General features: G+C 43.7%; 1 protein-coding gene across 4 annotated transcripts; it reads right to left on the bottom strand.

The window, feature by feature from the left end:
• Nucleotides 1–70,066: 70,066 nt before the first annotated feature.
• On the bottom strand, nucleotides 70,067–219,234 carry GLI2 (GLI family zinc finger 2). 4 transcript variants are annotated; one of them, XM_069861399.1, is made up of 13 exons: nucleotides 219,077–219,234; nucleotides 140,303–140,408; nucleotides 113,169–113,371; nucleotides 111,353–111,547; nucleotides 99,133–99,334; nucleotides 96,624–96,837; nucleotides 94,935–95,048; nucleotides 91,437–91,568; nucleotides 87,625–87,774; nucleotides 83,763–83,927; nucleotides 79,673–79,954; nucleotides 76,267–76,603; nucleotides 70,067–75,232 (listed from the first exon to the last, which is right to left on the bottom strand). In XM_069861399.1, the coding sequence occupies exons 1-13, from the start codon at nucleotides 219,207–219,209 to the stop codon at nucleotides 72,879–72,881; spliced, it is 4,587 nt and encodes a 1,528-aa protein (XP_069717500.1). In that variant the 5' UTR covers nucleotides 219,210–219,234; the 3' UTR covers nucleotides 70,067–72,878. The 4 variants fall into 4 exon arrangements, with proteins under 4 accessions (XP_069717500.1, XP_069717501.1, XP_069717502.1 ...); XM_069861400.1 differs by having other exon boundaries at nucleotides 111,353–111,544; XM_069861401.1 differs by lacking the exon at nucleotides 94,935–95,048.
• Nucleotides 219,235–288,358: the final 69,124 nt, after the last annotated feature.

The following is a 288,358-nucleotide window of genomic DNA, read 5'->3' as shown; positions in this document are numbered from 1 at the left end:
GCAAAGCCTTGCCGAAGGGAAAATAAGGGGGAATATCTTGATGTGCACAAAGGGGACAAGATGCCTTCAAACATTAGTGGCTGATCCGAGGAATGAGGTTCTAGACTTATGGCTTTATAAAGTAATGCATGTCAATTGTTTGGCTTGAGAACGCAGACATGGATTTTGGTAGATGGTAGTACCTACTGGGATATGACAGTGTAATTCTGTTACTAAGCATGCTGATTTAACTGGGTATTCTTCTCAAGATCCAGGCTTGTTAAATGTCCACAATTCCTATTTTTATGAGATAATTTACTATGCTCTGCCTTTTCTAGAAAATTTTATAAGGCAGAGAATGTCAGTGGTCAGAACAAATTTTTCCTTAAGGGAGAAATTAAATTATTTTGCACATAGTCGGATGACAACTTTAGTGAAATTGAATGGAGCTCAGAAGTCACTCTGTGCAGAAGTGATTGAAAGAAACCCTCTGCATTCAGTAATGCAGCTCTGCAATTCTCTGCTTCCAGAAAAATGCCATCTCCATCACCTGAGAAACTTAAATGCTTAAAATAGACAGTTGATCTGGAATACCATGGGACCAAGAGTAGCTTGACTGCGACTGCCAGACACAGTTCCTGATCATGTTGTGCCCCAGTGTCTGGCAGAGGGAAGAGCTTGACACGCACGGGCTGGGTTTCAATGGGAAGACAATTTAGATGCTTCGGCCAAAGGGGAGCTGCATATTATCCAGTAAAGAATAATGAGACCTGGCAAATCACACAGCACCAAAGCCTGGTCTCAGGCTCTGACTCTCTGCTGCCCGTGCTGCATAATCTTGAGCACAATCCCTGACATGGCCTTAGGTCACCCCTGTTGCTAACCTTCCAGCCAAGGTCCGGGGCAGTTTGCATTCTCTCATCCACTGAGGAGCTCTCCCAGCAGCCAGCCTGTCCCCACTCCCAGTGTGGAAGGAGACAGAGCTTAGCTGCAGGGGCACAAGGCCAGCAGAGCCATGTGGCCTGTTATTTTTTACAAACCTTGGGGCCAGAACCCCAAACAGGTCTCATGGCACTTGTCTGTATGGAAGTTTTTTTCTCATAAGATCAAGGAAATTTGGCATGACTGATCTCAGAACAATTTGCTAACAATGCTCAGCTCAGCCTTTACCCATGCTGCAAACTTGACTTATGTCCTTCATGTCACTGATCATTTAGGGCCAATAAAAATGGCTTGGGACTTTCTGTTTAGTTTCTAATATTCAAATAACCTTTGTGGATTTTTTCACCAATATTTTTCTGTAATGTGTGACTGAGCAGCTTTTTGATGCTTTTAAACAAAATCCTGTCTGTTACTGCAGCTTCCGCCTTGAACTATTCTGACTTGACTGTGGTTTAATTACTCCATGATTTTCAGCAGTAACTCTGTTAATTGTGGTCACCATTTGTTCTGAGATCAGATAAGATTTTTTTCTTGATACGACTGTCATACACAGTCTCTGTGGTCTCTGCTCCTCGCTGCTTTTATCAAACCCTTTCTTCAGTCCCTCACTCAAGTCCACATTTGTCTTCAATTTGCAGAGCACATAATCTCTATAGTTCTGAACTGGAGGCAATATTTGGCAACATACATCAATAGGGGATTGTATGGTACATGAGGATGCAATAGTTTTTACCCTTAAGCCAAAGCTGCTTTTCCTGTTTCAGCATGTTGGCATTGCTGTTAGTAGTATGAATACACAAGCCACTTGTCTCTGCTTTTGCTGCTGCTCCAAGGGACAGTTTAGATTGGATATTAGGAAAAAGATCTTTACCGAAAGAGTGATCAAGCATTGGAATAATCTGCCCAGGGAAGTGGCTGAGTCACCATCCCTGGAGGTGTTCAAAAACCATGCACTTTGGGACATTGTTTAGTGGGCATGTTGGTGCTGGACTGATTGTTGGACTTGATCTTGGAGATCTTTTCCAACCTTAATGGTTCCATGATTCAATATTCCTCTTTACCTGTTGTAGTGGGCTTATTAGGCAGATGAGATCATGAAGATAATCCTCGTTGTGATCAACCCGTGTCCTGTCCCACACTAATTTCCCTCTCCCTGGTGTTTACCTTGGACTTCCAGTGCTGTTTTAATTTCATTCTGCAAGGTTTGATCAGAGCCATAGGTATTCTTTGCAAAACATCCCATATCCTCCAAACTCTGATGGCTTTTCTTTATATCAAGCTAAAATCAAAAGAAACTCCCTATAAACATTTAGTGGCTTCTAGTGAAGCACAAGCCAAAGGACTGCAGGTGGGGGCAGACCTCAGCAATCTGTGTCCACACTCATCCTTGTCTGGGGAGCAGAGGCTAAGAAACATCTGAGCCGGCTACATAGACGTTAGGGTAGATCTTAGACCAGTGCCTCCAATGATCAGAAGCTGTCTTTGTATGTGTGCCTCCCCCATGCTCTAGAATGTTGGAGGAGAAAACACTTAAAGGTTCCTGATACAGGGAGGTGTCAGTGGCTCTTTTGTTTCTTGAGGCTCCCCCCACCTCCTCTAGCCTATGTGCACAGATTGTTTGAGGACAGAACAGAAGATATTTTTAGTAGCCGGCTGTAGCCACGATGACTCGAGGTGTTCTCTGTTTGCTCAGGAATAGCATTTTCTGTCTCTGCTGCAATTATCTAATTTAGTTGTACAAGAAGAGGGTTGTTGCCTCATAAACAGAAACATTCCCCAGTAGAACGTCTGGTTAGATATGATGGTTTCTGCTAAGGATTAACATGCAGGAACAGAGCGTGCCCCATGCTTTGGTGCCTCTTGCACAGCACAGACAACCCTGGGTGACAGCTGCATCACCAGTGAGAACCAAGGGTGCCTCCTTAGTATGTGCTGCAGCCCAGACTGTGGGCAGCTTCAGTTCCCAGGGTCTCCAGGCACCAAGTGTGGGCTGCCTGCGAGGACAGGGGCTGGCAGGGCTGTGGGCAGCACCTCATCCACTACAAACTACCCTCCGGTTCTGTAGCCCCACACAGACTGGTGTCTGTGTAGTCCCTGCTGGCAGATGAAGTTACATCTCGGCACAAGACCTGTTGGTTGTCCTCTCTGTCTTGAACAGAAATAGGGCAACCTCTCTCATCAACTGCGTGGCTGGATGCGCCCAGAAAGACTAGTCTCAAGACAAACAGTCCAGGCTGCCTGCTAACATGTGGCTGCTGTGCTGTTGCACAATCCCAAAACATATTAATTATGTATTATACCAAAATGTATTATCTGTGAAGAGTACCCTACAGAATCCAAACTCTAATACCAGTTTAATTCAAGACACAGCTGGCTGTGAGCTACATCTCTGGCTTGTTGTAACCAGTCCTCTGTATTTTGTCACAGTGCTGTCAGACACTTCGCTGCTGAAAACGGCCAGTGATCAGCTATGTAGGGATGTGGGCACCAGCCTCTGGAAAAATGCTGTCTCTGGATAAATGTAGCAAATATTTGCAGAAGGCAGTAGTTCTTCGTGATAATGGGAGAGGACCCAGAGAACACACCATCTCCGAGGAAAGTGTATTCCTGTGCTTTTTAGTGTGGAGTTAGGTTTCCCTTTCTTTTTCTGGGACATAAATGCTGAATATCCACACTTCCTGGCTGTTGCTATGCTCAGCTAGCATGGAGCAATTACTCTGTAGTGCTGATTTACATCTCTGATGACTTCCAGTCAAGGAAAATGAACTAAAACCAAAAGAGAGACAGGGAAGCATGCCCAGGACAACCAGGAAAAAAAAAAAAAAGGGTTATATTGCGCAAGAAAGGTGAAGGAACGTGGCTTGTTTGTATGTTGTTGCTGTATTAAACAAAGTAAATCAGCAAAGAATGGGCTTGGACATGGCTGTCCTCTTAGTTTAATTTCTAAAAGCGACTTTCCTACAGTTGCAAAAAATAGTGAGGGGCTGGACTGAATGACTTAGCGGGTCTCTGGGTCTCTAATTTCTAATTTCAGTTAGTTATGTGAACGTGCATGCATATTAAGATTCTCCTTTGGAAAAAGTTCTGGTAGCAGTTGTACGGTTTCTGCTAGGCTTCGGACTCATCTGTGGAGATCTATGGGAGATAGTTCATACCAAGGTGAACTGAGGTCACGTTTACAACCACTCATTCGTTTATATATGGGTTATCTGAGATGCAGTTTATATGTGTGAAAGTATAGTAAACCCAGACTGATGGCAATCAATGTTATTCACAAATAGTATCTACTTATTGTCACTGTTGGGACTAGTGCGTAATTAAAAGGATTTCCATAGCCACTAAGAGTGGTGTTTCAAGGATCATTTCCCTTTAGCTTTCCTTGCAAGAGACTGATTGCAGATAGAAAGGACATAAATTTCAGCCTGTTTGAACTGGTTGTAGCCAGTTTTCCATGAAACTCATTACTGTTTTGAAACCAAAGAATGCTTTTTAGAAAGGATGATGAGAAGGGAACAGCATACATTCAAATCAATGTGGCTGAAGAAATTCTGGGTATGCTTTTTCATAATGAATATAATGCATGCATACGTGTGTGTGCAAATGTATAGGTAGTCCTTTCATTTACATAAATCTGTAAATAATCTTGACTCATTTTTCAAGAATCAAACAAATACCTACAGAAATGTCATTTTTATGCTGTTTTAATCATTGTTTAGTATTGTATAAATTTTTGCTCTTTCATTGGCAAGATGAAAGTTATTTACACGGAGATATGGTAACTGGAAATTTATTGCTGTAATTCTTCTGTTTTATTTTTAGTCAGGATATGCAGTGTGCAGATGCTGACACTGTCTGGAAAATATTGTCTTCTTTCCTTTATTGCAATGCCTGTTGTACAATGGGCTGCTACTCATTTTTGAAAAATTTCAGAGCATCTATATTTGAAAATCAATGTGTTCAGTCATATACAATTCCTATCAGAGAACTGACTTCCTCTATGAAACAGATTTCCTGTGTCCTAATTTTAAGTTTTTAAGCACCCATGAACTAAATTTCATATATATGGCACATTTAAAGAGACTCCGAGTTGTTCTTCTGAGAATGAATGAATAACAATTGACTATAGAGCCGACCAGTCGTATTTTCAGGCACTTCCATGGTTTGTACACACGTGCCTACACTCACACAAGATCCTTCTTAGAGAGGCTGTATAAGACAACATCGGTTTCCCTAGCAAAGAGAGTCTGCAATTTGAATTCTCAACTTAGACCCATCACTTACATTTGCTGACAGCAATTTCTACACTTAGTGTCAATTTCAAACTGTGTTTTTGCAGAGTTTATGAAACAATGATGAACTCCTTTGTTCCTGCAGGAGCTTTCAGAAAATTCTTCCCTGTAATATAATCAGATCGTCTTGTTTGGATTAGCCTAGAGAAAAGAAGGCTGAGGGGAGACCTTATCACTGTCCACAAGTATCTGAATGGAGGTTATAGCAAGGCGGGTGGTGGTCTCTTCTCCCAAGTGACAGGCAATAGGATGAGGGGATATGTCCTCAAGTTGCACCATGGGAGGTTCAGATTAGACATCAGGAAAAATTTCTTCACCAAAAGGGTTATCAGGTACTGGACCAGGCTGCCTAGGGAAGTAGTTCAATCACCATCCCTGGAGGTACGTAAGAGATTGGTAGTTGAAGTGCTCAGGGATGTGGTTTAGTGGTGGACAGGTATGTTTGGACTTGATGATCTCAAAGGCCTTTTCCAGCTTAGAGATTCTATGTTGTCAGTCCAGTTCTTGCTAGTCTTTAATTTCTAATCTGTGGTTCTTATGGCAGACTCATGGAAAAACTGCAATGCATTTAGGATCACATACTGTGTGACTGAGAGTGAAAAACCATACGCATTTTGGAATCGTGTTTTTTATGAACTCCTTGGTGATGATATGGAATGCAAACTTGAAATCTCCACCAGTGCAGTCTGAGAAACAGAGCTTTTATGAGATATTTAAGGAATTTGCAATGATTTTTTTGGGTGTAGAACCAACAGTCATTTCAAGTATATTTACCTGTGACCTAAAAAAAGATTGTTCTCATTTTTTGTGATCTGATACTATAGACACCTGCAATGATTTTCATGATCGATTCATTACCGGTAGTCCAATTCTACTCACCAAAGACATCTTTAACCATCACATGGTCTTAAGGAGGGCACTTGGATTACGTTACACAAATGAGATACAACCATGCATGAAACAGCTGAGGGACTTGTGGTATTACTTCAGTTATGATGTAATCAAAACATAGCCTATCGTATATGGCTGAATCTGGCTCAGCAGCACCGATATAGTGGTACTACCATAAAGTTAAGTGGTTGTTAAAGGATTTAAGATACAGCCCTCAAAGACTGAAAAAGGCATTTCTAAATGTAGGGGTATTGATCACTGCAATTCTATTAATTATATTGTATTATGTCGCATTATATTATGTCGTGCTATATTACGTCATGTTATATTGCATCATATATTCTGTTCTATTCTGCGATATGGTATGATATGGTATGGTACAATATGATATTGTGGTGTTTGTAGAGATCTTTTTGTCAAGTATGGTTTTAAAGGACCAGTAGTGCTTTTGGAAGTTGACTGCATTTCAGTGGTGGTGAAGTGTCGGGTATGTGGCTAAAATTTCAGCAGATTTGTAGCTTTTAATGCTCTCATTCGTCTGTTCAACTCTATTCTGCTGCTTTCATTCGGCATTGGTGAGATTGATACTGGGACAGTACCTTTACTTCTAGAGCTTTTTAGAGCCAGCTGAAGGGAGAAGCTGGAACTTTAAAATAAAATATAAGGGAAGATGATTAACAAAATTACTTTAGGGTGAGGTTGCTAATCTGCCTATTGATAACAACTGAATGGGATCCTTACTGAAAGGCATGTTTTAGTCATAGCAAGGTAGTGTTTTAACAGCAAAAAAAGCCGTTTCAATAGAACTGACAAGCGAGATGCTTCCTTTTGACTTCAGCTTCTCTGAATTATCAGAGTATTAGGGTTTTTTTTTCAGCCATGCCATTTATAAAGTTCAATATACCTTCCTTGGTATTCAGTCCTGGGAAAAGACCCAAGCACGTAGTGGGCCAGATGCTTGAAGTTTGATGCTTGTTGTTTATTCCTTTCTGCTATATTGAGCAGATTTTATGCCATTATATTCATAATACCTGAGCATTTCTCTCCATGATTGTCCCTTTAATCCTGTCTGTGGAGAGATGCATATGAGTGTTTTGCAAATATCCCAATGCAAATATTGGGATGAGTACTTGTCAAAAGCTGAGTCTTAAGTTAATAGTGTTACAGATGTACGAAATTTTGTACTCCACCTCTTGGCAAACACACTCATTGGTTCTCCATTTGTTAAAATATCCACATATGTGCTGGTAGGAAAAAACTACAAGGGAAAACCTTTTGCTTAATACTCAGAACATGAGAAAGAAACCAGAACATATGAAAAGTACTTTGGAAATGTTTACATAAGTGATGTATGAGTGTACATTAATTTGTGATAACATATGAATACACATTATAACCAACTACTGCAAACCCTGAACTCAAAAGAAAGGAAACAAAACTCCTAGTTTTGATCATTCTCAGGTATTCCTGAGATAAAGAGGTGGCTTTCAGTTATATATGAATGGCACATACCTCACCATCCAAGATGTGTGCCAAGCAAGATTGTCTGACACAGAACTTGAGGTGAGGAAGTGAAAGAGTTCCGTCCTGCAGTGGAATTTAGGAAACACACTACTGGTGCTCTGAGTGGACATCAGCACCTACCAGCCCTGGCAATGTTAACACAGACTTCATCCCTGTGAATACACATGGAAATGGATGAAGTATGTAATACTATGGGCTGGCTCTGCCTTCTGGAAATGGCCAATAGCTGGGGCTCCCAGCGTCGATAGCTGTGCTGCCATTAAAAGTGATGCTCTTGGGTAGCAGTGTCACTTTAAGCCTTCACATCCATTCCCTCTTAAAAGGATGTCAATGGATCAGGCTCAGAAAATCAGAAAACTAAATGCTTTATGAACAGAGTCTTGAGAAGTGTTTTCAGCAGAGGTGTAAATAATTAAGTTATACTGATAGATAAAACCCAGAGAAAGAGGGCAGACATGCCCAGAGCATTGAGAATGTTCTAACAGCTGCTAGTGCTGTGCACAGAGGCCATAAACATAGATGAATACAGCTATGCTGCAAACCCCTAATATCATCTGCCCCCTTCCTCCCAGGAGCTGCTCCATGCATACACAACTACTCTCCCTGTGACAAGATGTAGGGAGCCCCAGTTCTTCTGTGGTGTCCAATAAATGCATCTCTCAAACCCCCTCAAAATTGTCATACTCAATCCTGGGCATCCCAATCCATAGACTTTTAGAGCAGGGCTTCCTTTCAGGAATTACATAGGATGCCCACATGGCTACCAAGATCTTGTGTTCCCAGCTGACTGCAGCACAAGTTGATGAGGAGGGCTCATGTCAGCAAAATGCGGCAATGTTCTCTAGCACTGTGTCTGCCCTCTCCTCCTGATGTCCTGCTCTCTGTGCCCAAGTTCCCATGACCATTTCTGGTTCTTATCATGGGGTGGAAAACCTTCCCTCCATAAAAAGGTCCTCCCTTGACAATCTTAATCTCATTTTTGTGTTCCCAGATGAGTTACTGATCTGGTGCTGGTAGCCTTGAGCATTGTTTCTGAACAGCAGAGGCAGAAGCCACTTGGAAAAGCAATGATGAAACTAAAATGATAATTGCTGTTAGTTATGAAGCGTTTCTGAAGCCTCAGCCAGGCAGGAGTCAGTGGGTGGCCAGTGCAAGGCTGAGGGGCAGAACTGGTTTCAAGACTGAGAAGTTTGCTCTTCTAAAGTGACTCAGATACGTGCGTCGGCTATTTGCAACAAATGTCAACCCATAGACCTCTGTGTTGTTCAACATGAGAGAAACGGGGTGGTTCCCAATCTTTCAGGTCACATCCTGCCTAAAAATGGTCCTTCTTGACCATTCCCAGTGGGATCATTTCCCTCCCTCACTCTGCCTTGTCTGTAACCCTGTTTTTCAGTGGCCTCTACAAAGATGTCTATCCTGACATTTTTTAAAGGAACAAAGTTTTAATACTGGAAATGACCTGGTTCACCTCCAGATACCTTCATGCAGGCTATGATCAGGAAATTTCTTTTATTTTTTCAAAAATAATGAGATAAGTTGGCAAGGGAGGGTTTTCTTTGCAGGATATTTCATTAAATAGCCCATGCACTCTGCTGGCCGTTAGGCGTGTGCTCCCGTGCCCTCTTGTTGGACCCAGTAAAACCTGTGTCATGAAGAACTTTATTCCCACAGATGAATCAATTTATTAACCCATTTTTGAGCAACAATATTAGGTTTCCCTGTTTCTTGTTATCCCAAAGCACCCGGGGAACGCTGTCTGTGGCTGCATGCCATCGCATATCTGAAATGATCCAATGACCAGCCAAACAGACTTTTGTCTCCAACAACTGTGTGCAAGAAGCTGCCTTGCCAGTGTGCACATGGGTGTTGCTACAGGTGTTGCATTAGAGTCTCTTCCTAGTGAGCTGTGTGATCTGGGAGTTATGTATTAGGCTAATCTTTTCAGGAATTTGACTTGAAAGCTTACTGCATTTCCAAGTATAGGACATGCCCATGCAAACTAACAGCTGGGTGTCTGAACTTCTATTTGACTGTATTTATTCTAGATATTTAACGGCCCTTGTTCCTGCAGGGCTTTTCGAAGTCTGATGTAATGTCAGACGTGTCGAATGCATTAAAAAACCTCATCAGTCTTGATGGATTTTTGTCTGGCACTTATAAGTTAGCCTTGGAGACTCAGCTCTTTTATGAGCATGCTATGTGCTTTTAAACACATATATAAGGACACTGAGGCATGAGGTTTGCATTTGCTTTGCACTGACCCATGCTTGTGAGTGAACCAGTTGTATAAAACACACAGTGAGGCTGCATTCTCCTGCTTACCATGACTGTAGGACTCCGCACCCTACCAAGGCTGGCTGCCACCGGCCCTGTGCCCCAGATCTCTGAAGCTTGGGGCTGAAACACATTAATAGCGGGGCCAGCCTCCTACTACAGGACAGCCCATCTCCTACCGAGTCTTTCTGCAGCTGATGTGACACCCAGACCCCATCCTCTCCTCACCATCAGACTGTTTTTGCAGTTCCTCCCAGCCAGTGTACCACAGCCATCAACATAGACATTCCAGGGGAAGTTGTGCAACCGTCCCTGTTTAATCATTAACTGGGACGTTTTAGCTGTTACATTTTTTTATTTATTTCTGGATTTTGTGAGGGGAGAAACTCGTTGGACAGGGTGGGCTGATACTCACACAGAGATCTGGCACTCAGCCTGCACTGCAGGCTAATCCTTGCCTTCTGCCACCATGTGTACGTAAAGCCGAGTGGTGTAAGGCAAGACAGAATCAAAAGCAGGGTTTCCAGTGACCAAGTGAGCTAAACTGGCTGTTATTCATAAGGAGCTCTGGCTCTGTTGTCTGAAGGTCCTGGCTGGGAGCTTCTCCATGCTTCACATTAGGAAAAAATTCTTCACAGAAAGGGTCATTGGGCACTGGAACAGGCTGCCCAGGGAGGTGGTTGATTCACCTTCCCTGGAGGTGTTTAAGGCATGGGTGGACGAGGTGCTAAGGGGCATGGCTTAGTGTTTGATAGGAATGGTTGGACTCGATGATCTGGTGGGTTTCTTCCGACCTGGTTATTCTGTGATTCTATGTTGCATATGGCAGTTGCTGGGTCGGCATGAAGAGCCTGTCATTGCAATGGGCAAAGCAAAGGAAATGGGGGTGACCTATGGTCAGAGCCAGGACTGGGGCATCTATATGCGGGGAGCCGGGTTGTCACAGAAAGAACCAAACCCTCATCACAGTGTAAGGATCCCTGGAGAAACACCAAGGCTGAGGCAGTGCGGGAGGTGTACAGTCCCAGGGTTAGGGATGCAGATGGGGTTTTCCCCCTCCAGCATGAGGATTTGGGGCTCTTGCACTGTGGCTTAGAGCTCTCTTTTAGGCAAGTGCTAAGCTTGTCCCAGCTCACTCCTGGCTGGAGTTGGTGAGTTGAGGAGATGACCACTGCTTCTGTCTTCATCCTACATCTTGATATTCACCTGGGACATGTTTTATTTTGGTTGGTATTTCAGCTACATAGATTAATTTCAGAGACTTGCAGATTTGCAGCACTGAAATGATGCAGCTTCATCAGCAGAGCAGCAGTCTCTGTTCCCTTTGCATGGTGTCTACCACATCCCCCCTAAACGCCCCTCCGAGATTTGCTATCACCCTTTGCAGCGTGTATTTTGCAAGGTGTGAATGATGCAGCTTCGAAGACAGCTCTTCATCCTGCACTTCCATCTCTAGCTTGCAGGGTTGCAAAGCAGTGTGTGGATTGCTCCTTTTCCCTAATGAGAACATAGAAGCAGAGATGAGAGCTGTTCCTGAGGCAGAGCCAGGAGGGGGAATTTGTGTTCCCATCTCTTCTGCCCTGGGACCAGGAGCGGTGCAGCAAGGTTAAAGAAACTTACGTTGCATCCAGCATATACTGAGCAAAGAAAAGTTCAGTCTAGCAAACAATTTCATGCTCCACACAGAAATATTTGGGCTGTTTCTGCTGTTAGTTACAGCCATGCCACACCACAGCTTCCCAGTGAAGTCACTGAGCCTAGCTGGGTGTAACTGAGGGTGGTGCTCATATTGTCTGGGCTAAATGTCAGCAAGGAGAAGGAGCAGTGGAACAAGAAGGATTTCTAAGCATTTCCCTTCTCCTGGTCACATAGTCCTCATTCTTGGACAGTTGAGGCAAAAGAACAAAAGCAAAGTTATTTTAGATGGAAAGAACCTAAATGTTTTGTTCTTTGTGCATAGAAATGAGCAGAAACGAGGTCTGGGTCTTGTAAACATCAACACCCAGTTTTCTGTGTATATAATGCAGCTGCCAGGAAAGCTTGATGAGATTCTGCTTTGAGTTTAGGGGATAAACAGGATCCATTGCTCAGCCTGCAGGGTTCCTGTCCATGCTCCTGAAGATGTCCGGGCAGGTTTGGGGTATTACTTGTGCCTGGCTGACCCACAGCTTGACTGGGGGTGGACTCCATTGTCCCACCAAACCCTAGACTTCATGGGCACTCCTTAGCTACCTCAGTGCAAAATTGGCTTTCTTGGTTGGGAATAGATATCTGCCTCCCCCAGTCACCACCAGCCTACCACCATCTGTTGAGTTCCTGTTTTCTTTCTCGTTGGCAGTGGATGTGATTCTGCCTTCCTTCATACTGGACAAAATCACCTCAGTTAACTTGGAGCTGTCACTGAAGCTGTTTAATTCGAGGGAGAGGTCACAGTGATTTTTTGCAGAGGGACAGTAATGTCAACCAGTCCTCTCTGAAGGGTTGGTTCCTCTCTTTCTGTTTGATCTGGTGGAATAGTGTGCTCTGTGCTGGCTGGTCCTGCTGTGGAACAGCCTAGGGAGTGCCCATGTGCTCCAGGTAAACTCTGGCAGCACTAACACTGAGCTAGGGAGTGAAGACAGGCAGGTGGACAGTAAATGTCCACAGCTGTTCATGCTAGACCCAACAGGGATGATTGTTCTTGGACTTGAGAGGACACCTGCATACAGGTTAGCCACTTCTGCTGCTTAACTTCTTAATCAGCTTGCAGTTAACCATCAGCTGTCATTCAAACCCGGGTCTTGAATGTAATCATTCATGATAACTTCTAAATATGAACTCTTACCCATGGTGCGCTCCTCATTTCTATTGTGTCAGGCTTCCTGCAGGTGCAGGCAGACTGTGCAACCAAGCTGCTTATGTTGAGTGTTGACGATTTCTCAGCTACTACATCCACCAGTGACTAGCATAGGTGGTATGACAGTTCTGAGAAAAGTTCATAATCCTAAGTCTTCCCAAAGACTGTGACCCTGAATTTGGGCCAGATGTGAAATACCAGAACCTTTTTCCTCTGATATGAGTTTGCCAAGGTCAGGTGTAAGGCACTGACTCTTCAGTGGTAGCGTAGACGTCCCCGACCCATGCTTTGAGGGGAGGTGCTGTCAGGGGAAGGTAGCTAAGAGCAGGTCTCCAAGCAGTTAAAGACTGTCATATTTACATTGAATATATTTTTTACTAATGTTGGGCTTCCAAGAAACCAGCTGTAAAACTTGCTGCAGGGCTGCTTCTGCAACTGTGTGCCAGGCAGCAGCTGAAGCCTTGTGTCCACGGCAGGGGTTTGTGAACTGTTGTCTAGGAAACTCTCCTGCACCAGTCTGGTTTTCTGTACTTTCTGTTCTGTTATATTGTGAAACCTGTTCTGAAATATAACTAGACATGATTTAAACTGCATTCCTTCTTGCCGTTTTTTTCATGGTGCTGAGTTAAGACTTGATTTCTCAATTCTTTACTGCAAATTTGATACTGGGGATGATATATCCAAGTCAGTAGGAAACGGGGAGAATTCTATTTTAGTCTTAACCTGTCCTACCAGTAAGCATCGATACAGCTAAGTTTTTAGAAAAGTAAGTGAAACTGGACTTGGTTTATGTTCCTTTTACACAGGATTGAATATATGTATTTATAAAATGGAAGTATATCAGCAGTGGGAAAGGAAAGAGACAACTTCTACTGCCTTCATGAACTTGCATGGTTATAGGCATACAATTTGCATGTGTAGAGAAAACTGCAAAGCTACATTTTCCCAGGCTACAAGGTAATGTTGGTGAGATTTCTTAATCTTGCAGCTGCCATATCTGTTGGAAGCTTGTCTTTGACACCTACAGCAAAGCCAGGTTCTGTGCAGGACAACATTGTCTGTTGCACACGTATTACTTGGAGCTCTCCTGTAGGTCTCTCCTGCTCCCTTCTGGTGAAGTCTTGAAATCTAAACCAGAGATTTTCTCCACATCTCAGTCTGATATCAGGATTGCTCTCAGAAGCATTATGGTCAACATAATCCTTGATGCATGGTGGTATAGGAGACAAAAGGTCAGGATGAATGTGTGTCATCAGCAAGTAACTGAAACCATCCATGGGTTCCATTTATCTTTCCTTTTCACGGGGTGGGGGGGGGGAGCCCACAAAGCTTCATGGCAGCCAATATCTTCTAGAGAATTCTGATATGTGCTAGAGGATGATGGTTATTGCAGTGCTACAAAAACTTAATAATTTCCTCTCCCTTGCTTGGAGCTTGCTCTTCGTGCTACTTCCTTTGCTTGGTTATTCTATTCCTAATGTTTAAACTCGGGGCCTTCCTCACTAATCCAACATCCCAGGCCTCACAGTAAGGTCACAGAACTGTTCTGTTTTTTTCAACAGTGTACCTTAACCTGTTTTGCATACTATTCATCTGCTCTGAATTGTTGAAAGAGACCAGTGAGGACCTCCATTCAATTACTGTACCCTTTGATGGACAGGGAACTTGGACACAGAGGCACAATGTTAAATTCATATAAGGAGCCAAGGACACACAGGGGGATCCAGGTCTTCTCTAGAGTCATGACCAGGCACATGAATCTTCTAATTTTGGGGGAAAGAGGGCTGTACCACATTCAGATTCAGAGTTTCTCCCTTGTGTGGTCAATGCTACTGTTCCCACTGGTGGCTGGACCTGGAGTCAAGTGGCTGCTTGAGCAATGCTGCCATGGGTGCACATTGCAGCACTTCTCTGCTCTGGGGATACAATGAGGTGACCCCACAGCTGCAGTTCCCAGGGTAAAAAAAAAAAATCTGCTTTATTTGTAATCAAAGTTCGAACCTGCACAACTGACAACCCTAAACAAAGGGCAGTTAAAAAGAAGTCCAGTGTTTATTACCTAACATTTTTTTAAACCCCATCATGTTTGACATAAACATACAGATTTTAGGGGGTGTGACTTGTCTTTAATCATGGAGATTTAATGACAGAAAGTGAATTAGCAGATTGCAATATAGGAAACCTTTCCTAGAATGTAACTTTGCTGATCCTGTTGCAGGGCTGGGACCTTAGATAGGTGTATTTTGCAAAAATCTACCTATGCTATGGACTAACAATAATTAGACATATTCACATTCAGGGGAGCTGTGCTGGCAAATGTTTCTGAGTAAAAAGCAAGATGATAAAATATCATCTTTTTTGGATGAGGTATAACCCTCAGGATAAACTGTTCCAGCAAGAGGTCTTTTTTGTAAGCTGTCTGCACTTGTTTCTTCATGCTGATACAGTTATATCAGAAAATTTTTTAGAATAGATGTGTCCTATCTTCCTACAGACACACGTCTCCAGGTATCCATGGCATGGAATAAAAGTGGCTTGGTCATCATCATTGACCACCTACAGTTAAACTTTGCTCAGAATTAAAATACCAACTTATTGGTTTTCTACCATCTTCCTGGCTACTAAGTGGCTGCTGCTTAGCTTCTGTGACTTTTAGCTTTTCTGCTACATATATATAACCTATATAATCTTTTTTATTAGTATGTTCAAAGTTCTTTCCTTCTCCCTTTTCACATCTTTCTCTTCTTTCTTATCTTCTTGCTAGCTTAACTTTTCTCATCTAACCTCACACAGACTACTGTTGCCAAAAGTATGGAGGTTTAGTCATCACTGGGAAGATCTGCTCCTTTATGATGTTGGTGTTACGGTCATTTGTACTTTTTCATTATTGCTTCTTTCTGTCTATTTATAACAAGCACAAGGGTCTCAAGCTTGCCTTTCAGACCTTGTTTACTTTTCTTCCCTTCATTACCGAGACCTCTCCCCCTACTCACCTGTGTCCTATCAAACACTTAGAAGCATTCTCAGTGTCCTCCAGCTGTGCTCATGCACTTATAAGTAGCCAGTGTTCAGGTCTTCAGAGGATACAAACTCAATTATTTTATCTCCAAAGGCTACCTCTGTAATAAATACTTGTGTAAAGAACCACTAGACTGGCAACAACCAATGGGAGGTACTGAAGGATGTCATCCATAGGTAGTAGTTAGTATATCTGTAGATTTTCACGCTACAAACAGGCATTGAATTATATAACTCTGCTTGTATCCTTGCCTCATCCCTCTTTCATTTGTGACACCAAGAATCTAGAAAGCTTTGGAGCCTCTGTTGAGCATAAGTTAAGAAATAAGCTATTTTTTTAATTTCTGGGCTTCTTGCTGTGTAGCTGGATTCTTGTGAGACCCGCCTCTTTTATCTCACATGGGATGCCTTCAAGCCTTATAGATTCTGCCTAAAGTGGCATGGTAGCATGGATTGTCTTGCAGTATAGATCCATAAGCTTCTACAGTCAGGTCTGGAAGTTCTAATTTTTAAATTTTGTCTTTGCCTTGTACTGGAACTGCTAAGATTTGAGCAACTGGTTTTGAGTAATGTTCACCACTGACCATTTCCTTCCTGGACTTCGTATTTTCTCACTTTAAGTAAGAGGTAACAAGTAGAGATATGGGAGGCTTGTTCTGACTCACAGAGGTTGAGCAGCTGGGCTGCCAGGAGCACACAGCTGTTAAGTGATCCCTTGTGGTTAAGGAGTCCACATCCTTGTGGGCTCCCAAGTGTTGCTGAAGGTCTGAGCAGAGATGTGTTACTGCAGGGGCTCATCACATCCAGGTAGGGCTTGCAACAGTTTGTGTTCTCTATGCACTGGAATATGTTGTGCTTTAGTCTTGAGAAAGAACAAGAAGGGGGTTAACATATGAGGCTTTTTCCGTTGTGTTTGGATTCTGATGTGTCCGCTCCAAAATTTAAATAGAAAGCTTTCTTCTCTATTCCTGTGGGGCAGATACTCAGCTGGTGTAAACGCAAATGCCATTGCTGCTGTAGTCTTTGACGCAAGGTTAGGGCTTAGCTCATGGTAGTGTGTCTGGGAATATTTTTATCCGTTAGTGTTATTTACCCCCTCTCCCCCTTTGTCTCCTCAAGTATTCTTTCTGCTCGGCAAACATACTCCTCTGACTGGAACATATGGGAAAAGTATTTTCTTCCATTCCTTCACCACTCAAAAATGGTCAGATCAATTTGGCTAAAATTAAAACCTTTTGGGTTGAATCTTAGCCTAGAAAACTTCATCTCCCAAAGGAATCCTTAAAGAAAGTTGTGAGCAATTTCCAAAAGAGATGGAGCTGGCTTAGAAAACAATTCTAGGGCAGAAACTGATTGGAAAAGCGCTTTGACTTTGGTAGCAGTCACACCCATGTCTTCTAGTGTGCAAATCTCACTTGGACTGTCACAAGAGAAGTAACAGTGGCTGTTAACTTCTGTGGTTCTATGCAGTCAGTGTGGTAATGAATTTCAGTGACCATTGCATGCCCCTCTCCACCTAATTTTTTATCTCTGTATCTTTGTGCTTCTGCTTTTGGCTGGAAATGGAACTGACCAAGAATTTGGTACCAGACTTTGCAGACTTAAAGTCAAAAAGTTTGGGCAAGCTTTCCAAGTTTTGGATTGTTTAACCCAGCCCTTTGAGAGTCACATGGAGTTACATAAAAATGTGGCATTTTTGTGGATGAAACAGTGAAGGGCACACTGGTGAAGGAGCAAGAGGACTCATTCCTTGCAGTGAAACTTAGGTGTTTGGGTTTTTTTCCTAATTAAGTGAATACTTTCCTGATCACTGTCCTTCCAACTTAGAAATAATTATCTTCTTTAATTTTCTTGGATATTGATCTGATTCAGCACAACCTCTACACTTGGACTTGTACCAGACTCAGTAGTGGGTGAATCACTGGTAATTAGATGAATTCATTGTGGGTAAGCTAGCATGTGGTTACAGCCAGGTGAATAATATTATCTGATTTGGGGTGGATGATTAGGACTTTTTGTGCAGTGATTCATTCAGAGAGAGAACTCATCCAAGGAATGAGAGTTGTTCACACCAGAAAAATTTTCAAGCCCTGTAGCACATTTGACATCTTTGTTATACACACATTTTTAGCACTTTATATTGAGGAAAACGGGACAGGCAACTTGCATAAAGTGTCTTTTTTTGCAATAGCTTGAGTTTCTTAGTACCACTGGTGTCTTTGTTCCATGCGCTAGCACAGGTAGGGCTGAAGTCTGGTAAAGTGGGATTTCTTATGTGCCTTCAAACCCCCCACAGCAAAACAGTAGTCATTATGATTAGAGCATTTCCTTGTAGCATATCCAGCAGGGACTTATATAAAAAGCACTACTTGGAGCTGAAACAAGTATGTTATTTCACTTTGCCACCTGTAGAATTCCCATTGGAGTATGTAAATGATAACTTCTGCTGTTTAAACATCAAACTTTACCTTTTGAAGATGTCCTTGTCCTTCTTAGCACTTGTATGGTGTTATCTTAGACTATGACCCAGTTCTTGCTAACATGTAGCTACCACTGTAGCACAAACAGTGTGATATTAGAAAACAAGAAAAAAGAAAACAAATCTTTCTGGTGAATCTCAGTTGTTCCTCTAAACCCCATTTTTCCACAATACAAGTCTTGAGGGCTGGGTTTACAGAGACTGAGAGACCTCTGCAGGCCATATTTGCCTTCTTAGCCCCCATCCACTCTGTATGTTATTCAGTATATTGATGAAAATGTCACCATCACATGCACTGAATACTCTGATAGACCTCTTTGCTGACAAAGAACCATCATATTCAGGTTGAATATAAATATCTTGAAAACACAACCTCACTAGGTTACCTGGGGGCTATTTTAATTGCCTGTGGACTGGAAAATAGAGAATACAGACAGAACAGGACCATAAGCCTGAAGTCTGTCTCTCAGCTCTGAGAACTGTTGGATGTCTTTGAGCTATCTGCCTGGCAATGTGTGCCTTGAGGCCATCCACATTTGCTGTACAACCAGCCAGTGACCTGTGCCTGAGGCATAATCCAGGGCATGCATGTTCTCCCAGGCATACCCAGCAGTTTATTGTGCCTCCAGGCAAAGACAGATGGGCTTTCTACAGACAGCATGGGCAAGCAAGTGGGAGCCTGTGCTGCTCAAACCTGCTCAGTCAAACTAGGAGAGGTATGACCTCTCTTTCTTAGCTTTTGCCATCTATCAACCAGGAACTGTGATACTGACCTCCTTTATTATGTACTTTGACATATACTGAAGGGCTTTTTTCTTTCTGTCAGGAATCCTAGCTGTGCAGAAAGATCTCTTTGGTTCTTTTGCTGGGTTGGCAGCAAAGCAAATACTGTTAGGAAGCAAAAGGATGATCTCTGTCTATCCAAGAACTTGCAGTTGTAGTAGGGGAGTTACATTATGAATAGGTAGATGTTTTGGGGTGAACATGTAGACAAGGTGATACACTTTAGAAATGTGCGTCCATGCTCTTCCTGCCCTAGTTTCACCCAAAAACGTTGTTGAGTGAAGATTTACATGTTTATGCAGATTTAAAAACTAACTTTACATTAAAATTACAAAAGAGATTCTTCAGGTCATTGTTATAGCCTTAGTGCTTCTTGAATATTTTTTTCACTCACATTTGTTTTCACAGTGTCCACAAATACTGAATTTCTGTTACAAACATTACAAAGGAAGCAATGCGGGAAGATTATTATCGGGCACAGCAGACTGATAAGGACAAAAGCTTCTAAATCCAGGGCAAACACTACAGAGCACACAAAGGTGTCTCTAAGGACAAAGACCTGAAGAGAAGCTGGATGCTAAAAGGGTCAATGAAGGGTTGCTGTTTGTGTAGTAGCTGCCTCTTGTTCATGCTGATGTTAAATAATCCTTGGTTGTGTTCATTAATATGAAGTTCATCTAGTTGTCTTGAGTTTAAAACAATTTCCAAAATTCTGTCAAAACAATCTGGCACCTTTTTGTAACTAACTAGTTCCTGAATTTTGTACTTGCTTCCTTAGTTCAAGTTTTCATTAGCTGACCCTTCTAATTCTGGAGAAGAAAGTGCAGAACCTGGGTTAGCTTTTTATTTACAAGAAAACCAAGAAAACGTGCTTGGTTTATTGTAATTTAGGAGTAAGTCAGGACATTTCCAGGATGCTGGAGCTAAGGGTAAGGAAACTGCACTGCCAAGGAGAGCTGTAGGTGACATATCAGCATGAGTTAAACTGGAAGAGATGACCATGGTCCAGAATGAAACTCGTTCGAGCCAGGATGTGAACTGCTGCTGGACCTTCTAGTATTCAGGAAGAGGGGGAGCAGAATTAGGCTGTCAGTTCCCTGGAGTGAGTCAGAATTGTCTCTTAAATGACCATTGAGGAATTGTTCCTGCTAAGGGTCATGGAAAGCACATGTTGTCCTGAAATGTCTACTGAGCTGAATCTCTGTTGTTCTCGGATCAAACTCTGCTTGAACTCAGTCCGTGAAGTTGAGCACCTTGTGCAGATGGGAGGAGGTGGCTGTGTGTGCAGAGCGCTTGCTGGGTTTACAGTACATGTGCAAAGGTGGGGCAAACCCAAACTACTGCTATTGTCATCTCCACCTTTGCTTAATGCGAAATGCCAGATCGTGCTGTTAACCTGTGATGCAACGCTGTCTTGAAAACAGGGTTTCTTCACCCCATTAGGTAATTTGATAGGACTAGGCATATTATGAATTTAAATACATTGAGGGAAGGAGATAACACAGTGGAAGATTTCTCATGGCTCAAGCAAAAGCATCCTAGCAGTCTCTCTCTCTGCCTTCCACGTTCTCTTTACTTGCTGTACCCAGATAGCCACGTAGTAAGTGCACTGTAAAACACTGAGCCATGGCCTCCCCTTGCTGATCTCAGCAAGGTCTGGCTTGCTTGCTCTGTTTGCTCTGGATTTCCTCAGGCACAGCCAGCATGCACAGCTCTGCCTCTGACCACTGCTGTGATCTGAAGGCATGTGGGATGTTTCTCTTGCTGAGCCACCTTCAAATCCCAAACTTCAAACAACGCTCTGGCTGGAGATCTCATGGTTCAAATATGGATTGTGCTAGTTGGGATCATATATAGAACAAGGAGGCTATTGCCAAGCATGACACAGTCCCATGGAATATACTGAATTTGGTTAGGTAAATGGGTGATGTTTCTGGACCTCACCAGTTAACACCAGTTGAGGATTTGGGTCTCTGTGCTTTGAGGATAATGCAGTCAGCTTGGAATGTGAGCCTTTCCTTGGCAATTCAGTGTTTTCCTGGCTTTTCACAGGTTTCCCACCAACACTGGATATGTTTTTGTAATACCCTGGGGTAAACAGCTCTACATTGCAATGTGACTTTCCTGTCACCAGGTTTCACTGGAAGGAGTGATTCTCCTCAATCCCCCCACAGCACAGCAAAGTAACCCTTGTTGTTTGCAGAGGTGCAGAACCATAAGCCATACAGGAACTCAGGGATTCTTAGCACCCATCCCTGGCCCATGAGCTGGAGCACATATGGTTAAGTGAAGGCCAGCAGTGAATGATTTGCCAGCTGGGGACAGAGCAGTGCCTGGCAATGGATGTGCTCTACTCCTGGTTTGTTTACTTAGGTTGTGAGGGCTGTTTAGATTGTCAGAGGTTGTCTCCCGTTCTGTATTTGTGCTGTGCCAGCTAGAGGGCTTAATAAAGGGTGGTTATTTTGGAGGCAGCACTCAGCAGATAGAAATCAGGGATCGGGACTTGCTCAGTGGGAGTCCACATATGCAGGCAACAAATGACAGGTAAGATTGGCTTCAGTAAACAGATAAGTAGAATGCCAACAAATCCTCACAGACAATATTATAGGATGCTCCTTGTGGGGATCATAGGAGGGAAAACAGACACTTTTCTACCCTACAATGACAGAAAATTTATGTTGAGTCTGAAGCCATCGTTCTCTTGTCCCTCTGCTCAACTTTTACATAAACTGACTATTGTATTAATCTGAATTTAGCAATCAAAATGGTTTTTGTACTGCATGTGGCTGGTTGAGTCAAGGAAACATCTCTCCTCTTCGAAGGACCAGGAGATCATCTGTCCTAGGTAGGGTTTTTTTTAAGGTACCCAAGCTAGCCTGGAGCAAACGGGTACACCCATGTCTCTTAGCACAGCATCTTGCAGAGATACTGGCTCAGGTGCCTGGAGTGGAAGGAAAGCACAGTTAATTATATGGGGTTTAATTAAGCATGTCCTATCTGTGTGACATGTCAGTTAGGGATGTGTGGTGTTCCCAGACTGGGGAAGGCTCATTGCTCTTATGACAACAGTTCCTGCATAAAAATAGGCTTGGCATAAACAGAGTGTACGCATTTATGACTGCCAAGAGAGATGTCCTATGTGTTTGGGCTGCAGAGCTGGAATTTGTGAAGGCCTGGAGTTGTTTAGCTGAAATGAAGTGGGGATTTGCACCTTTTGGCACTAATTACTGCAATGTTCTTTGCAAACTTCGTTATGAATTTCAGCGAAAACCCTTATACTCTGAATGAGCAAATCATCCATACTCGGATGGCCTGCTGCTTCACTGGGCTTTTGGATCAGAAATTTGAGTCAAGGAAAGCTCCTGCTGTCTTTATGGGCTTTGTTTAAACCTCAGATCCTCTGAAAGCAGCAGGCTTATGCTGAACCTTTGACTGCTGAACGTGGCATTTACATCTGCTCCCATCCACAGAAAGGTGCACATGCCTGCACTTAGTCAGAGAAAGACCTGAAAATCCCCATTCCATTCAAAGGACAGAGAGAGATTTGCCTTCCATTCCTCTGTCAGGAATTCTTAGTCAAATCCTATGGAAAATAGTCCTATCTGAGTAGTAAATCTCAGATGTTTCTGTATGTTTATTCTCTATTTCCATCTTATTGGCTTGAGTTCATTTTTAACCTTTGAGCAACTATGTAGTGGAGGCAAGCTGGCTGGGGTAGGTTGGTTTTGTGTTATTGTTTTTATTTTTTCTTCTTTCTAGCAATGGTTTGGGGTTTTGTTTTTTATTTTTCTCTTTCTATCTTTTTTTTTTTAAGCCATCTAGCAAAAGAGCAGGGCAGATGGTGATAGAAATATTAGCTTTGCTTAGCAGTACAAATAAGTGGTCCCTCCTTCCTCCCCTCCCCTGAAAGCTTAGACTGGAACCAACTGACCTGGTTCTGCCTGAGCCAGCTCCAGAGAGATGATAACAGCCAAGGGTGAAAACAAATGAAATGCCTGCGTGGTTGTAGTTTGCAACAAAACCCTACAACTGTTTGTATCAAATCAAAACCTGCCCATCCCTCAGCTGACCAAAGGAATTTACTGCATTTTATGCAGTGCTTGCTCTTTGATCTCTGATATTTAGGGTATTAGTTGGATTTCTGGCCCTTATTCACCTTTAGGTGGGCTTCTGAGGTGGGACCTGAATTGAATCTAGTGCAGTAACTAGGCATGGGTAGCTGTCATGGAGTGATGTAAAATTCCTGGAGTGTTTGTTTTGGCTTGTGTACTGGAGGCTCAGATCTGCCTTTAAAATACCTCCTTGCTTCCTCCAGATATGAAAAACTATAAGTTATTTGTGGTGATCTCAGCCAAATATAGGATCAGCTGCTGTACAGAGGGGCAATGCCACTTGTCCTCACCACAGCCAGGCTCCCCTGCTTGCTGTCCGTCCTAGAATTGATGTGTATGGACTCACAAATAGCAATAAACTCTCTGTAATACCTACATCAACAAGATACTTCCTCATCCTGTGGTAGCTGTATGGAGAAATAACTTTGCCCTGTAGGTCAATCAATTTAACGTTGTGTGGTTTCCAAGGAAATCCTGCACATTGGATGACTGCTCCTCTGTACAAATGCTGTTCTCAGTTCTGTTTCGGAGATGGCATTTGAGGGGCAGTATCTGGTCCGTAATCCCAAATTTGCATGTTATTGTTTCGGTCATATTTATGTCTCCAATAATCTAAAAGCCATTAATAAATTACTTGAACTCCAAACCATGTTTAGCCAAAACACAAATGCCCTGCACTCATGCTAATGACTTGATCCTTCCTGAGGAGTAATTTATCACTTCCTCATGTAGGTCCTGACTCCTTCCTATCTTGCACCAAGCAAGAAGTAGCTGGGAACAGTCTGCTGCTACCAGAGAAGTTTACGTTCCTGGGAGAGTTCTTTGGAACAAGAGAGAGCAGGTAGCAGGGTATAGACATGGAGAACCACCATGGATGCTATTCATATCAAACCTGGCTATAATCTCAGGTTTTGGCTCTGCACTACCTCCTACAAAGAGTGGCAGAATCATAAAATGGTTTGGGTCTTGATGTCTTCAACACTTTCCTCACGCCAGTGGGGATGTGACATATGTAACCAAATCAGTAACCAAATATCCTGCCTTCAATGTGTTGATTGTCCTTGCCTGAAGCAGCCACCTACCTCCCAGAGATGTCCCTCAGACACTGCTAGGTGGAAGGGCTGTGGCAAGTGTCATATTTAGTGAAAAGCCACAAAACCACAGTAGCAGACCCAGCATGTCTTTTAGTGGCCATCTCACAGATTTGGGGAACGATGTGGCATTACACTTCACACTGCTTAAAAGCCAATACAGCAACAGTGTACTCCAATTTGCTGGATGGCTCTGAGACATGGACTTGCTATCAACAAATATTCTGTGCATTCAAGAGATATTTCACCAATGCCATCTGTGCAGCAAACTGCAAATCAGATGCTAGGGCAGAATTTGTAAGATGTTTTGGAGTGTGCCAGCATCCCAGGCCTGGCAGCTGTGATTAGCACCACTTGGATGGCCTCCAAAGGCAGACAATAGGGGGAGACCAGCAGCACTTTTTCGGTGATGTAAAAGATGTAAAATTGATGCCAACCAGTGAGAAATGCTGATAACATGTTCAATTTGGAGCATCTCAGTTTGCAGTGTGATGCTGAGCTGGGAAAAGAGGCAGCATGAAAATATGGAATTCCATCAGTTAGTAGCCACTGTGGAAGAAATGCCATCTGCAAACAGTGACAATTTGCAAGGCAGTGGTGCTGTCACCAGCTACTTCTGTACAGCCATGACTACTAGGGTAGTCAAGTCTCAATGCAGAGTGGACCATTCTTTATCTCAGCTGATAAGCTAAAATTACAGCTTAAGAGTAATTACTCACAAATTGTTTATAAAAGTATTTCTGTGTATCTCCCTTAACCGTCTGCAGGAGAGTGTATGTATTGACTAGCATGAACTATCAGCTGTCCATAAATTTAAGGCACGACCTTTGCCATGATGAAGGTGAGTGTACCTATGTCATCCTTTCCTTGCACCTGCATTTTTGCCTGTTGGGCTCTATGTATTTCCCCTCATGACAGTGTTGTGTCTGGAAGAGGGTCGGCCAGATGTGTTCGTTCTTTACGTAACTTACTGGTCTCCAGCTGTCGTTTGCTTGGATGTATCAATATGACTTCCAGATGTTGCAACAGACCAAGTAAACCACGTTTCTTTGCCAGCTCATTCTGTAGGCTGACAAGACAAGATGGAGAGGGTTTTTGCAATAGGACTTTTCTAGTGTTGACGGGAATCTTGTGGGCTTTAAAAATGGGTAGAAATCTCATTCCTAGTAACTTTTTTTGAACCAGTTGGAGGGTGGTTGGTAAAGGAAATAAGCACAGGTTCTTCTTTTGGTTCACTTTTAGTACAGGTATTGTGTCCTTGGCAGATGATACAAGCTTTGCATATGGCACTTTTGAAAAAGAGCCTCTTTTGCTAGCCAGGCATGTACAGGAAATACACAGCTTTCTGGGGTTTATTAAAACCACTGTTTTTAATAACTTTACTGCTGTGACTTGTGGGAAGGAAAAACTCTCTAGTCACACAGCAGAGGATTCCAAACTGTCTGTGTTCGGGGAAATAAGAGATTTATGTAGTAGTTAACATGGAGCTGTTTCAGCAACTATTGTGAAAAACAGTGATGAACTGCAGTCAAGACTCAGAAGCCATCAAGGAAGTCTGCCTGGTACCCAAGGCATGGCTATCAAATAAGGTAAAAGTCAGTGAAAGTCAGGAGAAAAATCTTCTAATGCAGAAGTTCCAAGCTGTGGAAAAAAGATTTCCCAGACTTTTGCGTGACTATAGGGTTGTGGCAGAAAACCAATAGAGCTTGGGTCTTACCCTTAGAGGCACTGGGATATCACGGTGACACAGACAGAGCTTTTAAATTCAGTTTCACGTGGCCTAAGACTAAAGATAAATTTGTGGGGTAATCTCAGTGAGATAATACATTTCCATATACAGATAAGGGGCCAGTTCATCCTCTGGTGTGAATGAGCACATTATGTCGATGATAATGGATATATTCCAATGCAGTGCCCTGGCACGTAGCATTTAGAAATGTAGAGAGTCTGCTTTTCAACTCACAAATGGCACCCAGATAACTCAACTAGCCTTATTTGACTCTGTTGGTATTAACCCCATTAGGTACTTTGCATTTCATCTGCAAACAGCTTTTGGTCCTTTATCAGTTCCTTTCTCATACATAGATTTATATTTTTTTTGCATGTACTGTTCACATTGTTAAAACAATGATGCATTAAACAATGAGAAGAAACACAGAAACCAAGCACTGAATAAAACCTAAATGCTACAGCCATTTTACTCACACCCATCCTTGGGGGGACACTAATCTGCGCCAAACAAAGTAGAATTGCCCACAGAAAATCATATGAATATTTGAGCTCACATGAAAAGAGAATGTGTGTTTTTAATATTGGAAGAGCTATAATACACATGTGCCAGATCTCAGCTGGAGTAAAGGAGCACAGTTGCACTGATTTACATCTGCTGGAGATTTACCCAGATGCTCAGAGAAGGATGGATGGAGTTTAGATTGACAGTTACTTCCTAAGCTCAATAGTTCTTCAGATATGCAGAAGTATCTTGTAAGGCATCCAGATATAAATATCAACTCCCCATTATTTTCCACGGATCCAAGGAAGTGAAAAGAATTATAGACTGATTCTGCAATGACAGGGGTGAAGGCCACACAAATGCTGTAAGCCTTCTGAGGTATCTACATCCAACTCTGAAAGTAGGGTCTAAGAAGGATCAGTGGGTGTGTGTGGGTCAGGTACAGAGTTTGTCTGGAGATAGGCATTTTTGTTGTTTTTGTTGTGCCATGGTAAATGCTGGAAAGCAATATGAAGGGGGAAGGGAGGCAGAGAAAGGTCAGACTGGAGGCTGTCTGACTTGTCTAACTGGGCTGAAAGAAAGGAAGGGCAGGGCAGAACCATCACCGCAGGGGAATATGAGAGAGAAAAACATCCTACGCTTGGTCATGTCCTCCAAGAGCCTCCCCTTGGCTCTGTGGCAAAGCCTGCTTAACCCTGCTGAATGGGAAATCGCCTGCAACCCTGGGAAATAGAAAGAGCAAATGGAAGAGTTAGCACATACCATTGCTGCTCTGTGGAAATGTTTACTTAGAAAAGCTTGAGATTGTGCTAAGATACCAAGGTGACAGGAGTGTGAGATCAGATAAAAGAGGAAGCCTGGACCCTCACAACTTCAGGAATTTTGATGTCACCTTATTAGCTATAGCTGAACAAGGATGGCATGTGTTCTGTGCTGGAAGGCATCCTATAGAAGTACCATCACATCTGCTTTCCCCACTTTTACCCAGATCACTTGCGTTGTAGCAGGTGCTATGCTTTTCTCTGGACAGTCTCCTGCTTTAGGACACATCCCTCGTGGTGTCTTTCCCCTTAAATGAGACAAGATTTGCAGCAGGTGCCTCACTGCTTAAGCTCTCAGTTGTCTCATGTCTTCTGTGTGTTTCAGGTTGAATAACACGTTCTGGGATCTGTCTGATGCAACAGGGCTTTACCTGCCTGCAGAGAACAGGGAGAGGGATGTCACAGTCTATAATGTTGTGTCTCTGATGCTTGAGAAGCTTTTTAGAGTCCCAGAAGCCCTGGCAGGGTAAAACACATGGTGACTTTGAGCTGAGGGCATACAGACTCTTCCAAGCTTTGACTTGCTCGTTCAGCTTCTTTTGGGAAAAAATTTAGGCTGCCCAGTATCACATCTAGTGCGACAATGAATACAATGAATTAATTCAACAAAAATCTTTGCTTGTTGAGAAAATTTAACTGGTATTTCCAGGGACGATAGTCACCCTCAACAGTTTCTAGAGGCTTTCTGCATGTGATGAATCATAAGGTTATGCTTAGAGATGGCGTGCCTGGTTTTGTGTTGCACCCAACAACCACATGCCTGCTGGAGGACTTCTCCTTGGCTTGTAGGCTTCACCTTTTGACCTCATTTTCAAGCATGAGTTAAACTATAACTAAATTGGTTTGCAGGTCGGTACAAATGGAGCCTAAGGTGCTCTCTGCATTTTCCTCAATTAGAATAGAGAGTAGAAGCACTTTCGACAGTGGAACAAATCCCAGAGAGACTTGGCGTGGCCAGAAAAGCAGCTCTGCTGGCTGGACCTATATGCTCTGTCTATGGATCTCATGGATTAGAGATGAGGAATACAGGTTATTTCAGTTTGTGCTCTGTACAAACTGGAGTGGCCCTCCAGAACTTTTCATGTTGGATAGCTTTTACCTCAAAAATGGTGAGGAACTAGTTTGTGCTTCCACAATTCCACGGCACCTATCCCAAAGAGGATACTGTCTGTGATGGAGGAATCCTAGGTTCTGGCATAATGTTTAGATGAAAAACATGAATATTTGCATTAAGATGCTGCGTGTAGGGCCTGACAGAGTAGTTGAAGAGGAGAAGGAAAGAAAAGTAGAGAGTGGCTTCCAGGTGCACTGTGTAGGTCTGGTTTCACTATGTCACTCTTTCACAAACCCAGCCAATCTCCAGTTTATGTTGTCTGTTTGCAAGGCAGATTTAATTACAAAAAAGGAACAAACAAAAGGCAGCTTTATTCCACACTGACTTGGTATAATGTTTTCTTCTTAGGCAGAAAGAAGGCATGATAATGTGACAAAATAAGTTTACACCACTCCAAGTCTATTTCTTCCTCCTTAATGTTTTTTTTCATGTGTACAACCGCAAACCTTTCTAAACCACTATATTAATATGTGGCACTGTGAGATATACTTTGATTTTCACTCTTTAATTATACCTCTTCATGGAACCAGCAAAGCCCATAAATAACAGCCCCTCCCTCCTCTATGCACTTCTTGAAACGAACTTGTTCAAATATGTGACAAAACATTGCACTGAATTCACATCCTCTAAATGTTGAAGATCTGGTCAGGAGGAGTCACTTTGGTTCTGCTGATATTGTGTGGCTAGAGGGAAGTTTTTTCAGTCTTGGTTCATTTCATCAAACATGTTGATCTTGGCAAGCTTTTGTCTTTGTGATGGAGAGGCAGACTGTGTGAAAACAACGTTAGCATTTGCACAATAGCTTTGCTGCTTTAGAGCACCTGCAGCTATAGTGTGTATGCAACAGGTTCCCCTTCCTGGGCTTCCCAGTTGGATCTTGACTCCTGCACCTCCGCTGCTCTGGGTGTCAGAGGGTCCACCATAGGCTACAGACCCCCTGCTACACACAGAGACCAAGTGACTGCAGTCAGACAAGGAGGCCTGGGTGTGAGAGGCTTCAAAACCTGCAATTGTGTTGTGTCCCCCTTCCACCCCCTTTTTTTCCCCCAGAAACCACTAAGTCTGAGAATAATGACAGCAGCAAAAAAATCACACAGACAAATAACTTCATTTATTACACAGGAGAGACAGTAGAACATTCAAGCAACATATGAAGAATTGGTAGGGAGGAATTCTGCTCTGCTCAGAAATAGCATCTGCATTCATGCTCCTTATTGAAATAACATTTCTTTCTGGAATGCTGGCAGACCAGCTCAGGCCCCAGCTCTTCTTTTTCTTCTGTGTTTACTGTCTGCTGTGATGATACCATGCAAAAGCATGCCCAGCTGTTGGTAACAGTGAGAATTTCCTGCAGGATTTTGGAAAACATCTGTGCTTTTCTTCACTCAAACATTTAAAATGGTTGTGCAGCACTGGCATTGAGTGTTACACAGATGTTATGCAGCCAGCCTGGATCAGTGGTTAATGTATAGACAGAGACCATTTAGGGAGAGGTATGTATTTAATGTGCTGTATGCACATATTCGCCCTGCTGGTGTGCAGTCACCTCTAAGAATGTGGGATTGCAGTTGTTCAATGCTGCACTGCAGAACATGTAGAAGTCGAGGAGAAGAAAACAGAGTTCTGCTGAAGTCTATTTGAGCATCTAGTAATAAATTGCTGCACCTAGATCCTGCTCCACAGCTCTTGCTGTATCTCACTTTGAATTTATTGGTTGGTCCTTCCTCTTGGAAGCAGTCTCTAATGCCTCTTTCAACTGAAAAAGTGTTTTTCATCTCTGTTCAACTGTTAGTTCTCTTTTAGCCTCTTAGGAAAAAAGGTATTTTATTATTCAGCTCCTCAGGCCATCCTTTTTCTTCCTCTGGTTCTTTTCAGGGCTTGGGTTTTCTTGTATTCACAGGTGCCTCCTACTGACCCACGTTTACAATAAATCAGTTTTGGCCTGTGTTCCCTCTGTTTCTGACATTTGCATCTGGGAAAGAACCAGTTTGATCCGATGTGCCAGATGCAGCTGATTGCAGAGCTGAAATGTCAGCAGTGCCTACAAAAGCAGGGAAGAGGGGGCAGGAACTCAGCCTTGCTGGCTTATGGCTCTCTGTGTCCTTTTAGCTTTGCAGTCACTCCAAGCTACAAGCTAAACGTGCATGTGGGAGCAGAGACAGATCTGGGCCATACTTGTCCCACAGCCTAAAATACCCTGACTAGGGCAGGTAGAAGAACAACACTACCAGAAACTTGGTCTTAAACAGGATGCACAGTGTGTCTTGTTGCACCTGTTTTGAAGCAGATATTGTGTTCAGCTTTGGAAGCACTCAAGGGAGTTTGCAATAGTTAGTGTGATTTTAGTGAACTGGAAATCTGCTGATCATCCTGTTTAACTCGGGGTAGAGGAGTTGAAGAGGGAATCAGAGATACTGACTGTTGTGGGCTTCTTTCACTTGATACTGGTTATATACAAATGTACACCAGTTTTTCCCAAAGAAACACTGAAATTGTTGAATATATCTGAAATTAAGTGAAGGTTCTTGGTTTCTCTGTCTCAGTTTTTCAATCATAAAATGGCTGCAAAAGTACTTGGAGAATATTTCGATAATGTACTTTGAAAATGCACTGATAAAATTAAGCATGTGTGATGTCTGTGTGTTGTGCTTTGCAGTGCATATCAACCCACCAAGAGCTATCAGCCTACCACCTGGTGGACAGGGGCAGGCTGGACAGGTCGTTTCAGTGTCTGCTGGGAGGTGGAGGTAGATGCTGCTGGCGCTCTTGTGGGCAAAGAAGCCCTGCAGAGGGATCTAGACAAATTGGAAAGCTGGGCCGTTGCCAACCACATGAAGTTTTACAAGGGTAAGTGTCAGGTTTTGCACGTGGGACACAGCAATCCTGGATATACACACAGACAGGGGAGTGAGAGGCTGGGGAGAAGCTCTGCAGAAAGGGATCTAGGGGTTCTGGTTGACAGCAAGTAGAAGATGAGCCAGCAGTGTGTCCTAGTAGCCAAGGGGGCCAATCATGTCCTGAGGTGAATCAAGCATGGCATTGCTAGCTGGTTGAGAGAGGTGATTGTCCCTCTATACTCCACGTTGATGCAACCCAACCTCAAGTATTGTGTGCAGATTTGGGTGCCGCAGTACAAAAAGGATGAAGCTACTGGAGAGTTTCCAGAAGCGGGCCACAAAGTTGGTGAAGGGTCTAGAGAAGTCACTTAGTCTGTTCAGCCTGGAGGAGACTGAGGGGAGACCTTGTCACAGTTTACTGCTTTCTCGCAAGGGAAGGAGGAGGAGCAACAGGCACTGATCTCTTCTCTCTGGTGACCAATGATAGGACCTGAGGAAATGGTCAGAAGGTGTGCCAGGGGATGTTTAGGTTGGATATTAGGAAAAGGTTCTTCACTTAGAGGGTGGTGGAGCACTGAAACAGGCTTCCCAGGGAAGTAGTCATGGTGCCAAGCCTAACAATTTTCAAGAAGCATTTGGACAATGCACTCAGACACATGGTGTAAATTTTGGGGTTGTCCTATGCAAGGAGAGGAGTTGGACTAGATGATTTTTGTGGGTCTCTTCCAACTCGGGTCATTCTGTGGTTTGTTATTTTAGAGGTTTTATAGCGATTTTCAGAATACTTTCTGCCCTTCTCCCTGCCCTAGAAATGATTAGCATTAGTCTGCAGCTGCAGCTCATTCCACCTTTTCTTGTTTGAAGGTTTTATTCAGATCAAAAGGGCTGCTCTCTTGGCTGTGTGTAATGAACTCTTGTTAACATCTCTCTCAAGAAGCAAAGATACATCTCTTTTTTTTTTTTTCTGGTTTTGCTGGCATGGTGCTCTTTGTGAAAATTGTCACTAACTAATGATCAAGACTGATTTAAGGTTAACAATACTTAAGGTTCTTGCCTTACTTTTCAATTATATCTCATAAATCTTGACAAGTCCAACAATGTATTTATTAGGATTTTATGGTTATCTTTGCTAGGGAAGTAGTTGAGATCCTAAGGTACAAACATAAGTGACCCAAATTTTGGCTGACACAGAAAGGTAAATAAAGTAGTGAAATCCTGCATTCAATAGTGTTGACTGCCTTCTCATAGAGAAATTATACATTACTGTGAGATCAATATAAAGTTTTATGTTATAACTAGGGAAAACCCAAGCTAAATTCTGCTGAATGTTCCTGAAGTTCAGAGCAACCCTGGGGGAAGCTGGGAGCTCTCACACAATGGAGTTTTGAAGAATCTGGTTTGCTGTCTTTAGGTCTGTCTTGTTACAAAGGTAATCTTTTCCCCTCAAGTATCCTTGGCATCTCTGGGAGCTGAAACTCTTCTGTATCTCTGAAAATGAGGGAAATTGCCACCTCGCCTTCAGCACTCAGCATGTCACTGGGGTGTAGGCGTATGCCCAGTCTCAAAATTAACTCTATCAAAACTGTACGGATGTGACTTTTTACTCTCATGAATGTGTAGCCTAATGGTTTTTTGTCTGAAATTGTTAACGGTAAATCTCAAGATATGATAACACAGGAGTTGAGAAGAACTAACTGAGGGTTTGAGCTTCCAATTTTCCACAATGTAGAAGGCAAGAAAATCCTGAAAGATCTCCTCGACAGTTTTGGGGTTTCTTTGAGGAGCTATGCACAGCTAATGGGCTGGTAGGAATAGAGGTACGGCTTTCTGTCTGGGTGAATCTTTTTCAAGTGTGTGTGTTAGAGTAAACACAGGTGGCTATGGGAGTGCGCCATACTCACATTGAGTGCTGTAGCAGTCATGGCTCATCGGGCACTCTCGGCCTCATTTTAACATTTAAGCTAAATGTTTCATACCTGAATGGTGTTCGTTGTAGATCGTCTCCAGCCTTCACCTATTCCTGCAGGTGGGAGTCAGGAGGTGCATTGTGAGCTCAGCCTACAGCCCTAAACACCTCCTGGCAGGTGACAAAAGGAATTTTTATCTTCCCCTATAGCAAGCTTTTTTATGTTTACATTTCCACATGTATTTTGTATCTTATATATAGAATTTGCTATACTGGGCTTGCTTTCATTCTTGGGTTAAGGTCTCTTCCTTTATATTGTATTATTCAACCATCCACATCAGACCCTGCTTTTGCCTAAAGCATTCTGGGATGTAAGCCAACTAGCCAGCACTAAGCTAGCCATTATTTAAGTTATACATTAATTCAAAAGCTATAGTAGGACTCTATTACTTGCTTGTAACAGATTACTTATAAATAGTAAAATATTTAGTGGGTTTGATTTTGTTGCTCCAAACTCCCTCCAATGTCTGAAAGCCAGAGTGTACTAACAATCCACAACTAGGAACAAAAAGGAGTTAAAAAATAATTACAAGAAACTGTTTTCTACTCATCCCTGAAGATCTGGACCCATCTTAGATATTATTTTATCTTCAGTGAATAGTTCAAGTAACAAATTCTGCTTTCTTCACAGTTGTTAGTGCTGATTTCAGGTACGCTAAGCAAACACCCAGGCCAAACACAAAATAGGAAGCCTTGTCAACTTATCTGAGGTCAGCCTCATGGTTTTGTAAAAAAGAATAAGCCTTTTTCCAGTTTTCCACAAAAAATCCTCATAGTGCCATCACTGGGAGTTTGCTGCACCTCAAGCCCCTTGATGAAACTGCTGTTTACCTTAGTGAGTCACAGGGCTCCCAAGTAGTAAAACTGTCAAATTGTTCCTGTTTCCCAGTTCCTTATTTATAATGTAAACATATATCCTTTTGGGAACCTGACCTTTTTCAGTGTTTGCTTTTGATTATATTTGAACTATTTGCATAGGAGACCAAATTTCATTCTCTGCTCTTGTGGAGAGCACACTGCATTTTCTATTAAAGGACTTGGCTTTCTGATTACTAAGGAAACTAAAAGGGTTTACAGACAATAATGTCATAAAAACTGCAAAGTTATTAAATGTACAGCCTGTTCTTTGATTTTATGGGAATACCAGGATGTTAGAGGAGTCTTTCTCCAGTCTCCCAATCCCTGCCTGCTTATTTACCAACGCGGTCAAAGTTCCCAGGCTCAAAGTTCTGCTTTGCATCTTGAGGCTGCTCTGTGAAGGGTTTTGATGTCTGTTCCCTCAGATTCCAGCTTTGCAAACTTAACAGGGTTCAGGAGCTAAGCCTTGCACCTTTCTGCATCATCTCAGTGACCTGCAGCAAAACACTGGTGGGAGATGTGGGTTTGTTCTGCAGGTGGGGCATAAACTGGAGAAGAAATTCTGGGAAGGCTGGACTTGAGTCAGCTGCGATGCGTGGGCTTTTCTAGGTCCTCTACAACTCAGGCAATGATCTGTACCAGCTGGGTTCGCAGAAGGGATAAACTAAATACCAGGAGAAATCTGGCTTCAGAGCCTCTGTGTCAGGGCTTGGAGCACTATGGGAGGTGCTTGGGAAGATGTTGTGGTGGCCCAGGATAATGCCTCATGGCGCACGTGGAATAAATCAGGTTGGAAGGATCTCAAGAGGTCTCAGGTCCAACTCCTTAATCTAGTAAGGACTCACTTTGATCTTAGGTCGGGTTGCTCAAGCCTTGCGGGTTTGTAAAGCTTGTAGGTGAGCGCAGAGCAGCTGGGTGGTCAGAGGAGTTATCTGGGAGCAGCTCAAGGCACGCAGCTTCTCTGCTGAACCTCTGTGATGTGCTCCCTGCATTGCAAGGCTGAGAGGCTCCTTGGTCACCATGTGCTCCTGCCCTCTGCTGGAAGTAAGGGTGCTGGATGCCTACAAGTTGTGCAGGCGGCAGAGGTGGACAGGGAACCAGGGGATGTCCATTCTAACAGCCCATGATCTCCTAGGTTATTTTCCTTCAAGGCAGTTTTTCAGTCTGTCTTCCTTGGCAAGTAGGAGCTGTGCTGTGAAAGGCCTGCATGTCCCTGGTGGGGCAGTACTTGCATGCACCTAGGGAGAAGTCTCAAAGGATGAGCTTAATAGGACACTGTGCTGGCCTTACCCAGGACACAGCTGTCTCATTCACCGTGGGGGGGGCTCAGGTGCCATGACCCACCTCATTCTGCTGCTCAGCTCCATAATGCGGCAGCCAGCACTGAGCTGCTCGTGCATCTGCCCTTGTTAAAGCATGTTTTGCAGGCTACGGTGTCACATGTCACCGAGTGATCTGGGGACAGTGTCACCCAGGCCAGGTCTCAGAGGATGTGGTACTTTGATCTTTTCTTCCCCTGAAATGCAAGAAACCACAAAGACTTCAGCTCCCTCAGAAATTGCTGCGAGATGAAAATTCTGCTGAAGAACAATAGCTGCAACATTGTTAAAACATGGTTTTATTTTTGTTCCGATGTCTTTCGTGCAATGTTAGGCTGTGGTTGTGGAGCAAATAGCTCATTCCCTACTGTTACCATGTGGCAGAAGCATTCCAGAGATGTGAACGCGAGGAGGAGCCATTGCAGTTGTGTGTTGGCTCCCATGTGCCCTGGGCCATAAACTACTCCTGTTTTGGCTGCCCTGAGTCCGTAAATGAGATGATAAGTGGGATAGTCTAGACCCAGCCCGCAGAACAGCGTTATTCAAACTCCTAACGTACATGTAACTGCATTGCAGTTATTGCAGAAGCAGTATGTTAAATCTAACAGAATGAATGTGGTATGTCTTTAAATGTGTTTCTTTTAAATGTCTTCTGAGGTGCCCATATCAGATGCTAGACTATCAGCCAGCCCTGCCACAGAAAGTGAGTTTGCCACCTCCGAGAAACCCCAGAGGAGGACAAGGATCTGATCTGTTGAGAGTCTGTTGTGGACTTCGCTCTGTTGGTTGCTTGTCACCCCCACAGTTAAAAATTAAGCAAAGGAGGGCAGAATCTGAGCTTATTACTTTGAAGTTATTGCTTTATTTCTTCTATAAATTCTCTCACAACCTGGAGCACTGGTACATCGAGCATTTGGCAGGGAGATGGATGAGTCCCCCATCTGTCACAGGGTCAGCCTGGCCTTGCTGACCTGGAGACCCTTGCATCAGTCTTTCTCTCCTTATTCCTTCCCATGACCAAACACCATCAAAGAACCCTCTGCATCCCTAAAACTTACATTCGTTGTAATCTCTGACTTCCTAAGGGGGTTTCATAACTTACCAAAGCAACGGGTGTAAAGCAGCAGTTTTGCTGCTGCTGGGACCAGCACCAGAGCCCTGTGCTGCTGTGACTGTAGGGCTGGCAAACACCAGCTTTGCCCTGGAATGTGACTCTGGGAATAGTAAAAATCCCGTGGTAAGCTGTGGCTCTGTGCTTTGGCTATGGGCAGGAGAATATTAGCTATCGCTGGATGATTTTGCTGGAGGCTTTATGATGGAGGGTATCTTGGGGAGACAAATGAAGAGGCGGGGATAGAGGCTGATGGATGCTTCTGTGTCCATTTGCTTGACAATTGCCTAAGTTCCCTGGAAAATGGTGAAAAGCCATTTCTGGAGTCTCTCTGAGTGATCTGGGCAAGGCTGCGCAGGAAGCCTGTGATAGCAGCAGGACTGGGAGCTGAACACCGTGTCCCATCATCTGAGCATCCATCTTCCTCTCAAAAATCAGCAGGATCTATCCTCTCCCATACCTTCCTTCTGGATTTGAAAAAAAAACAAAAAAAAATATTTTTTTTTCAATTTGTGGCAGCGAGGGGAGCTTCAAAGGTCTATATTGAGCTGAGACTTTTCAGGTCTCCTTCGAAACCAAATCTAAGTTTCCTCCCTGGGCAGCAAGGAGCTGCAAGATCCATCTCCAGCCCTTACTCCTGATCTCGGAGCTCCACCTGCCGTTTGGTGCGCTCATTCCAAAGTGGGACTGCAGGACACCGAACAGGAATATTTTTCTCCCTGGAAAAAGGATTAGGCTCAGATTTACTTGGTCACCGCAAAGGGATCAAGGATTTGTCGATAATAATTCGTATTTTTGTTCTGCACCAGAAAGAAACGTTTTGGCTCTGATTCAGCTGGAAAGAAAACCCCAACTTTGCTCCTGCCAATCAAGTTCAAGTTCCCTCGCAGCCCTGTGGCAGCTTTGGATGCTGGCAGTGGTTTTGTGGCTCTGAGGAAGGTTGAGGTCCTGGACACCCTCAAAACCCTCAGATGGCTGGATGCTGCCCTAGGAATTTGCCTGGGACCAAGAGATGCAGCAGCTGCTTCATCCTGGGAAGGAATCCTTCCTTAACCCCTTTGCTCCATGCACGGCCTCAAAAGGGGGCAGCTGCTGCCAGGGGCTGCTGTAAAGGCTGGAATAAGACCTCCTTCTCCTCCAAAGTGTGGTCTTGTAGATTCTATTCAGATAGACAAATCCCATCATTTTCAGGGTGATGGGAATAATAATTTGGCAACGATGTGGGTGTATTACTTTCCTCTAAAAGGCTTTGTAGCGATGAAATGGAAAATGGTAATGGACTTTTTTTTCCCACTGATGCCGAGTGACTTCCTCTGTGCTTGTGCTAAAACACCTTTAAAGTTAGCCTTCAGGTTAAAAAAATACATATGGAGCTGCTCAGGTACCACAATAAGGACACCCAGAGTATTTCTTTTGCAAGAAGCAAAAAATTAGTGAATTGTGAAAATTTATTTTTTTAAAAAATATCTTGAACGTATATCACAAATTATTTTGGACAACTAATGGAAAATGTTACTTCTTTTAGTCAGGAGCAACCTGAGCAGGAGATATTCGTATCAGTCTGTAGCCTGCCACTCCCCTATCTAATATTTGCTGGTTTTCCCTGCACCCAAAAATCTTGTCTGCCTCCCTCGCTGTGTTTTATCTCAGCTGCTCCAGATGTGGATAACATCTGCATGCTGCTCTTCTCTCTGCAGGCTGCCGCTAGAGAGCACCCCTAGCACCTCTTCTCTGGCTGGAAGGTGGCAGTGACATAAAGGTCCTGGCCTCTCCGAGAGGCCAAGAATGAAGAGTCCTAAAACCTTTGTAGCTCCTAACACGTTTGTCGGTTCTGCTAGAGGTTAAACCCGGCCCTGACCCTGCAGGAGCTTTGAAGGTTTAAAGAAAATAAATAAAAATAGTCAAGCTGCTCTGAGACTCCAGGAAAGTTGGAGTTGTCTTTTAAGCAATTGCACATTAAGGAACAGCACTGCACAGGAGAATGATGAGTATTTAGACTTGACTAAATCTACTCAAATGCTGAACAAATGTCAAAACTGTTTGACCAGAGAGATGGGGGAGGAAAAGATCTTACAACCCTTCCTTGTACACAGATTTAATGACCAGGCTTTCTTCCATCCCATCTCTCAGAAGCCTTGGGGTAATTACCTTGTTGGTTACTTGTGTGGCCAGCTGGTAGGGCTTGTCTCCTGAGCAATTCCAGGCTAACACCTGCTGTTGTGGAAGAAACCCATATAGTATAGCTCTCTATATCTCATTCATCTTTTTAGGACCAGGAGATGAGATATGCTTTTTTTTCTTGAGATAAATTTAGTTGTCTTGTGGATATAACACCAGCTAATACTGGTACCACTAAGAGAGCTATTTCTAGAGCTCTTTCTGCCCATGAGGAGTCCATCATCTCTCTCTATGGGAAGGTGAGCAAAAAGTCTTCTCAGCAGACTGCATGCTGAGGCTGAGGAGTAGCAAAGCTGTTAGCCCCTGGAAGCCTCTTCTCTGCTCGTTTATCTGCCTCTTAGTCTGTGTCTCTATTCAGCCTGGTGCTCTGCGCTTTGTAGAGGCAGGAAAACTAGAAAATACAAAATAAGAGGTCTGATCTAGTCAGAAAATGAAACTCTGCTTTGGCTCCAGAGAGGTTTGTGGTTGATGCAATTTGTAGGAGAGCTCCTGGTTGTGTCCCAATCTTTGTATACCACAGGGAACAAGCTCTTTGAGGTGGATTTAGGTGGTTTCAGACCAGCTGAAAAGTAAGAGGAGCTGGAGGTGCCTGGGGTGGGTGTGTTGCCATGTGCCTGACATTCCATTAAGTCCTGCCCCAGACCTCTGGTTTTATGGAGTGACCCTGTCTGCAGAGATAAGGACAAATCCACCAGTCTGGGCTGGATTCATCACTGAGACTCCACTGGCATTACAGCAATAGTAGAGAAAACGGGACTCGGAGGAGTGGTTGTTGTTGTTGCTCTAAACTTACTTATTAATTTTTTTAAGCTCTGCAGATCAAGCTGAAAGCTTAACAGTTTTCTTGAAGCTGTGTGTTTCTGGGAGAGCCCTTTGGAGCTGCTCAGCACAGCCCTACTCTCCAGCCTTGCACCTCCAGCAAGCCCTTAGTGCTTTGTATTGAGAAATTATTTGATTAATGAAATCAAATCTAGGCAGAAATATGTTCGAAGGTAGCCTTGTCACCAGCGAATGACTCCAAAAGAGCTGATTTTAGTAGCTGGGAAAACAGGAACATATGCCCTGACATCTGTGGCAGGGATGGAATAGGGACTGGTTGCTCCTCACAGACACTGCACGTTGATGTAGCGTGAGGCCCTGTGGCCTTGCTGCTGATTCACCCACCATGGCAGATGAGGAAGGAGCCAAGCTCCATGTTTCACAAGACAGGGAAGTGTTAACAGCTGTGGAAGGGTCCTGGCTTCATCCCAAGTGGAGGGATGGGGGTCAGGCACTGGATGGGCATCCTGGGAGAGACGAGGCTGCTGCACCCAAGGAGGTTTCCAGCTCTGCCCATCACTGGTGGGGAGGACACTGAAGCACAAACACTGGCCAGGAAGAGTTATTAAACTTTGTTATGGGAGTGCCAGCGTGGAAAGACAAGGTGTCATCTTCAGTGCTGGAGGCTGATCATGGGGGATCAGACCATCAGGGTGAAGCAAGCTGGGGACTTGTGGAGACTTGTCTCTGCAGTTCAGTGGTGCAGATCTAAGGCAGCATTTTGTTTGGGTTTTGGGTTGTTTTTTTTTTCACACCCAGACAACTTGCTTCCTCAGCTCATCAGCTGAACGATTTTCTGGGTCATCACAGACTCTCCGCATGGTCTGCACCACAAGGCTCTGGGTCACAGCAGCGCAGGTGTGCTGGTCCCAGGGACAGGAGGACACAGTGAGGGATGAAGGGTGACATCTCCAGGACCTGCTCTCTGAAACTAGGTCACCTCCTGTGACAGCAGAAGTGACCCCCAGCACAGATGGCCGGTGGGACCTGGGAATGACCTTGCCTTTTGATAGTTTTCTCATGCCCAGGCTCAGCTGGGGGGCTGCACTGCAGGCAGTTCCTTGGAGACACATGCAGCCGGGACCAAGCTCACTGTGGCCAGGTCCTTACAGCTATGGGGACACCTGGCACAGCCAGTCGTGCAAGTTTGGGTAATGGAGATGGAAATAGCAGGGATTGTCTCTGACCCCCTCTGCTCTCTGGAACTTTTGGGAGGTGTTGAGGTGTTAACACCTCCCATGGAAGAGGCGCCAGCCTTGTGTCACTGTGTCCTCCCTCTGGAGAAAAGAGGTATCCTGCCACAGCTCACCCTACTAAGAAAGTAGGTCCCTTTCCCCTCTCCTGCTCTTCTCTCTTTCTCTCTCTCTTACGTGCCCTGTTCTTTGGAGGGGCATCCCTTAGGAAAGGAAGGGTTGACACAGTCCTCTTCACCTCTCAGTGATCAAATTTGTATCAACACATTGAAGGAAACAACAAAAAAATGTTACTGGTTGCACAGAGACAGTTAGAAATTCTGCAGTGGCCGTTAAAAGCTCACTGGTTTTACTCATGTCTGGTTATTATGGGGAAAAGCTCAGATAATGCAAATAATGTAGGTACTTGTATCATCTCTGGCCTTAGTGGGCAGTTTTAAATGCCTTAACTGATTTTAAAAGTGGTGCTGTCTTCTGTAGTTCAAAAGTGCACTTAGGAGAAGTTATACAAGTTTGAGGACTTTGCTGATTGACTACAAGTGAGAAAAAAGCTCAGGCTCATATTACATTGCTATGCCATATAAGCACCTTGCATAATTACCTTAGCCCCAACATAACTTTAATTATGTTAGAATTAGTGCAAAGAATTTTATCTGAGACTCATGTAAATATTTTTTTTTCTCTCAATACTTTGATGTGCCTAGAAAGAGATTAAAGTTTGCTTTGATAATTAGTCTGTTGCATGTGGCCAAAAATTCATTACAAACACAGTTAATTAAGTTGTCAACAAAGCTTTGGTCTCCAGCAGGTGAGAATAACTCAATAATTTTGTTTGGCTTGACAGGAGATTTTCATTTTATTGCTACCAACCCCGGCTGTCCTTAGAGGCCCACGGCAGAGCAACCTTTTCCAGGAGGTCACGCAGAGCTGTACAGGATGTGATTTGTGAGGTGCCACCCAGGGACACAGCACAAGCGAGGGAAACAGGGTGCTGCTCTAGATAATGGCATCGTAGCTCTTTGCCACAGAAGGTAGAGGTGAACAGGGGCTCTGGGCTTGGGTCTGGAGAGGCAGGAGACATGGATGCTCATGCCCATAAAATTATCTGGTTCTCCTGGGGGATGTGGAGCCCCAGGGCTAGTCCTGTCACTCAGAGCTGGCAAAAATGGTGTGAAGAGCCCTCTTTGTGCCTGGGGAGGTGGGCTGGAGCACTTCTACTGCCAGTTCATATGTGTACAGACAGGGACAAAACGCCTTCGTGAGCTCCAGGAATACAGCTGATGTGATAGGAAATCAAGGTCTTTTCCCCAGATACCCTTCCCCCACTGCAGGATCTCTTCAGGTAGACTCCTGCCAGGCATAAGCCCTCTTTCTGCCTTGCAGCACACAGTCAAGGTGCCATTACTGTGGTATAATGGAAGCACAGACCTTTCCAGTGATGAAGACCTATTAGCATCGTGACTGCACTTTGAGCTGCTGCACTGCACCCCATCCTCTGTGTTTGAGAGCCACAGCCACCACTGGACTTCATCTCAGGCAGGTGACAGGAAGCTCCAGGAGGAATGTGGGTTTGGGGCATCACTCAAGGACCAAACACTGAGTACCTCCAAGTGACTTATTTCCATTTCAAAGAGTTGGTTTATTTTATCTGGCAATTAGCTTGCACCCTCTGTGGAAAATGACTCCATAAACATGACTGAGCTCCTGGCCAATCTCCCCTTCTAAATATTTTTTAAGTGCATGATTAATACACTTTCCCAGCCCCTGCCTGGGACTGCACAGGGAGGTCAGGGAGCAGGTAAATGAAAGAAAATGGCTTCACTCGGCATTGACTGGGCTATTAATCACTGCCCATTTTCTATAAATCATGGCAGATGGCAGAAACAGGCAGGTACTCATGGGAAATGACACACTGTGCATGACGGGAATCACAGATCACAGCAGACACCGGGAAAAGAAAAGGTTGCTCCTTGCTCCACCATCCTTGGCAGAGGAAGGCCACTTGCATTGCACCTGTGGTCCACCTCTGCATGGCAGCTCTCCTACGTAGAACCAGCCATGAGAGTTTGTAAGAGCCCTGGAAAATTCACCAGATCACAACTTGGCTGGATGAACCCAGCAGGGGATATCTCTGTTTCTCGTTGGGTGCAGAGGCAGCAGTGGGGAGGGTTTGCAGTGTGTGGACAGTGAGTGTTGGGGAGCGTTAGCATCTTTTGGCCACAATGGTGATGGATACTTTTAATTGGAGCAACAGTTTTGCATGTCATAGACAATAAAACCCAACATTGAATTCTCATTGCTTTGCCTGAGAGCAGATGCAGATGGGAAACATGCAGGAAGAACTTACACTGATAAAGGAGGACAGATAAATCAAAAAATGAGTGTGTATTTAGCAGCAGCTTCCGTCCAGGCTCTTTTTTATGATGACTCTTGGTGAATAACCTTTGCATGCCTGCAAAATGCAAGTGACTCTCTTCTAACTCTGCCCCGCAAAGCTGTCAGAGTCATGCTCCCAAATCCTGTGTCTCTAATGAATCTATATTAGCAGCTTTGGGTGTTGGAAAGCAGCTACGATTTTTTAGGAGAGTACAAAATATTATATGTATAAATGAATGAAAAGAGTATTTTTAAGTGCAGGTTGTATGAAAGATAAGGCAAATACAGTTTAGGGGCTCTCCTCTCATGCACGTTGCCAGTTCCAGTGAGACAATTTGCAACAATCCACTGTTCATTTGGCATTTCTTTTCCAAGGAATGAGATTTTTCCTCTTGCCTCTCTTTCCTACTGTAGATGCACAGGGGTGCAGTTTTCCTTCCCTAGGTGCAAGGAGAGCTTATGTTGAGCTAATCAGTTTTACTTTCCCATATTCTTGTGTTCCCCTGCTGACCCCAGCCAGACCTGCAGCTGGATGCCCTTGGTGCTCTTGGGCAAGGAAAACAGCATTGCTGCCCACAGTGATTCCTGCAGCTCTCACTTCCAGACCTGCTATGCAATAGCACGACTTCCTTTTTGCTGGCAAAAGAGTTGAAAGAGCAAAAGGGGCTTGTGTCAGACAGCTCGAGCTGGCAGAAAATGCTCCACAGTGCAGAAAAACAGAGCCATCTGCCGCAGGTCGAAGTCTGTCCTGTCAGAAGTGAAAAGGGTGGACAAAGTTGGGGGGTGGATATTGTAAGTGGATTTAAGACTGATGCAGCACAGCTTGCGTCCATCCCCGTGAAGGTTAATATAGAGAACGGCTCCCTGAGAGATACAGTGGAGAGTTGAATGTGTTGTAGTGTGTGCTGTTGGGCTGACAGAATGGATGTGAGGGTGAGGTAATGTGGATGTCATAGGGGCTTGCAGGGAGACAGACCCGGGAAGTGAGCTAAGAACAAGATAGTTCTGCAAGCGTGTGCCCTGAAAAGGGAAAAAACAGCCTAAAAAAAAAAAATATCAAAAAGGACTCAGAAAGCAACTGAGTGGGAGATGTGAAGCAGAAGACGTGAGATCCATAGAAGAGCGATGAATATCCCATAGCCAAGAAAGCGTCACATTATAAAGAGCAGGCGGGGTGATGGAGAGGATGGCATGGGGACTTCAAACACCAGCTGGGTGGCCCTGGCACTCGCTGAAGTCGTCTTCCGCAGCCCAGGAGCTGCTCAGGGATGTCGCGTGGCTCCCGCTGCTCTCACTGGCGCAGCTGGATGGGGCGAGGAGGAGGGCTGGTCGCCTCCACAGGCAGCTGCATGCAGATGTTTTCCAGTGAGAAAAGAGCAGCGAGGGCGTAGTTTGAAAGGAAAGGGAAAAATTGTAGTGGGACTTGGAGAAAAACTGCTGCTGAAGGAGACCCAGCTCCCAGAGGCTGTCTGCATCAATGCAGGGTGAAAGCCCTTTTTTTGGCATCAAGGTCCTTCCTTCCACTCAATATGTTATTGAAACTCGAAGTTTTTCACCCTTAACTGGCCCTGCTTGGCTGTGCTGGGCTCTCCAGTCACTCCACATCCCCACTGCCGTGGCCACAGCTGGGTGGAAAATCTGCAAGGAGTTTTGGGGGGAAGGGCTGGGTTCACCATCCCTTCCTGATCCCCCCTGTGCTCCCCCGCAGGCCTCATGGGGACCTAATATTTGTGCGTGTGTGTTTTAACACGGCATATGGTCTTCATTACACGCAGACTTCTCACTTCCATAATTATACCATGATGGGAGTTCCTGTCAAAGCCATAAAGAAAATTCTCTTCCCCCACCCAGTGCCTCCACCCCCACCAGCCCTCCCCATAAAACTCAAAGGGGTCTCCAGTTTGCAAGAACATCTCCCCCCATTGGCAGTCACTCTGTTAACCCTTCGCATCCTTTGTTTTGGCAGTAATTGGAGGAAAGGCTGGTTTTCCCCATCAGCACTTGCTGACTGGGCAAAGCAAAGGTGGTGTCCAGATTTTGGTTGTGTGAGAAAGAGTGTAGTGAGCCGGCAATGACCAAGCAGTGCTGGGGAAGCAGGGAGGAGAGCAGTAGCAGTAATTCAGTGCCCTTCTTGTCTGTTTTCTCACCATATATGAAGCACGCTGAACCCACCCACCACTGAAATACAAGCCCCTCTGGGTAGCACATGGCAGCTGTTTAACAACGCACTGCAACACTACCCTACAGTTTAGGACAGGAAATTAAGGCAGCTATATCTGCAGGGAGAATTTAAGTATGCAGGCTGCAATAACCTGTTCTGGAGTCTGGTGAAAACTCTGCTCCTCCAAGAGCTGATGTGGGGCTGGGCACTGATGGCCAGTGCTCAGGTGCTGCGGGGCCATCGCATGTGTGAGTGGGAAATTCAGATTTTTTGAGGGGGACAGGGGTACTTGCTGCATTGACAGGCTTTGAGATGGTGCAAAATTAGATTCCTTTTTGCTTGGTAATGGATCAGAAAAGGGGCTTGGACAGTCCCTATTTGCATTAGAAATCATGGATGCTGGAAGGAGCAACTTAGCCCAACCATGACTTGCTGGCCCCTAAATCAGGATATCACTAAGAGGCAGGAAGGGAGCTGTTGCCCTGGTGCTGCCTTGGCCTTTGGGGGCTGTTGGGATGTCCTCGGTGGTTGTCAGCAGACAGGCTGCAAAGGCTTGTCCAGGTATCAAGCAAGCAATCCCGTGCAGCACCGTGCACACCACAGCAGGAAAATCTGATTTCCCACTAGGTGGTAGGGAAGAGCTTGGCTGAAAAATCCTCCTGCATCTCAGAGCTGAGCACAAGGAAAGAGGGGGTTGTATAAAATTAAAGCACCGTGTCTTAGCCAAGATTACAGCAGAGCCAAATAAACCGGGGTGCTGCTGCAGAGAGCTGAGGGAAAGGCAGGGCATGCGGAGGCAGAGAGTGGACAGGGTGCTGAGTGAGGCATGGGGAGCAGCAGCCCAGCAAACACCAGGTCCTGCTCACCATCGGCCACCATCCCTGCTGCACCAGGCACGGGCGGCACATTTGGTGTTTTATGACCATTTATTGACTGGTCTTAGGAAATACAATTTGAAATTGTCTATATCTATCTATCAAAAAAAAAAAAGAGAGAGAGAGGTGGGAAGTGAAAGCCTTCATGCTGATTGCAAGGGGGCCAAGCGTTGCCACAGCCCGGCAAGGAGCTAGTGAGCTTTGCCTGACACCCGCATGGAACCTTTAGAGTTTTCCACTGATGTTGACTCCCTGTATCTGTGCTTTTTTCTCCTCCCACAAATCAAACACACCTGCACTTGTAGCAGTTTTAACCAATTTTAAGCATGTGAGTTATTCCAAGGTAGGATTCACACTCAGCCGGAATGGGGAGATAAGCAGGTTGGCTGAAAGACCCCTGGCACCTCAAGAAGGTAACACTTCCCATTGAGAGGGAATGGCAAAGGTCTGAAGAGGTCACACCTGAAGACAGGATAAAACACAAATGGCTCCTGCCTGATGTGTTTTTGTTCATGTGACAGCTTCTTAAAGATTGCTAGTGGGGAAAATTCTGCAGCTTTCCCCCAGTCCGTATTCTTATCGTTAGATTTTCTTACTGCCTAATCTGAACCTTTTTTGCTGTGCTTGGTAATCCTGTACTCTTATGCAATACACATTGGGCAGGAAAGCAAAGTCTTTCCTTTTCATTATAGTTTATTGCATCTCTGAAGCCCACTACCACACCTAAACTCAGAAACTGGTATTTCCTGATCTGTCCTGTATCCCTCATGCTCATCCTGCTATTGCCCTTCCCATCACTCAGATCTTCCTTGAAATTCAGGCTCAGTGGGGCTGGGCAAAGGGGCAGATGCAGTCATGGGTTGATGCCTAGGACTCTCGACTCCTACTAGACCAAAGACCAGCTTGAATTTTCAGCCCCTGCTCATTTTAGTCTGTGCTTGCCAGGCTCTTTTCATGGGTTCAGAGCTGAACCCCCAGTGAGGGGTTCAGATAGGGAGCAAGGTACCATGCCCAGCAGCCTGCATTCTCCCCTCATTCTGCTGCATCATGTTTTGCCTTAGGAATTTTTGCGCTATCTAAAATAATATTTCAAAAGAGGAACGGTGACAGGTGCTGCGGACTGGAGGTATGTCAGAAGCCCATGACTCAGAAGTCATGCCTGGATTTATTTTTGCACACCTCCGTAATTCAGAGGAGGGTGGAAGCACTAGCTCCATTCCTTCGAATTATCTGAACTCTAAATGGTTGGGGCTACATGTGTTGGCATGAAAGCAGGGACTCTCTCAGGCTTCTCTGGGCAAGCTGAATGAATAGGAGGTGTGCAGCTGAGCAGAGTTGATCTTGTCCTAGAGTACTTGTGATCCCAGCACTGTGCTGGGAAGCATAATACAGGCTCAGATGCCTATATTTCCCATGTAGTGAATTTCCTAAGCACAATAGCCTTGATAGGGATGGGGTGTGATGATGATCTAACTGAGCTGAGAGGATGTACCAGTGATGTGTTTGAATCTGATGGTGACTGCAGTTACTTTGGAAGGTCCCTAGAGCCCTGAGGTGGTTATTTCCATGACATGAGAATTCAGAAACAATGTGTACTGAAATTAAACACCCAGATGAGTGCTCAAATAGAAATAGCTCAGTTTTCTTCAGATAGATGTGCTCATGGTAATGGTAGATATTTCCTAATAGAGCCTAGGTTGACCTGAATTTTAGGCATCTTTGTCTGTTGAAGGAGGCCTGAATACACAGTATTAACTTATCCAGAGAGAAAAGTTCCCTCCCAGGAATATGAGTTTCTTGGGTGCAGAAGGAAAATAAACTTTGTGGTGCACAATGCTGCAGACTGAACTGGAGGGCATTCAGCTCCCAGCTGGCTCCATGCTTCTTAAATGGCATCTCTCATGTGAAAAGGAAAGGTCCTGGAAGCCCCATTGTCCTGTGCTAAAATACGATGACCACAGTCCCCATGTAGTGTGATCCCAGCCAACACATACTGTTCCAAAACACACTGTTAGAGTGAGATTTCCTCCAGGAGAGGCAGAGCTACAAGCCTTCAGGTTTGAGAGGTGATGAAGTGGTAGGAAGGATAGTTGTGTGTTTCAGGAGCAACATTGCAAAGAGGGCTCTATCCCTACAGGAGACTTGTGCTAGTTTTTTTTTCAGAGGTGCCTGGTGGGTTTTGGGGTCTCAACATGAGCTACTCTGAAGCCACAACAGAGCCAGGCTGAGGAGGGTGAGCTTCAGAACTTGGTGGCTGAGCCTCTTTAGATTATGCAGCTCCACACTTCACATTTGGGTCAAAGAACAGGGAAATCTTTATCTAACAGCTCTTCCCATGAGGTCACTGAGGGTTTGCCAGTAAAGGCTCCTTGGGGGACTCAGTAGATTTCACTTCTTTTTGACCATAGGTTTCACAATAGTCTTCAAACCTCCTATTCCTAAAAGCATTTCTATGTGCCCACACACTGAGCAGTCTGCTCTGGAGCACAGAGATGCACTTATTCTGCTTTAATTTTAACCTTCAAATCTCCCTTGGACACAAACAATATGGAATAAACAAAACTTTGTCCAAACACACTCCTTCCCAGTGCTATATTGACCTCCTAACTTGCTTTTCCTTTGGAAAATCTTCATGCACTTTGTTCTTTAATGCATTAATCTTCACAACACCCAAGGGATGCCAGGAAAAGTCATTACTTCTCTATCCTTCTTGTTTTTATGGATAAGGAACTGAGGCACAGATCAGTTAAGTCAATTATTCAGGGTCAGGTAGCAAATCTGTGCTTAGGCAGGACTGAGATCCTGGCGTCCCACAAGCAGATAAATGCCTTCTGAAGCGTAGCACCTTTTCTGAAGACCCAGAAACTGAGCATAGAGGGGCATGAGACTGGATGGACAAGTTCCTGAAGCAGTGCAGTGTGTGGTGTTATTCTCAGATGGTTTCTTTGTGTGTGCTATGGAGATGGATTAGATCCAGAGTTGACTAGGGTGGGATGCTTGTTTTTTTGACCTGCAAGAGAAGGTCTGAGGCTCCTGCTGGACATCGTTCACCTTCCAGTGTGAAGGAGAGCTTGGTGTCCCCTGGCAATGGAAACCAGCAGCTGGGTGATTTCTAAGTGTCCCTCTCCTCTTGGTGTGTTGTCAATTACATCAGAACTTTCGGGGATATGGCTGCTTTATGACCCTGAAGCAGTCAGGCAGACCTCCAAGCCCTGCTGCTCTGCTCTGACACAGTGAGACTTCTCTCATGCCTTTTTAATTGTTTGAAGTAAGGAACTTTCCAGACAGTTGTAACATCAAGCGTCCATGCTGGTGGAAAGAGGGTGAGATGAGACCTTATATTATTGTGACTGCTACTGGACCCCTAAAAGGCTGAGAGTTTAGAAAGCATCTACACAGCCGGTCACTTCCCTGAACTGTCTGTGCTTCATGAGCCTTCAGGAAAGACTTTCTCATGAGATTTGTGGTGTGTCCAGTCCCAGCTAGAAACACCACAAGAAAAGCCTTTCTTGGGCAGATCTCAGCTCTAACCAGAAAACGCAAAGTGATGTGAGAGCAAGAAAAAAATCCAGATGTGGCCACTATCTGCTTTATTTTTCTCTGGGAAACTGAGTTTTTCTTCACAGAGTATAGTTTTGTCAAGCAGCATTCTCAAGCATACCTAACCTTTGTGTTTGCCAGCTGTAATTAAGTCAGACCCACACGCTCTGTGTATGTGTGTGTATGTGTGCATGCCTGTGTGTATGGAGACAGCTTCCAACAGACCACTTTCAGTTATTTTTCCACTAACAGGCTGAACGGAGCTGCTCACTCCCACATTGAGAGGGAGCTCTGGCCCAGACAGCTACCATGGGAGAAGTATTGGCTTTTATCCTGCTGGGCCAGCGGGGCATTTTTTTAATTACTTTAACAAGAAGTGCTTAAACATTTGAGGTTTTTCAGAGTGAAACCATTTCTCCACCACCAAGCTGTATGTTACTTCTATCCTCGTGCACAGTTCAGGCATTTTCTTTGCATTGTTACTTTGTTCGAAGTCTCAGGCCAACCTGGGAAACACACAGCTTAGTTTAACACTAAGGAAAGTACGTCTTTCCTTTCTAAAGAGGGTGGTTGGTGCAAGTGGCAGGTACTCAGGGGGTTAAGAGAGGTTTGCTGGATTTCGGAGGAATCTGATGGTGGACTCAAGGCCCTGGAGGGGTATTTGCAGGGCAGGAAAACATCCTGAACTTTCCAGGTAAGTGCAAATCTGAAGATGAGTTTGGAAGGTGTGTTATGACCATAAGTGATGTTGGTGCTTGCAGTGCTCCTGTGCCAGCTCTGCTCTTCTTGGCCATTGATCTGTGAAATAACTGTGATGTCCAGGCTCTTATTGGTGCCAGGGAGCAAGAGGGCATCACACACATATCCACAGGCAGCCAAATATTTATTAAACCTCAAAAACTAATCTCACCCAAATATTTCTTACTTGTTATGATACCCTCAGGTCACACATATAATTAAAATTAATAATAATAGGAACAAAAAGGCAGAACTGCTAGCCATAAGTTCCCCCTGCTCCTCACACACTTTTTTGAGTACATACGGTTGGCCACAAACCAAAAGTGCTATTCCCCATCAGAAACTTTCCAACATTTATTCATCACATACGGAGTGAACAAGTGCCTTCAATTCTCTAGTTACCAATGCACTAATGAACATCTGCTAGTGTTTCTTGCAAGTTCAAGGACTTGGGCAGGGAGTAGACTAGGGACTGAATTTCTCTGTGTGACCGAATAAGGTAAAAAAATTAATTTTACACAACAGCACAGCCTTAATTTGGGGTTCCTCATGCTTCTCAAATAATGGCTTCTAAAGTCCAAACATCTTAGATTACAGCTTCTTCTGGTATGTAAGGCTTTGAGTGAAGAAGTCAATAAAGTCAATATATGTTGAACTATCAGAAGTACAAGAGATTGGGATCATTTTTGATTTGTGAATAAGTTAAACTATTCCAAGTAAGTAAACTTTGCTGTTGCTTGTCCTGGAGAGTTTGAAAGCCTCTGGCTACCATACAAGATCTTGCTTTGCTACCTCTTGCTAGCAGTAATGTAAAAATTGCCCAATGAGAATCTCTGAAAACCAGCTAATTACTTCTCCAAAATCTGGGAATATTTGCTCTGGAGAGGCACGAAACAGGGTGATGTCCCCTGTACAGCAGTAACTGCTGCAGAGCTTCTGCAATGTCACTTTAGTCGTAGCACTGCTGTATTGCTGGTTGTTAGATACATGGTGAAAATTCAGCTTTGATTTAGCCCCTTGGATTGACAGCAGGTACAAATTAGGGTGGCGTTTATCTCAGTCTTCAAAAAAGTAATTTGTGTATGTTTAGTAATTTCTGTTTGTTTTTCTTTATACCAGCATTCCAACTCCCTCAATCTGTGCATTGTCGCATATTACCACCTAGCCTATTGTTTCCCAGTGAGAATCTGGGAAGTGGAAGTGGCTGGAAATAAGGAATCCAGCTTAAAGGACCATGTACTACTTGGTGGATGTTGCTCAGCTATGCAAGGAAATCTAAGAGCTCTGAAAAATCAGAAAGATACATATGAAAGTTATGCCCTTAACCACTGGGGCCTCTCTTTTAGGAGGCCACCGTCAGCATTTTTCTTCCAGGCTGGAGCCATCTGTAGGTGGTTGGTTACAGGTGCCCATACACTGCAGGGCAGTGGTGTCAGTATGAACTGCTGTGCAGCACACAAATCATTTCTGATGAAAATTAAATACCCGAAAAAGAAATTCCACTACCAATAGTGTGAGCAAATCATGCACAAATGACTAATAAATAGCACCGCAATCTCTCCTTAAGCTGTGATTTATCTGTCTAGAGACTTATTAAAGGAATGTTCCTGCTGTTTGCACAATTTTTATCATGGTGCTGCCTTTTGATGCTCTCAAAGACCAGAAACCTCTTTCCCCATCCTGGCAATCCCAGCAAAATACCTGTGTGCAACCTGCACAATGCTTACAAGATGCTTGATACCCTGGCCTTGCTCTCCTCCAGCCTCACACTACTGCTCGTTGCTGCAGTGAGATGCCCTGGTCTCTATGCTCCGCGTCCTCCTCCTTTTCCATTTTCAGTTTTCCAGCGTAATAGCATTGCTGCTGGGGGAGCAGGTTATGCAAGTGTCCTCTCCTTCTCCCCAGGCAAAACCCTCTCAAGTCTGTTCAGACCAGTAACATACTGAACGTGAGTAGGTCAGGCTGTTTTGGGCAGAGCTGCAAGAGCAGTGGTTCCTGCTGGAGGCATCAGAGTGAGAGCTGGGGACCACAATATGTTTCACCAACACCTGGTATTGAAATGGGAGCCCGTCTGTGTTCAGGGATTTAGTCTTGTGATTTCAGAGGACCAGGCCAACAGTTTCTGCTATCCTGTTACCTCTTCCTAGTGGTCATTCCTGGTTGATTGGTATAAACAAAACAGAAAAAAGCTGACTAGTATGGCAAGAAACAATTTATTTTTAAAATTAAAAGTATTTGGGCTTCCCTGTTCTCCTCCTGGGAAGTGCCAAGGAGGCTTGTAACCTTGGCCCTATCCCTCCCTTTCCTGGAGCAGCACTGGGATGCAGACTGGCTGCTTTGGTGCCCAGAGAAAACAACTCAAGCATTTTCTCTGAAAATGCCACACGTTTTCTTGCCGCTTTGCCCGTGTTTTTCATCTCAGCAGCCTGTGAGCAGGGCATGGAAATGCAGCCCTGCTGGTGACAGCCGTCACAGAGCAAGGGGAGGAGATAATCTTTCTTTTTTTCCTTCAGTCTTTCTTTCATTTAGGTAAACACCTGCACTTTGCACAGCTGGGTTAACTGGCACTTTTGGGGTTGCCATGCTTTGAGGACATCCGTGTCTTACTGACATTATTGGATGATGGCATCCTCCTTTCCTCTTTGACGTGTGAGATGTGACAAAAGCAGCAGTTCTGACTCAGCCCTCAAGCACTTCTACTGTCAAACTGTAGACACAGGCAATGCTGGATGATCAGGAGTTTGTGCTGGATCTTTTCTCACTGCTGTCTGGAAAAAAAATCTGCCAATGATAAGGTTGATTTTCACTCTGACAATAGTTCATCATGGAGAATATGTAGCATTATGTGATGTGTAAAATTGGGATATGATGTAATTTAGAGGTTTCTGACTTCTTTATGAGACACATATGCTATACACATATAACCCTTAGCAGCAGAGTATTTAGAAAAATCTCAATGACCGGATTAGCAAGTGGGAGGGAGGGAAAGAAGCTTAGGGGTAGTAGCTTTCATTGCCCTGTGCAGTAGTAGGATGAGGGATATTCACACTCATGTATTGCTCTTCCCTGACACGGCCAGCAGGTCCAGGGAGGTTATTCTCCCTCTGTACTCGGCACTGGTGAGACCGCTTCTCGAATCCTGTGTTCAGTTCTGGGCCCCTCTCCACAAGAAGAATGTTGAGGCTCTGGAGCGAGTCCAGAGAAGAGCAACAAAGCTGGTGAAGGGGCTGGAGAACAGACCTTATGAGGAACGGCTGAGAGAGCTGGGGGGGTTTCGCCTGGAGAAGAGGAGACTGAGGGGAGACCTCATTGCTCTCTACAACTACCTGAAAGGAGGTTGTGGAGAGGAGGGTGCTGGCCTCTTCTCCCAAGTGACAGGGGACAGAACGAGAGGGAATGGCCTCAAACTCCACCAGGAGAGGTTCAGGCTGCACATTAGGAAAAAAATTTTCATGGAAAGGGTCATTGGGCGCTGGCAGAGGCTGCCCAGGGAGGTGGCTGCGTTACCTTCCTTGGAGGTGTTTAAGGGACGGGTGGATGAGGTGCTGAGGGGCATGGGTTAGTGATTGATAGGAATGGTTGGACTCAGTGATCTGGTGGGTCTTTTCCAACCTGGTGATTCTATGATTCTATCTGTCAGAAGCGCCTCCAACTCTGAGCCTCTTTGCACAGCCTGAGCTGTATGAGCAGGTCTGACTCCCTCTTCCTCCTCTCTTCCTATGCCCTCCAGAGCCTGGAGAACCATCCCAGCAAACTGCCACATCTTCTGGCTTCATGTCAGATGGTACCAGGTCTGCAAACAGCAGCCACAATGCAGGCTGGTCTGTTGCATTTCTGACTGCGGTCAGGACTGCAAAGGATGAGAGTTTGTAACAGCAATGTTGGGAACAATGCAGCAGAAACAAGGTTTATTTCTTAAAGGAATTGATGCTGGGACTGCTTTTCAGTAAAGTGAGTCAGCTTTCTAGATCAACCATGTTTACTTGTTTTATACTGTTGGCAAAATCATGATACTCTCAGTAAGGACCTTCAGGAGTACCATGGGATAGAGTCAGGAACTGTCATCTGGGTTGTGATCGGAGCTCCTGCTGTCCAGCCCATGCTGTGGTCATCAGTTCCCAGTCCATGTGGGGTCCAGTCCTGTGGCACCACACACTCATATGCAAACAAATACATGTCTGAGAAAAGTTGAAAATTTCCTGCTTAATGTCTGCTGTCAGAAAACGCTGCTTTGCCAGAACTGAACTATCCCATGGGAGTGTGTCAATTTGGACAAACTTAAGTTTAGGGGAAAAAAAATTCAGAATAACTCATTTCAATAAACTCACAGCAGTCAGCTGTCAGAATGGGACATTTCAAGTTTTCAGTCTGAAATGAATTCTTTTTGGCACTACTGTGCACAGCACAAATTCTTACATGAAATAATGCAAAATGAGTTATGAAACAGAATAAAACTCAAAAAAAAGTGGACTGGAATAGAAACATGGAATACTCAAAATATGGAACAGGCATCAAATATAAACAAAATTAAATGAAAACCCTATAGAAGAAATAATCCAAAACCATAAACAAATGTTTCAGTTGACCTGAATGAAAGCATTTCCAGCATATTGTTTTGTGAGAGACTGCTGCTGAACCCCATTTTTATCTTCCTATTTTGTTTTTAGTCTTATGTCAGAGCGCCTAGTTGGAGAGAAACACAGAAAAATAGATACATGAATATGTTTATAAATGTACACAGTGATAGATGCACAATCTTTATTCTGTTTGTCTTTCTTTTTCCCACAACATCTGTCCCATTCTGAAAACTGAAAATGTTTTTACTTTCTATGTCAGAGTTACTTACAAAGCAATCAATTGCTGCAGTCATTTGTGGGCAGTTTCGGTCATACCATGGGTGCTCCTGTGGGCTGTAGACCAGGACACATCATCTCCTCTTCTAGCCCATTATTCAGTGGGCTCTGGCTGGGTCCTGAATCTGGACTAAAGCTGTCTGTAGCCTGGGGACGCTGCAGAAGCCTCAGTCTTAGCCAGGTTTGCTTGAAACATGTCTCCGTGCTACCTGTGAGGGCTACAAGTGCCCACTTTTTTCCCCATTCATGTCACAGCCAAGGCAACCACAGGAAAACCTAGGGGTAGAGCTCCCACTTGACAAAACCAACAGATAAAGCTGAGACATAGAGATTCTCTGCAGCCCCCATTTTATCAAAATATCATTCTCCGCAAAACTAAAGACTAGGACAAAGAGAACTTTGTCCTCCAAGGATGTCTCTCGGACATTTGTCTTTGCTGGAGATGCGGAGGGTGTCTCCTGTTCATGTGTGGGCTGGAGGCTAGTCTGAATGCACAAGCGACATGGGAATTTGATCCAGTGGTCTGGCACACCTCTTCTCTTTTTCTCCACAGCCCTGGGCTGTGTCATACCCTGTCCAGTGCAGGACACTGCTGTTTACCTGGGTAGGTGGGGAAGGTTAACCTCTTTCCATTTTTTGCTTCAAGAGAGCTTTGGTCACACACAGTCCTTGTTCTGGTCCTTGTGGATGCTGGTGAACCTGACCTGTACTGCAGGCACAGGCAGCAAATTCAGTACTGATGTCCCTGTGTATGGGAATTTGGGCATCGTATGTGCGTGTTGAAGAGGCACGTGCAGCTTCTGAGCTTTTGCAGTTTTGCTGCAAGGCTCAGGAGACACAGGATGCTTCTTTGTCAGCTTGAGAAGAGGAAATGCCACTTTATTGTAAACAAATGAAAGTAAGAGCAGCCAAAACCTGCATCCTGCAGTGATTCCCCTGCATTTCCGCAGGTCAAGGGCAGGGTGTCTATTTGAAGGTGGATGTTTCCTAATGTGCAGTTGTTGGTAACCTAAAGCAGGTTTATGACAGAGCCAAGATCAGGCATTAATGCAATAGACTGGTAATTCAATCACTTTATAGAAGTTGATCTGTCCTTTTTATTACAATTATTGTCAGCCCGGGTGTTTCGTTCCATCACTGAAAATAAACATCATTTATCATACTTGTAAAGATTAGCCCCTGACAGCTCCAGCTCTGCTTTGCATAAATGTGTATTAATGTTGGCTCTGTCTGAAGTGGAGAGAGAAGTCTATATTTCACAAGAATGATTAGACAGTGTCACCACTGCTTTAAGTAATGTCTTATCACGATGGATAATCAAACTGTGAAAAAAACAACAAAAAAAAGGCAATTTATTGTATATGCATTTTTTGCTTTATTGGGCTGTGAAATAGCAGTAGTTTTGATGCTGCAGTATTAAGGTTTGTAATGCCTGGGCTCCAGGCTGGTGATGCTTCTCTGTGTTTCAGGAGGGATGCAGTGTTGCACCTCATTGGCAGAGCTGGGACTTCCACTGCTCTGCTAGGCTGCCTGAAGACCCAGCAGTCCACAACTTTGCCAGACTTTTAACTGTCCATGGCTAGGGCTAATTGGATTTGGAAAGTTTCCACTGAAACAATGCTATCATTTCTGAGAGTGAGATTAAGGGAAAATATGATGTCCAGGCTAAAATATTCCTACAGACATTATCCCGAGAAGTTTTAAGGGTCCTAGATTTTGGAGAAAGACCTCAGCAAGATGGCACGTGCCTATTCTCAGATCAGAGCTGCACTTTTGCTCCTATCTAAATGCACCCACATTAATTGCAGGGAAAAAGAAAATGTGTTGGTCAGTATGCATTTTAGAGATGTTAGAGCTTGGCAGTCAAATGCTGCATCTTCATGACCTTAGTGAGTGCTCCAGCCACCACCCAAATGTGTATGTACCAACTCCCTAGCAGGACCAAATCTGCATTTGTGGGCTGGGAGGGATAGAGTGTGTAAACAGGATTTTTCTTGAATTCTGCTGGCAGCAGTGTGTTTGGGGTCTCAGCAGACAGCAGAGACTGTTCTGGGGGCTGTTTGTCTTTGCAGTCAGCATGGACGACATCTGTTTGGCATCCAGAAGGATGAAGAATAACTAAAGACATGAGCTGAAGTCTTGCTCTTTGCCAGTTGAGCCAGGGCAATGCCAAGAACGTTTCCTTGTTTGCTGGAATGTACGTTCACTGGGAGAGAAATTCACATGGGCATGGATGTTCATCACACAGTGACTGTAAGTCAGATACGTGCTGTGGCACAGAAAAACACCTCTGCGACTTTCATGCAAGAATATCAGAGCTGAAGAAAAGTCCTTCTCATCAGTATCAGGGTTGGCATTGGGTTTCCTCAGTTTTAGAAACTGAGGAAAAGAAACCAGACTGCCTGTGTGATTTCAGACACTGTTTTTGATGAGCTGGAGAAGTTTGAGTACTGCGCTGAGAACGTTTGTGATTTCTGGACTCTGCATCTAGTTTTGTGAAAGCCCCAGGTTGTGGAGTAGGGATGACTGTGTGAGAGGATCTGCTTTCAATGTTGCTGGTTTTTAGAAGTTATCTCCAATGATTATTCCTTCACAGTTAAAAAACACAAAAAAAACCCCAAAAACCAAAAAACAAGCCCAAGAACTTGGAAGCGTGTGTCCTTAAAAACTAAAGTCAAATAAACCATTTGATGTATAATCTTATCATTTCTAAGCCAGCCACCTTATTTCTGAATGCTTGTGATTGAGATCAGTGTTAATTGAAGATGATGCCTTCAAATTAGCCCACTGTGGAGGTATCTCATTGCATCAGATCCTAAAGGAGTGATAATACATCAAATATCTTACATGAAAATAAATAAACCTCTTCCATGCATATCTAACAGCTACTTCTGCTATTAAAACTAAAGCATTAAAAGCACTAGAACTATACTGAGTGCTTATATTGCTATTTTCTCTGTTTTTTTTTTTTTTTTTAATGTTAGTCTCAGTTTATTCCCTCTCAGGTTATAGTTACCATCAGTTTCACCTCTTCTGCTCTGATTTGGTACCACTGGTGATGCACAAAACACAGTGCAGTGGCCTCTTTGCCAAAGAAAAGAGAGAGAAACTTTGCTCTGGAATAAAAATTAAAAACCAAACAAATCAAAAAGTGAAATATCTGTCTCAGCGTAAGCTGGGTGAAGGAGCCAGTGGTGGAGGGAAGGAGTGGGTGAGGATGACATTCACCATCAGAGCAATGCTGATTTTAACCAGCGCAACTGGCACTTTTTGAAGTGCTAAAAGCTTTGGACACAGATTACCATGCATGTATTTCAATTTCCCTTAAATCCAGGGAGATTTCCTCTTAGAGTACCCTGCCTTTCTATGTCTCTTTTCTTTTTTTTTTTAAATTCAGCTAGATTGTGCTTGATGGCGACTGTTAACTGAATGCAGCATATTATATATTGCTTCAATAAATCACCGACAGCCTAAGCATTCAATATCATGCAGAGCAGTAATCAGGGGAAGTCTTAATCACACTTTAAATGGTTTGGATTTATGCTCTGCTTTCCATGGACTCCTGTCACTGCTGGGAAGCTGCAGAGGCACCGCCAAGAGCTGGTCCAGTCTGGTGCTAGGGGCTGAGGTGCCAAGGTGCAGAGTTTGTGCTAGGGTTGTGATGCCTGGGACAATGAAGATGAAGGGCAATGGGGTTATTCCTGGAGTTATTTGTACCTATGCAATGACCTCTTTATATTGCCAAAATATCTTGGGGTAGAAAAGTGTCATTGACAGTGTAAACAGCCGCTCTTATTGTGTTAGAGGCTGGACAGATGTGTGGCAAGTCTTGGCTTTATTCTAACTGAAAAGATGTATTTTAACATGGAATTTTGTTTTTGAAGAAATCATCAGAAAAGAGCAAACCCAGCTGCTGTAATCCTTGCTTCTTACTGCTCTGGCCTTTTGCATTTGGTCCAGGAGATTAAAAACGCCTCCTGGATTTTTGTTGAGGAGTGGGAAAAATCAAAGAGGGAGGGCTGGCTTAAAAAAAAAACACAAACAAACCACAAAACCTCTAAGTAATTTTTAAACAAATTGATTTATGATTGATGATCTAACCCACCAAGGCTTTCCATGGAAGCAAAACTTTCCAGCTGGGGGCCGTAGTAGGCGCAAGGTGCATATGGGTCTCACGGAGGCGAGTGCCAAGTATCAGCCCACCGGCAGCCACCTGCAAAAGATGAGAACTTTCCTTCCCAGCACTGTCATGCTCAGCCTTCCCCTCGAAATGATATGCAGATGTGCATGATGCCATCTCTCCTGACCACAGGGAGGAGAAAAAAGAGAAATCATAGTAGAAAACAACAGCCTTTTGGGGGGAAAGTTAACTGGTTTGGTTAACTCCGTGCCCCAGAACACAGCAGCGCCTGTAAGCACAGTCACTGGCCACAGCTGCTTGCTGGAGACGTCTTGTGGGCCGGCAGGGAGGTTAATGCACTTGTTAACCACATCTGGCTGGGAGAGCCTTGGGCGGGCTGTGGCTGGCTTTCCAGCTCAGAAATACTTTGCGAGCCCCTTCAGCTGGAGAGCACGATGCTTAACCGCCCTTCCCCCTCCCCACCCCTCCGCGTTAATAGCGGTCACACTGCCTGCCCCATAAATTATTGCTCTCGCAGTGGAAATTTGAACAAGACCCAAGCAGAGCTGAGACACAGCAGCTGAGATAGTTAAACAATAATCCTACACAGAGGAAACTCTCCTATAACGGTGGATTTAGGTTCCAAGGAGCTTTGGTATCTCACTGTTGGGTTTGTCCCCTCAACCTCCTGTTTTGTTTTTCATTCAGTTCCATGTTGTTCCTGTCTGTTAATAGGGCATCTTTCATTATCATTATCCCTAATAGTGGTTTATTGTATTAGTTACAGTTAATTTAAATGTTACTGAAGCATTGAAAACAGATTGCAGATGTTTTGAAACAGATGTTATTTTAATGTTAAAACAAAATCATGAATATTTATGGGTCATTATTGCCTGGGTTGAATTAAACTCTAAATAGTAATGTATGGTTTTAATGTCTTTTGAAGGAAACTTTCCAAAAAAGGTGAATGGAAAAACACTGTCATATAAAGATGTGTAAATAATTTCTTCTGGCAATACTGAATTTTCCTTTATGAAGAGTCAGAATTAATTACTGTTATATTACAAAACCATGTACTGTTCTTGTTCTATAACTGAAGTTAACCTGAGACAATTCTTTTTTAGCTCAGAAACACCTTTTCAGCTCTCTGTTTCCCAGAGAAGGGGCCCATCAGCTCCCTGCAAGCAGACTGAAAGCCATAGGAATATTTTGAGGTGGAGTCATAGTCATCAGTATTAAAGCAAAACAAGGCGAAGATGATGCAAGCACCCAAATCACTTGGTGTCAGTCTTTCCTATAGAAACACAAAGAGGGTTTGTTAATGCCACATGCAAGCTGTCTGTTATAGTCATATTTCTTTCTTGATGGAGATGAAGTTAGTCTTTAAGGCATCAGCTCAAAATGGCCTTTCATTCATTACAAAGTTATTTAGTTACGGGTAGGTAACTCTAAATGACATTTCTACATCTTGTACTTTATTAGTTGATCCTGGCTGCTAAACGACATGGAGAGAACAGCAGACTATGGCAGGGGAGTGATTTGGCCAATTTTGAATGGGGTACAACCTTCTGGAGTTGAAAATTTGCCTTGGAGATGATGAGCTTTTGCACCTCCCTCTGGGAGAGCTTGGATGGGGGTCAGGTCAGTTAAGGAGAAAAAAAGAAAGTAAGTAAAGATGGTGAAAAAGCTAAAAAGAAGAAGACTGTAAACACAGTCTTGCTTCCCAAAGAGGCGAGCAAGCACTTTTGCTGCCTTGGGCAAGTTTCGTCCTATTTGACTCCGGGAATGAAGCTGGGATGGAAAAGCTGGTGACAAGGGGTTGGGCTACCATGCAGCCACACACACTTTCCAGGTGTCCACTGAGACGATGTGCTCTAACCTGTAGCAGTGAGCCTTTTATTCCCCCCCACCTCAAATATACTAATTTGGAGGAAAGCCTGAAGCCTCCTGAAGCTGGCAGAACTCCTGGTCTAGAGGCACAAAACCCCAGAGCAGATGGGCACAGATTTCGGCTAACCGCAGTGGCAGTTGTTGAGAATTAGGGTCTGTAATCTCATCCAGGAACATCCAAACGGCCGCCTTTGCTTCTCCCTTGGCCAAGGGGAGGAAGCATCACCCACACTGCTTGGGCTGATGTCACTCACTGTGCCATAAGGACGTGGGACCTGCAGTGTCAGGAGAAGGACAGCAGTAATGTACAAGCCTTTTCAGTTTCCACGGTGTGATCTAGGTACAGGGGGTCACAGGAAAAGTGCTAAAAAGCTGCACATCCTGTTTTGCTACTGACTTGACTTGTGGCATACGGCAGTCATCACTGCTGGGTTAGTTTGCAGGGTGAAGGGTGGCCAGGCCACCAGGCTTGGTTGCTTTATGGTCCATGGAGATCTACCAGTTAACTACATTGAGGCACCTTGGCAGAGTCCTTGCACCAAGACTCATTGAAATGTTAGAATTGTTTTGATTACCAGAAATTGGCCAATGAAGTTTTCTATTGTGACCTCATCTCTTGATTTTAAAAGACTTACTGAGAAACTACATACAACCAAGTGCTGCGATGTTCTTTCAGTAGCTTGGACTTGAACTTCCACCGCTTTCATGTCCTGATGATCACAGAAACCCCAGTACAGTACATTACATTCAGTAGGCTGATAGAAAGAGAGTTCATTTAGTTTGATGACAGATTAATACCGATTTACAAATTAATTTTGTCTCTTTGTATATCAAGGGTGTCCGCTACTTATCTAATTTGTAATAAATATAATTAGAGAAATGAATGAGCTATCAAGATTTTTAAAGTATGATCCATCAGTGTTGGCATGACTTGTAATCCTGGTCATTATAAATAAAATGGGTCTTTTGCAATACAGAATGCAATTTTCCCTGTAGTTTGTCTCATTATTTTCTGACATGTGGGTTCATATTAAATTACAATGCCTTAATTTTCAAATCAGGGCTCAATTTGTAAATAAGAGGTTAATAAATAACCTTTCCAGCTGGAGGCCTTATTGTAACTTCATTAAAATAAACTTTTAAATGAGATATTTGCCTCTTGGTTGAAGCAATGATGGTACCAGCATTGTCTCATCCTGGACATTACAAAACAAAAAAAGAAGGTTGCATAGCTTCCAGAAAATCCTGTCTGAAGAGCCATTATGCCTCTGATATTCATACAGTCTTTGAGATGCCCCCCATAACTGGGTTATACCCTGACTTGCTCCATCATCTGCTTCCTGGCACAAGAAGCACATACGAAGCTGTTCTTTGTTGCACCTCAAGCACACTGTGGAGGCTGCAGGTGGTTGGAGCTTGCTGTCACAGATTATGCTGTACATCTTAGTGGTCTTTCAGTTGTCAGTCCTGCCAGGGTGATATAGCTTGTCATTTCTGATTCACTAAGCTCAGACCTACTCTTGCTTCTTTGCCTACTTTCTGCTTTGCTTCATGTGATGCTCATGATCATTTCTCCCAGCGTGGCTTTCAGTGAAAAAAAAAAGACAGACTTTTCTCAGTAAGTGCTACATTGTTCTTCACAGACATTTCATGTTCTGGGCTGTAAGAGCTGGATTTCCTCAGTTTGCACGGATGGAAGGGAAGCTATGACCTCCAATGAACACACCTCTTACTGGTGGTGTTTGGTCTGTGGGCTTAAAACCTAAGTTGGTTTGGGACTTTCCTCTTGCTGGTTGTCCAGCTGGGAGTTTTCAAGCATTGGAACAGGCTGCCCAGGGAAGTGGTTGAGTCACCATCCCTGGAGGTATTTAAAAGACGTGCAGATGTGGTGCTTAGGTACATGGCTTAGTGGTGGACTTGGCAGTGTTAGGTTTATGGCTGGACTCAATGATCTTAAAGGTCTTTTCCAACTTAAATGATTCTATGACTTGATGATGCTACGACAAAAGCTATTTCTCTTGTAGCTGAATGGAAAACAACAGTTTATGCAATTTTATTAAAAAAAAAGGCGCAATCTGAAAACAGCAACCCCAAGATACAGAAGGAAAGCTCAAAACTCCCTCAAAGAGCTCAAAGTTCTTCAATGAAGCAGCAGGTTGCTCTATGAGACAAAAGTTAAGCTAAGACAGTTTGTAAAAGCAAATGGGTGATTTGAAGCAGCAAGTTTTCAGGTCTGAGCATCCGAGAAACTATTTTCAAAAGATACCAGCATGCTGGTGTTGTCCCATTAGGCAACAGACCAGCCCCACATCTTTCAGTATTGTCCCCTAAGCAAGCAGCCTCGACCCTGCCTTGCAGCTGAGTTGCATATCTTGGCAGCAATTGTCCCAACAGGACAGTGAAAGCAGCCTGTGTCCCTGGTGGTTCCACTGATCTAGGGGAAGTTTCCTTTAAAAAATGGCATCCCCTGCCCAGAGGAATCACCCTGAGGCCTCAGGAATGTGGAGCAATCGTAACCAGAGGGGCTGCATGTTTTTGCCTCCTCTCACAGTGCTGGATCAGCATTTCACACCTTACCCATCCCTGCTGCTTGTCTAGAGGAGCATTTTGGTTCCTATCCTGCTGGTCACACTGAGGTAAGGCACAGCACAGCCTCATCTCGCGGCTCTGTTAAACTGCTACAGTCATCTGCCTCCACTAAAAAACCCTTTGAGGACAGGATTAGCTAAATCCTTGAGGTCAGTAAGATAAGTCTTGGCCAGGGTTTCAGCCGTCAAGCTAGGTTTGCCCATGAGTGTTGTTTCTCTGTACTTTCTTTAGCTGTTGGCTCAAAATTCAGTGTCTTAAGAAAACCAGAACACAACCACCAAAGAAACATACAGCCCAGGCACAGCCTCAAGACCTTTTCTGGCTTAATTGTATGGACTGGATGTAAGAAATGCTCTTAGCTGACAGTGTGGTAAGAAAACCCCTGGAGGGGGTCTGGTTTTGCTGACAGGAGAGAAATGTTGTCAGGTTGCAGAGATGAGGCAGTGCGAGGAGCAAAGCATGAAAGACACAGGGCAAGCGAGCGGCAGCCCTTGGCAGAATAAATATAACTACAAAGTGCGGGAGAAGGTCCACCTGCCACAAGCCACTGGCCATCCTCGAGAAGATGGGAATGCATGACCACTTGCCAAGGGAGTGGGAAACTCACGGTAATGGTCCCATTGACAGAGAGTCGCAGGGGTTGGGCTTCTACTCACATTCCTCCTTCATAATGCTGTTAAAATACGGTCTTTCCATGTTTCACCTGTTTTTCCATTCTTCACACAGCCAAAGCACTCTCCTTGCGTCCTCCTACATAACAGGACAGCCCTATGGTTATGTAGCTAATGAGACTAATTTTGCCACTTCACTTGCGCTATTCATGCTAGGGGAGAATCTTCCTCACTTTTTGGTGTGATACCCAGTTTGGTTCATTTGGGGATTTTTTTTTTTTTGAGTAATTTCATTCAATCTAGTCTGCATGTACGAGAACAAGTTTACAACTGGAACCTCCTGATAGTTCTGCAATTACTTTTATTCGAGAAACAATGTCTTTTTTTAGTAGTAGTAAAGGTGTTTGAAATACTTCAAAATATTATTTCATAGAGGTTTATCCTGAAGGGAGAGAAGACAACCTTTGTTCACCAGTTGTGCTCCCAAAATAACCATTTCTGAGCCCTGGTGAACCTGCTGAAACATCTGTGCACCAGCACTTTTTCCTTGAAGTACCTTGTGTCAGCACTGAAACGAGGGTTGGGAAAGATGGTCTATCTTAGCTAACCTAATTGCCACACAGAACAATACTTTGTCTCTTAGTTGGGATAATTTTAAACACTAGCAACAGGGTCTTCCTGTTATAAAATGAGATTATGCTAATCTAAAGTGCCCTCAGCCCCTGACTTTATTTAATATCTTCATCTTTTATAAGATCTGCTTGATCATGTCTTCTCACAAGTGGAAGAACTTCATTGGAAGAGTAGGGGTGGAAAACAGCTCCTTGTGTGCCTCTTGTAGACATGACGTTTTCTGGTACTGAGTCAACCATGATGAAGCCAATCCAGCTCTCTGCATACTGATTTATTTTTTGTTTTTACATAAATGACAGTTAAAACATTAATGAAAAAAACATATAATATTTTAGCTGAAAGTACCTTTGATGTCACTTTTACAAGACTACTTGGGGAAGTCATGTCTCAACCCCATGCTCTTCTAAATTCAGGGTTTAGATTTGGAAGGATTTTAGGCTAAACTTGTTAATACACTACTAAATTTTGGAAAGACTTTTTGAATGGGATCAGATTTTAAATTTCCTTTCTATTTTGGGCAATTAAAGACCATCTTTTGGAAGCCTTTATGGTCAAAAAAAAAGCTGGTTCATCTCTAGAGAGAAGTGTTCTCGGCTATGTTGGTGCCATTGGTGTTTTCAATGCCCAATCCCCTGCTGATCTGCTCAAAATGCTTCCACAGTGATGGAAATGCTGCAATCAATTTCCACCCCCCCCAATTAAGTAGAAACCCTAACCTGGCGCAGCCCCAGCTTCTATTCCCTGAAAACATTTTTCATATTCATTGACAAATCTTCTGACATTGCTAAGACAAGCAATCATTTCCTGAGCACTCCTCAAGCAAGGTGAGACTTGTTCAGTTCTTGGATGGTGTCTAAGGAGGGAAATTCACTGGCCTGCAGGAAGGGATTAAGGTCACCATTTGGAGCACCTTCCTGAGCTGGATTTGGTGTTACAGGAGTGAGGCTTCTCGGACTGCAGAGCAGAACTCATTTTCTCACTCATTCTTAAGATCTCCCAGATATGGTAACACCGCCTACCTTCAGTGTGCCTGGAGTGATGTTTAATCCTCTGTGTATTTCATGTAGTGCTATTGGATTTCACTTATCGTCATTATTGATGAGTGACACAGAGGTTAAATGATTCGCATCAAGACATTTTACTCAAAAAAAATAAAAAAGAAATTAATGCATCAGTTTTCAATCAGTTGAGACACTTTTCTCAGATGCCAGTCAGAAGGGTAACTGCAGCAGGCAGGTACCTTTTCAGAGGGCTGCTTTGCCAGCTAGGAAACGGGGCCAATAAAGCCACCTGGAGATTATCAGGTTCTTGCTATACAATAACATTGGGCAGAAAAGGAGAAGCACGTTTGTTTCTTGCAGCTTGGCTGAGCCGTAGAGGCTGGGAGCGCCTCTGCTCTGAGGTCGGCAGCCAAGGGCAGGATGCTGGTGTTGCCAAAGGGTGGGGCAGCCCACCTACAGACTCCTGGCCTGGGGCTGCTTTGCCTTTCCAAGCTCGCTGCAAATCATTCCCAGCTGTGCTCCTTGGTCATTGCTGCTGCAATCATTTCCATCACAGCAAGTGGCTAAAGCCCTTCAAGTGCTGTAGAGCCGCTGTGCCACCAGTTACACCTCCTTTTCAGGTGATGGCTGCTCACGTGATTGGTCAACCAAGTAGTGGGCAAAAGAAGTAACCATTAAAAATTGTGCTTTTCTTCCCAAAAGCCCTTTCTGTGAAATGCTACAGATCAAAACCAGATCTCTCTCACACATACAGCATCACTTCTTTGTTTTACTTTCATCGTGGCCAGCAAGTCCTCATGGCTCCTGAAATTTTGCTGGTAGGAGACTTACTGGGTGACGCAAAGCCATGAAGAAAATTAGCTCTGCTCTGTTCAGGTTTGCTTCCTTTCCTGCTCCACCCCTCATTTCATCTGATCTATTTTAGCCACTACCACAACACTGTAGCACAAACCTTAGTGCTTTGGCCAACATCCAGCTGTGAAATGCATGCTTTTCCTTTGCATGATTCCCTCTGCAGGTTTCAGGAAAACTGTTCCTCGTGATGCTGAGTCGAAAAAATGCAACTGTCCGTTAAACCCTGGCAGAGAAGATGTTTGCGCGGGCACAGATCTTTGGGTTCTTTCCTGAATAGGAACAGAATAGTCAGGGGTGGGGGGGGGGTGTATTTATGAATGTTATCTTAATCTGTAGACTTTCTGTATAGAAAACAGAGAAAGAGAGAAAAGGAAAAGGAGACTCCTTTAGAAGGCATTCAGAGCATCAGACCATGTTTCCACATTGAATCTTTCCTTAAATGTCCTCTCTCTGTAGAGACTAGCCTGGGCTAGTATAAGATTAAAGACTAGCCAGAGCAACCTAGACCAAAGATTTATCTAAGCCCTGTTTCCTTGTGCAGACGCTGCCTTTTGAGTTGTGCTGCCATGCCTGCTGCTTCTTACTCCTATCACCCTACAAATGATGGCAAAGGTGTGATGGCAAAATAATCTCTGAGGGACAGACACAACAGCCACAAGAGTTTGCTTTTCAGTAAGCCGTTCATACTTAAGAGAGTCATTCCCAGCAATTGCACTGCAGTTGAGGGCAGCAGCTCCTTCCAAGTTGACAGCAGGCAGACCATCATGCCCCTGACATCTCTGCCTGATAGGCCAGTGTGGGGAAAACAGAAACAGGGAGAGGAAAGGACTTATGCAATGAATCAGAGATGCTAGTGCATGTGGAGGAAGCTACAAGGGTCACAAACCTTCAGCATGTGTGAAAACATCACTTCGGGGTTTTTTTGTTTTTATTTTTACAACAAACATATTTAATATAGCTGTTGCAAGTTTTACATGAAGGATAAATCAAGGAGAAATAAGTATATTGGCCACAACATAGGTTGTTTTGTAGCTTCTAAATTTCTTAAGTGTTAGGTCATTTTACTTACAAGTTAAATAGCTGTCTGCAAGAGGCCTTGGTTGGTCATAAATTGTCCTTCCAATAATATAAAACACACCATTTATTTGCAACACATATACTCTTCCAAGTAGATCCAACAGCTCGTAAAGAACAAGAGCTCCTGTGTCATCCCCACTGAGACCAACTGCAATAAAGAGCCATCGGAATGACTCCATACTCAGTAAGTGCAATCAGATCCAGCAACAGTAGCTTTTATGGGCCTTTTCTCCCCTCCAGGAAAACCAGAGATATTAGTGCAATATTAAAGAGCCGTGATGGTTTTAGCCAGAGTGGGATCTTACTCCTCCTATGCCCCTACTAGTTTTGGGAGTGGAGTGAGGTATCGCTCACCAAAGAGGATCAGAATAAGGTGTGTCAGGATGGTTGATTTTCATAAGGGATATGATGATTAAAAAAGGTTAATTGAATATTAGGAAGTTGCCACTGTAGCATAAACTCCAAGCTCAGGCTTATAAACAATATTTGTTGCAGAAAGTTATTATCTGCTTACAATTGAAGCAATGAGTCTTTCGATCCCCGTTTACTCCAGGATGGCTGAGCAGTAAAAATGCACATGCTGGCACATGATCTTAAGTGGGGTCCTAGGAAAAGGTCCCGGTTTAAGTAATAACTATGTTATCACACAGGCAGAGTTGTGCCCTGATCGAACTCTAAAGTGAAATACCAGCTAAAAGCTGCATTTGATCTAGATTAGAAACCCACTGTAAGTGTTTGAAGTAAAAAAGCAGTAGGAGCTGTTCTGAGTCTCCAAAGCCTTTTGTCAATAGAAAAGTTCTGAACAATTTCCTTTCAATAACATTACTGCATTTTGTTTAAACATGATTTCTGTAGCTCTTGGACAGTACAGAGGGGTATGATATTTATCCAAAAGATTTGCAGACTAACAGGATCATTAGCACATTAATCAACAACTTGTTCACTGCCTTAACCTCAAACTGTGCTGAGTGACTAGATTGGTGCAAAAGATTCACTGGAGCATGGGATTCAGCTCATCCTGCTGTAGAAGGCATCTAATCTAAGCTGGCTACAGGGGCTCTCTGATCAATTAAGAGAGTGACAGATGTTTTCCAGAAGAAATCCACTCCATCCTGTGTGTCTAATAAGATGCAAGACTAATTCTTTATTGGGATATACCAATCTCTTGCCACTGACTGTGAAGGAACCTTGATGACAGGGTGAGTATTTGTTCCAAACTTACCTGATTCTACCAATCAGCTCAGCAGGGGAGGAAAATAAGGATATCACCTTCAGTTGCTTCTGCATGAAAGTACTTGGTTCATTTGCACCAAGTGCCAACTGCTTTGCTCAAACCCTGACTTTATTCTAAACTCATTGCTGTGCCTGTAAGGGTCACTGACGAAGACCTTCCTCACCCTTCCTTAAAGATCAAGTCCAGTTCACAGCAATCCACCTCTATGATATCAAGTTGAAAATCAGTCTCTTGAGTGGCTGAGCAAACTCTTTTTGTAGTCTAATGAACTCTTCCTCATCAAGGGGCTGGACCAGCCTCTAACTGAATCATGACTGACTTATCTATTGTTCACCCTATCATTTCTTCCCATCATACACACAGTGGATAAATTAACTTCTCCTTTCTCCAACCCCAAATTTCAACAAGTTGCCATCATGGCCCCTCATGACTCTGCTGATTTGTCCTACTTCTGTTGCCTTTTGGACACTAACCAAGACGGTTGATGAGCCATTTTGCCATGAGTCTTCTGATGCCAAAATTGCCAAATTTCTCCAGTGCTTGCTTTGAGCCGTTCTCCTATGCTGTCCCTACTGCAATGTCGTCCTTCTTGAAATCACCTCTGCCAAGAGGCCAGTGAAAGACACTTGCGCAGGAAGCTCTTTAAGGCAAGACCATTGCACATGTGTAGAGTGAGTCACACCAGACCCATCTAGCTTCTCAGCAGCTGTTCCTAAGCACAATCGACTGTGTTGGTGTGGCAACAACAGATCAAGACCAACTATTATTAGCAATAAAAAGCAATAACAACAGGCACAAGGTATTATGAAAAAAAAATTACTTTTTAATGTACAAAATGTTTATGTACAGGTTCAGCATGTTACCTCCGTATGATGTAGAAAACAGCTAAAAATGTTCTTAAGATATAAATTTGACAGAACAAATCACCTACAGTACTTTTAGTTATGATATCTTCTATACATAATATATACAGTGCTGGAATGGTTATTATAATACTTTTTCAGTAAATGAAGGAAGACCACCACTGGAAAGTCTGACAAATCTCAAGTCATTGGAGATTTGGGTTTGCTTTTTTATTTGTTTTTTTTTTTGCTATTGAGATACCTGTGAAGAGTTACTCTAGCCACTATTGCCCTCCGCAGCTATTGAAAAAATCAGATTAGCAGTTGAAGGACACATGAAGGCCTGATCCATCTCAGCACAAGGGATGCCCAGTTGTACTCCAAGCATCCAGGACACCATACAATGTCCCAAAATATGTACTGCCCTCTTTTCATAAATGCAAAGGCAAGGTCAAGGTCAGTAACTGCAGGAGAATATATACAGCGGACTATAAAACAATCCCTTTGAACACGTTTCATGGGAGACACAAATAAACACCCAGACACCTTGCTTAGCTTTCCTGTCCTCAAGCACCCTGGACATCAGCAGGAGTCACTGGGTCTTCAGAGGGTGAAGGGTGGGGTTGCAAGCATCCTGTGTGCACCCTCTGCATTCAGGATGAAGACGGGGCAGATCTCAGGACACTGAAAAGCACCTCCCTGCACCAGCCACACCAAGGGCTACCTGGCAGCAGGGCTGTCCCAACCCACCACTGCCAACCATGGCTGCTGGCATATCTGATATTGCAAAGCTTGCCTGGACGTGGCATTCATGTCGGCCTCTGGGAACAGCACGCCACCATTTTGTGCAAAAAGAAAGCAGAAACACCAGAAAGCACCTTTCTAGAGCCATCCCTGTCCCATGCAGGGGATGGACCTGGATGCAAGTGAGAATAGGAGGGGAAGAGAGGAGATGGGAGGGAGGAAGTGAAGCTCTGCAGATGCTTGTCAGGTCAAAAACTGTTAGAATCTGGCCCGGAGGGGATGTTGCACTTGTCCCCTGCAGTTCAACACACTGGGTACAAAGTATCTGATGCTATGAGAGCCAGATGAGGAGAGCTGTCCTTATCCAACACAGTCAGAAGTTAAGCAATGCCTCTTGCCCAAGTACATGCACTGCACCACTTCTACCCTTTTTGTGTAATGACAGTAAAAATAAGTAATGCAACTAAGATTGACTTCAATGCCAGGTGGAACTGGCCTGAAAACAGCTGATCGTTATCAAAACCAGTTATATTTGGTGGAGGATTTGGCTTTGGGAAGCCCTGCTCTTCCATAATCTCTTCCAAAATGACATTTCCAAGAGGTTCTCACAGACCAAGCTACTACTTTGACTTAAATACCTGTTTTTAGAATACCCAGCCTACACTGCAGACTGCAGGTGCAGTGCTAAACTGAACCAGGCTAAGCACAAAGAGTAGCTGTATACTGTACCACAAAGCACTAGACAAAATAACGCCTGGGTTGTCCACCGTATATTTTTTGGATACAGCAGCTCTTTTCATGCTGTTCAGAGCCATGGGACATGTTAATGCAGAACTGGGTGCATGCCAACAAGCCTCCTTGCAGGGCAGGTGTATTAGCTCATGTTTGGCCTTGCATCAGCACAACTCCACACCTGTTGTGTGCACAGAGCCCTGCATGGAGTATTCTACACAGACAAACCCTGGCCAGATAAATCAGCTCCCACAACACCGCCACAGTGCAGACGGGGCTGAAACAATCACAAAACTCTCTCCATCACCATCACTTTTATATGCGAGCACCTTAGCATGGAAAACCCAAAAGAAAGCGAAGCTGGTGCAAAGCCGCGCAGGGAAATGATAATTCGCGCTTCAGAAACCTGACATTAAAGATGCATGTGGGGCCCTCGCAGAAAGTCACTGCGCTCAGAGGGCGCATAGTTATGCGTGTGTCAGTCTGCACGCTGGAGCCTTCCTGCCACGGGGGATTATTTCCCAGTGATTGTTGTTCCCAGGCCTCTGCTGCACTCTTCACATGATATAAACCACGTTGTAAACACATCAGATCAAAGTGTGCATTCACCTTTTATGTGTCTCATCAATGTGTCTTTCCAATGTTTTCTTAGAAACACCACTATGTTTTTTTAAATGTACATTTTATATACGCTTCTGGCAATACACTATATTTGATTTTTAAAGGAAGAAAGGCCTTGGCTACTTAACACGAAAGCATGGTAAGGCACTTTGCTGAGAAGCCATTTGAAATCAATGCTCTTTGCAAGATACAAAGGTATTTATGGTATAAAACAATACTGCTGGCAGAGGGCTTGTTTGGAGATGTAACTAAACCCTACTCTCCTCAGAGCAGAGTACATACTATGGCTTTAATTCTGATCAAAACCACATCCTTCCATTTTTTTCTGGGGCGGGTTAAAAATGGAATTTTTCGTGAATGTAACTGACAAAAACTGATGGGGATTATTATCTACAGGGCTGCCAAGGAGGGAGGGTTTCATCTCTAACCACACTCATGCAGTCTCCTGGCTTGGTGATGATATTGCTCAGTGCTCTGGGAAACCCAAGCCAAAAAATAACACTAGAGGTGCAGCCCTGTGGTGCTGAACTGCCTGGATATAGTTTACATAATTCTGTACAGAGACTTTTTCAAATTTTCATTTTGAACCCCTTTAATGTATTTAATACTTATAAAAAAAATCTACTCTATTGAAACAGATTATTTTTGTAAAGCACATTCATAAAACTGCTTCATGCACAGCCTCCTGGATAGAGCTAAGGCCTTGTGCTTTACTGTTATGACATCATGTTTAGAAATTTACTCTCTTCCGCCAGCGTGGTTAGCATGGAGCTCATATCACCTATTGCCATATTGCTTATTCCTGTGGGTATGGTGGGCAGTGTCAGAGAGTTTCGTGGAGTCGTCAGGCGAGAGGAGTTCTGGGAGAGGTTCTGCAGAATGCTGGGGCTCAGGGTTCCTGACATCAGGCTGGAATGGTCCCCATCATCCATGATGGCATCAAAATCTATCTGGGGTGGCTCAAGACCTTGTGAGTCCACTGTGCTGGACACCTGGTTTGTGCCCGGGGAAGGCAGGGTGGCCGGCTTGCTGTTCAGCGCACACTGCTGCTGTCTGACCCGGCAGTCTGTGTGATTATCGAAGCTGCTGTTCTGTTCATACATGTGGATTTGACCATAATAGCACATCAAATTGTTTTCCCTTGTGCCGTCCACACACTGCTGGCCCGGTGCCGCCAACATGTCGCTGGTTCTTTTATGGGCAGCCTCCGCTGCCTCCTGGCCCGGGCTGATGGTGTTTATAGGGTGGGGAGTTCTCATGTAGCCCAGCTGCTGAACAGTGCGGAGGCCTCGGGATCTGCTGGCTGGGCTCGGCTCAGGTGGAGGACGAGGCTGGACCATGCCGGGCTGATACGCCTGCGTGGCTGAACCCATCATGCTCTGCTGAGGCTCAAAGCTGGGCTGGTTGGAGGTCATGACGGGCTGATGAAAGGCCTCCTGAGCCATGGGGAAGTTCAGGTGGGTCTGCTGAGATGAGTAGTTCTGCTGACTCGGTTCTGGCATGACCTGGCCCAGCATCGTGCGCTCGCTGTTGCTGCCAGTCATTAAAAACTGGCCAGTCGCCATGTCCATTTGGTGGGAGTGAAGGTGTTGTCCAGATTTGGCTGCCATGCTGCTACAAGAAGGAGACATCTGATTTGGGTTGCTGCTGATTGCACTAGGGCTCAGCATCTGATGAGGTTGGTTATATCCTGCGTGCAAGCCCAGATCAGGGTTCACACCAGGGCCTAGATTCACAGACTGCTGCCGCAGCTGCATACAGTTTAGCCTCTGCCCATCCATGCCCACATTTCTTTGCATAAAGCTCTGCTGTGGTACATTCATGCTGTTTTCTGGCAGCTGCATCTGCTGCTGGTTGTAGGTCTGGTACTGACCAAAGTTCTGCTTCTGCTGGACCACTGCTAAATTCCCTTGAGAAAACTGCTGCTTTGACTGATTGGACATGATATCAACCGTTCCCGAGCTGACTTCATTCCACTGGACAGGCATGTTATTTTTATTCATGTCTGAGGAAGCATCAAAGCTCATGGGACACTCTGCCATCATGGGCCCCAATTGGCTCATGCTTGTCTCAGCCACTGCCATCCTACGCTGGCCGGGCACGGCTGGAGGCTGCAGCTTTCCATTTCCCTGGAAGCTCTGCATCTCGTTGCTGTACCCCATGGAAGTACTTTCAGCTACCGTCCTGTTGCTCTGGGATTTGATGTACTGCACCACATCGTCCGGCAACACGATGTCATCGTCTCCGATGGGCGCCTCTGCCTCCCCAGACATGGCTTCCATGGCAATATTTTCACTGATGCTCAGTGGCTGGGGTGAGTAGGTGGGCCGCAGAAGGCTCCCATCAGAGCGACCATAGTTCTGAGGGCCAAAATTCCTCCTGTCCATGGGGTGCGGAGAATGGAAGGGGTTCATGCTGTTGGTGCTGTTGAAGCGGTGAACTCGTGGGAGGGCCTGGGGGTCTCCAGCAGGTCTCCTCACCGGGTCGCTTGCTCGCCTCGTGCAGTTGCCTGGCACCTCATGGGGAAACGCTGCAGTTGATGGGTAGCCATAGGTGTTACCATCACTGCAACGCCTGGGACCTGGCGGGAGTCGGATGGAGGGCAAGGTGGGGTCTGGCCCATCCATAAGTGAGATCCTGTTCTTCAGGGTCATCCTCTCCATATTTGGCAGGGGAGTTGGAGGAGGCCCCCCAGTGGCAGCAGCGTACTTGGCTTTCAGCCTGTAGTGCTGAGCTGGTGTGAGGTTCAGCAGACCTGGCATTCCACTGCACTGGCTCGCCTCGCTCGAGCGACGGGAGGCATCTGTTGAAATTGGGTCATAGGAGTCGGCAGAGCTTGTGTTATTGGGACGGTGCCCAAGCTGTGAAGCCTCGCTGGAACGGCGGCTGGAGAAGTATGGGGAGATCCCTGACGATCTGCGGCTGACAGTGTAGGCAGAGCTGATGGTGCTTGTTGTACTGTCACGGCGCTCATTGAGTTGGTTCAGCATGGTAACCTCATTGACAGACAGCTCCATTATTCTGGGATTAGGCAGAGTAGCAGAACCACCACTATTTTCTAGAACAGAGCCTAGGAGAAAGGTTGCAGGGAAGGAAAAGGTTTGGTTAGCCGAGAAATTCCACTTGGTAGTGTTCTTGATGCCATAACACAGACACAGAAAGCCATCCCCAAATATTTCACAGGAATGATAGTGAATTTTACTTTTTGTCAGTGAATTCAAAGCTTCATCGCCAGCTCTATGTCCATACACAAAAAGCAAGAAGGCTAAGGAGAAAAGACAAGAACTCCCTGCTGCAAAGTCTTTGCAATGTGTTCCCTGATGATGCTCAGCTGCTAAGGAAGTGCCACCACATAGGCTTCTCTGAAGAGTAAAATTGTAGTACTGGTATGAACAGTGTCATGGGGACAGCACAATAGCTACAACTACAGCTGCTCACTGAGACAGGTGCACAGCAGGCAGGGGGAGAAAGCTGACAGCCCAAAAGTTGACACTCAAAGGCTCTTCCCAGAGTAAACCAATAGCTCCAATATGCTAAGCCCTGAGGTTTAGTACTAGCCAGGGCCTATGCCTTGTGACTTCTTGGTGAAGCTAGAGGAGCACTGTAGGGATCATAAAGATGCCTTTATCAGGAATTCCCAGCCAGTAGGAAACTAGCATATGAAGCTGTAGGCAATAGCCAGGAGCTCTTTAAGTGACAAAAGGCCTGTCAGAGCAAGATGTGGGATGAAGGGCTTGTTTGGATTACTGCTGTTCTCCAACAGTCTCCCAGGAGGCACATTAGCCCTTGGGGAACTGTTACTGCTGGAACAAAGCCAAGCAGTCCTCCGGCTGCCGCTGGGACAGTAAGGACATCTGTGGCTGAGTCCTGGGCAAGCCCAGAAAGAAGAACACCAACACCTCTGTCTTCTTTCATAGCACTGAGAAGCTGGGTTTCTGTGGCACATAACCAGATGGCTGTGTTTACACCCAACCTCTCCCGTCCAGCAAGGGCTGAATCAGAGGCAATGAGAAATAATCCTCCTCAAGGGCAGACTCTTAGTTATGAAACCAGAGCCAAAATCTGGAGGGTTCCTATAGGACATGGTCCAGGACCAGAGCTTACCACTTCCTGAGATGGGAGGCAGCTTGGTGTTTCTGGCTTGTGGAGCTGGGTTCACCCATGAGCAGGAATCTTTAACTGTCTTCAGTTTCTCTTTCTTGAGCTGTTCAAGTCGTTGCATTGTCGTCATGTGTTTCCTTAGCTGCAGGCTGACTGTTGAATTACCAGATGAGACTGTTGAGTCCACAACAGGAGCGTTGTCATCCAATGCTGTCAGATCTCCCAGACTTCCCCCACTATGCATGTTCATTTCTACTCCACTGTCGTTGTTGTTGGTGCTGCCAAGGGGTGACGGCTCACTGCTGCACGATGACTGGCCACCAGGACTGGACTGACACATCTTGAGGAAGGAAAAGCGAAGGAGTTAGGCAGGTGGAGATATGGATGGGAAGAAACTAGGAGCCAACAGCCCCAGCAGATTCCAGATGTTTGGCACTTTCTTGTTACCCTTCCCTGCTGCAGGATCTCAGCTCTACCAGAGGGCAGGGGCACCTTCCTTGGGGAAGGAGGGCAGGGCAGCACCCCACAGCAGTAAAATCTATGGTGGGTTCAGGTGGACGATGTAAAGAAACCAAATGCTGCTTTGCCAAAAGTTTAAGGGTAGATGCTTCTCGAAGAAAAGCAGTATGTTACCTGATTGTGCAACGTATATTGCAGCAAGCACTGGCATATCTAATACAGGATCAAGGCCTGAGTATTTCAGACACAACGTATTTCTGTCTTTAAAATACCTTAACATATAATTAGGTTAGCTGACAAACCTTCCCAGCCAGATAAAAACCTGGTTCACTATTTGCCAACTCCCACTTGCAGATAAGGCAGATACGCACCATAAATATTTATCTTATTTACATTAGGAATTACATATTGAATAGTTTATTTGCAGCAGACACTAAACGGTCTGAACTTGCTCTGAGGTAGCTTTTGCTGTACCAGACAGGATGCTTGGCCTCTCTGCTTGCGGCCAATGCTCCAGCAAAAAAATGGGAGTGCTGGAAAGGCAACATACTTTGCTCTAGGCAAAGGAGGGAGTGCAGGGTGATTCAGTGTTTCACTTTGCTCCTAGCAGCCCTCATGGGCAGGGCCAACTGGCTCTGGTGGCCTCATAGCCCTTCCATTAGGATGGTAGTGATTTCAATCCCAGAATTTAATGGCAAGATGTGATGCTGGGAGTAAGGTGGCAAAGGGGATCCCTGGGCAGTCATTTTGTCCTCCCCTTTTCTGCACTCAAGCAAATACCCTCTTCCCACTGCTCCACACCCCTCCACCTCTTCCCAGCTGAAGACATGAGGTCTGAAGGAGACCTTGTGTTATAGAGCTATGTTAATAGAATGGGCTTCTTTGCTCACCTTAGTACCGACTGTCCTTAGGAAGGTAGAGTAAGGAAAAGTAAGTGGGAATAAAGAACAGGTTGTTAGGACAAAGACAGCATTAACAGAAAGGACCATGTTAGTAAAAGGAGCAGCAGAGGAGTGCAGAATACAATACAAATTGCCAGCACCACCCACTCTCCTGTACCCCATCTTCCCTGTCATCCCTTTTCAAGGGCCCAGATAAACACACCCACGAGAGACTTCCCGCAGGTCTCTGTGGGTTTGGGATTAGACCCAAAGCTGGGTCAAAATAAGACTCCTGAGTGATGGGAACCAGTGAAGCATCTCAACCCTCCCACCGCCCTGACCTCAATCAGGAAACAGGATTTGGACATGGGCCTGCCAGGTCAGATGCTGCCCATTGGAAGTGAAGTACGCAGTGCTGGACAGGGAGAGCAGAGAGAACATTTGATTGTGCAGCTTGGCTGCAGCCCTGGGAGCACACAGCCCTAGGAAAACAAACCCACACCTTCGGGATAAACGGGGTGGGGAGCTGTGATTGTGTCCATGTTTTCACAGGAAAAAAAGAAAAACACATGGAGGAAGACTATGGGAGAGAGGTCATTCTTTCCAGGGGTTCTCACACTCAGTATTTGTAACCCAATACAGAGCCTCATCACAGTAAAACTGTTTCTTTCGTCAGTTAGAGACACTATGGATGTGATAATATTCTATACCTTCCTAACTGAACACTGCTAATTAGTAATTTCTCCAACAACAGATCCCTTAACATTTTTTTTGGAAAATCTTTGTAGCTCCAGGGTGTGTTGTTTCATAGGAATAGCAAACTTAGCTGGGATTTAAATCAAGAAAATATGTATTTTGGACCCCAAAGTAATTTTAGGTCTAGTAGAGATCTGGAGACTGTGAACATTCTCCTTTGCTGGTGAAGGTCTTTTCTGCTGTAACTAGCCCAAACTCTGCTCCCCTCTGAACTGGTTCAGCAGACCAGAACTTTGGGTACAAAGGTGAAGAGAAGCATCAAAAGGCAAAAGCGACCCATGTGTTGCAATGCTCCATCTCCCCATCAGCAGCAGTGTGCTCAAGAGCAGGTGGGCTCCCTGCATGGGATGGAAGAGGCTTGAATATGATTGGGCGCATCACTGTACACAGCTCATTAGCACCATTGACCATGCTACAGCCCACTGTGGAGCTGTGGAGCTGCTGTAACAGCCAGAAGGCTGGTAAATAGTCTTTGCTTCAGCTGGTGGCCACTCATGTGCCTGTAAAGCATGATCATGGTTGACTGCAAGCCCATACTGTGTGGGAAACAGCCTTGTTCCCATGCTTATTTCTGGTTTCACTCCTCTGTCCCATCATCCCACTACAATTTTCTGTGGCAGCCGGGAGTTGTGTATTGAACTCACATACTCCTGAGCAATTTGCTCTTGACAACCTTGCTTGAGCCAGGAGGTTGGACTAGATGATCTCAAGAGGTCCCTGCCAGCCCCAGCAATTCTGTGTTTCTGTGTATGGTGGACGAGACGGAGGAATTGAAATTGCTTTAAGGTGCCAAACAAAAATAAAACAGCTACTTTTATCCCCACTGGATTCATCAGACAGGCCACAACAGAGTTGTGCCAACGCAACTGCTGTGCAGTAGCAGCCTGGAAAGAAAAGTAGTGAAAGGTGCAGGGAGGAGGAAAAAAGGGACTGCTTAAGCCAGGACTTCAAGAAGTGTTAATCAGTCTGTGCCCTATGGTTGTTGCTCAATTCAAATTGATGATGTATGTAAAGCTCATTTATCCACAACACTCTTGACTTTTACCTGCTTGCACAGCAGTAGGAGGTCAAGCTCAACAGTGGGCATCACATGGCCCCCATGACTATGAGCATTTGAGATGCTGGGTCTAAAGCTGTAAAATATAAGGAACTCTGCCCTGACCTGCAGTTTCACCTCCAGACTTGAACTCTAGGGTGTTGACAGGTGAAGGGCAACTGCCTGGAGAGGTAAATGGCATGCAAAGGCTTCATGCCCCCATTGTATTGCAGAAATTAGGGGCTACATCACTTCTGCTCAGAGCAACTGCTCTTACCACAGAATTCTCCGTTTTTATCGTTTTGACTTGTAAGCAATCCTCTGTGTTCCTTGTAGTGCTGTTGGCTTCAGGGCTTTCCTCTGAAACTTTGCTGCTCTGCTTGGCGCTTGCCTCATTGTCCCCATTTTCCTTGAGTGGAGGTGGTCTTGGGTGAACATCGTTGCGCTGCTTCTTTGTGACATGGGCATCAGGCCCGTGCACTGTCTTGACGTGTTTCCTGAGGGAACTAGGATCTGTGTATCTCTTCGTGCAGCCAGGGATTTTACAGACATAGGGTTTCTGTCAATACAAGCAAATCTTGTGTTATATTTAGAACAAGCCCAGATATTCCAGGTACATTGTATGGGCCAAGAAAATACAATAAGCATAGCAGTTAGCAGCAGCAAACTGTGGAGCATCTGCTCCACAGGATCTCCAGGATGTGATATATGAGCTGCTGCTGATCCACACAGACCTGGCCAGTCATTTGATGTTGGCTAAACCCCTTGTTTTCAGTTGCTGGATTAAAAGACAGCTAAGAATTCATGAAATACTTTCCTAATATTACTTACCCACGTATGTATTTGCTTGGGTGGCCACAGGAATGTTTCCTGATTACGAATGGGAGGGAGGTAATGTAAGGGACTGGCCATAACACATTCTCTCTGCTAAGGTGGGGTCTACACCAAGAAAATGTCTGAGACCTTCTGGTGGATGGAATTCCAGCAAAACCAAGACAGACTAGATTCACCCTACCCAATCTATCATACTACTCCAGCACCTGTCACCTTGAAAACTGTTATTGTGCAAAACAAACCACAGGCATGCAATGTTTTTGTCAGACGATAGCACTCTAGTCCTGAATTCATGAATCATTGATTGCCACAGGAAAACAAGACTGAAGCCATGCTTCTGAAAACAGAAGTCAGCAGATACTTTTCTTCTTTTAACTTTTTTTTTTTTATTGAGTTTCCAATTCCGAAGTGTATTAGCACCACAGTTGTTTGAGCTGCTGCTGCTGTGCTGGAAGCTCTGAACTCATCAGAAATTCCACTTTCAGCCTCACAGCTACTCTAAATATTTTTCTGTCAACGCATTGGGATAGATCTATGAAAAAAAACCAGATAAATGTTGTTTGAAGACTACCCAAAATGACCAGTCCTATTAATTTTTTTATCTGTTTTACAATTTTGTCCAGAACCTCGAATGAAAAAATAGAAAGGAGCATATATTTTTTGCAGGAAGCCAGCATCATCACATGAAAAACACAGAAAGTCTGGGTTTTATTCAAAAACATGCTTCCTGACTGATCTTGGCATATCACTTGAACAAACTAAATCCCCCCAACACCCCACTGAGGTAAATATTTAATATATTTTAAAGCTGGGTAAACCAAAGCATAAAAAGTAAAATAGTTTGTTTATAAATGCCAAGCAACCTTTTGGATGAAACATTATAGAAATATTATTGCTGCTATTAAAACCTTTTCTAAAGAACAGAAACCTCACTACACATGCTAGAAACCCCTGCGTTAAAGAGTTCAAGGACTTTTTATAGAGTACCTTTAGGTCTGATAGTTCTGATTTTTCACACACCAGTAATAGAGTAACATGATTGCTGTTGCTTGAACAGCAGGCACTCCAGCTAAAGGGGTACAACCATCCTCTTCATCAGGCAAACCTCCTGCAACTGATCTGAGCACAATTCCTAAAGCAGTGTATTGTCCTAGTGAAGTCAACAACTCAGATATCTCGGATGCCTCCCATACACATACAGCATGATTCTCCTTAGAGTCAGAGAACTGGAGACCTCCAGAACTCAGAAGCATTGAATTTATGCGTTTTACCCTTGTTCAGCTTAAAGTGGAGAAAATGTCACACTGAGCTTTTGGCTGGCTGTGGACACGTGCCACTCCTTGTGTATGCACAGGATGAAAGCCCTTTTCCCAGGAGTAACTTTGAAGGTATCCCCTAAAAGGATTCAAATAGGCAGCGAAAGTTTAATTTTAAATAGTGCATGTGACATTTCAACAATTAAACATGAGCCAGTGCAGTAATATATCCCCAGCCTTGAACTTCAGCATGTTTGGACCATACCCCTATATCCTGTCACACAATGATGGTGACAAATACAAGGAATCTGGAACTTTCCCAACAGAAGAGACATGGATGACTAGCTCTGAAACTGTGGTGTATCCGAAGTAAACACTGCAAGCAGAGGAAAATATTCAGTAGGTGGCTAGGAACCACAAAAGAGTTACCAGCGGGTAATAGGAAATATTCACAGCCATGAACGTCTGGTTCGCATCCATGTGGATGCACATTCTTGCACAATGGGAACCCAAAGGAGCAGACCTTCAAGTCTGTCCAAGCTCTGCTCAGATGAAGGGAGGAGTCATTCCAGAGCCAGAGCAGCTCCTGATCTGGATCACTTGGGAAACTGAACCCACCAAAGAAATGACATTTAATACTAAAGCCAAAATTCCACAGGTAGGAGCAGAGAACACTGTCCAGGCCAACAAAAGACGAGACTCTGGCCTGCCTAGGAGGGATCCTGGAAAACCTCCAGGGATCTGAGCTCCATTGATTTACGGACAAAAAGTTGCTCACATACTGTCTCAGTGTGCACAAACTGGGCAGAGTCTGCATCCAGGACTGAAAGCTGTATCAGCAGTCCTCATCCATGCACATCAGAATCCTTAGTGATGAAAGAGAGACACAAAACTGATTTAAGGATAGGAAGAAATGTTGCAGTAATGGGAATCTTCAGTGGCTTGATTGACTTACTTCGCTTATGAGAGAGCAGATGGAAAGTGACTTCATATCGCAGTGTCAGGGGTAGGAAATAGCAACAACAAAAGAGACATTGGATCTAGCACTGGAGGAAGACAGCGAAGGCACCCAAAGCTGAAACCAAGCAATTTCTAATAAGTGAAACATGAGACTGAATCATAACTGCATACCTTTCAGGGGAAGAAGCTTTGATAGTATGTAAATGATGGCTTAGTCAAAGACCAGCTACTGGGAAGGCAGGTTGTTCAGCAGACAAGAGGTTGCATGTCTTGTTGACGTCAAGGTCTGTGTAGCCTTAAACCAACACCATACTGCCCACTGCAGTACAGATATGGGTTAATTTTAACCTGTGTCCTGCTGGGAAAGTGGCTCACTGGTCAAGTACAATCCTGACATTTGGTCATATCCAAACCAATTCAAGTAACACTGGGATCCAGGTCATTCATTTGGTCTATCTCACAGCACAGAAAGGTATCTGAGACTTTGAGCCCTTATTCTAACTCAGAAAGAAACTCTGAAACCTGCAGAGCTCTGGTTATCACTAACTGATATTATGCCAGAGATAGAAATACTCCCAACAAGCCCTTTGTAGACACAGCATCGCTTTAAAAAGATGTCATCCGTGACAATTGTGTTTCATTCTCCAACAGTCGATATTTAACCATTGAAAATTAGGCTACAGACTGAATTCTTCACAGCTACAAATGGGATGAGAACTTCGGAGTGTTGTTATTGCTTCCCCTGTCAGCTAATTAGCAGTAATAAAAATTTCAGTCGTCGGCAGTGGATGATTGCATCAGACCATCACATGCATTACAATAAAGGCAATTTCCTCTGCTCCCCAAGTACTAATAGTGGATCTTAATTAGCCAAGGTTAACAAAGCATTGCATTGTGCTCTATCATTGTACATCAAACGATGGAGGGAATATTATTTACAGAGAATCAGGATCCAGGGTAACTGTTACACTAGTGCGAGTTGCTCCACAGTAATATTAAGCACCACATGCACAACCATACAATTCTATTTTCTCTATCAAAAATTATAAATTTGGAAAATGCTTTTTTTAATTTCCAGAGCTAATTAAAAAGTTTGCATATTTTAACATCTGTTTATGATTTGAAACATGGCTTTCATAAATATAAAGTTAATGTGGTCTGGCTCTCCAGCAAAATAAATCCCATTAAAAAATAAGAAAAACCTCTCATTACAGTTGGTTTCTTTTTACATGAGTCCAGCGTGTAAAATGTATGTTTATTGTCAGCAAAATTAAAAAAAAAATGCCCTCCGTTGAGCTGCGGTGAACCCAGGCTTACCTCATTGGAATGCGTCCTGTTCTGGTGCTTGGCTCTGTCCGAGGCATTGGAAAAGGCTTTATTGCAGCCCTCGTGTTCACAGACATAGGGTTTTTCTCCAGTGTGGGACCTCAGGTGTGTCTTTAAGTTCTCCAGGCGGGAATAGGCTTTGGAGCAACCCTCAAACTAAAATAAAAAAAACACAGGAGGAGTGATTAATTAACCAGAAAAGTTTGACTTTACTCCTGCCTAAACCCTTCTCATCTGTTTCTCATTCTTTCTTTTTTTTTTTACTTCTCTTTAAAGGGCTTGTGTTTTAGGGAACAACATCCACTTTGTTGGGAGAATTCACAGACTGAGAGTTTCAGCAGTGAGTCATACTTAAGGTGCTGCTCCTTGTTGGGTACCCACCTGACACTTCAACAAGAGGTTCTTTTTTTCCAGCAGGGCTGAACACCCCTCCATTCCTGCCAGGGCTCTCTTAGCCCCCCCTGCCACCCCTCTGCAGCTAATACACTCAGAAACAGAGGCTTTTGCCTTCCAGCCCTGTGAACTGATGGCTTCTTGACAGTTTGACCAGCCTGGAAACTTCACTAGGACCAGTGCTGGAAAGGCAAGACCATTCTCAAGCACACAAGCAAAAATCTAGCAAGCTTTGAAGTTTCCCAAATTACAGCTTGAGTCTACTCTTGGAGGATGCTGTGGTCAGGCTGTCTGACATTACCAGTTTAAAAAAACAAGACTCTCAATCTTGAAGACAGATGGATTTTTGGATGACAAAACAGTCCAAGAACCTTCCTCCTGGAAGGAAACCAGCTGCCCACACAACGAGAAGGAGCAGCTTGAGAGACATGAGACTTCGGGTGATGTAAGTCCTGCCACTCTCCATTCTGGCTGGGCTGGAGACTTGTCCCTGCACCTGCCCTGCCTGCAGCATGGGAGGATTTCACCTCAAACCAAGGAGGCTGCCTTAAATGCTCTTTGACAAAACAAGCGGAAACTTACAAACACTGGAAAAGGTTTTAAGAAATGCAAGGCTTCCTTCTAAATTCTAGCTAAGTGTTGCACTCAGAATTCAGCTGGGAGCATTGAAAAGCCCATGATGCACTTCCTACGAAGCACCTTAAAACGCACGTTAAATTTCAACAAGCAGCCCCTCCTCTTGTAATGTACACAAGCTGTAAGGTGTTGTATTTTAGTCAGACCCCTTAAACGTGTCTACAAGTTCAATTCAGATGTGACAGGACTTCACTGCTACGTTTGAATCTTGAAGAAACTGGTGTCATAGCAGGACAGGTCATGATGCAGCTCAGTCTCTGATTTCCCTGTGGGTAGCTGAGTGATCCCATATGTCCAGAGGGCAGAGGCCAAAGGCAGCTGCATACAATAGCAACAGTACCTGTCACCTTGTGCTCCATGGGCATAGAACACACCTGCACTGCTAAGGAATGAGGTAAACATGCAGCCCGTGAAACCCATAAAGCACGTAGCCACAGGCTGATCCCATACAAATTTATTGTGCTGGAAAAGAAGTAGGGTTAGTTAAGCTTCCCTTTAAGGTCTAGCATAGTAATGGTAGGCATAAGGCAAACTCGCTGCGCTATTTTGAGATATCCAGATCTTGTCAAGAACAGTAGAAGCACCCTGAAAGGGCTGATTCTTTCCACAGCTTTGTTTTGGTGGGATGGATCCTGTTCCCCTTCCTCAGACAGCTTTCATTAGCCCATTTGGCCCATAGAGCATGCCACAACTTTGAGGCAGCACAGTATGTCCCTTTCTTCTTTTCCCTGTGCAAGCAGTCATTTACAACTCAAGTCGCTTACAATTATTCAAATACATCATTCCACTTGATGGAAAACAAAGGGAACTTAGCACAAGGCGATTCATGTATCCATTCTGGTTTTGTTGGATACTGACACAAAAATGCAGCTATTCAGAGCAAAAGTACTGAGGCCACATTTTCAAATAAGAATTTCTCAGCAAAGCAGCCTGTGCATGTTCAAAGCAGTTGTTCCTACTTTCATGTGTGGATTTGATTACATTAGTGGGAGTTCTGGCTGTCAACTTTTAAAACAATCCTTTACTAAATCTCAGGCTGCAACTGGTCTCATCTGTAGCTTTACATTTACCACAAACTTCTTGCCTGAAACAAATGGTGCTTTGAAAAAATCACTGCCAGACGTGGACAAGGAATGCTCTTCCAAAGAAGGGCACTGTCTGCAGAGCTGCCATGTATCCCAGGCAACTGGAAATCAGTGGTACTCCAGTTCAGTGGGAGTTGCTGAGACATATCACACATGGAGGGACTGCAGTTCTCCAGGAGGCAGAGGATGGCTTGACACTGAAACACACCACACATAGCCTTGCCATTGTCCAGTATGATACAAGTGAGACTTGAAAGAGGCAGGATTGTGCAACTGTCTTTTTTTCTGCTCCATTACAGCACTGAAGAGGATGCAGTCCCTGCTGGCTTTTGTCTTCTGAGTTCCTCTACCTGCGAGGGCAGGGCTACACTTTCCTTCACCGCTCACTTTGTAGCATACCATCAATATTCCTTGATAATTTTAAGGAAGATTGGTAAAGCACTAGAACTGGGCAAAATGCTTTGGAAGATTAAAACAAAGGACATGGCCCTGTGCCCTGGGGAGCTTATGCTTTAAATTAAATGAACACAGGGCTGCAAGATTGATAAAGGAGTCATGCAGCAAGGAAATCATATGTATCCTAATATTTGTAAGCAGGATCTGGGGCAGAGCCAGGGAGGGAGCGAGGCTGGAAGTGACTAATGGAGCAGAAGAGGAAGGTATGGAAGGAGGGCTTAGACATTTCCCGGGCAGAAAGAGAGACTTATCTCTGAGTCTCTGGAGAGATGAATGGCATAATGCTGATAGTGGAGCAGGCTGAAAACCTGGCAGGAGGAGAAGGCAGGGAGCAGAGGATATCGAAAGGCAGGGATGGACCTTCAAGAAGAAAAAGGGCTGAAGCATATGTGGAAAGACGTGGCAAACACCTCTCCACTCCTACCAGTTGGCCACAGCCACTAAACTCCACAGGTTGCTTCTCTCCTCAGAGCTCCTCATCAGGGCTCCTCTTCTGCCTCACATCAGCCAGTAGCGTTGTGAGAGACTCCATGCATGAGGGCAGATATGTGATTTAATATCTCAAGGATGATGAGGAAGTGAGCCAGCTCTCCCAGGTGCTAGATGAGCCTGTACCCACAGGGCTGAGTTACAAAATAGCACCTCATGCTTTTTCTCAGGCAGTGTTTGCACTAGGCACACAGTTGCTTGCATGCAGGAGGTATGGGAACTGTGCTCCTCTTGCGGTTTAAGCACCGAGAGGTTGATCTCACCTCTGGATAAAGAAAGCAGAGGCAGGAAGCACTAGTTCAACTCCCCAGGCTGGAAGGAGGCTTATGTGCATGCTTAGGGACATGGGTGAAGAAAACTTGCAGCCCTGGGAGCAGTACTGGGTGATGCTGAGATGGACATGACCAGGGTTAGGTGGTTCCCCATAGTGTGGCGTTACTGGATTCCCTTCCTGGATACATGCAGCTAAATCAGCTAGTTTTCCATGTTAAATGACTCGTCCTGAGTCACTCTGGAACTCTGTGGTAGAGCTGAACCTATCTTCCCCAAGGATATGCAGTTTTGACCACTAACAGCTCAACCACCCTCCTTGGTCACTTGCCCTGTCCCCAGGGTGTAACTTGCCATCAGCTATGAGCTGGACACAGAGAGCTGGACTGGTCCTGAGCCAGGTGCCAGCAGGTACCCTGGGAGAGACCTACTTGAAGCCATGTCTGTGTCTGCATACGCATTTGTGTGACCACCAAAGTCCCATTTGCTAAGTCAAGATCCAACATGCATCCCTGCTAGCTCACCGTGCACTTGTGTGGCTTCTCTCCGGTGTGCCTGCGCATGTGCACCACCAACATGTATTGAGCCTTGAAGGGCTTCTGCTCCCGCGTGCAGTCCTGCCAGCGGCAGACAAACTCCTTCTTCTCCCCGTGGATGTGATCGTTGTTGATGTGCTGGTAAGATACAAGGAAGAAGCAGGTCATTTCTGGAAGAGCTGATGCCAGCAGAGCACACATGGTTCTTCAAAAGCCAGCTGTTCCCTCCCCGGTGCTTGTGGTCAGAAATCGCACCTGGATCCCAGGTGCACAGACAACACTGGGGATGCGGGAGCCAGCTGTGCGGTCTGGTGGATCCTGCAGGGGAAGGCACACTGATTTGAGGGATGAATTTGAGGGATTTGTTGAACCCAGAAGACAAAGGAGACCAAACTGTATACTTCCAGGCGAAGTGCTGCGTCCAAAGCAGCTGTAAATGGGAGGCTTGCAGAAGCAATGAGAACCTGTGGAACTAGGAAAAGAGGACCCCTCAGTGTCTCCTGGCCTACCCGATGCCAACGTTGGGGAGGATAACAGAGTCATTTTTGTCTCTGTTGAACCCTCCTGTGCCACATTTATGCAGCTAGGACCCTTTCCTGGGGTGCTGCTAGAGAATGGAGGAAAGGAGAAGACAAGCCTAAGTTGGACTCAGTGATCTTAAAGGTCTTTTCCAAACTAAATGAATCTGTGACTCTGCGATGCTAACCCTGCTTGCACACCAGCCCTAGGCATCCACCTGCTGTCCAGCATGGGCAGCTGGCAGGAAATGACAGCATCTGTGAGCTATGCACCAAGGAAAGCTCAGTGGTCTCAATTACTGCTAATTACTTGAGTGCCCAAAATCCTGTGCTGGTGTGTTGAAAAGCCAGGCCCAGAACAGTACCTTCATCCCCCCGAGAGGAAGACCAGGGTTGCTTCTTCCCAGCCCAGGGCAGATGAAGCCTTACCAAAAATAAACAGAGCTGGAGACCAGCCCATCAGCAGCACTATTCCTGCAGCGGCCTTGTCTCTCTGAATGGGGTCTCACTGCCAAAAATAATGCCTGCCCTCACTCCTGCATTTTCAGAAGACATTCACTGACAGGAAATCCTAAAATAAACCACTTTGGGTTTGGGTTTTTTTTTTTTTGACTTAGATTTTTTTCCAGCCTTCGTCTCCCAGCCAAGGCCAGGCACACATGTTGTGGTTTGGGATGAGACTCTGTCAGGGTGGCGAGGCAGCACAAGGACACAAAAACATGTTAAAATAGAGTCATTGGCCTTCACAGTCCGGGCTGAATCTAGCCCCGGCATTTTGTGTGCCGCCACCCAATCCTGCTGACTGCTTGGGGCACCAGGTCTACCTGGCGGCAAGAGGAAGTGTATGTTGCTCAGCTGGTCCCTCAGGCACCATGGATAAACACCAAGAGACAAAGTTGTGTGCCAGGAGGGTCAGGGGTTTGGTTTGGGAGAGGTTTTGGATAGGTTTGAAGATCAGCTGCCTCTGGTTTCATTTTTATAGCATGGCGTCAATGTGAGAGATTAGCCTTAGATGGTGGAAATCTGGTCAAGCTCCCAGGAGACACATGGACATGCTAAACCATGTCCAGATCAAAATGAGAAGATATAACTCCTGGCTCTGTTTGTGTGGGAGTGTGACTTGTAAGCAAGACTAGGCATGGCAGCACTAGGAGCAGAGGAGCACACCGGCTTGCCTGTTTGGTCCTGCTTGGGCTAGAGGAAGACACACTTATGGGAAGGGGACTGTAGTCCTTCTTCAAGCTTATTAACTCACTGTTGCCCAACTCACTGTACTTCAGCTACAGTTCCCTAACCCTCATCAAATCTCCACCTGGCTAGAGGCTTTGCTTGGGCTTCTTTCAAATTGTGTGACCTTTGAGGCTGGAAGCAGCAGTAATGCTGGTAAAAATATGTCTTTACTCTTGCTGTTCTGCATTGATATGTGCTTCTCTCACAAGCACGTTGCCCATTGTGTGTGGAGAATGGAGCCTGAATGCCCAGGTACTTTGCTGTGCACACAAGTTGGAGTTTTTCCATGCATGGTGGGATACCACCTTCTTAGAAGTTGGCCCATGACATCTGTATTTCATTTGCATGTCTATTTTGGTCATCCTAAATCCACAACCCCATGTTGCTAGTAATCATAGTATAGTCGCTTCCATTTTTTTAACCTTCCAAATTTAGGAAGATCGTGGACATTCCATCAAATATTTTTCTTTGGGTTTTCTCTTGAAATAAATTGTGCTGAGCTGCCTGGATCTGCCCTGCACTTTGCTCTGGGCACAGCTAAAGAGTTTTTCTTACGTTTGAGAGGGAAATGCAAAAATACTGCTGGGCAAATGTGAGCCCAGCCCATCTGAAAAGGCTGCTGTGGTTTAACCCTGGAAAAGCAACGCCCTGTGGCATGCAACACACAGCCCATTAAGCACATTATCATTCATTTGGTCCCAAACACCATTTCCAAATCTGTCTGTACTCAAGGACTCATTGCATTGAACCAGTGACTTCTGGCAGAGGTAGGCAGATGCTAGTGTTAGATGGAAGAGCACATGCCTCAAACTATCATTTAGAGCGTGGTCTCCCTGTGCTAAGCTAATGTTTGTGTGCAGACCTTGGGGAAACAGAGAACGACATCTACTTGGTGGCATCTAAACAAGACTAAAATGAAGATACATTAAAAAAGATGAGAGCAGACATGACCCCTCCGAAAGAGTGAATTACACACGGATGAGCCCTGGCAGGCTTGGAGCCAGGGTGCGGCAAGCAGCAAAATGCCAAAGGGAAAGGAGAAGACACCAGCTCTTGTCACAAAATTTGCTCAATCCAATATTTTACTGCAAGCAGCAGGATTGCTGAGGATGGTGATTTCCCAGCAGTTCTGGGCTGGCTTTGAACACATGGGGTCACATTACAGACCCAAAATGAGAATGGGAGGGTGCTAGGCTAGGGGCAGGATGAGCTCAGACACAGATTGTGTCTGATTTCACAGGGACAGGCTCTAAGTTTGAGGGATTTATTGACCTCAGAAGGCAAAGGAAACCAAACTATGGATTCCCAGGTGAAGCAAAGCACACAAAAGGTTCTTGGAATTAATTAGAATTGAAAATCAGATTAATTACTTGTTTTGAGGAGCCTTCAGAGAGCAGTTTTGATGCTGGTTTAGTGACATCACTGTGATTATGGGAGCCCTATTTCACAATTTTTAAAATATCAGCCCAGTTTCTCTATTTCAGACCCTGAAGGAGACACTGGATCATGTCTCCAGACTTTGGACCTGTTCTGTTTTTGTGGGAAGGATGAGCTAAGCAGGTCAACTTAGTGTCTCCTAAGTGATAAGCAGCCTCACAGCTCATGTTACAGCAGCATAAAAGGCTTGCACAGCCTAGACAAGGTCCGAGGACAGTCTGGACAATCCCTGACCCACTGTTGGTGTGGATGAGTGAGGAAACTCAGTGAACGCAGCTAGGGAAGAGGAAAGGGCTCATCCCCCTTCCCCATTTTCAGACCAGGTGCTCTGCACAGAGCCTTCTGTCATGGGATTGTGCATGAGGGAGGCTAAAACTGCAGCTTCAGCAGCTGAGAAGAGAGCAACATCAAATAATCTATGAGAGGCTTCCTGCAGCTAAACTCCTCAGGGAGCAGCGACCTGCTTTGGCAGTGTTTACACACCGTATCTCTGATTTGCACCTTTAGTAGCTCCCAGAGTGAGTTCTGGCTGTACAGCAGCTAGTGATAAAAAATGAGGACAAGTGCATAGAAACCCAAATTTATCGCTGGGGTTTCCTCCCAACCATTACTCACATGGACGAGCTGCTCTTGAGTGTCATATTCCTTTGTGCACCCTTCCCAGTGACAGTTCGTCTCATAAATAACCTCTGGCTCCTGTTTACATTCATCCTTATCTAGATCTTCTTTCAAGTCTGTCAGATGCTCCTGCAACACACAAGAGTGCATTGTATAAGGTGCTCATTGTGGCAAGAGAACATCCCTGGTTACAGCGAAACAATGAGTTACAGAGTTTTGGTAGAAATGGGTCAGAGTTAATAACAAGACATGAAACACCCTGAAGCCACGGCTGCAGCAGTGGCTGGCTCCAGCCAGGTGGTGGGCAGTCCCAGGAAAGGCTAGAGAAAGAAAAAGGCTGGCTTTTGACCTTTGGTTTCATCCTTTGCTGGTGCAAACCTTCTGATCTGGGGGTGCAGGCAAATACGAGGATGAAGAAACCACAGAGCAGTCAGAGGCTAGTGGTTACCATACTCACCTGACAGGAGTTGAGAAGGGGGAGCTCCTGTTTTCTGCATCTTTCAATAGAATTGAAAATTGTGCCTAACCCTAACCCAGAGACTTATGTCTACAGGATGCTCCACAGGGACAAAGTTGTGAGCCCCCAAAACACTCCTTTGAGACTGGTAAGTTTGGGAAGCTTGAACAATACTCCACGATGAGTGGGTTTCAGAGCAGAGCTCCAAGGGGTTTAGACTCGTAAGTGAGTTAGTTTTGTGCTGGGCACGCCTTAAGCTCTCTCCTTAACTTCTCTATCCAGCCAGCCCCTCAATGCTAAATGAAGCACAGAAGATTTTTTTTTTATGTCTGCTATGAGGATTAAAGCATTGACACATGCATAATAGTGTAACGTACAAAATAATTAGTACAATCCAGAGGTAAGGACAGCTGTCAGTTCTGTGTGTCAGGCACTTGCACTATAGACAATGCAATCAGCAGCCAATACTGGCTTGGCAATTTAGCAATACAAAACCCAGCAGGTTTTAACCCCCTTTATTCCCTTTCCTCCTGATTACTTCTGCTGCCCAGCACAGAGCATCCTACCCTCCAGGGCAGCTTTAGGCAGGAACATCTGAGGTGACTAACCACATCAGACACTGTTCCTCATGATCTGAAGTTCCTGTGTGTAGACACAGCCAGACCTGTCTCAAACTGCCTCTGACCTGCCTAAACGGAACTACCTGACTGCCATCTCCTTCTTCACCAACAACCTTTCCAATGCCTACTGAGAGGCTGCAAAGATTAATGACTTTATGGTGTAATATGGCTTGGAAAGTGAGATGTACTGTACCGAAGTTCAACAATTTTCACTGACTAGCTGATGACATACACGCCAGCTGTGACTTTCCAATTCAAAAGCTAGATGTAGAGAGGAAGAGAATTAACTGTTAATTTTTTCAAAATAAGTATTGTAAGGTGGCTCTTGGGACAGGAGACTGCAGTAATTTACAGAAAGACTTCTGGAGATTCAAACTATATCAGAGCCCAGAGCAATAGTGTGAGAAAGTTGAAATAGCAGCTTCTTTTTCCTGCAATTCCTATTTGGATGAGCTGTGAACATTATTTTTGCTGAAACATTTCTCTCCATGAAAACTGTGGCCTCTGGAAAAGAGAAATTTTTTACTAAAAATATTATTTTGCCAAAATTTTTATACTGTCTGTTGGAAAAATGTAATAGAAACGATTTTAATTTGTTGACGAGAATGGACTTGTTTCATTTCTGGCTAATTAAACATTAATCTGAATCTGTACTGGAGCTATTGCAGTATCATAAGAACACAGTAACTCAGGTCTCTCATGCCTGTTGCTCTACTGTGTTCCACAAATCTCGTCTGGATTGCACTTTTTATAGCACAAGCCATCAGTGGAGATACTGTCTGGCCAACGATTTTAAGCATCCAAACCACAACTCATATAAGGCATTTCCAGTACAGCATTTCCAAAACAAAACACATACAGGCACACTTTTTTGGGGATGGCTGAGCTTCATACTCTGCAAAAAATGTATCAGTAATTAACTGACTATAACTCAAATTTTCAGCACAGCCTCCTGCAGAACATGAATCCTCAAATTTAATAAGCTGCTGTTGCTTAGACTAACTGAAGAGGAGTCACTACTACATTCAGTCTTTCAGCCTGATCTCCTTGCCAAGAATGGATTGTGTCTCACAAGGTACGTTCCAGTTATTTCCCAGTCAATACCAAAATGCTGCAAGACATGAAGCCTGCATTTCCCTAGAGGAATTACTTCACACATCTCCTCGTTAGGAACTATTACACCAATTAGCATTCATTTTCCTTCTCTTAATTTCACCTTGCTATTCTAATCAAGCCTCCTTGCACCACTTCAAATGATTCTCCCTCTCCTTTCAGTTCTTATTTCACATAAGGTTGAGCACACGAAACTCTGGGGCAGAGCTGCAGGGCTGAGCCAGGCTAATGCTACCCAACCCCTGTTGTTGGGTGCGCTCCTCATCAAATCGGAGCAGAGAATGGAGGATGACAGCCATCAAGCAAGCAGCTCTCTGTCCCAAAGCTCCTCTGATACAGATGCTTGAGAAAGCAGATGATGGCTTTCAGATCTTTTTTCATTTGCTACAAGAAATAAACATGTGGCCCTATTAGCCTGAGTGGTAGCCAGATTGGTTTTTCAGGGCATGTGTTTTTGCAGCAGCATGTAGATGCACTCCTAAACTCAAAGCTCCAGAGATGCCTCTTTGCCCTAATCGTGCTGACTACAGCATGTTTATCTTTCCCTGATATGCTATCTTCATCAATTTTACCAGCCCCCTGATGACTGCACACGTTGCTGTCCCCATGCATCATGCTGAGACCTGCTCCTGAACCAGGGCACAAGCAGAAATTTGTCATCAACTCTTCCATTCGCTTGACAATAACACGGCCTAATATTTCATGAAAATGAAGTGCCCAGAGCACTCCTGATAGTTTACAGTTGTGATAAAGGACAGTCAGATGGATACTGTCAGCCATTAAACAGTTTGCAATCACAGAGCTCTGGAAAGAAAGCAAAGGCCTTTGGGCCCTTCTTGGTGTCAAATATTGTGTCACCAGTTTAAAGGATGTTTCTAGGAGCAATGCCTTGTTGAATCAAGAAGTCGTACTTCTTTTTATTGCAAGCTTTCTACCTACATGCAAGATTTCCCCATAATCTATGTTTGCTCTGAGACACTAATGCTGCTTGCTTTGCAGCAGAGAAAACTCAGACATTTTTAAAGTTACCATGCTTGAAAAATTCCCTCCTTCCTGTTTTTTTACCCAAGAACAGCAACAGCAAGCTGAGTTCCAAGCACCCATCAAAGGCTTCACTCAGTCACTGCAGCTCTGTCCTGTACATTGCTGGGACTTCATGTTCTAGAGACACCTGCCCACCTTGCGGACTTTCATGCCTTGCTCCCAGCTGCAGTAAAAGGTGCCAAGAGTATCATTCCCAAAGACAATGAAATCCAGCAGCTCATTGCCTCAGCCTCACAACTCATCTCGCACCAAGAAGATTACCTGTGTGGTTGGGGATGCTGGGGGCAAGCCCTCGACTTCAGTCTTGACTTTGCTGCGCTTGTTAATTACTGGATTGACTGTGCTGCTCACGGCTGACTCGCTGCTCTGCTTGCTCTAGGAAAGAAAATGAGGTAAAATATGGCACTGGGGTTTAGGATGAGAGACTGGCTGCAGCCCACCTCTTCATTAAAAGTTAACTGAAAAATCAGTCAAAATTGAGGAGTGGCTGGGCCAATGGAGTATTGTCCTGCTGGCCAAAATCACCATGAGGGCTTGTGCAAAGCAGAGAGATGGAAGAAAGGGAAGAATCAAGGACAGTGTCAGCTTCTGCATGCTCACCAGCGAGCCTGGCCTCGCTGCTGCTGCTCCATTTCAGAGTTATTCAGTCCCTGTTGAAACCAGCAAAACCTTATGCAACCCCCACTCAAGCCACGATTTTATTTCTCAATGTGATGAAATGACTTGTTGAGAAAATGAATTCCTGTGGGGAGTGGGGGACTCTGGTTACGTGTGAGGGCTCCAGAGTGCTGGGTGCATGAAAGGCTATGTGTATATTTTGCTAATCTCTTAAAAAATGGGAACAACTTCAGGAGAAAAAACATCCCATTGTATGTGCATAAAATTGGAACATTAAGATTTTAAATACACTCTTGCTAATTGCTCAATATCAGTCCTGCAAGTTATTAAACAGAGAATAACTCCTACCAGCAACATTATTTTGGTAGCCAGTTTGTAAGAAGAAAACAAAACCAATCAATCAAATAACTTTCAATAACAAACAGAGTTTGCCATGCAGCAGCCACGAGAAACCCTGAAACAATAAACCAGTCTGAAAAGTTCAGTATGATAAAACTAAAACAACAATTTGAAATGGGTATGAAATGAGTTGAAATAAGTCTTTGGGGAGCAAAGCAATTGCAATTTAGACTGTCAGGGAATGAAAATGGTCAGGAAAAATGATTAAAAATGTGCTAGATGCATTCACTAGCCCTGTGCATGTGGAGGGCTTGTGCACACATGCATGTGCCCGTATGAACTCATAGGTATTTACAAGGATGCATTTGAGGTGTGGGATTTTATACACATCATGGTATTCCTAGTTTTCAAAATGTGGCCCCTGGTTTTGCAAATCTTAACAATAAAAACTAACCGCAGGGATACCCCAAGAGAGAAAGCTACTGAAAAAGAAGGAACAGTAAGTAAAATAGCTAGAGGTCCTAGGTATGATGCATTTATTTGTTAAAGAGGAAAGGAACAAGGTGTTTTATGACCATCAGCATGGTTCATGCCAGTAGGAAAAAAGGAAGAAGTGACTGGTAAAGGAACCGACAGAGCTTGGTTCACAGTGCTTGGGATCACTCCAGTGTGTGCTGATATCCCTGGACTCCAATAGCACATATCACGTGTTCAAAGAGATTCCCTGCCTGAGATGACACGTGCCTCATCTTTGGCGCTTTGATGGATCAAGGCTTTTGGTTCCTGTGGGGGTGTGTGTGCAAGGAAGGGAGGTGGATGCAAAATTTGGCTGTGATTGGTCCAGAAACACTTTGTCAGGAGGAAGAAAAAGCAGTGAAAAGGGACAGTGTGAGTGAAAAGAGAGTGGGTAAAACTCCACAGCCATCCCATGGAGAACATGCCTTCATTTCTCTGTATCTTATGCATGGAATGAGCCAAGACGGCTGTCCCTACCTGGCTGGAATCAGAGATGCAGTTGCTATTGCTGCTGATCTGTGCCGGCGGTGGGTTGACAGAGATGACTGCCATATGCTGCCGCGGGGGGAAGGTTGGGGATGGCTGGATCAGGGGAGGAGTGTGTCCGAAGGCTGAGCTCAGGCCTCTCTGCTGAGTCAGGATCTGCTGGTACGTCACGGGGTTAATGGGGTGGGGGAAGCTGAACGCCGGGCTGCAGCAACAGGAGGAGGAAAAATGATGAGGAGTTATTTTAAACAATATTTATCATATTGGCTAGTGACTGAATCAAGTTTGGCTTCCTGAAAACTCCAGGAGACAGGCTGCAATGCCCCTGCTAGATGCCTTCAAAGCCACGATAAGCCTGACAGTTTGCTTTACTGCAAAGACAGGATTTGTCTTGTGTGCCTCAGCAACCCTGTGAATCATTTTGATCCATGTACCAGACTGATGGCAATTTCTTGGCTTCCTGTGTTTAAAAACAGTCAAAGCCCTTGGCAGGGAGTGCAGAAGAAGATGGGACTTGAACACATCTGGCTTTGCAGCCCCCAGGTTTTCCCAGGCAGGCTTATTCTGCAGATTTGTAACCCTGGAGTTACGCTATCCTGTATATAAAAAACCAGCATCATGTGGCTCATTTGGCAGAGAGCACAGCAGGGATGAATAACTATCCATTTCACATAGTCCAAAACCACATAATTTACTCTGCATTCAGGTAAGGGGTGCGCTAGCTCAGGGGACTGCTGAAGTATGTCACCCTTCATATGTAGGTCACTGGTTCAGCTCTAATCTAGGTCAGTGGTGACCAGAAACCCCACCAGCTCCTGGTAACAGGTCTGAGTCAGGATGCTACAGCCAACAGCATTAAAAACGAAGCACTGCTTATGGAAACAAGGGGTTCACTCCGAGGGTTGAGTCTCCTTCACAGTGATGAAGCACCAGAGATACTCTGCTGCCTGTGCTTTAGGTAGGTGACGCACGAAACATAGACTCTCAGCCCCAAAACTGATTATTTGTCACCTTTAAGAGGTTGTTGCCCCAAACCATTACTGGCATGGTATTTTCTCTCACATCTCTAAAACTGCCCACAGTGTCACTGTTCAGACATTGGGGCCATAATTAGCAACACGCTTAATTTCCAATTTTACTTTTTGAAAAAAATCCTTATTGATGGTAACCATACAATTAGCATTCCTGTTCCAAATCGGTTAATAATAACTTGACCAAAAGAATAAAGGGTAAAAATTGCTACAGTATAAAAGGCCTCTGGGAGTTAAATATGTGCTGCAGCAAACGAGGTGTGATGGCAGGCTGCTGCACAGCTTTGTTATGTTACAGCGAAATCCAAAACCACCTTTCTGAAGTACTACTGGATCTGGGTCTGAGTAGGTGAGAAAGGATTTCATTCTTGCCACTAAGACATTGTTAAAATAGTAAAAAAAAAAATAGTAAAAAGTTTTTTCACCTAAAAAATCCTGTTCTATATGTAACCCATTTTACAATTCCTGACATTCAAGATACACCTTTAGAACGCTGAGAAGAGTTTCAAATTCACTATTATGACTTGATTACTCCCTCAGACTCAAACAACTGACCATTTGGTCAGACTCTACATTCTACTGATTTGTTGAAAATACCAAATGCTACCCTGAAAAGCTTAAAATCTGAGTGTAAAATGAGACCCTACAAGTATTCCCAGTTAAAGATATCAGGTGACAAGACTAGAGAATTATGCTTACAAGACAAGAAGTTGCTATTTGTTTAAGTTAACATTATGTTTGATTCTACAATCAATTTCTAAATGATGATGCTGGATAAAGTAACTGATAAAATTAATGTTACAGTTACTAATGACAACATATCTGTTTTTTTATGAGTGCGTGATCTTTATAAACCCTTGCTTTGCAACATCAGTGTTAATTAGAACTAACATTTTTAACAGTTAGGTCATAAAAAGAATAATAAAATTGTGAAACTTGGGTGAAGTAATCACAGCAGGAATTGACAACAGTGAATTGCCTAGAGTAAGTGCCTTTTAATTAAGGTTTGAGCAAAAGTTTACTCAAGGGCTTAGATTTGTTTTAAATATGTTTTTAGAATTAGGCTCTTAAATCCACTCAGGCAACATTTTTTTTAAGGATGTGGACCAATAATTTGGATCGGGGCGATCTCTTTAATCAAGGGGTTCTTAACCAGTGCAGTTGTTCGTAATCAGCATTTTTTAAATGAATTTATTCTCTGTTTCTGCTTGCAGAGAGGCATGATCATACTGTAATTACTAGAAATCTGGTAACCAATAATCCCAATCCAGCAACATCTCTCTCCCATATGCCACAAAGTACCCTTCCACATGCAAAACCAGATGAGGGCCTTGATTTAATACTCTGCCCAGCCCCAATGCACAAAAGTATGAGGTAGCAATGAAGGAAAGGGCTCCCTTACTGGAAGTTCTCCCTTCCATTTGGGAGGATTATTACGCAGCTGAACAGAGCTGGTCCCAGAGCTTTACCTGATTGTCCCGGCAGATAGATGGCCGTAGGAGCCACTTGCTGCTGAACTGCTTCTAGAGTTGTTGATATATGCCACAAGAGAGTTCGGGGAGGTCCTGATCATTGTCTGGAGATCAATGCTGGCATCAGACAGCGGGGAGATAGACAGGGCTCGTTTTCGGCTTAATCTTGGAGTCACCCGTGGGCTCGAAAACCTGGACACTGTAGGAAAGAGAGACTTTGTCAGAGAAAACCAGCAGGTTGCTCCCTTCCTGCAGAGGGGCAGGAGGTGCTGAGACCTGCTGCGCTCGTGACTGCTGTGGGATGTTCAGGAGTCAGAAGCACTGCAGGGACCAGCTGCACTTTGACAGGAGGTTTCCTCTCTGCTGGATGCTGAGTGACAAGGGTCATGCAGCACCGTGAATGTCCACTTGCTTCTCCCTCCTTGGTGGATAAACAGAAGCCTGGCCATCACCCCCTTTCATTGGCACCAGATTAACTCTAAATTAAAAGGAAAAGGCCCTGCAGAGTTTCCATGAGTGCAGCCGTCCTCGTTGCCTCTGTGGCAGGAGCAGAGGGACAGAGTTGCCGCACGGCAGAGCCGAAGCAACCCTAGGAAATGGTGCATGCGCTTGTGTGTGGAGGGAGCGGAAACCAAATGAGCATGAGCACAATGCTGGCCATCCAATTAACAAAGGAGGCAAGGCTCCAGGAAACCTGAAAGTAAATTAAGAGTTTTAAGAAAACCAATTTGGCAGCTTAGGCACGAAGTTCAAGCTCTCCCCCTCCAAAGGGACCTGCCAGTGCCTGGACCCTATTAGCAATTGTCAGTCATTCGGGCATGAAGTCATTTCCAACACTGCGAGCCCCATTTGTGGATGTGCAGTACATGGCGAGTTAATACTGCACAGATTTGGCCTCCCTCAGTGTTTCAGCACTGCTGACTGGAACAACTGACTTAATCCAGAGGAAACTCTGCCCAGGCCTGACCCAGCTACAAATCTCCTGGGTGGCACGGATGGGAGCTGGGAATGGGCGTTACCACAACGTTCTCAGATAGCAGGGTACCAGATCCAAAGCCCGCCCCAGTCCCAACCCTGCCTGGAATGGCTCATCCCTCCAAAGCAATGAGAGCAGCATTTAGGTCACCTGTGTTTTTTAAAAGAAGATTTCTAAGACTAAAATATGCTACTTCAATACAGGGTTTGGCTGGTAATCCCCATCATCCACCCAAGTGTGCAGGAGGGCTCAGCTTCTCCAGCTCCTTCCCTGACAGAATCACAGAATGGTCAGGGACCTCTGGAGATCATCCAGTACAATCCCTCTGCTAAAACAGGTTCACCTGGAGCAGGTTGCACAGGGATGTGTCCAAGTGGCTTTTGAATATCTCTGGAGGAGACTCCACAACCTCTGGACAGACTGTTCCAGTGTTCTGTCACCGTCACAGTAAAGAAGCTTTTCCTCATGTTCAGGTGGAACTTCTTGTGCTCCAGTTTGTGCTTTTTGCCTCTTGTCCTGTTGCTGGGTGCCACCGAGAAGACTCTGGCCCATCCTCTTGACACCTGTCCCTCAGATATTTATAAGTGTTCATAAGGTCCCCTCTCAATCTTCCCTTTTCCAGGCTAAATAGACTGAGCTCATTCCGCTTTTCCTCATAAGAGAGGTGCTCCAGTCCTCTAATCATCTTCATAGTCTCCCGCTGGACTCTTTCCAGCACCTCCTTGTCTATCTTGAATTGAAGAGCTCAGGATTGGACACTACTCCAGATGCTGTCTCACTAGGGTGGAGTAGAGGGAGAGGGTAACCTCCCTCAACCTGCTAGCCACAGTGTTCTTGATGCACCCCAGGATACCACTGGCCTTCTTGGCCATGAGGGTACATTACTGGCTCATTGTCGACTTGTTGACTACCAGGACTCCCAGGTCCTTCTCTGCAGAGCTGCTTTCCAGTCAGTCAACCCCTAACCTGTATCGATGTAGGGGGTGGCCCCTCAATGTGCGAAGCACTGAATTACTACCTGGCTTTTCCAGCGGTGGTCTCCCCAGAAAGCTTGCTGTGAATATATCATACTAAACACTGTGAATAAAACAGTAGCTTGTCCGGACAGGCAATATGAGCTATTTTCCTCTAGTTGGTTGGAGGGACAAATTTTGATTGCATACCACCAAATACAAGCCCAGCACTTTGCAAGACCATAAATTTTCTGTCCTGATGACTATGCTGGTATGGGAGAAGGTGAATGGGATGTAAAAGGAGGTAAAATATATCCTGCCAGCATGATCAAATAGTTCCTTGATTTGTGTTGCCTTGCAGAAGTTTTTGTCAATATTTCCCTGAGAAGCAATGATTGGGTTGCAGTCACCCATCGTCCACATGACTCATCTGGGTACCTAAGTGGCTCTGTCGTGACCATGCCTACGTGCTGCGTAATCAATAGGGTGTAGTACCATCGTGCTCTTATTACCCATAATGTCCCTTGTTGCACAAGAAAAATGACTTGTCAAGGTCCCACTGGAAGTCCAAGGTTAAGCTGTTACTTGAACCAAGCACTCTTGTTACTTTAATCCTACACCTAAGAAGCTTCAAGAGTTGCTAGGTGCAATACTGACAATATTGGCGATGTTTCCTAAAAAATCAGGCTGTTGTAGAGCTGCTGAACACATTCCTTTAGCATTTTGTATAACTACATTATGCAGCACCACCAGGCAGGAAGAAGCCTGAAAATATGACTTAAGGACCAAGTAGTAAACAGAAAGAACACACAGGTCTGTAAAAATCAACTCCTGAATGTTAAAGCTGAACACAGTATCTGGGGTGCAGCCTCACCAATGCAGAGTACAGGGGGACGATCACTTCCCTAGTCCTGCTGGCCACACCATTTTCTGACACCAGCCAGGATGCTGTTGGCCTTCATGGCCACGCTGCTGGCTCATGTTTAGCTGGCTGTCAGCCAACATCCCCTAAGTCCTTTTCTGTCAGGCAGCTTTCCAGGCGCTCTTGTCCAAGCCTGTAATATTGCATGGGGTTGTTGTGCTCCAAGTGCAGGACCCAGCACTTGGCCTTGTTAAATCTTGTAGTATTGACCTTGACCCATCAATCCAGTTTATCCAGATCCCTCTGTAGAGTGTTTCTGCTCCTGAGAAGACTGATACTCCTGCCTGATTTGGTATTATCTGCAAATGTACTGAGGGAGCACTCGATCCCCTCATCCAGATCATCGATAAAGATATTAAACAGAACTGGCCCCAACACTGAGCCCTGGGGAACGCTGCCTGTGACCAGCCACCAACTGGATTTAACTCAGTTCACCACAACTCTCTGGGCTCAGCCATCCAACTAGTTTTTACCCAGCAAAGAGCACACCTGTCTAAACCATGAGCTGCCCAGCTTCTCTAGGAGAATGCTGTAGGAAACAGTGTCAAAAGCTTTACTGAAGTCCAGGTACACAAGATCCACAGCCTTACCTTCATCCACTGGGTGGGTTACCTGGTCATAGAAGGAGATCGGGTTGGTCAAAAATGACTTGCCTTTCATGAACCCCTGGTGGCTTGGCCTGATTCCCAGTCTACTGAGCACATTCAAGATGAATCGCTCCATAACCGTCCCCAGAAGTGTGGCCAGCCTGACAGGCCTGTAGTTCCTTGGATCCTCCTTCCAGCTCTTCTGGGACCTCCTCTCCTGTTAACCAGGTCTGCTGATAACTGATGGCGAGTGGCTCGGCAGCTCCCTCAGTGCTGTTGGGTGGATCCCATCCGGCCCCACAGACTTGTGAGCATTCAAGTGGCATAGCAGGTCACTAATTGCTTCTTCCCGGATTATGAGGGCTTATTCTGCTCTCCATCCCTGTCTTCCTGATCAGGGGGCTGAATACCCTGGGGATAACTTGTTTGACTGTTAAAAACTGAAGCAAAGAAGGCATTAAGTACCTCACCCTTTTCCTCATCCTTGGTGGCAATGATCTGCATCCAATAAAGGACGAAGAGTCCTTGGCTCAAACTTAGTTTCACACTGGTTCATGCAATTTGGGTGCTCCCAGAGCTCTGGACCAAGTAATACGAGGGTTGGGCAAGTCTAGATCATAATGGTCAAAACTGTACTCTGTCTGCAACTGTATTGATTTGAACTAATTAAAGTCTTTTTTTTTTCTTTTTCTTTCTTTTTACTTTTTTATTTTTTTTAATTTTCCTCTGACTATAAGACATCTTCATTTAATACACAGGCCTCAACCTATGAAGACCTGGGTGCTGTTCCCAGTCGTCATCCCCCCCGTGACATATCTCGTTGAGCAAGTTGTTTCTTCTTTCTGTGTCCCTGTTTCCCAGTGTCTTCTATTAAGATGAGCTCCTTCAGATGGGGTTTGTGTTTTATTCTATATATATCGCATCTAGCGCAATGGGGCTCCATCTCAGCTGAGCTGTCAGTGTTTCTGTCCTACAAATAATATGTGTCTTCCCAGATATAGATACTGTTTTCTGCATTTGCATTCCCACAGTCTCCTCCTTCTCTAACAGAAGGAAGCAGGCCAGATTTGACAGTCATATTTATCTCTGTTACTCCCACACCTCAAGGGAGATCTGTTTATTAATGTGCCACTTCTCTTGATAAATTACTAAATAGGTAGAAAAGCCGTGTACTCATTTCTCGCTGTTCCTTCCCATGATTTATGTCCACAGTGCTAGTTCAGCCATTGGTCACCATTAATTTGCATAGGGAAGATGTCCCAACGTCCAACAGAAACCTGGGTTTTTGCAGTGCATCCAATGTGGGCACCTGTCCCTGCTGCACAAATGTATGTCATTTTTTCCCCATGTAAAACTCTATTGGAAGCTGTCAGATTTGCAAGCTGGCTGGGGACCTTTCTAGCCCCAAACCAGTATTGTGCACTGTGTTAGCATCTGCTCTAATCTAGATCTTGTGCGTGCTGTGGGTTACCCAAAATGTTCGATAGCAGATCCAATAGGTTGGGCTGATGCTTTACAGAAAAAGCTGCTTAGGTCTTGTGGGCTTCCAGTGAAAGCTGTGACCTAAAATTGTGCTACGGATGAATAGCTCCTCTCTTCCCAACGACAGCCTGCCCCAGGTGCCTGGGAAGGGAAGAGTCTGGGAAATGGAGAAGGAGTTTAACTACACAGAGAAGCACTCATTAATGTGTTTAGGAAGAGGGAACCTTTTCAAAATTAGCAGCACTAGGATTGTTCTTAATAATAAAATTGGCCTGAGCTAATCCTATGATGTGAGGACACTGAGCACAAATGTTAAATGATACCAGGCAGTAGCAAACACAAGCATTAGTACAGCTGAACACGCAGGCAAGGTGTACAATACAGACTGACTGACAGCCACTTGAATACATAAGCAAAATCCTCTGTTGCCTGAGGTCCAGTAACGTTTCAAAGGAAAAACCACACACAACTTCTTCAGCAGTGACTGTATCCAGAGAAGTAAATGAGGGTGGGATCCATTTTTTCAGATACAGAGACAGAGAGCCTCGGGAGGATTTATCACTAGCACTCCCTCTCTCATCTCCCCATGAACAGGGTTATTTTCAATACTTTTTTGATGTTTGGAAAATATGTTGGGGGAACTTTCCAAACTGTCAGAGTACCCCCTTCAACACACTTGAAATTAAAAAAAAGAAAAATCTGGTTTTTTTTCTTTTGTTGTGCTAGACGCTGTTTTGTTCAGAAACCTAAAATCATCACAGGTTAAAATGAATTTTTAATAAGTCACATGTTGAAATAAAAGTAGGAAATTATTTTAAAAATAATTCCAGTCATCTACTAGAGTTTCATTTTTTAAATTAATTTTTCTGTGCCTCTCTACCTCAGATGAAGTTTATTTTTACCTTCAATTCCTTTCGCCTGAATAGTAGTGAGAGATGGGAAAATTTTCTCACCCAGGTCCAGAAAGAACTGATGGACCAATGCCCACACAGCAAAATAAGCAATAAGACAACTCTATGAGATATTCTATATGATTACCTCCTCTGATGTTTGATAATATTTCCACCCAAGTACATTTACAGGATGCGTTGTGGCTGTTTCTGTGTCAATTTGCTCTGCTACTTCTACCTCTCACCTTGAATGAATACCTATTAAAGTGAGCAGATGCTTTCCATTGACTTCCATGGACTTCGGAGCATGGAATAAATATGAATTTAAAAGCTGACCTGCTTGTGTTATCTATCTAATTGTATTCATCTATCTAATTCAAACTAATTCTTTCCCACTTGGAAAACAGGCTATGTTTATGCACTCAGTTTTTGGACATACTAACAGCTGGGTTTTTATTTATTCGGTGTATATTAGCTCTGAATGGAAAAATGGAAGAAACCTGTCTCTTTTTTTTTTTCGGTTTTGCAGAAGATAAAGATACCTCCTTAGAATTCAAAACTGTTTGAGATTTCAAGCAACCACAAAAACATCCCCTAGCTTGAAGTAAGACACAGGAATTTTTAAGCCAAAAGACTGAGAGGGATTAAAACTGAGATGTGAACTGGTGAACAGAAAGGTGCAGTAAATGTTGAGCCCAAAGCTCTGAGAATTGGTTATAGCGCTGTGGATGGCAGCCCATGAAGGTCGATAAAAAATTTACCACAGCCTTTTTCCCTGCTGCCTCTTTGTACAAGAAGTCAATTTGAGATACAATTTACAGTGTTTTAACTGGTATGCACTGGCCTTTCTGTACCGTTTCATACATAGACTCAGATACTGACTGTCACAGGCTCAGCTCTTACATGCTAGAGAATAAATATAACCAACATATTTTAAGAAATCTTTTAGAACTGCCTGGAATAACTTTTCATTTCGAAAAGCTTGACTTTACAGCAGCATTATCGTTGCAGGGTAACTGTAAACACCACAGCTCACAACTGAAAGCCATTTCTCTCCTGGGGCAGGTGGTGTAAATACCCTATTTCTGAACTAGCAAGAATTCAAGGCTGAATTTTCAAGTGACATTGGCCACTGCCAAATGTCCCAGCCCAGCCCTCCAGCCAGCCTAGAGCTGGGCAGAAAGTCCAGATTTCTTGGTATAAAGGTAGAAGTTTCCTTGGCAGATCAGACCCCATGGGGCTCTTGTGGGAGGCTGGAGTGGAGGTTCCTGCTCTAGCTGCTCATTGTGGCTGTGATCCATCAGAAGAACATTAGAAGAGATGTTTTTCCTTGGAAGGAGATTTTAGACTTTGGTATTGCACTAGAAATAGTGGCAGCAAAGCCCTCCTGAAAGGAAAAGCCAGGCACTCAGTGGGAGGGCAAGGAAATCTCAGGTATTTCTTCAGGGACAAGCATGTTCCTGTGTCTTTGACTGCAGAGAGATATTGGGGAATCTACTTCCAAACAGCCAAGCCCATAAGGCATGTGAGCTCACCTCGCCTCTCACTGAGACAAGTCCAGAGCCACCACTTCCCCTGCATCCCCATGCCAAGCTCTGGGATAAATACAGCATTATCAAATGGTCCCTCTTCCTGGCTGCACATCAAGGAAAGTCCACCCAAAATGTACAGAAATATCCCCCTCCTCCCATCGTCAGATTAAATCCCAGGGCAGCATAAAAACACAGGATGATCCCTTAATCAATTAGCAGCAGCAATAAACTACAAATACTCTTCACATAATCAGTTCCATGTTGCCCTCTCCCCTTCTGCAGCAGCAACACACATCTTACTTAGACTGCAGCATATGCTGGACATTTGTTCTGGCACCAGAGGCTGTCCTGAGACCCTTCTTTCTTCCGTCCCCAGGGCCCAATCAGCTTCGCAGTTCAAGGAATACTAATGCTTCCCTCAAATCCTTGCCGAAAGACAAGGCTGCATTCTTCTACTCCCAATCCACAAGGTAACTGTTTAGACAACCCAACTTGCATAAGTAAATTGAATTCTTTAGAAACCAGAGTGTAGCAGGATTCCAGACAGAGTGCTTATGCGATGCTCTGGGACTTTTTCTCTCCTCTGCACATATTTTTCTGGGGAGGAAAACAACATTGCTGGCTAGAAATGGGTGGGAAATTGTTTCCCATTCTCTGAACCTTTTCTGAGATTTCACCAAGTTTCCATTCTGTGCTGGGACAAAGAAAATAAATGAAAAAAAAGATCTTTCAGAGTTATTAAGGAAGCAACTACAAGGCATGCCATCTGCCCAAAGCAGCCAACAGCCGGCTCATTTGGGAAGTCATCTTCTATCCAGCATACCCAGGCTGCAACCCTCCTGAGCAGCTGGTCCCTTAAGGTCCAGGCAAGGCACTTTTTCCCTAGGTCACTGTGAGGCTGGGCTCTCTCTGTCCATCCCAATGGAGCAGTTTCTTAACATAAAACCTGCTAGAGGAGAGTCCTGAACTCACCTCTCACAGACACACACCTGCTGACTGCATAACCACCGGGCTGCACAGCCCAGCTCTTTACCCGATGGCTATTAAATCATTTACTTGAAGTAGAAAGGCTCCAACAACACTGAATGAAAAAGCCAGGAAAGCTGAATCACTGTTTGACGTGGGGAAATTAAGTCCTGCTTGATGATTTGCCCACAACCCAGACAACTGCACCAGCCGCTGGCATGTTTGATATGCTGGGCTGAACAAAGCCTTTTCCCAGTTAAACTACTAGTCATGAGTCAAGATGTTTGTGAATGCCATGCACCAGGCAGCAAGAAACAGGGCATGGATTTCCCCGCCCCACCTTTCAATCCAGAACTGGATGAAGTACCATGAGGGAACTGCAGGGTCATTCCTGCTGCAGGTAGCTGTAAGGTTGCACAAACACATCTATGCAGCCCTCCTGACCTGAGTGGCTATCTCTGTGTACTGCCACTTGGACTGAAGTTGGGCTAAAGATGTTTTTTCCCCCATTCCCTGTTTCAGCATGGATAACCCAATCACACTTTTAACACCATGCAAATGATGGATTTAAAGGCGATCTCTGCTTCCTGCCTTGGCCTTATTCCAAAGATCTGGATCTTGTTCCTAGAGCTGCTACTGCTCAGCTCACTGATCATTTGATCTCCTTTCTCTTCTGGGCATCCAGTAGTGAAGTAGCTTTGCTTTGTACAGTACTTTGAGATCTTCTGATGTACAGGGCAATAATAGTAAAAGCATCAACACAGTCTGGATACACTCCTCTTCAGAGAAAATGGCACCTCCTGAAGGGCCGAGTGTAATTACAAGAGCCCTTGTGCTTAGGAAAAATGAAAGTCAGATGCGCTAAAAATGCTCAGAAAGTTGTAGTCATCTCTGGGTTCACCTGTGCTCCCCACCAGTCTTTACTTCCCCAAGGATGCTCCTGTGCAACTGCTCTGTCATCCGGAACTTCTGTCACCATATGACACCCACTTCTAGACTAGAAATGCAAAAGATTTTTTTGATCTGGTGAGCAGAACCTGTAAATTAGTCTCAAAAGCATCTCACAAGCAATGTTGTGACATTGGAAAGCAGTTCACTTTTGATTTGAAAGTATAGGCTTTTTAGAAAATGCATATAAGCCTGGATTCAAACTCCACTCTTGGATGAGTGCCTGTTTGGATGACAGGATGAAACAGGACAGCTAACTGAAGGGTTATTTAGTCTCCACTGGCACTGGCCTGAAGACCCCGGCAATCTGGTAGGTAAAACTTAGTTTTGGTCTACTTCAGTGGTTCAACTGCTTCTAGCTGCACAGTGAAAACCCTGCTAAGGAGATGCAGTTCTGGGGCACCCTAGCTTAGTCACCATTGCAACACTCAGCAAACCTGACACATGGTTAATACCAACAAGTTCTGGTCGACACTGATGCCCTATTACTTTTCCTAGACACCTGATGGGATCAAAACCCACCAACAAGCACAGAAACACTGAGAAATTCTCCAAGAAATGCAATTATAGCAACCAGAAGGGTCCAGGTATGCGTATGTGGAAGAACTACCGTACTCAATGCCTAGGGGTTCCATGATCTGCAGATGTCTGAAGGTGACATGACAGTGAACGAGACAGTTTTAATATATGCTTATCTGCTTCTTTTTCTTTGCAGGTGCCAGTGTTATCACAGATGTGTGATGATGCTGTGTGTGGTTTAACAGGAGCTACCAGCATTTTCAACAACCTAATTCTTGTGAAGTTCTTATGTTCTGGGGCTGGCTGGGAAGAACAGGGTTCTCTGAATGACACATGCTGTGAAGCAGTAGTTCATCGGGGTTTTATGCATGCTACTGGTATTCTTGTCTCAGAAAAGCACCATAAGAGGACGCTTTATTAAATTATCTCTTCAACTATTTACTTATGTCTGGCTGATTTAAATGTTTGAAATAACTTTCTAAAAAGAGAGGGAGGCTCTGGCTCCTCAGCCAGCATTTCAGAGCCATCCGTTTTGTCTCGTCCTCGATAATGCATGATTCTCTCTTCAATTTGGCTGATGGATAAACCCACACATGCAGACCAGAGACTGGCACTAGGCCTCTGCTCCTTTTCACATTCTTAAAATGTAGCCTTCTGGTGTCTCACGTCACATCCTCACGATGTTTTGAAAGTTTTCATCTCTCTCACAGCATGTGAAGGCCCAGAAAAGGCTTTCCAGTTATTCATCAACAAATCTTTACTGAAAGATCAAAATAAATGCTTGGTGAGCCCCAGCTTTCCAATGAATAATGGTTATGAGCTTGGCTGCACGAAACTGGGATCTTTCATACGTGATTCATTCTAGAGCTTTTTTCAGGAGAAGCAGTAAGAGAGTCTTCTGCCAAGGGGAGTATCTCAGACGACTTCAGATAAAGATTGATCTTCAGTAAACCACAGGATGAGCATCTTGGTGTGCTGAGAGCCAGCCTGTGCTAGCATGAAAACAGTTATGTTTGCTTCCCTTACTGGCTGGCTGTTTATCCAGCACTGCTGTGAGGCCTCGCTGGTCAGAGATGGACTAATAAGGAGGCAAGGAGGTAAGAGCCTTGTTCATGAGCCTGAGAAGAACTTGGCAGGGCTGGTTTGCACCCATCTGCTACAACCACAGACATTAACCCTTTGAAGGGAAGACAGAGTGGTCTAACTGACCAGCTGCTTTGTAACAGAGAAACGCAGAATGTATTTTGGGTGTTAGAGGCAGGATGGTACTGAGGAGCATGTGCTCTCCCTTTCAGACTGGGATCCAGGTTCCCGATCAATCTAGGAACTGGCAGCAGAACATGACTATTCAGGTAAAACTTCCACAGCAGCTGCAGATGAGAAATTGTTTTTTTGTTAGGAATATCTGTAAACTCCAATCACTGAACAGCCAGAGCAGCTTTTATCATTCTAAATCAGTCACTTTATGAAGCAGCAAGACCACAGAGTCTTTCATCTTAAAAGCTCAACAACAGAAACTTTGAAGCGGTAATGAAATGATGCAGATTTCCACTCCAAAAACTATAATGGTCCACAGGCAAATCCAAAGGCAGCCCAGGAAACAGAAGCTGGGATCTGAAAGTTGAGCCAAGATTTCTCTTTCTTGCAGCAGAAATAATCCCCACACTTCCCTCTGTAATATCTGCACAACCACAGTTCTTGCAAGGCATGACATACAGTGAAAGAAAATTCTAATAGCTCTAAAAATAATTTGGATCTCAGATATGGTTCCATACAGTTTTCACCCATCTCACCAGGGCAGCAGTCAGGCCGTGGGAGTGACTCAGCACTGTAGTTCCTGTCATGATTTTTTCTTCTTCATTTAGCCAGAAGCCAGAACTTTCTGGGTTTATAATGACTGATACTAGCAGAAACACTACATCCCCACGTTTTATTTTCTTCCACAAAGTATTAACATATCCTCTCCACAATGGCTCTATGTTACAATACTTTTTCTCCTTGGGGACCTAAGAGGTCCCAGTCAAGCAGGGGTCCATTGCGTCAAACACGGCTATACATGGAAGTGGCCAGCATTTGCCCCAGACACCAACTAAGCTAAACGTGGGGTGAGATGGGAAGCTGGAGCTTGACCCCCCAGGGGTGATATGTTCACCCATGGCCAAGGCAGTGAGGCAGCAACAACGCCCTATCTCCTAGACCAGTCCATCTCCTACCCACGCAGCCATCCTCCCAAAGAGGTTACAACATACATATCTCAAATAATGTACAATTAATACATATATATGGAATAAGGCAACCTTTGAAGCCAAAAATTATAGTGCAGCACCTATGAGTTTCAACAGGGCAGAGAGACCATATATAGCAACCTCCACCTGGAGGACAGCCCCATCCATCCACGCCAAAATTTCACTTGTGCCAGGGAGGACCTGGACTGCTACTCACCGTCAACAGGGCTGAGGTAGTCATGGAGGTGGGCTGTGCTGGCTGCTCCCCCACTCTGCATCAGGAGGTCCCCGTAGGGGTTTGGGTGGCCAGCCATCAGCGTCATTTGGTGGTAGTAGTCGGTGGGATTGGCTCCTGGTGGTGGCGGAGGCAGCCCGAAGAGACCTCGCTCCTTCAGATGCTCGTGAGCCACTGCTGGAGCCGTGGGTGAGGAGAAAAACATGGGGAGAAGGTTCCCACTGCAACGTTAGAACCTGGTGCTGACGTTGACGGCCCCGTTTCCCCCCTGCTGCCCCTCACCAACCCCAGCCGTATGGCTCTGCGTAGGGCTCTCGTGACGTGCACTTGGGCGTGCTTCTGCGGACAAAAGAAACTAAGCTGGGGCCTCTGCATTCCTCCATTTCCGCAAATTTATAAACAATCTCTCGTTCCCCCTTCTAATAATCCTCCCGTTTGGACGCAGCCAGCACCCCAGGGAGGGGGGAGAGGGCCTAGTCTGCCGGCAGCAGTAACCCTGTCAGCATTAACATCCCTGCCTATTAGGAAGGAAAGACAAATGCAGCCCAGTTCCCGATAGCGGTGCAAGGAAATTAAAGCCAAGGTCTAATGCATAGAGCTAGGTTTAGTGTCTGGCAGCATAAAACCATTTTGGCTGCCAAAGCCAATTACGTTCACTTTCTCCCAGCTGTAATTTTTCAAACCTGCCTCCCCACCCGCTTGCCGCATTAACTTATTTACCACCTCCTTAAAGAAAAAAAAAAAACGAGTAAAAGGAAAAGAAAAGCAACCCAAGATACAATGTCTTTTTTTCACAGTAAATGACGAAACTTTAGAAGGAGAGGATAGGGCAGAGCATATGCACACCAGCTATTCGGCCTCTCCATGATGGGCAGCTGGTAGTATAGATGATGTTTTGGGAGTGGGAAGAAGACGTATGTATCTCCCCATCGCTAGCAACGGTTTTTTAGCCATAGAAGAAGGTTTTATGTTACCAGACACTAAGCCGGGGGCCTTGATCTTCTCTAGTGTGCTTTGCTTTGCAGCGGTGAAGGGCCACTTGCCCCTGCAGCACCTCAGGAGCCGAGAGATACTGCGGTTTGCTGGGTGTGCAGAGACCAGGTCCCCAAACCCCGACTGCTCCCTGGGCACTGAGCCAGCCACCTACAACCACGTAATGAAGAACTTCTGATGAAGTAAGGCATGTCTTGCACCTCCCCAAGTGAAAGCAGAATCATGCGTTATCCCCTTTCCCAGCTTGGCTGTTTCTGAGCCCAGGCCAGACACCCAGTGCTAGCTCCCTGCATGCTGCTGCCTTCCCCAAAAGCTGCTGCAGAGCAGCTCAGGAGTAAGCACGGCCCCTCTCCTTCACCAAGGAGCCATCTTGCCCTGAGACACAAAAAAAACCCAGGGGATAACCCGGCCAGCATTGCCTCATCTCTGCAATGTCAGTCCTAGCCAGGCCAGGCAGCCGGAGTGACTGTGACCCTCTTTGGTGGAAGCAGAGCACCCAGTAGAGAAGTTAGAGTGGAGAAGCTCATAAGAGAGCTGAAAACGCTGCAGAAAGGAACGTACTTCAAGGAAAATATTTATAATATGATCCGGCAGTAATAGCTATTCTCACGCTCTGCTTTCTCAGTGCAATGATGCAAAACAAATGTGTAGTTAAAGAGGGGGAAAAAAAAAAAGAAAAAGAGACAGCAGTCTCACTTCAGAGAGCAGCTGTGGAGCCTTTGCAGCTGTAAATCCCCGAGTTTTGGGGAATTTCAGTGCTAGTGAGCTACAAAATTGCTGCAGTAGCAGTAGCCCGGTGTCTTACCATCAGCGGGGCTGAGACCCCTGGCAGCAGAGATGACGGAGAGCGTGGGGCTGCCGTGGACGGAGCGGAGGTAGTGCTCCATGTGGGGTGCCACGTAGGGGTGCGGCGGGCTGAAGGGTGACTCGCCGGGCCCGGCGGGGTGCGGAGACAGGCGGATGAGGGAGATGTCAGAGATGACGGGGCTGCCACTCAGAGGAGGAGGCCTGGGAAAGAAAGAGAGACATGCCATCACTCACAGCGACCCAGGGTGGGCACCTCTCACCCCACTGCCTTCATGCACGAGGGAGGAGTTTGAGGACATGGTGGGAAAAATTTCCCCTCTTGGCATACACGGAGCCTGAAGCCAGTGCAAGCTTCTTGCAGACCCACAACAACATCGCACTAAAAATATACCTGCGCAAGGTGGCTCACCCTTGCTAGGCTGCTGTAAAAAGTGGCATGAGCTGCTTCAGGCCATACCAGCATATGCAGGCTGCATGGAGCACGTCTTGTGCTAGAGATCTCATTCTATCTCCTTGCATGGGGAGGCTGGCTACATGGAGACATCTGAGGGGTTTGCAAGCTTTGCTCTGCTCCTGGGAATCCAGATGTTTCGTGCTGCTATGTGCAGACAAAGCCCTAGACAGGGCTGCCTGCAAAAGGATGTAGAAGGCACAAGGAGTACTCATACAATTTGGAAGCAAAATGCTTTTCTCAGCCCAGCATGTGCAGCTTGGCCAGTGCTGGTGGAGCAGCTCTCCTTGCGTGTGTCCATCACAGCTTGCACAAACCTTGACAGGTCAGTGGTATGGTTCAGAGGGCAAAAGTTCAAAAGAGGTTTTATTGCATGCTTTCTGGGGGCCACATCTATTAAATCTTTCAGATCTTCCTCAAGCCAATTGTTACCTGAGAAAGAAGTCAGTAAATGCTGAGGGATTCAGCAGTCAACAAAAGAAAAAATCATAGGCATGTTTTGGCACTTGAGTAGATCTCACAGGGTGAGCAAGGACAGAAGAGAAAGTGTGCGGACATCTCCCAGACATGTCTCTTACTGCACCCTCAAGCCTCTTACACAAACCACAGAGGATGCAAGCACAGGAGAAAAAGTTATGCGTCCTGACCTGAGCTAGACACCAAAAGAGGTAGAGCTGTCGTTAGGCAAAATAAAAGAGCAAAATCTGCTTTGTGTTAGGTCTCTCTGTACTCACAGACTGCTGGAAGCAGTGCTGGTGTGGAGATGCAGGTCATGGCAAGGACGGCATTTGTCCCTGGCTGGCTGCTTTGGCAAAGCTGTGGGAGATGGGTGTGCACTCCATAGGGCTGCACCCTGGGCACAGGAGACCACAAGGATTCAAGGTTTCAAAGGTCAGGAATCTGGGATGCAGGCTGAGCTAAGGGACAGTATTACAGAGGTCCTTCCATAATAATATCCAACTACCCCATTAGCGAGTTTAAGATCTGTCTCTCCATGAACAGACGACCACAAACACGAAGGTTTGAGCAGTTTAGGCATGCCACTTGCACCTCAGGATCTTGGTCCCACCCTCCTTTATCAACAGTTCAGGTGCATTTTAATTTATTTGTAATGCTTGCATATCAACCAAACCACACAGAAATGTAATATAAGCTTTGTAGACTTATTCAGCAGTTTACAAGCATGTTTTTCTTTGTTTGATCTTCCGCATGTTTCTCTGTCTTTCTGATAAATTAGTAAACCTTGTGGCTTTTTGAACACTTTCTGCTGATGGATAGTAAATTAAATGCCTTTTAAAATATTTATAGTTCAAAGTACTTTCCTGTAGTGATACTTTCTGTGGCTCACTGGTGTGAAATACAAGGCAGTTAAAACCTATCAGATAGAAAGGATTTGTGCAGATGCACCGCCACCAGCACGCATGCGCTCGTTAGACCCAGACCAGGGTTTCACTAGAGGAACACCCACCAGCATCAAGCCTGTTTTCTTTTACAGCACTGAAAGACAAACTTATGATGGCATGGCTATTTCAGACCTCATAACCTCCCCACCTGCAGCACTATGGCATTTTGTTACCAAAATTATGGGGCGACCAAAGTCCCTCGCCAAGTCACTTTCCAAGGCCTCTCTCCATGACATCAGCCTTGGTGACAGCAAGCTCAGGAAAGCTACAGCCAAGGCTGCCGGGACTGGTTTCTGTCGAAGCTGCTAATAAAGGCGGCTGAGCACAGAGCCGACCAATTTATTTCTACCAGGGAGGAGGGAGAAGTGAATCAAAGTCTCTGTTCCAGATTTAGTTTCAATTCATTTCTAATAATCTCCACCGCCTCATCTGGAAGAAATGAAACAGGATTAAAAAAAATGATGTCATTAAGAAAACATCTGACTAATTTTTCTTCTGACGAGGACTTAATATAAGTGAGGGGGGATGTAAATTAAAAGCAGCCCAAATTTTCCCTGGGCCACAGAGCCTGCCTTAATACATAAGCCATGAAAGAAGTTTTCTTACATATACAATAAGTTCCCGCTTTCATCAGTACTCATGGCTTCTCCCAAAAGGGTTGTGAACTTCTTTGATGCAGGCTTGAAACTATGTATTACCAGGTTTACGAGGCTTTGGAGCCTCTGCTGATCAAACTGTGAGGCCAACATGTAAAATGCGTATAACAATATGAAGTGTTTGCCGTTCATTTTCTCCATGCTAAATTGGGCAGAAATGCCGGATTCCCTCAGAACAGGAAAACTCCACCCCAGCCAAAAAGGTAACACCGGGAAAAAGATCAAGAATTCACCCCAAATATGTGCAGCTGGAGACTGGAGTTTCAATATGAGGCTGGCCCTGTACATAAAGCTTGAGTTGGAGAGCAGGCTTCTCCTTATGGCTTTTGCTTCAAGCCCCTCCTTGCCACATCTCTCTACCTGTGGACTAGTACTCTCAGCCAGGTCTAGCTCCTGTAAACCCTCCCAGGCAGGGAACCACCTCTTATGGTTGTACATCTACAATTCTAGCAAAACATCACCCCACGGGTGCAGCGCATACCAAAATAACACGGCTTCCGACAGCTGCTTACTAGAAACCGCTCACTTGGCCAGAAGGGTCCTCTGCTCTTAACTCCCCAAAAGTTTGCATTTTCCCCCCTTTTTTTCCAGCTGTGCAACTGGCATTACTTTTTAACTCATCCTCAAGTCCCACATCAAGCCATCACATTGGCATTCTGCAAATATACAGTGAGAGGCAGCCTTAGCCTCACAGGTCTGCTCCTGGCAAAGGAGAACAATTAGCTGCTGCTTCTTACAGGCAGTGGTTTAAGTGTGGGAGAGCTGAAGCAGCACTGGGGGAAGGCAGCTCTGCCCCCATGCCCAGTTCACCTGCCAGGCAAGTAGGGCTCCCCATCCTCGTGCCCCAAGCCTCACAGCAGGCAATCTCCAGCTCGGTGCAGCGAGTCAGCACATGCAGTGTGTCAGTGCTGGATTTCTCAGGGTGGCCCTAGAGCTCTCTGCCCAGACCTCTGCTACCCACCCATCACATTCTGCCCCCTCCCTGGATCGTGCAGATGGCACGAGGAAAAACACCCCAGCGCCTGGCGGAGAGCTCCCAACTCTGCTGAAGCCAATGTTGTAAAAATCTCTCTGTCTACAGTGGGATGAGGCGTTTCACCTGACCACATACGTTTCTGAAGAAACTGGGATTCTGGTTTTCAAATAGGCTAAGGGAATTTGGTGTCCAAACGCCATTAAATTTAATGGGATCCAGGGGCCTCTTTTCCCTGCAGCTCCAGTGAGAAACCTAGGCTCTATAATTAATGCTCAGGACTTGTACAGCAATTTGCATCTCTGACGAAGTATGGGAGCCCAGATTAATTTCCTCCCCCACTCAGGAGAGGCTCTTCCTTCCTCACTCTCTAACAGAGAGAGACACCGAGGTGGGGGAGACTTACCTGATCCCATCTAAGGGCTGTGGGACCTCGTGGCAATGCTGGGGTCATGCACGTTGCTGAAGGCTTTACAGAGCTGGACTTTACTGGTACAGTGGATAACTGTCCTTAGCAGAAATCCTTGCACTATTTACCTGGCCCCAGCCACCTGCAGAGTGGGACTGCGGGGAAGCAGGTATATGCAGCAGCAGAGGAGCACAAACCAGCACAAGAGCTACCAGCATCCAAGATGTGACACACTAACATTGGGACACTAGGAGATTTTCAGTTGTTTCCCAGGAGCTGGTCAAACATCTTTCACCAGGGGCTGAGATCTCGCTGAAAGGAGTGCCAGCTTGTCTAAAGCTCAACAGTTTCACCCCAAAGTTTGGGGTAAGAAGCTGGTAGGTTCTTTTGAAAAGCAAGGCAAAAAAAATCAGCCCATGGTTTCAATTGAGGTGGACCAGTGTGTCCCTGCATGTACCTCAGAGCTGGCAAGCACTCAGGCTTGATGCTGCTGCTCACAGGAGGGGGGTGTGTGCTGTGCTTAATGCATCACAGCTGGACACAGCGCTGAGAAAGAACCCTCACGGTCCCATGGTGGAGGAGCATCATCATCTCTGAGGAATTGGGCTGGGGTCCTGGGAAGGAAAGTCCCCCAGGGACTTGCAGAACCAGCACTGGATACTACAAGCAGGGCCTTGGGGCAACTTTTTCTCATGCTGCTCTCCTTTTGCGGTCATGTACCAGCAATCACAAAATCTTGTGTGGCAGAGATGTGGCATCATCTCCCTACTGCTGCATGTGGGTTGAAGCCTGTGCAAGGGACACTCAGTGATGAATACAACAGTTAAAGAAGTTGCACATTCCTGAAATAATCTTCATCAGTTAAATAAACCCCAGAAAAATGGGACAATTAACCAGCACTAATGTTCCATGACTAGTCTAAACTAATACATACATGCTAAACATATTCATTCAGTGGAAAACAAAGGACTGAATACTTTTCCATACACTCAATGGAATATAGATACTTGCAAGAAAATTCTTTTGCTGTACAATAAAAAGCCCTTGCATAGTTGCCCCACAGGGATGGAAGCTAGGAACAGCACTGCTTATAGGGAGGGTTATCATAGCCTGGTAGAGTTTTGCTGTGAGTAAAAAGCTTTTAAAACCAACAATTCCCTCTAAACTCCATATAAAAACCTCTGCTTTTGTTTTGCTTTAAACAAAAGATCCTGGTCTAGTTTTTATGGTTCCTGGGTACCTAGATCACCATCCAAATTCTGCAGAAGATGGAGGAGACCCATATGGATTCCTGAATAAGGAACCATGCTCATGGCAGACACTCTACCTATAGGATGCCAAAGCTGTATCCAGCAGGAAACCTAAAATGCCCCAGGATCCATACTAAACAATTAATTCTAAACAGCTCTCACCAGTCCCTCAACTTCAACTGTTTATTTCTGATTTAAAGTCCCTTACAACAGGAAGGGCGAGAGGTCGCGACACTTGTGCAGTATCCTCTGGATTAAATGCTGTGAGGTCCCTCAAAACAAGATACCTTTCAGAGGTCAAACCTGGGCCACAGCTGTCGAATTCACATGGCATTGATCATTCACAAAGATTCCTCCCCTCCCATTTTTTTTCGGCTCAGGGAGCAGAGGATGCGCTGGGAGGAACAGCACGGACCTGCCTTGCAGCCACCTCTCCCCAAGCAGCCACTGCCAGGGACCACAGGGCACCCCGGTAATGAGGTGACAGGGAATCACTCACACATCCCAGCTCTCATGGCACTGCAACAAGTTGATAATTACCCAGTAAAGTGATCTGATGCTCAAATATAGGGCTATCAACTCGAAGATGACAGCTTATGTGTCCTGTTAGGAAGAGATCGGGATGGAGACCCAAGAGACATCACTGCTGAATCCCAGCCCGCCTCTGTCAGGATGCTCAGTAAAGCAATCGTATTTCTTTTTCCTGTATTTTCTCAGCTCTAAAATGGGATTAATAATATATTTTTTTTTCATGCACACAAAGATGAATATTAAAGAAAATCACAGCTACCTTAGCTAATTCAGTAATTAGTGCACTCACAAGAAGCTGTGAATTTGGACAAAAATTGCTACAGCTCCTCAGCAGAAACTTAACAGGCATGCTTCAACTAGTTCCCGTTTTCTCCTTTTCTCTCAAAAAATGGCTGAAAGGTATGCAAAGCATGAAAAATAAAAAAGATATTTTAACAGTGAGGGCAAGTTCCTATTAGAGGAGTTTATGGAGGGAAGTGGTAAATTCAGCACTGCTACAAGACTTTATGGCAAAACTAGGTGTTTTTCTAAAAGATGAGCTCTAACTCTGGTACTTCAGGGTTTGGAGTTCTAGTAGTATGATCAAGTAATTTCTCCCACTGTAGAAACTAAAGCTGGGAGTCCTGTGCCCAGTGTCACACAAGTCAGAGCAGATAAGGTGGTAGTTCCTCTGGGCCCTAGCAGACATAGATCTCTGAATATAAAATCCCTTATTTGTGGATTTGTGACTCGAGCACAGCTTAGAGAAGGATTTAGGTAGACACTATGAAAAATCCTACCACACATCCATTGACAACGGTAAGTGTCTAAATAGCTTTTAAAACCATTCCTCAAAGTCTCATCTTGTACTACTGATGTCAAAGGAAACTCTGCCACTGATGGAAGAAGCAACAGGAACATCCTCCAATTTGTCAGTTCCTCTGTTTTCCATCTGCACCATGGAAACAGCACCATAACCTAAGGTGGCTGCCATTTCTCAGCACAATTTTTTTCCCACCCCTTAGAAAAACATATTCAAGACTTTATAAAATTTCTAGCATATAAGGTCAATTTAATATACCTGCTCCAGGTATGAAAAAGTAATTTTTTTGTTTCCAAATTAAAAGGAAAAGCTAAATATTTTTCATTTTTCCTTTCAAAAGACCATTCCATTTTCAAACATATCTGAATTCAATCCCAAGTTTAAAGTCTCTAAAATCAAGAACAAGTGGAATAAAAGATATAATTTCACCTGATATAAGAATATTTTTTTTTTGTTGATGAAATTGACAAAAACGAAATTGACTATGTAGGAATTGAGGCAGGAAAGGGAAGAGACCGGCATGGCTGAGTTGAGACCTGCTGGTCAAACTCAAGAAAAAGAGGGAACTGCACAGGCAGTGCAAGCAGGGACAGGGAACCTGGGACGTGTACAGGGATGCTGCCTGGTTGTGTAGGGATCAGGTCAGGAAGGCCAAGGTGCAGCTGGAGCTGAACTTGGCAAAGGAATCAAAGACCAACAAGAAGGGCTTCTATAGGAACGTCAATCAAAAGAGGAAGGTTAGAGAGAATATACCCTCACTGATGGCTGAAAATGGTGACCTCGTATCAACAGATGAGGAGAAGGCTGAAGTACATAACAATTTTTTTGCCTCAGTCTTCACTGATAACGGCTCTCCTCACCCCTCCTGGGTCATGGGACAGCAAGATGATGACCAGGGGGGTAAACCCCCTCCCACTGCAGAGGAGGATCAGGTTCGTGAACACCTGAGGAAACTGAACATGTATAAGTATGGGACCTGATGAGATGTATCCCAGAGTTCTGAGGGAATTGGCAGATATGGTTGCCAAGCTACTCTCCATGATATTTGAAAAGTCATGGCAATCAGGCAAAGCCCCTGGTGACTGGAAGAAGGGTAACGTTGTGCCCATTTTTAAAAAGGGTAGAAAAGACGACCCTGGGAACTACCAACCTGTCAGCCTCACCTCTATGCCTGGGAAGATCATGGAACAGATCCTCCTAGAAGACATGCTAAAGCACATGGAAGACACAGAGTTCCATGCATGGCTTCACCAGGGGCAAGTCCTGTATGGCCAACTTAGTGGCTTTCTATGATGGGGTAACCATGGCAGTAGACATGGTAAACCAACAGATGTGATATATCTGGACTTCTGTAAAGCCTTTTACAGAGTCCTCCACAACATCCTCCTCTCTAAATTGGAGAGGTATGGATTTGATGGGTAGACAGTTCAGTGGATAAGAAACTGGTTGGATGGTCATATCCAGAGAGTAGTGGTCAACGGCTCAAAGTCCAGACGGAGATCCGTGACAAGTGGTGCCCCTCAGGGATCTGTACTGGGACCAGCGTTGTTTAATATCTTCATCAATAACATGGACAGCAAGATTGAGTGCACCCTCAGCAAGTTTGCAGGTGACACCAAGCTGAGTGGTGCAGTTGATCAGGGCAGCCTGGTCCAGTGGGATGTGTCCCTACCCGTGGCAGAGGTGGTTGGAACTAGATGATCTTTAAGGTCCCTTACAACCCAAACTATTCTATGATTCTAAGAAATTAAAAATATTTTGGCTTAGTGCTTGTAACTTTTTTTTCTATCTAAGATCCACCAGAAGTTATCAATGATCACAGGTTGTTGGGAGCAACATCTGGAGGGAGAGAATTTGTGAGCCTAAATACAGGAATAGGCCCTCTAATTAGAAACTCTCTTAACTATGTATGGTTTCTTCTTGCTTTTATGCACATTTACCACAATACAGGTCTAATTTGGGCTGACACTTGCCGGCACAACTGCGACACAATAACAACAACAATAACGATATTTGCTTTTAAAATGGAAGAAAAACGCAAATTTTTAATAAGTAAGGTTGCCCTCCATTATACAGCACACAAAGAAGCAAGACATCAAAGGTAGAAATTAAAGTTGATATGGGACCTTCAAACTCAAATCAAATTAGTGTCTTTAGCAGAGATCTTTGATTTAAGCTTAATAGTGGTGACTTTTTCTTGGGTTGTTTTATACTTAATCAGCCACACAGCCCACTGTGCAGACATATGTTCCCAAAGCACATCAAAGCAAGTAAACATTCGGTTTCAGATCCTAATATCCTTTTTTTATCCAATTATCTTACTTACATGATCTTTTAATTTAAGTTCTGAAAGCCCACCTTTTCACACAAGCCTTCCTTTAGCAACGGAAGTAGAAGGATGACCAGCTCAGTTCTTGTGAGATACCCACCAAAAAAACCCCACAATGAATAAATCAAAGCATAGCAGACGAGTCTCTAAGATAAGTTTCTTGAGAGACTAATGATGAAAGCCTTCAGAAAAGCAGCGTATTTTAGGAAGGGGAACTTCAAGGAAGGTAGCTGAGGGGAAGAGAGGGAAGGAGAGTGAGAGAAAAGGCATAAAAGAAAGCATGGATAAAAGCGCAACAGCCAATGAAAGTAGTTCAGGGAAAGACTGAGGGAGCAATGCAAACCTGGGGGCATGTGAACTTCAGGTTGAAACCACCAGACATGAGAACTTGATCCCAGTAGTCACACAATTCAAGAGCTGGGGTGTCGAAACACTGCAGGCTTTGAGTGGGGCGGTGATGAGGGCTGGGCATTGCAGATGTGGGAGAGGGCAAACAAGATGGGAAGCAGGGCATGAGATGGGAAAGGTGTGGACTCAGGCTAGATCCTGATGGCAGAGCTCAACAGGAAGCTGAAGGAGATCTGAGAGGATTGTCAGCAGGGTGAGGGCATGTGGGAAATGGGTGTTAGAAAGATGTGCTGGATGCAACACAGCAATTTCCCCACATCTGACTGACTTCCATTGGGGGACACATTGAGAATATTAACACTTCTGAGCAAATACTTCGCTTGTAGCTGTGAAGACACTGGGCTTGAGAAAACAAATGGGAAGTGGTGTGTGTGGGGAGGAGATCTGATTTTTTTGACCCCTTCCTAGTGGCTTCTTGCCATGCTTTGTTTTGGTGGGAGCTTTTCTCCCTTAAAAGAAAATAACGTTCAAGTGCTACAGAGAGGTTTAACATTTAAAAGGCTATTCCTATAGTACTTCTGAAAAGTCCTTTTCCACGTTATGCCAGCACTAACCTGTTGTGGAGAGGGCAAGTCAGTGGCAGGAACACCAGAGCAGTGGAGCTCATGGAGTCAGGCAAACCATAGAAAATGCTAATTCATTCATTACACTTTAAATCTGCCTTGGCTCTATACCAATCATATCCCAGAAAAGCAAAAAAGGACCATTCCTCTTCATCATGACTGTAATACAATCAACTGGCTGCAGCATTACTCTAACCAACGTTAACTAACAGAGTCTATGTCTGACATCTATAATTTCATGTTAACAAATTAGGTAGACTCCTGCATTTCCTGGTACCTTGAATGCCCAAGAAGCTCATAACTTTTCTTTATATGCAAAATGTCAGGGAAAGGGCAAACAATGTTATGCCAGAAGACCATAGCCAAATCACTTGGTTGGAATGTACTGTAAATCATGGGGGTGAATGGAAAATGAATCTTTGTTCCAGGACAGTGACTTCCAGCTTTAATGTTGCTGCTAATATGCTCCTTTGCTGTCGGGAATGTCCTCTTCCCATAACCCAAGGTCTTTAAATCCTACAGCTATGCAATACACCAAGGAAGGAAAACCTATACCCAGCTAATAACAGAAAGCCTGAAATGCCCTGCTTCTCTGTTCTGAAGTACAGAGGAAAACCATCAGTGTTCAAGATCTAGAAGCATGTTGCTCTTGCTCTAAGAAGCAGTAAGCTGTTGTAACCAACTGGAAGCAACCAGAAAAGCATGGTTAACAAAGGGGAATAAAAAGAAACATGAACAGGTACAGCATAGATCTCTACAAAGCCTTTCCAGACACAGCAGTCAGAGAAGCTCTGTATGTAGAGGTGACTGTGATAGCCACACTGAAACACATGTCACACACACGTACACACACCCCAGATGTGTTGCTCACACGCTGTCTGTGTACCTGCTTCTAGTGCATCACAGCACTGACAAGTAAAAGATGTGCATTCCTATAACAGCAAAGCTTTCGGCTGGGGCTCCCTGCATTTTCTACAGGAATTAACTTTACTGAATTTGACACATTTTAAACAGCGACAGCACTCAGAAAACTCCAAAGGGAAATATTCCTGAACAATATATAATAAATACATTGATTTCTAATAATAACCATCTGCCCTAAATTTTCTTGCTGACAGGTTTAGTTGGACCAAAGGCCCTTTTCACATCTACTTCATGACAGTTCCCATCACTACATAAAGACTTTGAAGTGCCCTAACGTGCAGTAAAATGCGAGTTAACCTACCAAACTGTCAATATTTCTTCACTTCTAAAAGGAAATGCTAATAGCACTCAAAGAGCTCAAGATGTAATGTAAGATCTGATCCAGCAGGCTGGCTGATCTAACTTTCCTTTCCCTGGCTATGAGTATGCTGAAAAGCAAGCAATTATATGCTGAAGAGTAGAACTAGGTAAAAGTTTTTCGCTGGTATGACTGCAAGGAGAAAAGCCTTTTTATTCCAAACAAGCTTTCTCTTGGAAATTTCTGGAGTTTTCTGTACAAAATAAGAGAATTAAAAATAAGAAAGCTTCTCCATTTAAATTTCTTCTTTTTAACCTGTAAGGTTTTTTTTTATAATCAGAAAGTGAATCAAAAGGAAATGTGGATGTTTTTAAAATGTGAATGACATTCAGATTGCAGTTAATTTTCCATAGGGAAAAAGTGAACACAAATAATTCAGAGAAAGCTGAATGTTTCTACAATTAACTGTGATAAACAACTGATATTTCTCTACCAGCTCTAACGTGCAGTGTAAGACAGAGAAAGTCTCTATAGCAGGAGAAACTAAACACAACAAACAGAAGCCCAGTCCTGTGGTAAATCCCCAGCACTGCTTGCTGAACTGTACAACCGCAACAGTCTTCAAAGGAGCCAGGATACTCCCACGCCCCTCAAATCATCAGCTTGTGGATGAGATGTTTTATATCTTGTCATTCACATATCACCTGAGAAACCTTCCTTCCAAAACCTCATTGCTCCCAAATCTGTTGGTGTCATTCTCTACAGCGGCTCTCCTATTTTTCCAGTTTTCCAATAACACAGAAAGGTTTCCTGGTGAACATTTACACAAGTGATTTTCAACCTGTGGTTGAAAAAAGCCCATCGTGCCTCATGTTATTTGGGTTAATTTCTCTATACCATGTTTGACAACCCCGCTGGAAAATTTTTAGGGAGGCCACAGACTGTAATAGCTTCTAAAGCCCTCATTGACCCTATGTTTCCTGAAATCAATAAAAATTGCATACGAGACGTTCTCAAAGCAATCACCTACCGCTGCCCCACCCCATCCAACATGCACAGACGTCAGAAAGTGCTGAAGCATGCATGCACGATTTAGGCATCTTTGCTGCACCGGTGCAGAAGTAACCCCGTCTCCCAGCAGCGTATCCCAATGGCAACACTTCCCTCCCACTGCCACGCTAAGGGAGACCTGCAGGCTTCATCTTTCATTCTCTTATCTCATGTAGCTATTCCTTATGCAGACACATTTCTGTATACAAATCCCATTATACTTGACCCTCGGTTCACCCTGTTTCCATTACAACGCTGTAGACTCAACCAGACTTGCTCCAGTGCCAACTCTCTGCTGTCATTCCTTGCGCAGAGTGGTAATAAAGAAATCACTGTTTTAAGCTGACAAAGAACAGATTTCTTACAAAGTAAACACTGATGTTTTGGTAGGGAAATTAAGTTATAAAATTGTGTCTACAAAGGCAGACCATACAGATGGAGTTTGTTAAGAGACAGCAATACAGTCAACAGCGGTTAATTCAATTGCCTGCTACTTATCAGATTTTTTTTTAAAAAAAAGGCTTATCCAGCTTTGCAAATGCAAATGCAGAAAAACATTTCAAAGAATTGTAATCGTCATCCTAGCTGGAGAGTGATGTGCACACACACGGCCTTTCAAGGCCAAAGATCTCACCCTTGCCTGGTCTCGTTGGAGTCCAGTGGGTCTGGCGCTCACTGGCCTGGCACAGCTGAGCTCAGCACAACTCACCACCATGCCACTACCCTCCAGTGATCTCCTTCTTCACAGCTGTGATGTGGCCTCGCTTGCCCTGGCCACTGCTCTCACCTGCCTTTCTTGCCTGCATGGTGCCCCACATCAGTTTGAGATGCCTCAGACCTTCCTTCAGCTCAGGTAAAAGCAGGGCACTAAGTTTAGCTGGGTAAAGACAGGGAAGTCACTATCTTCCAGTCTTCTCTTGAGTCTCAAATGACCCCAACTCAACCTTAGATGTAATATCTAATTCCCGAAAGCACCAAGGTGATGTCAAGCAAGCTGTTTCTCTCTCAAGCAAGCTGTTTCTCTCCCATAACAGCAACAGCAGAGGCACAGTCACTCTTTACCATCCTCTTTCCACGGAATCACAGCTGGCTTTGGTACTGCCTGAAAAATGGGGATCTGTTTACAGCATCATTGCTGGTAAAAGCCCCAAGACATCTTCCTTATTCTAACAGTTCTGGTGATGGTCCGTACTGCTGGACTGGGAGCAGAAGCAGGAGGTTCTTCATCACTCTACAAACCTCAAAAAACACTCTTGCATCTCTCTAAGCACCATCTTACGTTCCTGTTATGGCATCTAAGCGAAGAGAGGGATGAGATCTCCATCTCCGTTTCTAGTCACTCTGCTAAACCTTCCAACCATGCAGAGCCAAGGAAGAGGTGGCTGCTGTATTTGCACAGCCCACTGCAGGTGCCAAACACGTACATTATAGCCATCGCGTTCCACAACAGCAGCCAAAGTATGTCTGAGATTATATTCTAGGTAGTCTGAATGCAACTACATGAAAGCAGGTATGTTTTGGGGACAGTCTAAAATGACCAGAGAGTTGTAGGGGGGTATTTAAACATTTTATCAGGAGAGATAAAGAAAATGATTAATTTTTTGCATAGGATAAAGTTCACTGCGGGATTCAGTGCATAGCATGATGTAAAATCTCAGGCAAGCCAAGAGGTTTTAAGATTGTGTGCCCTTTAAATGATGCACTTAGTCAGTAAAATGAGATGTGCTTATGTTGGAACTTTGTAAATACACTCGTTTTATTAATATAAGGTAAAAATCTAAAAAAGAGATATTGCTAGGTAATTAAGTTACCAAGTATTGGTTCTATTTAAAATTCAAAAGAAGGGATATTACACATACTAAAATTTTAATGAAAACATTTGCAGTGACTTTAATAATTTAGCACAAAATTTTATTTAAACATTTCTGCCCAGTTTTGGAAAAGCAAACACAGGGCCATTGTAATATGGTCTGGGAATGAGAAAGCAGAACTGTTCAGGTGCACTGGATTATTTTGCCTGTTTAGACAACACAGTGATGAATAAGCCAATCCTGGAAATCAAAGCTTAGCTGAAAATCCAGCAGCGAATTTTTCCATGTAGTAGCAGCTTTTGAAACTCACCTTCAAGGTGGTTTTGCACCTTCAAGTACCTTTTGCAGCCCAAGTTGATTGTAGTGCAGTTGGAGTGTAAACTTCAATGTGTATTCATTATGAGAGTGGGCTGCTGCTGAGATTTTGATGTCTAAATACTTCTGGTTCATAGTTTACTTTGAAAACAGGACTTCAGGTCCTGTACTTTGCATGTTGGTTTTTTTTCTGTTGTTGTTCTATTTGCTGCATGATTTGTTAAAATAAGCAAAAGACATAAAACGTGAAAATAAAGCAGATTTTGAAAATATTTTATGGTTTAAATAATCCATAGTGTTATTCGTAGCCAAGGAAATTCAACTATCCAGAACTGAACTTCTAATATTAACAATTCCCTTTATGAATGTCACATTACAGTGCAAGTTTTAAAGGTGTTCATAATGTCATGGCATATTAATTACTCTTACCAAGCACTGCAGTGCACATTTGGTATATAATGTAATTTGATATATAATGCAACCATTCAAACCAGCTATAAAAGATCTTCTAGCCAATAAGAAAAGGTACAAGAAGGTACAGGCCATTTTCTAAGCTCAGGGACAGAGCAGGTGCAAGAAGAGTTGTAAGGACCTGTGTGTAGGAGATAAACTAATTTTCCAAGTCCCACTTGAAAGCTCTGATTCTGCTGCCCAATGAAGCAAGACAAAAGTTTGATGAGCCAAAAATGAACAATGAAAGTAGCTCAAGCGATTGTATCCATGGATTTTTACTGGCATATTTGTCAAGATCTCATGACACTTCCAACGATGCCAGATTCCCTGGCTGCATCATCTCTATCTTCTGCCTCTAGCCTTCAGAATAACTTCTACAAGTCTCCAGTTTCATTTTAATCGAAGATTTGCTCCTAAACTCCAGAGGCTTTTTCATTTGAAACTCAAATGCAATCAGGGGGAGCACAGACCACAATGCATTGTAGGCAAGGAGGTTATATTTCAGCCTAGCTTTCACCCACTGAGGATGATAACAGGAGGAGGAGATTAGACTAAGACCTTGCGTTGGTAACAGAAAGAGAGACAGCGTACACAGAAACACACATACACACAAATCATTACTGCTCTGAAAGTTCATAGACTGCAGTAAATTTTTGGCGAATGTGTGAACCACAAAATTGCCCTGCCTGGGAGAAAAGCCACCACTGAACACAGAGTTGGTAGGGCTGGGGTTGGGTTTACAGATGGCAACGCAATGAAATCAATCACGGCAACTGGAGTATGGAAGAAGGCCAGTTTGGCAACACAGGCAAAAAAGAAACGAAGGGATAGGAAACCACGGCCTCTAGTGCAAGATTTTGGGAGGAAGCATGATCCACTCTGCAGTGGAAGGCGCTTTAAGGAATTTTCTGTCCTTCTGTTTGTGACGTTTACTCACCGAGCCCCCCTGGGAAAGGTCACTCACTCGATATGCTGCATCAGTGCGACATACCTGAAGCAATGTGACATAATGTGGGTAAATCAAGCCCAAGTCTCTGCTCACCGTCTGTCCTTATCAGAAAGTGTCACGTAATTCACCAGAAATGCAAACCCTGCTCCGCAGAGATCAAGCATGGAGAAGCCAGGCTGACAGGATCCTGAGGTCCATCAGCACATCAGGACCTGAAGGGAAAGAAGCAACAGCTCAACGCACTCCTACCATCATCACATTTGGCAGAAGCTGGTTTTCAAACAAACCAGCAAACAATTATTTTTGAAGAGCTTCTTATTCTTACAGTAATCCTCGTCTTGGCACTGACAGGCTTCAGACACGGTCGAGGGAAGTCTGGAGTCATACCAGGTTTAGATCTCACATGCCAAAAGAGGTCAAGACCTAGCCAAGACGACTTGCAAAGAAAATCCCAAGACACAGAGGAAGTGGTATTGGTGGGAGAGTGCCTTTCCCTCTGACTCATTAGGCAACACCACGTGACTATGCTCTGGTGAGGAATACAGAGCAGCTGCAATTCCCATCCGCTAAAGCCCCGAAGTCCAGTGTATTTGTCCTCAGATAAGGCCCTGTGGGACTCTTAAAAAGGCATAGGTTGTAAAATATCTAACCTGGCTCAATTCCAATTTAGTCTCTTACATTCTGGTCATCTCATTGTTGCATGCCCTGAGGGAGGGTTTGAACTTTCCTGACCACAGCTGAAAATTGGTTTGGTTATGTGTGTATGTACGATTCCTTTTTCAAAGATGGCTAGAAATTTATATGGAGTTTGTAAGGCTTCTATTTTTTTCAAGTGAATAAAGGGGTTTGGGGTCTGCTGACAATGATTTCACTATGAACATTTCTCTCCTTGGAGACTTCTAGAGGAAATAATACACAAAGAGGTAATAACTACTTAAGAATTCAAATGTGCTAGATAAAACTTTGCCGATACCTCATTTTTCATCAGTTCTTGGTATTACTTCTTACAGAAAAACAATTGGGCTGGAGGACTAGGAAGAAAGAGAAAAAGTTAGAAATAACTTTTATATGATTTCTGCTTTGGGAACTGACTGCAAAATCCTTCCCTCTGGTCTACAGATAACAGAGTTATGCACCACGACCTAGTCTCTACCATACACTAATTCCCACACACTGCCTCCCACAAGATGCAATCACAACGTGGGTGCCTCATGATCAGGGTAAAATGGCAGAAAATACCCCTCTTTTTCTTCCTTCCAAGGAATGGAAAACATCACTGGCTCCTTGAGGGTCTTTTCAAACAGGCAGGACCACAACACTGTCTGACCTGAGCAGTGATCAGTTACTCAAAGCAGCACCTCAAACACTGTTACTTCCTTGAAAATCTGCTGTTCTTAGGAAGCAAACACCAGGACATTTTGTCTACGTGGTACAATTGCAGCTAGGCTTCTCCAAGTTGGCCTGTTTGACATCAGCCCCAGGATCTCTGTGATGATGCTCAGCAATGTTGTGTAGAAGTAACCACAGAGCTGTAGTCCCTCTTAATTAGGCTTTGACTTCTACTTTGCCAAAATTATCTAAAGAAATGTTACTGAAATTAAGCCCTTCATGAAAATACCAACAAATACTCCATTAGTGTAACAGGCCTGAAGTCAATTGCCAAGTTCATATCATCACATGAAAAATCTCTAATACAAACTATTTTTACAGCAGGAATACCTGAGTGGGACTTAATAAACATTTCTGGTTTATGTCATCTTCAGAAGAACACCTCACTCCAGGACAGTATGTGAATATGCATTTAAGTCCCTCTGAAGTCAGCAGACCTACATAAGTATTTCTAATTAAGCATATACTTAGGTGTCTTCCTGAATAGGGAGAGACTTAAAAACAGTTCCGTAGCCTAGATCACTTTATCTATGTCCCTCTGCCTCTTTAGCTCATAATTTTGTTTCAAATCTCTTCTACAAACATTTCTTTGCTAAGCCTCATTAGACTGGTCTTTCTTTCTCTTACTGATTTGATGAATAAATGCATTACTTCCTTCACATCCCTATCTTTCTGCACTTTGCTTTTTGTCATCTACAATGCAGTTTTCTCTTGTAAAATATCATACTGCACTTGAGCTGGGATGAAAGACAGCATGCGTGTCAAGTGATTTATCTCAGAGTGAAGACAAATAGTCTCAAACAAGAATATGCACATAAGAACATCAATCTAATGCAGTCGTAAGCTTGAAATGTTTCTATTTTTAATGTATTAACCACATTCTGGTAGTCTTCCCTCTGCCAGTGGTAATTTGGGATGAGGGATCTTAAAAGGCTTTCAGATGAAGCATTCAATCAGCAGGTAACATCCTGCAGCTGGTTTGTAAATTAAAAGCCTTGTAAGTAGCTCTAGAACCAAGTTAGGAAAGTTTCTCATGAAGGGGTAAGAGGAGGAATAAGACGAATTTTTCTCCAGGATGCTTTTCAGGATTGAAAGGAAAACATTTCAGAGACCCTTACGGGATTTAGGAACACTTCTTCTCAGAGAGACTTAAATGCAAAAAGCTCAATGTGACTGCATATCACACAGCACTAGTGTATTTTTTTAGGCATGCCTGAAAATTAGCAAGCTGCTATTAAAAATGCCTTGAGTACATGTACATGGGGCAGGGAGAGGTATAAGACAGAGATAAAATGAGTAGTGGCAGGCAGAAATACCTCTGCTGTGAGGAGACTCCACCTGTATTAAAGAAAACACCTAACTCCTTTACTAGGACTGGCTTTGGGGTCCTGAGTATTGATGAAACTGCGGGAGTTTGACATTAACAGTGATCCAGCATGTTTGAAAAATCGGCTGTGCCTTTGCATTACCAGTGCTTAACAAGCTGGCCCTAAGGGTCAACATTATTTTGAAACCCACAATACCCACTTTTAAAATAATGTTGTTAGCCAGACCCAGTACAGTGGGATTTACAGTCTGAAATCATACAGGCAGTTTTTAAAATCTGATCCTTGAGTGGTGCTCTAAACTTTAGCTCTGTTAGTTGTCTACTCAATATCAATGGTGAAACATAAAAGAACAGGCATGAAAAGCCTCCAAGGCAGAAAATCATGTAAAATCACAAATTCTCAAAATGGTCTGGTACACAGAAGAAAAACATATATACGTGGTTTAGTGTCAAAGCCAGGAGTCTAGAAAGCCCACTTTCTAGAACACACAGACATTCCCGAAGGACCACTCTGCAGATTTAAGATTTGTCCAAGTAACAGCACCCAGTTCTGCCCTTCAGTTTGTGGAGATCTGTGTGCATGGCATTAGCTGCAGGCAGGGTATCCAGATACACAGTTCTTCCATATAGGGTCCTTTTTTTTTATTAGCATTATTTTTTTAATTCCTTTTCCCCCAGCCATCTGGGTGGTCTGAGAACCAGACCAAAAATACCTAGGATCCCTCGAACCACATGTTCTAATCCCAGCAGAGTTGACTCAGTCCTTCATTCTTCCAGGGTAAATTGACTTCTCTGCTCTTTGTTGCGTGGGGGGAACTTTTGGATGAGATTTGAAAATTTCCACTCTGTATGGACATTAAAAACTCTACATTTTTCTTCCAGTATCACAAGCCAGCATTCCTGCCGTTAGTTTTTATCTCTCAGCACTTTGCGTTATTTGCTTTCCATGGCCACTGGTAGCTGGGATCCCAGATTAACCAGCGCCTGAAAAGTGGCGTGCCGCAGGCTTCATTTCGCAAGCCGATGGGATGTATGAGCTTTGTCCATTTATCTCCACACACACTGGAAGGATTTCAGAGAAACACAGTGAAAATGAGGAGGCTGAGCAGACTGACATTTGAGTATACGCTGCAGGCTGGCCAGTTCATTAGTATGGGAAGGAAGAATATGACAACATGCAGCAAGTATCTGGAGGGACATGCTACACAAGGAGGTGTGCTGCAACCAGAAGGGTGAAATTCAGGGTGGACTAGGAAGGTGAACTGCATGGAAATCTTCTTATGCTGAGACAGGATTTGCAACAGGACAGAGTATAAGTTTAACCAGGAGATACAGGACCAGAAAGTTTGAACCCACACATCCCTGTGCTGTACAGGAGAAAGTGCTACACGAGCAGCCCACTGTGACAGGTCATCGTCTCTGGTGCCTACAACTGAAAGAAGCTGGTGAGATGTGAAACACCATCTAGAGAAGGAATTTATTTAGGATTAAGAAAAGGGAGAGGCCAGGAGGGGCAGCACTCCACAATTAGCCAAGAAAAATCTTAGGAAACAGACTGGTAACACTCGAGTTTAAAAGGGCAGGAGGTTAGCACTGAACATTTATCCATTTTCATGGGATGCTGAAAGCAACGGAGAATGGGCAATACTATTGAGATAACTTCTGAAAGACCTGCACTCTCTCTTCAGAAACTCTTTAGAAAGCAGCTGGAGAATACAGTTCAAATAATTTTTTCCTAAAGCACAAGCTTAACAGTGGATAAGGTGGAAGCATGAAGTCACTTTTAATCTACTATAAAGTGAGGTAAGCAAAGGGATTATCACTTAAGACTTGCTGACATGAAGCTCTGAGAATGACATTTAAAAGCAATGGTGGATTACAGAGTGACATCATATTAAATGAACATATGCCAGAGGTTTACATAAAAGACCTCAGAGATCAGGCTCTTGTTCTCAAGACTATAACCTCCTAGCTGTTTTTGCACTTCTGGTGGTGTTTAAGCTAAATTAGAGCTGCAGTTTTTCATTCAGAATGTTGTGGTGTCACAGCACCAGCAGCTCAGTGGCCGAGGTCTTCACTGAGTGCTAATGGGCATGACTCCATCTGAGCTCACCAAGGCCCCTCACTCCAGTGTGACGATGCCAACATTCAGCAACTGAAGATCCAATCCAAATATTTCTAAGCCCAAACTGTGTCTTATTGCATAGTTTACTTCGGTGAACTTGAAACCATGTATCTTCAGGTGCCTCTGGACTTCAGGTTAGAGTTTTCTGAGGGCTATTTAACTAAACACAAAACCCACAAATGATGGAACTGTCTTCTTAATTTAAGGAACAGCATAGATGTGCAAACCTCTCTCATAATAGAAAATGCTTGAAAACTGTTAATAAGATTTAAGAGAGAAAGCTGGGGGTGGAGGGGGCGGAGGTTGTGTTTGGTTTGTTGGGTTTTTTTTCCATATAGTTACCATAGTTTATCAGATTGGAAAATTCTACAAAAAAATTCTATCCCTGATGAGTGTTTTGGATTACATCTGCCCCATTTTCAGAAGACCTGATCAGCCTGTCCTCCCACTGAAGGCAGAAGATGTTAAGTGTGTACCTTCTCAGTTTCTGCACAGGTAGATAGTGCTGTGTACTTCCTTCCTGACACCTGAAAACATGTCACAAGCCCCTTCTGGAGAGCCGGCTGAGTCACAGACTACCTGACTTTTCTTAGGTCTTGAAATACCAGGAGAGTATTACCGCAACAGCATTTTAGAGATAGAAAAACCAAAGCACAGATGGAATGAAAGTAATTTTTCCAGCTCCCGAAACAGAAGAGCAGCAGCCCAGTATTTAATCTGTGGTCTTCTGGAGATGGATCAAGTGACCATCAAGTATTAATACTGGTAGTTTTACAGTGAGATTGGTATTGATAGTTCCCCAAATCACCTCCTGTAGGTTACCAAAGAGCCACCTAAAAGCAACACACTCCTGCTAATTACAGACCAGGAAGAAGTTTCAACCAGCCTTCTGGAGGGGACCAGCCTCTGTAAACCATCGAATACTCACACATTCTTATTTTCTTAAATAAATAAAAGAAGCATGTGGGAAAGAAGGGGACAGAATAAATTGGATGTGGGAGCCCCCAAACCTGTTTCTCAAATGAGCAATGTATCTATTTGGTGAAAGTCGTAAAACTTCGCAAAACACATAAGAAGGCCTCTCTGAGCAGCTGTTTGCTTTGACTCCAGAGGGAGCTTGCTCTATCTCCAAAGCAGCACAGTACCATCAATCATGACCTGCCAAAGATTTTCTACTCCGGTAGCAAAGTAAATATGAAAACACACAGGTTTTATTGGCCTGTACGTTCTGTGGCTCAACCGAGTGGCGTCCTTGCTCCAGGAACGAACATTACCTGGGGTCCCATCCTAAACCGCCTGATGGGATCAAAGCTGTGCCATGTCCCACGGAGGTTAACCGAAGGCACTTTACGCATACCAGCTGTGCGCAAAGGTAGCTCCATGAGCTTGCTATACAACCAGTTCCACTCCTCCATCAGCTGTGGCCATGAACCCCCCTGGGTGGAGAGGACAACTGAGAGCCCCTGGCAGAAAATGGGGAGCCCTGGCAGGGAAGCCCTGGCAGGGCTTGGCTGGATTGTGGTCAGGGCCGCAGGGGCACTTGGAAAATTTCACTGCAAAACTCTGGCACCTCTTCAATGAGTGTCCTGGAAGTGAGATTTTTTCAAAGGATTTCTATCTAGCAAAATTGAGGGGAGGGTTTTGTCTGTGTTATTTCAAAACCAGAGGAGCAAAAGGCACATCTGTGACTAAAGCAAATTCTACATCTAAAGCAAGAGACACTGGCTTTTCCAAAAGCAGAGTTATAAGATGATGATTATTGTTTTTCGTATGGTAAAACAACATATTTTCCCTTAACCCCACTTGGCCTCCCTTGGCTAATTCTCAGAAAAACAACAAAGGAAAGAGAAAACAAGCCTGAAACAGATAACCAATACAGAGAATCCTGGGTTTGACTTTAAATTCAGCAAATTTGTAAGCACTTGAGACAAAGCATTTTCATGAGGAAATGTTTAACAGACACCTGGCCCACCTGTGTATTACCCTGTCTAAACAGCTTGGGAGCATTGGAACTGGTCCTGAAAGGGCATTCTGTAATTTTCAACACAGTAAAAAGAAAACAAACTTCAACAAGGAGGGATAATAGGATCAGATAAAGAAAAAAGTGTAGGCTGAATACCAGGGAAAACGTGTAATATATTAAGATCGCAGGGAAACGGAGGAAGATCCATGATTAAAACAGATAAAATCCCTACCAGAGGGAAATTAAGGGCAACTCCACATTATGGAGATGGAGTCTTATCTGTGTTTAGGTCTTTGGGACAATTCAGTCCTCATGGAAGCCATGGAATTTGTGATTATCAGCTAAGGGATATTTTCACTATTTTCATGTGCAGACAGAAGAGCAACAACAATATTTTGTTAATAAATAATTTCAGAACTGCATCTTGAAACAACACCAGGATGTCAGTAGAAAAACAAGGCTGCTTTTGTTTGTTACACTGTCTAATGCCTGATGAGTTTTAACCACAGTTTAGGAGCTACTGTTAAAAAGCTTCTTGCTGAGTCAAGCCTAGGCATGTTGTTTACAAGGTTTAGCCCTGAAGGCTCTTGCGTTGGCAGGGACTTTTAAGCTGAGCTAAGGGGTTTTTAGTTATTTTTCTTGTGCTTTAAAAAAAAAAGTTGAGAGTAGCTAAGCATACCTAAAAATGGGGAGTGGAAGGGAGCTATCAGTAATGATCTGCTGTTTCTGCCAGCAGTCTTCCTCTGTAATCTAGGACTTGATCATGCAAAGCTGATGCTGAGTGCCCTTGGTTTAAAGTAGAGAGAGTTATTGCAGAGACTAGGCTCCATCAGAGTAAGCGTTTGTAAAGAAGCTCACTAAAATACTAAATATGCTCTTTGTTAGAAAAGGACTTGTTCTAACTAAGAAAGTGAATTTGGTTCAGCTTTGAACCTGCTGAAACACCCTGGCTGATAACTGTAATGGTACAGTAATGCTAATTTATGTTCTGCTTACAACCAATGGTGAAAAGTGAAATTCTGATAAATTAATAAGAGCTGCATGCAGGAGATGAGTATTAACACTGACCATTGCTCTTCCAACAGAGCCTGGGGCATCTTATGCTGCTGAAGACACAACGATTCCAGGGAAAAAACACTATGTGGCTGTGTAATTTAATGCATTATTGCAACGGCATACAAAACTAGTCAAGAGTCTTCAAATTTATTTTTCTGTCATTACTTAGCTTCCGAGTGCTGTATTTTGCAACCTTACTATTAAAAAATGTTGCTTTGTGGAAGTGGTACCTCATAAAATTTATACGTACCAATACAATTTGCTTCATTAATTCTGACTCTACAGTCCTGGAAGATATTTCACCCTATACTCAGTTTCACTCCAATCTGCATTACAATTTTTCTCAGTGTCCACTGCATTCCAGTCTCCATACGACCACAAGCCCACAAGAATCACAATCCAGGACGCTGTCTTGAATCCACAATATTCTTGCTAGTTTGCACTACATATAGCTCAAGGATCATCTGAATGCAGTACTTTCTTTTTCTAGACCAGCCAAGCAAGCACCATGATTTTGCCAAATAGTTCTTAAAGCCAAAGAAAGGTGTTGAAAAAGAAGAGTGATGGATCGCTAAATAAGTGAAATCAACAGAGGTTGTACAGAAGAGCAAGTAATCCTAATGACATGAGAAATGCTATTATATTGTGAAAAAAAATCTCTAGACATATATTTCAAGGCAATACCAACATGACCATCTTCTGGATGTATACAGTAAATGCTCAGTGATTTGGAGGAAGACTTAAGCCTTGAAATTTATTTGTCATGCTATTTAACAAGGAAATTACTGAGAGAGAAAGACTGACAACAGTGAGCATAAATACAACAAATCTTTCAGGCCCCCATCTTGGCATGTGGATCTTTTATTACTTGAGTTTTCCGTATTCCCAAATATATTCTCAAGAACAGGGTCCCACAGGTGGTCCTGCTCAAGACAGCCTTGCACATGAGTTCCTTCCAGTTAGCATAAAATAACGTACGTTCTCATTAGGCCAAATGCAAACAGTGATGAAGGGGAATGCAGTGCCATGTCACATTGAGCAATCAGGAAACGAACCTTTGACATAATGCAGTAGGCAGATAATAAGACCCCATAGTTAGCAACAAATAAGACTACACTTAATTTGCTGTGCAATGTTCATGTAATTAGATAAATATGGTACCGGCAAGAGAGCAGACAGCTTGAATACGGGCTTGATGAATTGGGGGCTCTCTGTCAGGTACTGATCACATTAATCATAAAGCCAAAACTCAATGACACAATTTTTCTTACAAACATTCACCATAATTTTCAAGTGAAAATATGCACATGCTTTTTTTTTTTTTTTTGGGCTCTTTACTTTAAGCAGGATAGATTTCTGCAACACCAGGGTAGAGTTCAACTTTCTAGAAGCTTGACCATGCCCATAGAACCAAGTCAGCCTAATGAACGAGAAATGCGCAATCTCTACGCAGCTTCAGCACCATGTTCTGAGTGGTTTCATGTTGGGCACTTGGAAAAAAGACAAAGAGTAATGGCATTTCTTTGACCCTAAAAAACCCCACAGACAAGAAGCGGTTGGCTGCTCAGCTCTGGTGCTTCACCAGCCACAAAGGCAACCTTCAACACAATGATCAGGGAGTAAGAAAGATGTAATACATTTCAAAGAAGTATGTTTCCTCTTCTAAGAACAACAACCAACTTTTCTCTCCAGTACCTTGCAAGTCATTTTTGTGAGAAATACTGCTGGGAAGGTGAAGAATCTCAAAGGAGAAAGGTGATAGGTACTTACCAACAACTCTACCCAAATACCCTCTAGGTCCCCTGACAGACAAATGCAGTCACTGCTAAGACAGTGAATTATTAATATTGGTGCAGATGAACTGAAACCTGATCGGCCCCTGCTGTACACTTGGTCAGCTGGACAACCCCAATATGACAAAATACTGGGCATTATGATTCACAGCTACATGGCACCAGTCAGTTAGCTCTTGGTTGTGTTCTGGAGAAAACCCTCCTCCATGACTCCACTGAACAAGCTGGTGCAGAGGCAGTACACCCTATCCTGCCTGCGAGGAGTGAAGAGGAGCACTGAGTGGGGCACATCTGCCATCCTCTCTTCCAATCACTGTTTTGAATATTGCCCTTTTCAGAAGTCAGTATGTGCTTTATTAGCCAGAGCTCTAGCTTATTAACTGTCTCCCAGTATATATTTTTATTAATCTTTCTTTTTTCTACAATTTTTGTACCCACTTGCACGCAAGACCAGAACTATTTCATTCAGCGCCCCCTGCTCCCCCAGTTCCCATGTTAGCAACCTGATCTGTCTTTCTCCTTTTGCACACACCATGGAAGGAGCTGCTCTGTCCCCTTGAACAACCAATCAAACTAACTGCCAGACAAGAAGACAACCACTTGTTTTCTGGTAGGATCCAGAGGAATGCTCTATTGTTTTTTCCCGTAGCAGTTTGGAAGTGGAATAAAGCCCTAGTAGCTGTGGGACTCCACAGATCTCCTGATTGCTGCCGTCTGCATTACTTGCCTCCCAGGGGGCTGTTCCCCCACTCACACCCACCCAGAAAAAGCACAGCTCTACAAACAGCCCCTGCAAAGCCGGTGAGCACTAACCCCGGCCGGACAGTGAAGACACAGCAGGGCTCCAGGAGACCAAATAAGAGTATTTAAGAAATGAGTCCTTTTTGTCCTTCCTTTGCTCTTCCTGAAAAATGTTTCCAGCCCCTACTGAACTCCCCTACTCAAGTACCCTGGGACCTGTCCTTCAGCTCATGGCTGATGGATGTTGGGTTGGCCATGGGACCACCAATGCCATCAGACTGCTCTCCACCTCCCATGGGGATGGTGTGTTTCAGGGATGAGGAGAAACCCTCCTGGCCACACAGTCACTACAGCCTTTGTCCACACTCCCACTGGCTCCTTCTTCCCTGCCTTAGTCAAAGCTTACAGGAGGTGAACTTAGATCTCTGTATAAACGCGTCCTCCGAGATGTCAAGGGCTATTGAGCTGTCATGTCCTGGATGAGGAGATCATGATCCCCCCTCTTAGGGAACAGCTCCTGACTGGCATCTGTGCTTGCTGGCCATCAGCTGCTGCCGGGAGGGGAGGCTCTTGTGAAGAGATCACCACCAAAATCCAGGGCCCTGCCTGTCCAGAGCACACACAGACACCCCTGTGAGTACTCACTTTTTTACTGCATTTTAGAAAACATCATCCACCCTGTCTGGGCTGTGATCCGGTGGAATGAAACTGAATTATAGCACTCCCAGCAGCCTTTCTCCAACATCTCCCCAGCCCGTGGGCAGGGACAAATGGTACAACTGGTCTCCAAATAGAGGGATCAATGCTGGGTCTTCATCAAGACGGTGCCAGAAATGACCAAGGCACACTGTGACACAATAAACACTGGCACGTGTGACAATGCAAGTCAAGCCTGTCCTCGGGACCTCAGCCAGATAACCACACAGAAGCCCTGCACTCCCATTCTGCTGCTGTACGGCGCTTGTACAGGCTTAATGGAGCTGTAGAGCACTCCTGCCAGTCAATGTGGTATTGCCACTAGACAGGTACAGTGGAGCAGGGGGAGCCCGTAAGTCCAGCCTGCCAGGAGGGCAGCAAGTCCCCAGGACCTTAGCAGTGGGATTTGGCATGCCGCAGACGGCCAACATCTCAGCAAGGCACAGGAGTGGAGATGCAAGACTTACCCATGGATAGCGTGGATAGAGTGAGGTTCGTAATGGTATCGTCCTTCCTGGTGGCGCATGTCAATTGGCAAAGGAGCGTGGAAGGCTGGAAAAATGTGCTGCGGCACTGTTGAGGGGAATAGAAGAAGAAGAAGAAAAAAAAAAGGGACTTCAAAAACTTATCCTTTCCTTTTAAAACAATTTCAAAGGCACTAAATCTCCATGAATTTCAGAGCAAGAGCAGTGCAAGACAAGGGGTCTTCATGATATCAGCGCTATCATACACCAGAGAAGTGGAATGAATAAATAATCAAAGTCATGCAGAGAAATCCTACATCTTCGACATAAAAGATCTCCAACAGGGTTTTTGACAAAGACAAGCAGCTAAGCGCTCTTTGAACTTGAGGAGATTATAGGAAGCACCAAGGAAAACTAGACTTGCAACGCAAATCAGACTCAACAGAGCCTGGCAGGATCTAGACCTGTGTCGTCCCTCGTGCCTGGAGTGGCAGCAAACACCTTTCCTGAAGGTCTGTACACAGAGACTGGAAATATTTACCTAAAAGTGTAACAGTGAGAGAAGAGCTAATGCAGAATGTCTATGCAGTCAAAAGACGCTCAAAAGTGCCTACTGCCAGGTTCTGAGAGAGAAGCCCAAATTGCTCTCACTTGTAATCACTTGAGGCCCTATTTTTTATTCATTTGAGAAGCTTGTTTCATCTTTGATGGAAAGATAAAGTGGTCTCAAAAGGCAGAGAACACCTACATTGACTTATTAAGTCTACAGGTTTTAATATTTATTATTGACCCCAAAAGTTAACGGTGAGAATATTTGAGTGAGTTGAGCTGATGGAAAATTCATCAGGTTATTTCTCCATGCCACCCCTGACAATGCTGTCTTGCCACCTGGGCCGTTGTTGCTAAAATTACAGAAGCTAAAGAAATACAATTAACAGAGCCTAAGTAACAATACCGTACAATCTCCCTCTGATAGGGCTCATTGCACCTCTAATAATGTTGCTTTCTAGTTTTGTACCAGTGATCAGCTTAAAGAGAAGAGACTGGTCTCGCTCTGTTTTTACAAATACTGAGAAGTTTTTCATTAAAGATTACTTAATATTGCCACATGTCTTCTCATTCCCTCTCTGGCTTCTTGGCCCTTCTATCTAACTGAGGACTGAAAAAAAAATAAAACCAACCTCCTATATGAGCATTTCAAAACCCAGACTGCATTCAGTATTTCACTGGGACTTGCCTCTGCGACAGGTAGCATCTCTCTGTAGAGTGGGGAAGCACCATCCAAAAACACAGTGTCAAGGCTTGGGCCAAGTCTCTCGCTGATGCTCGGCGAACTCCAGTAAACGCCAAGTTCTTTTCTATGAAAGACTTGAAATTCAGCCTTTCGCATCTGTGACTCCAGCTGCAACAGAGCTACGCTGACTCCGTCCGGCAAGGCTGTGCTCCTTTTGGATCTGTCGTGCAAATCCTGTATGAAATCCCTGTATATGTCTTCCCTGGCATATCAACAAGAGGATCTGAGGCTCCTACTCCCATTGCAACGTACAATCACCAAGCACAGCACGGCACAGGCGCGTCAGCCGGGAGAGGTGAGAGACTACACAAAAACAACCCTCCTGCCAACTCTGCTGAAAGGCGTTAAGCTAAGGTAGTCAGGGTGGAAAGTATTTAAGGCTCCGCAGCAGACTTGCTCTCCGTGCTCCAGCGAAGGGCTGGCACCGCACACAACCTGATACACTGGGAGCATTTTTGCAGCTCGCCTAATGTCAGGACACAGTAGGGTAACTGTTAACCGCCTTCCCCCCTTCTGCTCCCCTCCCCTCCTCTCCCAAAAGCATCTGAGGGGGAGAATAAACTTGCATTCTTTAGGATTTGCTTTAGCAGGAGATTCACCATTTAACTGTCCTGGGTAGGGGTGATCTGTTACAGAAGGACACTTGTAAGGAGTCTTCATTTTAAGAGGCAGACAGTGTTTTTCCAAGTCAGAAATGAAGCAGAGTTCAGCCGTCACACCCTGTCCCCTGTTTGCACAGCACTATCCAGCCTTTGGTCTCCCCAAACCACGCTCAGCCCAAACCACTGCCAGGGCTGGCAAGCACCTAGAGCTGCTGCCCTTCTCCCTGAGGACACTGCCATGGCCACAACCCGAGGATAACATAGGGATCAGCAAGAGCAGGGAAAGGAGGTTTTACATCATCACACACCAAGCAAAATCAACTAACCCGACACTAACATCAGATGCCAGGCAACACAAATATCTCTTCCAGCTTGAGCCCCTAGGCTGGGCTTCCTGCAGTGCTCGCCCCGTATTTATGCCATACAAATAAACCAAACTCTTCTGTAGTCCTGGGGCCAGTCTACACACCCCAGCTGGCATTCCTATAGGTGAGATCTCGCAACCTCCCAAAACAGGGTGGTCATTCTGCCTGTAATGGGTAGGTCCAGGGCTGGGTGAATCCCCAAATTCCAGGAAAGCATGAGATGACATGGTCTGCAACTATGATAGGCAATGTGGTATTGTTTTAATAAATATGGAGAGTCATATCCTAATCCTTGTGCCTATTCCCTGGACCAGTTTAATTCAATAATAATGATTAAACCATTAAGAACAATAGGCCAACCTCAATCTCCCAAAGCGCACACCAGTTCTGTTTTGGTTTTTTCTTTTTGGTAACTGTGCATTTCTAAATAATTGATTGCTGAGGTAATACTGGAAATCCTGTGCTAGAAGAGTCTTACCCTGTCACTCAGGAGAGCTGGGGAAAGAAAACACAAGGCTTTTGCTGCTTGGCCTCCTTTCCTAGCTATCTGTTGGTATAAAATGACATCTGAAGAGAATTTCTCCCTCCTCATACCTCTGATTATTAATGGGAGAAAGAATTCCATGAACTTCCTCCCTCCCACCAGCACTGTTCATTTGGTTTTTTGCAGTTCAACCTAGATGAGAGGGAGGATCAGCAGTGCCCCTGGCTTGGGTGCCTCTTTCACTCTGCCCCTCTCATTTCCAAGCCTACCACATGCTCTGTGCTTTGCTGCCACAGAGGATGAGGGAAAGGGCTGGTTTTGGTGACGTCCCTTTGCAATGTCCCACTTCAGAGCTTCTCCTCTGCTCCCCTGCTCGGGAGCACCAACCAAGCCTACGGGCTTCAGTGGCTGGCGCTGTTCCTTTTTATTCTCTTCCAGGTGCTTGGTCAGAAATAATGAATGGTTTTATAGGCAATCAACTACCAATTCATAAACGTCAGCCTGGCTCTGCTTCTTGTTCCCACCCCTTCCAAAGAGGACGGCGAGCTGGCAGCAGGACAGCCACACATGCCGTTAACAAAGATGGATGTTTTACACATACGAGTTAAAAAGACAATTATATTCAATTACTTCAAGTAAGTCATGGTGATGTATTCCTGAATAGCCACGGGAAAGGCAATATGATGATTAGGGTAATGAATTTGCCAACTTTAATCTAATCAAGGCAATCTTTTGTTTAGCATTATCTGCTTTGCAGTGGCAGAGAATTTACCAAACCCAAGCAATCTTTGCAGATTTAACCCCAAACCTGCCCAGTTAGCACTAATGATGATTGTTTTACACAGAGAGAGAAAAGTTTGAGCAGAAGGCAAGGGGAAAGCTTTGCCTCAGGAAAAAAATGGGCCACACCAAGTCATGCGGTACAACAGACTGGGATGCGAAGGCACGACATGGAACCTCTGAAAGTCCCATAGCACTGGAATAACAGAAAAACATTTTTTCTGTCTCCTGTGGAAGCAAAAGAAAACCAAAGAACAAATCAAAGTAGCCCCCAAGGGGCAGGGATGATGGGAAAACAGGGTGTTCCGTACAGAAATAACATGGCTCTTCATTACGCCTGTGGCACGCAGCTCCCAGCAGAGCAGCAAGGCACAGTTGGGAGGGAGGCCCCACCTTCACCCCAGCCGCTGCTCGTGCAGGAATGCGTCTGCTCTGCGCCATTTGATAAGGGGAAAGACGCTGTTACCTGTCCCCACTTGTTGGAGCTGATTTTCTGGCCAAGGTTTGTGAGCAAGACATGGACCTCCCACTGCTATATTCTCATCCTTGCCTATTCAGAGGCCAGCCAACTCTCTGGCTTCAAAGAGAAAAGATATGAAGCAGAAACACGAGTTTAAAGGGGATGTCCCTTTGCTGAAAATACCAGGAATCAGGGAGGGAGGCATCAGAAACATGCATTTTTTGAGGATGATGCAGGCTTTTGATTATCTCCACAGATAAACCTGTGCTTCAAGAGAAACACACACTGCATGTATGGGTTTGTATAGCAAGCAAAGGAGCTGTTTTGACATCACTCACAGCAGCACCCCTTTTTGAGCCCAAAAAGGAGAATTAGGAAGGGTCAAATAAGCTTATTCCATTCCAAATACTTCAGCCTACACATCTGATAGCTAAAAGGAAAATTTAAAAAGCAACAGAAGAAAAGAAATCAGACCCCATGCCACTGAATTTGGTTTCATTTGCAGTTCGTTTTAACAAAAATAATTTGGAAAGCCCTTAGGAAATCATTTAAAGGATGTCTTCTGTTCCCACTTGCAACTGGAATGCTGCAATGAGACTGGCTGGGGTGATGTCTCCCCCCTACACCCTCTGTACCATTTGATCTGTACTGGGCTCCCACTGCTTTATCTAAAGCACACGAGCAGCACAGGCCACCAGATGGGTTAAAAAAATGCAGCCTTTCTATGGATGTCCAACAGTCTTCTGTGGGAACAAGCAGTCCAGGCTGTGAGAGAACTTCCATAAGAAACAGAGCACAAAGATTCTGCAGTTAACAGGGAAAGATATTTGTTGAGGTAAAAAAAGTAAAAGATTGCTGTCTGGGCAATTCAGTATCTGTAGCACTCTCTTCAAGAAATTTGAAAAAACACCTATATAAACATTAACGTTATATAAAAGAGGAAAAACAAATATCGACTTCTTGAAATCCTTTTTGGCTTGATTTTCTATGTTTTTTGTAATGCATGGGATACAGTTTTCACAAAGAGAACACAAGCTGCCTTGCAAAAACCAACAAAATTTCACCTCTCCTTAGGAGGAGAAGCAAACATGAATTTGAAACACAACCCTTTTTTTAACTAGAGAGATGCTGAAACAGAGTAACATAAAATAACTTGCCCAAGCCTATGCAGTCAAACAAGAACAGGTTCCTTGGTGAACCTTAACCACAGCAGACAGAAACTGCAACTTTATCTCTTTCCTTTGGAGCCCCAAGGTATTGAATTGATTTGGATTAGCAGGAAAAAACTTCCCCAGACAACAGCTCACGCACTCCTGTCACTGAGGTGTCATTCGTAGCTGTGCACAAGCAGTTGACACAAAAGAACAATATGAAGGAGATGTCCCAGAAGGTGCTGGCGAGTGCCTATGAGTGCTTTCACAGCAGCAGTTCTGGGCTGTCATGGGCCACATCCCTCTAACTGGAAGAGGTGGGACGCTGCTTGGTGTGACACGGCAGCTTCTAACAGCTACTGCTCTCTGCCCCCACCCCCCTCCACCCCCCCAAGTCCAGTGCCTGTGAAAAGGGTAATAGAATAATTGCTGTCTGCACTAGACACTACACGGAAACCCCTCAGACATGGGAAGAGGCATTTGCTAGTTTTTCCCATCTTCAGAGCAAAGGACCCTCTCACTGTCCACATGTTCTCCTGAATTTCCAAACCCCACTCTTGTCTCAAGGACAAGATTAAAGATACAACAAACATGAGATGACTCTCACTCAGTCATCACCCTGAGTATCCCAAAGCATCAAATGAGAAATTAATTGTAGGTGGCATTTGTTTTCTTACTACATTTTTTAAAGTCCCAGTTTTACTCATCCACAGTGTCCTCTGTAAAGAGATGTTTGGTGTCGAGCAGCTGTGGTGGCAAATGTCAGGTTTGTTTTGAAAAAGCAGGTGTGCTTTGCTCCTCAGCTTTTCTGTTGGAGCTCCCTGGGTTTCAGTGGGCTACAGAGCATCCCTGGACAGAGAGGCATGCTCAGTGTGCAAGCAGGGGAGGCAAACCTGCCCCAAGCAAGAGAGTGTGTGTGTGGCTCCTTGACTCCCTTTGATAGTCCCTCCTGGGCATTTCAGCGTTTTATTTGGATGGCTGCCCCTCCAGCAAAGCGCTGCGGGGCTGTAGGTGTCAGCAAGGGAGATGTTTTTGTGTTTGTGTGACGTCCCCAGCATAATGATCTCGCTGTTTAAGTGAGTTGAGCGAATGAATGAGCACAAGGAAAACATATTCGCTGAAAGCACAGCCAAAGTTAATGCACCATTAATAATGGCCTGGGTGAATTATTGGAAGAGATAAAAGGCCTGGGGTCAGGGAAGGTCTGAGACAAAGAATGGGGAAAATTGGGTCACAGAAACATGACAGAGCAGATCACGCTGGTGCGCCTGTGGGATTCTCCTCGGATGAAGTCATGTACCACCATGCAGAATATTAAGGGCTTTGCAGGAAAAGCCATTCCTAGAACCACCATTTGGATCAATACAGGGAGGAGGAGCAGACACACAAGCTGCCTCCTAGCCACCCATGAGCCCCCGTTTGAGAGCTTCACTTTAAAGTTGTTTAGATATTTTGCAAAATACACCAACTGTGTGCTTACCTTGAAACAGGAAAATTATGTGGTTGCTAGTTACACCTATCTGCAGATTTTCTAAGCAGAGAGAGGTGTCTGAGGCAGTACCTGGTCTCCCAAAATGACAGTGCTATACGTTTCACAAAAAGCCATCTCAGGTGCTTCAGCAGCTCTGCTTTTCTCTCTCCAAAATAGTGGTGGACCAGCCGTGGACCTGCAACTTCCCTTCCTGCACCACCAACTGCCTGACTTCATGACACTAAATTACTGACTAACCTCGCTTTGTCAGAAATTCCCCTCTTTAAAATGGAGATAATAATACCTCCCTACCTCAGAGGTTTGGTTAATGTTTATACAGCACTTTAAAAATGATGTGGTAATTAAGTGCTCAGTATTATTATATCAACGTGTATAATGATTCCAGCAGACAGCACTATAAACAGGGCTGCACCATGCATGCTTTTCTTTTGTCTGGCTTGTTAGCATTTGGTTTGGTTTTCATACAGCATACTTGAATTATTATTGGTTAATTATTATGATGTTTTATTACCTGCTCAGTGGCTTTGACAAAATAAAGGAGGAACTATGCAGGTAAAATAATAGTAAATATTCATTCTGGCTAGCTAAGAAGACAAGAGCAATCATAAACGGGAGGCAGAATCCTACCAGCTCACCTGCGGGAGATCCTTCTCCTGCCCTGAGCATTACAGGCCATTTTGAAACACAACCAGACAGTTGTTTTTTTCCATCCAGAGGAACGTAGAAACAGTTTTCTTTTCCTTTAACATACTGAATAAAGAGAGGTGACGGTAGCCTAATGTACCAAACTGTTTTTTCAGACAATGCATACTTAGTTTAAACACGGGTTGGGTGCATCACGGCAAGCTTCCCATTCAGTGAAGTGATCGAGAGCATACAACCAACTTCTCTCGTACAAATTGTTCAGCTATTGGTAAATACCTTGCAGGGGCATTTAAAGGGACTAGCTAGGATGCAGATACACGAAAAGCAAACAAGAAATAATAAGAAATATATTGCCCTTCTTCAACTATAAAATCACAAAAAAACCTTGATACAAGCATTACAGTACTAATGCCTCAAAGCACCCCCAGGACAGAATTACTACAACTTTATACTTGCATAAACCGAGGCACAAGTGAGAAGCAGAGGACAACAACGACGACAACAGTTGCCTCATCTCCAGCAGTAGTGCTGGAGCCCCTTGCACACATTCCTCCACCATGGAAAGGTGTGGAAGCTGTTTGTTTCCCTGCCAGCCAGCAGAGGCACACACATGTGGCTGCTCAATTCCCTGTGAGGACACAGACTTTGGATGCCCACGTGGATGCAGTGCTCACCTTATACATAATAAAGCCAGTTCCTGGGCTTGCCTGCACAATAAAAGTTGTTATAAAAGCCATGAGTCACAGTAAACCTCTCTATCAGACACTGCAAATGCAAAGCTGCCCTTCTTCCAGCACCCGGGAGGAAACCTCCTTGGGAACCATCACAATGCCCACCAATCATCCTGGGGAAGGCCCAGAGGGGTATCCTCCCTCTAAAGTTTATTCTGCTGTGTCAGCTCATATGGAAGAACAAAGAAGTCCTCTGAAGATGCTGCTGGCTACCATTACACAGCCCCCACCTAGGACATGTGTGCTGCTGGCACACAGCAGAAAGAAAAGTGGTCCTGGTGACCATGCAGACAGGGAACACGTTTCAGCCTCAACACCGTTTTTGCTTTCAGACATCGCTGCTGAGCCACAGGCTGCATCCAAAAGTGGGGCAGGCAGGTATGCGTCTGCAGAGCGAGCTGGCTCTTGCAGCTGGGAAGGGGTGAGATTAGATCAGGAAGCTCTCCCCATGGCCCCATGGCCAACTCGAGGCAACACCAAAGGAATTCGCTCATAAATTTCCTCCCCACTCCAAGAAGGAGGCAGTGTGCTTAAATGAAGTCAAGCCCCAGTGGAAGTAGAATTATTCTTGTCCATGTCGATATCTAACCTGTCCTGAAGCTCCCAGCAGCTCCCCTCAGCTCACTCCCATGCACTGCCTAACTTTCATTAAGGGCATTAAACCTGCCAGTCTTCTCGGGCAAAGGAGCTGGAACAATCACAGTGAGGCTAAAAATGGCCTTTTCCTCTACATGGAAAATTTAGATTAACAATGTAAGACTTCATTGGCATTTTCTACAGCAACACAGAATTGTCATTAAGAAATCAAACACTGAAATACCTCAAACTGCTATCTACCATCCAAGACACTGCATGAGGGGCTTTCTACCTCAGCCACAAAAGGGCTGGGGAAACTGTCCCGGTGGGGACAGCCCAGCTACTGCCAGAAGGGACAAGAGGACACCAGGAAACCCTGCAACATGCTCCTGTGCAGGAGCTGGCTTTGCTTTACTTCAAATGTGACCAAAACTAGGGCACTCTGCTTCTAAGTGAGCAAAGAGGAATTTGCTGAAGACTGCAGACAACCCCCATGGAAAGTTCTGGCTTTGCTCTTGTAAAACAGGTTGTACCCAAAACTTTCAAAAACTTCAAAACAGTATTGGGAGGATGAATATATGCACGTGTGTTAAAGTATTTTCAGACATTCAGGTGGGCATCTGTGAATAAAGGTAATGCATTATTTATTACTCTAGAAGAATTCCTGGGCTCTTCAGGTTACTGATGTCTGGTAGCCTTAAGGGGACAAATCATTATATTTTTTACCTCTGGGAAGGATAAATAACATGAACGTAGAGCTCTCCAGCAGCCAGAGGGAACCCTACAAGCACAAGGAAGTTCTGCAGTGGGGTGCCCAAACACTGAAGCTCTGATGGCTTCCAAAAGAGCAATAATTAGAAAAGTCTCTTGATCAGCCGTGCTGTCACCAGTCATCATCTCCAGTACTAAATAGCCTGAGTTGGCGGAAGGTTTAAGGCAGAACAATTTTCCGTCAGAAAACGTTTTCCAGGAATCTGCAACTGCTGTCAAAAGTGGCACAGAAGAGATCAAGATGGTTTATGATCTATTATATTTTAGACTACAAGAAGAATGTGGAAGTGATGAACTCGAAATGCCTTGACTTTATTACAACAATATCTGCCAACATGGGGAGTTTCTGAAAGAAATTGCTGAGAATTTTTGCTTCCTGGGAAATTAAAAAGAAAATAAAATTGCCTTTTTCTGCTAAGTAAGCATTGAATTCTTCTTTGGGACACAATGAAATTTGAAACATCAGCAGCATGATGGTACATGGCAACCCGCTCTGCTCACACTTCCTCTGGAGAAGTCACCCAGGTTTCTGTCTCTAAGCTGCACTGCACACGGTTGCTGTCAAGGCCAGAAGCATCCTAGGCTCATTTCTAGACCTTGTGCAGGCACGGTGACCCTTCTGAAACACAAGCCACCAAGGGTGAGATGGAGATGGACAACGGGATGTAAATCCCACCTGGGAGATGCCAGTCTGTCTCACCACACCTAATCAGGAGTTTCTGCCTCCACGCTGGGGATTCTCAGAGTAAGACTTTCCCACTGGTGCCAGCTCTTTATTGGACAGACATGGAGCTGCGACTACTGAACAGCAAAAGAAACAAACCCAAAAGGCCTAATGCAGCTTATTAATTCCACAGGTCTTGAGCTGCGAATGTTGAGAGTCTTGAAAATCACTTAATTGCCAGGCTGTCAGGCCAAGATGTATTTTGAGGATGCTGCCAATCTGACAGTTATTAACAAACAAAGAGGCCACAAGCCCTGACTGCACAGAGATCCTTGTTACTTCTACTCATGTGCCACCTCCCAACAGGAAGTACTTAATAAGAATAATAATATCCCGAAAGGCCAACCTACGGCAGTGCAATTAAAAAGCTTTTCTGTCTCACTTTGAGGGGGAAAAAACAAATGAGAGGGAAATTAAAATCAGGCAGGAAATTCCACTAGAACAAGCTGGCTTATGTCCTAATAACACAGGATTGTGCCAACTCCTCCAGAAAGCATATAGGAGAGAAAAAAAAAAAAAAAAGAGAGAGAGAGAAAGAAAAAGAAAAGCAAAAAGAAAAAGAGAAAACCAACCCTCTAGACTGACTTAGATCTGAGGCTGCATTGTGGTTCAGCTGTGGCTGCAATTCTAAAGGGAGAAAGGCAGCACAAGTGAATAAAAGGCAGTTTGCTTTTCGAGCAAGTTGCTGTTATATAATGTAACTCTTGTATGAAAGCGTGGCCACCGCTGCTTTGTTGAGAAAAGACACAGCCCGGTAAGCTTGAAGGGCCAGATGGATCCTGGGGCTTGTTCTCCCAACAGCTGCTGTCAGAGAATGTAAAGAAGAAAAAGAAGAAAAAAAAACACCTCCCAACCAGTGAGGAAGAAATCCCAGTGTGCAAGGGGCACACGGGGAGCTGAGGGCAGACCAGATGGTGGTTCAGCTTGTGCCTGCCTGGACGGGCAGTAGGAGGAAAAAATCACAGTAACAAAAATATCTATGCAAACTTACAGATCCTCAAGACAGACACGTTCATGGAAGAAAAAATGCCTACAGGTTTAAGGCAAGAAGTTTTCTCCAAGTTGTTATCGTCCTGCTTCCTGGGAAGCCAGCAGCATCATGGATTCACTAACTGCACTTCCAGCACATGCAGAAATTTAAAAAAAAAGAAAAATGGGCCAAGGGGATTTGCCATTGACTGTTCTGGGACCAGGCCAATGAATGAGCAACTCTTTCATTCCCCTGTGTATTTTGTGTTAAAGCTCATTTCACTGTGGGAGCTACATCGCTTGGAACGGCTGGTGAAAAGAGACTGTGTGAACCTCAGCCGACTGCTGAGTTCCTGGAGTGTTTTCCAACATTCCCTCTGCCTTTCTTCCACAGTCCCAAATACCTGGCTCCGAGTCCTCAAGACGTTTCTTTCCTGGGTACCCCAGGGAGAAAGAAATGCATTTGATGCACAACCCTCCTGACAGTTGTCCTGCCTCCCGTGGAAGGGACTCTGGGAGCTGAGAACCAGAGCACTAAGAATGCATGAGGCTGAACGTCCTACTCTGTATGGCTCAGCTGCGCCCAGAGGTTGACTTTACATCTGAGCAAACTTATCCTTGCCTCTCAAAACAGCATCTGCTTCATCTCACCTAGAATACAAGGCTAAATCCTAATTTGCTCTTATATGGAGGCATTATGGGGACAGCACTAATTGGCATTTATGACTACAAGGCAGCAGGAGCACCAGAGGACACCAATGCTCTTGGCTGCATCTGACACGACCAAGCCTAGAATCTCCACCGATGAGATGTGGAGGGATGGGGAAGTTCAGCAGCCTCAGAATGGAGACAGCAAGACTGCTTAAGCACCAAAGGGCAAAATTATGTGAATGAAAATGGAGGGGAAAGTGCATCATTTATCACACAGTGCCCTCTGCGTGACACTTCTCATCTGACAGGGAGTCTAGCAGAGCCCTGACTGTGTGCCTTCCACTCATGTAAATAAAAGTTTATAGAGCAGCATCATCCCAAGCTGTATCCCTAAAAGCACGTCTACAGAAGGGAACGTACAGAAGGCATTCAAATCGACCCTGACTCATAACCCAGCTGTGCATTCACACCCTTCCCTCCCCAGAGTGGCACTGGCACTCATATAATCACACACAGAGCCAGCTCAGGGAGTTCACCCAGCTGAAAACCACCTAAAATTTTATTGTATGGGTCATTGGTTGAATCAGCTCCCTGAACCAGTTTACCATGAGATTGTTGGTGCACACGTGAGCAAAGGCCCTTAGGCTGTGGTTCAGCAACACCTTTCAGCCCAGGCTACCACTGAAAGCAGAAGTCCTGACCTCATTTGGCCACTCATCCTCATATCATGTCACTCTCTATTATGGTGGCCAGGCTGGTTTTGTGTGGCTGCAGGGCTGGATGGACTGAGGAGCACATCCTGCTGAAAGATAACTTACCCCCTCCCAAGGGCAGGTACTCAGCTGGGTGATCTGCACGCTCACAGCCCAGCTTCCCAGGTGCCAGTCCCAGGAGGCATGACTGCTGCTAGCATTGGTCAAACCATGCCTCTGGAGACACTGGGCAGACGATCTGTTGCAAACTAAATAGATTTCCCCTAATCCATCAGGTAGTGCACCAGGAGGTATCTGCACAAGGAGCCAGCACAACTTGCAGAAGCTGGAAAGGTGCCTTGCATTAGAAAAATTCCCAGGCAGATGCTTAAATCCCATGAAAGCACAGGTGCCAGTACCAACAAGAAAGAGCATGCCAGCTTGCCCTGAGCACAGACCTACCTGAGCGGTCTCTTCCGCTACAGGGATGCCTGCTGCCATCACGGGGACACCCAGACCCCTTCGTGCTACAAAGATTTTCTCAATCTTTCAGGACAAGCTGAGCTTCAAATGCAGCACTGGCATTTCTAGCCTCTCCCAATCCAAACCGCAGGAGCAAGTTTGCTTTCTCTATGCATATTCTCCTTCAGGCACTAAACCAAACTGAAATCAAACTGTTCCTATAGGCAATGGCTTGAAAAAATTCCTCTCTATATGAAAGGTCTGTTTATATTTTTTGTAAAATTGAGCAAATCAAGTCTGAAAAGCTCCATAGGGAGACTGCTGTGCATTTTCACCAAAGTTCTTTCTGGAAATGGAAGCAAAGAGATCGGCTTTCTACTAGTCATGATAAAACTGCAGGGCTGGATATTTTTACCTTGCACTTCTATCCAGGTGATAAGCATCTCGGTAGCCTTCAAAGAAGAGTTTTGGGAGTTTGCATGCTTCAGGACATCCAGTCCCTGAAGCGCTCTCAGTCCATAAAGACTAGGAGGATACTGCACAAGCTGGTTTCTAACCAAGCACAGGGCAGCCTGCTGCTCTTAACTAAGCAGAAGGTCTGACAAGGAGAGGGGTGAGGAAGTTATCTGTTTTACCCAGCTGTGGTTTTGGTGCAGGCTAATAACTCCCATGTATCATCCTGCCGTGGTATGAAAATTTTCTGCCTGGTGTTAAAAATGTTCCCAGTGCAGTTTGCAGTGGCTTCTCCAGGAAGCTCATGCAAAGTGCTGGTTGTTAGCATGCTGCTTGCGTAATGAGGGTGCTTAAGACTGTAAGGGGTCTCTGGAAGGTCCTGAAGAGTGATTGCAGTTCAGGAGACTCACCCACCTGGCAACATGCTGATTTATGGCCTGCTCAGTTAATAGCCCTGCTTAACACAGGAGTTTGTCGAGATTAAGTAATTGCCTGAAACAAAAAGTTTATTATCTTTAAGTCTTTGCTGATGAATGACTGGGTGTTGGAAGAATCATGTGAAAGATCATCTGTGATTCCCTACCACTTTAAGGAGGGGGGGGGGGGGGGCGGGGAGAAAAATAATAAGCTTTTAAAAGACAAGCTTTTCCAAAAGGAGTTAGAAAGCTTAAAACCTACACCGACACACGTCTGTGGACAGTCACAAGAAGGTTTTACATATGGTCCGGTGCTATCTAATAAATAGCTCAAGTAATAACAACAGTTCTGTGATGCATTTCTCCCCAAGAACTGCAAGAATTTGCAAAATTTTCTAAACATTAATTAATACCACCCCTTGAGAGATAACTGATTCTGTCACACAATAACAAGAGTAGGAATAAATCAAGATGAAAAGCCCGTTTCATTTTCATACATCACATAATGGCCCTTCCCATCCTAGAAAATTCTGGAAATTTTCCAGTCTAGAAAACACTGCAGATAACTGTAAAGTTGAAAGATGCCGCATGCTAAATTCTTCTACAATTATTACTCATCTCTATCTCCAGATGCTTCAGCAAGCTTAATTGGCTTGATTAAGGTCTCGCATGTACGCTGCCTCATGCAACTGTAATCCAAAGTGCACCAGAGCACAAGGTTTGCGACTTGCCTTTGTCCACCCAACCCTGAGACAAGGTGCCACATGCTGAGCATCCCTTACACTGGGGCTTGTGCTAGGAGATCGCATGATGCAAACCTCTCCTCCTTCGTCCCGTTTCCTTTCCACACCCAGATTTGCTCAGAGTTGGACCCTGAGCACAAAAGTACAGACATGAGGGAAACAGGAGTGAACAAGAAACCCCAGTCTCTATTGCAACCACTAAGTAACGTTCCCACAGCCCCAGATGTCAGACACGCTGTCCCTCCTCATATCACTTTGAGGCCTTCCTGCAATAAAATGCGACCTGGCTCCAGCTTTTCCTAGTGCTTCTCATATTACCTTTTAATCCAAATACATATGGTTCAGGGAACACTGAGAGACTTGCATGAAAGGATGTACACCAAGAGAATGCAAACCCTGGGAAAAAAAGATGAGCTCTGCAAGACTCCCTTGGCCCCAAACATGTTCCCCTCCAACTCCCCAGAATATTAATCAAGAGCCTGACGAGATTCCTTTTGAAATCCCCCAAAAGATTTCCATAGACTGCAGTGGTGTTTGGATCAGGCTACAAACTCAGAATAAATCATAAACTGGCTACATCTGCCAAGTTTATTTCTTTCTTTTCCAGGTTTCAGAGCAAATCTATTTTACTGCTGGGAAAAATCAGAATGAAATAACTGACAAGAGTTCAAATATCCTGTATTACTCCCCATATTAATTCAGCCAGTGAATCTATCCCGTAACATTGGGAAGCGAAGCACATTACTTTGGCCAGATCTAACTACAAAAACTGTGCTGTTTAATTTATATGCATTTTAATATCTAAGACAACCTGTGCAAACCCTTTTCTTTTGGGTTACAAGTGATGATTTGGGGGGACTAAATTTAAGCACAGGCTTAAGCTAAGCTAAAGCAAACCAAACAACATCTGCCCAGAAACGATCTAATGATCACCACAACACGCCCACTCCCCAGTCAATTTTGGAAAGGTTTCTTATTAAAAAAATGTAGTATTAAAGGATGTAGGAAAAGAAAGGACTTCAAAATGTGACTCTGATCAAAGGAGCTTTATGTCAGCAGGAATATTTTTAATGACAAAAAGGTAATCCAAAACAGTTCTCTGCAATCTCATGTTTTGCATGAATTGTGATGGTTTTATTAATTTGTGTCTAATTAATTGCCTTTTTTAAAAACTCTATTTAGCACTGACAATAAATTCTCCACTTGTAACTCTCAAGTTGGGAGATTATGCAGCATGTCCCTCTATTAGCAACTGTCCTAAAGGAACAGAAAAAGGAGCTGTTTCCCTCCTCTTAAAACAGAGAGTGTCTAATATGTGCCAATAACTTCAATCTAAATTGAGAGATCTGCAAGATGGGAAGCCTACTATGGAAAACCACTTATGATATCATTTAGTGTTTTATTTCCTTATTCAATGTCTACTGAAAGCAATGTTTGAGGTTCACTGCATCATTTCAGGATGGGATCTAAACAACTGCTCATGTACTGGGCCCTCAAACTAGGGCAACAGCAGAAATGGGCATATTAAGTTCTTCAGAAAAGAAGCACTGGCAGATCAAAACATCTATGAACACTGTTTTACTGACAACACACTTCTAACTTTGAAACGGGTACTGCTATCAGACTATTAGTACAAGCACTTTACTTTGAAGTATGCCTGTAATTCTTGCAGTTTTACTGCTAGCTCTAGTATTAGTTTGGCTTGGTTACTTCTATAATTTATCTTCTGACTGCAAAATTCAGACTTTAATACGTCCATTCAGAGTGGTGCACGTATATGCACCCTCTTTCTGTGCTCTGCTTTTATTATGCATGATATTTTCAATAAGAAACTTTAAAAAAAAAAAAAAGGTTTTCAATCACAGTGATGTCAGATCTCAGTTTTTCCCATGAGAAAATCACTTCTTTGACTTCAGGTGACTCATTGCTGTTACCTTGCTGAGGCTCCTGTACTCCCCTTGCAGTGTTTAACACAGGCATGTAACTCACCCCTATGCGGTAGGCGTGTTGGCATTTGCTAATAGGCTTCCTGGGCTGTCACCTGGATGTGATGAGTGAGACAAAAGATTATGCGATGATTTCTGTTTACAAAGCAGTTATGATAATCCGACATTTGCCTCTAGCTATTGGGTTTGATAACTCAAACATGGCCTACATGAGCGCTCATCCTCTGAGCCAGTGACACTCTTGTTGAGAACCATTTTAGAGGAACTTTTCCACATATCCTGAAAATTACAAGTGAATTTCTAGCGTGTGTGAAAGAGGCTGAGGAAGCTGTGGTGCCTTAATTTCTGCACTAACGTCATCACAACTCACATTCCCATGCCACTTCACCAACAGCAGCCGGTGCTTTCATAGAAGCCCACTTTTCCAGCTTTTAGTCCAAGAATGATTTCCTTTACTCAGTCCCACAAGGGCAGATATCACCATAAACTGAACGTATCCCTGGGGTGGGTCACCCACTACCAGGGAGCACCATTGGTGTCCTCGACTGAGCAGCAAAGCTCCAACAATAGATGACTTTGAACAAGAGAATAAGCTTTTTCCCATTACCAACCTTGATTTCACAGCTCTTCCCTCGTAGGCAAACACATCTCTGTGTGCTTAAAAGGAGAAGAGGTCTGTATCAGGGACTAGGGAGATGCAGAAAAAAAACTGCAAGAAGAGCAGCTTTGTTCCTCAGGGACCAAGAGCACCAGGTAGCCACCAGTACCTTGAAACATTGCTGGGGCTGCTGAGGAAGAAGGAAAGAAGGGGCCCAGACAAACCCGTGCTGGCATTGTGCTGGTTGTCAAAGCCATGGATGATTGAGGTGATGGCACAGCTAACCACACTGGTGGGACTCTATCACATTCTCCAGGAATCGGCTGGTACCATAGATCACTTACTAAAAGGTGGGAGAGAAGAAGAGGAGGAAGAAAAACAACAGAGGCGGCTGTGATGTGAAGGAAAGACAGGCTATATATATGCGTTTTAATATCTAAGACAACCTCTGCAAACCCTTTTCTTTTAGGTTAAAAGTGATGATTTGGGGGGACTAAATTTCAGCACAGGCTTAAGCTAAGCTAAAGCAAACCAAATGACATCTGCCCAGAAACAATCTAATGGTCACCAAAACACGCCCATAGCCTGTCTAATTTCTAAATTATTAATTGAACTACAAAGGCCACAAATGGCTATGGGTATGCTTAACTATTCATGCACTTCCCTATGAGATTTTCAGTTCTTTAGTTGGCCAGCAAATGAGTTTACAGGCACAATAATTTATCAGATAACTATTCTTTTTCCATTTCTTAGGATGCATCCTTGTCTTACCCTCTCTTGACTGTGAGGTTGACATATGACTGGGAAATGCAGGCAGACTGGTTAATACACTTTCCTCTGACTCAAATGACTATGTGATCATATGCAAGAAATCTGTTAATTGTCAAGTAAATAAGGGACATTAATTGCTCTGTTGTCAAAGAGTGTTTTGTTGTCCAATCAACATTCATCTTCAGATACAAGAGGCTTCTTTTTTTATCAGCATCTAGTCCCAAGAAATCCTTAAATTATTAGCTGTTAGTCCAGTTTTGCTACACTTATTTATGTCTGCTAATACCGTAGTCTGCCAGCAATTCCACTGAATTAACAAAGCTCCAGCTAGGGCTAGATGTCAGATTTGGGCTTTGGAAAACAGCTCTCAGTTCAGAAAAGCGATGGTGCACGTCCTCGTGTCCATCACAGTGCAGTTATCCCTCTCTTTTCATAGCCTGAATTTTTAAGCAACACAATGCAAGCATCCCAGCCCCAGTCACGCAGAGGCAGTGAGAAAGGTGGGACCGGGTCTCCATCCAGCCATGTCAGACATGTCATCCACACCCTGGCTGGGGTCAAGAGGAAAGGGCAACTCTGTTGCCCACACCAAGACACCTGAGACTGACTCCATTGTGGCTAAGAGTGTATCTGGGCTGCCTAGAGGGGAGAAGAGCTGGGAGATGATCTGCTTTGGGAGATCTTGAGACTGCTCCCTCAGCATCCTAAATAAAGTTCTGCAACTTTGCCTCCCAGTGGAAACAAAAAGCTCGTTTTTATCACCTCACCTCATCCTGGGTCTATAGATTAGTGAAAAGCGAACATAGTGACTGCTAATATCTTTAGCCACATTTACGGAAACCTTTTGACACCAAAGCTATTTTTATTAGCTAAGTGCACTATGCCTGCATCAGAATGCAAGTTTTATTGCTTACAGTTCAGCCTTGCAAAAAGCCTTTTCCAATCACTGTCTGTGCCAATGATAAGCCTTAATGACAGAGGGAGAGGTTACAGTACCTCCTAGCACAGCCTGGCACTTAAAGCAGCTACAGAGATCCCACGCATTGCTAACCTCCACTCCCCTGCAGAGCTATCTGTGCACTCGGGAAGCATTTTCAAACACTCAGCTCAGCCAGTTAGCTGAACATGGCAAAAGTGTATGTGCAAAACAGGAACAAAATACGGGTCTACAGCTTTGTTTGACCTGGCTGGAGAACAAGTGTTACGAGGAGCAGCTGAGAGAGCTGGGGTTGTTTAGCCTGGAGAAGAGGAGGCTGAGGGGAGACCTCATTGCTCTCTACAACTACCTGAAAGAAGGTTGTGAAGAGGAGTGTGCTGGCCTCTTCTCCCAAGTAACGGGGGACAGGACAAGAGGGAATGGCCTCAAGCTCCACCAGGGGAGGTTCAGGCTGGACATTAGGAAAAAATACTTCACAGAAAGGGTCATTGGGCACTGGAACAGGCTGCCCAGGGAGGTGGTTGAGTCACCTTGCCTGAAGGTGTTTAAGGGACAGGTGGATGAGGTGCTAAGGGGCATGGTTTAGTGTTTGATAGGAATGGTTGGACTCGATGATCCAGTGGGTCTCTTCCAACCTGGTTATTCTATGATTCTATGACCTTCCAAAACAGCACAATAAGCAGATTTTACTATTCAGAAGGGGATGATACGTTTGTTGTCCTCCTTCTCCACCCCACCTCCTGACTAGCAATACCCAAGGACCTCAAGGCAACTGCATCAAGTCAGACAAGGCTCATGGTGGGCCATCTCCTGCAACGGCCATCTCCCAAAGAAGACCCCAAGGCCAAAAGACACATGCCACAATAATCCAGAGTACTCCACTCAAGCAATTTCTCACCTCAAGCCTTGAGCCAGAGGTGTGTATTTGTATTTAATAACCTTTGAGAGGTTTCCCTTCCAAGCTTCAGTTTCCCCAGCAGCAAAATGGAGAAAAAATTGCCCTTAGTTTTAAAAAAAAAAATCAAACAAGTTTAGCCACCATAACAATGCTCACAAACAGCTTCAAAAAAGCTTGGGCAGAAATACATGCATGTGTAAACCCTTTAATTTTAGAATTTTCTTTCAATTACACAGGAATCCTTACCTGTTCTGGGTTTGGTTTTTTTTTTCCCTTGGAACTGCCGTCTCTTTCAAACCACTAAATTGCATCCCAAGTGAATAACAGCAGTTTAGAGTGATACAATCTTAGTGCCTAACACCCTCAGAACATTGCATGCAACACCAATGTTGAGAAACCAGGAATCTGAACAGATGCAGTCAGACCGCTCATGGTGGCAGCTGAGAGACAAATAATTCAACCTTTCATCACTCTCTAATCCCAGTAAAGATATCAAGGTTAAACTACTAAGAAAAATACAGGGAGTGTTAAGCAACGTGGATTTCACATTGGAGAGGCTTATTTAGCCTGCTAGCTGTGGTCACCCTATTTAAGAATTTGAACCTACAGTAATTTCTCCCTTTACAAGATGCACAACCCAAGTAGGTACATTTGCCATCTGCAGTGACGGGATGGATTTGGTGTCAGCCGCTCACTCTGTAATTGCCCTTTATTGTGAGTTACCACGAAAGGCTCCAGGCAGTCCCCACAGACCTTGCCCTTGATCTGGGTTAAGATACTTTGACCCATGATCCTTTATAATAAATGATATCCCTCAGTTAAAGAATGCTGCCTTCAACAATATGGGCCTGCCCTCAGGAAGTGGGAAAGGAATTTTTCTGTAAAGGCAGATTAAGGGAATTCCACACAAATTTCATGCATTTTGAATAATCTTCTGAACCATGACGAACCAGCTTCCCCTTGAAGGGATCCTGCTCCAAATCATCGTAGTTTGAAGACATATTTATAATAGCTGTCGCTTTCTTGGCAGCAAAGTGTGCTGTTTTTCTTGGAGTCAGCACACAGGGCTGAACGTGGCACTCAGTGCTGCTCGTCCCTCAGGCTTGTCTGCCCAGAAGAATCAATGCACCACCCAGGCACTGGTACAGTCGCGTGTAAAGATGGTTGTAGTTTAAAGTTTACACACAGCCCAATATCCCCCATTGAGTCGGGATGAGCTCCTGTGCAGGAATGAAAGAGGATTTCATCTTGTGCCAATACCCCTTGTTCCTGGCCCAGCAGGTAATGAAGAAGTGAAAACTTCCCTCCTGGTACTGGCTTTCTTCCTCTGTTCTTGGTAGCTCATTATATTCTGGGTCTGGGATGGGATTGTGCTCAGCAGCTGTGTGACCTGCACTGGTGGTGGCTGGCTGGGAGGAACTCACCCATCGGCTATTCCTTTCCCAGGCACCCTCCCCTCTGGGGCAGCTTTGAACGTTTTGCTCTCAATATTCTCCTTCTGTTTTATTTCTGGCCTCTCTACCGTCTCCCTAAACACAATGATAATCGGTATCCCATTTTTCCACCTCTGGGCACTTTACTCAGGGGCTTCCCAACTCTGAGGGTGTCAGCACTTGCCAGTCCACCCATCAACCCCCTTCTCCATTTCTTAGGCACATAACTGATCTTGGGGATGTCTCCATCACTCTCAGGCATTCCCCTTTCTGATGTGCACCATCCCTCCCAATACATTCCCCCTATGGGTCAAGGCTGTACCTCCCTCAGAACTTCTAAGGCTCACCCTGTGGGTTTTGAACCTTCAGCCAAAATCTTGACCAAGGTATGGTCATCTCATATCCTCCTGCTAATAAGGGTCAAATCAGTCAGTGGCAAAGAAACGTCACCAACTTTTAAAATTTTAGTCTCCTAAAGAAAATGGTTCATTTGAAGTGACATGGTTGTGTTAGCTGGACACAAGTATTTTTTTCCACAGAGTCATATGTGGTGATAGGGAATTCCATGGGACTATAAGAATTTTAAATGACTACATGTTTTCTTTTAAATAAATACGTAACACAAATTATATATTTTTTCACTATTCCTCCATCAGTTTGTATCAAAATATTTTCCTGAGACTCAAGAAAATATCAGATGAGGAAACTTCTACTTTACAAAAAAAAAAAAGTCCAAGGATTTTATTACATACAGCAATATTAATGAGAACGTAGCCACAACGAGCAAAAGCACAGGAGAACAGTGTTTTAGTGTATATGTCAGCCCTTGTGAATGCTTTCAGCAGAGGAAGCAAATAAAATATTTTGCCAGGCTTGTGAAATGGTATGATGTTAGGAGAAACTCCTGTGCAGCTTTACTTACTGGAAAATTAAAAAATGCAAGCAATTACCAATTGTCATCTCTAAAGCTAGATTAGGCATTACTGAAAAGAGATGCTCTTTTCCTAGCAATCAAAATCCCAATACAAGATAGAGGGACACTCATCCTGAAAAGGATTGCACTTCCTTGCTGTGAGTAAATTATTTATGATTTTGAGATCTTCTCTTAAATGAAAAAGTTCGGAAAAGCATATTGCAGTTAACAGCAAAGCAACCAACAGCACGCTAGCAGCCTTACGTAAAGTCTATTGAAATCAATGGGAGTCTTTCCACCGACTTCATTGAAGTATGGATCAAATCCTCCAGGAGAATAAGCTATTCTGCAATATCCATTATTACGGATTGCTTTGTCCTGGTAATTAGATGCCGGGAGAGCGCAGCGCGATTGTTTAAGGCACTGATCATTCACCCATGGAGACCTGTGTTCAGAGTCTGGGTGGGTCGAACTCAAAGAGGGGCTGCAGATTCCCACTGGTGCTCGCCTGTGTTCCCAGCCCTGCTGCTGCTGCTGCCAGGTAGACGGAAGGGGCAAAGGCGAGAGAAAGCAGATCTCAGGGCTAAACTGGTAGAGATGAGATGAGCGCCTGCCCAAATATCCCTGGTTCCTGCCCTACCTCCAAGTCCCCCATTTTCTCCATGCACAGTCAGGCACCAAAATATTTCCAGGGAAAAAGTGGATAGCCAGCAGGTCTCGGGTCTGCACAAAGCACCTCTGTATGGCCCCAGGCGTTTTGCATAGTGCGCTGAGCATCCTCAGTGTTACAAACTACTCGGGGAACACGTTTCTGTGTTTGCATCTTGTTTCTAAGGTAAAACATACTGCTCCTTGGAGGATACATCTGAGGGAGGGACTGCAAGTCCTCTGCAACCAAAATACAAACAGAAAGGGCAAGCCATGCAAAAAAGGACTCCCACCATGAAGCTATACATTTGGCTCGCTATGAATACGGGACTACATACCATTAGCAGCCTACAGAAAAGACAGCATAACTTGAATTCTCAGAGAAGATCTGCAATCACCAGTACATAACCAGAGAGGTCCATTTTCTAAGATGTCTTGCATCCAATCTCTGGAATAAAAATCCAAAACCAAAACAAAAAAAACCTGAAAACAACCAACCAAGCAAACCCAAAAACCCAACAGCACCCTATCTTAGCTGTCTGGAACCCACAAAAAGCCAAGCAGCACCCAGCCACTCAGTCCTTTTGAGAGGCAAAAATAGCAACTGTTCCTCTCACAGGGTGACAATCACACCGCCTAAACACTGTCCGTCTCTACATAAAGGGTCTCCCTATAAAGACAATACAGAAAAAAGTGGGACAGCCAAAAGGATCAGACTGGGTGGCCCAGCTCTTCGGCTGAAGAGAGACATTTTCTCTTCTTTGACAATTCAGGAGGCCTGGAGACTTGTTTCCTACTTCAGGCACTTAAAAGTGAGGAGCCTTGGGTCCGGCAGACTGAGCTCTGCTCCCGTGATGAGGCTCAATGAAGAGAGTGAGCAGATCTATGCTCATCAATTTGCAAAACAACAATCAAGGGAAGTTCAGCAAGTTAAGGCTGGGATGAAGACAGTACTAAAAGTTGTTAGTTCAAAGTCTTTTCCCATGCAAGACCTGCTAACCACTGAATAACACCAAGCGGATGTGGGCCAAGATGATCAAAGATATTTCTTCGTGCAGTGCAAACCTAGTCTGTAGGACGATGATTGCATTAGAAAGACATGCCATTTCAGAAAATGGCTCAAATTTATGGAAGAAAAATCTAGTGATGCCACCTGCAATTCAGACAGTCCTCGAACTTGAAGATTTGCAATGGTGTCTCTCGTGTGCTCCTGATCAAAGCCAGAGCCAGGGATAGACAAACCTTGACCAAAGCTGATGGTGCTGCACCTGTGTTGACTTTTCATGGTGCCCCACCTCCCCAACATGGCACAGCAATGCACGGATACAGTGGGGAGGCTAGGAAGTAGCCAGCCAGGCTAATAGCAATGCCTACTTGTGTTAGGTCTTTCTTACCCAACGTCTTTTGTTCAGCTAAACATAACAGCAACTCCACATCAGCCCTTCTTTTCATCAGTGGGGTTAAAAAACAGGTGAGAAATATTCCCAGATGGCTGCAGTGGTTGGGGGTCCTGCTCTTTTGCTATTTTGCTTGCTGAATGATAACCTCTTGCTCACTCAGCATGTTGCAAACTGCCAACTCTCAGCCCAAACCAGCTCTTGGCCTGGAAGGCGACTCGTTTGCACCAGCAGCGAGAGGCTCTGCTTTGACTCTTGATACTCGGCAAAGCTGATGGTCTCGGAAGCACCTCCAGCTCAGGCACCATGCTCCAGCTATGATGCCTGGTTCTTTTTCTGCTGCTGCAGGGCCTCCAAAAGCCTGGGATACAAAGTCTTGCCTCTACCACTCCCCGTCTCAAATGTCACAGGAATTACGGAGAGGGTGGAAGCAGCCTACAAGAATAACTAAATCAAATGAATTAAAATGAATGCGTTTGGATGAGCTTTGGTCACATCAGTGTGAAAATCTCCCCCACTGGCAGCAGACTAGCATGGATCTGATGGGGGAAAAGCAGAGGCTGGCGTGAAACGCAGAGCAGCGCTGTGGAAGTTAGCCCCGTACAGCCGAAAACGCGGCCTCCCTCCCTACGCCGCTCCGACATCTTAGAGATCTGCAAAAGCTATTTGCAGTGAGAAGCTTTCTTGTAAAACATAAATGAATACCAGCTGCCTGGACAGAGTCAGCGTGCAGCCCCCTCCTTGGATGGGCTGCGATCCCAGGGAAGCCAGCCGCACTGGCGGGACGTGCCTGGTCTCTCCGTTTGGGGGAGACACGTGGGGAGCTGCACAGTGAAAAGGCAGCACTGTTTTCCTCCTGAGGTGTCAGTTGGTAAACAAACTAAGTGTTTTTCACCCTCAGAGGTGGGGGAAAAAGGTAGCTTTTTATCATCCCTGACTTTTTTAAATGTACACCTCTTTTTAACCTGAAAACAAACTCCATTTTATTTTACCCAAGAAGGAAGGCTGGGTATTCCTCCCTGGCCCAGCGACCCACCTCGGATGTGCCAGTTCATCGCTCCCCTTCAAGCAGAAGCACAATCCTGCCCCGATGCCGGGCTCCAGTGGGGTCTGCCTCTGCATATCCCAGAGCTCTTGCTGGCTTGCTGTGCCCATTTCTTTTTTTTTTTCAAATTTACTTTGGAATTAATATTTCTTGGCAACATATTAATGTCCTTTTCAATACTCAAAAGAAAATCCAAACAGCAGCACAGACCAAAATCCAACTGCCTACCTAAGCAATGATAGTGATACCTGCTTGTACCTAAATATTTCTAACTTGCTAATACTGTTATTAATATCTAGTTTTATTCTACCTATGTGTTTTATCTGTTCAAATACATACTTCGCCTTCCCCACTACAAAACGCCAGAGTCTCTGGGCAGTATTTCATTCTTCTTGCATTGACCCAACAGACCTGACTTATGAGTTTTTTTCACTGCATGTGAACAAACACACAAGAGACAACACTGTTTCCTCCTGCTGCTCTTCAAGTCCCAGTTAGAGTATGGAGGGACAACAAGCTTTCCTAGCTTCCCACTGGGGCTAAGCAAGGTCCATCCATGTCAAGAACAGCACCCCAGGTCCAGCACCTGTGAGCACTGGGGTGACCATGCAAGGACGATGCTGAGGTGCTAGTTTTAAGAATTTACCTGCTGGGAATTTTCACCTCCCAAATTATTTGCAGGTGCAAACGGCAGCATGCAGCCCTTTACCACCCATGTTTTAAGAGTACTGAATCCTGACGGCATCTGAAGGTTTTTGCATGGGTAGGAAGCAGGACAGGACTGAGGCAGCTCTGAATGGTTGGCTGGGATCGCCAGCCACAAGGTAACCGGAATGAGTGTTGCTCTGGGCAGAGCATGGCAGGGTGTAGGTTGGAAGTGGTTATGATCCGTAGGTGCAGCTGACAGCAGCCCCGGGGAAGGCAGGAGGTGGGCAGTGAGCACCCGGTCACAGTGGGAGGCTGCGAGCCCCAGAAGAGCTGCAGGTCTGGAAGCCAATTCTATCCCCTCACAACAGAGACCTCTACAACTCATCTTACTCGTGCCCTTAAACCATGGTGAACTTGTGGGACCAGGAATGCTAATCACTGCTCAGCTGAACATTTCCCCGTAATAACCTTTAATGACTCTGTAATTACTCTTTAAACCATTGACTTTGCAATCATTTTTTAATTCCCCTTTGCCACATCTCTCCCTGTGCTACCAAGCTGGAAGGCTGAACTGTAAGTGAATATTAGCCAGCGAACTCAAGGGTTGTACCATTACAACTGCGTTTAATGCAGGAGCTGTGAAAGAATTGGGAGGGCAGGGGGAGGGCAGGGGGAAGGTGGGGGGAGGGAACAAAAAGCACAGCAAGATTTTACCCAAATTGGTTCCTCGCAAAACAAAGCCCTACCACTTTGCTAAGCTGCTAGAGGGAACATTTGGGAAAAGCTGGGATCCCTCAGTGCCTCGCTCCACTAACTCTGCAAACAGAGAGACTCCAGGACTTCGAGCATCGACTTTGGTCTGAAACAAATAATAGAAACTATATAATGATAATACAGGGAGAAGGCAAGTCCCTCAGTAAATGAACCCGACTGAATCTGCCCCACTGGAAACAAGTATTTCGTCGGAGGGGGGATACAGAAGCAGTAAAAGAAACTTGAGTGTCCAAGACTCAGCGTGAAGCCAGCACAAAGCAGGCAGGGACGGGCAGTTTCTTTTCAAGCCTTTGCCCCCAGGAACAATGGCCCTATTGCAACCACCCTTTGCTTTTCTTCCCGTGATTAACATGCAGCCCATGTGGGAAGAATGGGAATTTATTCTGCAGTTGAGATTCCAGAGGTGCTATCGGGTCAGGTGGCTAATCGTTAAATCAAACTGCTGTCATCTTCATTCAGGTCCTGTCACCCGGGGCCACGTTATTACTTGGGTTTATGCAAAATAAACAGCTTTGCTAAACATTCCTTTAAAAGAGGGTCAAATAAAGAAGGGAAGGAGGAGATACAACACTGGCACCAGTGGATCTTGCGTTCCATCCTACCCCTGCTTCCACTCTGTCCTAGAATGATTAGACGGGGCTGGGGTGGAAGGAAGGGTTTCTTCGAATTTTTAGGCTTTTATCAGCAGGCCATTTTTCTCTTTTCTAGTTCCACTCAAGGCTCCTTAGTGAGTACTGTTAACTTATTCTTGTCTGAGTCTAGCTAATTCAGTTTTTTTCTTGAACTACATAGACTAACAATTCTGTATTTTCTATAGGTGAACTCATCCATAAGAAATCTCTTATAACTCCTCCATAAAGGACAATCTCTCAGAGGCTTCCTTCAAGACACATATAGAGATGCTTAATGCAAGGCGCTCAGAAGGAATGTTAATTGCAGTATGGCATACACAGATTTTTGGATCGGTGGATTGTTTGGAAATCCTTGCTGCTCTAACAGGTAGCTGAGCAGAGAAGGACTGTTGAAGTGTTCCCAGTCAGTAAGAGGACGAGGTCCTTGCCAGGGAACAGATGTGCTGATGAATACTTTGTGTCAGAGGGAAAACAGGGCAGGATTTTGCAGTAAAAAGAGAAATGGCATCTCCCGCCTCCCTTGCATCACTTCCAGTTTGGTTTCAAAGAGCCCAATTTCAACTGCACGGATCCAGATACTGGTTTATCCCAGTCCCTCTGACCACAGACCGCCAAAGTCAAAGACCCTTTGCAGAGACCGTCCTAGCCCTACACTCAGGCGATGCAAAGGACTAGCCATCCTGCACAGTAGCTTGATGTCCCTAAAACAGCCAGACACGATGTACAACAGTGAATACCTCAGAGCAGAAATACTGCCTTAGGTATAGGAACAGAATGACAATCATTTAAAGCAGGAGGATAGTGGTTTCAGGAGAGGCTGTCTGTTGTTCCAGTTCCTCCAGAGCAGCAGCAGTCAAAAAAAAAAAAAAACCAAAACCAAAAACACCCAACAAAAAATCCCACCCTCATGATTAACATTCATCCGCTTTGAAAGAAACTTTTTAAAATATGTTTTTGTTCTCTGTGGCTTGTCGATCTCAGGCAAAAAGTCAAAACTGGGATTAAAACTGAAGGGCTGTAGCCAGGAGACTGTCACTTCTTGTTTCTCTTCCCTCAAGGATTAAAAAGTTACTTTTAATTAATGTTGTTTCAAGATGTCAAGCCTGGCGCGGCTGCCCCCAGCACTGCTTCCAAAGCCTGGTGAGTAAGGCGAGCACGCTCAGGCTCTTCCCACACCTCTCACAATCTGCCTTTTGTGGCACACGCTCCCCCTCTGAACAGACGTATAGCAGCTGTCCCTGGGCCACGATGCCCATGAAGCCGAGGCAATGATGCCCACGTCCACACGTGGTGGGTCCGGCTTGGATGCGTAAATGCAAGTAAAGCCCAGATTTGAAATGCACTCACTGAGCCCAAGACGCCTCTGCACAGGTTGAGCTCAGGCATCTATTACAAAAACATTTTCATTGCCTGAACTCCCTAGTGGAAGGTATTGATCCGTCCCAAATGCTGAAAGCCTGTTTCATGTATGAAGAAATTCCCTCCTAGCCCAAACATCAAAACATCTAAGCGTGAGTCCAGCTTTGCAGAATTATGCCGGGTTATTCCTGGACTGTACACAAATTGGATGCTAAAACACACACCAGGGTGTATGACTAACACATGTCGCTTCCTTCCTGCGTGCTCTGGCAGTGAGTTCAATTGAAACAGGACTGTCTGAAAAATCCTGCCCCGAAAGGTCAGACACAGAGAGTGTCTCGGTCCTTCTGGAGTTTCACAGAGAATCTGGTATGAGGGAAAATTACGGCAAGCAAAAACTGAAGCAGAAATTTGACCACAGCCCTGACCTCTGATTGAAAATGCCTCATTGCTAGTTCAACCACAGGCAGACAGACATGATTTAATCCAACTTTTTCACTCCTCTGGCTGCATGGAGAGAGCTCACTCTTTTGCTGCTCCTCAGGGGTATAAAACATTTTTTATCCACCCACGATAGCCAAGGTACATACGCCACAACCACCAACTATGAATTTATTCAAGGTGTGCTTAGAACTTGGCAGAGCTAATAAAATGTGAAACAGTTTAAGATGCCTGGGAACATTTTTAAATCATATGTCTGAGGAATCATATATCTGTTCAGGCATTTGGGGAGGGGGATGATATTGAATGTGCCAGAGTGCTCCCTAAACAAAGACTTAGGTGAAGTGGGAAGATGGGAACAAGGCTCCTCATTCCCCAAAAGGAATCCCTGGCACACCTGAGCCCAGACTGCCTGCCTCATTCCTGTCGGTGACATGAAGAGCACTGCTAGTGCTTCACAGATAAAAACGTGAATAATCTGGTCACCTTTCACCTTTGCATAACCCCCCCCCAGCTGAGGGATCGACAGTGAGAGCTGTTGGAGCAGCTGAGTTCCCATCCTCTGTCAGAGGGTGGCAAAAGAGCTGAATCTTGCCAAGTGCTCAGTAGAGGCAGGGACGGAAGCCAGTCAGCGAGCGGGAAGGCTGAGAGGCGCCAGCACAAGACTTCAGCAGCACAAGAACAGAAGAGATTTGAGTGCTCTGTGAGTAAAGACCAGTGCAAAGTTTTTGCCATTAAAAACTTTTGCAATAATACATTTTTGCTCTGTTTTGCAGGGCTTGTATATCGTGGGAAATAAGTTATAGAAATTGTCTCCTATATAAACCCACCCGTATGCAAGCAACTGACAACAAGAAATCAGTAAGCAAATAGAATTAAAGCAAGCAAGTAAGCAAACCCTTCCTTGATCTCAGACAGGTAGCACAAGAGAACTCACCTCTGTGCATAGCATGGAAAGAAACGTTCATCAGCTTAGGATCATCTCACTTCACTGAACAGGAGGATCGGAGCCATGTGACCATGTTTAAAAAAGCGGGACAGAGAGAAGAAAAAAAAACCTGAGAGAGAGAGAGAGCAATCCCATTCATCTATAGATTGTTGAGGGTTGACATAATGAGTTCTGCAAACTGGACCAAGCCGCTCTGCAAGGCATTATTGCTAGTAAATAAATCACTTAGCAGGAGAAGAAAATGCATGTATAAATCTTCTGTGCTGGTAGCAGACATGTTTCACTAGCAGCTACCTCCTGAATAACATGCCGAGAAAGCCAATAGAGAGAGTTTGTGAATGCATGTCCAAAGCTTCTTAGCAAACTGTCATATTGATCTAGCACAGCCTAAGGAAGCCTAAGAAGACTCAAGGAGTTTGGGCAAATGCTTGTATTAGTGTTCCCTTCCTCTTAAGAGTTTGCTGAGACGGCACTTCAGTGTTTCCCAAGTAGTGCACCTCCGACCCTGGCAATCCATCAAGTGAATGCAAATTGCGGACCAGACAAAACCAGGCAAACAGCAATGCTGCTTAATAATAATGTACTCCCAAAGAGAAGGACTTCCTCTACAATGATTGCTGTGTACACATTTAAACTAAACACCCAAACTTCTTATTAGCCTCATCATGATTTGTGTTTTTGTTCCCTTTGAAATGCTCCAAAGTAAATGGTGCAAGTTTACTCAAGGCTAACCTCAAACAGTAGGTTTTCTGAACTGTGCAAACGAACAAAAGTTGGGCTATATATAGATGGCCCACGTTTATTATAAGTGCTTTTTGAAAACCAACACCCAGCAAAGTAGAGCTAAGGAGCATGTTTAAAAAGAAAATAACCGCGATAATCACTACTCTCTTTGCATTCAGCCTGACCAATCCAGATTTGGTGGGGATTGTCCAAGACAATACCATGGGATAGCTTGCCTAAAGGTCCACCTCCAGCCATGTAATTAGTGGGAAACAGCTCAAGTCAGAGGAGAGGTTTTTCTTCTGAACTGCACAAGGTGTTCCTGCCACCAATAATGTTTCTCAGACCCTTTCACACTCAGGGTAGGGGGGGAGGAGAAGAAAGAAAAAAAAAAAAAAAGGAAAAAAAGAAAAAGAGCTCCAGAGTGCTTATTTATTCACTGCATGTTAAACACTGGAAGTGGTCCCAGGTGCATGGGGTAGCCCAAAATATTGCAGATCCAGGGCTGACCTGCAAAAGTTCTTTTGATGCAGCTCTTAAGAAATGTGGTTATCACAGAGTGTTTGTTTTAAACTCCTGTTAATGGATCAAGCAGACCTACATTGAGAAACTCACTAAATTATATTTAACCTTGTTAATTTAGCGGAAGAATTAATGACTATATTGTAATGAGCTTTCCATTTGTTGGTTTTTACTTGGATTTGCAAAAATCCCTTCTGTGCAATGGATGTTTTCCTATCTGTTATAATGGGAACATTCCCAAAGTATCCAAGTGCTTAGGTTTAGCTTGACTTGGACCATCGCTACTGCATATTTTAGCTTAGAAAAGAAAAATACTGCCACACACATGCTCAGATTTGTCATGGGTTCACAGGAAATGTGAATACACACAAGGAGAACAGAGCGTGTGCTGGCTGACACAGACTGGCAGTAGTGCCCCTTGTTGGAAAGGATCAAAATCACTTTTCCATGCAGTCAGGCCAAACCCACCTATGAGTCATTGCCTTCAAAGACCCATTGCAAAATGTGTGTTGAAGTCCTTTAAGGCTACTGAGAGTGGAGCTGCAATACCAAGCTAACTCTTGTAAAAAACCCACACATACTCCCCGAATGCATAAAAATCAATCAGTAGCTCTATTAAAAAGCAAACAAGCAGGTACATCAGAGTCTGATTTCACTCCCCATATCCTGAGCCCATTTGGAGCTTACTGTAGAACACTTTTGAAATATTCAGTGCCGAACACTGATACTATAGTACATTCAGTTGCCTATAAAATGGTGCTGCTGGCACCCACACACCTGAAGGTACAAAAATACTGATTCCAATACAAAACAAGACTGATACACTGAAGTCACAGAACCATCACCCTGTGGTGTCAGACAAAAACATATCAATGTACTTCACTGAAGAGTACCTTTAAGGACAGTCTGAGTATGATTGCTCCATCCTGACCACTTGGTCGTATAAACTCACTGGAAGCATCATTGGAGTCAGACATCACAACATTACCACAGAGCGCTGTCAAAATCAAGAAAAAAACCCAGAAATTTTGCTTTGTAAGATAATTAGAGCTGATTTCTAGGCAGTTGGGCCAAAAGCATAAGAACTAATTATAAAATAACAGGACTTAGCCCAAGCAGATCCTGATGGTGGGTTTCAATGTAATTTCTTTTCATCTTTCCACCATGAATAGTGAAACTGGCATCAACAGCAACTCTGAGAAATAAACATTGAGTCAGGAATAAACTATGACCAAAATGGCCATCATCCCTTAAACACAGAGCAGAGCAGAAGAAAGAAGGGAACTGCAATGGCCTTGCAACTGGCCCATACTTCAGTCAATCCCTATGTCAAGGAGCTTCCTTGGGATGTGGCCACCAGTCTGGGTTGCTCCAGAAACCACCCCAGCACATGAGCTGGACCTGCACTAGTAAACAAGTTATTATATTCATGGTGGGAATGGGCCAACATTTTTCTGGCCTTGACTTAATGGGTCTAAATGTGTTTACACGCCTTTGCTGCTGTTGCTGCTAATGTGTCTGAATACCACAGTTCCCAAGCAGGAAGCCATTGATGACTGGGTGTGTGCAAAATATAAAATAGCCTGTTTATGGCACATCATTCATCATTACTAGGAGCACAGCATCCAAATTGTCTGGGAGAGTGCCTTTGAGACAAACCACACTGCAAATCTGTACCTTCTTCAGCATAACTGCTTCAAGCCAAACAACCTATAAACACAGAATCATAGAAAGGTTTGGGTTGGAAAGGACCTTCAAGAATCACCTAATCTAACACCTCTGTAGGGACACCTTCCATTAGATCAAGTTTCTCAAAGCCCAGTCCAACCCTGCTTTGAAGACTTCCAGTTACTGGGCATCCACATCTTCCCTGGGCAACCTGTGCCTCACCACCCTCAGTGTAAAGAATTTCTTCCTAATATCCAACCTAAACCTACCTATTTTCAGTTTAAAACCATTGTACTTAGTAAAATGTCTTTCTATAAGCCCCTTTTATGTACTGAACAGCTGAGCCTTCTCTTTTCCAGGCTTAACAACCACAATTCTCTCAGATTTTCTTCACAGAAAAGGTGTTCCAGTTCTCTGGTCACTTTTGTGGCACACCTCCAGGCCTGCTCTATTGGGTCCATGTCTCGCGCTCAGGACCCCAGAACTGAACACAGTGCTTCAGGTGGGGTCTCATGAGAGCAGAGTGGAGGAGAAGAATCACCTCCCTTGACCTGCTGGCTATGCTCCTTGTTTTGCAGCACAGCATATGGTTGGCTTTCTTGGCTGCAAACACATATCGTTGGTTCATGTTCAATTTTTCATTCACCAGTACCCTCATACCCTTCTCCACAGGGCTGCTCTCAATCAATTCATCCTCCAGTCTGTATTCATATTAGGGATTGCCCTGACCCAGGTACAGGACCTTGCACTTGCACAACCTCATGAGGTTCACATGGGCCCACTTATCAAGCCTATCAAGGTCTCTCCGGGTGGCATCCCTTCTCCTTCAAGCATATTGGGCACTGGAACAGGCTGCCCAGGGAGGTGGTTGAGTCACCTTCCCTGGAGGTGTTTAAGGCATGGGTGGACGAGGCGCTGAGGGGCATGGTTTAGCGTTTGATAGGAATGGTTGGACTCGATGATCCAGTGGGTCTCTTCCAACCCAGTGATTCTATGATTCTATATCAACTGCACCACTCAGTTTGGTGTTGTCTGCAAACTTGCTGAGAGTGCACTCAATCCCACTGCCTGTCATCAATGAAGATATTAAATTGTATTGGTCCCAGAAGGAACACTTGAGGTACAGCACCCAAGGGTAATGAGCAGAATGCATTAAAATGAACAGTTCTGTTCATTTTGTCAATGTTCTTCATAGAAAAGCCTCTATTGCAGAACTCCCACAAGTATCCATCGGTGCCCCATCCTGGCACAGCCATTTTGGGCTGGGAGATATCCAGTAAACTGGTGATTCATTTTAATTTCTGAAGTAGTCACAGGAAAAACAAAGCCGCTCAAAACTGAGTCTCTAACATGGCTGCTGAACAGATTCAGTTCTTCCATCTCGTGACAGGATCTAATGGTACTGCTGGCTCACTATGGTTTCTTCACTGTATTAAAAGCCAGTTAGAGCTCAGATAGGCAGTGACACCTGTATTAGATGTGTGCTCATGCCTCCTTTAGAAGCCATAGCTGACATTGCTCATGGACCACATAGGACCTACCACAGTACTTTTCTTTAGTAGCTTATACAGTAGAGGTGGAAACTGTAGGTTTGATCAAAATAGGGCTGGGGCCCAAGAATGTGATTTGCATTTCAGAGTTTGTCCCTGATACCTCAAGCCCCTTGGAAAAGCTTATTCTAAACTATTAAATATTCAGAGCTTGAAGAGAGTTCACGAGTCTTCTGTGAGGGAGATTAAAATGTTTGCACAAATTACAAATTAAACTCTATGTCTTCCTCCATCTCAAAGTTTTAATTTTTGCAAACACTCTAACACATGGCTGCACATAAGACTTGCACAAATTAGATCTACAATACAAATTACAGTGCATTCTTTAAGAGTTAGTCTCTTTTTCAATACGAACAGACTAGCTGTTCTGTAACTAAGAGACAACCTCCTCTTTTTTTCTTTCTCCCTTGTGTTTTGTTTTAGGTCACTGTCTAGAAGTAATGTCAGCACAGAACTACCACAAATTTCTCCTATACATTAGAGAAACCAAAGTCAAAGTGATAAACCGTATTCAAAACAAAGAAATAAACAAACAAAAAAGAACCACCAAAGGGAAATGAAACAACATTACTGTTATTATTTTTAATTCGAGCTTCAGAAGAGGCACTGAGTTTGGTATGGATGAGAGCTTAGCATGGCATACTGAGCTTAATAAAAGAAGCTGGGGCATGGGGGTCAAGACAGTTGTAACAAGGCCATAACAACTCTGGGAAGAGTAAAAAGTCTTTCTGCTGAGTGATTCACCTATCTGTGGGGGTGGTTCCACACCAGCATCAACTTGCAGCACGTTATGTCTGTACGATAATATTTACTAAGACAGTCCTTCAGTTGACCACAGGGGAACCACCACTGCGCCCAATGCTTTGCCACCTCTTCTCAGGTCCCACTGAGCAGAGCCTGGGCTGGGCACCCCCCTTTCCCAGGGGCTGTGCTGGTGCTTCGGGAGCTGAAAGTACCCAGCCACCGATAAGGGCTTTGCTATGAGAGCCGGAAGCCATCTGGCTTCCTGGGCTCCCCAGAGAAATGTCCAGGAATGCAAGTGATGACATAGTGGCTTAACAAGCAAAGAGAGCTGGGCAGCTGCTCCAAGGGACAACCCCACCATGAAATTCTGCATCCCCGATTCTGGAGCAAGAGGTCACAAGGAAAATTGTGCTGTTGAGCACTAGAGATTTGTCCCAGAGACTACTGAAACCTGTAGTGGTGCAAGAAATTGGATCGTCTTTTCAAACACAGCTAATGCAAAATTCCCAATTCAAAAAATGAATATCTGAACAATGACTGAATATGAGGAGTTACAACCGAGGAAAGGGTTTCTGGGCTTGTCCCAGAACTGCTAATCACTATAGAAAATAATCCCACCTCACTTCACATACGCAAATTGTAGCTTACAAGAGCGCATAACTCCCATTATACCTTTCAACATTCATGCTGTGTATTTCTGCCAGCACCTGATGATATGTTAAAGTGCATTCAGTTTCAAACCATCACTCTCTGCACCCCTACTACATGGCATGAATAGACAAAGCATGTAATTAGGGTCAAATTTCTATCTGATGGCCACCGAAATATTTTGTTTATTTTGGAAGGGGACTAGGGGGAAAAAGTTTGGTTCAAAAACAATGTTTATTTTAAGCAGCCCGGTTGGAATTGCAAAGCATTTCAAGACCAAAGAATATTTTCTTTGTTAAAATCTCAAAGTAAGCATCGTAGCAGTGAACTGATGATAGGGTAACATTCCTCCCTGTTAATTATAAGCAATGTATTAGATTTCATTCAATAGTAAACTAGAATTGAAATACAGTGAAAAAGCTACTGCGCAGCTAAAATACCTCAAGTTGTTAATGAAAAGTAGCTGAAATAACATACTCGTTGGCCAAATCTGTGAACATAAAAGATGCATTTATATCAGAGTAGCATACGGAAAAAAAAGATGACGGCAATATTATTTCTGTGGAATACTAAACAATTAAGGGCAACAAAGATTTCTGTACAGCTGGGAGAAACTTACAGTCTCAGCTCCTACAAAGAGTACTGCATGAGCTCTGATAAAGAGTCTCTATACAAGGAAAAAAAGCCCCTGATAGCAAAGATTCTCCTAAGAATGTACATACAGAAACTCTTGTGAATCAGAAAGCCTCTAAATATACACCACTAGTTCAGTTAAATCAAATAACTAGCTCAATCTCTGGGCTAAAAGTTACCTTCATTGTCATTTGAAAAGCACAGCAGTTTGTAATGAGAAAATAGCGATCTCTGAGAGGTGAATGCAAACAAAGATTAAGAGGCAGCCCTGGCCTCTGGAAACTGGGAGCTCAGAGGGATGTTTGGAGGATAAGTATTTCAAACTTAAGTACAAAGACACTGCTGCTCATCTCACCCACAAATCTGTCTTGGAATAAATGTTGCTGGGTTCTCTTGGAGGCATGCTGATTTCTAGCTAATGCTTAATAGGACTACTTGTTACTACTCAACAGGAATACTTGTAACAGTTTTACCCCTTGAGACTTGAACTATTTGAGTTTAGATGTATTTCAAGATGTAGTTTTTCATATTCTTTGTCCTTAGTACATCACTCCACATTGGCGCCTGCAATGCCTGGATACAGAAGGCACTAACATGCAAATAAACTTATTTCTGCCAATCTGAGGCAGCTTTCTGGACAATTGAACATTAATAATAAGGAGTTGCAGCAATAGGACTTACTCCACAGTTGCTTAAGCTTCACAAATTCTCAGTAAGAAAATTCTTTTTCTTCTCTTTGTCTGATAGAGAAAGAGCAATCGTGTTTTGTCCTCCTCAAGTTTGTCTGAAAGGTCTTTCTAGTTTGCCTTGGTAACCAGGAACACAATCCAAACTGTTCCCACTGCTCCTGTAGATCTAATATCATGTTGCAAACAGGTCTTGGTCCAATGCTTACTGAAGTCAACAGTTATAAACAGATATATTACAGCCTTCCAAGGCACTGCACAAGCATGTAAGCACAGAGCTGTAATCTGTGTCCAAAAGAGAAGCTAAATATAGGACTCCCAGCACTTCCCAGTATTCTGTTCTCACTACCAAATAACTCTAGAACCCATACAGGAAAACAGTAAAAAGTGACCCCTTTTTGCAATAAGAGAAGGCAAAGATGCCACTGCAGACCATCAGGAATGTTAGGAGGAGCAAGTAACTGTCACAGAAGGAGCCAGTGTGGAAAAGCAGCCAGGTGGGCACTGCCAAGCACTGGCTGCTCAAGCTTAACAGGAAAGCACAGGTGAAATGAGGGGTTTCCACACAGCAAGAGGAACAGACTGCTTGCATGGACCAACCCATGTAGAGTGAAGGCTGGTGTGACTCTCCCATGCTGGAGGTTACAACCTGGTCCAGCTTCAGCAGAAGCCCAGGCACCAGCACTTGAGGCTGTCCCACTGTGCCTTCAGCATCCCTGGTTCCTCTCACCAAACATATCCATCCTGACTTATCAACGTGAACTGCTGTAAACATGCAGCCTTGGTGATATTTTCCAGAGCTGCCATTCTTTCTCAGGTTGTTGGTTATACCAGCTGCAGTCCACTCCCAGCAAAACCAGAACACAAATATCAATAGAGCTCCATCAAAAGTGGATGTGCCTTAATTGGATTAGGGAAGTTAAATGTGCCTAATTACACAGCGATCTTCACCATGCATAAACATGGCTTCCAAAAGTTTCGTGTCTGTTTTTCTTAGTCCTTTGTATGAATTCGGGATGCTTTTCTTCTCTGTAACTGCCAAAATGCTAGCTGTTGACAAACTAGGTGAAGAGCTACCAAAGCATCTTTCATGAGCTGACTGCATACATCTGAACAGATACATACCTCATTAATGTGTTATATTTCAAGCTAGAGAAAATAATGCATGTTGAGAGACTATAAACCACAAGTACAAATGATCCAGGTCATCTATGACGAATACAACCAGTATTACATGAAACATGACACATGGGCTCTCTCTCCTTGAAAAAAAAAAAAGTAGAAGAGCAGAGTTGCAGGAGGGCTGCACTTTCCTATCTGTTCCTCTTTTCTGAAAGGTGATGGAACAAAGCAGATTTTTCAGAATTTTTTTCTTTACTGTTTTGTACACAGGATGTTTTTCCCTCCCACCAGACACCAACTGTCCTGCAGGAACATCAAAAGAAACAGAGTTTGAATCCAGATTAGTCTCTAAATCCAGGATTAGGCTGATGGTTAAGCTAGAGAAAAGGGCTCAGTTTGGGAAGCAGAGGATTTGAGCAAGGATCTCTTGCCTAGTTGCTCGTTTTCACATTCTTGTGAGATGAAATTATGTGAAAAGATATTTTTCAGGCAAGAGTCTGGTTTCTGCCAAACCAGAAACTCAGAAGCCTGACTCAGGACAGAACGCTCACTTTTCCCTCCCCAAAACAGAGACCCCATGTTTGATGGGCTGCTAAAAAAAAAACATTAGACTAATTCTGCTGACTTAAAATTCAGCAAGTAATTTAAACCCCTTGTTGAAGCAGAAGTTGGCTAAAATTTGGTTCTGTGTGCTTTGCTTGGTTCTGTACACTTTTCTGAATAAAGGAGCAATGGATAATTTCAATAAGTTTCCAGCCTGCAAGTACATCAAGAAAGGTGCAAGTGAAAAAAAACCCCAGTTCATAAATTACTATTATAGAAGGAATATACGACAAGCAATGCTCTCTGTATATTCATTAGCCAGTGCCTACTTTGGAAACTAAATCTTGAGAGATTTTATAATTCATGCCTTCATGCTCATCAAAACCTTTTTTATAGCAATCACTTTTGTGACAGATTCCCCCCTCCCTTCACTTGAAGTAAGCAGAGTTATGGAACAGTCACACTACAAAAATACCTGTAAAGTAGCAGCTGCCCAGGAAAAAGCCTAGATATAATATGACTGCTGATTTTTGAACTGCTATGCATGCTGTGTATGCCTGGAAACATAACAAATGTGCACAGCTTGTCTTGTAGCACCTAATTTGCAATAATATTGAAGTCCCCCACAATAACTCATTTACTCTTATAATAAATATATAAAAAAAGACAAATTGCTACATTGAACATGCATTTTCTTCACTGCAAGTAGCTGCTACCCCAGGGAGAAAGCCCTGTGCTGCTAACTAATAGTAAATCCTTTGGAAAATCATGTGTCATAATGATGGACAACCAGGGAAAGGGTATTAAATAGATTTAGAGGTTAGATACTCTAACAAGAACAAAAGAGGCCTTTTGCAAGCTAGTACCGATCAGAGCCGGCTCATTGGTATGATTAGCACCAAGTCCAAAGAAAGTTTCCATTACGAGACAAGATAAGCGAGAGAATTTAACCCAAATGCTTTCTATGAAGATCAATTTGGGATAGGTCAGCTTCTCAAAAGATCAGGTAACTTCTCGGTTCTCAGAAGACTTCAGGAGATATCACGGTCTCTTCAAACTACTTTTAGAGAGGGGTGATATTGCTCCATCTTTTATCTATCTATTGGCATATCATTACCCAAAGTACATCTGAGCCAGAACATACTACAATTATGTGATTTTGACAGAAAAAATAAAAAAAGAATTATCTGAAAACATATCCAATAAATAGAAAAGAGAAAAGATGCATTACCTAGAAGTTGAGGCGATACAAGATAACAACATTACTTTGCTTTACTTTTAGAAAACTACTCATATGCTAAAACTACTCATACTAAACATATCCACGATGGTAATTTTTTGGCAGGAGTGAGATCTAAATGTGAATCTTCTAAAGAACTATACAAAATGGAATGATCACAACCAGATCTAAACTTCAGATCCAGCCAGGATTTTGGCCTGAACAGACTTCCACTAGCACTTTCTAATTAGATTCGATACACTGGGAGGTGTGGGAACTTTAATTCATCATAAATGTCTTGAGTTTATTTCATACAGAAGCAAAGAACAGCCCAATCTTGACAGAAACAAAGGGAGTGTGTCTTTTAATTTGTATTTTTGTGGACTCTCTGGAAACTTTCATATCTATGGAACACCCAGCTGTTCCTTAACTGGCTCCAAGTTTCTTCCTCCACAGCATTTTCTCTTGTTTCTGATACATCACCCCATAGTGATTTATCACTATTTTGCCATCATTATCAGTTTACTATTTTAACCAATACACCATAAATCAAGAAGAAGAATGTTAGGTGGGACTTCATAGTGTAGCTTTCATTCATTACCTGCAAAGATTATAGCTGTTTCATAAAAACCAATATCAAAGAAAGAAGCTTATTGGCAAGGACCAGTGAAATTCATTTCATGCTTCAAAAGTTCGTGATTGGTCTGGTAAGAAAAAAACCCGTCAATTGTTGGAAATTGTTTTTTCTTTTAAACCAGCAAACACCCAAGACTGAGCTATGTCAATTGTATGCTGCACTTTCTACTCAAATGCAATGGAGACTATTCCATATCTGTCCTTGTAAAACCCTCTGTGCTTACTATTCATGAATTGCTGGAGAGAGAGATACATAAAATGCAGGTCTCCAATATATTGCACTTGCTGCTCCAGGGAACTGTGGTACTAGCAAACGAGACTCTGGGAAAGTCAGCTGAATGTTTGGAGCAAAGTTTCACGTTCACACAAGGGTTAGTCATAAGAGGAATGACATAAGAACTATCCACTCGGAAGTCAACTCAAGATCAAAATCAAACCCCCCCTCACTTCATTTTGTGGAGAAAACAGAATGAACTGGGACAAATGCCCGTCACTGGTATTTTTCATTCCTGGATGTTTGCTGTCCTGCTAAGCTACGGTCTCCTCTTTAAGCTGCTGAAAAACTTTTCAGGCTAGTCCCTACACCTCCTTGTCTCTCTTCACTCATTTCTCACTGGATCTCAGAACACAGTGAGCGTTATGAATGACCATCCAATGTCCTGACATAATGGTCTATTAGCAATGTCCGCTCTCTAATGGGTCAAATCATGTGCTACCTTGTTTGTCCCAAAGAGAAGACTCTTTTCTAGATGTTTTTAATCTTGCACGAGTCCTGCTGCTTGGACAAATCTGTCTTTAGTAATTACAGTGTCTCAAAATCTGACAGTTATACTCTCAGTTATCTGTGCTGGAGAGCTATCACTGGGGCTGAGTCCCACCAGGGAACTATTAAGGTGCTCTGTTCAGCTGACAGCAACCTCCTTCCAGTGCTGTGCCCAGGAAGCAGTGGGCACAGGTGGGAAGAGAGCACTGGCTCAAGGATGTTCCCTGTATATGATGCAGGCAGGATTGCTTTGGTTTGGGGATGAGGGCAGCAGAGCCATATGGACATGAGCAGTGCTGTTAAACTGGCCCATAGGGACAGACAATACATCCTGCCCTGATTTCTTCACCCATATAAACACAAGCAGAGAGAGTAAAGATAGGGTTCATTTCTCATACGTGTAACTTTTTGTTAGCTCCCATCCATCTGTGGAAAGAGTCTTCCAAAGGCAATTTTCCCCATCATTTTACAATCCATCCTCCAGATCAGATGAAGAACCCTCTGGACGTGCAAGTCTAATTATGCCAGTGGCTTATCGGTTTAGCATAGATCATTTATTGTGCATTATGTCAGGCCAAGTTAACATACCTAATACATCATATCAAGTGTCATAACTAACTGTCAAATTACTAACCCAGCAGGGCAAACTCTGGAGGCAGCAGGGACTGAGCCTTGGCCTTCCAAAATCTAAAGCTGAGCTCCCACCTGGGATAGCCACCTTCTCCCAGAAGAAGCAGTGTGTGTTCACTGCTGCATTTGGGCACAGAAGGGTTGGGTAGGAGGGTCAGTCTGCCAGTGGACATTTAACAGCGTGAGCAGGTTAGAGAGTGGGAGACCTGTTCTCCAACCCAACTCCAAATGTCTTCTGACTTGGAGCTCCTCTGCAATGGGGTCTCCCTTGTTCCCTCACAGCACAGATGTACTGGGAGGTCTCATTAGTTGCACGTTGGGGAAGCGCTTGGAGAACTAAGGCACACAACTTTTAAAGTTCCCTTCCTAGTTTTTTTATTTTCCAAAGAGAATAGACTCAGCCGCCTCCTCCTTAGCCTTCTCTCCGCATCCAGACTCTCAGGAGTGTGCATCAAACTTGCGTTGCACAGAAAGCACAAACACACACTGCTAATTTACACTTTAAGAGGCAGAAGAGAAACCTTTCCCTTCGACTTACCATTTGTTACTCAAATGCCTTTCACCCTGTCACAGTTACTGGGAGAAAGCTGCTGAACTGGAGCTGTAGAGCTCCTGCACAAGGCTTCTTGAAGTCGCATATGGACTGAACATCAAGTGGACGCCTGTGCACAAAGGTGTGGTTCCCATGAATCATTTATTACCCCAGCTAAAGCTTTAGGAACAACATTCACTAATGTAAAAGATAACTTGACTCTGGGAATACTGCTGTCACTCTGGCTGCATATTTTACAAGGGGAAAAGATTCCTTTAGGTCTGTTTGTTGCATTAACCCTTTCAATCCTTCAGTTTTACTGCAAGGACAGTTTGATCTTTTATTTTCCTTGCAAACAGAGAATAACAAATGGAACCCTGAGTTTTTATTTACGTTTCTACACAGCACACCCAACTATTTGAAAAGACTTGAGGGCCTGAAAATATGTTGGAAAAGAAAGCTCTCACCAAAGACAGGAACAGCATATCTATCTTTCAGTGTGTAGCCAGTTGTGCAGTTACCTTTAAAACATTTGAACCACACTGCACGATTATAAATAACAATACTGGAAAACAGCATGTTCTGTCCTCTGAGGATCACCAGAACCATAACCTCAGCCAGAATTTATCTAAGGGCAAATGTAAGTGCAAAGCAAGAAAAATTTCCCTTATTCAACAAGAGCTATTAAATTAACAGTTCTCTAAGATGCTCAAGAATATTTACTTAATCACTTCCCATTGGTGGTTTGATGCAGAGAAGGAACTCGTGCACTGGTCAGTGCATCTGTATGGCACAAGGGTACATACAAAACCTTTCCACTGTGACACCACTGCCAAACACACAGATTTTACTTTTTCTGTATACAGAGAGCAGCCAGATAACTTCAATCTGAATGACCTTCATACTAGATAAAAAAGAACACAGGAAACATCTCCAACTGCATGTCTCTTTCTGACCGTCTGCACTGATTTATGCTAAATGGTTACCTATCTCTGCAAAGAGCAAAGAACTTACAAATTTAAATACTAATAAACACAATACAACAAGCAAGCTAAATTATGCCCACTCTGCTTTGAGCTGCAACTTGGTTACTCTCCAAAAGGCCAGATTATTGCCACAGACACTTCTGAAAGCTGCAATATTCACTTGCACTTCTTAGGACTATAGAGACAAGAAATGAGAGAGAAGTGTCCCTTTTGCAGCTTTAGAGGTCTTCTTCTAGTGATAGGCAGAAACACAGAAGCACCAAAAGTAGAATTCATTAAGTTTCTGCAAGGAGAAGAGCCTGGGCTGGGATTTTTTAAATGGCTTAAATAATCTTTAAGTATTTTATCCTGTTTTCTAACATTCAACAGCTCTTACTATCTAGATTCCTCCTCCTCCAAGGAAGTATCATGCAAGAGGTACATGTGGTCAGTGAGGGAGATGCACGCCATGGGCACAGGCTGCTGGAGCCAGGAGCTGCTGGTGAAGGGGTGGTGGCCTAAGGGAATACTGCTGCTTCTGCCTACACCTGCCAAGAGGGGGTTCCTGGTGGTGTGACTGGGGGGGGCCTTGAAGTGCCAGGAACCACTTCTATTCAGAGGTATTCGGATTTGCCAAGGGAAGGAGGGTCACTCGCCCTCAACCTATTCAGTACTTGACACACCTCCTTCTGAACACCTTCCTTTCAGAAAAACACATGTTTTTCTGAACATGTGGCTTTTATAAATATATATATATATATAATTTTTTTTACATATATATGTGTGTATCTATATATACACATCTATGATTCATGCCACCGGCATGCAAGGAAGGACCGAAAGACACACAGCTGTTTGCTTCTGTTGGCGGGGAATATCATTTTCTCCACCACACCAATCCACCCCCTCGAACAGAAACATTGCAAACCTTTTTCTCAGCCACCAACCTGCCAGCCAGCCAGCCAGACCCTAAGGGACCGTGCTTTAGAAACCTCTTTGTAATGTCTAATTGTTGAACATTGCTAAGTACTGTTTCTCCTCTGGGGCTACTTGTCACATGCTGAAACACACTGGCTTGGGCAGTGAGAATCTGAGCCACACACTAACTCAGCTGCCCCATAGCCTGCTGGTAAGCCAATTTGCTTAAGACTAAGCAGGAGAAGACCCATGGTAGAGGTACTTCTTAATCAGCAGAGGCCCTCCCCTCCCCCTGCAGCCACACGGAGCTCATTCCACACATCTATAATGAATCAGGCTCCAACTCATTAATAAAAAATGACAAGCCATCGTCTCATTGAATCTTCCACACTGGAACAGCATGCAGATAAAACCCCCAACTCTCTCTCCTCAATTCCTCTGTGGCCCAGCGGCTAATGAGACTACGAGATGGACAGGACAAAGTGAGCGGCAATTGCATAGAACTTAACTTGTGAGAGAAGGGGAAATAACCTTTTTCATTACAGTAGTGAAACATTAATTTCAATGCCTTTTCTTTTTTTTAAACTCAAAGTAAGAAGAAGGTAGGATCAGAGTCCTTGGTAGGGCCACCACCCAGGTCACTGAGTTGTAAGAGTGTCATGAGACACAAAGGAGTTGAGCTTTGTCACAGTAATGAGCTGTTCAGTCCTTCAGATCCCAAGCCAATGTGACTCAGAAGTGCAAGGTTTCTAACTGTGAGCAAAAATCAGATACTAAGAAGGTAGGATAAAATAAACAACCTAATGAGATTCACAGACACCGAACTCTCCTCAGGGAATTTGCTGGTCACTTTAAGTGACAGACTCAAATGATGCCTCCTAACCTCCTCTCCATCTCCTGCATCTCTGACCCACTGCTACAATGCTCACAAAGCCACGAATCAAACATTCTGTGTTTCCAAGCTAGATAAGAAGTAATAAAGAGGGATCAACAGAAGGAAACAGTAAAAAAACCCACTGCATTGTCTACTCAATATTAATAACTGCATCCACCCACATCCTTATTTAATAATCTTGAATTATACAGCGAAGGAAATACAAATTACATATCACAATTTCATATATACAGCACCAACTTTATTCTGCATAGCATCCTTCATGGAAACTTCAGCCCAAAATGTTTTACTCAATTAGAGGGATACGTAACAGGAGAGATAGAGAAAGGAGGAGATTGCCAGTCCTATAGCAATGGGAAGGGAAAGTTTCCAGCTGAGATGTAGAAAGAGACATGTGAAAAAAGGGGAAGGTCAGTAGTCTAATTAGCAACAGGAGGACACAAGAGGTGACCCATAGAGACAGCACAGTCTACTGGGGATTGCCATGGAAGGGGTGCAAAGCATCCCTGCATCAGTCCCCTATTTCTAATGCCCATCCTCAAGCTGCTGCTTTCCCCTTCTGTCTAGCTTTGGTTTTAATCCCTTTAATTCACACATGATGGAGACCACTGTTACAGTGCTGTAGGTCTGTGGTTCAAACCCCACAGGTGGTTGCAAAGGAAACAAAACTATCTTTTTGGGGCACAGTGAAACTGAGCTTTCCTACTAAAAAACAAAGAAATTTCACTTTGGAAAATGAGGAGAAAAAATGTTTTATCTTACTAAACAAATGAAAAGATCAATTCAAGAGCTCCAAAAGAAACACAAAAGTTTGAAGTACTCAGACTATCTCATGCAAATTAATACAGGTTTTAATCACATAATCACCCATCATTTTTGTCCCTAGTGCCTTTGCCTTAACGTTAAGGGAATTGCTTCAGACTATGGCAGACACCTGAGAAAGTAAAGAAACAGCCATTAGAGTACTACAAGCTAGAGGTGCAGCACTGCACAAGCCATCAGAAGTAAAATATAGCTAAGTACTGGTGGGTGGCTGGGACTTTTAGTTCTAGAGTGATATATAACATTAGATCATAGTTATTAGTAATGTGAGAGTGCTATCTCCAGTAAAAACCATCTCTGCCCTACTCTTTGCATGCGATGTGAGGAGATGACCCTGAACTAAAAAGTCCGTAGTCTCAGCAGATGACAAAATAAAATGGAGGAGTGGGGTGGAGTAAAATCATGATAACACTGAGATAATGAGAACTAGTGCTAAAAAGCTAAGGTTAAAACATGCCAGCTGCTCCCTCATTCCCAAGACTCTAGATCCAAGCTTAGCAATGCTACTGCTTGTTCAGTCCAGGCCAAATATATGGATGATTCAACAGGAAGGCCAGAAACTGTCAGCATCGCAAACATTTTCGGCCTGCCCACCCCTACAGCAGGAATAATGAAGTCAGTTTTACAAACAAAAGTTGTGCATCTGCCAGTTCTGATTGCAGATTGCACATTCCTTCACCACAACCAGACAATGGGAAAAAAGAGCATCATGTTGTTCTGGGGTCAAGTAGTCTTTTCTCTCTTTCCCTTGTGTGCTGTAGACACAGTGAAATTATGTTTGCTTTCTGGAAAGTATTTATTTGTTTGAATTTTAAAAAAAATCTAGACCTTTCTCATTTAAATAAAAAAATTGCTAAGAATTAAGATCATCACTTCAGGGGCTTGTTCCTTTTTTTTTTTTGACTGTGGAGATTTATGGTTTTTGAGTGTGCAAAAAATGCTGAGTTGACAGTGTGAACTGCCCATGAAACTCCCCGTGGACTTCCCCTGCCCCATTAAAAAGAACGATTTAAGGAATATGAGCTTTCCCACAAAGCAGAAGGATGTCTTCAAAACAGAGAGGTTAGGCTTTTAAAATGCAGGCTGAGTAACAATTCCATTTTAATTTCACACACATACACACAACTGGGTGTCCTTTCACAGACATTTAAAAACCAGGCTCTATAAACCAGTATCACACATCACATAGGGGCCAGCTTGGCTTCTGCCTAGCTTTACTAGTTTTTTTTATCTGCAGTTACTATTTGCAGCTGGAAGTGATATCAGTAAATAAATATCCCCTGAATTATCCTTTCACAAAGAGCTACCCATGGGCAAGTGGCTGTGGATGAGTTCCTGACCTCAGAGCTGAGGACCAGCACCTGCCTCCCGAAACCCAGTGGACGAATCAAGGTCTAATGCCAAAGAGATGGAGCACAGGGATGTCGGTGTCCAGGACCCAAACCACACAGGCTTTCTAGGTTATAAGCAACTCCCATTAAAAACAGATTATGTGCACTGTTTTATATACACAAATATACTGAAGTTATTCATGTGCACAGCATTGCAAAGCCACTGCAGGTATCAGTGGTCTGCACTGTAAGGAAACATCACTCCCATTGCACAGAGATGAATATAGGTACATAAAGGGTGGGGGTTCCTGAAGTCCTCAGTACTAATTTAATTTGCACTTCGCTTCTTTCCTCCCCGCCCCTTGATGTTCTTTGGAACTTACTGTCATATTTTTCAAAGAGCAAAAGAGTAGAGCCGTTGCTGTGTACTTTAAGAATATCCCAGCTCTAGTGACTTGTTCAAAACAACTTGATTAGTTTGTGACAGATCATCTCTCTTGAGTCCTAGTCTACCGCTCAAATAAATAAATAAATAAATATTTTTCTCGAAGTCTGAGAGGTTTGTGCTGTTCCTGCAGCTGGGCAGGTTAGCGTGGGAAGCACAAGGGTGCAGGTTGGGCTGCTCCATCACTGCTGGCACAATGATCATCCCTAGGAGCTGTGCCGTTCCCCACACATACTTGTGATGAGGTTGGAGAGCCACTGATACGCAGATGACAGCGGGAGCAATAGCTGTACTGCAGCCCATCATAGGGAAAGGAGTGCACAAAGCCAGGGGAATAAAGGCGAACTGCATATCAATTTGAGGGAGACCTACTCCAGGGTCGCTCCTCTCCAATGAGCTCTGTTTCCCTGCTGCCGGCAGGGGTACGAGTGCTGGCTGGGGGACACTGCAGAGCTCGGTAGTGTCCAACGCCACCATCAAACACAGTTTTCAAGTTCCTGGGGAGCGCCAAAATGGCACGTGGCTTGCTGCCTGGCCCCATTGGGGCCAGTACTCACAGAAGCCCAGCAGAGACTTTAAATAGCTGAAATACCGTCCTGGGCTTGCTGACTTGGAATTGTTTATTACTTTTGCCTTGACAATTACAAATGACAGCACACATCAAAGAAGCGCCAAAACTTGCATGAGGACTGGAGAGGCACAGAAACAACCCTTCCATGCATGAGGCTGCAGTATCACAGTGTGGGAGAGCTATGCAGCAGAGGAAGGAGAGAAGTGTTTGCAGCCAACTAATGTTTTTCAGTCAAGTTCTCCCCCCACCTCAATTCCCCCCCCACTAGTTACACAAGGACAGAAAAAGAAGAAAAAAGTCACGAAAAACAAGAAAAAAAGCTGTGTTTTATACACAGGCTTCCCAGGTTTCAGCCTCCTGGCCTCACTTATATTACAAAATCAAGTTAGCCGAATCTTAATATGTTGTATGGCGGGAATTCAAAGCCCCTTCCATACCCACTAAACTTGATCTGAGGCTAAACTTGACAATGTTGATAAATATGTTGTGCTGCATTATTCATGCCCCTTCTCTTGCTTTCCTCCTGCTTTTGCCTGGCAAGCGGCAGCCACCACTGGTGAGAAGTTGTGAGCATGGAGCAGAGACCTGCCCTATATAAATACCTGCAATAAATAAAAGATAAACAAGATATGTTGCACGGTGACATCTGATGCTTCTCCTCCCCCCTGTGCTGGGCTCTCAGCACAGCAGGCGCTCAAGGAGGAGTTTGTGGAGGGGGCTCACACGCTCTGCAGCTGGAAGCCACCATGCTGGGGTTTTGGCTGCAGCTGTATTAAATAAACGACTTGGATAAGGATAGAAAACACCCCAGCGCTATAAACATCTGAGAACTGAAATTCTGCTGATGAGCATCAGGAGATCAGTGGTTTATAATGTGAGCAACATTCCTTCAGCTACTCATCATCATCGTAATCATCATTATAAATCTTGGCAACCAGCAAAAAACATCCATTGTTTCTACCCCTAATTTCTTTCCCCTCCAGATCTACAGACTTAGTGACGAGGATATTTTGTTGTGGTTTACCCAGGCTACGTAGGGGACCACCTCTGATGAAGACACTTTGCTGCAGCAGTACAATACAAGCAATCACGCTTAGTGGCCAAATAGGGAGAACCAGCAACTTTGGCTTCTTTTCTTCCATACTGTCAAAGTGGCTGAAACACAGTTTCCAGGTTCTTCCTCTGATGCTGTGACCTTAACCTCTCCAACCTTCAGCTTCTTCATTTGTACACCACAACCAGTATACCCCAAAAGGGTTTATGTGGTTTTCAGTAAAGCTTCTGTGCTCAGCTGCACAGAAACTGTACCTCATCTAAGACCTTTTGCTACCACACCAGGCAAAGCCATTAAGTTCCAAAGAAAATTAGGATTGATTCACACCTATGCACCTAGTCAGGGATCCACAGATACTTCAGGCTGCTTAAAGAAGAATAAACTGTGAAAATGTGTATGCCCAGAAACACACACGAGTTTCTACAGGGAGAAACTCATAACGGTGAGCAGTACTGTCCTGCCACAACTGAGTCATCACATCTGACCCTCGAGTCTGCAAAGCTGAGATGATGCCAGATTACTGTCAGAAAATGTAACATCGCAAGAGCCACAAAAAAATACATACTCTGCTTTCAGGTCACAAGACTCAGGACACGCATGGATTTGTGGAGCAGTTATGGGAAAGGCCTGCAAAAGCAGTTATCTCCAAAAGCTACAGCAAAAAGCAACCCTTAATGCAATCTAGGAAACGCTGAAAGCCCAAGAGCAGCACTATCCTACCAAAAGGATGTTCACGTTCACCTCCCCCAGATGATACATTTCTGCTGCACAACTGTTTGGAAGAAGCCGAAGAAAAAGGACTCGAGGAGTGACAGGACATCCCTGTAGTCATTTTAACAGCTTAAAGGTTCCCTCTACCACATCTATTATTTTCTTGTAACTAATACTCCAGGCAGCTGCCAATTTGATCCTTATTAAAATGAACTGTGTGTGTTCATTTCTCGTAGGAACACTGCTGTCTGAATTCTGGGAACCAACTGAGATTTGGGAGGTTCTGTGGCTTGGGGCAAAGAGTTCTTTTTTTTTTTTTTTAAAAGAGCTTTGCCAAGTCAGGACTATGAATGGTTTTCCCCACTTATAGCCTCCAGACCTTTATTATGCTTGGGCTGCAACATATACCCAGCTCCACCTCCGCCAGACCAAAGCTGCTACTTTGCCTCTTAGTCATAGGAGGGAGAAATGCATATCTGCTGCTCCGTACCTGGCCTGGGATAAACGTTCCTTCAATTCAGAGACTCGTGATAGGCGGAGGATGAGATATGAGACTGGCAGAGGATCTGGTCTGCTTGCTCTCTACACGTGCCAGTCCGCATCCTGTTCCCAGAGCACTACAAGCCATGTAACCAGGGGTGTCCCAAGCTAACAGTCTGCTCTTCACACTGCTGATTGCTGTTTTTGTTGCAGCCCCCTTGTGCAAACATACTGCTTTCATCCTTTGCTGTGGAAGAGCTGCTCATCTGTACTGATAGCTGTGAGCAAGCCAGGGCAAGGTGAAAAACTAAGTAAAAAAGTAAAAAAGTAAAGTAAAAAAGTTTTCAAGTAAAAAACTAAAGTGTAGTAGTTTGGGCTCAGGACAGGCTCTTTCAGCACAGAGCTAAAAAGGGTATCGCCGTCTGGGCTGCAGAGGTTCAGTTGCTGCTGCTACCTGAAGAATGAGTTTAAAACCTAAACTCAGAACTGTATTACCTGGTGGTTGTAGAGTCATTAGATTTTTCCTTTCAGCCTACATTCTTCTGCCCAACTTTTTGCCTGAAGCTCAGGATTCTCTAGTTAGAAAGTTTAGCTGGAGCTGTCATTATCTGTCACCCACAGTGGGTGTCAGACCCCCGCCCCCAGGCTGGAACAAGCAGAAAAGATGTGTCTGTACTGCAGAGCCCTAGCTGAATCCTCCTTCGTTCACAAAACCAGCAGTGCTGGGATCTCTGGGTGCTTGGATCCAGGCCATCTCCTTATTACAAACCAGTACTTTTAAAACCAGATTAAGTTAGTACTTGTTAGATGAGGAAAAAATAAACATACTGGAATACATTTCTCCTGATCTGACATGTATGAACATTATGTATGCACCCAAACACACGCACTCATACATATATTATCCTAGAATAGATATTGCCTTCCCCAATGTTCAGACCCTGAAACCTGAGGATTTCCTCAAGTCATGTTTTATTTGGTCTAACAAACCTTGGAGATAATCAGTTGCAATAAATGCATCCTGCAGAGCCTAGAGAAGAGAAGGTGGCACATTTAAGTCTCAGACATTTGTCAATATACTCCTCAGAACTGGCTGGAAAACCAGAAGCATGTGTCATCCCCCTAGACACGTCTGGCTGGACTTGGATCTTCTCCCTGAAAAGAACATCCCATGTTGGGAACACTCCTGCTAAATCAATACAGGTATTCAGAGAGTAATTAGTCAGAGTAAGGGAATCTGAGTGTCCTCCTTTATAAACATTAGCTAATTGATTTTCATTGTGTCCCTACATATATCGGTAAATATGATGACTGTTATCTAAAATATATGACAAGAACATTACTATTATTAAACCCAGACCCTCAAAAGGAATGGGAGAAGTACCACCAAGGAGATACACATCAACACCAGACTGCCCCTGCAGTTTAAATATTCAGTTAACAAAATTCACAGATGAATATTTACTTTATCAGTGCCAAAAAATAACCTTAAACTCTGTACCAAAAATTCTCACACTCTGTTAATGTGTATGAATTTTCTTTGCAGTCCTCAGCATCTTCCTGTCCTCTCCCTTCCCCTTGCAAACTTGTGGAAGCGTACGGGTAAAACAGTGGAACAACCCTTGAAATACTTTGAAAGCTTGTTGTGGTACTTACAGGTCTCCCTCTGTGCTGTGTAAAAGCCACATAAAACAGAGCAGCAGCATCTCTGTGGCAAGGCTTGGCATATCCCTGTGTACTGAATCAACATAATCATTTAGAATCCATCTCTCTCCATGTAATTTCTTTATCCTGCTATTGTGTTGCAAAGAATGAAAACCATGAAGAGCTGATCATCCACACACTCTTCTTCTTGAGTTTGTTTTTTTTTTTAAGTTAAAAAATTACTGGTTTTGACAAAGGCAATTTGATAATTTGGAACAGTAAGCCTCAGAAAAAGCACAATCAGAAGCAAAGGCAGCTGTTTAAATGCAACGCTATCTGGAGTCTCATCTGGAAATCAAGATAGTCAACTGTAATACACCACTTACTAGCTCTTGCAAACATAAGAGATTTTGACACCTGACTCCGAAGGGGAACCCTTTGCCATAAGAAATTAGTGTGGACAATAACTCAGCAAAATTTACAAAGGATTTCGTATGGGTAACAACACTAACAATAAATAGCCATGCTAAAGAACGAGCTCGGGAAAGGTAGAAGTTTAAATACTCCACTGCCTCTGAGGCAAGGTCTTGTGCATCTCTTTTTTTAAGGAGGTAACTCAATATAGCAGGTTAACTGCTGAAACGTACTTCCCTAAGCCTTAGAAGGACTAGGAAAATGAGGAAACTGCATCCTCTGAAAAGTGAGGAGTTTTTTCATGGGGAGAAACCTAAGAGGAAATCACTGTTAAAAATAGTTATATAAATAAATTCTTAAAAATCAGAGATCTTTCAGTGGCAACTGCAAAAACTCCTTCACAGTCATTCACTTCCAATCATTCTCTCATAATCAGTGAATAGAGGGGTAACTCTTATCAAAACAGATTTGTTATTCATTAAGGAATGTACCTGAACAGAATAATTAGCAAGTTGCATGTTTGTAATTACTATGAAAATCTCACGAGGCAAGTGCTCTGGGGCAAACCAACTGGATTTTTCATTGTAAAAATACTAACTGTACATGTGTAAATGTCAACCATCTAGGTGTGTTCTGCATACCAAGAGTTGCGTACATAAATGGTGAACTCTGCAAGACAAGCCTCTGTGCAGCTATTAAATGCAAACGGTTACTATGCAAACTCCCATGGAAATCAAATGAATATAATAAGAATAGTTTCACATGTGCATAATGTGGCATACAGATGTTCCTTATACAATATGAAGAGCCGTTACAGTATAGCTCATCTATGATGATAATCGCTTCTTTCTTAATGCCTGGAATCCCAAGCAGAAGTGCACGTTATTGCACGTCTGCTTTTGCATAGGCAACTGCTGTCGCTGCAAGCATAAATTAAGTGTGCATATTGCTAAACAAAAACCTAGCCATTACAGACATGAACTTCTCTCAAACTCTTCCCAACTTCTCCCTGACTATCTGACTGGACTTCTGGCTTGGTGCTAACAGAGCTCCCTTGTATGCTCTGCATCTATTTACTGCATTCCCAGCATGTAAGAAGAAGGAAACACTAATACCTAACCGCAAGCAACTCTACAAAATTGCAAAGATGAAGAGCAGACTCTGCCTGAACCTCACAGCATTTATTTTTCACACTGACATCCCCATGCAGTCTAACTCTTGTGCTCAGATTCAACTTTAAGGGTGTGCTTAAATATCACCAAACCCAGCAGGGACACCAGCAAAGTGCACATGGAAGCACAGCCCTAATGCTTGTGGGGTAGGGATGCAGTTTGGTGGAGAAGGTGCTTGGAGCCTTGCAGATGAGGAGCAAGGGGAAAATGGAGAGCTTGCAGTCTGCAAAGCACAGCCCTGCCTCCACCCTGAAATAGATCCACAGGAGCTTTTACCCCCCTGAGAACTCTACCCTGCCTGGGCTGTACTGGCATTGCTCCCACAGAAGGTGCCGGCACTGCCATGTGGCCCCTCATCCTTGCTGGGCACTGGGAACCCAGATGCAACCAAGCCAGCTTGCAAACCAGAAAGTTGCAGTTTCAGCTCAAATATACAGTGTCTGGGCAGCCTCCAAGGGGTGAAACGGGGCAATCTTGGTAGAAAATCAGGCTGGTAAAGAGAAAACAAACCCGAGCTTAAGGAACTAATAGCACTAACTAATTAACCACTAATAGCAGAAGAATTCCTCCACAAAACTTCCTGCCCTCACTTTAAGGCTGAAACAGACTCTCAGATTGGTTTTTCTTCTGGCTTACTAGCTCCTCCTGGTCCTAGCAAGACCCAGGAACTATGACTACACCATGGAGCACTACTGGTGGCCAGTGTACACACACACACAACTTCAGCAAAATATTTTCAATAGGAAAAAAAAGCAGAATGCAACCCTCTATCCTTGACATAGTGCTAAAGACATGCATAATACTGCATATTTAATTGTACTGTTAAAAATATCCTATTGGATATGTTGTCTAAAAAGCAAGGGAGGAGACCAAAGCTGCCCATGCCTTGTAAGTAATGAAACACTGAGGAATGGCGTTAAATAAAACTTGTTAATACATCCTTGCCAAAACTGCAATAATGACAAATCCACGCAAAGAATAAAAAGTCTATTTGCAGGAAAGAAATGGAGGGATCTATGCTCTGAATTCCACTAGAAGCTTTTGAAATCCCAACCTTAAATAGCATGGTCTGACGCCAAACTTCACAAATCTGCTAGTAACCACTTGCAAAATTACCGGAGAATCAAACCAACAACAAGTTTTGCTACCCATGGGTGTTGATTGTAACCATATGTAATTAACATAAGTACGAAAAATAAGAATAACAAACATTATATGAATGTTTAATTATTCTTTTCTTATCCCTCTCCCTTAACCAGTGTTGTAAGACCTCAAAACTTTCTAGTGTTCATTTTCAGGAAGCTTCTGCAAGGTCAGTATGTCCTTCCAGCATTAACCATGTCTGAAATCTCATGGAAGCAGGTTCTCTTGAGGAAATTTTTCTAACAATTATATTAGTAGATGGACCTGTGAGTCTTTGGTTTTCTTCCTGGATTTGCCAAAATAAGCTTTAACAAAGGGCAGCTTTTCTGCTTCCCCCTTTTATTTATGTGCAGAACATGAATACTTCTCTACCTCAAAGGACTTGATTTTCTAAATCACTTTGAAATCCTCAAAAGCTACTATAAAACCAGTTATCTTGACTGAGATCGGGACAGGAAAAAGGGTATAGAAGGAACCCTACAGCGTAAGTTTGATAGGACCATGTGTGTGACCTCCACAGTACTGCACAGGATTTAGTGTCTCAGGGCATCAGTCTCAAAGAAGTCAGCGTGGTTGCCAGTCAGCAGCACTAAATTGTTTGATTTTGATTTTTTTCAAGTAAGAATAGAAAATGAAAAAAAAAAAATCAATCACAGCAAAGCAATCAGATTAAAAATAATTTGCAACTACAAAAATAACATTTTAACAACTGTGGAATAAGGGAAACACACTTTGCAGCTTAACCGGATCAGTTCCATCTGTTATTTTAGGGGGTAAAGCCTGAACTGAGAAATCTGTGTCACACTGAGGCCGGCAGGTTTGTGAACTCTATTGGGAGCTGCTTAACAGTTGGTCTTAATCGTTTTCCAAGGCACAAAGCCGAGATCAAGATGAATCTGTTTCCCACATTGTTTCCTCCCAACAGGGTTGGATTTCAGATTTGCCTGGATTAGAGTAAAGCCACTGGAATTCCCCACCTGGACATTAAGAAGGTTGGAGGCCTTGATTTCAAAGGCAAGTGGTATGCAGTAATTCCAGCCTGGCCTCATGGGACTACAACGTTCATTTCTAATCAGTGAATTGTCTTTGCTTTGTGCAAAACATTGGGTTTTTTTTAAAAGGAGGAGGGAGATTTTATTACATCTTCCCCTTTATCATTTTCTTTCTGAGCCACCGTATTTTTAGCCTAAATACTAATGAATTAAAAGCAGAATCATTAGTTCACATTTTCCAGAGAAATTAATAACAGAGCTGCGATTTTTAATTTTCATACTGTTCTTCTGCTTCACCCTGATTTTGCTCATGTTATTTCTTCCATATAATCGACTCGGGCTCAGTGTCTGTGCTGAGTTGTGTTGTAGTTTCACTGCATGTGGCAAAGGCAATGACCAGGACCTGAAACATCTGCACCTTTATCCTACAAGTGCATCTATGCAACCTTACAGATCTATTTCAGCTCAAGAGTCAGAGAAAAAGAAGGTTAGACCTTCCTGAAAGCCTCCTTGGTAAAGAGAAGAATGAGGCCCCTTCTCTTGCAGAGCCAAAAATGCTGTGATGGGTGCAGACTGGACTGGCCACCTGGCATCCAGTTTGCAAAGCACTGCAGGTGCCCTCAGATTCCTGACGGAGGGAACGGGTCCTGGTACCTTTACCCACACACTGCTCCACTCTCCTGAAGTCCTGAGCACAGACAGATGCACTAGCCAATAAAAAGCTAAAAGAAGAGAAAGGAATTACTAAGAAAACATCATTATTCTTTGTGGTCTGTCCTGGGGAATTGGTTTTAAGCTGCAGAAGGAGCCCTTCTGCTGGTATAAACTGTATTCTCCTGTAGAGCAGTTTGTTGACCCAGATGAGGCTGAAGAGGCCTCTCTGAGATAACATAAATGCCAAGCACCAAGTAACAGAAGATTTTCTTTTAGTGGTGCCCCCAAGAGAGGAAAGGGAGTCACATCAAACCGACAGCACCAAAACTGTTCTTCTGCCACCACTCATGTCGACTGGCAGGACCCCCTGCTGTGAGCGTGTCCCATGTAGGCGAGGACAAGGTCTGGAAAAGTCCAACTGTTTGTCTTGGCAAACTCCAGCCCTTCTCAGTGTTTCATCCATTGATCTGCGTCTTCCACTAGCTCCCCAAGCGGGTTTACCCTGCCAAAGATTTTCCTGTTCTCTTTTCTACACCATCAGGCTAAACTCATTTTAGTAGACTTCATAGGAAGAACTTTGATTTTGACCCTTGCAAACAATTACTTCTGATGAAAGAAACAGTAACAAAGGCAACAACTGTGTTTGCATCACCCATGCGGCTGGGAAGAGTATTCAAACATTATCACCTTGAATCTGGAGGATGGAGATGGTTACACAAGTCATCTCAGATGAGCCCAGATAAAATCTTTTCATTTCCCTCTGCTGAAGGCCAGGTGCCTCCGGCTCACTGACAGGCAGAGGCAGCAGAGCAGTGAATGGCTGATGGAGTTACCACTTCCTCAGCTGCCCCTGCTTTGGCTTGAATCAACTTATCCATTATCAATCCACTCCTAGGGCTCGACAATTTACAAGAGGCATTTAAGCCATTGCCCAGCTCCATCTGCCTTAACCATCACTCTCTCAAGTGCAGTACTTCAGAATGTCGATGACAGACAAAATGCTCCGGCAGCTGCACAGCAGTGCAAATGAGCAACCAGCCATGGCCCACTCATTGGCTGCCCCCAGCCACCCTAACCAGAGCTTTCATTTACCTTAACCATTAGGAACACAGAATCACACAATCACTAGGTTGGAAAAGACCCACCGGATCATCGAGCCCAACCATTCCTATCAATCACTAAACCATGCCCCTCAGCACCTCATCCACCTGTCCCTTAAACACCTCCAAGGAAGGTGACTCAACCACCTCCCTGGGCAGCCTGTTCCAGTGCCCAATGACCCTTTCCGTGAAAAATTTTTTCCTGATGTCAAGCCTGAACCTCCACTGGCGGAACTTGAGGCAACTCCCTCTTGTCCTGTCCCCTGTCACTTGGGAGAAGAGGCCAGCACCCTCCTCTCCACAACCTCCTTTCAGGTAGTTGTAAAGAGCAATAAGGTCTCCCCTCAGCCTCCTCTTCTCCAGGCTAAACAACCCCAATTCCCTCAGCTGCTCCTCATAAGGCCTGTTCTCCAGCCCCTTCACCAGCTTTGTTGCTCTTCTCTGGACTCGCTCCAGAGCCTCAACATCCTTCTTATGGTGAGGGGCCCAGAACTGAACACAGGATTCGAGGAGCGGTCTCACCAGTGCCGAGTACAGAGGGAGAAGAACCTCCCTGGACCTGCTGGTCATGCCGTTTCTGATACAAGCCAAGATGCCATTGGCCTCCTTGGCCACCTGGCCCGCTGCTGGCTCATGTTCAGTCGGCTGTCGACCAACACCCCCAGGTCCCTCTCCTCCAGGCAGCTTTCTAGACAGACTTCTCCTAGTCTGTAGCACTGCACAGGGTTGTTGTGCCCCAAGTGCAGGACCCGGCATCTGGCCTTGTTAAGCCTCATGCCATTGGATGCTGCCCAGCGGTCCAGCCTGTTTAGATCCCTTTGCAGAGCCTCCCTACCCTCCAGCAGATCAACACTTCCACCCAGCTTAGTGTCATCCACAAACTTGCTAAGGGTGCACTCGATGCCTTCATCCAGATCATTGATAAAGACATTGAACAGGGCTGGACCCAGCACTGAGCCCTGGGGAACCCCACTTGTCACTGGCCTCCAGCTGGATTTCACACCATTTCCCACCACTCTCTGGGCCCGGCCAGCCAACCAGTTTTCCACCCAGGAGAGTGTGCGCCTGTCCAGGCCAGAGGCTGACAGTTTCTCAAGCAGAATGCTGTGAGAAACTGTGTCAAAGGCTTTACTGAGGTCCAAGAAGATACATCCACAGCCTTTCCCTCGTCCAGCAGCCGAGTCACTTTGTCATAGAAAGCGATCAGGTTAGTTTGGCAAGACCTGCCTTTCGTGAACCTGTGTTGACTGGGCCTGATCACCCGGTTCTCTTGCATGTGCTTCATGATAGCACTCAAGATCACCTGCTCCATGACTTTCCCTGGCACTGAGGTCAGACTGGCAGGCCTGTAGTTCCCTGGGTCCTCCCTGCGACCCTTCTTGTAGATGGGAACAACAGACAGAAAAAAAAAAGTGTGAAAGTTCGGGCAATTCTCCCACAATCTTCTCTCCATTTACAATGATATAATGTAAGGTTGGCCGCTTGCAGGGTAAGAAGCAATTCCTGAAGTTAACATGAGAAAGTGTCCATTTTCCTCATTTGGCTCCAATACAGCAGTTCCATTTTATACCCGTGGGGGTAATGAAACTTTAAACAAAATGAAGTACTGGATATTGTTACATACCAGTGGAATACTGGAATTTGGAGAAAATCTCATATTCACAGAAAAAAGAACCACATCTCTGGATTTAGAACAATAACTGAAAACAAAAACCACCGACTACTCGTCCAGACAAGCCAGGGCTTTGCCTCATTAGACTCAACCGTATGTGAAGTACCACACAACAGGGTAGTGAACCAAAGTGCTAAATATACAATCAAAATCATTTCACAATGGAAAAAAAAATAACTTCACAATCTTCACGTGATGATGTTTGAAGGCTTTGTAAGAACACATTTTTATCTATCTGGCACCATGTGTTTTCAATACAGACATATTTGGGCCTGCAAGTTGCTATTTTAGTGCTAACATTTACAAGCTTATTTGCTGAAGGCAATTTTTAAAGACATTTTGTCAGAGGCCAAGTCCAGTTCCATTGAAGTTAACTGGAAGACTCCCACTGACCTCAATAGGAAACAGCTCAGACGGTCAGGGCTGGATTTGGAGCTGCCAAAACTCACTGAAATGCCACAAGTTGAGGACACAGCTCTTGAAGTAAAATGGGTAAACCCAGGAAGAGAATATTGCATAAGAAAAAACAGGAGGATATCCCTTAATAAATATATTAGGATGTAGTCCTATATAATTTCTTCCTTGGCTGTGTCCATGTAAAAGATTTCCACCCTTTGCCACAGCATACCACTAGCTTTTTCGAATGAGACAGTTTGTGGGGGTGTGCGCTTCTGCTTGTGCTCACTGAAACTGAATGTGAAAAAAATCAAAAGCAAAAAACCTGCAGAGAAGGATGGATGCTTTCAGCAATCGAGAACGATCTCACTGAAATTAAAAGAATTGTTCAGACTCCTAAACTCAAGTATAGACAAAAGCACCCGAAGAGTCCCAGCTTTACTTTCTTCTTTCAGATAATTATTTTCCTCTAGTTCATCACAACTAAGAAAACTTTGGTTAATAACTTCTAATATTGCTACCATACTGTAAGTGTACCTCCTTCATTTAAGTGGGGGAAGAGCTTCAAAAAAATTCCTCACAGACAGATTTTTTTTCTCTTTTTTTTGTTAGAAAGTCTACAGATGCTACAAGGGCACAAGGGATGGAAAAAGTATTTAATTAGTATTTCCAGAAATATTCTCGCCTAACCCATAATGAGGTCATGCCAGATCATAATCCTTCTCAAATACAAGAGACAAAGAGATTTCCTTTCATACAACATCCTTTTTTGGATGCAGCATCGACAGCTTTTCTGTGGTTTCAAAAAATAAAATTGAGTTAGTCTGAGTGGGGGAAGTCCAGAAACGCCTAATACATCTTCCTGTGAGATTAATTCAACCAGCTATGCCTCAGCGAAGAAATGAGTGAGATCTAATACAACCAAGAAGCTTTCTTTTAAAGAAAATAGAAAGGAAAAAAAAACCAAAAAAAAAACCCCACAGCTCCAATCTCCATGTATCCAACTGAACCCCTTTGAAGTATCTGCTCAAATAATATTTCTTTCAAATAAGTTAGAAGTATGTTTGGACTACCTGCGTCTATTTGCTGTTCCTCCCACCTGCAGGAACCGAACCTGACTCCTGGGTGGACACTGGAAGACGTGGAGTGCCACGGACACCACCAGCCCGATGGCCCAGCAGTCAGCCAGATCAGCACTGATGTCGCCAGGGCTTGGCTTGCTCCAAAGAGGTGCTGGCAGCAGATACAAAAGTACCAACCTTCTCATTGCAAGGTCACCCTTCCTCCCTTGGTGCTTCTAGAAGCCAGAGCACTGCTGGATTTTCTGGGTTTTGAAGACTCACTGAAAGAAGAGAGTGTCCCTCACATAGTCTTTCCTGAGTACAGTTTAGGGAAGAGTAGAGGCTCTGAAGCTCAGGCAAGACTGAGGCAACACACCCTGTTCTCCTTACAACATGCTTCACGGGTTTTCATTAATTTCTCCATGCAATAAGCCAAATAGTTTGTACATGGCAAAACTATTAATTTGGGAAAAAAATCCTATCTCATCTTGATGAAGACAAGAGCTTAAAACCCCACTAGTTCCCATAGTGGCTTACCCCAATAATTACTCAGTTCTACTGTTATATTCAGACAGAGCAAGCTCAGGTAGATACCTGGGTTTAGTTTGCAGCTGACGATGGTCCATCAGCTTTCTCCCACTGGAATAAGGGACAGAGAGAGTATAAAGCATTTTCTTTGGTTTAATACCCTGGAATTAAAATAAATCAGAAAGAGGACATTATCTGCTGATTTTGCCCTCTTCTGCAAACACAGTCATGTGTTATTTCACTATAGAAATCACTGGGCAAAGCTGATTTACTGACCAGTCTCAGGAAGCCAATGGTTCTCCACTCCTCTCTCCCATCCCCCAAAGTTTATTGTTGAGTTCTTGGAACATCAAGCACAGAGTGTGAAATAATTTAATGGTGGGGGGATTTTTCACCCTCCTTTTCTATCCCAATATGACTAAATTTATTGATTTTGGATTGCTGTAAATTATAATGTAATTATCCTGCTGCACAAGCAGCTTCCCATTCCAGAAATTAAAAAGCAATTCAGGTAAATGATCTTTAGCTATCATGGTGCATCCCTGCAGAACTCATTAAGGTGGGGGATTAGACAGCACACCAAAACTCTTACAGGGTGGGTGACATTGAAAACTATCATGCCTGAAAATGCAGAACTTCCTTGGGAAGGGGCAAAGCTGCTGGTGTGGCATTTTTTTTCTTTCCGAACAACTTTGAAGTGCTATCAACTTGCACATCTCCCTGGATTTCTAATGCTTGTTTATTGGCCCCTTTTAAAAAGAAATGCTCTTCCTTTGAGATAAAAATGCCATTAAGTGGGAAAATTTAAGAATTGGACAACATCACACCACCGTCCGTAGAACCTCATTATTTGATCCCATTGGATCTCAAGTGGAAAAGCTGCTCATGCAAGCCAGAGTCAGCAAGTTCTTTCTGAGGTGGGAGACTGCCAAGTGACAATGAAGAAAGCTCATCCCAGATTTGCAGCAAGCCATGGTTAATTATCCATCTTTCCCTAAAGAAAGCTCTATCTGGTGAGATCTCTAAAGGATTAATCATGGATTGACTGTAGTCACAGAAGATATTACCACACATGCCCTTTGCCTGCACAACCATTCTCAATCTCTCTGTCCTGCCCAAAGGTTAACCTCTGCCTCCCTAAAGTTGCCTGCTCACAATTCAATCAGTTAAGGCATTTTTCACTTGCTGTCCTATACGGTTGTAATGCTGCAAAGCAGCCATCCTCAGGCTTCACACCGAAGGCATCTACAGTCATTGTCAGATGAAAGGATACATGTACGCATAGTTTGCACATCAAGTTCATAAAGTGCTTTGAGGATGAAATGTGTTACATAAATATAACAGGTTATTAAATTTCCCGGTGTCTTTTCCTTCATCTAAGCCTGCAGTGGTCTTCTATGGATTGTGCCTAAACCTGCTACTGCTTTTACCTTCCCAGCTTTTTTTTTTCCCCCTTGGTCCAGGAGATTTGATGTTTCCCCCCAGCCGATTAGTCTTTCACACCTTCTGGCTGGCCCCATACAGCTGCTGTGCAGACGCAGGGCACAAGGAGTCCCTTTGGCTCTCAGGCTGTGCATGTGCAGCCTCTCTGCTCATTTCCTCTGATAGCAGCAGCTGCCAGACTTGAAAGACCCCTCTTGCTCCCACCGCTGTCCCTAATACAGCCCTTAATTAATACTGAAGGCAGCTACCATTTCCGAGTAGGACAGTGCAGATCCTCAGGATATTAGCCAAACACCACAGAGATTTATAAACTTGTCAGTGCGGCCAGGGTACTCAGAAAAGAAGCCAAAATATTCAGTTTGAAAATCTCCTACAACATCATAAATTTCAACTTTATCTGCAAGTTCTTCTCACTGTAAAGTTCACTAGTTCTGTTATTTCACTTCTAGTAAGTACCATGTCCTAATTTGGACATTTTTGCAGCATTCAGCTGAATTCAGAAGATATATGATATACCCCGGTAGTCTTTTCTCCCATTAAAAACAATCTATTAACTCAGAGTCTTGTGAAAGTCCAAATCATAATGTCTAGTCTCTGTTTCTAGCAGAGGGGACTCAGCTATCCCTCTCCCCGACCTTGCCATCACACAGTGCCATGGTTACACAACATGCTATGGCAGGAGCACGTGACGTCACTGCAAATCACCATTCTTTTTTTGGGATGCACACATACTTTTCAGATTTCCTAAAAGAAGAGATTATTTGGTTTTGGCCAAGCATCTGAAACCACTCACAGGCCACACACAAGTTACCGAGTAAGCAGACGACATCCTCTTCTCAAACCCTTATGGATACAAACAGATTTTGAAAACATGTTCTTCAACCACCTCAGCAAATTGTTTCCCTGGTGTGTTGGTGCTGGGAGCCCAGTTCCTGCCCTTCCTTCTCCTCCTCCTCCGTTTGCTGCTTACAGCAATGAGGACATTAGTGCTGGACTGAAGCCACTCCAGTTCTTTTATATAGATTTAGACCGTATAATTTGATTGTGACCACAGGCAGTTTTATTGCCCTAATTTATATGGAGCCTTGCAGGGGTTATTTTTTTTTTCTTCCTTCCCCTTTTTTGGTAAGAAACTGAGATTCATAGAAGTACTTCCCCTGCTTCAGACAGAAGACAAGCTGCGGGATCTCCAGGGCTTCCCACAAGGGCTGTGGCAGGCTTGGATGCCACCTCCCTCTTCCCTCACTGTGGTCTTGGAGGGGGATACACGCACTGCAGGAGCTGGATGAAGTGCTCCTTGAACACAGTCCTCCCCATGGACCTCACTGCATCACAGCACTTGGCTTGCCCTGCTGAAGAGGACGGTCCAAGTGACGTCTGGGGCAATTGATTTTGCCGCTCACTTTACCCACTGGTGTAATGCCCTGATGGCAACTTCAGCATCTCTCCCTCTCCTGCCCTCTAAACCTCCAGAAAATCTCCCAGGAAAGTCGGCAAGAAGCTTCTTTGACCGATCCATTGCTTTTACAATCCAGGGGATAAAAATCCAGGCAGCTCTGCTGTGGAGCTAAGGGAGATGTAACTGCCAGGCCAGGCGTGTTGCTACCAACCATCTGCATTCCCAGAGCACACTAAACCTGGGATCTATATTAGTATTCTCTGGGAGGCATCTGGCAGATATTAAATACCAGCCTCCCTAGAGAACTTGTTACCTCCTCATGCTTGACTGGGTGAATATAAGCGAGAACTGTGCTTGTATCTGCTACCTGAAGAAAGTAGATGAAGCCTATCTTAAACATGCCAAGACTCTATATCTGTCATTACCATACCAATTTCCTGAATGAAAATCCCGCTGCCTTTCTTTAGTTTAATCTGTCCTCTGTCTCATTACGTGACCAGAACATGCTGTACCAACTACAAAGACAGGCTAGTATGTGACTCAAACCCTAATTTCTGGTACTTACAAAAAGGATTACTGGATGAACATCATGTTTTGGAATAACAGAAGTCCACCAATGGTCTTACCCTGTCACTGGCATGCGGACAGATAAATTTGCACTGGGTCATGGTCTTAGAGAAAACGTCATCAGAAATCCAGTCATCTCTGCTTGATAACCACATCTTCACGACAAACATGGACTTCTTTCTAGCTTCTCTATCTTTTGTCCCTTTCTGTACCCAGTCATTTCCTTCTTATGAGCATGTAATTCTTCCACTCAAACACTTACTTTTCCCTATGTTATTGAGTTTTCCTCTTGAAGATTCCACAAAATGCTGCTGACACTACCTTTTGCCTCACTTTAGAACACACAATTGTCTAGAGAAAGTGTTTCAAAATTACCTGCAGAACCCTTAACGGAAAAACCATGAACCCACCATCCATTTCAAGTGCACTAAGAGGCAGATCAGGAATGCTAGGCTTGCACATCTGCACCTTTTCTGAGCATCTGGGGAAGCTTCCTCCCTCCTTTGTGGTACCTACAACCACGGCATTCAAGGTCCAAATTCCCTTTTCTGTTCCCTGCCTTAGTCAGCCTTCTAATTCCCACCGCATCTAAGCACGGTTTGGGCCACCAGTCCTGTACCTCACAAAACACGAGGTTAAGTGAACCAGATTCAGGAGGACATTTCTATTCTGCCCTCAGGACTTAACTACTGGAAGGTTTTGAAGTTGGAATTGTTTTTCATTTGGGTCACAGAAAGGAAGAATAAACTAAAACCACCTTTACAAGACACATTGCAGTTACAGGCAGTGAGGAAAGGCCCTTTGGGCTGATACTTAGAGCTAAGCTCATTTCTATCTTCACTCAAGTGCTACAGAGGTTAAAGACCTGCTACAACCTGCCATAAAAGGCAAACCCCACATTAATAGGAAATGTGTTCCCCTCCCCCATTCCAAATGTATTTTTTATGAGTAAACATTTCTGTATTAAGACTTACTGTCTTCAAAGATCCCTTTTATGTCCCAAAGGTAACCATTTAAGTGATCTTATAACAGCAGTTACTTATCTTTACAATGGGCAATGCACGTGAACTCAGTGCCTGAGACTTTCATTTTGCTATATATTTCTTAGTAACTACATATAAATCCAGCCTGCTTCAAGTGTCAGTGACTCTGTGCCCAAAAGATAGTCTTGCATCTTATTTCAGCTGCTAAGACATTGTTTCAAGTGGAATTAAAAGAAGCACAGGAGTTTGCAAAACTCCCTTTTTTTTTTTTTTCTTCCCAACCCTTTTAGCTTGTTTACAGAAGTTAATGCATCATGCAAGGAGCTCAGAAAAGAGATGCAAATGTTTTTCACACATTCAGTCATCCCATATCTATTTTAGGTCACTGCTCCAGCATTTGAAATACAGGACCCTGCAGTAAAGACGTTTTAAGCATGTCCTTGTAACATCACACAAAGGTTCCTCCAGAGTTTTCCAAAGGGAAAAAATTGCACCAAACAAGAGTATTGCCAGCTCCTCTGCAGCAGCATATACAGGTATAGAGCGTGCACATGGACAGAGGCTAATAGGAAGGAGAGCTGAAACCAACTTTTTCTCTGAAGCCGTCATCCCACGTCAGTGATTTTCTTCTCCTGCTATCACCTGATTTCCAGAAAAACACCTTTCCTAAGGGTCTAATTATAGAAGACTGCCAGAACTATTGTCTGTTCCTTCAGTCACCCTGAAGCTCTGCATGGTTTCTGTAAATTCATTCAGGCCTATCCAAAACTCCGTTCAGGTACTTGAACTTCAGCAAACTATTTGATGAACCTCACCCATTGATTAAATATGTAGAAAATCCTCTTAAACTGGGAAAATTATTTTTCTCTTGTTTAAGTACAAGAGATTTACACAGCTATTAACAACACAGTGTTCCCCAACAGAGTTTGCCACGTAAGATGACCTGAAAACTTTCTTATTCCAGAGCAGCGTGACCCCTTTAAACACAGTCAACTCAATGTATCCCCAAACAGTTTCTCTGCTACAGATATTGAAACAGTGTAAGAAATTAATCTCATTTTTCCTAACCCTGCAAATCTGTTTTATTGGGTCTTTTTGACAGCAGCAGGTTGACACCTTAGACATATGAACAAGGTCACCCTTGTAATGGTGCCCAGGGGCAGCAGCACCCTCTCACAGGCAGTGGGTAGGGGGGAACGGCAACTTACATGCAGTCTGACCCATTAAGTGCTTCAGTATGACCACTGCCATAAACATGCTAACCAGATGCTGATGGATGGGCCTCGAGGCCCAAAGAACAACGCAAGTTCATTATATAAATGGGGGAGCAAAGGGAAGTCAAGCAGCTTTCCCAAAATCATGAAGGAAGTTTAGGGCTGGTTCAGGAACTGAAACTAATTTTCCCCAGGCTCAGTGCTATGCCCTCACCGTAGGAAGTCACCAAAAAATTGGGTACCTTCACACAAGCAGCCTCTGGGAGTCGGGTCAGCTTCCCACAACACATAATAATTCCTCTCGTTAAAACGGGAAGTGCAAACCAATGCCTAAAGTCCTCACCTTTATGTTTCTCTGTTTTTACTTTAAAATGTGGCTATAAATGCCTCAGAAAGAACATCAACAGCTCTACCTGTGAACTGAAATGAACAAGATTTAACTTAACCTTGAGCTGTACAATGAAGGCACTTTGGTGTATTCACACAGGACACTGATATTCACAACAGCCTGCATGCAGAACTGGCAGATGCTTGGCTCCCCCATCACCGCTGTCCTCACCCCACACAGAGCAGCCACGAAACGGTGATCCCCAAACAGGAAAAAAAAAAAAAGCGGAGAAAGATACTTTAACCTGCTCACAAACAGGGAAAAAATTTCACTTGGTGAAAATCTGAACGTTCCTCAAAATTTTGACCCAAAGTCAGGAATGCTGAGCCCTTACCACCTTCTCTAGGCTCGAAAGCATCTTTTGAGGTGCAGAAGTATCTCTGTTTTGTTTAAATTACTAAACTATCATTGAAGCTGTGCACATGGGGCCAGGGTACTGCAAGAAGATACCTCCTCTATTGGATGGTTTTCAGGAATACTCAGACACTGATCTTTTATATCAATACGACAACGACATCAAAACATCTACTTTAACTGTTTACTTTAGGATGCATCTGTTGCAAGCTGTGATTTTTTTTAAAAAATCTGTCAGAGTCAGAAGCCGATCCATGTAAGAGAAGAGAGCAGCTTTCTGTCTAGAACAGCACCATTCAGTCCCTCCAAATGTTGCTGTATTTTAAAAATCAGATATTAGTGGCAGTAAATATAAATATTTTGTTTAAAATACTCCTGTTCTTATTTACAACTTAATTACAACCGGAAGCATTTTCAATGGAATACATCCTTTAAAATATCTGGGATTCTATAAGAAGGAAAGAGGTATAAAAAATAGAAAAGGAGAAAACCCCCCTGGAGCTCTCTAACAGACTGCAGAAAAGACAGAATTGATTTCAAATGAGTTTGTGTGAAATTTTTTTCATTTTCGTTCATGCGGGATCACACTGAGTGATCTTTTATTTTATTTTCATTTTGGACCCAGCCAGCCTATGTGCGCAAAATTCCGTTTAGTTCTTGCCACCAAGGTTTGCATGATTTCATCCCAACACAGTGTAGGAACCACAAAACACCCAGTGGGGGTCACCTCCAAACACAAACAAGTTCACAAGTTTAACATAACCCTAAACCAGTTAGCATGAAGAGACTATATTCACTTCATTCCACCACAGTAAAAGCTAAGCTTATGATCTTGGCTGAGGTTTATTCTCTGCTGTTACTATTAAGGTCAGAGAACTCATCCTGCCAAACACAGAACCCACACCGAATTCCTGGGATATTGATTAATTTCAGAATTCAAGGTTTCTGCAAGTTATGTCCCACTTAGTTCTGGAAAAAAATTGTAGTCCCCCTGATCATGAGCCCACTATGCTAGGTACTGAACAGAGGCATTACCAAAACCAAATTTAATTTAATAAATTTAGTAAAATTCTACTAGCATTACTGAACATTTTCATACTCTTACACAGAAAGAAGGAATGATACTGACTGCTGTAACATGGTGCTCTCAAAGGCAATATGTGATGCAGAGACAACTTGTATTCATCTCCCCTGGAGGGAAAAAAACAACTCCACTTGGCAGATGAACATGAAAATTTTTGTCACTTGACCATGATTACTTGGAATATCGGTGAGAGAGAAAGGACTTGCTAGTAGATATTGTGACTCAAGGGATGTGGACTTTCTAGTGGATATAGTGACCAGAGGGACCTGGGCTAAGTCCTTTGAACCACCACGGGTGTCCCATGTATGCCACCTTTTAACTTCCTAAGTCTCAGAGATAACCAGTTCTTGACATCTCCCTGCAACAGCTAAACCTGTTACAGCCACTTTGGTCTTGGAAAATCCTCCTGTTCTATTTCCTAGCTTTACCACGATGCTTATGTGTGGAGAAAAGTGCAAGAGGCTGAAGTATGCAAGCACTACAGGGGCCAGCCAAGGTAAGAAATGTCCCCAATACCTAGGCTCCCAGAAGCCACTAGACAGCACAGTTATGTTCTCTTATTGAACAAAAAAACAACATAGAAGATAGTACAGAGGAAGAGGCTGAGCCCTCACAGGCCTCTGCACCTCACTCACTGCCACATGAAACCATGAAAACAGATAACCAGGTTTCACGGGGAGCAGTTTAAGGAGGAGACGAGCAATGCTAAAGTCCTCTTTCTGCTCTGAGGTGTTCGGCTGTCTTCTGAAGGCCACACAGAAATTTTTAGGAAGTGTCAAGAATATAAGCCTCACTTCTTGGTGCTGGTATTGGGTGCACAGCATTTCTAAGAACATTTTTCTCTGCCATCCACCTGAACACAGGAACAATCCCACTGCTCCATGCAGGCAGCCATGGAACACTCTGCCATATCCTATCAGTTATTTAGCGTCAAAAGGAAGACTTAATCTGTGTGATAAAAGAATGGATTTTATCTAAGGCTTGTTCCCTTTAAAGTGATTTACACAACTGGCCTCTCTAGTTGCTTCTTTTAACGTAATTAATTACTTTTGCATTAACAGCCTTTCTCCACTTGGGTTATTTTTAGGAGTCTTTTGTAGCCTTTAGAAATTACTAGGTTTTTTCCTTGCTTTTTTAGTGGGAATTTTAAATTGCCCATCTGTCTGAATGGCTGCTAAAACACTAGTTTTGTCAGTGCTGGTGGAAAGCTGGAGTAGCTCTGGGAAGCAGTTTCCCCGGCTTTGTTGACAGGTGTTGAGCCTGCCTGTGACTTGAGAAGCCACAGGGTGAGATTTCAGTTCAGACCTGGCGCTCAGGGCTCTCAAACTGCTCATCAGCCTACAGACTGGTGAATGTGAATGACAGGCTTTTAAGTATTAATCTGGTCACACCTTGGCTCCTTGCTTTAACCTCACTCTGCAATTTTGGCCAGATCCGTAAGACTGGGATTTGTCCGCCTAATATTAGCCACCTCAAATTAGGCAGGAAACCCTCAAGGGAACAAAGTAGGCATCTCCACAACATGATTTACCCCACCCTAATGCAAAAGGATTCCAAACTAGACACCTAACATTTAGGCAGTCAACCTCCAACAAAACAAGCCCCATCCCTGGTCCCCCCATGATTATGGCAAATGCCACAGTTAATGGATGATGTTGGGAGGATTAATTTACAAAACCTGTGCAAATTCTAAGATGCTCAGGCAAAAAGCTGCTAAAGACACTAAAAATTCAAAACTATGGGGTCATGCTGGCAGCCCAGAGGAGACAGCCCAGGAAAGCATAATGATAAATATAATCCACTATCACCACTAGATTTTCTTACTTGACTATAAGTGACCAACCCATAAATAGGTAAGTGTAGCAAAGGTAGAAAAGGTTCCTCCAAGAGGCACTTTAGTGGAGGTCTAAACTGAACAGACATTAAAGATAATATCAGTACTTGCCAGAATAAGCTTTTGGAGCTTACAAATTAATAGAAAAGTAGAAGCTACTATTATTACTACTATTATTGACAATAATAATAAAAAGACACTCACAAAATACAAAGTTCTTTCAGGTGGTATTTAGTGGTTGGGATCACCAGTGCCAGAACCAGCCTGTGAAGAATATCTCTTTTTTTTCCTCATTTGAAACTCATAAAAGCTTTTTAAATTGGTGTGCAATCCCGCCACGTGGTTAGGGATAAGATTAAATTGTTCTGTCTTCAAAGCACCTCAGCATCTGTAATGGGCTGAAGTTGTAGGTACTTTTGGTATGACAGTTTTGGGGGAGCTGTGTACAATGACTGAATGCTGGCTGATATTATAAAGTTGCTGCATCATCGAATGCTTTGGTGATACAGTCTAGCGTCATCTGTAAGGGCTACTCAATGTGACACAAAAAGTCTGTAAACATTACTTGTTATCCACTTTGAGGTTGCACCTCTGCCTACAGGGCTGGCTAAAACACAGAGAAACCCTGAAAAGGGGCCCTCGAAGGGGGGTTCCTCCATGAGCGTAGCATAAAAAACAAGTGGCCAAGAAGTAGGACTCCAATCACTTGATCACGCAAAGGAAAGGGTTATCCTACAAAGATGCATTGCTAACTGTTTTAGATAAAAGACTAGAAATACTCAACGTTGCAGGCCATGGAGAGAGGAAAGAATGCAGGCAGGAGAAAAGACATGCTTTTTGTGGCAGAGTTTGCAGCAATTTTAGCTGCTAAAATTAGCATAGCTGAAGAAATAAACCTGCTGCTCTGAGAGTGGTCTCTGCCACGCCTGAACACTACATAGTGCTCTCTAAACATAAACAACGGCATGGCTTTCTAGCTCTACATGGATTACTCTAAACTATTCCAAAGAGCAGGCACCAGCTGACCAGTGTGATTCAAAGCCAGTGGCTAGCCTCGATATCCTGCAACAGAGGAACAACCTCAACATTGCACCAGTCTGAGCATCTGAGACCTCCGGCTTCCCAAAGGGACACAACTGGGTAGACACAAGAGAGACCTGTAGGCAATCTGGCTAGCCAGAAGGTTTATGGTGACAAAGAAACCCTCTTTAAGTCCTGAGGGAATTACTTTTATAGAAGACTCACGGAAATGTTCAGGAAAGAAAAACAATTCGTAATTGCTATCGCCCTTACAGCAGTGTTGCACTGAAGCCCGAAGATGGGGGTCACTGAGCTATACGCAGTAGACACACAGTGGCTTCTGGAGAAATTAGTAGTCTAAATTCTGGGATTTTCCCATCATTCAGTGTTAACCACTTACCCCTTCCCTCCCACAGTCAACTCAGACTTTTTTGTTAACTCCATATCTCAAAGTTTTAAGTTGCATACACAAAAGCAATACAGGGTAGGAAACTGAAAAATGTGCTTTACTGGTTATATTCTTTTTCCTGCTAATTGTGAACAACTGAATGAAAAACATTCTTTGGAGAAGATCCCTGCCCTTCCAGGGTGGACAGAGGAGATGATTTCATGTTCCCCTTCTAACTTGTCTGAGCTTCAGGCCACACAAACTATATATTTTTTCAATGCGCTGAGGTCTGCTGGGATGCTGGCATTTCCTCCTCCTCATTTACATGGTCTTCCCATAATCCAGTCCTGAGACAAGCTGAACTGCACAAGGACTCCTTGCCAAAGCCACTCAGAGCTTGCTTATAGAAGACCTCTGGAGAGTGATGGGAGGTGCTCCCTGCCCTTCTCCTCTGCCTATGAAAGGGCTGAGTATGCTACTTCTGCAGCAATGAGCATTCCCGCCAGCCCATAAATCAAGTGACCAAACTCTATCCCCATCTCTGATCCACTGCAGAAAAGCCCCATGCTCTGTCCTTACAGCACTCGTGGGGCAAAGAGCTGTATTTCATCAACTGAAGCCTTACTATCAGAAGAGAGTCGTTACCTCCTGGAAAAATAATGTAGCCAGAGTCTTACTGGTTCTGCAGCTTGGTTTCCCCATGTTTACACCAAATGACTTGTTGAACTTCATTATATACAAAGTATTTCCATAGATCAGAGGCAGGGAGACCTGTGCAGCTAACATAAAATAAATTACCACCCCGTGATAAATGGTTCTATTAGCAACCCAGATTGTTAAACTCAGATACAACAGGATGAAGGGAGCACTGCCCCATTCATTCTCCCTGCGGCAGATACTGAGTTGTAAATAGGTTATTTTGTGTGTAAATAACACATTAAAACTCAGCATTAGCCGTGTCTTTTGATAGAGAGGAAATTGTTCCAAATAAATAATCTCGGACAGGAATGTAAAATAAGCCAGATTTAATAGTGCATGCCTGCTGCAGCCGTGTTAAACATGACTAAAATGATAAACCCCAGAATATACTAATAGTAAACTATGCTCTGACATCAAAGTAATGAGGCTGTATTTCTACCCAGCTTTAGAAATGCTAAAATTAGTCTTGACAGAGCCAGACATCAGAAAAATGTTTCAAACATAAACACCATCAATTTGGGAACTTGGTGTTTGTGTCATGCTGAGGGTGGGGTAGGAGGGAAAGGTGCATTCTGGGCCTTGTTAAAGTCAGGCAGTTAGCATTTAGGAGAATTTGTATTTAATTTTTATTACAACATGAGAAACCCATTTTTATTACAACATGAGAAACCCATCTTCCCAAATATCTCTGCCCTTGAAAGAGTAGCTCATTTAAATTTATCCTGCAGCTATGTGCCTGGGCTTTCTTGGCTTCCTTGTACATGTGGATACAGAGGATGTTGCAGTGCTAGCCTGAAGAACCCAACCCAGCCTAATTCACGTGGTGCTTTGCTCCAAGGTCTCCTACCTTATGTAGCAATATGCCCTTTTGCACTCAACGAAAGTGTTTTCTAACCACGAAGAGTTATGAGTTGCCCTTCCAGAAGAGGAGGCACAGAAAGTGAGAGGTTCTCCTCCAGATCAGGCTGTCTACAGCTCTTGCATACTGTCAGTAAAACCAGCTTCCATCTCTGTCACACACACCTACTCAAACAGAAGAAAGGAGCGTTGACTCCTTGGCCAGCATGATTTATGTAAAAATATAAAGTTAGGAGAGACTTGCCTGATGTCATTTCTGTGAGGCCATTTTCTGAACACCTGATCAATGAGTTGCTATAAAAAAATGTCACGGAAGATCTCAAAAGTGGCAGCTTCAGTAGACTAAATATATGAGATGCAGATTGTTAGTATGAAAGAACTCATCCACTTACAGTATCAACAATGCCGATCTCTTTTCCTACAGCTGTAACTTAATTTGTTCAAGGCTGCAAATATTTGGGACAAATATGCAAAGCAAGGAAACAAGAAATGGAGACTGGACAAGTTTTTACCTTATAATAAAATAGCCTAAACAATTATATAATAAAATATTAATCAAATTGGGCTGAGAATTATCTTCAATATTCAGTTTATTGCTTTAAATCACCTTAATTATAAATAAAACCTTATGAATCTATTGATTTCTACAAGGGAAAAAGAAAAACTTATTATCTGAGAAACATACTATGTTGGCACTCCATCTGTGTGATTCAGTAGAATAAAGGAGAAGAAATGTGTTGTAAATTATGTTTGTTTGGCTCTGGAGAGCAGCTTGGTGATCTGCAGCACTAGCTGAGCCTTGCTGCCCCTTTCTCACATGTTACTACAAAGAGTAAAACCTCTACAATAAATAAAATCAAGAGTTTGTCTTGAAAGAGTATAAAGACTCATTTATACAGCTCCAAAGCAGGGTGGAGAGCTTGGAGGCCTTCCCTTAAAAGCTGTTCCCTTCCTCAAGCTGAACAAAATAATTGATCTCCATGCCTCGTTTGCTTTCTTCTGTAAGAATATGAGTATAAATACACGTATTTCTGGCCTGTTATGAGTAACTACAATAGCTTAGTGAAGCAAATACATTATATTAGCACAAATACCATGTACATTATTATTATCTGCTAAATCACACTTTGCAATTAACTGATATTATAAGATGACTTTGAATTAGTTTTTCTACATATAACCACATGCAGCACTCTGCTCCGTTTCAGGAGCGTGTATAATGTCTAGCCAGAATTCAAAGGAAAGCCCTGTAAACCACAAGAGCATATGCATCCCCTGCAGAGATGCAGGGCCAGAGTCCGATTGCATGCTACTCCACTGCTAGCCATTTTAGGTCATTTATGAGCACTTCTCTTCCCAGCATGACATAGATTTTGCTCTTTACAACTCATTACACAATGCTTTCATCACGAGTCTCCTGACATCTTCAAACAATCCTCCACTTATTCTCATCTTCTTCTTAATAAAAGTAGAAATAGTGAGCCTGTAAACGAATCAAGTCTCTAGGGGTGCCAAATGAGCTCCACTTCAGGGGAATCCACATTTCCATTGTATCTTTCGAAATGCAGTGACTGCTTCCTTGGTGGAGGCACTCCCAAGGCAAATGCCAAGTGGGGAAAAGGTGCTTATTCACTACAGCATGCCTGCCTGTGGGCTTTGAATTTTAGCATATGCGTGGACTTTGTTGGCACCCATTAGCTCTTCGGACTTGCCAGCCACTGTGATGATGCTTCAAGTGGGTTGCCTCATGGTTCCTACAGCTTGTGTAGGGACCAAAATCTGCTGAGGGATGGCAGACTTGTGTATGTGGCTGCCCCTGTCTTTCCTCTATTTCTGCCACCCAGTGAGACTTCTTTCCTGCCACTTTGCATGATGCTCACAAGGAAAGTAGCTCAAGTTCATTCAGCAGCATGAAACTGTATTTCTTTCCAAATAACTCTGTGTAAAAGATTTTCTAGCTCTTTTTAAGGAAAACATTCCTTTGGCTAGCAAAGACTAACAAAATTTATCAAACACACAAACTAATCTGATAGATTACAATCTAGCAGCTACTGCCTTATTCTGTGCACCTGAGTCTTTCCGGGTTAATATGAAAATGAATAAGGAAAACAAATGTGTTGGAAAAGGGAGGCTAGATAAAGCAAATTTAAGCAATTTGGGCTAAGAACTATCTTCAAAACCCAGCCAACAGAAACCACACTCCAGTTGAGCTGCGTAAGAAACCAAGGAACCCACAGAGGAGTCATGCTGCTCTCCTGAGTTGATGAGAAGCCACCCTGCAGTGAACAAAGAGGAGGAGAAGGGTTCACTTTGAGGTAGATTTTAGCTAGCAATAAGGTATCTTAAAGAGGAAAACAAAGATTGCCTGAAAAGTTTACACAGCTGTCTCCTGTCACATCTAAGATGATGCAGCCCCTTCTAAGTTTGTGTCCTTACATCTTGTCCAGAAAGGACTCCTGGTCCCTAACAAGGGCAGTGTGGTGCCTCTGTGGCAGGAACAGCCTTGCTCACACCTGAAGCCACCATGAAGGGTCCTTGCACCAACCTGGAGATCCACCAGCACATGTGTGACAGTGAGGGATGTGTTTCTTGGGGCTGTATTTTGCCTGCCACAAGAGGTGAGAGGATACAGGAGCAGCATGACTGTATGTTCTCCTGCACACCAATGTTACACCTACCAAAACCAACCCCACGCCTGTGGGTATCCAAAAGAGCCTTCCAATTGACGCAAACACCATCAGGACCAGAACCTTGCCAAAACACTGACATAAAAAGATGTCAGGACCTGAGCTATTTCTGACATAGACGGGAATGACACAAACTGCGGGTTTTCTTTGTGAACTTTCTTCCATTGGGTATTGGCAATTCCAGATTTCTCCCTAACCATGAAATTGCAGCAAGAATGGCTGGAGACAGTGCAGTCTGTTTAGCTCATTAGCAGGATGACAGCCAGCACACAACACTTCTCCCCGATCATAGAATCATAGAATAACCAGGTTGGAAGAGACCCACCGGATCATCGAGTCCAACCATTCCTATCAATCACTAACCCATGCCCCTCAGCACCTCATCCACCCGTGCCTTAAACACCTCCAGGGAAGGTGACTCAACCACCTCCCTGGGCAGCCTGTTCCAGTGCCCAATGACCCTTTCCATGAAAAATTTTTTCCTGATGTCCAGCCTAAATCTCCCCTGGTGGAGCTTGAGGCCATTCCCTCTTGTCCTGTCCCCTGTCACTTGGGAGAAGACGCCAGCACCCTCCTCTCTACAACCTCCTTTCAGGTAGTTGTAAAGAGCAGTGAGGTCTCCCCTCAGCCTCCTCTTCTCCAGGCTAAACAACCCCAGCTCTCTCAGCCGTTCCTCATAAGGCCTGTTTTCCAGCCCCTTCACAAGCTTTGTTGCTCTTCTCTGGACTCGCTCCAGAGCCTCAACATCCTTCTTGTGGTGAGGGGCCCAGAACTGAACACAGGATTCCAGGAGCGGTCTCACCAGTGCTGAGTACAGAGGGAGAAGAACCTCCCTGGACCTGCTGGTCACGCCGTTTCTGATCCAAGCCAAGATGCCATTGGCCTCCTTGGCCACCTGGGCCACTGCTGGCTCATGTTCAGTCGACTGTCAACCAACACCCCCAGGTCCCTCTCCTCCAGGCAGCTTTCTAGAGAGACTTCTCCTAGTCTGTAGCACTGCACAGGGTTGTTGTGCCCCAAGTGCAGGACCCGGCATTTGGCCTTGTTAAACCTCATGCCATTGGACTCAGCCCAGCGGTCCAGCCTGTTCAGATCCCTTTGCAGAGCCTCCCTACCCTCCAGCAGATCGACACTTCCACCCAGCTTAGTGTCATCCACAAACTTGCTAAGGGTGCACTCAATGCCTTCATCTAGGTCATTGATAAAGACATTGAACAGGGCTGGACCCAGCACTGAGCCCTGGGGAACCCCACTTGTCACTGGCCTCCAGCTGGATTTCACACCATTTCCCACCACTCTCTGGGCCCGGCCAGCCAACCAGTTTTCCACCCAGGAGAGTGTGCGCCTGTCCAGGCCAGGGGCTGACAGTTTCTCAAGCAGAATGCTGTGAGAAACTGTGTCAAAGGCTTTACTGAGGTCCAAGAAGATACATCCACAGCCTTTCCCTTGTCCAGCAGCCGAGTCACTTTGTCATAGAAAGCGATCAGGTTAGTTTGGCAAGACCTGCCTTTCATGAACCTGTGTTGACTGGGCCTGATCACCCGGTTCTCTTGCATGTGCTTCATGATAGCACTCCAGATCACCTGCTCCATGACTTTCCCTGGCACTGAGGTCAGACTGACAGGCCTGTAGTTTCCTGGGTCCTCCCTGCGACCCTTCTTGTAGATGGGCACAACATCAGCCTCCAGTCCAGTGGGACTTCCCCAGTCTTCCAGGACTGTTGGAAGATGATGGAAAGGGGATTGGCCAGCACATCCGCCAGCTCCTTCAAAACCCTTGGATGAATCCCATCCGGCCCCATAGACTTGTGGGTGTCTAGTCGGGCTAGCAAGGCTCTGACCACCTCCTCTTGGATCACGGGAACCTCATTTTACTTCTCTAGTTCCTGGGTTTGTACACAGATGCAACAACTTTCTTTACAATTAAAGACTGAGGCAAAGAAGGCATTAAGCACCTCAGCCTTTTCCTCATCCCCTGTCACTGTTGTTCCTTCTGCGCCCAATAGGGACTGTATGGTCTCCCTAGTCCTCCTAGTCATGATAACAAGGTGCTCCCCTAGCTTCAGCCAGCCTTGCCAGCCACCCTTTAACTCCTCCATGGTGGAGCACTAGGCACCACAACACCAGTCAGCCAGTAGCAAGCAGTGGTGGGATGCCTCAGCTCTCCAATGGCCACCTCTTACACCCATTTTCTCCTTCACTCCAGTCAAGTTCTCTACAAGTGGCAGTGACTTCACATGGTGCAGTGACGTTTGGACACCACGTGGTGACACAGCTTCTTGCTCCTGTGACCTCCCGACGGCCAAGAACCCCAATAAACTCAGCGTGTTCACAGGAGGACAGATGCCACTGTACTTATTAAATTCTTACAATCTAATGAAAAACACCCCTGCTGCTTTCAAAGTGTGGAAAACATAAAGTACCTCCTTGTGCCACTGCTACTCCTGCAGCTGCTAAAGGAGTGGGTTTCTTCCCCGTCTCTGTAAAGCCATTTCCCTCCAGAACTGCACCTTTCCCTTCTTTTTTCCCAGCAGCAGTTGAAGCAGAAGTTTCCATCTTAGGCGTGCATCTTCCAGCTCAGCAACCCTACAGGACATAAAACAAAACCAGATTCTGGTCACCACTCACAAAACAGGCAAAATCTGCTCCACAAGGAAGCAGCCAATGGTTCAGCAGAGCTCAAAGGTAAATGGCGAGCATTAAAGATTTCCTGGGTTTCTGAATCTAGCAGCACAGCCAGTATAAGCAGGAAGGGCACAACCTTGCAAAGGGATGGGCATTCTCACATTCCACTAGCTTCCCGTAGTTGAAGATCTAAAATGATCAGGACCAAAATACATTTTTTCCCCCATACAAACTTAGGTTGCATAATAAAGCTGATGGGTCCAAAGGACCTTCCAGGATTAAAGGACAGGCGAGACACAAAAAATTAGCTTGTATAAAACTAATCTGTCTATCCTATACGTGACTTATCCCATCATAACAAAAAACTGAGTCAGCTAAAAACTTTCAATAAAAATATAGCTAAAAATATAGTTAAGGTAGAGGGTTTTTTTCCAAACCAGTTGATGCTTATTCTGTGCATTGGTTCTGACCAAGTGCCCTGATCAGAACATTTCAAAATCCTATCCTGAGCAGCTGCATCACCTTACCCCCAATATAAATTGTGAATTAAGTGTCCATGAAAGCTCCACAAAACAAAAAGATATCAAAACACAAATAACGCAGTGGTGGGGGATGGGTGGGTGTTAATTTAGAGCCATGAAAAATACAGCTCCTGAATTTTTGTTAGCTCAATCTTTTGTTCTGCATGACTCAGACTTATCTCATCTCCCAAAAGCAAACTTCTGTGTGTCCCGAATTTAACATAAAGATGGGGCTTAAATGAGGAGACATGCTTCATACTTGTGACTGCAAGTACTTTTGTTCACCCCACTTTAAATTATTTTATTTCAAATGTCTCCACCTGACTCCTGTTTTTACAGAACCCACAGTTACCTGGCACTACCAGCCTCAGTCTGGTCTTGGAAAAACCCACTGCTAATTCCTCCTTGCCTTTCTAATTTTAATGCAGATCTTCAATTTTCCACATGCAAATTTTCAGATGCAATTTTTTTCAGCTCCTGAGATACTCTAGAGCACACTGGCTGTTTACATTGCTGGAATTAATGGAACCAGCCAAAAAATGTCTGGGAAACGAGAAATCATCTTTTTGTGTGCAGGTGGTTTTACTGCTTTTGCACCGGCTCAATATTTCCCCTTTTTACTCTGGAGTATTAACTGACTCCCGAAAACCTTGGATTAAAAAGTTAATACGCCTAAAAACTTTAAAGCATGCGGAGATCTCTGGAACTCCCATATGTGACTTGTAACTTTTACCCTTTAGTTGTCCATGACCCTGGCACAAGCACTTCATTTTGTGGTTGGTTGTTTTCTCTCGCTGTTTTGCTGATTTTCAAGCAGTTTATGTGCTGTAACTTCAAGGACAGACAAGCAAGAAAGCAAAGCCCCTCTTTCCCCACTACACAGTAAGCTCCGCGCCTTAGCACACAGTCCCATGCTCCCAGACTCCTTCACACCCACTGTTGGAGACTGCGTGTTGCACTGACAAGCTGTCCCAAACCCCTTTCTCCTCTGCTTAATGGCTACTTTAAAACTTTCCTATAAAAACAAAGTCACCCTTGCTGGCACCCCAGAGGGACGTGGCAGATGGTGGATATGGTCCTTCAGCACAGCCACCACTGCCCACCAAGCAGTTACGTGCTACAGCCCAGGCAGCTTATCCCAGGAGCCTCCAGACAGGGCTCACATTAAGAGGACAACTAAGTGATGGATCTGCGGTCATGATTTGCAGCTGTAAACAGCAAAGCTTGCATTGGAAATGACAGGACCCACAATTACAGGCTTTACACATGACACAAGGCTTCAGTGAATATCGAGGTGGCCCCTTGAGGTCCTGCCCTGGCATGTGCTGGGCTTGACGGCAAACTTGAGATGGGTTCCTGGGGGCCAGGACTTTACAGCAGTTTAATCCAGAAATCAGGTTGGGTTACAGACCATATATGAAATAAATACACTCAAAGTGGAGGAGTATTTGACCTAGGTCTGACAGTCTGGGCTTCTGTTCGTTAAGCAAATAAACTTCAGAGGCTATATTACTAGCCCCCCACCTGTTTCTTTTTAGTCCCTTGTTTCAAGGCTTTGCACTTTTGTTTGAAACCAGACGCTCACCCTCACACCCCTCCCAGCCTGGTCCCTCTCCAGTCACCCTGACCCTCCTGGCAGCGTTATGCATGAGGGAGCTTCCTCAGGGGGCCGGAGGCAGTGAAGCACAGCAGCCAGAGAGGGGAAGGAAGCAACTAGTAATAGAAATAGTTCTGTAAAACATGCAGGTTACAGCCGTGCTTTTTTCCAGAGAGGTGCCTGAAGTGAGATTTCTAAATCCCTGCCACAGGCAAACTAGTTCGGTAGGGACTCAGATTTTCAGATGTGTCATTTATCGAGCTGGAATGTGGTGAGATATTTGAAAATCCGGCCTAAGTAGTCGTATGCTCTCTTTTCAGATGAATTATGAATTAAAATAAAAACAACAAACAAGTGTTCCTAATAAATGGTTGCATTAAACAGGCAAATCCTTCTCAAATACTGGATTAGGAAGAAAAAAAAAGAATACAACTACTCTAATCTTATAGGATTTAGAGTAATAAGTCTGTAATTATTTTTGCTTCAAAAAGGTGCTTGGGACAGAGCAGGCTGGATGTGAGGCTTCGAGGTTTTCCCCAAATCAGGAGCAGGCAAAAGTTATTCTCCTTCCACAGCCACCCACAATCAGAGCTGACTGTCCCAGACCAGGAGAAAACAAGCATCCTCTATGGTTGGATCCTGTCCTGCTCAGCATCTCCACTCATAGAGTGAGACAGAGACTAAGGGGTGAAGGAAAACAGATATTGAAATCTTATCCCACATATTGAGGTTTTATGCATGATGGCTGAGAGTCACTGACCAGCAGACTCCCCCATGTGCTTTGGTGCAGTGTGTGACCAGGACACAGCACTAACACTCTGGAGATTTAGGTTCCCATCTTGGCTCTACTACAGTCTCCTCTGTGCCCCCGGGCAAAAAGCTTAACCTCTCTCACAGCCAGTTTCCACAGCTGTAAAATAGGAAATAGTGCTTTGCCTTATTTGCAAAGTGCTTTGAGATCCTCGGAGGCACAAGGCTATGTAAGTATTTTTATTACCATGATAAGAAGATATATTGATGGAGGCAGTCAATCCACACCATCCAGGAGCGCAGCATTCATTTTTTAAGCAATACATAGTTTGCTTTCTGTTCAATGCTAAACTTTTTCCGCTGCTCTGTGCCACACAGAATTTATAAATTCAATGACAGATTAATCTTAGCAGCGAGCCATTTGGCATGAAAAAGGGTTTCACAGGGAGCCTGCTTTTTCCTGTAAAGAGCATGCATTTAGGAGTGACTATACAGAGAAAGACCCTGTGCACTTATTCAAACACAAGTCTCTGCCCTCCGTCATTATTCAGAATTAGAAACCCAGAATGGATTACTCAGATTGTTCCTAAGGTTTGTAGCTTTCTCTGCAGGAGGAGGGTTGGGTAATTGATTTTGACACTAATACCAGCACTATTCATATGCCCAGTAATATAATTCTGCAGCAACACTAAAAAGGCAGCCATCTGAGATCTGAACAAGGAATGTGCTATATGATTTGCCCTGGACAACCCCAGATATTTTAACAGCTGTGTTGTATATTAAAAGGGAGAAATCTCAACAGAATCAAAACCAACAAAGTCACATTTGCCTTTGAGGGAAAACAAGAAGCCGTAAACTTTCCTAATAAAACAATCCCTCCTGCTAAGTGCTCAAAGAATGGTTGAAAGTGGTGTCCCAAAGTGCTTGTCTCTTTTGGAGGGCATCAGCCTGAGCAGGACTGCCAGAAAACTTAGGAATAAATAGATGCTCATCAGCCAAAATCCCTGCACACACTTTTCAAAAAAGCATTACTTCCTTCTCCAGGATTTTTCCTCCCTCAACAAACCCCACTCTCCTCCTCCTAGACAGAGCAGGAAACATATATTTCTGCCCCCAAGCTTTTCTGTGAAACACAAATCACCAATTTTGCCACCACTATTCAAAGACTAAGTAGCAGTGTGGGACCGAGCCTCTCTGGCAGAGGGCAGGCATTGCCAATGATGTTGTGACATCCAGTCCTCCAGAAGCCACCACAGACACTGAATGCTGCCTTCGTGCCCAGCAGCCCCAGGAGGCGGTAGGAAGGAATTTCCCAAGGAGGCTTTCAGCAGCCCTTCTGCTTTTGCGAATATTGTGGGCTTTCTGAGACCAATGTTTATCCTCCGTCTCCTTCATTAAGTCCACCTCTACCCGACCTCCTCACGCACAGCTCCAGCAGTGCCGGTGAGGTGCCATCCCTCCCAAAGGGATGCGTTGGAGGTGTGATGGCTGATGACACCAGCACCTCCTCCACCACAGAGCAGCCAGGATGAAGTCCCACTGCTGCTGGCTCCTCGCATGACCAATGTGAGCTGGGATAACCGAGGGCAGCCTTCACACAGCTCTCACCAGGCTGATCCTCGTGCACCCACAGGGAGATGCTTTATCTTCTCTTCCATGTCACCCCTCATGCAGGTACAATACTGCTTGATAGCTTTTCCTGGCATGCTGTTTTAGTTAAGATAAACAAAGAGATACTCCCCCTATCCCTTCTTTTGCAGCAGACTGTGTCATGCAGCTAAAAGCTTCTGAATGCATGATCTGCTTATGAAACTCAGTGTGAGCCAATTGTTTTGAACGCTGTCTTGATACAGTGGCTACTGTGATCCTTTTTATTCTCTCAGGGTTTGGGCCAAATTATATTCTTAGTTACACAGAAGTAGCAACAGTTAACCTGGTGAAATCATAGTCTCTATAGAATAGCAAAACTTGACCCCTATATTTTCTTTTATATCAGCAACAGCTTCAAACTACTGAAGGAAGTTTTTTCTGTACGCATGCTACTATGAAACGCTGGGACTACCCAAGCACATTATCCGCAAGTATTTACAGGATATCAGTCTGAGGCAAAAGAAGCATCCATATTAATTCAGAACTAATCACTTCTGGGATCCTCCTGACACAGGGTTTCCCATCTTGGCACTTCTTAGGAATTGTCTGCTTGGACAGATTACACATGAAAATTAGACCTGTACACTGGGCCATGCGTGTGTAGAACAATAGCTGTCTGTCTGAAGGCCTCTGCTGCCCCTTCTGAGATTGAGAAAGCTTCTGTGGTAGGTCCGTATCAGCTTCTGGGAGACTTTACGGAGAGAGAGGAAAGGAAGCGGAGACAACCTTATGCTGACAGAACTTGTGTTAGGAGGGCACAGAGGTGCTCAAGACTTCTTATTTTTCCTACTTCCTTCCCCAGCTCCTGCTTAGAGAATAATAATACCGAGTTGCCAAAGGGACGGAGGAGAGAGAGCTGTGATGGCTTTCAGCAAAGAGGATAGAAAGACACGCAAATTCTGCCCATCCACCCCCAAATGTAGGGCTAAAATTACTAAAAAAGCTGCGCATTCATAAGGCTTCACCAAACAATTTCAGCCCATGGCAGAAGTTGCATCACTCAAAAAAAATGAAGAGGGAAAAAAAAAAAAAAGAAGGGAAAAAAAAAAAAACCAGAACAGGAGAGTTGGCAACACTGCAATAGTTATACAGGTTCTGGAATGTACAAAGGCTGAAATCAGAGACTTAGCGTCTCTTTTGAACTTCAAAAACAACAAGTCTCTTCAAATCACTCTGTTAATTGGCTTTAAATTAGAGTTCTAAGTTTAATGAACAAGTCTTTCGTGTACTGCATGAAACGGATACGCTTCTAGATTAACTTCCTGATCAACACCATCTGCCATTTCCATATGGCAACAGCACGCCAAAAGCACGAGGAAGAAGCCACTCTTGCTATACTGTGAGGGCACCGGACTGCCTGGTGCTTGGCAACATTTCCCTGTAACGTGATAACTTCAGAACGTCGCCTCCAACCAGCTCTAGAACATCCAGGGATATTCCACACAGCAATGGGTGCAATTCTGCCCCAGGGCGTAAAGAAAGGAGGCAAAGTATGGAAAAATTAATGATGGGATAGAGTCATGAGAGAAGAGAGAAGAAGGGTTGTTTACAATGATGATTCGTTGGATGTGGAAATAACAGGGGTTTATGAGCTTGGAGAAGAGCCTGGAAGACCAAGAAGAAATAAGGGGAAGGAGGGATGACCCTACAGACTAAAAAAGGTAAGACCGTAGTGAAGAATATGAGTGAACAGAGGCACAGGTACAAGGCAGGCAATGGCAGATCCCACAGAGAAAGGAAAGAGTAACATGAGAAAAAGGAAGAAAGAGGCTGCAGACAGACCTGGTAATATGGGAGATGGGGATACACAGCCCTGCAGGGGCAGCAGAAGGCATGGCATGATGTCTAACATGGCAGGACTAGGGCAGAGAGGCAAGGCACAGAAAGAAGAGACACAGAAACCATTCAGGGAACTTGCAGGGAAACAAAATGGAGACATGCAAGCCACTCAGAAGAAGTATGAGCTGCAAACAGCTCCAAGTAATGCAGCCTTCCCGTGTGCTCTATTATTCTTTGCAGCTAGAGGACCCAAACACAAGGACACAATCCACTGCTGCACATGGTGCCGTGCACATGAAAGAAAGCAATGTCAGATACACCTCAGAAAGAGTCACAAGTGCTGTCCCTCCTTACACTGACCATAGTGGCCCTGTACTTATATCAAAAAAGCCAGTGGTATTAGTGGTGGTGATTGGAAATTATCACCATAGGAAGGTCTTAAGCATTCATCTGCCTGCTCCAGAAGTAGCATTCAGCAGCTGGATGACCCTTATAAGCAGAGGAACCAGACACTAACGGGCCCTGGATAGTAAGGGTGTGATGCTGGTGTCTGCACACGGGTAGCACCCTGGAACCCTTGGTCCTGGGAAGGGCTGACAGATGTGACACAGGACCCACAGAGACATGCATCCTTCAGGAATGGCACCAGATGGCAACAACTAAGGCCACAGAATTGAATCATAAGTGGGTTTTACCCTTTCTAAAGCCATTTACATTCTAGGTTTTGGTTATTGGAAAGGAGATGATATTGAACAAATGAACTCGCATTTCACCTGTTTTTTGTATTTTTCATGAACACTAGTACCACTTCAACATTGCTGCTTCCTTATAAATAAGACCAGTTTATAAAAATATCAGATAAATTTCATTCATTTCCTCACTTCAAGTACATTTTCAAGTTGCCAACCTTAGAGCCTTGAACAGAAATTATCTTTCAGATGCTGGGTTATAAACAATTACAATACATCATCAAAACACAGAAGCAGACATAAAAGCTCAAAGCCAGACACTGATTCGGCATTGGTCCATGTTGAGACATGCAGGCTGGGATACATGATTTTCCCTCCTCTCTCTCAGAAGTTATCTTTGTTTCTCACTTTGGAAGAGCTGAGAAAATGGAGGAGTAAGGGGTGGAGAGAGGAGCCTTTTGTGGTATAACAGGAAAACAAAGTCATGCTTGTACTTCTACAATGCCAATCCTACTTGTCTTATCATGAGAAAATTTTTAACTATGCGAATTCCAACATGAAAAAAAATCTCAAAGAAGATAATCAAGACACTCCTGCATTCAGACTGTGTGTTAACATGCTGTAAAAATATGGGAGGATGCCACCAGGTAAACAAAAATTGCTCAAAAGTGATGCGTCACCATTATAACTGGTCCATGAATCCTCACTTGGGTTTTGTTTATTTGTTTTTGTTGTGGTAAAAGTGAGATAACTATGACAAAAGAGTTGTCTACATTTGTTTTTATTTTTGAAAACTTTGGATTTACATCAATTTCCTGTCACAGAATTTTTCTGTGGTTTTTTTTTCCCAAAAAGAAACAAGGTGACAATTACCTATATGTGTGCAGGTGTATCTGAGGAAAAAGGTTTTTTTTTCATTTTAGGAAACCTTTGCACACCAGAAAAAAAACAACACCTTCAAGTCTTTGTGCTCCAACAACAGCAGAAACTATTAATAGCTGAAACATCACATAAAACATCATGGTGACTGGCAGATATACCACAGTGGGTAACAGCTAAGCACAGACTGTGTTAAGACCAGGCTGGAGGATCAACAGTTAAACTGTTTATAACAAAATTAGACTCCAATTCCAAATCAGTGTTAATTAAGGTATTGACTTTTCAGCAGGTTTACACATAAAAGACACTAAGAAAGTAAAATGCACATATTACAAGGGGAGCAAAAACTGATTCTGAACAGAGATGTTTGTGCAGGTTCCACAGAGCGGGTGAGGGTCAGTGCAGGAGATCTGGCTAAAAGGAAAAGATCTAACTCCAAATTAGATTTGAAGGAGCTTTTGAGAAGGTGGAAATGAATGCTTTTTTTGCTGGTGGTAACTGAAGGAGAATCCTCCCAGGGTTTCACTTCCGTTCCCTGCTGCAGCAGTTTGGGCACTTTCAACTCTCATGAATGAAACCCCAAATACAAACCACATGCAGTGAAGTTTAATGGGTTTGCTTTATGTAGGGATGAGATGAGTAATACTGTCTTGTAGTGACTAGTCCATCCAGATGACACTGAATAGGCTCCAAAGCTTGGATAAGAAAACCTCATTTGGCTCAAGGAGGGAAAACCTTTATTTTCAGCAAAGAATGATGAAGGACTGCATCCTTGCAAAAATCCCTATAGCACTTGGTTCTTTCAGAACATGTTTCATTACAAAATTTTGGTTTATTTTTAAACATTCCAGTTCACTTCATCAGCTTATCGAATCCTCCCTCAGGAGACGCACGTGTAAGTATGTAGAAGAGAGAAGCCTGGGAAGGAAACAAGAATGTAATTAAAAACAAAAAAAGCAACACTTCAACTGGCTCGTTTTCCTCTGCTGAACACATACACCACACAAGCTGCTATTCCATGCTGGGTAGAAACACATATTGTCTTTATAAAACTACAGTTGCCAGCTGAAGGCAGAATGCAAACCACATAAAATGGTTGGAAGTTCATAAATGGGAGAATGGAGAAAAACTCATCCAGATGGGAGTGGGAGAAGAGTTTCTGACAGGATCTTAAAGTATTGGGTTTGGAAGGGACTTGTGGAGGTCATCGTGTCCAGCCTCATGCTCATGAGTAAGAGAGCATTTGCAAACCCCAAAACTGTTGAAATATCAGACAGTCAATAGTGGGACTATCTCCTGTAGTAGGAGAGAATAGAACTACATGAGATGTGCCCATAAACTGTGATGCAGCCTAGACTGCAAGACACAAGCACACTTGCGAAGAAAGGTTCAAGAATGACCAAGAGTCCTTGTACGGAATTTTATGAGGAAGAATGAAATTAATAATCCAAACAGTGCTCATTTCTGCAAGCTGCAACTCCAGTTACAGAGCTGTATACAATTCCAAAAATTAACCGTTAAGTAAGCAGTGAAAGTTAGAGCCCCTCAGTTTTCAGCAGTGAAGGTCCATCTTCTACAGAGAAAATGGACTGTACGACATGGCTGGCTGTCACTTCAGTGGAAAGGAGTAAGTCTTTCAGGAGACAGGCTAAAGTATTCAGGAGGGTATTAAGCTAATGACAAAAGACAAGGGTGAAAATGAGCACTCATTTAGTCAGAAATCAAGACGTCAAGATTAAAATTAATCAAAGTACCAAGGGACTCAAAGAAAAGAGAGTCCTTAATTGCATAGACACCAATGCTGCGAACCTGAGTAATAAACAAGAAGTGGAATAACTCATTTAAAACACAAAATAGTCCTGACTGTTACTACTGAATCTGGTGGAAACATTCACATGATTGGAGAGCTACAGTCATTTTGTGTATCAGTGATTAGAAACAAATAAAGAGTCATGAAGTTTGTCAGTGACAAATGACTGCAGATGTGGCAATAAAGATGATTGCTTTGTGCTAGTGACCTGCTCTTGGTCCCTAGATGGGCTAGATACAATGATTTTATATTTTAAAGCAACCACATGCAAGGCTACACATCTGGAAGATGATTAAAATGAAGACTGGTTTGAGAAATACTGACTGGAAATGACTTGAAGTTTATGGCAAGCAAACAGTGGCTGACAAGCTCTGTGGAGGTTGCCAGTATCCAAACAACTAAAGCAAAATGTGTCGGTCTATGCAGAACTTAAGAGGTTATAAAGCCTTTCTGTCTAACCATGGACTGATTGTTAATGGAATACTATGCCTACCTCTGGCATCCACAGTTCAAGGAGAATGACGAAAATTGCAAAGGCTCCCATGCTATCCATGAGGAAAATTAAAGATCTCAAAAGACAGGCACTCACAGGATGACTTGATCGGTAATATTAAGATATACATAATGAACAAAAATTTTATAACCGATGCTTTTTGACTCAGAGGTAAGGCACATTACAAGAATCTGTGGCTAAACCAATTACAGTTACCTAATGGTAATTAGAAAGGCTAAGGTCTAGAAGTCAAACTAGAGAAATTCAGATTAGAAACAAGGCCTCCAGTTTCAAAAGAGAAGAGCAGTGGACTCAGGCTAGTGACAGACTCTAGCACCATAGAGCTGACATTTGTTCAGATATTTTACCATAAGATCTGCTATAGTCTAAGACTCGCCACTGGAAGTTCATGAGTTCAAGTACGGGAAAGTCATCTGATAACAGTATAGAGAAAGGCAGACTAGATCAGCACCTTGATCCTCTTCTATCTTATGGACCTAAATATCCTTGCGTTATAAATGGTTGATTTGCCATAACCTCACAGAACAAAACATCTGCATTTATAATGGTTGAATATTATCATGTCTGTCTGTTGATGAGATTCTGTAACTTCTCTATTTTACAACTTCTAAATGTCTTTGTGTTTTTTCTTCTGCAATAAGGACTTAGTAAGACTCAAGCAATAAACCTCTCCCAGGACACAGATAAACTCCAAGGTGTTTATGTCCTGCCAATGGCAACATTGCCATGCATTCGTTCCTATACTATGCAGTTATGTCTACAAGTATTTTGATGACCGAGGCAGATAAACAGTTCACCATCAGAATATCATGCAATTTTTATTTCGCAGCCTACAAGAGCTGACTTAGTTTCTTCCTCTGACAAGTAACCCAGAATCAAAAGGGAAAGAAATAACATCGTAATTTATTTCATTCTTTTGTTATAAAAACTAGGGGGAAAACCTCCCTTTTCAGCCCCATTAGAGGTGTCTCCAAAGCCTACAGAATACTGAGAATATGAGGAGGTCTGATCCTACACTGCCTTGCAGTATCTGTTTCACATACAAAACAAGCTGGGATGACATACCACCACATCTCACGTCCACAAAACTTACTGGAACAAAACACAGGCTAGCAGTAAACTTTTAGCAAATGTCATCAGGTTGCTATGGCTCAGAGGAATGGTTTAAGAACCACGTTGTGTACATGCATCTGGGCAGTTGAAGCAAGTGAAGCAAAAGACCTTTGTTTTGTGGTAACCAGGCCAGAGGCTGAGCACTGGAAACTGCATTTACTCTTGTTAGGTTCTCACAGCTATTCTGAGTCTATACCAGACTTTGGGGGCATAGTGACTGTTGTGGCCACTAGATACACAAAAGATGTTTTCCATCATTTTATTACATAAGACTCAAATCGTTAAGGCTAGCCTAATAAGACCCTGTAAATACTTCCTCCTTATTTTTCTTCTCTAGTGCTATCTAACTTAAGATAAAATGCAAAGTGTTCATACAAATTATTCAGGACGGAGCCCTTCTATAAGAGAGTGTGCATATGTGTATATATACATACATATAGCTTCTTAGTATTAATAGTAAGTTATTACTTCTTTACCTTATTGTACATAATTTTTGGTGTATGTTAATGCATAAGATAATGATAATCTATCTCCATATCCTTTTTTCTGCATGCAAGCTCCTTGAATTCTTCTTAGAGAAAACAGTCAAAACAAGAAAATTCTTTCCCCTCCCATCGACGACTCCCTCCATGCTCCTAAAGTTTCATCTGCTCTTCTCTTTTAATCCTCTCCCGCCCCAACAATCATATTCTAAACCATGTCACAGCCACTTTCTCTTGCTCTTCTTGTCCTTGCTCTCTTTTTTCTGCTCTTTCTCCTCATAAACCCAGTCTGCTTCAGTCTTCCTTTCTCCAAAAACAAAATCCCATTTTTACCTATAACTCTCATTCCATCTTCCTCCTCATTCACAGTTAAGCTGTATCTAAGCTTTTATTCCCAGTTGCCTCTGGGATTTCTCTCCACTAAATCTTTCCTACATTTTACTCACATATTGATCCAGTTCAGACCTGATTCCCTCCGACAACACAGAAACCTCAGTCTGCCTCTCAAACTTCTTCTCACAGCAGTCATGATTAGAGGCATTAGAGGCAGAGAACATCTTGTTTGTTACTTGAGTCTGAAACATGAGGTGGTCCTCAGGTTCCTGCAGCCTCATTTTAAGATTTGCTTCTAGGCCACCTCCGGACTCCTGCTTCTTCCTTCTGCACAATGTCTCGGACTTTGGCACTTCCTTGAGATTCCTGCCACACACCTATGCATCTGAACTCAAAACACCAGCCTCTAAGCCATTCATTTTCATTTACAGCAAGTTCCTTTACATTGGCTCTAATGAGTACAAAGCTGATTTCACAGCCATTCAGAATGTGGGAGCAAAGAGCATTTTCCTAGCTTGTCACTTTGTTCCTGTCACTTTGCTTTACATCCTTTGATGGCATGCTCTTTTGTTTTGGCTCAACCATTGTCTCCTCTTTCAAAGCCCTTCAAAGCCTATCACACTATGCTTTCAATCCCATTGGCTTCAGGGAGACTTCAGCAAATGCATATGCACTTTCTTCAATCAGGGCCTAAATATGTGTTCATTGAGTGGGTTCCATCATACAGACCAGAGATCTACCTACTGCCACTCTCATTCATAACTCGTTTTCGCCAATGAAGTTATCGACTTTGAGTGCCTTCTGTGAGAATCAGATCCCCTTGAAAAATCAGGAACCAGTTAACATATCTGTTAATACTCATTGTTCTGATTTTAGGAAAAATACTAGGGTTCTTCAGTTAAATGTCTTTGCATAGTGTTTTTCCTCAAGTAAGGGAATAATCATTTGCATAACTGATTTATCATAACTCACTTGTCCCTCACTGAAAGAAAGAGTATATTTCTTATACCCCCTTGCTTGCTGCATAACACAGTGTCAGGAATCGTCGACATTCAAAATTATACACTAGAAATACTGAAACACCTCTTCAAGTCTTCATGCTAATAGCTGTCACAATCTAGCACTTGACTGAAAAGAAAGTTAGGCTTTCCCTACTGAAGAAATTAAGCATATGCTATCTCCCATCTCTGCAGTCATCCATTTGAGCCCAAATTTTCACAGAACTGAAGGCACAGAGATGGGTGACATGTCACCAGCTATAGATGTCCACAGCTACCCAGCATTTGGGACCACTTTGTCTGTCCTCTTGGGCTTCTCCCAGCCCTTCATGCGTTACAAGTGAGGTAGTTCAACACACCTCCTATTTTGGAGCCTGTATCTCTACTGCACATTCAGATTTTCACAGATCTATTGCTAACTTTTGAATGATTATTAGAAAAATAGTTAGAGAAAATGGGGTTCTTCTGGAAACAAAAATTGTTAGCCATCCCCAAATCATAAGTGGCACACTGACAAAACATTAGATGTCTTCCCTTTACACTCTTGTAACCAAATTGTTTACATGAAAATCCAGGCAAATGCCTTCAGAGAAATGAACCAGAAGCATGCATAGGGCTGGCTTTTCATCACTGCACCCTACTGAGATTTTTAGAGCAGAGGACTGGTAGCTGTGAACATTCATTAATGTTTAACCCTTCCCTTTTGCAGGCCAGTGCACTGATACCAAAGACCCAAAGCCACGTGGCTCCTGCCCTGTCTTTTGGTTGGGACCTGGACATGACCATTCATACCATGTCCTGGAGAAAACACTTGCAGCTTTTATGAGACCTGTGGCTTTTCTGGTTACGTCCCCTACAGCTACACAACTGTATCAGCATCTAAAGGTATTTTTCAGGACCGTGAGAATCAGTATTCAAAAGAACAAACCATCAGCAACTCCAGTATCATATGCAACTTACAGCACATGCAAGAACTCAAAGCAAATAACATCACACATAAATAACTTCAGGGAAAACACTCAGAGGAAGAGGTCTATTTGTTGCAGGAATTAATTATTTTAGTCTCCTCAGGTGCAATGGAGCAGCCCTCAGCTCCCAGGATAGGTCCACCAGGGAGAAAAGGGGCTGTATGCACCATTGTCCCACCCCACTGTGTCCTTGCCAAGAATCTTGACTGTATAACCAATAAAGCACAAAAATCTGTATATAATTAACTGCGGTACCTGCTTAGGAGGACAGTCAAATAAGCCACAACCTACTGAGAAAAGCCATAAAATAAAGATGCAAAAAGCTTCCATTACTTCTAAAAGACACAAGTTGCCGTTCCCTGAAGTACTTAACCCTGCCACTGTGCAACAGTGCACAAGAAACCAAATAGATGCTAAAATAGAACTAATTGTTGCTCAGTCTGTTTTGCTGTTGTCAAAGATGGGGGGAAAATAAAGTGTAGTTACAATGAAAAGGGGTTTTTAATGCAATTTTTCTTCCATGACAGTACACAAGGATAGACAGATGACCAGTCAGCCAGCCTTTCACTCAAATCCATGTTAACAGAGTGAAACTGTTCTGAAGGTACTTTTTTTTTTCCTTTCTGTGTATTCACTATAAAAGGAACCAAAATTACTAGCTTCAAGAAGACACATAAATGTATGTAAGGTGAACAGTGTACACCAGTCCCATATATCCAACAAGAGGGTTTCATTGTACACCCATTTAACCAAATCTCCTTTGGCTAAAACACTCCAATTGCCCTGCTGATCAGCCCTCTAGATCCACAACATCTTAACCTCTTCATATCACAGCAGCACACAGCACAACTGCTTTTCATGCCGTCCTTGGAAAATTTCTCTGTAGTGCCTTCTTGGGAGGGTGTTGCATGATCCAGCTAATTCTGCTCTGCAGTATCAGTACTAATCCCCAATGTCCTTAATAAATGCAAACACACTTTTCCAGATCTCTGCTCCCAGAGCAGCTTAACTTTGCACTGATACATGACAGTGACAGTCAGAAAGGTGCCAAGGTTTTTAAAGAGTTACTCTATGCTAGCAGAGGAAATACGCACAAGCAACTACCTGCAGTCACTTTCCTCACCTAGTTTTGTCTTTTATTGGTCTTGGATACTCAGAGGGATCAAAAAGCCTTACCTCTCCCTCCCTCCCACGTTTGTTTCTCTGACCCACAAAATCCCTTCCACCATCAATTTTCATCTTGCATAAGGCCCTAGAGCCAAAAAAACTCTGCCCTCTGATACTCCAGTCCTTCCCAAAGCTTACTGATCTGCCAGTAAATCCCCAAGGCTGATGTGTCTCACCTTTGATAGCAGGCTCCTTTGTTCTGCAGAGCGAGCATCACCATTGTGCATCCCCCCAGGAGAAGCTGGAAAAATTCCCCTTGCAACTGTCCCAAGAAGTTTCTAGCTATTTGGTTAGCATTCAAAGTTCGAAGGCTGAGGATGCACCCCTCAGCAAACACCAAGTCATCCCATGATGCAGCAATTCTTGTACAGACAGACTCCCCAGATTGTCACAGTACTGCCTAAGGACTGTCACACTGCAACAGACAAATGGTCCTTCTCATCCAACACCCTGTATGACAGCAACTAGTAATGGATTCTTCAGACTGAAATACGAAAAGGTCATTTTCATTGCCTGGTACTACAGCAGGGTAGCAGAGGGCAAGGAATTTTACAAAGCAGGACACCAGATGATCTCTTTGTGGTATACAAGGTGAAGTGAGAAACTGGGCAGGAATTTCTGTCATAAGGCATGAGCTTGTTCATTTGTAGGCAGAAAGTACTTAGAGATCATCAGATCAAAGATTATATAGAAGCAAAAATTGTTATCACTCGGGCCCTTCTGGATTTGAATGTTGTAACTAGAAACACTATTACCTTTTCTCAGAAATGTTTCAATCTTTCTTCCAACTTGCAGAGCTACATGCTATTTTACTAAACGCGCCATAAACATATTCACTACTCAAGTTAATCACAATTGCCTTACAGGAGATTAACACCATAAAGGACTTTCACAGCTGATGTGTCTCTAAATAAATTCCCAGAGTTAAACTTGTATAAATAATGTAAGTGACATGGAATATAATTATTAAATGTTGTCATTTTGGAAGAAAATTAATTAGCAATAGCTGTAGCTGTCTTGTGTCTATTTAAGCAGTGTGCATCTCAATTAAAATTTAATTGCAACAGATTTAGTCACAGCAGGGAAAAGTGATGGAAAAGAAAAGCAGCCTCATCCTATATTGCCATCTACAAAAGAAAGCATCATAGAAACCAGGGAGGAAGGGGAGGAGAGAGGCAGAAAGGCAAGAAAGCAAATTCACAGAAACATGCTGCTGTGCAGTCAGGGTGCTCAGCTCCCGTGAGTGCTGTTTGTTCGCAAAGCAGCTGACTGGTATCAGACACCAGCACAAATAGATGTAAAACCAGCTGCCGTTGGAAGAGGTATTGCTTAATACCACAGCAGATGTACTCAAATATGTGGTATGAGAGAGAGCATCGTTCTCCATGCTAGTGCACCCTTTGCTTTCACTGCCTCCTTTAAGTCATCCTGGAAAACACCTGAAATCCTGAGCAAGACCGAGACAGCCTTTCCTTAAGGAAGGACCAGAAAGACTTGAAGACAAAGTCTGGAAGTTTGAAGTTTCCAAAGTTCTGAGTCACTAGAGATGCAAAGATTTGTTTTCAAGAGGAATTACCTCTCCTAGGTGACTGAGCAGCAGCTGGGGTCCTGTATAAGACTTTGGGTATCCTCTCTGAAAGAGGCAAAGCGTGACTTAGGTGTCATCATCATTCACACGTGGACAGTTTTGATGTCCCTCACAAGAGGTTTTTAAGAAGTTTTACAGCAAGAAGTTAAGTACCCGATCGATCTCTGCACATATGAGGTGTTCCAGAGCATCCCTAAGAAGTCCAGCAGCCAATTCATTACACTGTTTTGAAAATACCGGTCTTAACGAAAGTACTGACAAATTAAACTTATTCAATGCCACTTATTTCTCAAGATTCAAGTTATCTATAAACTGCTTAAATAAAGGAATAATTTGCATCTTGGACAAAAAAAAGGGGGGGTATTCAGTACTGCTGTAAGTGTGTAGCATGCAAATTGCAATATATTTTTTTAAAAGTGCAGAATCCTATTATCATTTATGATAAGTAAATAAAACAAGAACTGAAAATGCAATGTTGTGGCCTTAAAACATGGGCTTATCAGAAAATACTTGCCAAATATAACATCATTGAACTACATATATATTCTTGAAATACTTCTGTTTGTACTTATCCAGATTCCAAATGAGAAAAATATATTCCTTCCAAATTCCCAGGGCACATTTTTTGTCGACCTGAAAATCAAGTTATATTGTTTCTGTCTGATATCATAATTATAATGCAAATTTATAGTACTTGATCATTTTGTTGATGATGCTAAAGTCGTAACAGAATCCAACTCATTCTCCTATGAGGATGCAACTCTGCCCAGTCATAAAAATATTGCTTTTTGCTGACAAAAATTGGAATAGGGACTTGAAATTGCATATTAATATTAAGTACAGAGATAGTGGTGATGGCAACAATAGTAGTAATATTAACAATACTGTCACAGTCTTATAATGCTACCAAGGTATTGGTATGATATAGTCACAATGAAATTAAAGAGAGGTCATCAAAAATGCATAAATATTATCCGCTTTCAGCTTAAACACAAAAATCTAATGCTGTCTGGTTATCAAAGGAATTGATTAAAAGTGAAAAAAGGCAAGCATGCATGATTTAATATGAGAGTCTGTAGTTACAACTGATGGAGCCAAATACTTCTGGCTTGGTTACACACAAGGCAGGGGCCTCAAATTCACAGCCTGGGAAGTTTAGGCTGGACATCTGGAGGAGTTTTTTCTCTAGGAGCGTGTTGCAGCGCTAGAGCAGGCCACCCCACGAGGCTCTGTCACCATCATCCTTGGAGGTTCCCAAGACTGTGTTAAACAAGCCATGGCCAGCTTTATCTGGTGCTGATGACAGTCCTCACTGGGGCTGAAGGCTGGACTGGAGCTCCTATGTGTCTCTGCCCCCCCCAAATTTCTAGGATTCTGTGATTTTACACAAGGGAAGTTGAGAAATCTCAACAGTCTGGAAGATCATCCAGTTAGCTAAGGACCCACTGCTGCTTGAAACATTCAGCACCAACCTATTCCAAAGGTCACTGTCACCAAACTACAGAGAAACTGCCAGGTTTACCACTGCCTGTTTTGCTAAAAACTCAGTTACACATGAAGTAATGAAAGAGAAAACTACATCAAAGGTGCAACTGATGATGAACAAGCTGAAACATGAATTCAAAATATTACCATCTCTTTAAAAATAAAACGAAATAAACCCAAAACATTTTACTGGAGAAACATTTAACTTTCAAACAAGATGATCAGCAACTTCTTTCCTTCTGCAAAATAATCCAATCTTGGAATAAAAAAAACCCAACCCAGCTAATTTACAAAAATCTGCACAATTTTTCTAAAAGGTTATGATATGTATTTTCTATTTCAGCAAAACTAAAGCCCGAAGAGGAGACAGCCTGTTCACTGGAACATGCCCTGATCTCACAGATCTAATACATGATGCACGTGCCTTTTTGTGTACAGCACTAATTTACAAAATATATGTAAGCTTTCTGAATGTTTTCAAATACACTGAGTAACAGGGTGTAATTTTTTAAACCTCTGTTCAGTTTCTGCATATTAATATGTAATTACCTGCAGGTTTTCCTGTCTACTTTTATCTTCCACTAACTGAGACTTGAGGCAATTCTTGTTTCAAACGTTTTTCAGCTCACTGTAAAGCTAAACACATATAAACTTCAGATCCTGAATCAGACTGCTAAGCATACCTTTCATCACATTGTATTATTTGGTCTTCATTTAGCTGTCACAAAACCATTTCCTTTCGTCTATAGATTAATTACAACCTGGTGAGGTTTCTGTACAAATACCTTCACCCGCTGGAGCCTCTGCAAAGACACAGTGATTCATGCAGTATCTATGCCTCTGGAAGGGAAAATAAAGCTGAGGCAGGACATGCAAGCTGTGAGTGGATCCGATATCAAAAGAGCTGGAGCCTCCAGTGAACATCCAGTCATACCAACACAAATAAGTTTCCGCACGACTTGTGCAAGAGCCACAGCTAAACACGAATCACCGCTTCAGTTCAGCACTAAGCTGATTTAGCTACACCATTCATTCATCTAGGACTAAAGATGACAAGGCAGGAAGCATCACTCAGTAATGAATTAAATGTGACACAAAAAAGCCACAGGTGTGGTTTGAGAGACTATGCATGCAGCCGCTGCAGCCTGGGATTCCAGTTAATTGCTGTAAGTAACTATGGAAAATGGACAGTGGGAAACTCCGTAGAAATGTGGCAAGCAAAGCAGTCCAAGAACACATTCCCACTTGTTCAAGGCAGCGAGATGCACCGTTTAAACATGTGTCAAGTGTATCTGATGACGACCATGTCAGTATGTTAGGTCTGGATGGTGAAATACAAAGGGCTCGATTCTTCGCGGTGCCAGAACCGTGCTGTCAGCAAGCTGGCCGCTGCTGCCTGCCTCGCAGCTGCCTGCCTGCTGCAGGCAGAGCTTTCTCTCCCACCGCTTGTGGCTTGCGTACACTAACACAGTCTGCCTGCCCCCCAGCCCCCATGGATGTGGACATTTGCAGTCTCCTCTGCTGTCCTGGAATAGAGAGGGTTGCCCTGAAGCATGGCCAGCCTTTTGCTTTCTGCCATGTACTTATTTGGGGCAAGCTGGAAAATTCTCCTCCTTTTCTAAAGCAACTGGTATTGGAGAAAGGGAAACAAATACGAGGATTCTTACATACTAAAATCCCAGGTACATACACTACATAAAGTCAGAGCTCCTATAACCTAAAACGTGACAGAGCAGGTTCTGACTTCTGATCAGGTCAGGACACCAACCCCTGCATGGCCTTAACAAAGCTTCTCTCAGCGACTAACTCCTGGCAAAACCCTCCCAACAGTCCTCTCTTGCCAACTTCTTCCCATTGCACAAGCGGAGCTGTTTTACCAGCCGCTATGGGTGTGCATAATGCCACTTGTGTGGCCTGTTTAGGAAGTAAGGGCTAAGCAAGAGATCATCAATCCAGTTGAACTCATCTTTACACCAAGAACTAAATACATCAGTGAAGTTGGTGCTCACCTTTTCTCTTTAAGGGCAAAATATCCTTAGTCTGGTGGCAAGACATCTCAGCCTCTCTTCCTACCACATGAGAAACCCCTCAAAGTGCTGTCTTGAGGACAAAACTTTCTCTGTAAGAGCCCTCAAAATGAATGCATGCTTACCCCAAGCTCCAAAATGTCTAGCTATTCTCCAAGAAACAGGGTATTAGATTCCCTGAAAAACCTTACATGCATCTGATCAGACATAGATCAGACAGAGATCTCAAGACCAATGTTTGTTGCTTCCTCGGTGATACTCAGTATATTTTTTTTTCATTCCTTGGCAGAGAAGAGCTTTTTTCTGCAGTGTCAACCTATTTTCCCTCCAGGAAGGATCCACCTGCTGTGTGGGGACCCTGTGGCTCCCAGGCAGGTACCCAGCAAGCTCCACCCAGCCACCAGGGACAATCCCAGCAGTATTCTGGCATCAAAACCATACAGAACAGCTAGCCCTTTCCAGTGTGATGTCCTTGCCAACAATAACCAACTGGTGTTTTGGAGAAATCACCAAAAGAGAGGGGTTTTTTTTTGTCTGGCTTTAAATGGATTTTAATATTTGCAGGCCTCTTCAGTAACAAAGGACACAGAGGAAAAAAAAGTGGGGGGGGGGGAGTTGGGGAGGTAATGCTTTTATAGTTGTTTTTGCTGAATTTGGAAAGGTTCCTGGATCAAAGCTCAAAAAGCTACAAGTTTATGGAAGGCACATTAGCAACGCTTAGTGAGGAAAAATTAGTGAACTGCATAAGAAAGACAGCAGGCCAAATCCAGCGGATGTAATCAATGGACAAACTTCAGGAGGAACAATTCATCAGGAGGACGCGTACTGGGAGCATTCAGACAATTCAATGGGAGCCACCTCAAACTCCAACCTAGGGCAGTACACAGTGTGCAAAAGCACCAACAAGGAGATATATTTTAATTCATTAAATCATATTTTACCAGGAATGGAGCCTCTAGGGAAGCCATTATTCTCATATAGATGTACTCCAGTGAAACAAAAGAAAAAATACCTAGACTCCCTGATGCGAGAGGTCAAACAATTACAATTTCCTTAATTTCATATCCAGCTGGGAAATTAAACAACAGAACTATGAAAGCTTTACACTTCATTTTGAGGAAAGTAGCAATTTAAATTAATTTTTTTAATATTATAAGAATTGATGAGTGAGCAGAGGAGGGGGCTTTTCCCCAGTGGCCTTCCCCATCACCCTTCCACCCTTTTTAAACAATCTTTCTCATTCACTGTAAAATAAATAAGTCAGGGGAACATAAAGTCTTTCAGGAAAGACCGACTCCTTTGCAGACAAAGCACTAAGCGTTGCTTCTCATGAAGCTGTTTTATTTCATTAATAATCTTCTCTACACAACTCAACAAGTACTTCTCAGAGTTGGGGGTTAGTCTCTGGAAAGAAACATAATCCTTTCCTGATGATACAGCTTATAGGAAAAACTTATAGGAATGTCATGGGGAACAGGAGACCTATGGTCCATCTTGCCTTGGGCTCTGTAACTTCCAAGGCAATTGGCATTGATCACAAAGACTTTGCCTCCTCCACAACCCCATGAGCTGAGCCATGGTCATGCTTTTCTGGTACCTACAACATTGAAAGAAAGGTTTAACAGTTTTAATTGTAAAGAACTCAATCAGGGTTCTGCCCTTAGACAAGGGTCCTTCTAAGTCTGGAGCAAGGCAGATTCCCATAACAAAGGATGAACATCGAAGAGAAGGATTTGGAGGGTGCACCAAGAAGCCTACAGAGTTTTTTCACTGGCTGCAGAAACAGCAATTGCATAGAGCATTCTCATCAGAAAGGGGTTGCAGTTTGAAGTCACGTGCTCTTCTCTCAGTGCTACTCAGTCTAGAGATATATATATATGAAACTTGGTGGCAGCAGCCAGATAGCAAAAGTTATAGGCAGGAAGAATACGTAATTAATAGAAAAAACAAGCTAATGCTTGACACAGATCAAACAGGCTCAGGATACTGGAGTGCAGCACAAAACAAAAAAGTAAACATTAGCACTTGCAGAGACAGTGAGAAAAAAAATAAGAGTCTGCAGATACAGCTGACCATAGGGCTTAAAGATGAGAAAATCAATTGAAAACCTTTTTCAGTGGTTCACTGGGGAAAAATATGAATGAGGAGTGGGGCAGGGTGTGTGGCCAGATTAACCTATTGTACATCTGCAAGCAAGGTTCAATGGGTACTGTTATACTGAGGCTTAGAAGATTTTTTTTTTTAAAGAAAACTTTATGTCTAAAACCAGCAAAGCAACAGAACTTACATTACAGAGTTGCAAACTCTGGCACCCACCCCCATGCGACTTTGCAGATTTTAAAGGTTTTCTAATTAAAGATAAGACCATTTGCAAGACAGATGATTCCAGTTTACTGGCAAGCCCAGTGGGAGACACGACAGAACCACAGGTAAAATGTGCAGGGAGCAGCTCACAAGCAGGCTAGACCAGGACGGTCAGTCTGTGTCCTTGGGCATTAATACAAATGTTAGAGAGAAAATCACCCAGCTGTAAGCACTGAGGACCAAAGTACTTTTGTGTCCTGATGCTGGAGGCAACTTAAGAAAAGGCAGCTGTATCTACAGTTGTGGGGACATAGAAATATTCAGTCAGAAGAAGAAAAAAACATCAGCCTGACATTTTCAGGCTGCAAAACTCTTGGTGTACATCTGCTCAGACCAGACCCCAGAGACCAGCTCTCCTCCTGGAGCTGCTGGATGAGCAGCTCCGCTCCAGCTGCAGCATAATCCCAGTCACTGATAAGCAGCAGTATCACATTGCGGAAGCAAGACTGAGTGCAGATTACATAAAGTGAAACCGCTGCAACGCCAACTGATTAAAAAAAAATATATATATAAAAAATAAAATAAAAATTAAAAAATATCTAAGAGCTTATACTATTTAGGATGCATAATAGCTAGCTGACATACAGGATTACCTCCAGTGGCCTGGGAGGTCGATCAATAGGGTTTTTGCTGTACTCTCCTGCATACATTATCTTCACATTTATGCCCCACTGGCCACCACAAATGAAGCCTATCCCAGCAATCAAGGAGGGCCCACACCAAACTGGGCCTGGGATGCTGAGATCCCATCATCCCTCTTGTTCCCATCTTCCCTCTCTTTCTCTTGCACTCACATTAATGCTACAGTGTCAATCAGTTCAGGAAACTGATCCAGACAAAAACCTGATTCTAGGATGAAAGGCGGGGAGGGAAGGAAACAAAAAAAAAAAAAGATCAGTTTTCAGCTTCTGAATGTGTATATTGTGTGACTGCATGAGTACCAGCAGGGTAAATATGGTAACGGGAATGTAACAGCTGGGTCAGTTTAAGTTGCCTTTGCCCAATATTTTACAGAAGAAAAATTCCAAATTCATCCTCTTGCGCGAGCAGCAGACTGTGGCATCCTGGAGCAAGTGGACAGGCCAGAAAAACCAATGAGTGTGCCTCCACAAGGCACTTGGGACAACCTTTCTGCCTCTCAAGAGTAGGTATTTGCACCAGGGAGACTTATAATGGTTTCCAGATAGGGCAGGTGGGCTCTGAGTCCCCTCCTGACAGTGTCCTTTGAGAAACTGCCTTTGACCAAGAGCATCACCTAAGGCAGCAAGTCTCAAAGTCCTCCACCCCCCAGGAGAGGCCACCAGACAGCAGCTAGAGAACACCAGTCAGCAGATGATGTGCAAAGCCCTAACTACTCTGCATTAACCTTTCCTCATGAGCTTTATTATAACTCTTTTAAACCACTAACCACTGTTTTTAACAAAAACTGCAAAGTAGGTAGTGGTATTTCCACACAGAGCTGCACTCGGGGAATTCACTGGGCAGGTAAAGCACTCCTTGTCAATAGCTGCCTTTTCAAGGACCTTCTCCCCTTGGCCCAACAGGCTGCCCAGCTCAAGTGAACTTCTAGTCTTTGAGCATAACAAACTTTAAATTTTTAATGCCAAATTCCCTAATCCAAAATATTACAGCATCTTTCAGGGGCAGCTGAGGTTCTGGGTTGTTTTTATGCCCCAATGATAGAAATCCATGTCACTTAAATATCCTAAATGTCCTAAACGTGTCATGCCACACAAGCAGCCAAGTCTAATGACCAAACTACTGTATCTAGCTCTTTCCTTAGTCACTTCACCATTTCCCTCCAACTAGCACGACACACGGATGCAATGACCCTGCAAGCTAAGCTTCATCATTTTACCCCTGCTCAGATCCTGGACTAACAAACTTTACAGAGCTTTGCTTCTTCACTTGTAAAATGAGGAAATCTGTGCTTACTCATCTTGGTTAATATTGTTTTATTGGTGCTTTTTAAACCATCTTACAGACCATCTATGGGGCACTGTGCAAATTATGTTAAAAGTTCCTGCATAGGATCCATAAAAGAACACTGCTCTTATCTCTCTCTCTGCACGCTGCTCCATCACCCACCTTAGCATAACAAAGATGATAATGTTTAGGGCATCAAAACAGATTTTCTTTGAGGGTAAAAGAACAACAGCCAGTGGCTAAATGTATATGGAAGCAGAGTAATCAAAGCAAATGAAATAGATCAGTGGTGTGCAAGTAAAGCGCGAAGTTTTCCAAATGAAACAGTCTTGAAAACTGATATTCTCACCCTCCTAAATCATTGCTCATGGCTGGAAACTCTGCTTCCAGAGAAACATTTGGCATCCCTTTTTGTGCAGTGAGGTACATAAAGAACAAAAGCCCTCCAGCCCAGTGTTTTTATTGTGGTTTCAAAAAAGCTGCACTGCTGGAAAAACTCAGTGGAAAGTGCAGTCTTCTGTGGATGGTAAAGAATTATTTTTTCCACGCACAGATGCAGAGGGTTTTGCTCGCAGGCCGCGAGTGCCGCGGCTGGCGAGGAGCCGCTTTCTCCCCAGCAGCAGGCGGGCTGTGAACGTGGAGTCAGTCCCGCACCCACGCGCTGCGCTGTTTCCTGGATTTAGCCAGTGGTCTTTGTTGAAGCTGAAAGGCTGCAGCTGGGGTGGAGGATATAAGTTCACCACGGGTTATTCAGCTCCAGACAGCCTTCATAAAAGCACAAATAAGTCAGAGCAAACTTTCTTAATTTTTTTTTTTTTTATTTTGCCTCCCCCAAGCAATGAACTTCTGAACTCTGTTATTGTGAGTCGAGATATGACAGGACAGTAGAGGGCTGCTAATTTGCACTTCGCTGATTTGCACAGCCCATAACTCACACAAACACACACAGAGCAAAACAGTTTCTCCATACTTCTGAGCAAAGATTTAATAGTGGAGCATATGGCCGAGGTTTCCCATTACTGAGACAGTTACGTTTTCCAAAACATACAACAGTACATCTACTATATCTGGAAACAACTAATACTTTAAAGTGCCCTGTACACATCAAGCGTAGGAACAAAATACATTAGGTGATGTATTAGCCTTTCTTTTTTATTATGTACCTTTGCTTCATCACTAATGAGTGGAACTAAATCGTTCTTACAGCTGTGAGTAAATTCACGCAGGGGTGAGTTTCATAAAGGGGAAAACTCTAAAATACTGAGGTCTCAAAGCAGAAAGGGAACAACTTGGATATTTCCGGATTATTGACTACCTGCTGACAGTTGCTTGGGCACCTCTGCTTAGCTCCCATCCAAACCGTGACCTTCTGAGCAGCTTCCTCAACCGAGTTGTGCTTCAGCAAAACTCCAAATCTCAATGACTTTACACAACTTTATTAGCAATATGCTACACATTACATACACATAACCAGGGGTCATGAGCCTCTTGTCACAAGAGGCTTCCAACAGAAAACCTCAGGTTGTCTACACTGGAAATGTCTGCATTGATGCATCAGTTCAAGCTACCTGCTGGTGGGGTGGGTCAGAAAACTGCCTAATTGTTCACCAGCTGTCCAGGCAGACAGTGGAAGCCTCCAGCTCCTGCTGTTCCTAGGCAGCCTCACCTCACGGGCTGCCTTCTGCACCTACGAGCCCAGATGCCCATCCCAGGATGCTGGCAGGAGCACAAGGTTTGTGAGCTCCATGAATCCAAGCTCTACATGAAGTTTAGGGGGGCTTTAAGTCCCTTGCTCTGAGAATTAGGGCAGACAGCTGCTCTCTTTCATTTTGGAATAATCAGCTAAAACCAGTTCTTTTTTTCTGCTTCCAGAGAAAAAAAAATTTTAAAAATTAAAAACAAAATGTACGGAATTTCCGTTCTGTGAGACACTTAAGAGCTTTGTTGGGAAACAGAGAGAATTTTCCCAAAATATTTCCCCCAAAAGCAGACATATCAGTTAGTGCCAGCTCCAATTATATGACAATTCCTTTCTTGTCAGACAACCAAATTTGAGATCCATCTTATTCTTGAGCAAGTCCTTTTACAACCTTTTTTTGCTCCCCTTAGCCAAACACATGAGCTTCCAAAGAGCAAAGAATCCTATACGTGAGCTACCTGGACAGAAGGTGGTGATTCATAACGCAAGTGAAACGTATGATAAAGCAGAGTAGTTTATCCCAGCTGTTAAAAGGGATGTGCAGAAATCCATGCAGCACTGACATGCCAGGTTTCTATTTTCTTCAGATATTCAAAGGGAGAGATGAAATCTTTGCATCCAGACAGATTGTAGCCCTACTGGAATGCGTGCTGTTGTTTTGGCAAACTACAGCTTACTGGAGAAAACTTAATTTTCACATCATAAAGTTTCTTTAAGCTGGCTCCAGGCTTCATACTTACAAAACCTCTGCTAGAAAAACGTTACTCAAACCCAGGAAAGTTTAGGGACACCAGCACAATTCTCTCTCTGAACCACACCTCCAAAATCTAAAGCCTGGTTCAGCAGCTCTCAGTGATTCCAAGCACCACTATACACATGGTCTACCAAGTCCAGTGTTGCTTTTCATTACATTTTAAAGATACATGATTAAGTTTTCTGGCTCAACACAAACCAGAGTTTAAAATCCAGTTTGATCAATACCAGTGGTTCCCTCCTCCTCTCCCCACATACATATACGCATGCCCCATGACAGCTACCAGGATTTAAGGGTGTAAGCCATAAGAAAGGAAGACCGATTCAGGGGACCAGCATTGATTGGTTTGCTAATTATTTCACCTTAATTTCTACATTTCCAAAGGAGCTTTAGCCTAGTGTCAGCCTGGCAGCTCTGGAAGTCATTTGCAAACGTGCTGTGAACGGAGCATGTTAGACACCTCCAGGCTGGGACTGTCCCCAACACTACATTGCGTGACCTCATCACCAGGCTGCTAGGACATTGCTAAACCTGCCTTATCACTTGCTTATCTGATGCTAACTTCACCACAAGGCACAGACTGATGGAGCCCATCTGCAGCATTGCCTTTCCTCCTGGCCCTCACCAAAGACGCTGAGGACACAGCTCAGAGTCACAGCTGTTCACTTTCCCCTCTTGTCAGAGAAAAGTGACAAGAAATCATTCATCCAGGCTAGACATACTGCAAAGATAGGTGATTTTTGTGGACATTCCAATAAATCCCAGTAAATTTGTTCTGCATTAGAATACAGTATCTTACAATGCTGGCAGGTGGCCACGACCTTAAGCTCTGCAGGACACTGTGGGACACAGGTGTGGACCGTGACTGAAGAAGAATGTGACCTCAAAGGAGACTCAATGCACACAGTACCATGAAGCAGTGCTCCAGGGGTCCCCATTCCCAAACACTATTACCAGGTCCCAAAATCCCCAACTGTCCACTTGAAATTCACCTTCTTAAGACACGCATCTGGCATATAAAACTCAGGTAGTTTTTAAAAGCACTTTGAGAGGTATGGGTGGAGTACTAATACGGAAATTAATGGGCAGAGCAAACAACCCTTAATTATCACAACCTTCAGTCACTACTAATCTGGATTTGCTGTGAAATGAGAATGCAGTAAGGGAGAACTTCAATCACCTATGGCTGGTGCTACCTCCTCAATTTTTTTAATACACGCGCAAAGTAAATGAGTGACTTAGGTACCTCCAAGGATGAGCTAGTTCATCTATCGCCTATGGGAGCTAACAATAAATAAATAAAATACTAACTTTTGCCAAGGAAAATAACGGTAAAAAGAAGCTGATATTTTTTTTTCCTGGGAAAACAGAACACAAAAGTAACTAAGAGCCATGCTAGCGCCCAACAAAACAGAAAGCAATAACAAACTGTAACAAGTCAGAGCACTTCCCACTCTCACAGGTAAATAAAATAAACTTCTGTTGACACAACGCATCTTATGACAGAATAACTCCTCTACTGCTTATTTATTTCTCTTTAAACCCCAAGCTTGGCCTCCAGTGGATCTTGTGGAGACATCTTATTTATACACAAACAAAACCAGACACCGTTAGTATACACTGCAAGTATAGAAGGCCTAAACCCATTCTTGTGGAGTGCTTAAGCACAAAATCAGAGGTAGCACACAGTTTTCACACAGAGTTAGAAGAACATTGAACTATAGGACATCAGCAACACTTGGAATCCTGATGTCCTTAGCTGAATTCAGGGAATTTCTCCTATTGAAAGTTCACATCTGTGCAGACCAAGCTAAAGAGCTTTCTTTGAAAGCTGCAGAGATTTCACCAAAAGCTAAATGAACATTATAAACATTTACTCTCAGAGGCCCTCAGTGCTGGGACAGGGAGCTGGACTTCCAGGAGATAAAGGCAAGGCACTAGTAGAGGAGTAATGGAGGATAAAAACCCAGGAAGAGAGACAAAGCAGCAGAGAAACTGTGCAACCCCTTGGTACAATTATCTAAAACTTCTCCAGCCTTTAAATGCTGCTAAAGAAAACAAATACTGTATTTTGAGTCAAAGGCCTCCGATTCCATAGTGTGGCTCTCATCCATGCACATTTATGTGCTTTCCCATATGGCAAAAGAAAAATAAAGATGTGTTCCCTGCACACAGGCTGACTCCCTCAATTTGGGCTTTTCATGTCCTGCCAGAAGGTGGGTTTGGGTGCTGGTCTGTCCTTCTGGGGGGCAGTCAGCAAAACATCTGTTTTACAGTAGCAGGAGAGCAGGAAAGGCCATGAACAACTGAAACTCTTTTGCAGTTGCTGTTGGGAAATGTAAGAAGATGCACTACTGCTTTATTAATCAAACATCCACACAGATCCAACACCCTCAGCAAATTAATCCTTTCACTGCACGAGCTGGCTCAAGACTTTTCTTTGCCCTCAACAGATAAGAAAGAAGCACAATTTTTTTTCTTTCTTATAATGATAAAAGTATACTTACTGCATCTTTATAGGCTGCCCCATCCTGCACCAGTGGACTATTACAAGCCAGGCCTTTGCAAGCTGAATTCTGCAGCTCTTCCTGGCTCCCACCCACTTCCCCGATGCTTCAACTGCTGATTATCTACCCAGACCAACAAGGTGAAAATACTTTAAATGCCCCAGATCATAACGCAGCCCTCCTGTGAAGGATTAGCTCTAAAATACCATCCTGGGAACTGGGTGATACAGACACACCCGTGAGGGGTTAGAAAAAGGACAGGAAGCTGTAGGCACACATCAATATTTTGCATGGGTGTTCCAAGACCTCCATAACCAAAGAAGTGGCCTGGACTGCTATGGTGAACCCAAAACTTGCCACTGTTTATTCTGAGGTGCCCTTTCCCACAAGTCCTTGTTCATGACCTGCAAACACTTCCCCCTATGTGCTCCAGGCCATACCTTTGCAAAGATATACTTCACTGATGGGGTTTAGAGGAGTTTGCAGCAGCAGTTCAAAGAAACCTGACCACATTTGCCCTGTCCTCTTTGTGAGGAGTGCATGGCTGCAAGGTCTGCCTTGTAAATGGGTAGGGCCCAAGTCTACTAACAGAGGTGCAAAAGGATCACAAATCAAACTTCAGAAAATAAAATAAATGACATCTCCTGCAAATGCTATTAATGAACCCGGGCTGCATGATTAAAATTCCTTTTTAAAGTGGCTTCAGAAATAAAGTGGGGAGAATAACCAATACTCACGCACAGTAGTAAAACCAAACAATTTTTTATAAATAGTTCTGGAGTCATACTGACATAAATGATTTATTTCTGCTGAATGGAAACCACTTAGATTAAGGTGGCAAACTTGAGGTAGCTTAGTGGTTATGCTGCTCTCCTGAGACTAGGGGGCCTGAGCACACATCCACCCTCACTCTGGATATGAAAAGTGGTTCAAAGCAAAGCTCTCCTATCCAGAAGTGTGCTCTCACCACAGCCCACAGTGACGGAAAGGGCTGCAATGAAGACACAATTGTTTTGACATTTCCCCACATTCAAGATTCCCTATGAAAAGCATTCACCAAATTAATCCAGTTCTGGGGAGACCAGAACTGCATTTTTCAGCAAAGAAAATATTCAACCCCATCTAGAAGAGAATAAAACCCTTCAGCGGTTCCTTCTTCCCACAGACTGAAAGAGGATATAATTCAGAAATTTCCCTGAAGCATACAGACATAGACCTCTTCAGGGACAGCAAGAGCAATGCAAAACACATTTAAGAACAATTATAAAATACACTTTCAGCTCTTGTCTCATTTATGCTCCAAGCATGCCAATGCTTTAAAGTTTTCTGTCCTCCCTCTCTTCAACAGAATAGCTGAGTTGCCAGTGTATGCTAAGTGCTACAGCTGCATTTGTTTCTCTAATTACATGAATCTGCCATCTTCCCCGTGTCGAAGATAAACTACCATTTTAGTTGAGATGCTCTAACTTGATTTACACAGCTAGTTTACCTAATTTTCTAATTTAGCCCTTCAAGACAAGGAAAAGCAAAATGCATTTAAGAGAGCCACTCTTAAGCATAAAGAGTAGAGAAATGAACCTTTCCTTAGTTACTGTGGAGGATGTTTCAAAATGACAGACAATGCAGTGTGTTCTGCCAGTAGGAAAGCGATCCTTTGACCTTACTTTGCATTTCAAGTGAAATGAAAAGCAGCAGAAGAAATGGGAGTTTCTAAAGAAAAAGTTAAGGTACAGTATTGTAGATTTGTAAAAGACCGTAGACCATGGGCATCAGCTGGATCTTGTTTGTCCTGATCACTTTGAAGCAAAGTGGGAGATTTCTTGGTCTTTGCACAGAGCTGCAGCGTAACTTTGATATCTATTCCAGAGACCGTAACTGAACTAAACCCCAAACAGTAACACTAAAATGCCTGGATGGGGAGGAGCGCAGGAGGTCCTGATCAAACAGCGGACACTACTGACCCAGCTGAACTTTTCATGCCAGCAGGACTGTCTGAGCTAAGCTGTGGTTCGAGAGGCTGCTCATCCTGATGTGTTCTCCTCCACCACCTCAATACCATGAGCCAATACATCACACCCAGACATGGTGCACATGTTGAGGAGTATGGCTTGCATGCCTCCACATCAAATACATAAAAACCAAGAGGTGTGATTTGGAACTGTCTTTAATAAATACTCTGGGAAACTCTGGCTTCTTAATAAACAGGGTTGTGCCCTAAGTAGTGAGCAATAGGACTGCTGCTGGAAGAGCATCCCACAGCCTAATACATCACACTGTCAAAAAGCTTCTCCCATTATTCAACTGAAATTTGCCTTCTCTTAAATTTCATCCCATTACTTCTAGTTACACCCCATTGTACCACTCTAAATAATTCTTCATAGCCTTGGTGTTTACACCCTTCAGATATTTGTAGATTTATATCTCAACCACCCCATTTGTCATCCTTTAGCCAAGTTATCCATATTCAGCTCTTTTGGTCTTCTCTCATAAGTCAATCCCTCAAGCTCTCTTGTTACTTTTTTTTTCTCCTGAACTCTCTCCAATTTGTCAATCTCTGTTGTAATGGAGTGGAGCAGACCTGAATGCATTACGCTTCCTGCAGTTACCAGTGCTATATCCTCAGTTACAGCTGCCTCCTCACCACAGTACAAGCACCCAAAACCTCTCTGGGTCTTCTTAGGTTACCCAAAGCAGCAAATTTGCAGCATCTTCATACTCAGCCACTGATTCCTGAGGACCTTAGTATCACAGTAGACACTTCTTCCTTGATATCATCTCCTCAGGTTTTCCCCCAAGATAGTCTAGGTGTTCTTACTTGAATCCCACTTTGAAGTGTTGTGCCGCTGCTTGCACGCTCTCTTCAAGTCACCCAACAGCTTCACCAAATGCCGAGTCCACCTGCCACGCTGCTGCTAGCCTCAAGGGTTTACCTCTCCATCCAGGAGGCCATACAGAAGCACTCCCTCGCCATCGTTTCTGCTTGCCTACCAGGTACCATCACAGAGCATTTCTATGCACCATCTCTTCCACCAGAGACTTTCAAACCACCCAGGGAAGGGAAGACCACACCAGGGCCCTCTCACCTATGCACTGACTGGGGTTACATAGCTCTGGGATAATCCAAAAGCTTTGCTTTTAAAAACAGCATGGATGGTCACAGAAAATGCAGCGCCTCGCGGAAGCCCAGTGTAAAATGAAGCATAAACACATGACATTCCTCCAACACCTGCGTTTTCATAAAGCCAGCACTGTTCTTCCCCATCCTGTAAACACGTCCTGCTGCATACTTACTCCAACAAAATCATCAGGACAAATAAGAGGAGGACTGATGAAAATAGCTGATGGAGGGTAAAACCACCATTGAACTGGCTCTCAGCTGTAAATGAACAAACCCTGCAGCAGGACAAAGGCTCTGGAGAATAACCCTGGGCGGCAGAGCTTGGCGCCAGGGCAGGCACCAAATCCTCCTCTGGTGACAGGGGCAGACCCCCTGTGGGGAGTGAGTGGTGACAGATGACTTCAAACAGAAGGGCTGCTCCCCAGCCTTCTGGGCTAGAATACACTCCTAGCTACTGCTGTTCTACCTAGAACAAGACTGTGGCCACCAAGTTCTTTCCCAGACCTTGATCTGATCTATCTGCACTTCCTTGGTTTGAGAAGATACCCAGTAAAACTTTGATTTGCACTTACAGCAGATGGGCACTCACATTTACCCTGTCTCATATCAACACCACGTCTTCTCCACTTGACTTTCGAAGATAAAAGCTGTTTTGCATACTAATTAAAAATAGTTCATTTTTTTCTAATTTAAAACTCCATTCAGCATGTAAAATCAAGTTACAGTGCTGCAGTCAACCATCTAATAGTTACTTAGACACACTGTATTATAGGCATGAATGATTCATTCTGCTATTAAGGTAAAGATTACCTACACACTCACATGATTGTATAGCCCAGCTTTGAACAGATAACAATAAAGCAAAAGTCTTTGAAAACTGTGACAGACACTTAGGAAGCCATGTCAGGGACACATTCAAATCCAGGTGAGACCTATCACCCCCAGCTCAAGGCTTCTCTCCCTACAGCAGAAAGTACAGTGGGGAAGGACAAAAGCTGATCCCTCAGGGAACAGCTAAAAAAAGCATCCAAAAACACACAGCAAGCTCTGGCAAGAAGTTTGCATTTGCCATCACTTAAATTAACAGCAAAGGAATCCCCAGGAGGGAGGAAATCTGGACTCTGTCCAACATGCAACTGTATTGCATGAAGAGCTGGGCTGGGGGGGAAGAGCCACACACAAGCAACATGGATTCAGAGGAAGCCAACATTCACCCCTCCAGCAACCCAGAGCCCTATAAGAGTATTGGGAGAGAAGTTCACCATGAGCTATTTTCAGAAAACAAAGGTCTTTCATATGTTAAAAAAAAAACAAACAAAAAAACCAAACAAAATTTACCTTAAAATGTCCCAAGAGTTTTCAAAACCAGAAATAATCTAAAATATCACAGTTGGCAGGATAACTAATGTAGCATTGTGAATAGCTCCCTTGCTATCTAACCTGCTGGAGTTGCTGTCAATTTCTACACACTGTATGGGTCACACTGACTTCCAGAAGAAGACTCAAATTCCCAGTCAGCATCTGTTTAGTTTATGATAGAAAAGATAGCTGCTCTCCTCTTCCATAATGACCTAAAGAGTTATGTTGTATTCTGGATTAAGTCCTTCCAAAACACCTGAACAGTTGGTTTTTTCCACACAAAACTCATTACTAAATTAAGAAGTAATCCAGCCATGTAAATTTAACTAAAGCTAGTAAATCTAATAACATCTTTCTAAAAGCAATAAAATGTTCAGACCTTAATCCTTTTAATTCACTGTTTATCCCCTTGGCACCTAGACTATTTTTATACCAGTCACTTTTGCCATAATAAAAAGTTAATAAAAGAACGCATGTTGTCCGATGGGTTGCAGAACTAATGAAGATTGTTTTCCTACAGGTTTGATGGTTTACATCACTTCTTTTCCCAGTGGTATTTACCCCAGCTGCCAGCAGGTTATCTGGGAACCTGTCTTTTTGGATCTCCCTCGTGTCCCTTAACCACACGTGAGCCAAGAGGCAGTGCATGCTGAGGCTTGCAGAGAGCTTAATGTGTTTTTGCGATAGCCTGCAGGTCTAGCAGAGGAGAGAGCTTCTAATTTCACATTCCAGCCTTCTCCTCTACAGGGCACTGGCTTTGCCACTTAAGATCAATGAATTTAGGGTAAATATCTCCCTTTAAAAAATAAACCATACAAAGTCTATGAACTTCCCATATAATAATGCAATAGCGCTTCTGTCTAAGGTAATCTACACAGGCATCACTACCGACCAGAGCTGTAACATATATGCATCCCACAAATACCTTGAAACATAAGATGATCTTTGCAGACCGCAGGAGAGGTGCTCTCAGATTAGGAAAGGTCAGGGAAGGCATTGCTTTATGAGAAGCCCCACAGCAAATAACCAAATTTACAATCACCTCTTTCATAAATCAAGATGATCAGGTTTGGGCAGCTTCTCATGTGCCACCATGACGATGTTACAAAGGAAAGGTCTGTCATTGAAATGCAAGTCCCAGACCTGGTGGACGTCTCTAGTTTATAGCAATCATCTTGAACTGCCCCTGAGTACTTGAACACAGAAAACATGTTGCAGAAGGCATGTACCATGTGTTGTCTATGGAGGGCTGCAGGGTAAGCAGCTATTCTGCTCTAGTACAGTGAAAACATTTGGTCACCCATTCTTCTGCCTCTAAAAAGGCGTGTTAGGTACTGATTCAGAGCTCATGCCTTTGATATTGCAAACATACTCCAAAGGGCCCTACACAACACCCTTACCCATGACAGCCCAGGGTAGCAAGGAAAAGAGGGCAACCTGCGGCACTGCATCTTAGGGTCCCTTCAGGGAGCAGAGACGTTTGGAAAATTGCACCTCTGGGTGTTTTGGGTGTTTAGTGACTCTAGAGAGCTAAAAACCATCCTGTGAGATTCTAAAGGTAGGTTAGCATTAACAGCAGTTGCACTGACGCCTCTTCCAGCTCTGCTGCCAGATGTAGGCAACCAGGAGTTTTCTGCTTCAATTCCTCATCTTAAAATTCTATCTCTGAAAACTTTGGGTACTTTGGAATTGTAGCCTCCATCTTCCTTCATTTGGATGGCAGCAGACACAAACCTTTTCTAGAGATTCCTTCAAAGGAAGGAGGTGAAGAAGGAGGTCCCTGCCACAGCAGGACTTGTTGGACTGATTTGTCAGAGATATGACCTGGTAAAAACCCTGCACTTGCATGGGATAGTGCCAGCTTTTTTTTCTGAACACTGTTAACCTCATCATTCAAGCATCACATTCATAATCACACCTAAACGTGAAACACAAACATTCTATTGTTGTCTGGTTTTCATAGCAAGCTAATAAATCATTAATTTTACTGGAGAGAGAACTTCAAGCCCAACATCCAAGACGCAGGCTGGGATCCAGCCTTCCAATATGGATTCAAATCTAAGCTTTTGGAAAGAATAAGTATGCAGACCCATCCATTCCCCAGTACGGCCAGTATGGTTGCAAACTGGGACACCAGCTGTCGTACCCAGCAGCTAAGGTCCCAGGATGGTGGGAGCAGCAACTACAATTACAAGCTACAGCTGGATGCAGGAGTGTGCATAAATTCCATTCATGGCAGTATTCGAAAAAAAAAAGAAAAGAAAAAGAGAAGGAATACAAAAGAAATACAATGGCTTTTCAACAGTGATCTAGAATGTACTTATGGGTAGCACATGTAGGCATGCACGTACAATGCCTTGTACCAGCTGCTCTGGTCTTTCCAGACCTCACCACCTCTCCTTTGCTGTATATTAACACCCTAACAGTTTCTTGCCTATCAGAGATGTGATCTGAAGTCCTACCCCCAGACCAATGCAAACACTCCATTATGAGGAATCCAAAGCAGCAGGCTTTTCTAAGCCACATTTTTTTGTTGCAGTGAACTTAATAGAGATGTTGAGCAAAAGCGCTGGCTGCCTCCTGCCCCTGCTGAAATCAGAAGCAAGACCTCCTGCAAACGGCAGCCCCCTGGGAATGGTTCTAAGGCAAAGCAGCCTTTACCACCAGCTAACAACCTCAGCACCAGGCACTTCTTCTTCTGTCACATTCATCCTGGCACTGCTGCTGAGGAGGAGGAGGAGTGGCATTCCATGGTCATGCTGCCAGAGTGACAGCCAGGTATCCAGTGGGTGGACAGACTGATCTCCCGTTTGTACACAATTTGGTCACCAGTGAGAAAGCTTTGCATTGTTGTGGGATGGGGGGACAGGCAAGAGGGGCAGCGCACAGAATATTTGAGAGGCAAATCCCCTAGGACACATTCTCATCACAGGAGGGACACAAGAGATCTGGACTTATTTGCCTGTTTGCTTTCAATTTACTTCTTGTGACCTCACAGTAAACAGCCTAGCCTTGTAGGCAACAAAGTCAGATGCTCATACTATTCACACTATGCTCTAATCTAGTTTGCATGTCCTGTCCTGTCATTAGCTGGAGGAAACATTAATCCAAGCCTGTACAAAAGAAGGAGTAAAAAACTGTTTCTGAAATGCAACGATTCTAATGGCAAACGCTCATTATCTAGACCCACAGCTGAGTTAAACTGAAACATATTCCATGCAAAAAAGGTTTTAACCATATGTTTAGCCATTTGTGAGCTCTTGATCCTAACACACAACATAAGCTGCAATATCAGTGTCAAAAGTGCTTGATTTAAAGCATGAGAGGCAGAGTTACATTAAGACAAGTTAAAATCCCTTCTGCAAGTTTGCGGACAGAGACCTTTGCGTGTAGTGACAGGTATGGGGGGAACACATGCCAGGGTCTACATGGAGGGGAGGAAGAGGAAAGTTTATTTCATTAAAAGTTCTTCTGTGAGATTGGCTAGGGAGAAGATGATATAGCTGGGGGGGTTACTGAGACAGCTAAAGAATAACACATGGTATGCTTTCAAAACATACAGCAACATGTGACATTCGTCTGCAAGTCTGGCGCTGAGGAGCCTGTGGTCTGGCAGCAGTGAGAATTTCTGCTTTTTATTTCTTAAATCATTGCAGGCATTTGAACTAAACCCCCCACCTAACAGTCTGAAGGGAAGAACATTAAATCAGACTTTACGTACCGTACTCTCAGTCAGCCATTGTTCTCAGCAGATTTTTATCCTCCAACTCAATTCCCACATCATTAAAGTGATGCTGTCTCTTTAAAACACAACACGATGCCGTGCCAAAGCCTGCAATAAGAATCACTGGCACCAAAACAGTCAAAGCGCAGAGCTTAATTCTCTACTTAATAAGACAATTAAAGAAGAGTATTTGAATACAGCAGTCTGCAAGTACCAACATAGAGCACTGATGTCTCCAAAGGCATGTTGATCTGAAGGCTTTATCAGAAAGCATCTGTCGTGACCAGATGCCATCAACACCTGAGAAAAGTGGGAAATAAAGTGGGTTAACATGGTCGTGATGCACACAAAGGTTTGTACTGCCCAAGTCCCTTCTTATGAGCATTTTAGAGGGTGCATGATAAAGTGCCCTTACGTAAAGATACACATACCCTAAAATAAACTAAAATATATGTAAACAGCTGCCTTTGTTAAAAAAATTAACCTGTCAGAAATAACCCAAATTGCAATGGAATTAAAAATGCTGAGTATTTGGTATCTTCACTGCCATAATCATAAGAAACCCTACAGGAAGACTGTTTTTAAACACCGTGCTCTGATGGGTGCCTTAATATACATGGATAAATTGAGGTACACAGATGAACACAGGCAGAAATTATTGCTCGTAAGGAGTCTCCTGACCATATCTGCCTCTAAGTTTCCAATCAAGCATTTCTCAGATGTTGTCTCCTAGCAGGCTTCATCCTGCAGAGCTGAACCAAAGCTAGAGAAAAAGATAACTGCAGCGATATAAGAACTAATTAGTCATTTGATTAGCTGGCGAGAAGGCAGGGTGCTGCAGTTCTGTGACCTAAAAATGCAACTGTTGACCTTAAAACTCCATCTCAAGGGTGTCCAGAAAACTGCAGCTCTGAGCGAGAGAGGGAGAAGCGGGTGATGCCTAAACTCCATTAGCTCACATAAGATGTTGAAATAGCGTAGACATTAAGTCAAGAAGAGGTGTGACATTTGAAGCAATCAGCCAGTAAAAGAGCACCTGCAGCACTGCACTTTGTTTGAACTGCTGCACCAAGGGCTCCTAGTCCAGCCTACACAGGAGGCTTCTGTGGATGTGGGATTTAGTACACCCAGAAGGCATGCCATTTGGTGCATGAGAAGGACAGACCTCACCCTAGCAACTAACAAGAGGAAAAATACCAACTAAAAGCCAGCTGTCCCCCAGTTCAGTATGGAAGGGCTAACATCCAGCCAGCCCCAGGGTGGCAGCCCCTCAGCCACACCACGCCAGAAGAGAGTGGCCAAGGAAAGGAGGGAAGAGCCACTTTGAAGAGGACATTCTGAGCAGTTAGTGGTCTTCTTCAGCTGCACTGGAGAGTCCTACACTGCACTGAGCAGATTTTCTCCTGGCAAACCCCAATAATGTGCTAGTTAGTCCATATGCAGCAACAGGAGGGAGAACAGAGGTGAAACCAGGAGGTCTCCTTAGGCTGCAAAGTTGCATCTTCAACAGCAGATGATGAAGACACCAAAATGACCAGGGCTAGGGGTTATTTTGTGCCCACTTCCTTCAGCATGACAGCTGGAGCACGTCACCACCTGACTGCACCCAACGCACTAAAGATTTCCAGCATAATCTCAGGTATTTCCTCCCTGGCAAACCATCAGGCAATGTGGAGGTACCCAAGGTGACCTGAAATGAGCCAGCCCAGAACATGCAGCAGAGAGTGACACCAGGTCACTGTGAGCAAGATCGCCTCCACCAAGAAAGTCCTGCTCATCTCCCACCTTCAGCAGCTTGGACGGCGTCTGGCTCTTGGGTATCTCTACCCTAAGAAGAGATTAAAGGAAATGAATGCCTTGGCAAAGATCCCCTGCCATCTGCGCTGCTGGAAATGCCCTCTGGAAAGCAAAGGAGGAGGATCCCTCACCTTGCATGCTCCTGGGGGAATGGTGCAACCTCCAGTGGCTGCCAACACTGCCCCGTTTCTTCCACGTCCCCTCAACGCAGATCCAGACCTGCCTTTCGCCACCCACCTTCCACTGTGCGCTTTGTCCCAGAGGGATGAACTCACCTCCAGCACCACCGAATTTCTCAGACTAAGCCCAACGTGCAGTTTAAATTTTAGGAAGCCTTGCCAGAGGCCTTGGAATAAAATGCAGAAGTAGGAACATTTTCTTAAATAGAAAATAGAGATGGAGAGTGCTGGAGCATGGTCACTCATTAGATGCAGGCTTTGCTGAGACAATGCAACCCCAATGTGTGCCATGGTATCCTACCCATTACTTAAAAAAAAAAAGGGAAAACCCCCCAACAGCACACACAATAAATCAAAGCCATAAAAATTAGTAATGGAAATGGTTTAGTAACACATGTACTGTGCTCAGCTCTGTATTCTCTTACAGTATTCTCTTACAGAGAGGAGAAGAGCAAAGGTAGGAATAAAGTTACTGCAGTTTACAAAGAAATTCAAGATTTCCAACTCTGACTGAATTGTTAATTGGAACAAACCCTCTAAATGCTGAAAGTCTCCACCAAAGAAATTTCAAAACAATCACTTGGAGCCTAGTGGAAAATCAATTGTATTGCTACCGTTCTTCCACAATGGAATTCTATTTTTAAACTCAAAATAGAAACTTATTTCAACACAACATCTGCATTTAATTGTAAAAAACTGAATTTTAACAGTCAGAAAAATCCCTAATTTCTTTGGTTTTTTTCTGCCACTTTTTGACAAAATTGACCTGATTTTGCAAGAGGTTTTAGGTTGATGATGCCAGATATTGGAATATGACTCCATCAAGGAGCCCTAGTCAGGAAATACCAAAGCTGTGGTTGCCAAAGCAACATAATTAACTTGACCATGGTGCATACACTGTGCACCGCTTCCCAAACGGCCCTTTAACACCCAACTAAATCCTTGGCTTGAATGGCACATCAGGATGAATATCTCCTCTGAGTTCTTCAAGGACACAAACAGCAAAAGAAGTTGCCAAAATTACTAAGAGCCAAGTACCACTATGCTCTCTGGCCAAAGGTCCCCTGGGCTTGAAGAGGTCAAGGACCAATTCTTGAGCCCACTCCCAAGACTAATGGCTGTAGCAGTCATGGAAACACACAGTCCTGTTGCATGGAGCAAACTTATTTTGTAAATCTTCACTTTTAACTCATTTACCTTAAAAAATTTAAGAGGTTTGGTTCTTCTGTGGCATAATGAGTAAAATTCTTACTACTTGGGCAGGGAGGCTCAGACAGTGATGCTAAACCTTGACCCTGGGGCCACAGACTTCAAAACCTGAATATGCTGTCACTAACACGATGCGCACAATGTATCAAAAATAAGCTCCTGTCTGTTCATTTGGGGGAAAAAAAAAAAGAAAAGGAAAGAAAAGAAAAGAAAAACAAAAAAAAATTGAGTGATGGTCTTTCAGCCTGTCATCAGACCACAGTGACCTCAATTTTTTGAGAAATAAAGTCAAAATCTATTCTTATCTTCAGAGATTCAAGATGTATTTACGTGTCAAACTTTCTCCCCCTTGTCCTTAGCCTTTGGGTAGCACAGTAAAAATTATATCAAAGCCTGAAAACCCTGCGATCACATTCGCATTCACCTTTGACCCAAGACACCTATAGCTCTCACTGGCTCCTCAGCTCATCCTCACCACACAGTGAAAGGAGCAGGCCTGGGAGCAGCTCACAGCCAGCTGTTCAGGATGAAATAAAGGCCACTTTACATAGCAAATCCGTGCCATTCTGCTCAGTTTTTAAAGGTTGAAAAACTTTACTTTGGTGGTTTTCTGCTTCTTTATATCCTTGAAGGATGTTTCACCAGCATCTTCTTCTCCTTACACGCAAATATTTGATTATTCTCTTTGAAATGCCTCTGACACATCTACAGGAATAAGTTGCTGAATGCAAACACTGATTGATTCTTTCTTAGCCATCAAATGTGCTTACACAGCAACTACACATAGCGAATGCACACAAATCTCACATTTCACATTTAAAAATATGAACATGCTATGTTTTTTTTTTACTCAAACATAATGAATGAGCTTAAATATTAGAAGTTGAAATTATTAAGTAAATCATGGCACCTGTAAAGATTCTATTTGCATAACATTAATTCATGATGGCATGTAAAACAAATTCATCACTCTCACTATATTGTAGTCTGATTTATGCTGGAATTGGAAAAAATAAAAATCATGAGTACAAAATTATGTTGACAAGATGTACGTGCTCTTTGAAGCCCAAGATTTTTTTCCCAAAGCATCGAAACAACTAAATTATGGGAAAGAGGACCGGGGGAAAGCATCTTTAGAAATGAATAACACGCTAGCGTCACACATACACTCTCTCCAGTTATTAATGTCAAGCATGGTGAAGATACTCTAGAAAATCATTACCATTCATAGCTACTAACAGCCATTAAATTTCAATCAATTCAACTTAACACAAGTGTACTTCAGCAGCCCTTACAGTTCCTTACAGAGGTGGCTCAGAAAGTCCTGTCTGACTTATTGCATTGTCCACTGCACAAAGAGGCAGTGCTGAGTATTGCTCTGAAAAGGAGCTATCTTGGTGTTGGGAACTGATGCTCTTTTAACACCATCACAATCAACAGACTTTCTTTTAAAGAAGGCAGGATAAAAGGGGCTCTAATAGGACTCCTCAGGTCAGTTTGGAGGGGGGGGGCAATATACTGATTTTAGCTAGAGAAGCTGAAAAAAAATTGGTGGGAAGTTTTCAAGGGATTTTCGATGAATTTTAGCAACTGAATCTCACTGCTTAACAGAGTGCTAACCAACTTCCAGGTAATCCACTTACTCAAAAAGGGTATAACCACCAAAATATAATCACCAAATATATCTGACACCTAAAAAAAAAAAAAAGGATTTAACTTCTGGGGGCTGGATATCTAAAGCTCCCAGTGATGAATATAAACTACAAAGCTGTGATATCACAGCATCTACCACTCAACTGAATTGTATTAGTTACACTGGAAGTTTTTCCACTGTTACTCCAGGAATTAAGCTGTGCAGCTGACCATCCCTTGCAGATGCTGGGGAGAGCCAGGCGGTGCCCCCCCAGAGGAGGGGGAAACTTGGCACTTCATGGCAGGGGTGAGGGACTGTGACCGCAGGGTGATCATCCCTGAGGGGCTGGACACACGCTGGCTTCTGCTGTGTGACAGAGCATCCCAGAAAAGACATGGTCTCTGGAGATATTTCATTAGTTTCATTTGAATTAATTATCTACAGTAAAATCCCACATTTCACAGGAGATAGAACACTTTTCTATTACTTTTTTTTTTTTTTTTAAACAGGAGCCCAGATTTTCCCAGCTGAGTTCTTTCTGCTGGGTGTGCAAAGTCTTCTCTCTAGATTTAGAGGCAGTTTAAGATTGCAGGTGTGTATTCCCACAGAATGGAGAGTCACTCAGTGCATAGGAAAACAGATGCAGTCACAGGTGTGCCATCGCTATAGCTGAAATTACAAGCTCGCGTACGGATGCCCTTTTGTGGCTTTTAGCTCACCTCTTAGAAGTATCCGCATTGATGGTATTCATTATGAGAGTATCTGGGACTATTCTACAGAACTCCATGGTTTTCCTTCCCCTGGGATTTACACCTTCGTATTTAACACTGAGTAACTGTGAAGTTCTTTGGAATCGAGAAACATCCGAGAAATGTCTCAGGCAGATATATATTCCATTTTAACTCATTTCCCTGCACTTACAAGCTGCACTAAATGAAATTAAATTAATGTTAAAAAGGGCCTTTATTGAAAAATCTTCCAGTGACAGGATCAAAAAGTGCTAGAGTTCAAGTAAATCTTTCCATGGAAAATGTTAGCAAAGCTTAATCATACTGGAAGCCGCATTTAATTACAGCTTTTTAAGTCCATCTGGGAAAAAAGAAGAGACTTAAAATATGTCACCTGAGATTATCTAGATACTGAAACTATTTGTAAGTTAACAAAAGTATTTGCATCACAAAGCGCTCTGGGGCAGAACCGTGGCAAAGCAGATGTGTAATGAACAAGGATCATAGCATCAAAACAATTGGGATTGTAAATAACGACTACTAATCTGCAATCATTTAACTTCGGGTTTAATTGCTAGGCAGCAAATACATTTCATTCTTGAAGAGGTAAATGCTCTGCAGAATACACACTTTAAGGTATTTAGCGGCAGAAGCTCCACAGTCAATAATCTGAATGTGGGAGGGCAGAGAAGAAGGGAAAAGCAGCAGGCCTGGATCTGCCATGAGATCACAACATTAACCAAACTTTTCCATGGAAGAGAATTAATAATGCAGCCATCCCCACTGTATGTACTGTAAGTACTGCAGGAGTGACACAATGATGCACATGGGAGGCAAGAGGGTAGTGACTATAGAACAAAATTCAATCTAGTGCTAATGAATAAAAAGTTCCTTTTATTTCTCTGTTGTTTTTGGTTCATTAAATTTTCCACAGATTTGCAGAGAAGAAAACGTGATCAATAAACCTTGACAAAAGTGAACATGTGAAAAAGGCGAGAGAAAGGCACAGGAAGATAAAAGTGATATCCCGATCATAGATTTCAGAGGCAGATGACCAGAGCTTTCGGCTGCTGAATAATCTGAATAGACCATCATTTCTTTACAGCCTTTTACTTTCTTTTCCCTGACTGTTGAAACTCTTCATTCAATACAATAGTAAATGCACTAAAACTTTTTTTCTTATGCTAATGGTTGAAATGGGCGCTCACAGTTAAAACACACTTCCCACCAACTTGTTTTCTTTAAAAAAAAAAAATAACCTATTCAAGTTAAACTAAAATGTCAAAGACAGCTTAAGGCTTACTCTCACCATTCCTCAAAATTAATGGTTTTCCCCCCAGCAGATACAAAAAGAAAAGACTTGAATAAGGATAAAGCTGCTAAACTCTTTTCATATGAAAAAGAACACTTAGAAAGCAAAAAGAAATACATCCAGTACAAAGATCCTGGTACCTACAGTTCTAATTTGTATTGTTTCTTCTTGGAATATTTATAATTGCAGAAAGGTGACAGCCAAATGCAAATAATTGTGAAATGATGAGAAAAGATTCACCAGTGACTAATGTATTTGGGCAGCTGTGCCCATGACAGTACCAGAAACCCTTCTAGGCATCACAATGGAGGCCCAGAGGAGCCTATTTTCAAATGTTTTCTAATTTGGGTGACCGCTTCCAGGCAGCAAGGCCTCTTTTTATGTACTACTGAATATTCTGAAATCCCAAACTATTTTTCTGTCTCTGGACTTTGGGATTACAGGACAACAACTTTCCTGTTCCCTTCCTACAGCGCATTTCAGCTTTTGTGTATTTGTTTTGTTTTGTTTATAAGAAGTTAAAGGGCGTGGGGTGCAATTTTACTGTAGGCGAGCATGAATGAAGCAAAGTTCTGTGGCCTCTCCTGGGCTGTCATATCTAACACATCCACTTCCAGCTGTGACTGGCCTGCAGAAAATTAGACTTGATAACCCAAGATTTCCATGTTGATAAGGGAAACCCATGATTTTGCCTCTTCAACTATCAAGATTAACATGCAAGATACACTTCTCATTACTTGTACACCAAATACCAGTGAACTGACAGAAGATGCACATATATAGCACCTACTACATACACAGGTCAAGAATTATATGTATTACATGCATACACACACGTGGGGGTGGTACATACATGTAGAGATGCACAGGCACACATTATTTACCTCCTAACACAATGCCTTCTTGCTGTCATTCATACTAGGATTCATTCTTTTGTATTATTTTATCTAATGTTGTTTTAATTAATTCCCAAATACCTCCTGTTGTTTTGGTTTTCTTTAAACGGGCCCTGGGAACATAACTGAAGCAAACCCTAAATACCACTTAAAGCTTTGTGGCAAGTTGTCCAAATGTGCTAGTGTTTAAAATATTTACCCAGGTACATAAGGGGGTTGCACAGCTCTCAAACAATGCTCTGGAATCTTTCCCATCAGTAAAAAAACAGACAAAAAGCAGAGGCTGCTTAACCTCAATGCCTCAGCAGCAAGTGAGAAGTGCAAATATCGCATTTCTATAAAGCACTGGAAGCTTCATAGAAATGGAGTGGCAACTAATTAGTTTGATGCTATAGTCACATCTAATGTTTCTAAGTAGCTTCTTTGAAAAAACTCACTGCCTTGAAATCCCTGGCAGGATTATTAAGTGGAGGCTTTGTGATGGAGCAATAGATAGGTGTTTGCTGCACAAATACATACAGATTTTTGGTGAATACTAACTGAATCCACTGCCTTTGCTAATCTGCACTGGAAACTTCACTATGAACAGAGCAGTTCTCAGAGTACAAAAGCATGAAGTATCTGTGTACCTTTCAGACTACAGGGCAAACAACTGGCTTACAGTAGGCCACCAACACCAAGGGAAGGCAGTTAACTAAGTGTCTTAGAAGCAGAGATTGAAGATAATGCTATGGATATTAGGTCATATGCTCTACCATATCCTTACACAAAAAGGATGGAGCCAGAGGACTGGAAAACTCGTTAGAAGTCAAACTCTCTCTGCAAGAGTATCAGGATCACAAACCAAATATTTTCAAGTTATACAGTGCCTTAGTGATGACATAACCCTTCCCCCATATGGTTGATCCCATAGCCCCAGAACCTGTACGGCTTCTATAGAAAAGGAAGTTGTGGTATAAACCTGTAAGGTCCTTAAGATCACAGAAACCACTATAAAAAATGGTTCTTTGCCATAGAAGTTTAAGCTGGTTTTCAAAACAATGCCAAAAATACTGGTTGTTATATATATATATATATCTGCCACAAAAAGGCTGTCTTTTCTAAATGTGACTTCAGTATTCAGTGTGACTTAGGGAATGCAGGCTGCTATATAGTGGATATCTGAGGTCAAGTTCTGTTTTCCTCCAGTATAAACTGGAGTAGCTCCAATGAAATGACACTGGATTTATACTGGCATACACATCTAGTTCAAATTCTCCTATGGCTCTAATTTTTCTCTAGATGAATGACCTAACACAAACAGTATTTGTCCATCTGTATACATCCCCTTTGACACACACACAAAAAAAAACCCACATTGAAAGGAAGTTGGAAACAGTCCTCGAGATCCGTTTTTCTTTGAAGAACAGCAGTTGCATTTCTGGGCACTTCAAAGTCACATACTTTAAGCAATAACAACGTTCAAGATCAAGTGAATCTTACCTCACCTTGCTTTCAAGATTAGCTCTTTCACAAACATACACCAGAGGCTTGGATATACACATACCCGTAGATGAACAGTTCATCTTCAGTGTATCAGGCACTTCTTAGTGCTACAGATCGGTCATGTTTTCAATCAAATGACAAATTTCCAAGAGTTGTTTACAGTGGAAAAGCCATAATGAATTTCATTCACTGCTTAGAAGTTGTCAGTTTTGCAATAACATTCAATTTGACTTTTTTTATTGCAATGCAAAGTTTGACAGGTGTCAACATCTCCTGAAGTTCCAGCCAAAATACAAATTACCATATCTGCCCATCAGAAAAGTTGAAGCAAACCAATTCACTAACTCTAGTTGCTGTATGCAGCAATTACCATGCACTTAAAACATCCCAGGAGCAGAAACAATTATTTAACAGGATATTCTTCTCCACATGAGTGTAGTTTCTAGTGAAGTCAACGAGGTTTAGAATTAAAAAACCCAAACTTTTTTTTTTTCCAAGCAAGGTAGCTAGAACAAACAGATCAAATCAGCAAGTCTTGTACCAAATCAGTCTATCCCACATCTGTATATTTTGAATTTCACGGCTTATTTACTTTACTTTTTTGGCATCAACTCCACAGTGCATGCCAATACAGTATTTGTTTAAACGCTGTTTTATGCAGCATGCGAGTCAAACGTTTGCTTTCAAATTCTTGTACATCCCAAGAGCCTCAGAAGCAAAAAAAAAAAAAAATATATATATAATATATTAAAAAAGTGAAGGGGATTGGCAGGGGGGCAGAAAAAGTTTTACAACTAGTCCCTTTATCTGTGGCTGTAAAAATACACACGATAAGCCAACAAAACGCTAATTTCTCTCCACACAGGGGTGGGCGCAGAGTTTCGGTACCTGGACCCGTTGGAAACGCGGGGGCATCTCCGGGAAGGCACAAGTTTCTCAGTCTCAGCCCTCGGGCTCTTCGCACAGGGGGATCGGGAGGCAGAACCGGGTCCCCCAGCCCCAGCCCGGCAACTTTTGAAGCCCAGGCTACAAGTTAGCAAAATAAAAAGAAGTATCTATTTAAAATCCCCCGTAAAAGTGGGGAAAGCCGGCAGCAGGACCACTGATAAACCGCCCTGAACCTACGCGCTGGAAAAAATCAGGTTTCCCAGGAAATGATGGCAATCAGTTGAGGCAGAAAAGGCATCCAGAGGAGCCCATCGCCCTCCCCGCCTCCCCGATTGTTTTAAAGCCACCGAGTCCCGGGGAAAAAACTCTCAACTCTCTAAGTCCTTAATAGGATTGGAGTCCGGGTCTCTCCGAGCCGCTCCTCATCACACAGGGATCAAGTTGCAGCAGGGAATTTTTTAAATTCCTCAGCAAATATACTTGTCGAAAGATTGCCCCTCCCGGGGGGGGGGGGGGGGATAATTGACGAGGCGGGAGGGGGCAACCTAATTTTTTTTTAATTTTGTAAGAAAAGGCAAAGCCTCGCCGGGGCGAGGCGGTCCCGGGGCTGGGACTGTCATCGGAGACCCCGGGAAAAGCAATGGAGGGGGGGGGGGACCTGAGGCTGGGGGGGGGGGGGTAGCCGGGGGACACCCCCAGAGGCGGCTGCATCCCCCCCCCGGTCACCTGCGGGGGGGACACGGGGGATGCGAGAAGAGACCCTCGCAAAATCTCTACCAACACACACCCACACACCCACCCTAAACCCCAGCAGCTCGGACAAAAGCAGAAGAAGGGGGGGGGATAGGAGGGGGGATAAAAAAAAACAAGATGAAAAGACACAATAAGCATCGACTTTACCCCAAAAAGCGGAGCAGCAAGTTTTCAGCAGGCGAGCGGTTGCCGCGGAGCGGAGCTGCTCCTCCGGACCCCCATCATAAACTTGGGGGAGGGGGGCGTGGGAGGGACCTTCCCTCCGTCCTTCCCTTTTGTGCCTCTCCCCCCACCCCGGGCTCCTGCCAAAAGCGGCGCTCGCCCCGGCGGAGCCGCTCCGGGAGGGAGGGATGGAAAGAGGGAGGAAGGGAGGGATATGGAGGGCTGGGGAGGGCTGGGGGCAGCCTGGGGAGGTGCGGGGCTCCCGCTGCCCATCAGCCCCGGCCGGGGGCGGGACGCGGTACAGACTTTTCTATCCAGAGACGTACATCTGAAGTTGAGCAGCCCGCGGGGAAGAAGACGCTGGAGCGCCTTCAAGTTCCGACACAAGAGGAAAACTGGCTGTAGGGTCTCTTTTCTTCACCCCCGCCTCCGCTTTTTTTTTTTTTTTTTTTTTTTTTAAAAAAAAGCGAAATAAAAAACCTTCCCAGCCTTTCGGCGCGGGAACGGCGGGCGCCTCCGGATCCTCCCTCTCCTCCCCCATCCCCTTTCATCCCCTTTCATCCCCGATCACCCCCTCCCGTCGGCCAGAAGCCCCCTTTTAGGCTTTCCCGCAGCCGGGAGGGAGCCGCTCCCGAGCCCCGCTCCGCTCAGCGGGTCGGGGTCCTGCGGCACCGCCTCGGCGCTCCCCCTTCTCCGGGAAGAGTGCCCCCCCTCATCCCCCCTCCCGAAGAACAAAAGTTCGGCCTCGTGCGGATCCACTGGCGCAGAGGCGGGGATGGAGCCGGGGGCTGGTTTTCCTCCAGCTTAGCCCCCATCCCGCTGCTTCCCCAACCCGGCGGCGAAGCCCCGCGGAGCATCCCGGGCTGCGGCCGCTCCCCGGGGCGCCTGTACCCTTCAGAAACACCCCGGCGGGGAGAAGCCTTCACTAAGGGTTGTTCCCTGAGCGCAGAGCGAGGCGATCTTTTTAAATCCTCGTGTTTTGGGACCGAAGCTGCTAGGAGAGGGAAAAGAATCTCCAAAAAGTGCCCCGCTCCCGTCCCAAATACCTTCCCTTTTGCGCTCATCTGGTGCGTTAGCCGTGATACCAATGGGGAACGCAGCGGTTCCAACTGGGACTTAAGCAGACTGGGCTTGTTACTTGGTTTGTTTTGGTCTCTTTGAATTCTAGAATCATAGAATCATAAGGTTGGAAAAGACCCACAGGATCATCGAGTCCAACTATTCCCATCTATTGCTAAACCATGCCCTTCAGCACCTCATCCATCCGTCCCTTAACCACCTCCAGGGAAGGGGACTCAACCACCTCCCTGGGCAGCCTGTTCCAGTGCCCAATGACCCTTTCCATGAAAAATTGTTTCCTAATGTCCAGCCTGAACCTCCCCTGGCAGAGCTTGAGGCCATTCCATCTTATCTTGTACCCTATCACTTGGGAGAAGAGCCCAGCTCCCTCCTCTCCACAACCTCCTTTCAGGTAGTTGTAGAGCAATGAGGTCTCCCCTCAGCCTCCTCTTCTCCAGGCTAAACAATCCCAGCTCTCTCAGCCGCTCCTCATAAGACTTGTTCTCCAAGTCTTGGCTATGGAATTAATCAAAACTTTAAAACACAAAGAGATGCTGCTGGGGAGGGTCACGGTGCTGTACCTTAGAGCGAGCTGGAGCTCGCCATGTCATCAGGGTATCTGACTCCTGCAGGATTATGGCCAGTTCCATGGCAACCACATGTCACACGAGCGCCCAGCTCCACTCACAGCCCCGCGGGCAGTGTTAACATTTGCCAGCAGATTTGCCGGACACGCAGCCCAGGTCCCGGGCAAGTGGAAAATAAGCTTCACACCACTCAGAAAACTTCTTCTGGCCTGTGCAAAGCAACCCAACTGGACCCCAGGCTCAATGCTAGAATTTTAGTAGAATTATAACCTAATAACCTGCTATCAATTTGAGTGCCTTCTGCCTGAATATTTGCACACCTCATTTTGGTTTGGTTGTTTTGTTTTTTTTGTATGGCATCAGAAGACTGATATTTGAAAATGGCAACTGGCTTTCCATGTATCCCCAAATCCCATTTATTCCACTTAGATAGCTTGTGGAGAACTGCAAGGCAACAGGTTAATTTGCCAACAGCCAACATTGCAACTTTTTTTTTGGTCAAAGACTAGCACTAGCATGCACCCACTATCTTATCCAAAGAAATTCTCTCCTCTCCCCATGGGACAGTCTGTTCTGGCACAGCAGTGCAACCTTACTCCATGCAGGTGGATAATTTTGCGCTGTGAGGAGTTTCATTGCACCTAAATACTGAAGAAAACCACACAATGGAGAGGAAGGCTTAGGTTACCAAAAGTAGGAACAAACCAAGTCTTTGATGTCCAGAAAACAAAGCCCATTTGTATTCCCAGGTTAATTTACAGGTGAAAGATAACCCGGAAGTTTGCATGGTGGGTTTGAATAAGAGGGTTTGGGATGGACCAGGAAGAGAAGCTGGCAAAAAAATAGTATTAGGTATGTTCTAAATTCCTGCTGCATAGTTACAACACATGTACATCCAGCTGTTGACTGAAAACATTTGTAAAATCAAAAGAAGGAAGAATTAAAGGATTAAGTCAGAGCAGTTATGCAGTTAAGAAGGAGAGTTTTCCTTTCTAGAATTCATACACATCAATCCTTCAGAAGATGGCATTTTTAAAGTCTAAACAGAAACTCCTCCTTTTTGTCAGAAGGATGATGGCTAGCGACGGCTGGAGTTTTTTGAGAACTCTGAGTTGGCTTTTGTATTATTTGACTGCTGTAGCTCATCCATCCTTCCCTCTCCTGCTCTGCTCATTGAACTGCCCTCTCTTAATCTTCCATAGGTGTCCAAGATTAAATAGACGACAGAATGACTGACATTTGCTATACATAAAAGAACCAAAATATGAACAAGGGGTCAAAGTGCAGCTCTCTCCTCTGGTCTTCCCTCCAGCTCTTGTACAACTTGATGGGGATGAAACCAAGTAGAGATATAAAGGTACATGACAACCTACACTTACTATACCTTGCCATAGCATGAATGTGGGGATACAGAGGATGCATTCAGAAATGTTCTGGACTGAGGGAAGAGGTTTTCTTAATCACAAATTTTAAAAAAAGCTTTCACAATGATAAAAGTCTGACATACCACCAGGTCCAGATTTGCTAATCTGGGATCTGTCCTGCTTTTGTTAGGTCAATGGAACAAGCCTGATTAACCACAGAGGAAGTTAGACTAGCCTCAATAGGCACAAACGTGGCTTTTATAATGTCCGATATAGTTCTGAAAGAGGATTGTACTTTTTATTAAAGAAGATATTTAAAGAAAATTGTTGAAAACCAATGGGGATGCTCCATTCTGTTCTGTTCATGTCTATAGGATTTATTCCTATAAATCTTCATAGATCCTCATGATAAATTAAAAAGCCCATTTGAGTATTCCAGAGGATACTCATGGGTGGAAACTACCAGGAAAAAAAATCATATTTAAATATGCTTCTCTTTTAGAATCAAGAAAATAATCACATGTGCAATGACCACTAGGAGATAGAAGCCTAAAATCATGTTTCATGCAACTCATACCTTTATGATGTCTGGTTCAAGTCCAAATGGGAAGTAGTACATGATCAGTTCTGCCCTGATTTAAACAGCTGTACCGTCTCTGGGGTCAAGGAAGTTGCATCAAGTCTGAATGTACCTCATACCATAAGATATAATTAATTGCAGTAATATTTAATAAATTAACAACTTTGTGTGCAATGCTGGCTCAGAATTTGCTAGGAGAGTGGGGAAGATTTTTTGGCACAATATGTTCCTTCTTTTTAAAAGTAGCCCCATTACCTGGGGTAAATCATAACTGTGAGCAGACAATAAGACAATACTCATGGGGATGTTATTCAGCTCTGATTCCTATCAGCCTCCATGTATATGTTACCTCTTGTTTAAAGCTTCAGTGGTAAATTCCTTAAGGCAGGTGCCATCTTCCTACATTCTATATTTTGATTAAGCCTTATTTTTATTTTTTCTCTCTCCAAAGCACATCCTATGTGTAACTTCAATGCTAATTTCCTAATAGCTTCTTTTTTCCTTTCCCTGCCCCCACTGGAGGAATTCATTCTTGCCAGGTTTAATCTATATTGAATCATGAACATTGAGCTAATGCAATAAACTTTCTGAAGTTTTTTCATGATTACAAAAGGATACTTCCATGCTATATAAGCAAAGGAGATGGTACTTTTATGTACTGCAAAACTGGCCTGGAAATCTGCCTTTCATTTCAGAGAGCATGCAAGATCTTATTCCACTTGATCACAAATTGAAATGTCTTGCTAAAACAGGTCCTTATTCATGACCATATGCACTGATATTACTGCTCTTAAAATGATAAGCAAACCAATTCAACATGCATTCACCATGAACTAGGAATACACATGCCATCAGTTATCGGTCTTAGCAGAAGGAGAGAAGCTTCTTCAAAATTCACAGAGCCCATCATGTCTGCACAGTTTTCAAGAACACTTGTGGCTGCTCTTGCCAGACCCAGCCCATCCTCAAGCAGTGAAAGATCCCTTCTCCCACTCAGATCTGAAACAGAAAGCACATTTTACTCTAAGAGTAGGAGCTACAAGCTCCAGTGCTGAAACCAGTTTAACATGAAAAGCATGGCTCAGGGTCTGTGCCTTTCATGGTGTTTTCAGTTGTAGAAAAAAAAGAGTACATCATGCTTCTGTGGGGAAAGAAGCATTGCAGAAGAATTGCTCTTTCGCACGTATGTGAAAACAAAATGTACAGTTTCTGAGGGACAGTGTTTTCTCATGTTCCTTCGCGATTTCTCATTGCTTTATTCCTCTTCTCCCTGTTCCCTCTAACTGCAACCCCCTCTGCCAGCCAGGGCATCGGCTACAGGGCTCTGCCTACCTGGGGGGTTGCAAGGGAAGAAGGGCAGCACACCAGCCTCACAGGGCTCCTTCTGGACTTCATCTGTCAACAGTAAAATGCTTGATTTGATGAGGAGCTAGATAAGAATTTTCTTGGCCAAGGTGATTTGGTTTCTTGTAGTGTGTTATCTCCTTGGAGGAGAGGAGAGCAGAGGGTGGGATGCACAAAATAGTAACTGATACCTGTAAGAGGTACCTGTAAGCAGCATTATGTGCAGAACTGCAAACAACTGGAGTCAGCAATGTACAGAAAGCAAAACTTGGCCACTAATAGGAAGTTAATGAGGTTTGTTGGAAGCTATATTCATATTTCGTGAAAGAGGACTGAGAAGGCTTCATTCACTCCAAAAAGAGAAAACTTGCTGGGTTTTGTAGAAAACCAGAAATCCTTGGCATTACGAAACGTATAATCTGGTGCTTTACTCATTAAACCATATTGAATATACACACTGTGTATCAATGTGTAAATACTGATTAACAATTTGCACTGATTTTCCCTGATGTTAGGCTTCTAAAATATTATCTACAGTGACCAGTGATTCTAATAAAAGTTTAGGCTTTCCTCACCTTATTTGCTTTTGTAGGTCGTCTTTTCAAAGTGTTTTGGAGGAATCACAGATATTCTAGATGATATCTCATCAAAAGCATAGACTGTTACACTGGTCCTAGTTTTAGGAAGCTGTGAAGGAATAAAAGGTTAGAATCAAGAACATGACCATATCACCCACATCTCAGAGCTTTTGTGTATTGAGAGTTCCTTTCCCAAAATAACATCTCCAAGGGCTGCAGAAAAATCAGAGTGTTGATAAAAGGAACTCCAGAAATGACCTGACATCAGAATCACAATTTCTGTCACAGGTTAGTGGAAATTGCTTCTTTGAAATCAGCCGTAACTAATTCAAGGAAGTATGACCAAACATATGTTCCTACTGTAATTGCCAAGAGATATATATGTTGCAGGTGAGCAACAAGTGGAAGGGTGACTGAAACCTGTGGCAAGAACTGATGAGGTGTCTGAAATCCTAATCACACCAGTATGAATTTCCAAGTGGTTTTAATCAGTGAGAGCAATCTGATAGGAACATATACTGATTTGAAATATATTAGGTATGATTGCAAACGTTACTTGTCTCTTCAGCAAAACCAGGCTGGACCTCTGTGGTTTGCTGAAGAGACAAGTAACGTTTGCAATCATACCTAATATATTTCAAATCAGTTATACTGTTTATAGATTGCTTATGTCAAAACCAGTGAATTCTCTGGTGTGCTTTAGGATTTATGCATTCTAGTTCTTTGCAAGGTTTGTTCTTATTTGTTGCTACCTGCAAAAATATATCTCTTGGCCCCAATTCACAGTGGAACAATGTTAGGTCATTATTCCTTGAATTGTTAGGCTGTAAAGAAGCAATTTCTCACTAACCTGTGACACAGGAAATTGTGATTCTGATGTCAGGTCATTTCTGGAGTTCCTTTTACAACAATCTGTTTTTCTGTCAGCAAATGACATTTATGTATTATTTCCAGAAAGTGTAGGCTTTAGTATATTTGTATGTATACATTCAATATTTCTCTTCTGCCTCTTATTCTGCATAGCCCGGAGTTTTAATATATGATTCAATTGATGAATAAATATATTTTGATTGATAGTGCAAATACCTGGCAGCTGAAACTAGTGCTACTTTAAAGTGCTTCTCAGAACAGTTGAGTTTCCTGCTTTTGTTTTCACTGAGATTTCTTTCATGAAGGATTGTGATGAATGATTAATGCTTGGATGCCCCTTTTCTCTAAAGTCTCCGCTGAACTTTAGTGTGTTGCTCAGTGCTCCTCATGAAGGGAACACAACCCAAACTGTCACCATGGCAAGATTTTATACCTTATTTAATAAGGTTTGGTGTTATGACCCACAATCATTAGTGAGGTTCAAAACTTCTTCTTATGATAAGAAAGGAAGTATGTTTTACCAGTATACTGCAGCCTAATGCAGTTATTTTATTCTGCTCATTTGAAATCGGGTAACATGTAAAACATTCGACAGATGACAGTGTGCATATGTTTTACAAATAAATGTGCATATTGACTACACAAGAAGTGATTTACTGGCATAGTACGTTTTACATATACTTAGGGAACTGGCGCTATAAAGTTACACATCCACAGAGACAAAAGTTATTTCCATTGAAATGCACAGCGTCAAGCACGTCCACAGAACTAAACCACTTCTTTCCTTCTTCCCTTTGGTATTGGTTTTAGGGTAAGATGAACAGATCAGTAGCCCTATAACAGTAGTATAATTCCTTTCTTTCAGAAAGATTCCAAAAGTTTCTGAAACAGAACCTAAATCCTGCTGGCTTTAAACACAGGTGATGATCCATGCACGTCTCATGGGCTATGCAGGTGGGATAGAGTCCTCAGTGGTAGGTACTATGCAGGATTGTGTAGCCCTACACAAGATAAATGTGCAACTTCTATACATTAGAATCATACTGAGCATCACTGCAATGTATCTTTGGCTTAAGTGCAGTAGCTATTTAATAATCCAAGACAATCTAGATCTGTTAATGCATTTATAGGCCAATGGAATTGGGAGAAAGTTACTAGCAAGGACCACATAAACCTTCATAAGAAGTCTGAAATGCATTTCTACTACCCTCTAACCTTTCACTCATTTCAATCCATTGTTCATCCTGCATAAATTCCAATAATGTCTTTCAAAACAGAATGAAAATTACCACATTTCAACTAATAAACAAAGCAAGATCAAATAAATTCTATTTCTGGAGACTTTCAAAATTTAGAGTAGAAAACTCAAAAAAATATACTGTAGTAACAATCTTACATGCAAGAAGTGAGATTATGTTGCTAGTAATGTAGTTTATTAATCTTCAATTTCCTCAGAACCAGCAATCCCAAAACTGTTTAGCATAAAACATGAAAAAACCCATCATATTATGTTGATATAAAAATGTTGGATACATCTGGTTCTGTGGTAATATGACCTATTAATGGGCCAATTAATCTTCCAGTATTGCTGTAAAATTCTCAATTCCAGCTGGCGTAACCTAAATACTGACTGTAACATGGCGAGAATGACAGAAAATGTGGACACCATGCTAAGCACATTAATCTAGGAGGGTATTGCTCTAGGTTTCCTAAGTATCAATGCAGAGGGAGAGACTTCTGCAGAGCTCATGCCAGAGCATGTAAGTCAGGCTGTTGCTCTGAAACCCTTTGCAGAAGCTGTGCTCTCCCCCAGCCATCCAGGCAGCCCCAAAGGAAGCTGAGCTTTCCCCAGGCCAGGTGCTTATGGTTAGAACACCTCCATACTGACCATGCAGATTGTAATCAATGTGAAGAACAACATTCCTCTCTGCAAATATCATCTTGAGATGCTGAAAACCTCTGAATGCAACCTAACAGTCCAAATTTATTAATAAATTACAAATATGAGGAAGAACACTTTTTAAAGTCCTCCTGTTGTTCAGTTTCAGCAGCCTGAAGCAGCAGTATGGTCCTCCAAGAACAAGGCGGGTAACTCATGGGATCCTGGTGCAGCCTAATAGTTAGTCCTATCCTGGAACTTCTCTCAACACACCTCCCACAACTTGTCTGAAAAATGTGCAATATTCTGATATGAACGTATCTGACCTGGGAAATTTTTTTTACAATGGTAAATTACTTTGTCCCCTGGTAATTGTGGTAAGGGTAATCAGATATACCCTGAAGGATTGTGCTTGCTTAGTGTTTTCCTCAACTTGCCGAGAACACCATTGTTAACATTTGAAGTCTGAGATGCTTTTGAATACTGTGGCAGGAAGAGAGCGAGTCTAAAAATTATTACAGTGCTTTCCATCATCTTGCTTTGGGTCCCTGACACTTCTGGTTGTATTATGCACAGCCCTCCTCTGTGTTTCTTTTCAAATGCTCTCTGGCCAATGCTCATTTTATCCAGCTTTTCCAAAGAGTTCACTGCCCAGGACAAAATAATTTAATCAGGTTCTGGATGAATCCAGAGAAAAACCCAAAGCAAACACAACAAGAGAAAAACAGTAGAGCTGATGTAATGTGAGACAGCAAATACTCTGTAGTCAAAAGGTAAAAGCACAAACTGTATTGTAGGAGAATAAGTCAGTCAAGGAGTGACGCAGACAGAACCGTGAAAAAGCCCACAACAAACAAAATCTACAGTTCAGAAGACCACAGAGAGCCCTGGGTCTTGCATGTGAGCAGCCCCCAAGGACACGGGCTATCCTACCTACAAGGCTTTCCTGGGAGAAAAGTTACAGCCAGAAGTGTGGTTCAGGGCATTGCACAATTTGCAATTTACGATCTGACCTGCTGTCTCCTTCCTACCACCACCTTTGAAGAGAGCTGTGAGCTGCAAAACACTCTGCTTCCATGAAGTAACTTGGGATAGCTGAGCAGAATGTATCACAGAGGTTCAGAGAACTGATGTCTAATTTGCTCTGGTTATTGTCATTGGAATTACTGAATATTAGGAGAGAGGCTCACATACTTCTAGAGCAGTATCAACAATACAGGTACAGAAATTAAAGTCAAAGAACAGCTTTGAGCAACTCTAATACTGGTAACAGTTCAGCAGAGGGAACTCAGCCTCATAAAGTGCAGCCAGCAAAGTGGAATGTTTGAGCTCCGCATGACGTGGTGGAGGCTCTTACTGCAGAACATCTGGAGGAAGAGCTGGGAATGAATTACATATTTTTTTAAATAAATTTCCCTAGACTTGAATTAGCAATAACATTTCTTTGACCACTTCAGTCTCTAGAAAGGATACTCAAGTTTTTGTTCCTACAAAAAAGGTTTCTAAGATCTTTTGGAAACAAAGTGGTCAGAGTCCCCACCTTGCGCTTCGTCTGAAGGATGTCCAAGCAAACTTTGCCTTCTCACATCATGCTGGCGCATCATCTCAGTGCTGAACCAGCAGGAGGACTGCCACCAGCTGAGTCACCAAAACCGCTTCCTGCAGCTCCTCTATGGTTCTTGAGGTATCCAGCCTCAGGGTGGCACTGACCTTGTCTGACTTCGGAGGACTTTTGAGATTTGAGCGTGGGCTGTTATCTGAGGGGCTCCTTCAGGCGTGCTAAGCTGCATGGTATCATTGCAATGGGCAAAGGTTATGAAGAAAAGGAAGCACAGTAGGAAACTCCCTGGTGTGGAAAGCACGCTTGTGAAGATGCTTTTACAGCATCCAGCATAGACATGCTTAAGCAGCAGCTCAGTTGTTGTGCAGTGCATAGGAAGAGTGCAAAACACACAAGAGGCAGATCTGATGGAGTGAGATATGGGGATCCTCTCAGATAAGCAGCAAGAAAATCCTGTGAACCTTTCCATCCTGTGTTCTTCGTATATACCACATCTGCTCCAGAATGACAGAAGACTATTTTAGGCACATTTTATGGAGTTCTAAAAAATGTTATTGGGACTATATTTTGTATCCCTTTGCCAGTAAAGCCAGATGACTGCACCATGAGCTCGATCTCCAGATGGTTTAAATCATTGGTCTTGCTCTAATTCTCTCCAGTGAAGGATCTGGCCCCATGAGTCTAACTACACAAGGTAGATGGAGCTATAAAGAATGTGCCAAATGAGCTAAAAAAGCTTTCCTAAAAATAAATGCCACAACAGGACTAACAGTGCTACACATATGTATTAGGTCTGTCAAAATAGTGTTGCCAATCCCAAGCATTCAAAAATCATGAGCTGGGCACAAGGCTGGCTTTAAAAAAACCTACAAGATTAAAAAGAAACAAGCAAATAGTACTATCCATATACCTCTTTTGGTTTGTATTCTTGAATTTCTGGAGTCTCTAGGACAAACCCTGGTAATGTTTAAGAGCTTTTTCTGATTTATTTTTTCTTCTTTCCTTTTTTTCCCCCCGTCTTGGAAGCAGCAGGGCTAGAAACTTGCTGCTAAGAAAAGAATGTTAAAAAAAGAGAGAGAGAGAGAAAGAGTCTCGTGTAATTGCTTGACTCCAGAAACTAAGCTTTTAAGAAGAATATTATGAGACTCATGATAAAATCATGAGAGTTGGCAACACTATTAGTGAGCTGGAAATGATATAAAGCTCCCACTTCTACAGTCTATGAAGTATTGGACTTCTAGTCACAAACTTTTTATCCACAGAAAACCTGCCACTGCTATACAACTGTTCTTTTAATTGCCACAGGTCTTCAGGTTTCCACTAGTTCAATACAGATTATTTCTATGGATCTTCTGTTTGTGTGTAGTCAAAACAAAATTTGGCAATCAAAGACAGTTGCAGCAAGTTACACATGGACACAAATGGGAATGAACTTGAAGCAAGCTGGAAGCCTGAAGGAATGACTATGTCTGGGGGAAACAAACTATTTCTATATGGCTGTGTTTACTGGACTATTACAGCTCTCTGAAGAGCCAAGCCCTCCCTGAAAGATGGATCCGCAAATCCACTTTTTACATTAACTAACTATGGTAGGATCCTGGGGCGGAGAGAGGACAAAAAAACAAACCCAGATAATTGGTTTGGCACCCTGACGTCTACAAAAGTGCACAGAAAAGATCACTGTGTAACAGGAATAAGAAGGCTCCTAGCAGCACGAGGCAGCAGGATTGTCCTGATTATTATGTCTAAGAAGTGCTAATCCACCACGACAGGAGTAATTCAGATTAGATGTGTGAAGAAGCTAGATCACCACCTTCCAGGAGACAGGCAGCTCTGGGCATCATTTACAAAAAAGAGAGGCTGGGTGACCTTTGTGTGCCTGATGCTGCCACAGTCCAGTGGGTCAGTCCAGCTCTTGACATTCTCCAGTTAGCATTGCAAGGCACCAAGGTCCTTATCTAGGTAGCAGGAGGGTGGGAGATGCTCCCTGCATTTGAAAACCTAGGAAGAAGAGTTGATCCTCCCAAATGAAAGTTTGAAAGACTTGCACTAGACTTAGGAAAACAGATACAGATAGGTGTGAGATACTCACACCTCTCTGGGGCTGTTAAAAGGCTCCCATTGCTGAGGCAGTAGAACCTGACAAAGCTGACACTTCCTGAAGTGTAATTTGTTATTTGTCTTTGTATGCAAAGCTCACACATGTTCCTTCAGAAGTGAAATTTCAGGTGCCAGTGGCTGCTTTGTGACTAATGGAGCTAGAATCCCCATCACTGTTTGAGTTGGGCATGTGAAATCTCTGCTGTGATTTTAGATGGAGAGACCTTAATGCTTAAACTGATAATCCTACTTCACACAGGCTGTGGAGCCAGGAGGGCACTATACCAAACTTAGTTACTGGTAGGGGAGAAATCCATGGGACCAACTCTGGTCTCTCAAACCAAAGTAAAGCAGGAAAAAAAAATCCATTAAACTCAGTAAAGGACGCTAGCACAAGCTCATCCCCAGAAGAATTTCTTAAGGAAGGTTATAAATAAGAAATTCCAGTGGAAAAAAACTGGACCCAGCTAAATGGTCCTGTGACTCAAGGCCATCTTTCAATGGATATATACCAATTTATAGATTTGAGTAGAAGGGGGAAAATCTGGTAGCTGTAGTGGAATTTGCTTTGAATTTTGAACCTATGACTGGAATCTGGAGGGCCTTACAGAAACATGAGAGGATTGGGACTGCAGATTTTATTGCTGGGGCTTTTTGAAGACCTGGACCTTCTCTAGAAAAGGAAGATCACCACTTGCAAGGGAGGTTGCACTGGAAATCTCTGCAATACACAACCAGTAGAGCTATCAGCTCCTAGAAAATAGTTTGAATTTCTTTACAGTCCAGAGTGGGGAAAAAAAAAATTGGTTTGTGCCATAGTGATGGACTTTTTGAGATTCCGTTTGTCCAGAAAGCCCCAGCCGACATGTCCTATATCTGCACAGGGGTGATTTGGCCAAGACACTCCTTTCTGAAGAGCGCTGAAATAGCTGTGAACGTACTATGGAGCTCCAAAGCACATATGTCTGGTGCTCTCAGGAACCATTCAACCGGCTGCATGTGTACTGAAACGGCAGACTGACGTATAGTAAGCTCTATAAATAAGCAAATGAACTTGTTGAATTTTAAACAAATTGATGAAGAGTGCATCACCGTATCTATTCTGGTTTTAATGTTTTCTTTGTACTTGAAACGGTTCAACTGCAAAGCTAGCGACTAGGCGATGCTCATTAACTGACTAGAACGAGAATTTCAATATGACAATCTGCCATCTAGTGGAAAAGTGAAAATCGCACCTCAACCAAGCACTGAAAATGCTAAGAAAATTCCCTAAACGTGGAAAGAGTGAAATGAGCTGTTTTAGAAGGGTGAGAGGTGCATATGCAAGGATCTCCAGGGATAAATAATTCTAAGTTTGCATTTTAATCTCTAAAGGGCAGGTTATCTGGCTGGAAATTTATGACATGTATGTATAACATGTATTTATACCATACACAATGCTTATAACATTACTTGTATGTGTGTGTGCTTGTATATTTAAAATACAGCTAGCTGCTAGTTTATTAGAAGTCATCATATTCATCCCACCAATGTGATAACAGAACAGCCTAACTTGTTTTCTAGCCACCCAGCAACAAAATTTCACACTGCTAAGGGAGACTGCACATGGTTTCAAAGCAGTCCTAAGATATATGACAGAGCTAGATCTCCCCATAGGATTTTGCTTTCTGCTGTCAGTAGCCAAGCAATGCTGAGCTGTGCTTCCAGAGACACTTGTTGGTAATTCTTTTCCAAATAGTGAAGTTTCTCCACCACTTGCAGACACCCTCTCCCTATCTTATTTTGGCATGCAGAAACATATTCATGGAAGTTTGATGGGAACACTGGCTGTTAGCAGTGGGCCATTGTGCATTTCTAGCATCTTTAGAAATCAGCTTGCAGCTACTCCTGGCTGGCTCTTTATTTTGCCAGACCCTGGAAAAACTAGACATACCACCAGATCACTCCTCAATTCTCTTACATGTCATGATCCAGGTAATTCCCTCCACTGTGGCCAGGAGTATTCCAAGAGGAAGCCCACATTTCAGTGTCTGGCTTTAGGTCTAGACAGAGCTGGTTAGTTTGTTTGCTACTACTGGTTTTATACACATGTGTAATTCCATGCCATGGGAAGATGTTTCTTTAATAAATGGCTCTTGTTTGTTTGTTCTCTGCAGGACACAGGCGTTTTTACAGTTTGTACTTGAGAGAGTCATTAGGTCACACAAAAATGTAATTGTTCTAAGTCCAAGTCTGCCATCTCGTGGTAGATTTTAAAAGACACTGTTTAACCTTTAATAATTCTTGCTGATAACAACGTATATAGGATATAAAATTTTTTTACTAAATCTTGGCAAAGACACTCTTCTACACTGCTAGGAATACCTCCATCCTTCAATGATATAGGTTAGAAAGTGAATTACCTCTGTAGCTGTTTTACTTTACATTTTGTTTCAGATAATGAAAGGCTGACATTTGTTTCTCATTTGTGGGGAGCTGGCTTGTAGTCAGGTTCACTTCCCACTTCTCACGCAACAGCTCCATGCTGCAGTGTTTGGATTATAAACAGGGGAGCATTTAAACTCAGGCAATTTCTTTTCCTCCTTACTGAGGTCTAGGTAGGAGCCAAGTTTTGAACAAAGCAGTTCAGTCAATTATATGCAAAAATTATTATCAAGCAAAGAACCATTTAAACTTTTTGTAAAACAGATATTTGCACAGTGCCAAGAAGCAACAGAAAGTGCTTTCCTTGCTGAAACCAGTGACCTAGCCTGCTTCCCACACTGGGACCAGATACTTCAGAGGAAGGAGTGAGAAACCCTGCTTCGAAAGAGTGACTCATCTTGGTCTTTTCTTCTTTCCTTGTACAGACAACAGTTGCTAAGCCATGGAAAACAAACACCTTGTTTTCACTGTGGTGATGCAGTCATGCCAAACGTAGCAAAATGAACTTCCTTTTACCTTGTCTCACCATTCAGATTTCAAGTGACTACCTCTTGAAATAAAATCTTGCCTTATTCAGTATCTGCAAAATCCTCAGCCTGGCCTCACCTGTCTCTGAAAAAGGATTGAAGTGCTGGTGTGCTGTGTATCAAACAAAAACTCTGTACACCACTAGGGAATTCTAGTAATAGACCTGAACATTGCCATGACATGTCAAGGTCAAGTAGTCTCCAGTCACTGGGTCCCCAATATCCAGGATGGTTCAAGACATCACCACATTGTCAGCCTTCATTTTCATCCTCACGGTTTAACACTCAGATATCACTAATGAATGATTACTTGTCCCATCTCATTTCTTCCTGCTGACACCTTCAATATTACTGTGCACAACCTTTTGAGATGTAGTGAGGCATTTGGATTTGGAACTTTGATTTGAAGCTATGTCAAATTATACCAACCTTTTCAATATGCAAACATAGATTAAAAATTCTAGTGCAACCCTTCCTATTCCTTTCTTTCACCTTTCCCTTCTTCTGCAACCATAATTTATTCATTTAGAATTGCAAAGGCAAGAGCAAACCAGTAGAAAATAAAAGGAGTCACAAAGGGCTTGCAAATTAGTGACTTACATCCAGCCAACCTCATCTCCTCTCTCCTGGTCACATCGAACGGTGATCCCGGTTTCCTACCTGCTGCAGTGGCTTGTCTGCTGTGACACCTTGGAGGAAGCCAAGCTTGGCAGATGACGAAGCCAGATGTCAGGGTCTACAAAGAAAGATTGCAGTAGTGGCAGCTGCTTGTCAGATCACAGTCCCTTAAAGGCTTACATTTGGCTCTGATGGTGTACCTATTGGTGGCTGCAGCTGGTCTCCCTGAAAATCACGTGTAGGGTCAGATCCCAGTGAGAAACTCAAGTTTCTTCTTCTGAAAGGCAGTCTCCGCTGATTTGCGGCTCTGGGAAAAATCTCAGAAAAAGTTTACGTGGATTTTGTATAAAAATGAATTATCAAGAAAAGCGATTTTACATAATTACCAAAGAATGCCCCTCTTAAAAGGAGAATGAAACCACTTTCATTTGTGTTTTTTCTTTATGATAATTTCCACTTTAAAAAAAATAATAGAATGGTTTGGGTTGGAGGGAACATTTAGAGGTTATCTAGTCCAACCCTTCTGCAGTGCACAGGGACATCTTCAACTCAATCAGGTTGCTCATCACCCTAACCCTAAAGAGGTGTGGGAAGAGAGGCTGCCAGAGAAGACTGAGGCAAAAAAAGTTGTTGAGTACCTCAGCTTTCTCCTCATCTGTTCATACCAGTTTGCCAGCTGTGTTCCTCAGGGGGATTACGCTGTCTTTGTCCTACCTTTTCTGGTTGACATAACTGTAGAAGCCCTTCTTATTATTCTTTGTGTCCCTTGCCACGTTCAGCTCCACCTGTGCTTTGGCCTTCCTGACCCTCACCCCTACACAACCAGGCTGAGTCCTTATACTCTTCCCAGGTTTCCTGTCCCTAGTCCCACTGCCTGTGCATTTACTTCTTGCCCTTTAGTTCAACCAGCAGGTCTCGACTGAACCATGCCTGTCTCTTGTCTTCCTTTCCTGATTTCTTATACCTAGGGATTGAGAGCTCTATGGAAAGCATCCTTAAAGATCTGCCAGCCCTATTCTGCTTCCTTGTCCCTGAGGGCAGTTTCCCAGGGTGTCCTGTTGACTTACTCCCTGAAGAGCTGGAATTTTGCTTTCCTAACATTCACGGTCCTGTTTTTATTCTTTGCCTGAGCCATATCCCTCAGGACTGTGAACTCCATCAGTGAGCGATCACTGCAGCCCAGGCTACCTCTAATCATAGAATCATGGAATCTTGATGTCACTAATCAGTTCACCTGCATTGGTGGTAATAGACAGCCTCTGGTCAGGCTGTCTATAAACTGGCTTAAGAAGTCATTCTTAACGCATTCTAGGAGTCTCCTGGGTTGCCTACGGCTCACTGTGCTAATTTTCCAGTAGTCATTGGGGTGGATGAAGTGCCCCAGCAGGATGAGAGCCTACAAGCCCACTGCCTCTCATAGCTGGAGTAAGAAGGCTTTGCCAATAGGCTCCCCTATGGAATATAAAATATACATTCTTATCTAAAAAAAAGTGTTTATACACAGGTAGGAATTGGTTAGAGCATATTTATGATGGATGTTAATCTTCATTTGAAGCAGAGGAAACTGAGTAGAGAAACTAAGACAGATCCTTTAGAACCCAAGCACTCCATAAGCACTTAAAAGAGTCTGTGGTTACGAGATTTACTTCTAATTGTAATGATCAAATAAGGCTTTCAAATAACAAGTTAGAAAAGTCAGCATTGAAAAGATCTGAGACAATCTGTCACAAAGTAAACAAAGAGACTGTGTCATTAAATGAGAATTCACCTTGAACTGTGAGTCAGGAAAATGCTGTGTCTTTTTCAAGTACTCTTTCCCCTTTTCCTCCGGGCAGGTCTACTGGGAGATGTTGTTTGCTACTGCTGCTGGCAAGCACCACTCTTATTAATTGGGTACCGGTGGCTGGTCACAAACCCAGGAATCAGGATTATGGCTGCTATTGCCATAAAAGGAGGATAGCACACTCAAAATCAGGGCATAATACATCGAATATGATGAAATCCTTCACCACAGCAGCGATAAATAAATACCCAGTCTGACAGCTCTTAAGAACAACAATTGCCATGGATTGAAAACAATGTTAACCATGTTCCTGTTCTCTGTGCTACAAAGGAAACTTGTAGCACAGGGGATGGACACCTGGTCCCTCTGCTCAGCCCTGCAGCTGTCCCACCTGAGGGAGCCCATCACCAGCCGAATCAAGCCCTTGGGACCTGGATGCTACAAGTGTGCTGAATGCTACAAGTCATCTGCCTTCAGACATACACCTCCCTCTCAGCTGCTTCTTCAGACAGTGAATTGTACTGGCAATATGAGATGTAAAGACATTTCTTTTTGGATTTTAAATTTACTGTCCTTTAGTTTTATGAAGTGTTCCTCCCTAGGATTTTCTGAGGATAAAAGCACAGCCCAATGAATTTCCATTTGCTTAGGTCAGACCATACTCTACTCCTGGGAAGTTTTAACTTTTTTTTCTGCTTCTCTCTGTCCTTGTTATATTTTTTTTTTTTTGTCAGATGCCATTGCTTACTGAAAACAATGCGGCTGCTGAATGTGAGGCAGCACACTGGCTCTTAATAAAGATCCTGTGGGTCAACTCAACATACGTGCAGATAATACTGAAGTTTAATCTGAATAATTATGCTAGATTAAAAGAAGTTTCACAATTTCTATGGCTACTTAAGGAACCAAAATCTGACATATGAGTAGCTGCCTAGCCATTATTTAGTCTCCTGGTAGCAAAACCCTATGTACAACCAGAAACTCTTTCTTTTTTACAAATCACCCTTCTCCTGCTTTCCCTGCATACAGTTTTCTGGAGTAGCCTTGGTCAAGTTAACTGTGCTGATGTGAACTGTGCTGTACAGCTCAGACCAGCTGACCAGGACATCCCTTGTATGTATTAATTTTATAGCAGCCATGAACAGCAGCATAAAGGATCACTACGAGAGCTTTACAAGTGGGATGTTGCAATGACATTAAAAGAGAGACATGAACTACAGAGAAGTCTTGGCATGCAAAGAGGGTTTTTAAAGGTGAATAGCTGCTCACTCGTGACAGCAATCACAGTGGCTGTGGGGTGTGGGCTGGGGACTATCTTCTAGTGCCAGGACATCAGTGCTTTGACATCAGAGAAGCAGCTGAAGACCATCAGCATTGCAAAAGCTGCAGCACCTCTGCCTACAGAGGGTACTGCCTTAATGCTGTTGATACTTGCTATGGCACTTATCATGCCATAGCACGTGGACATAATTAAGGAATCCAGTTGATTTCCTCTTGTTTCCTCCAGGACAAAAGGATGCCCACGCATGGCTTCTGTCCTACCTCTAAAGCCAGTGAGCTGTGTTGCTGGTTGGCAGGTCTATTCTCTTTAAATCCTGCTATCATCATGACATATAATTCTAATTTCTTTTCTTATGTCAAGGCATCAACAGAAGATTATAGTTGTTCCTACTTGTGTTGCATTTTTGCTACACGTAGCTCTGGTGATGCTAACAGAGACCCAGGGGCAGGGACGGGACAGGACAGGCAGTAGATGGCACCAACGTACAGCAGTTAGTGTGTGCTAAAACCGTCTCGAGGCAAAACGCAATACTTCTCGCTGCTGTCTGTGCTTCCAGTCCTAATGTTTGACCTCGTCTGAGCTCAGAAATATCTTTGATAATGATGGTTTCCCCATAGTAAAACCGAGATCCCTGCAGCCTCGGGTGTAAACAGAAACACAGCTCTTTGTGATCAAAGTTTTCACTTTCCTTCTTGAATTTACCATTGTGAAAAATCAGCACAAGAAATAGGAACCAGGACCTTCTCACCGGTCTGCCTTATGCGTGGAACAGATCACTAACATCCTGTACTCCTGTCTTCCTTGCTGCTAAATCTGGTGCAGGGTCAGGATATCCATGCACACTCACCCTTTCAAACTGACAACCAGATTTGAATGGGGAGGGAGCTTCTTTGAGACCTGTGCTGCTGGGCTCTCCCTGTCTTTTCCGTACCATGGACCGTGATCTGCTTCCCAGGAGCCATAGGTGAGTTTTCTTTTACAGAGATTCCTACCTGTCACAGGGACCCTGGGTATCAGCAGAACTATCTCTTCCTTGCTCTTATCCTATAAGACATAGTTTCAGTTTCACACCCTTTACTACTGATCTTAAGTTTCTCACAGTATTTTATTGCCCTTGATGTGAAATTGTATACTGGAGAAAGAAGCACATAGAGACTATTAACACATTGATACATGTGACACCGTTGCCTATATTTGTTGAGATCTGTCATGACCCGATTGCTTGTTAAGTCCTAATGCCTCAGTTCACCAGATATTGCCTTGCACATTGCTTACCTGTACTCATAACTCAACTTTATATCTCTAGGGGGATGGAAACCTCTTCTCTTCATGGGTTTGTTTACAAAGGGGAGCACAAGGCAATAGAGTTACATTCCATGGCACTATCTTAAATACCTTCTGAATGACTGTGACAGTGCCATTCACCACCTTTACTCACCTTTCTCCCAGTGTTCAGATCCAGGCTGCTAAAACTAAGCAAGCATCTCCCATGTTAGACAGACTGTTGGTACTTTTTAACAAATAGACATACAAGGGGGTTCACCCAAGAACTGCAGATTCAGTTTCCAGAGACAGGAAGAGCAACACCTCTAGAGTTACAAGAGGCTTTTCTGGTTACTGTGGTTTTTTTAAGTATCTCAAAGTATTATTTCTATAGAACAGATAATTTCTGTGAAACTTT

Source organism: Phaenicophaeus curvirostris, chromosome 7 (genome assembly GCF_032191515.1).
Source record: "Phaenicophaeus curvirostris isolate KB17595 chromosome 7, BPBGC_Pcur_1.0, whole genome shotgun sequence".
Lineage (NCBI taxonomy): Eukaryota > Metazoa > Chordata > Aves > Cuculiformes > Cuculidae > Phaenicophaeus > Phaenicophaeus curvirostris.
The sequence above is the reverse complement of the archived record's forward strand: the minus strand, read 5'-3'. Positions and strand labels throughout refer to the sequence as shown.

What these genes read in the sequence shown, in the direction of transcription:
- GLI2 (XM_069861399.1), bottom strand. Translation starts at nt 219,209, where the DNA reads ATGGAAACTTCTGCTTCAACTGCTGCTGGGAAAAAAGAAGGGAAAGGT. An exon ending in AGAAGCCACACAAGTGCACG is followed by an intron (nt 83,928 to 87,624) that starts GTGAGCTAGCAG and finishes TTTTTATTTTAG; the next exon opens with TTTGAGGGTTGCTCCAAAGC. An exon ending in ACAGGACGCATTCCAATGAG is followed by an intron (nt 79,955 to 83,762) that starts GTAAGCCTGGGT and finishes TTGTATTGACAG; the next exon opens with AAACCCTATGTCTGTAAAAT.